At 37.8% G+C, this 256,103-nt stretch overlaps 1 protein-coding gene across 6 annotated transcripts; it reads right to left on the reverse strand.

Annotated features, from left to right (window-relative positions):
* Positions 1-70,816: 70,816 nt before the first annotated feature.
* Positions 70,817-242,222, reverse strand: NRG1 (neuregulin 1; the record flags this gene model as incomplete). Of its 6 annotated transcripts, XM_083353732.1 has the most annotated exons (13): positions 70,817-71,545; positions 73,750-73,953; positions 74,638-74,768; positions 77,947-78,073; positions 81,237-81,339; positions 87,265-87,288; positions 92,257-92,315; positions 99,586-99,712; positions 178,025-178,075; positions 180,002-180,052; positions 192,093-192,217; positions 203,567-203,750; positions 241,755-242,222. In XM_083353732.1, the coding sequence occupies 13 exons, from the start codon at positions 241,924-241,926 to the stop codon at positions 70,888-70,890; spliced, it is 2,016 nt and encodes a 671-aa protein (XP_083209858.1). In that variant the 3' UTR covers positions 70,817-70,887. The 6 variants fall into 6 exon arrangements, with proteins under 6 accessions (XP_083209858.1, XP_083209860.1, XP_083209859.1 ...); XM_083353734.1 differs by lacking the exon at positions 178,025-178,075; XM_083353733.1 differs by lacking the exons at positions 87,265-87,288; positions 92,257-92,315 and adding an exon at positions 92,878-92,957.
* Positions 242,223-256,103: the final 13,881 nt, after the last annotated feature.

Here is a 256,103-nt window from a genome sequence, read left to right on the forward strand (position 1 = left end):
GGATCCGAAGATTGCAGGAACCTGAAGGAAGAATGCTGAAGGTCGGCAAATTAAGAGAATTTGACGTGAAGCATCCGGAAGAATGGCCATCTTACCTTTCGCAAGTAGAAAACTATCTGAGAGCAAATCAGATCGTGGAGGAAGGTCTGAAGGCTGCAATGTTGCTTTGCGTGTGCGGCCCAGCAACCTTTGACTTGGCAGAGAATCTTTTCATGCCGACGCCCAACGAAGCAGTCTCATACGCAGATCTTAAGAAGAAGCTAACCGGGCACTTCCAGCCCAAGATGTCTGAGATGGCTTGGAGATTCAAATTTGACCAAAGAGTGCAGCTACCTGGGGAGACAGCTTCGAAGTTCATTGCGGGCCTAAGACAGGCCGCACGCCTTTGCAAGTTCTCAAACTTAGAAGAACGACTAAGAGACCGGCTTGTCTGTGGCCTTCGGGACAGAACGCTTCAGCAGAGACTGTTTGCTAGACTCAACTTAATGTTTTCCGAGGCACAGAATGAGGTGATGGCCGATGAAGCTGCCGGGGGTGCAGTGCAGACAGTTCAGCCTACCAAACCTTCAAAAGTCGAAGAATTGGTCCATCTTGAGGTTGCCAAATGCGCTGGAGAATCGTCAGAGGAAGAAGAACCTGAAATCAACAGACTTCAAAGGCAATCCAATGCACAACACCGCAACAACCACCAGTGAGAGGACGGTTACAAGGCAGTTCTCTTACCAAGATGTAAGGGGTGCGGAGGCAACCATCTTCATGCCAATTGCAGATTTCGTTCGGCCACGTGTAGAGCTTGCGGAAGAACAGGCCACATCGCGGTGGTTTGCAGAGCCTGCCAGAGAGACCGGCCACCCAAACACCAGTCGGAGGAACCGACTAGGAGAGATACTGGGGCCCAGGGTCCAGTTAGTGTGGGATTCTTCAGAAGCCAGAGTAGTTTTTGCCGCACCGGGGCTCAATGCCCCCTCAAGCCCAAACTTAAGCTCTTAGTAGAGCTACAAGGAGTTCCATGTAAGATGGAGTTGGACTCTGGCTCTGCAGTCTCAATCATTTCACAAGACACATACAACTTTTTGTGTAGGCGCAGTAACAATTGGGCCAAACTAAGACCCTCAGATATCATTTTAATGGATTTTCAAAATGCTCACGTTAAAGTTAAGGGTGAAGCCACCGTATTGGTAAAATTTAAAAGGTTTGGGGGCACCTGGATGTAATAGTAGTAGGGGGCCAGAGAACAAGTCTCATTGGACTTGATTGGTTTGATGCCTTAGGTATTCAGATTACTGACATAAACCGAACACAAATGGCAGACCTCATGTCAGTGTGCGAAGAATACGCAGATGTTTTTGATTCAACCCTAGGGATATACACAGGCCCGCCAATTTCTTTCAAGTTAGATTCCAACGTTGTCCCAATCAGGGTTAAACCTTGCAGGGTCCCCTTTGCATTAAAACATAAAATTGATTGTGAAATTGATAAGCTTGTAGAACAGGGTGTGTTACAGCCTGTTGATGGTGGGGAGTGGGAAACTCCTATTGTCACTCCACTTAAGGCCAACAGGGAAATTTGCATTTGTGCTGATTATAAATGCACATTGAATAAGGCCCTCAAGCAGCATGCTTATCTGGTTCCAGTGGCCAACCATATTTTAGCCTCTTTGCAAGGGGCAACCATTTTTGCTAAACTTGATTTAGCACAGGTCTATCAGCAATTGCCAGTTGACGAGGCCACAGCCATGGCTCAAACGATCTTGACTCACAGAGGGGCATTCAAAGTCAAATGCTTACAGTTTGGAGTCAGTGTTGCACCGGGTATTTTCCACGGGATTATGGAACGTACACTTAAGGGTATCCTGGGCATCTGCCCTTATTTTGATGATGTTCTTATTGCTGGGGAATCCCCAGAAGTGTTGGCCAGAAGGCTCAGGGCTGTTTGCAGAGGCTTCACGAAGCAGACCTCAAATTAAAAAATAACAAATTAATATTGGGGTTTCATCAACAGAATTCTTGGGTTTCCACATAGATGCTAATGGCATTCACCCCGCTGATTCTAAAGTGAAGGCCATTAAAATGGCTCCTAGGCCCAAATCAAAAGGAGAGCTGCAAGCATTTTTGGGTCTCCTAAACTTTTAGCACACATTCCTACCTCATAAGGCAGCAATAGCAGAGCCCCTCCACAGGCTGCTTGACAAAAAAGCTCCTTGGAAATGGACTAACGTACACGAAAAGTTTCCAGGATTTGAAAGCACTTCTGTCAGAAAAGTCCACTGTAACTCATTACATAGAGTCTAAACCTGTATGTCTTGCATGTGATGCATCTCCCTATACGGTGGGGGCAGTCTTAAGCCACATAGAAAAAAATGGGAAACAGGTTCCTATTGCATTTTACTCAAGGACCTTGTCCTCTGCTGAGCACAACTATGCCCAGATTGACAAAGAGGCTCTGGCCATAGTTGCTGGAGTTAAAAAATTTCATGATTATTTATATGGCAGGGATTTCACTGTCTACACTGACCACAAACCTCTGTTGGGACTGTTCACAACAGACAAACATACCCCCCATATACTATCTCCAAGAATGTTGAGATAGTCTATTTTTTGTCTGCATAAAATTTTAAATTAATTCATAAACCAGGAAAGGAAATGGGCCATCTTCTAATGGTCAAGGTGAACACATGGTGAGGACAACAAAGGAGGCACTCAAGCACATTGTCACAGGTGACTGGCATCACAGATTGGCAGATTTCTTACTCTGCCAGCATTCTACGCCCTGCACTGCCACAGGTAAAAGTCCTGCAGAACTATGTTGGAGGAGGTGTTTGATTAGTAAACTGGACAGGTTGCATCCAGACAGAGTGGCAGCAGAAGCCTTTCGACCAAAACCCCCAAGGGGGCTGCACATGGGCGATTGGGTTTGGGCCAGGAACTATGGTCAAGGGAATTTATGGGTTCCTGGTCAAATAACCAAGGCATCTGGATCCCTATCTTATGAAGTGGGGTTGGAGGGAGGGCGAGTTGTCAGAAGACACATTGATCAACTCAGGAAAAGGTTTCCAGAATGGCCACTAAGCAAGGACTGCATCATAAGTCCCTCCCAAGGTCCTCAAACTTGCGGCCAAGCCAGCCCTCACTTGGACCACCAAGGTTTTTCCTTCTCAGCGGAGATGGATTCTGAGGAAGAACCGGGTAGCACGGGAATGCAACATGGACCCCCTGACGAAGTGAGCCAACTGAGTTTCAGCAACCGCTGTGCCTACTCTGCCGAACAGACTGACTCTGGGGTGGGCCAACCTGGTGAGGCCAGCCAGAACATTTCAAATCCCATTGACTATGGAGCACAAAGGGACATGAATCTACCCAGCCCACTGGGTAAGCTGGTAGACCACAAGGTGATGGGAACTCCAAGACGTTCCTCTAGACTACACAAGCCTCCTGCGTACCTCACAGATTACATTGTAAAATAAAGTGATGTATATTGTTGAAAAACTTGTTACCACTAACTACAGAAACTAGTGCATTGTGAAACTGCTCATTGTTGCAATGGAAGCCTGTTCATTAGACATTGTTTAATCTCATTGTAGCCACAGTGATTTTATTTTTTTTATTTTTTAATTATTTTTATTATTATCACTACAGTTGTATGTGAGTTGATTAATAAGTCTTGACAACTGTCAAGACTAATCGTGGTTGTCATAGTTTGATCTAAGAGGGGAGGGGTGTTATGTACTGGGCTTGTGGTGATACACCACATGCGTTACTGGAGCAGCTAACGGCTCTCCAGCAACCCAGACTAGCTGTCTCCTGTCCTGCAATTGGCTAGCCCCAGGCGGCAAGAGTGGGTTCAAACCTATTGGCTGCCTCCTAGGGGCTAGACTATATATTGTGGCTGGTTGCAGCCCAAGTTCAGTTCAGTTCTAGCAAGAATAAAGTATGAGTTATCCTGTACTCAGCCTCGTGTCTTCCTTTCTGCACCAAAGAGCCCACTAAACAGTGTGTATAAAAGAAGGAAAAGACAACCCAAAGGAGTTTTATTAAGAGTGAGAAATCTTCTTACAGAATCTTGGTGTATGATTTTAAACATGAAAGAAGTATACTATACAACTAAAGGTCTTTTTAACTACCCAGGAGGTGATTTACAATATTATAGTGTAAGGATTCCTCTCTTTGACTAGACCATCTAATCGCATTTCCATGCCAAGTATTTACGATCCTGAAATATTACAAGACTAGAATGTCATTCAGCTAAATATCTCTTCCGAGTTCCCTAAAACCTGGAGCAACAAAAATCCCCTCACTTTCTTTTAATCCAAAATTGCTTTGATTGATGTTTTCGGTTTCTTGTTGTCTACAAGGGAAATCCGAGTGGTTGCTTTGAGGGGAAGCTTCAAGGCTGTTAAGCCATTGTTTCCACAGCATTAAAAGCACCTAGGAACTGTGAAGGTGAAATAATAGCTTTTGCTATGCTTCTCCCGATAGCTGTAACCATGTGTGTATGTTGTGCAATGGCTGAAATAGGAATGAGAGAAAAACATAAGCAATGCCTATAGGTAGGCTTCCAGGATAGGGTAATAAAAAATGATTGTCTAAACTCCAGGAGAGCAAGGCAAGAATTCACAACGATGGACTATCACTAAGCTCTGAAGAGCCATCACAATTCAAAGGGAAACACTAACTTTGCTCCAGTTTCAAATAAACCCACCAACAGTGGCTTAACAGCCTTGAAGCTTCCCCTCAAAGCAAGCATTCGGATTTCCCTTGTAGGCAACAAGAAACCGAAAACATCAACCGGCTGATGTCACAATATGAATCATCTCCAGGGCTGACAGCAAATTAGTACAGTCTTGTGTGCCTGCTGTCAATATTTCATATCCTATAATGATGCAAACAGATATCTTCACAAAGCCAGCAGATAAGGCACAAAGGGGGAAAAAAATCTATCTTCTGTACTCCAGAAAAAAATATCATTGAAAATAAATATTCCACTTAGCTGCCAGGTCTAATAAGATGTACTCCCTGTTAAGGATGTTTAATCTCTTTAGGCTGCATAAAGATATGCATAAACGCAGCAGTGACTACAACTGAGAGAAAATCTTCAAGTCATGGTATGCTTACCGACGAACACACAAAGCAGAGCAAAGGTGATTGTTTTTGCCCAGTCATGCCCAGCAATACAATTCCAAACTTCTGTGACTTGCATTCCACTCATTTTCCTACGCAAATTCCTACATAATGGCCTCTGCTGATTGGTGAAAGGTGCAACACACTTGACAGATATTTTTTGCGAATTACCAGTCACATGAATCTCATTGTTGGAACGTTGCTTTGTGGATGATCGAATGAACCTGCCCTTTGCTTATTTACACCTTTCTCTGCCCTGAACAATCAACATGACATGTAAGATGTCATGTTTACTTATTAACAAGAAGTTCAAATTTTCTGGGCCAAAGGCTCCAGCAGGAACCAGCTTTACTAATCAGAACAGGCCACAGGATTGCTTTGTAGGAGGGAGGGTGGTTTTTTTTTAAAGTTATTGTTCTTATGGTAAGAGGATCTAGCTTTGGGTGGCAGCAGATCTATTTGCTGAATTCTGGTTACACTGCACTCCATTGTAAAATGTTTGTATTTATGGAGATTACAGCGGAACCCTCTACGTGGCTGCAGTTTTCATACCTAAAATGTTGCCATGGGTTTTTGCTGACCGCCAGCCAGACAAAATCTTGGTTTCGGAAATCGACAGGGGAAATAAAAAAAGCACTTGGCGAAGAGCTAAAGAGAAATTTGTCTCTGACGGGAGTCTTTAGTATCCCTTCATCCATGGAACCTTTAGCTCTAAAATTATCCTCTCGAGCTTTATGCAACATTGGCTTGGATGTAAACAAATTACTTTGCTGCCAGCATGCACAGAAGTTGACTTCTGGTTCTGGGAAGAACATGGCATCTGTCGTCCTAAGACTGAAAAGCCACGTTCTCAGGGTAGCAGTTTTCAACCATCTCTTCCAAAATGAACACGAAACAGTCAAAAGATCCAGCTTTATTTTAAACTTAGGCAGATGCTGACATGTCAGTGGGCTATAGTTTCTCTATTACTAAGCAATAATGCTTCAGCGTGGAGGACAGTTATATTGCCCAGCAGAGTATAATCGTATGTACAAAGCATTTTCCTGGTTATGAAACATATCCCTTTCATCTTCATTTTCTTTCTCTTGTTTATGGCCTTTCTTTGATTTGAAAAATGGCAGGCTTAAGGAGTGGGCTATATTCTTTTGGTCTCAGTACTGGTCTTCCCATCTAAAAATTCACCCCTCCCTCAAATACACAATAGTGGCAGATTCAGGGGCTAATTGCAGTTACTGGGAAAGATTGCCAGGGGAGGGAGCGAAATTACCCTTCTGGGTCTTGTTCTTGATCAGCTCGTCTCTTGGATCACAGCTTTTTAAAAAGCAGAAAGGATCTCCCCACCCCCACCCCATTTGGCTCTGCTAAGGCTAGAACATTTATTTATTTAATCCTATAGCTGCCCATTTCAGACAGGTGACTCTGGGCAGGTGAAGTTGTTTGAAGCATGTGAGCAGAAGTTTTATATGCACATTCTTAAAATAAACATTTGTACCAGAATTCAGTCAGCATCCTTCAGCATTTTATGAACAGTAGTGCTATAACCATTTCTTTAAGCATGTGCATTCTGTTGCCATACAGCTTTTCAACTGCTAAACCAGATTAGATGGCTTTTCCTCCTTCCCCATAAAACCTTTGTGTTTAAAATACACATGTTAAGTCAGATCAATAAAAGGGGGCTGAGATGGTAATTGGACTCTATGGGTAAAAAACAATCTCACTGAAGTTAGTTTCATCTCCAAGCTGATCGATTTCTTTGTTGAACTGAGTAAAGATGCTCATTTCTTGTTCAATAGCTTGGATTCGATCCTCAAGAGAAGACATGGTGTTCTGGACCTGATCCACAAGATTCTTTAACATATCCTGGTTGGTTAACACCATACACAGAGCTTCTTGATTCTTCAGAATAGCATCCCGCATGGCTTCCGGGTACCACTGGCAACTGCTTGGCTGCGTATCAGGGGTAGCTTTCACTGGTGATGTTTCCAAGTAGAGGGAAGGCAGCAGATGTATCTGGCTTTGTTGGGCCACCTTGTTCAATGCTTCTCGATTGTTACTGCCCAATTCTACCCACAAATCTTCTTTCAAAGTCATTACGCTTTCCATCGGCCTTGGCCCCACCTCCTCCACTCGCCGCCCTTCCATCCTCCTAACGCAGAGAGATCCGACCAGCCATACACATGTATTAACTGCATCAGAATCTTGAAAAGTGCAATTGGATTATGAAGAGTCTTATTTCTTTTCTTGGAATCAGAAAGTGGGTTCTTTTTATAGGTTCTCGTGTTCTTTGCGCTCATTCAAGAGAAATTTATGGAGTCTATTTTTCATCTTGAAACAGGAGAATGAGAAGTGTTGAGGTAAAAGGTGATGGATTATGCCCTTCCCTCAAACTGCTGTCTCTCAGGAGAAAAGGGAAGGGATAAAATTGCTTCCTCTATTTCATGGCTTAATGCTAGTTTTATTTCCACATCATACCAATATCTGGTTCAACATCATGAATGGCTTCCCATAGCTTTTACAGTATAGTAGCTTCCAGGAAGTTTCTGAAATATTGTTCCCAATGCCTTCACCACACTGAATTATATGCTATTGTACTTCCTATCTGTAGGGAACAAGGTATGAAAATATAGATCAGTCTTCTGAAAACGTATGGAACAGAGTGATACATACTGAATGGATTTAGTGAGAAATGGAAGTACACACATTAAAGAATGTAAGGAGAATCCAACTCTTAGCTTCTGATTTATTTAAAGCTTTGCCAACAACAGAAGAAGCAAAGATCTCCCTGCATTCTTATTCTGTTTTGTTTTTATTTCATTTTCAATCTTTTATTGATTTATTTATCTTATTTAATATGTTTTACCTAGTCTGTGACCATAATAAAACACTCTCTCTCTCTCTCTCTCTCTCTCTCTCTCTCTCTCTCTCTCTCTCTCTCTCACACACACACACACACACACACACACACACACACACACTCTCCACAAAATCCTTTTTCCCACTGCAAGTGATAGAAGAAAAATAAATTAAACCAGCTCAGTGTTTTTTTCCTCCAAGCTGGGTTAGGACTGGAAGGGCTTTGAATACTATGATTTATTCGGGACTACATGCTATGAAAAGAGCCAGTTTGGTGTAGTGGAGAAGTCATAAGTCTAGGAACCAGGAGACTGTAAGTTCTAGTTCTACCTTAGGCACAAAGCCAGCTGGGTGACCTTGGGTCAATCACTTATTTTTTAGCCCTAGGAAACAGGCAAAGCTAAAACACATTTGAAAAATCTTACCAAGAAAACTGCAGGGACTTGTCCAGGCAGTTTCCAAGAACTGGACACGACTGAAATAATAATAAGAATAATATATAAAAAACCAGGATTGATGCATTCACCTCGCTTCATGGGATGGAAAAATCACCTGATTCTTGTTCTGATATACTTGGAGGATTCTCAAATGCCATTCCCAAGTAGCTCTGGAGATAATAGTCTTTGCATGGAAAGCATAATCTGATCTCTTAATGCTGACTGACAAAGTACAAGAGAAGGGACTATAAGGAAACAATATTAATTGAGCCTCCTCAGTTGCAAAACTATGAGCGGATCAATATACACATACTTAAAAATTACAATTAAGAGTGTTTCCAGTTTAATTCAAAAAAAGTCCCCTGGTTTATATATTTCATTTAGGACATACGTTGTTCATAATGCATATATTATATACGAACAGAAATCCATATCTGTTTTACTTGGCTAAAGAAGTTGCAAATGCATGCCAAATTAATCTTTTGAAAAGGCAGGCGGGAGTGAAGTCAGAATGGCTCCCTGAATGTATAGCCTTGGTTACAAGAAAACAAAAAATTGGGGTGGCCATCACTGAAGGAAATAATGGGAAGCAATGTTACTAAGTCACGAAACAGATTTTTCAGTGTTTAGGCTTGTGGATGACACCAATCAATTAAAAAAAATGCTAATCATTTGTCTGAAATTAAAGAGCTTACTAAGAGAATTGCTAATGAATGAATACCTTGTAGAAGTGAACAGACAGGCAAGTAACATACTGTGGAACTTTCAAATAATGGTGGGCAAGAATGTCTTTCAAAGTTCTCTCAAAATTCCTATGACCATGACTGTAACAGATCCTTCTGTTCTTGCCTTTTAATCAGCCTTTCAATTGTTTCATGATGTTTCAATTTTCCCACCTTTTCTTAGCCCAGCTTCTTTCATTGTGGTAGCACCTAGAAACAAACAAACAAAGAAGAGGGAGTCAAGCTATTCCCCAAAGCACCTGAAAGCAGGACAAGAAGCAACAGATGGAAACTAGTCAAGGAGAGAAGCAACCTAGAACTAAGGAGAAACTTCCTGACAGTTAGACCAATTAACCAGTGGAACAACCTGCCTCCAGAGGTGGTGAATGCTCCAACACTGGAGGTTTTTAGGAAGAGACTGGACAGCCATTTGTCTGAAATGGTATAGGGTTTCCTGCCTGAGCAGGGGGTTGGACTAGATGACCTCCAAGGTCCCTTCCAACATTATTATTATTATATTATTATTATATTATTATATTATATTATTATTATTATTATTATTATTATTATTATTATTATTATTATTATTATTATTACTATTATACAAAAAACTATTAACAGGTGACATTTGTCAGGAGAAAAGTAAGTTGAAAGAAAAGAGTGGGTTGCCAAATCATGCTGAAAAATGCTGCTGTTTAAAGGCTGACTTTTCTGCTCTACATCTGCCCATATTTTGTATTCAGGAGTCATTTTGATGCCTGAAGAGAAATGTGGCCATAGTTCCCATTTATATAAGCAAGTTAGTCACTTCAGGATGCAAGGACACAACAGACAGAGGTCTTATTTTCAGATGTTCCACATCCCTTTGTAGCATTGACTGATTATGTGTCATCAAGTCAGTATCAACTCTTAGCAACTGCATAGAGTTTCTCCAAAAGTGTCCCTTACTTGGTCTTCCAGGTCACTCAATGTTGCACTCATTGCCACTGTAACTGAGTCCACTCACCTTGCTGAAGGTTGTCCTCTTCTCTCGCCTCCATGTTTGCAGCATACAGCATCTAATGCCCTAGATCAGAGGTCCCCAGCCTTTTGGGCACCTGGACCTGGTTCCATGGAGAGAGGTATTTCTGTGGACTGGAGAGTGCATGGTTTTGTGTGCTGTCTGCATTGTGTGGATGGGGCTTTGCTTATTTGTGTGGATTGATTGCTGGCATGCCACGGCCCAGTACCGGTCCATGGACCCAGGGTTGGGGACCCCTGACCTAGATGACTGCCTCAGATTACTCAATATTAAGGTTGGCTGTATAAATTCTCCCTTTTTCAGTATGAATCTTTTTACTGATATGAATTCTGTGATCCCTAGGACAAATAATCTCTTCTCAGTTTCATTGATGCATAGGTATAGAACAGGTAGTACCTGACCCAATAGTAGTGACTGTGAGAGGGATTTGGATATCCTAGTGGACAACCACTTAACTATCAGCCAGCAGTGCACTGCAGCTACCAAAAAAAGCTAATGTGTCCTAGGCTGCATAGTATCAAGATCCTGTGACTTGTTACTACTGCTTTATTCTGCAGTGGTAAGACCACACTTGGATTACTGCGTCCAGTTCTCATGACCATGATGCAAAAAAGATATTGAGATTCTAGAAAGAGTGCAGAGAAGAGCAGCAAAGATGGTTAGGGTTATAACAATTTTATTGCTATCATCTAACTGATATCTAATATGGGAATACCATCAACCTACTTATAGGCTATTATAGGACTGAGGTGATATATATGAATTACAGCAAATATGGAAGTGCTTGGAAATATTACTTTTTAGTTCCATGAAAATATTTTGTCAAAACTGAGATCTAACAGAAATTGCTCAAACTGTATTGGACTCCATGAATTACAACTTCTGTTTGTGTAACTGGCAATGTGGAACTGTAAAAATCAGGTTGAGGAAGATTATGTTGACCTGGACTTAGGGGACAGTATCAATTGTGAATATGTGCAGATGGCCCCGCTATCTCTGGGCACTTGCAGAACCATGAATGCAAGGGCATAAAAGGACAGCAAAGGAAACACCCACTATCCTAACCCACCCAGGAACATATGGTGTCTTAGGTAACCACCCCAAAGGGAACATACATTGTCTTAGGGCACAGGTCTGCAAACCGCGGCTCCGGAGCCGCATGCGGCTCTTTCAGCCGTCTCCTGCGGCTCTCAGTCCTCTGCCATGTGCAGTCCCCCCCAAAAAAAGTGGGACTAAAAAAGTTCAACCAATTAATTCAAATATGCAGGGTAGGTGCATATCTCGCCTTGGCTCCACTCTTCAGTCAAACCCTGTTTTGCGCATGCGCGCATGTACGCAAATGCGCACACATTTTTTGTGGCTCCCAGTTTTTTCCTTTTGTGAGGAAACTGGTTCCGAGTGGCTCTTTCACTGTTTCAGGTTGCTGACCCCTGTCTTAGGGGAACACCCAAAAGGGAACATTTTTAGCTACTTCCGCTTTCTTCCTTCTTATCTACAGTGTGCAAGCCTTAAAGGGAAAAGTCATTATCTTATGTGCGTCAGCTTTGCTGGGTGAATTGCTTATGTAATCAAAGAAGGTATAAAAATAAGGCTTTTTTTGATATTTGGGGCTTTTTCTCTCTTTCAGAGAAGGCCGTCTTTGTTCATCTGACTAAAAACATGAAGCTTGAAGGCAACCTCTGGTTCCCTGTATTTTTTTTTTTATCAAGCAAAACCTCAGAACCTGCACAGCATTTTTGGCGACCCAGGCGGGAGGGGTGCTTGGTCCTAGGGAGACTCGGGAAGGGGAAGGCACCAAGCGTGCTCTGGGGTTTCCTGGAGGTGCCCCCCTTCTTGACTCTTCACTGTGGCTTTTAAACATCTTTTTAAACAGCTTTTTTTTCTTTTTTGTTGTTGTTGCCGTCACTTGGTTCCTGCATACTCAGGAAGGCTGAAGATAAGGTAAGCTTATATTGCTTTATTGCACAGGCTTGCCTAGGGGTGTGTGTGTGTGTGTGTGTAAAAGTGTGTTTGTCTCCTTGAATCATTTTCCACTGTTGACCAGAGCTGGGTGGAAGGATCTGCCTTAGCCGCACCTAGACACCCCCCCATGTCTGGGGGTGTTTAGAAAGCAAGGGGGCTAACCTTGTACTCTCGTGCTCCAACGGGTTCTGAGTGTTGAACTTTGTGGTTGCTTTGAGGTTTGAGGTTGCTCCTTATATATTTTCCACTGTTGACCAGGCCTAGGCGTGATACTGATGTTAGCTGCCTGCAGCCCCCTGTGAGGCTGTTGTGCCAGTGACTGGGGGTGTCTACATTGCAAGGGGGATCAGTGGATCTCTTGTGGCCCAACAGGCTGTGCAAGTGGTGTGAGAGACTTAGACACATGGGCTCAGCCCAAGGAAGACCTGTTAGAATGAATAAAAAGAAGGAATGTGCCTCCACCCCCTTGAACTTGTTATCAGGAACTTTGATAAGCTTAAAATCCATTGGGATATAAAAATTGAAACTCTAACTAAGTACAATGCCCTCTGGCATCAGGATATGCCTACTGTTTGGCCCAAAGGGGGGTCCATAGATTTGGGTGGTTTTTTTTGAAAATATGGGAGATTATGCTCAAAGAGCCATGGATCATGATCAACAAGCTTATTATGCACTTTTTTGGACCTTACAAAGGAATAAACAGATGCTTAAAGACTGTGGGTTGTGGCAACTTTCCACAGGATCACCTTTTCCTGCTTTATCTTCTGATCTGCCACCTTATAAGGGGATTTACTCCCTCATAGAGCAGGTAGCTATTGGGACAGTAATAAGATCCTGGTTCATACCCCCTTCTCCACATCTGACCTTTATGCATGGAAGGACCGATTAGGTTCTTACATTGCAGCCCCACACAAATATTCTGAATTGTCTTTTATTCGAACTCATAACCCTAATTGGGCAGACCTCCAAGCCATGCTGGATGTCTTTTTAACAACAGAAGAAAGGCAGCTGGTAGGAAATGCTGCAAAAAAAAAGCTGAAGAAAGGAAGGTCATTTGTCCTGAAACTGACCCTAGATGGGTCATCAATACTTATGAAAGCAGAGACTATGAACGCTTAAAAGCTTTTCAAGACATTTCTTGTCACTGCATTGCAGACTGCTATCCCTAAACAGAAAAATTTGGGGAAAATTTATGATGTTCATCAATTGCCATCAGAGAGCCACAGTGACTTCCTTGAGCGCTTCAACAAGCCTTCTGGAAATATAGTGATTTGGATCCAGAAGCTCCAGAAAACTCCCACTTGGTGAGCATGCTCTTTATTGGGCAGAGTGCCCCAGATATTAGGCGCAAATTACAGAAGCTGGAGGGGGCTTCACCTGACACAATTGCAAAATTGTTGGAAGTAGCTTATAAAACCTATGTATTTCATTAACTGTGTTTATGCTCAGATCACAAATGGAAGAATTCTCATTTGCCATAAGCAGAATCTATGCAGATCTCTCTGTGTTCAGCAAAGTTATTTAGGTTCTGCATGATTTCAACCAGGAGGGTCTCTAATAATTATCTAAATTAACAGAGGAACAGAGGTTATTTGAGGAACAAAGACAATCCAAATTAATGGTAAAGCAACTATCTGGATAAAGGAACGCACTTAAGACCCATTAAATCTTCTAACTATGGTTAAATAATATTTCAAAGCTGGGCACTGAATGTTTCTCTCCCCCCCATTATTTTTCCCATATCTGAAATACATGAGATAGAGCTTTCTTTAAACTCTTTTATTTTGGAAGATGGAGAGGACCTTTTAAACACATTGGTTTTACTTCTTGTTTCCTTTGTTGAATGCAGAAAATTATGCAGTCAATTTTCAGCATTTTGTTGACTGATTTGGGGTGGGAGCAAGGCAGAGACACAGAAAGGAATTTTAGAAGGTCATAAACAGCTTTTCTCTCTCTCATTTATCTCTCATCTATCTATAACTGTCTGTCTGTCTGTCTGTGTGTCTCTCTCTCTGTGTGTCTCTCTCTCTAGCTATCTATATCTATCTACCTACCTATCTTATATCATCTATCATTTATATCTATTATCTATCTGTATCTATCTATGTATTCTATTTATCTATATCTATCTATCTTATATCATCTATCATCATTTATATCTATTATCTATCTATATCTATGTATTCTACGTATATCTATGTATTCTATCTATATCTATCTTATATCATCTATCATTTATATCTATCTATCTATCTATCTATCTATCTATCTATCTATCTATCTATCTATCTATCTATCTATCATCTATCCATCTCTATCGCTCTCGCTCACTCTCAAGTCCCAATTTATCAGAATGCTCAAGATTTGCTAGGTTATTTCTGTGACTCCTAGGTAACTCTTTACATTTCTCAGATGTGGTGGATAAAGCAGTATGGTGGATATACACCTAATATGGGGAGGTGCCCTCTATGACAACAGAACATACAGAAACTTTGTTGGGTTCTCCTTGATATATGTGTGAATGGGAAAGGGGAAAGTATCTTCAAAAATACGGAGAGTGTATCTGCCGCTTCTCCCCATTTCTGACCTTCTCCTACAACCTGTCTTCCTCCTTCACTTTGAATGCATATAACACATGGCAGCTTCTCTGTTGGCCTGGTAGTAGCATTTCTTCTCTCACAACCTTCAAACAGAGTCTGGCCATATTGCTGCTTAATTTCCACCGTAAATTAAATGAGACCTATAACTGCTTAGGTTTGTTAGATTGTGCCTTACATAAATAGTCTTCCATTTATCAATAATTCCACTTCTTCTAATGTTTTGGATGTTAGCCCAGTTGATGAAGAGAAACGAAATTGTTCTGTAGAATTTCACTGTCTCTTTGTAAGTTGGTCAGGGAAGTCCAAAGTGAAAAAAACCTGTCCTCTCTTTCTCTCTCTCCAAGTTGGGGACTTGAAGTAATTTACCACTCAGGTCACAAGGGATCCTTTACAGGTAGTCCTTGACTTACAAGCATTCATTTACTAACAATTCAAAGTTACAACTGCACTGAAAAAAGTGACTTAATGACCCTTTTTCACACTTAATGTCCGTTTCAAAATCCCCATGGCTATCTAATCAAAATCCAGATGCTTGGCAACTGGCTTATATCTATGATGGTTGAGTGTCCCTGGGATCATGTGATCACCTTTTTCGAGCTTCTGACAAGCAAACTCAATGGGGAAGCCAGATTTAATTAAAAACTGTGTTACTAACTTAACAATGGCAGTGATTCACTTAACAATTGTGGCAAGGAAGCTTGTAAAATAGGGCAAAACTCACTGAACAACTGTCTTGCTTAGCAACAGAAATTTTGGGCTCAATTATGATTGTAAGTCAAGGACTACTTGTATTGCTAGAATAAGAGTTTCAGTCCCTGCTCCTCAGCATATAAATGATTTTGTGTGTGAGTTTTGAGATCTGGTGGAGGAGGAAGTGTATCCTGTTCTCCTCTGAAAGAGGTGGCTATAGGATTTCCTGCCTGGGCAGGGTGTTTGACTAGAAGACCTCCAAGGTCCCGTCCAACTCTATTGTTATTGTTATTGTTACCATTCATTCCATGAGGTTCAAATATGATAGATTTGACACATTTTTTTTGGAGTTCCTTATTTTGTGTCATGATATACCTCTCCCCAAAGGCCATACATAAAGGGAAACATCTTCAGGTAAGCAGCTGTCTCCACAAAGGTTCCCACACAGGTAAAAACCATCAATGTTGGCATGGAGCAAGGCATGCAAATGCCATTTCCCGAACCCAGGGGCTATATAAGGGGATACTCTATTTCCCACTTCTCAGAAAAAGAGAATGGTTTGAGTTCTGCTGATTTAAGCAGTGATAAAACAGGACACCATGGGTTCATTTTTCAAATTCATGCAGAAGAGTGGAACTAATAGACGGTAGGATAAAAGAAGACAGAGCCCTCAAGTTTCACAATGCAGATGATTGTCCCCCAAAGATATATGTTATTCTGGTTTTGATTATGAGTAAAAAAAAATGACAGAATTTTTTTTCTCAATCATACAGACTTTTTTAAAAAAAAATTCATGAAGGTATCAGACAGTAAATCTTTGGCTCTTGCTCATAATCCTTCCTCCATCCAACGTTGCAATCTCTGCCAGAATGATCTTTGGTCATTCGGGTTTTTCCCCACGTAGAATTGAAGGTGTAAGAGCAACGTTTCGAGGGAATCCCATCCGTCATCCTCAGGCTGGTGGCTTCAGCTTCCTTCTTCTGGGAGAAGCATGTGGTAGTGGCTGCTTGTTCCTCTTTTTTAAACTGCCAGAGGGGGTGTGTTCTGTAGGTGGAGGTGTGCTGGCGTTCCTTTAGTCTTCGGAGTTTATTGGTGTGTGTGTCTGTTTTGTAGGCAGTCTCTGTTTCAGCTCTCCAGACAGCGATTTGTTTGAATTTGTCCCAAAGTGTGGGGTGGATCTTGTTGCTGAGTTTGAGGTGAAGTGTGAGGAGGTCTCTGTTGATTCGGTCCAGGAGGAATCTTTTTGTGTGGAGTTCATTTCTGATTAGGGCCAGTTCAGTTCTTATCAGGATGCGTTTGATGGCTGCAGAGTTGGAGTGGAATTTCAATTGGAAGGATGTGGGGATTAAATTTTGATCTCGGCAGTTGTGTAGGAATGTGAGGTCACACAGAATGGAAGCTCTTCGTACTTCGAGTTTTTCATAGGTCCTAGTTAGCTGGTGGATTTCCTCCCCGTAGAGGTAAGATATTTGTTTTCTGAGGTTTCGCGGGTGTTTGTATGTGGATCTTTGGTCATTCGGGTTTTTCCCCATGTAGAATTGAAGGTGTAAGAGCAACGTTTTGAAGGAATCCCATCCGTCATCCTCAGGCTGGTGGCTTCAGCTTCCTTCTTCTGGGAGAAGACCCCAAAGACATAATTGGGTTAGAAAACCAAGGAGTATACGAAATCCCATGCACCACCTGCCCCACCACATACATCGGACAGACCAACAGAAGAATAAGTGCATGCATTGAAGAGCACAAAAACTCACTCAGAAAGGGAGAACAAACTTCATCCCTGGTCCAACACTTTGAAGCCACGGGACATGAAATTGATTTAAAAAAAACCCAAAACTATCGCCAAAATTGAACATTTTAACAACAGAATAATCAGAGAAGCCATTGAGATAGAAAAACGCCCCCACAGCATGAACAAACAAGATGATACCTCTCGCCTACCAGCCATTTGGAAACCCGCCTTGATTGACAGACGAGTCCCAACCACCAAGAATGATACCAGACCCAAACTCATGATAACATCACATGACATCACCACCACACAACCATTCAAAAAGCAAATCCGAACCCACAATGATAATGACACAAACACAAAACAGAAACCTAACTACAGCTGCAACATCAGCCACTTTAAACCCCCCCAAACCACACAATAAGCAAACTGACACCCACTATAAAAACATGGCACCACCACAAAAACGAAGCCAAACAAAAGCAGCACAACTCACCAGCTCAGGTCTAAGGCTGGCAGCTGAGACCAGCCCATCCACTCAAAACACACCCTCACCTAATCAGAACACACCCACCATTCAAAACGCACTCCCACCCAATCAGAACACACCTAATCCCCCACCCAATCAGTATATATATATATATATATATATATATATATATATATATATATATATATATATATATATATATATATATCTCGTAACAATAACTTACATTTGTCAAATCCCCTTTTCTGCACAATTAGTGCAACAAAGGAAGACAGAAGGGCCTTTCTCTCTGCAACTCCAATCTTCTTAAGTGGTGTAGTGTTATGACCCAGGTGGTCAAGGCAATGCGGGCTCCAACAACCAGTAAGGCTCCACCCCTTACACAACCCTGAAGGCAGCCACCCTCAGGCTCCCAAACAATAGCTCCGACAGTACAAAGAGAGCCCACAGAGTAAGAGCATGCTCACAGGGCAAGGCCCAGGATTCCAAGTCGAATCCACCAGGCAGGGTCCAGGCAAAATACAAGGGCAGTCCTCAGGACAAGAAGCAGGTCCCAGAAAAGAAGAAGTTCCAAAGCCCCAGTGAAACGAAAGCCAAACATAGGCCACAAAAGAAGGGTGAGGTCCGAAACAAAATATGAAGAGCAATCTTCCAAGAGAGACAAGGCAAAGGCTACTGCTAAGCTTGTAAGCCGCCCTGAGTCTTCGGAGAAGGGCAGGATATAAATGGAAATAAAATAAAATAAATAAAATAAATAGCAACAGGCACGAGTGAAAGCCAGGGGAGCGTAAGCCAAAGAAAACAATTGTTCCTGGCAAAGACTAACTCCCCACAGCTTCTCCTTAAGTTACTCCCCTCCAGGTGTTCCTTGTGAGGAGGGGTGGGGCGACCTCCTCCCGAATAGCCTTGCAGACCTTCTCTGGGCTTGCCTACGCTCCACTCTCCTTGCCCTTGGATCAAGTGGAGGAGGCAGCTGTTCCTTCTCAGAGGAGATTGGCTGCCTATCAGCACCACTGCTGGTCATTAGCCAATTCTCCCCTGTGTTTGTGCAGGCAGGCAGGCAGGCAGGCAGCTTTCCATCTGGTCAACCACCTCCCCCAATGCCTGAGGGGCCTGGGACAGCCTTCCCTGTTGGACAGTCCTTCTCCTCCGAATCAGTCTCTGAGGGGGCCATGACAATAGATTTTTGTGGCTTCATTGGATAGAAAAATGGGATTGGGTTTTTATAGGATTGTGTTTTTCTATGTTGCCTCTGGAAGTCAGTTTAAGCAATCACGATAAAAGCCTAATAAAAAAAAGATATTAACCTCTGGATAATCCTTAGCACAAAGGTTGAGTATCTAAGACAGAATTCTTCCCTTCTACCAGTTCGCCCAAAGTCATAATAAGAGAACAAGAGACCACCACATTTTAAGGTTTAAATTCAATGGTAGCATTAAAAAAATCATATTTAAAAGAAAGATTCCTCAAAGGGCTTCCGTTCTGTTAGAAGCCACCAGAAAATTGACAGGAATGATTAATATATTCTAGCTCTGCTGCATCCTTCTTTTTCTTTTTTCTTTTCTTTTTTGCTGACTGAAGGGCCATTGACTGATGATAGGGCAAGGGATACAAAAGCAAATGTCACACGGATTTGCAAAGACTCATGTTTGTACCTGGAAAGGATATTCCAGTGACCTGTTTTTCTTCTGGTTGGGTGAAAGTCATAGTCAGATATTGTCAGGTATTTGTTGCAAGCAATGGTTCCATTTTGCTGGGGGTTTTGCACTTTCTCCCAAATTCCCATCAAGCCTTGGTTTTCACAAAGGAAGGATCATGTGATTTTTGACTGGCCCTTGTCAGGTCATTGTTGGAAAGATAGCTATGATTGAATGCTTCCTTAAGAGACAAAACAGAGTCATTCACAATTTAATGAAAGGTTAACACTTTAAAAGTGTCCCTGACATCAAATTCTTCTGTTTGCAGAAGGTTTGCTGTATTTCTTAATATATCCAGTCATGTGATCCCCCACCTACTGATTTATGCTCCATTTTTTTTAATATTACTGCATGGTGAAATAATGGAAAAGAGGATTGGAATGTCGGTAAATGACTTTAGGTATTGAAATATTTCTGTTTTTAATTAGTTCTTTAAAAGCATCAAGTAGAGATGGCTTTTTATAGCACAGCAAAATGACATAGAGTCTTGTCCCTGGCGGACTGGCCCTATATGAAATATCACCCTTTCCCCTTATCAATTTTTCCTATGTTTGCATAGAACTTATGCATGGAAGAAAAATTCCAGTCATGTACAATAACTAGAAAATTAAGGCTGCCACCATAAGCATATGTATTGAACCAAATCCATTTCTAAATAAGCAAGCTCAGGAATCTATGTCATTCAACTCACTTATTAGATAAAGTTTTTTTTGTTTGTAACTGAGTTTGGGTTTATAATTGAGGCTCTGTCAACCTGTGCACATAAAAGATCACGTATACTGAAACACTGACATCAAGCTTTTCTTCCTGGCAATCTGTGCATTGCCAATGTGTAGCCCAGGGATTCCTGAAGAGCACAAATGATTTGTGTGTATGTGTGTGTGTGTGTGTGTGTGTGTGTGTGTGTGTGTGTGAGAGAGAGAGAGAGAGAGAGAGAGAGAGAGAGAGAGAGAGAGAGAGAGAGAGAGAGAGAGAGAGAGAGAGAGAGAGAGAGAGAGAGAGAGAGAGAGATGGGAAATACAGCTTTTCCATATCTTGTCAGAATTCCAGTAATATGTCAAAGTAGTTGACCCTAGCATGATTAAGCCATATCACAAAAGGATATCATTTGGCAGTTTCATACTACAGGAAAAAAGCTTTTAGCAATTGGCAGAGGAAATATTGTCCATCTCTTTTGCTGCAGTTATCTGGCCACTTCTCAAAGAGACACAAAATTTCTGTTGCAGAAATTAAGTTTTGCTGATGTTCAGAATATTATTTTTAAACATGTATACAGATCTACTGCTCTCTCCCTGGGTAGCTTAATACACAGGGTAATGGAAATGGCTATTTACCAAAAGCCCACCTAGGAGGGAAGGCCAACCACTCTACAATATGCAGTTCTTATTCCTAATTAGCATAACTTGCAAGGAAAATGGTGTCAGGCTCTGCTCCATCCTATGAAATGGCAATTTGTAGCTGTGCATGATAGCATTTAGTCAGTGGTGGGATTCAAATATGTAAACAACCAGTTCTCTGTGTGGATGCTGCTTCTGGAAGTCCATTCTGGGCCTGGGCAACAAAAAAATTAGCTACCGGTTCTGCCGAAGTGGTGCAAACCGGCTGAATCCCACCACTGCATGTAGTAAACTGGTACTTGCTGCCAAATTTTTCAATTCACATCTGAGGATATGTCCACCCCCTCACCCCCCCAATGTCCAAGGAAATAGTAATGTTCCGTTCATGCCTTGGGGTATTTCTTTCCATGACATGTTTGTTTCAAGGCTGAAGTGGGAACAACTTCACTCATCACTTGATAAACTGCATATTAAGATCTATTTTGTTAGAGATTCTCTCTCTCTTGCTCTCTTGGGGAGTTTTCCATATGCCTCCCTATTTTATTATTTTGTTTGTATTCCATCTTTCCGATATCATGCCCAGGAACCAAGCCAGTTAGTCAGGTTTTTTGTTACAACCAATGGATCTACAGCCATCTTCATCGCATCTGATGATCCAAAAAGCAGAAGCATGCATCTGCAGGAATAATGCTAGGAAAGTGATGGTGATGACGACAATGACAACTATTTATATTACTCATTCATTGTTTTTACAAATAACTCAATGTGTTGAATATATCTAACACACCTCCCTCCTATTCTCCCTACAATACTGTGATGTGAGTTGCATTTAGGGAGAGTGACAGGCCCAAAGTCACCCAACTGGCTTTCATGGTTAAGGCAGAACGTGAACTCCAATTTCCCACTTTCTAGCCTGGTGCCTTAACCGATCAGACTGGGTCTCATGAAATGGACCAGTTAGACACCATTTTTTAATGTTCTGATGTGCTCATTGGCAGTATCATTATATCTTAAGCATCTTATCTGACTTACGTCCAAAATTCTGATCCCAATTATGGTCATTATCCAAGACCTACCTTTATAAAGTAGGTTTCTTTAAATGTATTTTAATTCCTATTAATATTTTACATCAGAACAGAATATGTTAAATAATATATTAATTATTAAAATAATGACAGAATAGAATAGAATAGAATAGAATAGAATTAGAATAGAATAGGAACTGGAAGGGACCTTGGAGGTCTTCTAGTCCAGCCCCCTGCTTGAGCAGGAGAACCTATACCATCTCAGACAAGTGACTGTCCAGTCTTTTCTTAAAAACCTCCAGTGATGGAGTGCCCATGATTTTTGGAGGCAAGCTGTTCTACTGGTTAATTGTCCTCACTGTCAGGAACTTTCTCCTTAATTCCAGGTTGCTTCTCTCTTTGATCACTTTCCAACCATTGTTTCTCGTCCTTCCCTCTGGTGCTTTGGTGAATAATGTGACCCCCTCTTCTTTGTGGCAGCCCCTCAAATACTGGAATGCTGCTATCATGTCTCCTCTATTTCTTCTTTTCTTTTGATTAGCCAAACCCAAGTCCCACAGCCGTTCTTCATATGCTTTAGTCTCCAGGCCTTTGATCATCTTAGTTGCTCTTCTCTGATTAATATTAATGTGAACTCATATTGTTAAATAATATTTTGTGAATGGTGGACTCCTGTTTGCAAATGTGTGAGGGATAGAGATGGTTATAAAAAGATTCAAGCATGGCGGATTTGGATCAATGACATTCTAATATAGTAGCTAAACTAGGGGTCAGTATGCTTATAAAGTGAGGCATAGCACATTCTTGTGTACATTTTCTGTTGAAATTAAAACAGAATTTCAGTGGCTGGGATTCAACTAAATATTTCAGCCAACTTGGGCCTGTTCCACTTGAGAAAATTAGTAATGATTGGGTGCAGTTTTGTTGCCTAGTTTAGATGGTTAGTATGGAATTAGAGGACATAGAAAGAAGGAGTTTCAAATGCAAGAAGAAATGAAACTTTTGGTGTTTTGTGCAGGGCTGGAAACAATGTCTCTGGGTGAAAATTCACAACAGGTACACAGGCAACTTGACTGCCAATGTGGCTTGGTGGCTGCCATAAGACATGAACTGGTTTGTGAAGTTGTCTTGATCAAAAGACTTCATCAGGCATGTCACTGAAGATCTGCCTAAAAATTCTATAAATCAGATTTAAGATTCCGGAGAAATACATTAACTGTGAGAAACACCCCCTTCTATATGCCAGCTTCAGTGCTGAATAGCAGCTATATTTTGAAATGTTCCTTGAAAGTCAAGGGATTTAAAATGGGATGGTGGGTGGTTTAAATTAACCCAGTCTGGACTGGAACCAATATAATACTAGCTAATACTAACTAATACTAGCGATGTCAGCTGCATGGAATGTATGTAGGGTAGTGTATAGTTTGATGGTTAGTTACAAATAATGTTTGTTAAACATATCTTCATCCCTGGGGATGACTTCCTTACTCCTTTTTGAATTGTTCCAATATGGAATCTACCAGATGTAGAGAAAATTCCATTGCCGCAGCAGTGGTGTAGATTGTTGGAAAGAAAGTTGCGTTTTTTGCTTACCTCACCTCAAGCTTTTGTTATTCCTCATTTTTGACAAATCAGAGGGATTCCTTCCTATTAGCTCCCTCTCAGTCTTCCAAGAAGCTTGGAAAAGTCATTTTCAAACTGGTCTCAGTCTAAGAAGGTGAATGGGAATTTCTGCTGTCTGTTGAAGACAGTTGTGGGCCAAAAGACTGTGGTGTGTTATTATGCAATGCAATGAACAACCTAAGGAAATGGTGGTGATTTCCCCATCCTGAAAACATATTTATGTTCAGAATATTGTGAACCACAGCTGCTGTTAAGTCATTCAAGAAGCTAGTGAGACTTTTTAATTTTTTGACAGACGATATAATCATGTCTTATCTACGATGTATGAAGCCCCTGGTTGATTTTACTGTTTTTATAGCTTGCCCTAAAAGACTGTGTGTGTCACAACATATTAAATAGAGAAGCAACAATGGAATCAAATTGTAAAAAACAACTCTTCTAATAAACCAATTACTGATAAGTCAAATAATAAATCAATCCACTCCCAAGATAAATCTACTTAAGGCTGAAGGCCCAGGGACATAATGAACGAAAAATTTCGAGGGAGGAAGCATTATAGACTCATGGAGTTGAAGATTTCCAAAATGTGGAGGCTACCAAAGAAAAGATCTGTCATCTTGACCATTCTTAACAGATCTAAGATAGTCTCATCAGATGGGCAGGTGGACAGACGGACATATAGACAGACGTAACCATAATTTCAATGGGAAAATGTGACCATTCTGGACCAAGCCAAGTAAAAAAAAATGCCAGGGAATTTCTAGAAGCCTGGCACCCTGACAAATTAGCCACATAGACAATAGACACATAGACATCAACAATATTTATAGACTATTCAAAAGAGACAATCATCCAGCCAAAAAAGGGAACAAAAGGACTCAGGTACCTCTCCACCAGCAATCAGTATCCAGATCAGCATAGATTAATTTCAAGATTAACATCAGATCAAGTAAACAATAACCCAATCAAGAAACTGCCAAAGAAGCCAACAGGAAACAGCCCAACCAAAGAATTTCTAAGTCTACCCCTACCAACACTGACAGGGCATGACACTAGAATATAAACTGAGAGCAAACCCCACTCCTTACCAGCAGTGATGGTGTTATGTCTAGTTTGGGTAATAAAATGTCTGCAAGAAAACAAGAAAGCTCAGAGAGCACCAAGGATGCCTCAGATGGACGTATTCAATTCTGCAGTGCCACGACTTCCTATGATGCAAGGATAAAACTTTCATATCTTACCTTCAGTAGCACGATAACAATTTGTTTTCTGGATAAAAAATTACAAATCTGTTTTTTTTCTTCTGTTCAAATGTGTCCAATTCCCAGAGACTTCCTGAACATGTCCCTGAAATTAGTTGACTACATTTTTCAGAAGTGGTTTGCACCGAGTCTTTTATAGGGCTGAGAGAAAGTGATTGGCCCTAAGTCACCCAGCTGGTTTTGTGACTAAAATGGAATTAGAACTTGTGGCTCCCAGTTTCTAGCTTCATGCCTTAACCAATACATCAAACTTGCTCTAATTAAAATAAATAAAAAAAAACTAATAAAATAAAATAAAACCCAGCTAGCCAGTATAAAAAAAATAAAGTTGGGAGAATTTCACAGGGAAGAGTTTTGTGAGGCTTTTGATGTATGATAAAGACCATTAATTTTGCTGGTTCAGAAAAATTCCCCTACCAATTCCCCTACCAGGCTTGTGCGGTGCTGCCACCGGTTCAGCTCATTCCCCTCCCCCGCTATCACTTTTCTAGGATGTTCGTGTGCCACCTGCCAGGTGCCAATGTACCACAGGTGGTACCTGTACCACTGGTTGAAAAGCTCTGATCTAACTCCAAGCAGTTACTAACCATTAGTTGAGAATGTGTAGCAATATATCAATTTAATTGTGGACCTGATCTTTTGTGCCCAACACTAGGGGAATATAGACACTTTCACTATTGGGAGAGATGACTGGAAGCAATTGGCAAGCTAAGGTATAAGAAAGAATATCTGGTTCCATCTGTTGAATCAGCTCATCAATTTTTTTGAAAGTTAAGGATTCATAGATCTCATTCTTTGGACATTGCTGGAAGGAATAAAAAATGGTAGTAATCAAACTATTGGTTTAATTAGTTTGTGAAAGACACTGTTGTCAGTATTGATGCTCTGAGATTAGGTTTTGTTCTCTACACCATCTCACTATGGACATTTACAGGAAATCATGATGATAACTTCTCCCAAAAATAGCCATTAAGAAGGGAAAGAGAGCTGCACGATGTGTTTGGATTAGTTTTCCCAAAGGTGCTTTTTCGAAAGGCAACTGGACTTTGGTTTTTCCTTGAAGACATTTTGCTTCTCATCCAAGAATCTTCTTCTGTTTTGAAGAACTGAACTGAAGAACAGAACGGAGGAAGCCTCTTGGACAAGAAGCAAAACAAAGAAAGTCCAGTTGCCTTTCGAAAAATCACCTTTGGGACAACCATGACCTGAATGACTGAGAATCTCCATAGATGTTTGGATTGGTTGTGCTCAATATATCTACTAGTTCTCTTGGTGTAGGCAGGGTGAATGTAAAGCCATAGAAAGTCAAGCGCTATTCCGACTTTGCAGTTTCTTCCTTGCTACCACAAAGCTCATAAAATATTTGCATCAAAAGTTGTCTGGTAGCATCTTTTTCAACCAATTTTATTGAAAGGCATAAGCTCTTGTGAGCTGCAGTTCAGTTAATCACTGCATCTGATTTTTTTTCGCTTTCCTCTTACAAAATAAGTCTGTTATAACCTAGATCTCTGCTTCCTATCCTTGCCTTTTCCCCTTTTCTGGCTGTAGCAGGATACTTCTAATTGTCCATTTATTTACTGCTGCATGAATGTGTGGAGTTACAAATACTTTGGATGCTTCCACACAAGGTCTTCTGTACCACTGGTAGATCAACTCCACATTCTTTTGATTCCACATTGTAGCCTGTTCACTAACTGAGCTCAGTTGCAATGCTATTTGCAAGTAGAAACATGGGTGAGATCAAATCCAGGCAGGATGAAAAACGCTTAGGTTTGTAGACAGAGACAAAATGATGGCAATCCTCTCTGTCACATTTTAGTTTAGTTCTCGCAGAGCTAATTAAACTGGCTCTGGACTCCATTTTAACCCAATTTTTAAAAAAATATCTTCCAGTCTTCTTCCTGATGTACATTTTTCTATATGAAAGAAGCAAGCAGGTCACTGATAGACACATTCAATCATACATTCTGAGATACAGCTGAAACGTGTAATTACAAACCTCTGAGACATATGAGGAACCTGACTTGAAATATGGATGAACAAATGGGATCAGGTACAATGCTACTTTCAATAGCTGAGATTGCCCAGAGGCAAAATGAGCCTCTCATTTCTCATTCCCTTCCCTCCCCCCCTCTTTTTTCTTCATGTGTCTCTTTATTTTATCCAGACATTGCATGTTGACAATCAACTCACATGGGGAAAGCAAAGAGCTGCATTGGGAATGATGTGCAAAAATAAAACATTCCCCTCTGTCTCTTCTGCTGCCAGTGATTCTACAGAATTTTCCCTTTACCTGCACAGATCTATAAGAGCAAATGACATGACAATTATTCTATTATTATTATTATTATTATTATTATTATTATTATTATTGTTGTTGTTGTTGTTGTTGTTGTTGTTGTTGTTGTTGTTGTTTATTCAATTTCTATACCGCCCTTCTCCTGAAGGACTCAGGGCGGTTAACAGGGCATATATAAATAACAATATAAAAATTAAAAAGAAATTAAACGAATGCCCAATTAAAATACAATGACAATAAAAACAGTAAAAACCCATTAAAAACCCCTAATGTACCCCATCAGGCCAGACCAGCTAGTTCAAATAAGTGGGTCTTCAGCCCGCGCTGGAAGGAGCGAAGGTCCGATGCCATCCAGAGCTCAACCGGCAGTTGGTTCCATAATGCCGGAGCGCCCACAGAGAAGGCCCTCCCCCTGGGGGCCACCAGTCAACATTCCCTGACCGGAGGCACCCTGAGGAGGCCCTCTCTGTGGGCACGCACAGGGCGGAGGGGAGTTGACGCCGGCAGCAGGTGGTCCTCGCGGTATCCCGGACCCATGCCATGTAAGGACTTAAAGATCATAACCAAAACCTTGAACCTCACCCGGAAGACAACTGGTAACCGTGTGTGTCTGCTGGTCATGGAGGAGCACGTGTGTCTGCCGGTTATGGAGGAGGAGAGTCCCCAGGGAGAAGAAGGAGGAAGTCCATCCCAGAAAGGGGCGGGGTGTAAGGCACATGATCAGGAGAAGGAGGAAATATGTCATAGGGTAGGAGGGGTTTGGCTGACCAAAATTAGCATAATGTATAATTTCCCAAAACAGCCACGTGGTGGCAGCACAAATAACATGTTCTTTGAGGAAATTTCGAGCCTCGGAGTTCTGCTTTGTTCGTCTCTGTCTGTTGGAACCATGACATTAACATATATTGACTCCATGGTGCCCAAAGCTGATTATTTCTGACAGAGGAGTCCAGTTTAGTGCTAAATTCTGGAGGGAGTTGGTTAAACTGATTGGGTTCTCCCAGGGGCTTTCATCAGCTTTTCATCCAAATACTAATGGAGCTGCAGAGAAAGGTAATGCAATAGTGGAACAGTACCTCAGATGCTATGTAAATTACCAGCAGACTAATTGGGCTGATCTCCTGCCTTTTGCAGAGGTAGCCTACCACAATACTGTGCACAGTGGCACAGTATTTAAAATAGTAACGGGTTGAGATTTTGTGCCCATGCCTGAGTATCCACAGGAGCCTCCTACTTCCCAGACTCTGGACCAATGGGTGACATGTTTCCAGAGGGGTTGGGTGAATGTGAAGAAGGCATTGACCAAAGCTACCAAGGTTTACAAAGAGCAAGCAGACAAATGATGCTCCCCTCAGAAACCTTTTCATGTTGGACAGTTAGTTTATTTTTCAATGAAATATGTAAGGTTAAAATTACCCAGTAGAAAATTGGTCCTTTTCCTATCACTAAAATCATTAACCTTGTCACAGTGGAATTGAAACTACCACGATTCTTGGGGAAAGTTCACCCTGTGCTTCGTTGCAGTTTATTGAAAACTGTGTCAGAATCCTCTTTGAGATCTGTCCCAAAGAAGCCGCCGGATCCAATAGTGGTAGAGGGGGAGACACATTATGAAATAAAATGGATTCTTGACTCTAGGTTGTACAAGAGAAAGTTACAGTACCTTGTTCAGTGGAAAGGCTACCCCCTTTCGGGAGCTACATGGGTGAAAAGTACAAATGTGAAATGTGATAGATTAATAAAAAATGTTTTACGATAGATACCCTCACAAGCCTTGAGGGAATACTTAACCTGCTTTTTGTTTCCCCTACAGGAGACTCTTTCTTTCTGAGAGGGGCAGACTGTCAACTGTACAAATGAGCCTGGCTGCAGCCATGTTCCTTCTCATTCTAGGTTGCCACATAGAACGGAGGGAGGGGGGTTGTCCAGGTGCTTCTCTAGTCTAAACAATCTTTTGTCCCATGGGAACCAAGGTCATCGGCTGCTCCTGAGACTGCAGGCTGGGCATTGTGAAAAATGGCCTCCAAGAAGATGTATTGGGGAACGTAGTTGCTTGCATAGTTTTAGGGGAGGTATTTTTAAACTTTCTATTGGGGAATTGTTACATGTGTCTCCAGACTTGATGTGCTGATACTTTGTAACTAATAAACATGTTCTTTGAGGAAATGTCAAGTCTCGGAGTTCTGCTTTATTTGTCTTTGTCTGTCAGAACCATGACACCTTATTCTTTAAGTTGCCGAATTAATTTTTCCAAACTGTTATTGCCTAGTGTTACACCAAGAATTTGAATTCCAGGCACAAAAGCCTTGGAAATGAAGTTGGTTGCAACACATTGATGATCCATGATACTCACTGATTATGGCCATGTGCAAAGGAAGAACTCCACGGCACATCTTTGCAGTAAGCATTTGAAAGAAGAGCAGTTGTGAAAGGAAAAGAGAGATAGGAGGTAGGAGTACTTAAGCTTTGTGTTCTTCATAGACACTCAACAGGAGACTTTATCCCTGCTCAACTGTTGTGATCTGGAACTTGTGTGAAAGCGTTGTATGTTTGTGGAAGAAGGAAAGTGGCTGGGACACGTCAATCCTTCCAAAGGTGTTTGAAGGCTCAGTTTTACTCAAGACTGAATACTGAGGCACTACAACTCATAGAAACCCCAACTAACACATCAGTGATGGGACAGTTTAAGATCCAAGGCCCATGTTTTCCCATGTACAATATCTAGTGTAATGTTTCATTTATCCATTCACTTCTCAAGCAAAATAAGTTGTTTCTGATAGAAAAACACATTTTGCATTGGAAACATGTTTTGATGGTGGAGGAGGAACATTCCTGACGAACAAAGGTTTCTGTTATTGAAAAAGTGTATGCTTGTGTATGTCTCAGTGGAGCGAGCAAACTCTACCTGTGAAATGCTCACCTGCTAATTGTTTACTCTTTGGATTGCTAGTTCCATTGCTGAACATGAATAAAATTACCTATAATGTAAACTCATATAATTAAATGTGACAAATCAGAAGAAACAAATATTTCCTGTCCTGCCTTTCTGCCATCTGAATTTAGCCTTGTTACATTTTCTAATCATTACTTTCCAGAAAACTGGAGTGGAAATTTCTTTCGACTTTGCATGTATAACTGCATCTGTGACCCTTGACAATTTTAATCAACATATGGAATTTAAACACATGCCATTAATTCCCTTGTGGCTTGGTAAGACTGTTATATCCACCTTGAAATCAATAGCTATATCAGTAATTAAATAAAATTAGCAAAAGACTGGAAGTAGAGTTGAAATTCTCTATACTCCTCCATAGTGATTTGAGAGCCACATCTTTCTGGAGACTATGCCACCTGGAACCACACTATATTTCTAACTTAAAAATTGGCATTATTAAGCCTTCAAAAAATATACTCCATGATTTTAGAATAATAATAATTCTGAAAATGGGTACCATGAAAGAATATATACTAATAGTATCCTGAGTGGAATTCTAGATGAGCACCGGCCCCTAGAGTCAGAAATGACTAGCACGCATGTGCGGGGGAACCTTTACCTTTACTTTTTATACTATTAACCTGCCAACTAAACTCATACATATGGGGAGCAGAGGAGTAGACAAATAGAAATTACATTTGGATCATAAGGTACTTTCTATAATCTTCAGTGGACTTGGTATAAAATAAAGAAATATTGGGGCCAGATCCATGTTATTATGCAGAAGATACTCAAAGGTAGCATAAAATTGAAGCCTGAAGCTTTTATTTTAAGATTATTGGATAAAGAGTTAGAAAAAAGATTTGGAACTTTGTTATTGTATATGTTGACTGCAGCAAGAATTCTTTATGCACAGAAATGGAAAGATACCTTAATTCCACAAGAGAAGAATGGATGGAAAAAGTGATGGAGCTGGCCGAGATGGCAAAATTGTTTTAATTAGAGAAAAGAATATATCCAGCTTTATTTCTACCTGGAAACCGCTTATGGATTTTGTGCTTGAGACAAAAAAAAGCAAATTAAAATAAATAAATATTGACTTTAGGTTTCGGTGATTGAGTTTGTTGTTATAGGAATGACTAGTATTTGCTAAATTGGTAAAGTTAAAAGTTGAGGCTGCAATTCTATTTTGTATTGGAAGTCAATGCTTGCTTACTTTCCTCTTTTAATGTACACTTCTTCCTCTTTTTTTCTTTTCCATTTCCCTAATAACTTTATTTTATTTGTATTTTACAATATGATAGTCCTAATAACACTTTTTTTTTAAAAAAAATGTATTTGGATTTTTTAGAAAAAGGCACAATGAATCTTACAAAATTGTTTAAGTTACTTTAAGCGAAGAAAAAGAAAACCTTGTCACAGATCAAGGGGCAGAATAGTCCATGTCAGCTAAATTATTTCAGCACATGGGAAAGAAAACCTCACTTTCCCCAATACAAATAACAAATAGTTACCACTTTAGGACAGTCAAATGAGGTGGCTACCTCATTCTGCCTTATGGTAGAATTAACCTTCTTCTCACAACCACTTAAAATCAGAGATTGTGATTTCACAGTCTTGTCTGTACTACAATGTTTATATTTATTTGTACATGTGTATATATGAAATTACTTATCTATAGTGAAATGGGCAGTCATATTAATTGAATTAATAAATAAAATACATAGTATAGGGAAGACATCTGCCCAACCCGTATCATATTTTTGAAAGCGTAGTGTTGCCATGTGGATTAAAAATGCTCACGTTAACCAATTTCAGATCTTCTCTCCTCTCTCCACCATACTTGATCTGCAATCACACACCTCTGGACAAATTCCTAAGACACACAACAAAATTGAGACTTTCAAGGTTCTTCTGTGAAATTGTCTTCAATCAGAAGTCGATTTAGGTATCAAAACTAGGAGGAGGAGGTTTAAATTTGCATGCTGCCTCCCAACAGTTCTACTATTTGGATCCTGTTGGACCTTCAGGCTGACTGAAGTTTTGGTGGAGAAAGGATAAGATTTGATGAGCCTTCCTGGAAGTTGATGTATCCAACCAGGCTGGGCCTTTGTTTCTCTTTGAAATCATTCTAGCAATGCAACTGCTTCTTAAACTGCTATTTAATATCCTTAAATATTACAGATTATTTTTATTTTATTTTTTTTATTTTAATCCCATTTATATCCCGCCCTTCTCCGAAGACTCAGGGCGGCTTACAATTTAAGCACAAACCAATGTGCTTATGAATGTGTGCCAACAAGTTAGAGTTCTGAGATTGGAGGACACTGAAGAGATTAATTTGAGAGGTATAGCAGAAATAATAAAAAAACCTGTGATGAGCACAAACTACAACAGATAAAAAGCCACTTATGATTTATTTTCCTTCTTGATGAGCTAAAAAGATAAAAGAGAGGTGGACAAAGCCAGAAATTGATATGTAAGAGGCAATGTCTGCATTTCTTATAAATGTTTTGAATCTGCCCAATGAAATTCATTTCTGGAAGCCCTCTGAACTTGCGACTCTCCCATCAAATAACACGCCCCATATCTAGTTAGGAGAGCAATTTAGAACCAGCAGATTTATCTGAATAGCACAAATGACAAAGTCTTAAACCAAATCAAGTACCTGCATTTGAAGAGTCGCTAGTTGTTACTTTAAAGTGCTAGTTTTTGGCAAATAATGAAAGCTTTAAATGGGAATTAAGTGTTTTCCGGTGAGACCGGTCTATCAGAACAACTGGTCTACCCCAAATATGAGACGGAGCATACTGCTTTAAAGAGGAATATTTGTAGCTCAGGATCGAAAGGAAGGATACTTGGTGCTTTCTGAGCTTGGTTGTTTTCTTGCAGACATTTCATTACCCAAACTTAGTAAAATCATTAGTGCTAGTTCAAGCTTCCTTACTAGATCAAAGCTTTCTTCCAAGGTTTGTAACAACGGAGTTTAGCCTGTGTCGGAACAGATGATTAAGCAGGCTTTGAAAGAGGCACCAGAAAGTTGTTTGTGTTAAATGCCAATTGAATGGAAAAGATTTTGACATGTTGCAGATAAAAGCAGTTCAACATCTTGGGATAGCACATAATTTCAACTACAAAGTGAAAAAATTTCAAACTGCACACTCATATCTGGGCTGCTTTCTGCACTACCATAATGGTGCGCTACCAAAGCATAAGTCAATGCATTGTAATCTGCTGTGGCAGTACTGGAGAAAGACATGAATCGAGGCTAAATCCTAAGCTTTCTGCATCACAATAAGGTTGCTAAAGGGTAGGGTGCATTCAGACCCTGTGTGCCAACAACAAGAGAGCCCCCATCAGCCCCATTGCCAAGACTTTCTTACCTCCGAGGTGTGCGTCTTCTCCCCAGTAGGAAAGATCTGCTCTTCCACCAGTTGGTCTTCTTTGTCCTGAAGTAACAATGCAAAGATTCTGTCTGTTGGCATCTCCACAGATCCGCAGAGACAGGGCTTCTTCTTTTAGTGTGGGTAGGAGCTGTTCAGGCCTTATTGATTCACTGCAGGTCTCCAAAATGGTGGGGAGCTGCGGCCTCCAGTGCTCTTGCTCTTCCTCTCTGGGGGGGGGGAGAAACAAAGAGGCCAAAGATCAAAAGTAGCCATGGGACCTTTTTCAAGAGTGGTCATGTGGAGGCTCTAAGAACCCTTCCAGCTGGCCTGCCAAGGGGATTGTCCTGCCAATCATTCTTCTGAATTATTCTTCCTTTAGCAGAGGCAGAGGGCAGAGATGCCTCCCCTCTGCAACTGTTTCACTCTCAGAGGTGTTACCTACATTGATAAGCAGGCACTGCTTTCCTCCTGCACGTCCCTTGGTCGGCATTCTTCCAATGGATCCTGAAATAAAATTACATCTATTGGCAGATCAAAACATCTGCAGCGAAAGGGCTTCTGCTATTACCATGGTGAGGAGCCAGTCTGGACTTACCGACTCAGTGCAGGTCTCCGAGATTGTTGAGAGCCGTGGCCTCCACTTCACTATGTTCTCATTTCTGGGGAGAGAATGAAGGGCCAAAGATCAAAACCAGCCATGCGATGCCTTCCCTCTGCAACCGTTTCTTCTAGCCCTTCTCTTTAGTGCGGCTGCCTTTTGGGGGGCTTCAGAATCCCTCAGCTGAGAACACTTACCTCATTAAACTGAGAATGGGCATCACATCTGCCTTCCTGGGGCTCCTGGCAGTGGCACGAACACCCATCAAAACCTGCAAGTTAAGTTCTGGACTGAGGTCTCTTCTTTTTTACTTTCTTTTAAAAAATTCCATTTCATTTTCTTCTATTTCTATACATTCTTCATCTTTTAATAGCAATTGATTCAGTGTCCACCTTAATTTCTTCTTTACTCCTCTCCAGGTCATCTTTATCAGATTATGGTCAGCCCAAATACTGGGTTCTATCTTAACCTTCTGTATATTGGTTTTAGGTCAGGGGACTATCATATCAATTCTGGACCATGATTTATGTCTGTTCGAATAAAAGTCTTTTTAAAGTTCATTTCTCTGCAGACATCCTGTACACGTATTTCTTCTATCATTTGGAAAATAGCATTAGGGATCTCTTTCTTCCTCCCCCCCCCCTATTTTACTGCTTTTGTATTCTAATATTCCATCCACGATTGCATTGAACTCTCCTACTAGATCAGACATGTCAAACACAAGGCCCGGGGGCCAGATCCGGCCCGCGAAGTGGTTTCATGTGGCCCGTGAAGCCATCCTGGAAACAGTGAGGGAACGGCCCCCACTGCCTTGGCCCTGGCCCAGAGACCTTCCTCCTGCCAGAGACCCTCAGATCTGTCCCACTCCTGCCCAGGCCCCCATAGGCACCCTTGATGCGAACGATGTAGAGCTGGCCATGCCCACCCAGTAGGCCACACCCACCCTGGCCACACCCACCCGGCCCCCTGAGGGCAACCGCAATGCTGATGCGGCCCTCAATGAAATTGAGTTTGACACCCCTGTACTAGATGAATATTTTGATATTCCATTTCCAATATTTTCCTGTGTAGTTTTTGATAAAATTCTTCTTGTTTATTGTTTGGTGAATATATTACTATCATCAACATCTTATTTTGATTTACCATTGTTTCCACCATTAAGATTCTTCCTTAGTATAGCCCTAGGATAGGGCTACTTCTCTTTTCTTTTGTTGTGCTGATGCATAATAAAGTTTTCAAATTTTTGGATATTCCAGGCATTTATGATGTTGTTTTTTAATATGTGTTTCTTGGAGGCCAATTATATCCATTTTTAATTTTTGTAGTTGTGTGAAGATTTTTTTTCCTTTTTGAGGGGGAGTTCAATCCATTTATGTTCATTGAGAGGATCCCAATTTCCTTCTCCATCTTGTTTACTTATATTTAGGTTTTAATTTCCTGGTAGTTCTCTTCTGTCTTTGTTCTTTTGCCAGTCCCTCTCGTTCTTGTTCTGTATTTTCTTCTTCTTCTTCTTCGCTTTGTGTGACTGCCTCTTCTATTGCTAGCTTTTTCTGTTTTCTGGATTCCCTATCTCCTTGAGTATCTTGCATTTCTTCTTCAAAAAAGCTTACATATCTCTCATAAAACTCTCTTGCTTTAAAAGTAGAGTCCAATCTTTATCTTCTGGAGTTCCAGTTGATTAGGATCCCTTCCAGGACCAGCCATCTAAAAGTTACTCCTTTTTCATTTAGTTTTGTGGTCAAAAATTGGTATTGTTTTTGAGAATCTCTTATCCTCCTAGGGATCTGTTTCAAGACCACGATCTTTTTTCTATATTGCAATGGTACTTCCCTCACTCTTCTCAATATGAGGACCCAGATTGTTGGGGGCAATAAGCTGACTTTGTAATAATGCCGCTGGGGGGGGGGAACCGAAAGCCCTAATAAGCAGGCATATACATAGAATGAAGGCTATTGCTAAGCACATTGGTTTGTGCTTTAGATTGTAAGCCGCCCTTAGTCTTCGGAGAAGGGCGGGATATAAATGGGATTAAAAAAATAATAATAATAAATTATTATTATTCTGTCCCTTATTGTTCTCTTCAGAAATCTGACATGTACCTCCCTTGGCACTTTGTGTCTCCTTGCATAGCTTGAATATTTGATCTAACTCTCCTTGCATCTCTTCTTTCTCAATTTCACACCAGAACGTATGGGACACAGCCAAAGCATACTTTAGAGTAGTGGCTCCCAACTTTTTCCATACCCTGCACCAGTAGAACGCTTCTGATATATTCTCACACCCCTTACAAAAGTTCAAAATAACGGCAAGGAATTATGCATATACACTATAATTTTGAAAACCCAAGTTTTCGCACCCCCCTGGAATATCATCTCGCACCCCCAGGTGGTGCGAGCAACCCTGGTTGGGAACCCCTGTTTTAGAGGATTAGCTATAACCTATATGGCCAAAAAGAACAAAGGGAAAAAAACAACAATGCATAATGTTAAGGGAAGAGTTTAAGAAATTGGAGTTAGAACTACAAAGAGATCCACAAAAGAAAACTCTGAAGAGACAAATGGAGATAACAAAACACAAATTAAACCTAATAGAGTCAGAAGAACTGGCTCAACAAACCAAAAGGCCAAAACAAAACTTTTTTGAAAATGCAAATAAACCAAGAAGATGGCTGGCTTACAAACTAAAAAAAGAAAGAGAGAAAAAACTGATAAATAAATTGCAAGATGAGAAGGGATGTCTACAATTTCAAACTGATGCAAAAAAAAATAGTTAAAGAATTTTATGAAAAATTATATGAGGTAGGAAAAGTTTCTTTGGAAAAAACAGTACAATACATGGAAAAAGCAAAAAAAATTCAGAAACCTCTAAAAATTTGTTAAATGAAAAAAATAACAATGATGTAACTGATGGAAGCTATAAAAGGACAAAAAAAATCATAAAACTCCAGGTCCAGATGGGCTACCCGTAGAGTTCTATAAATGCTTGCAAGACACATTAAGCTTCCCAATGAAGGAAGTGTGTAATGAGGTACTATTAAAAGCTAAAATACCAAATACATGGATAGAAGCAAACATCACTTTAATACCAAAAGAGGACTCTGACTTGACACAGATAAAAAAATTATAGACCAATATCATTATTGAATGTGGATTACAAAATTTTTGTTTCAATAATAGCAGAGAGACTGAAAAGAATTTTGATGGAATTTATCCATCCAGATCAAACTGGATTTCTACCAAAAAGACAAATAAAACATAACCTAAGGATCACTTTGGATACATTGGAATATTATGAAATGCACCCAGGAAAAAAAATGGCACTAATTTTGACAATGTAAGCTGGCAATTTATAATACAACAATTAAAGTGTATGGACCTTGGAGAAAAGTTTAGTAATGTAATTAAGACAATATACCAGAAACAAACAGCAAAAGCAATAGTAAATTGGGAATATACAGAGAATATTAATATAAAGAAAAGCACAAGACAAGGATGCCCTCTATCCCCATTGTTATTTATATTGACTTTGGAAGTCTTGAATAGAAACATCAGACAAGACTCAGAAATCAAGGGAATCAAGATTAAAAAATGAAAACTATAAATTACAAGTGTTTGCAGATGACTTGGTATTTATCCTACAAGAACCACTGGAGACAACCTCGAAATTACTGAAAAAGATAGAGGAATTTGGAGAAGTAGCAGGATTGAAGATAAATAGAGAAAAACCCTAAAGTTATACTTAAAAACCTCACATCTAATCAAAAAGGACAATTGTCAGAAAAAAATGGACTTACAAATAGTTAGAAAAGTTAAATATTTGGGGAATATATTTAACAGCAAGATGTGCAACAATAAAAGAAGATAACTACACAAAACTACTTAATCAAATAAAACTAGATTTGGAAAAATGGAAAAATTTACAATTATCAATGTTAGGAAGAATAGCTACAGTGAAAATTATCTTACCCAAACTGCTTTTCTTGTCCCAAACAGTACCTATAAAAATAGAGAAGAAATTTTTTGATGTTTTGAATACACTGATTTTAAAATTTATTTGGCAAGGAAAAAGAGCTAGAATTAAACTGAAAATGTTACAAGAATCTAAAGAAAATGGAGGATTTGGATTACTAGACTGGGTTTTATATTATCAAGCACATGTCTTAACTTGGCTAGAAGAATGGATAAGCCTCAGAGATAAAAGACTGTTACTTAGAAGGACATGATTGGCAACCTAGATGCATGGCATGCATTCTTATAGTATGAGAAGAATAAAGTTCATAGATACTTTCAAAATCACTATGTTAGAAACTCACTACTTCTTGTCCAGGAAAAGATAAAAGCCAAAATATACTGGAAAATCCCAAGATGGCTCTTAACGATGGAAGCATTCGTTCACCCTAATCTATTGAAATTTGAGAAAATCTGGACATATAAGGACATTTTGGATACTGAAGGGAATTTAAAATCTGAACAAGACATTGAACACCAGGCTACTGAAGTATCACGGTGGCTTCAAGTGCAATTGCAATCTAGATATGATAGAGATCTTAAAATGTATGCTTTTTTTTTTATAAAGACCAGTGTTTGATCAGTGAGAATTACTCCCTTCCCCCCACCCCAACATGTTGGAAAGCCATCCTTACCCCTGGATGTGGAGATCTCTTTTCATGACAAGAACGGCTCTGCTGCTCACGACTTCCCTGTGCCTCATCAGTCCTGACCAAAAGAAGAAGGTGATATGTCAAAGAACATCAATCTAGTTCAGCCTCTCCTTTCTAAGACCAGCCAGTCAGCCTGCCCACCTTTATGCCCCCACAAGCCCCTTGTGGATAGGAAGCCATGTTGGGGAGAGGCTCTTACAGACTCTGTAGTCCATCAGTGGTGCCCCACCATGCGCAGGGTTTAAGGAGAAGGTTGTGGTACCTGTCGGGGCACGGGAAGGTCCTCTCTAAGTTACTCTTCATGCAGCAGAAAAGCGCCAAATATCTTTTCCAGATGTTTTATGAAGAGGAGAGAAATAGATGCGAGCTAGTCAGTATAGTGGGGAAGCGTGACTTTCTTCCCTACTACTGCCAGTTTCTGCCACTGCAGGAGCAACCATTTGTCCTTCCACTCCCAGCTCCCAAATTTCTCACTTTTCTTCCCTCCAAGAATATAAATCAGGAGGAGGAACCCAGTGTTACTGTTCTTTGATTGATTGATGGTTCTAAGAACCAATCATCACTCACTGAATTTCTAGGCGACAGAAAATGGCCTCCTCCTTTCCCAACACAGGGCCTAAAAATCCAGCCTGAGCTGAGAAATGTCTGTAGTCCCTGCGGTTTGTCCTTGTTGTGGACAGTGGATCTGGCAGCTGAGTCTGAGGAATCAGATGAGGAGGAGGGGCCTGGAGTGACATTAGAGTCAGAGGAAGGCTCTGAGGAGCTCCAAGACTTACAGTCAAGATTGAGCTAGATTAGTACAAGTAGTCCTCGGCCTACCACAGTTCATTTGCTGACCGTTCAAAGTTACAACAGCACCGAAAAAGGGACTTATGACTATTTTTCACACTTATGACTATTGTGGCATCCCCATGGTCAAGTGATCAAAATTAAGATGCTTGGCAACTGCTTCATACTTATGACCGTCACTGTGTCCCAAGGTCGTGTGATCCCCTCTTGCAACCTTCTAATAAGCAAAGTCAATGTGGAAACCAGATTCACTTAACATACATGTAACCAACTTAATAACTGCAGTGATTCACTTAACAACGGTGACAAGAAAGGTTGTAAAATGGAGCAAAACTCACTTAGCAAATGTCTCACTTAGCAACAGAAATTTTGGCTCAATTGTGGTCATAAGTCGAGGACCACCTGCATGTAATTCTAAAGGTGGGGAAACCATTCAAATATTTCTCACTTCCAAACCACTTGTTATTCAAAAAAAATTCTTTCATTGTTTTCTAGCAGTAGATTATAAAGAGTTGTAATTAAGAAATAATATCTGACAAAAAGAGCAGCTCTGAAACTTTTTTTGCCTGCATTAATATGGAGAGGGGAAAAAAACTTTAGGACTTAAAGCACTAAGTATGTTCTACCCTATTTAATGCAATCCAGATAGGCTAAAATTGCAGTTCTCCTATTCTTAGCTGCAGGTTGTTCTGACTATAACAGAGCTCCAAATTAAATTTGTAACTCACTGTGGTCATTAAGCAAGTTGCCATGTAACACCAACTTCATAACTTTTTTTGCATCAGTTATTAAAGTAAATCCTGCAATTAAATGAATGCTGCTGTCATTAAGCGAATCCATTGCATCTAATGGACATTTCTCACTTTTCACCAGAAGGAAACACTGGAGATTGGAAAAAAAACCCATCAAAAATCATGCTCATATGACTAGGAATATTACTATTTGGGTTTCTATGAAGAAGTATCAGTTCTTCATTGCTCAAAGTTCCCATGGGCCTACAGAAGAACACAGGAGAAAAAGCAACTTGTTCCCCATCACTTTCATTAATTTAGAAAGGTGTCAAAGCAGATGTGTGGAAAAGCAGTGTGAAGGCAACCATTTGTTCTGGGCAAGTGAAGAAAAGGCTATGGGGAAAGGGAGAGAAGGGAATGGGAGGGAAGGGAAGTGCACGCACAGGTGGAGCAGTCCATACAGAAACCAGCCAATGATATTTGTTTCCTGTTTGTGGATAAAAAAAATCAAGAAGTAGAGGAATGACAATTCAGATCTTGTGATGGCCATAGTCCACTACAACCTGGACTGGAACTGCTGAAGCCATTTTCAAAAAGAGCTGGAAGCAGAATGGGAGGAAAGCAGCTTAGCTAATGGGAAGCATCTTGCAGGACGAAATGATTTTTTTTGTTATACACTAGTCATCCACTAGATGTCTCTCCATGCTGGATATAAAAATGTGGACAGGTCATTGGCCTTTCCTTTATTTTGTGAATTCCTGGGAGTAAGCCATTCTTTTACTATGAGAGTCAGTACTTTAGAACTCTGTGCTGTGATCTGTAGCCAACTGCAGCCATCAGCTCAGGTTGGCTGACATAATGGACACATCTAATATATCTGCTGTAATGCACCAACCCCAGGGACCAATGGAGACCATTGCAGAGGGAGAGAGAGAGAGAGAGAGAGAGAGAGAGAGAGAGAGAGAGAGAGAGAGAGAGAGAGAGAGAGGGAGGGAGGGAGGGAGGGAGGGAGGGAGGGAGGGAGGGAGGGAGGGAGGGAGAGAGAGAGAGAGAGAGAGAGAGAGAGAGAGAGAGAGAGAGAGAGAGAGAGAGAGAGAGAGAGAGAGAGAGAAGATGGAGAGTAGTCCAGACTCATTGACTTGCAGACCATTATGTGTTCCCTTTTAATAGAAAAGTCCAGATGCCAAGTCACTGATTTCAAGGTTTCTCCATTTACCTTGACATATACCTCATTTGATATATGGCAATCTTTGGGATGTTAGTGAGACTTGAATGCCAAAAGACATCCCCTGAAGACTGCATCAGCAAACTACTGCTGAAACATTGCCAAGAAAACTGCATGGATGATGCCGAACCAAGCTCAGCCCAAGGACAAAAGGAAGGCAGCTTTGGAATACAAGGCAAAGGACAGGAAAAATACCACTCAGTCCTTTAAAGACATCTAATGCTAATTAAAACTTATCCCTGCAAGGATACTCCTACAAATACGTACTTTCACAAAGCTGGGGACAAGAAACTGACAAAGCTCTTTAGAGTGAATTATGAGGACATATATCTGGAGCTCCTCCATGACACAGGGAGGTCCTGGGCCAATTCCATGAGATCTTAATGTCCATTGAGTACAAATGGGGATCTTACCAAATTTTCCATAATGATAAAAGCAGAAGATAAGAACAGAATGGAAGATTCTCCATTAATGGTGGGGATGATCAGCTCTGAAAAACTCCTTAAGTGCAGAAGTGGAAGATTTAAAAAAATCACCCCAATGGATTTTTCTAAATCGACCATCTATTCATATATGTATATAGTTCATTATGAATTCCAAATCATTATCCACAGTATTAGATAAAGTCCCCTAACAGCTACCTTCCTGTGGGGTTGGACTATCACTTCTATCTTCAATTTTGAAGTTTCTGTCCAGCACATCTGGAAGATACCAGGTTGAAAAAAGAATATCTATATCTCAATAGGTATAGAAAATACAGAACGAACAACAATAGAGCCATCATAGAAGAGGAAACATCTCCTATCAGGGAAATTAATTGCTAACTGCCTGCCATACATAATCCGTTACAAGCATTTCTATTTTTATAACATTAAAAAGATATGCTAATTACTAGAACACCTTTTAGTGTTTAATGTTTTTAGCAGATTAAAACTGAAGTTAATTGATCAAGTGCATTGCAGCCAAAAACAGAAATCAACCATCAAATAATAACAGTTTGGAGCTGAGGTAAATTTGTCCTATGTTCCTAGCAGAGTTTTGATTCACTTCTTCCCTTGCCCCCACTCCCCCACAGCTAATCCCGAAGGTGCAAATCTCTTATAGTCATACTGGGATTCGTAAAGATTGAGTTCCTCAAGCACACTTAGCATGAGCGATCCTTTAGAAGTATTGGAATTTGAAGCTGGAAGTGGGGAAAAATGATTTTGGATAATATTTTGCTAACGGTAATATGAAGCTTGGAAGTTAGTCAAACTTTCAAATCAAGCCAAGTGCTCCATCAGAGGCAATAAAAGTCTCCGAGTAGTTGCTGAGGCAGAGCATCTGAATGTGTAGAGTAAGCCTATTGAAAATATCTACTGTTTGAACCCCATGTAACTTCTCCATACAAACCTGGCAAATTTCCTTCTATAAATAAAACTGGTTACGGATGCCGGGGCTCATGCACATAAATTTAAGGATGGAAATATCATTGGCAAAAACATCTACCTGAATGAGACCAAGCAAGAAACTGTAAACCCTAGTGGTACATCACTTATCCATCTATCTTGTGTGGATTGTGGAGCCTGTAAAGTGATATTTGCTATAGATTCTTTGCAGATTGTTTCCTGAGAGGGTTTCGTGCAATGGTTGCTCATTCTACTCAAGGGATAGCCAACTTGTCTCTAAATCTTGCTACTAAAGAGAGCTTGAGTTCTGTACAGAAAGATAGGAGGGATCCTTGGTGCTCTCTGAGCGTGGTTGTTTTCTTGCAGATGTTTCATTATCCACATAGGTAACATCATTAGAGCACTGATGATGTTACTTAGTTTGAGTAATGAATCATATGCAAACTAGGTAACATCATCGGTCCTCTGATGATGTTACCTAGTTTGGATAATAAAACTTCAAGAATAAAACCAAGCTCAGAGACCACCACACACCCCTCATTTCTACCCTGAGCTACAAATATTCTCCATTGATATTTCTGCATGTCCTAAATTACCACTGCAGAGTGTGTTCTTCTTCCAAGCTGATTCTATTAAAGCAAAAAGCAAATAGTCACCTACCCCAGTCTGGGCTTTTAGCAGCCACTACATTATTTGACTCAACCTCAGTGCTAAGCTAAGATAAAAACAGATCGTTCAAGGGAAGAAGGAATTCAAACAAGACTGGAATAAAAGAATAAACAGTCTGTGAGTCCATAATAAAATCTGTCTCAAACCATAGTGATTGGCGAGAACATTACTTCTAGAGTGGACCAAGATGACAATGTCTGGAAAAGCCTAAAAAGGAAAATAATCCCTCCTCCTTTTCTATTCTCCAACCTAAAAACAGTCCAGTACTAAAAGCCACTTGGTTTTATGCACATAAATAGCATAAAATTTAGAATTCCAAACTAACATTTTCTAATCTGCTACATCTCAGATGCATTGGATTACCACCCCTTCCTCCAGCTCTAGAGTCTTATATTCTTTGATTGTGCATAAGTGTCTCAGCAATTATTTTAGTAACATACACATTTACAATAGTGCCTTTCAAAATGTATGTTCTCGGCTCTGCAGCTGGTCGCCATATCCTTTTGCCTCACATGGAACTCCTTGAAAAGCTCTCATTAAGGATCAAGTTGGCTTCCGAAAGCTCTTAGCTCCCCTTTCTTCTATAGATTTAAACACTATAATGAATAGAAATGATTGAATTTGTGGGTGAAGTTTCATTCTCCTAGCTTGTGGGTTGGATCCAAAAAACTTCGTATTATGACACACAGCACCCAAACCACTACACAACACACAGCCAACCATCATGCAAAAACTAACCGTCCCATGCACAAAAGGGGTGTCAGAAATGACAGCCAGAATTCTCCAACCTCTAGGAATAGCAATAGCCCACAAATGCACAGCCACACTCTGCCAGGAATTATCCAGAACCAAAGACAAGATAAGAAGGATGAAAAAAACAATGTAATCTACAAAATCAACTGTAATGATTGCAACCAGTTCTATCTGGGACAAACATCCTGTCAATTAAAAATCAGGATCCCTGTGGCAGTCAAATGCCATGATCCCAAATCCTTAATCTCTACCCAGACCAACACTAAACAACACCAGCTTGATTGGAGCAACACTAAAATCATTAGCCATGCTACCACCTGCCATGCTCATGAGTTCATCGAAGCCTGGCACTCTGCAAGCAATTCCATCAATAATTATTTAATCTTTTTTAACTTTTGTATTTATATTTTGATATTTTATTGCCCTGTACACCGCCCTGAGTCCTTCGGGAGAAGGGCGGTATAAAAATTTAATAAATAAATAAATAAATAAATAAATAAATAAATAAATAAATAGATAGATAGATAGATAGATAGATAGATAGATAGATAGATAGATAGATAGATAAATAAATAAATAAATAAATAAATAAATAAATAAATAAATAAATAAATAAATAAATAAACAAACAAACACATTGACCTACAACCAGCCTAGGAACCCCTCAGAATCCAAATCAACCACACAGCCAATCAGAGACAGCACCGACCCTTAACCAACCCACGCAATCCCCCTCCCACCAGTTCACTTCCCAATGACCCTGACCTGATGTAACCTCCCCACCACAACACCCACCACCACATCACATATGACTCATCACAAGACCCATCACAAGACCCTCACTGATGACTCACATCTGACTCATGACAAGACCCATCACAAGACCCTCACTTGACACACCCACACCTGCAGCCCTTATAAACAGAACACTGACCTTGACATTCCCTAAGCTCCGCTGAAGATGTTACCTAGCCTGGTACCGAAATGTTCAGAAACCAACCCACAAGCTCGGAGAACAAACCTTCACCCTCATCCTACACCCGAACTACAGATATTCGCCACTATTGCAAATGATTGAATTTATTTTCCAGAAGAGTTGAATATGCAAATCTTCCAAAAAACAAAGTGCCGAAGAAACACATAAGAGTTCAGTTTTCTAGTGGGGAAAATGCTTCAGGCAGAACACGTGAACTCTTATTTTGGCCAAGCCATGCAGGGGAATTGATTGGAGAAAGCAATTATATTTGAAAAATGGTAAAAGAAAACCAGCCCATCAATCAAAGAACACAGTGGCTGGACATCATCAAAGCTGACACCAGCCAGAGCATAGAAAAATTCAAAGAAATAGTACTGGATCGGAGGTTGCAGAGAGACCTGGCCCATTTAATCTCTAAGAGTGACTGGAGCACATCATCAACATCATCTGAACATGTGAAAGAAATCTGGTCTTAAAGTCCAGCACTGCTTATTCTGGCTGGGTCTGTCCTGAAATGGCCACTGGATTCTGGATTGATTGTCCCCTACCAAATGTTCTCCTTGTTCTCCAAGTGTGCTAGGACTACAGCTCCCAGCATTCTAGTTCTGCAATTCCGGAGGATGCCTGATCAAGGAAAATTCAACTAAATTAACAGAATACATGTCACGATTAGCTGAAAAGGTCATGTACAATCAAGATAGCCCAGCAATGTAATGATTGCAGGATGTTATTTTCTGAACCTCATGTTTATAATTACTTCATCAGCTTCTCCATTATTTGCACTTTCTCCAGCTAAAGTATTTTTCTCCCCTTAATAACAAACAAGCCTTTGTCTCCTTTCCCAGTGCGACTGTTATATATTATTTCTTAAATTGCTATCTAAGGAAACACTGAGGTTGCTTGGGGATACGTAGGTTGCTTTTGCTTTTAAAGAAGTGCCTCTCAACAAGTTTGCAAAATTCAAACTTCATGGATTAGACCGTATTTGATGATCTCATCCTAGCCTCTGGATAGATATTAATTCCCTCTTACAATCAGCCATTCAGCTTGGCCAAGTGGCAAGTCCCTCCACAGGGTGGGGTGGGGGGGAAAATGCCTAGCAACAGCAGGTGTGGGGAGGATACAAGAAGGGGGAGAATGGAGAAAGAGCTGCAGGTGTAATAGCAAAAGAGCACTTCCCTAGATAACACTTGGTGTACTTAATAATCTCTTTACTTACCAGATTAGCTCTTCCAGTGTAAAGAAGTATGGAGAAGCATCAAAACATATGAGCTGTCTCCAAGTGACTCCGTGGCTTTGTTTACTGAGAGCCTCCTGAGTGTAGAATTAAAGCAAGATGAAGTACTGAGGTATTATCAACCTATTCCAGTTAGCCACTAAATCCTAAAGACTAAACATTAGGGATTTCTCCTCAGTCTTGTATTATGCATACCCAAAGCATACATCAGGCCGTTAAAAGGTACCTTTGTTATTACAACTAATCTTTCGATTTCTTGAGATGCCTTCCTACAGAAAATCATTAAAATGCAATAGAACGATGGACAAACTAGGTTAAATTTCAAATGAAGATTGTTCTAAACTGTCTAAGAGTCTGTCAAATGCCAAGAAAACTTTAAAAAGGATCTTTTCACATTGTCTGTCAGTAGTTATGTTTTTAGCAGAATGCCCTGCCCAACATAATGCTATGTAGAGGAGAAACTACAGAAGAAAATCAGTTCCTTCATCAGGGGAGGACATAGCTAGTTAGCTATTGATTGATAATATATTTAAATGATAGATAGATGATTGATTGATGATTGATTGATAATGAAAGATAGATTGATAGAGAGACAGAGAGATGATAGAGAAAGAGAGATATACAGGTAGTCCTCAACTTACAAAGTTCAACTTACAAAGAGCCTTGGTGGAGCAGTGGGCTAATGCCTCCTTAAGTAACACCAGCTGCCTGCAATTAGTGCAGGTTCGAGTCCCACCAGGCTCAAGGTTGACTCAGCCTTCCATCCTTCCGAGGTAGGTAAAATGAGGACCCAGATTGTTGGGGGCAATAAGCTGACTTTGTAATAATGCCACTTGGTGGGGGCCGAAAGCCCTAATAATTTAATTTAATTTAATTTAATAACATTTATATACCGCCCTTCTCCCTGAGGACTCAGGGCGGTTCACAGGGCAGAATAAAATAGCGAATACAAACATTAAAAAAAAGATTAAACAAATTGCCCTAGTTAAAAACAATATAAATACAACACTAAAAACCCCCAGAAAAGTTAAAAAACGAAAAATAAAATAACCCCAACACTACCCCTCAGGCTAGGCCGGCTTGTACAAACAGAAATGTCTTGAGATCGCGACGAAAGGAGCGAAGATCGGGCGCCATCCGGAGCTCAACCGGTAGCTGATTCCACAGCTCCGGAGCGCCCACAGAGAAGGATCTCCCCCTGGGGCCAGGCATATACATAGAATGAAGGCTATTGCTAAGCACATTGGTTTGTGCTTAAATTGTAAGCCGCCCTGAGTCTTCGGAGAAGGGCGGGATATAAATGGGATTAAAATAAAAAATAAAATAAAATAAATTTAGTGCTCGTTCAAAGTTACAACGGCACTGAAAAAAGGGACTTATGACCATTTTTCACACTTATGAGTGTTGCAGCATTCCCATGCTTACATGATTTACATTTGCATGCATGACAACTGACTCAAATTTATGACTGTTGCAGTGTCCTGGGCCATGCGATCACCTTTTGCAACCTTATGAGAAGCAAAGTCAATGGGGAAGCCAGATTCCTTTAACAACCGTGTTACTAATTTAACAACTGCAGTGATTCACTTAACAAATGTGGCAAGAAAAGTCATAAAATGGGGCAAAACTCATTTAACAAATTTCTCACTTAGCAATATAAATTCTGGACTCAGTTGTAAAATCATAAGTAAAGGACTACCTGTAATATGATCCAGCACCCTAGCTCAGTCTTTCTCAGCCTTGCCTGCTGGCTGTGGAATTCTGAGAGTTAAAGTCCACAAATCTTCAAGCTGGCAAGGTTGAAAAACACTCCTAGAGTCTACTGTTGGCCCCCAGTTGTTAAGTTTTGTGTTGGCTTTATTCCTGCTGGCTATAAATTATATCATGTTTCACAAGGTAAGTTCCTGCATTGCATACCTGCCTTTTGTTCTTTCATTTCAGGATGCAGAGAGTTGCAATTTTGAGAATGCACTTAAGTGTGTTAGTGGCGAATATTTCCCATTGAGCTCAATGGGATGAGTTTGCCCAGCAAGCGTCTCAAAATGGTTGTGTAACCATTATTTGCACAGAGATTGTCTGGAATTTCTAAGCATTGTTTTTTTAAATCCCTGACTTCAGACAAATCGGTGGATAATTTATATTTTCCCCCCTACATTGACTGCTTGTTATCAGAGGAAATGTCCTTGGAGTCTTGGCCTTCTGTTTCTTTGAGAGCTTTATCTGTACGACAAATTCCATTCAGAGAAATCTGTTGCCAGAAATGGTGAGATCTGCATTCTTGGGGAATGACTATTTGAGGCGCTAAGCACAAATCAGAAGTGACAATAAGTAGGCAAGAACTCCCTGGATGCTAATAATGCTAATAATCACATTATTTCCCACCCTCCAAAGAATTTGGGGTAGGGACGCAGGCCCCTCCCCCTTTTGCTTTTACAACCTCCCCCTGGGTTAGAGTAGGTAGGCAAAGCTACTTAGCTGCTCATCACTATGTGTTGTTTAAATGAGGTCTGTTCAGGCCATGGTTGGTATTCCCCTGTAATACAGGTAGTCCTTGACTTATGACCCCAACTGAGCCCAAAATTACTTTTGCTAAGCAAGACGGTTGTTAAGTGAATTTGGCCCCATTTCACGATCTTTCTTGCCACAGTTGTTAAGTGGATCACTGCAGTTGTTAAGTTAGCAAACCATTGTTAAGTGAACCTGGCTTCCCCATTGACTTTGCTTGTCAGAAGGCCGCAAAAGGGTGATCACCTACCTCACTCCAGTACACGGCACCCATCAAAAATATCAGTCAGTTGCCAAGCATCTGAATTTTGATCACATTATCGTGGAGATGCTGCAATGGTTGTAAATGTGAAAAATGGTCATAAGTCACCTTTTTCAGCGCCGTTGTAACTTGAGCTGTAAATCAATCAGAATAGAACTGGAAGGGACCTTGGAGGTCTTCTAGTATCTACCCCTGCTCAAGCAGGAGATCCTATACCATTTCAGATGGGTGGCTATCCAGTCTTTTCTTAAAAAGCTCCAGTGATGAAGCACCTACAATTTCTGAAGGCAACCTGTTCCATTGTTTAATTGTTCTCGCTGTTAGGAAGTTTCTCCTTAATTCCGAGTTGCCTTCTCTCCTTGATTAGTTTCCATCCATTGTTTCTTGTCCTGCCTTCTGGTGCTTTGGAAAATAAGTTGACCTCTTTTTCTTTGTGGCAGCCCCTCAAATACTGGAATACTGCTATCATGTCCCCCCTAGTCCTTCTTTTCTCTAGACTGGCCATATGCAAATCCTGCAACTGTTCTTCATATGTTTTAGTCTCCAGGCCTGTAATCATCTAAGTTGCTCTTGTTTGTACTTTTTCCAAAGTCTCAGCAACTTTTTTGTAATGTGGTAAGCAAAACTGGATGCAGTATTTCAGGTGTGGCCTCACTAAGGATTTATAAAATGGTACTAATATTTCATGTCATTTTGATTCTATGCCTCTGTTTATACAACCAAGGATTGTATTAGGCTTTTTGGCTGCTGTGCAACACTGCTGGCTCACGTTGAATTCTTGTACACCAAGAAGTACTTGTAGTATGTTGAAAAAGCCTTGGGAGACGGAGCAAAGAGATGTTGCCCAAGAAATGGTCAGATTAGAGAGGGCATAGCCTTCAGTTGGAGAGCAGATAGAGCAGAAGGATCTTTCCTAGTTTCTCAGGCTCTAAAAGAGATGGCAAGAATTGTATTTTCAGATTTGAAAAATTCTGTTAATGTGACATTACAATAAAGTAGAAACAACTTAACTGTTCCTGTTTCCTGTGTGGTCTACCTGGTATGGCTATCACACCCAAAGATGTCTGCTCCTGTGTTGATTGATAGTTATGAGAATTGCAGTCTGATATATCTGAAAGGTAACAGATTGGAGGACATTGCTCTAGCTTCCAAAGGACTGGATTGGTCCTTGTGCTATTTACACATTCTAAAATGATTATTTGAAGAAAAGAAAAAAGGTCTTTATCTGAGTCTGCCTGTCTTTGATGATCTTCTGCTGCTTGCCTCCTTCTCTTTGTCATCAGAAACCACAATGGGACTTTTCAACAAGACGTGTGCTATACATTTTCTAAGAATGATCACACTTTTAGCCACTAGACTAGGCTACCTTAGCCTGGTCCATCTGAAAAAAGAAATAGACTACAACTCCTATCATCCCTTTAGTAGCCTGGGCAGAATAAGGAGATTGGTAAGGGCACACACTATTTTTGACAAATGTTTTTATGTTATTGGCCATTGTGCAGGATACTTTGGAATTCTTGCTGCTATGAACAGTTAATAGTTCTTGTATTCACTGCCCAGAATTTCTCCATATTTATTTCTTTATGTTATTGCAAAAAACTTTGTATTTTGTTTAATTAAATTATACTGCAAGTGCCTTAGAGCTCTTGGAACTAAAAATAAGGTACAGATTATCAATCAATCATCTTCAGTCAAACAAATATAGTAACTAGGAAAGCCAAATGCTGTTGGAGCAACTTTTTTTTATTAAAAAGTTTTATAAAAGTTACAATACAAACCCACCCCAAACCACCCCCTCCCCCTCCCCCACTTCCCAGAAGTGAATACAGGGTTACAAAAATAACAATCAAAATCTAAATAACATTAACCAACTATATATGTAACCAAGTTCCTAACGCACTTTAACTCCCCTTTAACATGAACACAAACAAGATAAAAGTAAACATAATAATAAGAACATAAAAACAAGATAATATCCATATTATTAAACAATACTAATAATAAAAATAATAATAAAATATAATAAAAACTAATAAAAATACCATAAAAACATACTAATATTAATAATATCATTCTATAATTCATTCATAAACTAGATGAAACTTTTTAGTCCCATATTTGTTCTGAATATAATCTATACATCTTCTCCAGACCGAAATGTATATTTCTTGTGAATGATCCTTCAAATAAGCAGAAATCTTAGCCATTTCTGCCAAATTTGACACCTTAAGTGACCAATCTTCTATAGTAGGCAAACTATCTTTCTTCCAATATTGACCTACCAAGAGCCTTGCTGCTCTTATCAAATTCAACATCAAATTTGTTTCTTTAGTATCACAATCTATAACAATACCCAATAAAAACAATTGTGGAGAAAATTTCCACCAAATTTTAATCCAAAAAGCTTTAACATTTCTACAAGTCCACCATATATGATAATAGGTAGCATCCAAACTACCACATCTCCAACATTTGGGCTGTAAGTTAGGATACATGCAGGACAATTTTGGGGGATCCAAATGCCATCTGTAAAACATTTTATAAAAGTTTTCTCTTAAATTTTGAGCCTGGGTAAATTTCACATTTCTAACCCAAATTACCTCCCATGTATCCAATGAAATTGGTTCTTGAATATTTTGAGCCCACTTTGTCATACAGTCTTTAACTAATTCTATTTCAGAATCTAATTCTATTAAAGTATTATATATTCTCTTTATATGCGCTCGATTTTGATCTTTAATTTGTTTTACCAAATTTTCATCAGTTAATGTAATACCAATTTTCTGATCTATCTTCCACCTCGTTTGCAATTGAGTATATTGAAACCAAGACTGTATGATATTTTCTTGTTTTAACTCACCTAATGATTTTAATTGCCAACCATTCCCTATCCATCTAAGTAATTCCTTATATGAAGTCATATCCAAGCTCACACCCACAGATACACCCTCTATCGCATGCCCAGGAATCCCCCAAATTGGTATTTTGTAATTTAACTTATAATAATATTTTTTTGACTCACACCCTGGACGGTATCTCTTTACTCTCCTACCATCCGGTAGGAGATATAGGAATATAGCCAGCCGTACCAACAGGCTGAAAAATAGCTTTTATCCGTGGGCTGTTAGGCTTTTAAATGGGACATAATCTTATGCAGAATTGACTTGGGAGGCCGGTGTGTGGTGTAGTTGGTTCACATAGTGTGGTGGGATGGAGGGTTTGTTGTCACTGTGTGTTGGGGGGGGAGAGCACGGGGGGGAGGCTCAGCTAATCTCAATGTACACATGTTGTACTTTGACAATAAAGGTTTATTATTATTATTAAGGCACTTCTTAAAATGTGAGATTTAAATGCCTTATCCACTTTTTATCATAAACTAAATATGCATGCCACCCATATAATAAGTCCCATCCTTCAAGGTAAAGTAATCTTTCTGACATTAGTACTAATTAGGAAATGAGAGTGTACCATTAAGTGATGATCCACTTGGTCACCAAGGACCCTCTCACAGTTATTGTTTTTGAGCCAGGTTTCTTTTTTTATTGAAAAGTTTTACAGTACATTTTTAAATACAAAAACAAAAACCCTCCCAACCCCCTCCCCTCTTCCCAAACCTCCCCAACTCTCCCCTCCCCTCCCCCTCCCCCCTCCCCGACTTCCCAGAGCTAAATACAGGGTATAAAAGTACAAACAAACATAATCTACAATATGCAAACAACAATAAAATATTAAATTCTATCGCAGTTTAACTCTTAATAAAATAACTACAAGCATTTTATGTATCACTACTTATTCAAATGCTAAGTGAAACTTTTTAGTCCCATATTTATTCTGAATATAATCAATCCACCTTCTCCACTCCACAGTATATCTCTGTTGCGATTGGTCTTTCAAGTACGCTGAAATCTTTGCCATTTCCGCCAAGTTGGAGACTTTTAAAGTCCATTCTTCTATAGTCAGCAGTTCTTCCTTCTTCTAATATTACGCTACTAAAAGTCTCGCTGCCGTAATTAAATTCAACATCAACTTAGTGTCCACAACGGTAGTATCTGTGATAATGCCCAGTAAAAACAATTGCGGACAAAACTTTATCCTTTTTTTGAATATTTTTTTGCATATTCCACCAAATTTTAATCCAAAATGCTTTAACCCTTTTAGAAGTCCACCATACATGAAAATACGTTGCATCCTCACAACCACACCTCCAACATTTGGGCTGGCAGTTTGGATACATACTTGCTAATTTTTTAGGATCTAAGTGCCACCTATAAAACATTTTATAAAAGTTCTCTCTTAAATTTTGGGCCTGTGTAAATTTTACATTTCTCACCCAGATCTTTTCCCAAGTATCCATTGTAATAACTTCTTGAAAGTTCTGAGCCCACTTTATCATACAATCTTTAACAAGTTCCATCTCTGAATCAATTTCTATCAATGCAAGATATATCCTTTTTATATGTGCTTGACCTTGATCTCTAATTTGCTTTACCAAATTTTCATCAATCATTGAAAAACCAGTTTTCTGGTCCTCTTTCCACCTAGCCTGTAATTGACTGTACTGAAACCAGGTTTGTACAATCTTTTCTTCTTTTAAAATGTTATATGGCTTTAATTGCCATACATTCCTCTCAAAACTTAAAATTTCCTTATATGTAATCACATCATATTTAAATCCAACATTTATATTTTCTATTGCATGTTTAGGTATTGCCCAAATAGGTATCGTATAATTTAACTTGTGTCTGTACTTTCTCCAAACTCGCAACAGAGCATACCTTAAGGGGTTTCACCTAATCTGCACCTGTACCATTGGTTATTCTTGCCTAAATGTAAAACCTTGCTTTTCTTCTCAGCAAATTTCATTTTGTTGGCTAGAGACCATTGTTCAAGTTTGTCAAGATCCATTTGGATCTTGAGCTTATCTTCTGGGGTGTTGGCTACTCCTGAAGTCCAGAAGACAAGCTCAAATGTAAGCTGTTCCAAGTAAAGCCACTTTTTGCACTTTATTAATTGTGCATTTGTGAATGCTGATGGTGTTCCAGTGGTACTCCAGAAGTTTTGGAATTGCACCCAAAGCACCTGATACTATTGGTACTTTCTTTGCTTTCTTTTGCCACAATCGTTCTACTTCTATTTGCACGTCTCTGTATTTTGTTATCTTCTCCAGTTCTTTCTCTTCTATTCTGCTGTCTATTATTATTATTATTATTATTATTATTATTATTATTATTATTATTATTATTATTATTATTATGCTAAAAGATCTAATAACATGGTCTTTTGAATGTAATAGTTAGTACTGCTTGATACTGGGTTTTCTACTACTTTTTATGTTGGGCCTATGTTTAGAATTCTGTGCAGATACTTTCCCAATTAAAATAGAACAGCTGGGGTGGAATGGAAACAGGATATGACTTTCTGCACCCAGAAAGCCAGGGCTTTTTTTCTCATAGAACGCTCAGAACGGTGTTCCGGCACCTTTTTTTTTTGCAAAAAAAAAAAAACTGCCTCTATTGGCTTTGGAAAGCCTACTGTATTGCAATCTTGGCTCTTTTTTTTTATCACTCGTGGACTTCAACTCCCAGAAATCCTGAGCCAGCCATGCTGAGGGGGAAAGTGAGAGGTTTCCAGGCTGAGCCATGCTGGCTCAGGAATTCTGGGAGTTGAAGTCCTTGAGTCATAAAAGAGCCACGTTTGCCTACCCTGCACTAGATGACATTAAAATTATTTACAAGGTTACTTCTTTAGTAACTAAACTTTTAGAATCTAAAACAGCTAATTGAAAAAAGCCAACAAAAAAGAACCTCACATTTTTCATCTGCTTCTGTCTTTTGGAAGGTAAAATTAGATAACAAAATAATCTATTTCCTATGTTAATATCTCTTCAATGAAATCAATAAATCAATAAGGAAAGAAATGAGAAACATTTTTCTCAATGTAATATGTCTAATTTAGCTGATGCTAGAAAAAATAGTATCTTTTGAAAATACTCTTGAAAACTATTTTTGAATCTATAACCATCTATTACAACTAAACCACTTTAAATTAAACAATTCTTAAGAATGAAATATTCTTAATTTGGACTTTACTTTTACTGTTTGGACTGTTGTGTGTTTTGAAAAATAGATTATTTAGAATCTAGTTATGTTGCACTTCAGTCTTTAAATAATTAACCTAGTATATACATAACAATATATGATGTTTTCCATGGTGAGCTTAACATCAATAACAACATTTATTTAAAAGGCTAAAATAATTTCTGGTGGTATTATCTGTACATTAAAATTTTGTTTATCCACAATCTTTCACTTTTCACAATCTGTGCAAGCAGTAGTCATGTATCCTAGCAAAAGATGTTACATAGTCAGTATCATATGCCTTTTTAAAAATATCAAACATGCAAAGAAAGAAAAATAAGTCCATAGCTTGTGCAAAAGCTTTTTTGTGTGTGTGCAAAAAAAGGAGCCGGAACGCCATTCTGAGCGTTGTATGCGAAAAAAAGCCCTGCTTTTATGTTTTAATCTTCTGATTTTAAAAATACATTTTTTTCTATTGTAAGTTGCCCCAAACCTCGCCTTGTGGATTGCATATAAATATTATATAATGGGTAAATAAAGGTAGAACATATGTTAATTATACATCAAATAATAATATGCCTCCCTACAAAGTCAATTCTTGCTCAATGACAGACCAAGGAGTTAACTTGGAAAGGCAAGAGGAAAATCTAGAAGAAATCTGTGCAACTTGTAGAAGGGAAAGGCCCACACTGATAAATTAAGGAGTGGGAGGTGGATTCTGTGGAGTCCATGTGCACTCCTTCCTTGTGCTCACCCATGTCAGCCAGGCTGGTGGCCTACCGGTGCTGGACCTGTGCCATCGTCACCTCGCCCTGCACGCCTAAGTAGCCGCCCTGCATCGTCTGACCCGCACCACCTCTGCCACACGCCCCGCGCAGCCCCGCCATATAGAGCGGGCCCCGCTGCTCCCACAGCACCAGCCGCGCCGGCTCCAGCCCCAGGGGGGCAGCCCACCGCCAACACCCCTCGCACCCGTGATTGCAGCAGTGCCACCCCCTCTGCCCCCCCACCTCCTGTGCCTGCTAAGATGAGAGTTCCAGCACCTTTTTTTTTTTTAGAAAAAAAGCCCTTCAGAAAGCTATTTTATTTGGAGATGACTAAATGCCTGAAGAACAATAGTTTCTTATATAATTTGTGCATATAAAATCCTTTACGGGGGAAAAATAAATGAAGCAAGTTTTTGATTTTTTAAAAAAGGTAACAGCATTGTGGTGACACTGTCAGAAAAGTTTGATTATTGCTTCTTGTAATTCTGGAGACATCCATGCAGAAGTGAAAAGAACTCTTTGAAGACAAGAGGGGCAGAAGTAAAAAAGATTGCACAGGGTACAAGCAGTGGGGTAGAATGGGGCTGGAAATCTACAAAATGTTTGGGAGACTATTGCTGTGAGTTTTTATAGATGTTAGCTTTGATTTGTTTTGGGAGTTTATTGTTTTGCATGGCCCAGTGTTATTACAAATGGCGCCTGCATAAATCTTAAATAAAAGAAAAGAAATAAAAATGGGATGAAGTGGGATGGAGTGGAGTGGAGTGGAGTGGAGTGGAATAGAATAGAATAGAATAGAATAGAATAGAATAGAATAGAATAGAATAGAATAGAATAGAATAGAATAGAATAGAATAGAATAGAATAGAATAGAATAGAAGAATAGAATAGAATAGAATAGAATAGAATAGAATAGAATAGAATAGAATAGAATAGAATAGAAATATACTGTAATATTGCTTGTACGTTTTCTGAAATGCCATACTGATGGAGTCCCATGAATTTAAAGCAGCCTGTTGTGTGGGAGATGAGAGTGTCAATATGCTGAAAAGAATGAAGCCCTAAACCAGCAGTCTGCAGTGTGACACATCAGCCAGGATGTGAGATAACCAGGGTTGAAAATATGCCCTAAAATGAGCAACCGAACAGCCAATATTCTTTTCTCCAAGGCAATGTTATTGTCTCCAAGGCCTCTTCTGAACTGCCGCCGAAATTCAGGGATGCAGTTTGCCACTAGAACAAGGCAACAAATTATCTTTTTTGCCTCTTTACACTTTTAAAAATTCCGATATTAGCATATAAACAACTTTTTATTTTATTTTTTTCAAAGTGATTCTGTTCACTTTTAAAGGGAATTCCAGTGGAATTTCTTCCACTGGCCATGGCTGCAATCTTAATAAACCTAAATAAATACCCCAATTTCATCTACTTGTTTAGACTTAGAGGAAGGTTTTGCATCGCTATAGTTTGTCTGTTAAGATCAGGCTGCAGATGCAGACTCTGGTTTTGCTCATTGCTTCTGGATCAAAAGAACTTGTGACCCAACTCTGCACAGAGCAGTGCAGATTTTGATGGTATCTCACTTTTATTTTGTGCAACTTAAGTCAGTGTATATAATTCTTTGGTCTCCTGTTTATTTATTCATTAGATTTCTTAATGTTGCCCAACTCCAAAAAGACTCTGGGTAGTTAAGACTACTCTTTGCCCCAAATAAATCAAATTAAAACTTTTATTATGGCCTTTTTTCCAACAATGGCAAGCCTGTGAATTGTGGGAAGGATTGACTGGCCCAAAGTTACGCAGCTGTTTTTCATGCTTGATGCCCTGGCTGCCATGAAGAGGTCAACAACACTTTGCCATACTCTGTGGCATCTCCGTCATCAAGATGTTGGCAGAGGGAAGTCTGAAAATTTGGGCCATTTTCATCATTCTTTGTTGATTTGATTTTCCTCAATCTGAATGTCAGTGATGGAGCAGGCCATGGGGAGGTAAACTCGGAAACTGCAGTGATGTGGATGGATAGGTGAAGAGATGAAGCCATCTACTTGTTTGTTTAACCTTTGCCCTCAAACTGATCCAGGTGATTGATGCTTCCTTGAATGACCAGATGTTGCCACATGCTTATAGGAGGCAGCCATCCAATTTGTACCATTTTCTGGATCCCCAAAATGTGATTATAGGCCATTTTGGAATCTTCCTTTCCTAGGTAAGGTGATCAAGGATAGGGCTGCCTTGTGGTTCCAAGCAAAGCTGGATGGAAGTGAAATTCCAAACCTGCTTCAATTGGGATTTTGTCTTGGTGATGCAAATGCTTTGATCTTCTTGATGGATATTCAGTGTTTTTGGAACAGGATGTTGAGGAACCCCCGTCCCCATCTCAATTGCATCTTACCCCTAATTACAAGGGTGTAATCAGACCCTTTCATTGTTGCTTATACTTAATAAAGGGTTGGATGGAGGAGAATGACCTGAAAGTCAGTGAAGGCAAGATGGAAGTACTATTAGTGAGTAGAAAGCAAGAATTGCAGACTAAAGTGAAGTTTGGTTATGGCAGAGCTGTTCTCCCCCAGAAGTAGCAGATTTGCAGATAGTGACAAATGTGGCAACAAGGAGCATGTTTGTTCATTCACTTCCATAAATGAAGAAAACCACGAAGAAGACATTGAATTCAAACGTAAACACAACTCCTAAACTGAAAGGGGATTGAATTAAAACAAAAAAAGTATCTGTTCTATTTAGCTATGGTGCTGACAAACAAAAAAGAATATATAAACAGTGTATGTACAAATGTACAGCTGAAAAGTTAGTCAAGTCAAATCCAGAACTGAAAAGTTAGTTAGACAAGTGCTGAATGCCCTTCTCTTTGCTAGCGTTTTAGCAGACTTTTAAAGCAAGAATTTAATGGTCTGATGAATTGTTGGAATATACAGAACACCCGTCCCAGTCCTTGAAGTTCTGTCAGCACCATAATTGGCTTACACTTGGCAAAGGATGCAGTATGTCCGTACTGCAAAACACAGAACTATCCAATGAGTTATACATTGGACATCTTGGAATAGCGAAGACAAAGGTGCTAGCTTGAATGCTTGTTTGTTGGCTGCGAGGAGACAAATGCAATGAACAGGTTGGAAGCAGTTGCTAAGTATATCAAAAATGACAAAACCAGTGCTATTTCAGCCACGGAAATAGCCTGCCTCGCTATGGCAAAAAATTTGCATAAACTTTACAGAACTGTTTATGGGTACAGCCTTTTAAAATTTGGTAGCACATTGGCCAGAAGTTCTCTCAGTGGCTTCAACAATTACCACACATATTGCAGAGGTATGGGAAGGAATGTCTGTGGAGATTCTCAGTCATTCAGCTCATAGTTGTCTCAATGGTGCTTTTCCAAAAGGCAACTGGACTGTTTTTTCCTTGAGGAAGAAGAAGATGACATTTTGTTTCTCATCCAAGAAGCTTGATAGGTTCTGGTAGGGTGATGGGGGCTGTGGAAGGATTAGTTATGACAAGATGCGGCGGGGCGGGGGCGGAATTGAAGGATCATTTTTCTTTGCAGTCATCTGGTCATTAGCACTCTCCTGAGAGTTCTTGAGATGGATGGCTGCAGAGAAATATGGTCCTTCCAACCCTCCCCTATCCTGTCAGAACTAATCCTCCCATAGCTCCCACTGTCCTGCCAGAACTGATGAAGCTTCTTGGATGAGAAGCAAAACTTCATCTTCTTCTTCCTCAGGAAAAAGGAAACAGTCCAGTTGCCTTTTGAAAGGGCACCTTTGAGATATTGGAGGGAATATTTGCCAGAATGAGTGTCCCAGAACAAGGGACTAATAATGGATCACATCATTTGTAGCTGAACTTGCAGATATTACTGAAAAATAAAGGAATCAGACCTGTATCATCAGCAGTATAGCCTTCAGCTACAAATGGATTGACCGATTGTCCAAAATCTCAAGAATGTGTTGCCGTGAATATATGGGAAAACATAGGGAGTCAAAACTCTTACTAATTTTCTATCTGTGTGAGGCAACACGATATATACAACAATTGATATGCCAGCAATGTTTTTACGACAGCCCTGAGGTTCAAGGCTGGGCCTACTCAAACCTTATTTAAAATGACTAAAACAAGGTGAGCAGTCCTACGTTGAAATATAAGAGTTACTGTATCTGTTGGGCAGCCTACTATTAAGAGATGAGGGAGGAAAGAGAACAATATGCCAAAGAAAGATCTGGAGCATTTACTTATATCATTGTTTCTGGTAATATTTGGAGTTGACACATTGACTAACTGAGAAGAAGGGCAGTGCAGATAAAAGATTAGAACTGGATATTGGAGCCCCAATCTCTAGTTCCTGAGTTACCACCAGCAATACCTGTCCTCAAAATAGACACACAGTTCATGCTCATGATCGGTGATGGGCACTGTTATACTTCATATAAGAGTGCTACGACACATTTGTAAATGTAATATAGATTTGTACTCGGAGAGGGGTGCAATGACCTTGTGTTGTTATATGGCTGAGGATGCTAAAATAAGTTGCAAGTCTTGCAAGCTCCAGAGTTAGTTCTTCAAAAAATGTTTTGGCAAAGCAAGCAATAGAGAAAGCAACTCTGCACTCTGGCAACAAGGCAGAAAAGACACAACAAGAAATACACACATTGGCTACCCTTATTTTATATAACTTTGATCGAACTTCGGTTTTGATTTAATTTAATCGAAGACAGTATTTGCATTGGCCTCGTTCCCTTCTTTAATCTGTCTCTACTTCCTCCTTGAATGCAGCCTTGGCACAGGTCTCAAATGCCGAATGTGCCCTTTGGTCTCATAAAAATTATATCCCCTTGTCTTAAGAGTAAGCTTAAATTCTTCAGAGACAAGGGAATAGGAGACTTCCTGCCTTCAGGAAGGAGAAGGGCAGTCTTCCTAGGTACCCAACCTAGGGTATCAGAACTGTCAATGCTGGTAGACAAATTAACATGGAGTTCTCTATCTTTTTCTGTTGTAAAAATTCATTCTAGAAGCCTTCTAGAGCCCTCTATGATATGATCAATATTTATTGCAACATTTCTTCTGATTAGGACAGAGCTAAGAAAGGGTGTTAGCTCAGTTCTGGCCATACTTTTAATCAATGATTTTTTTGTAAAAGAAAAAGGTGCTGGAACTCACACGTGTCATACAACCCGCTTTGCCTACCCTACAAGGTTCCATCCCAAAAAGGTGCTGGAACTCAGTTCTGAGCGTTCTATGAGAAAAAAAGCCCTGCTTTTAATGGTATCTATGGGAGGAGCTCCTTTTTTCCTCAGAGAAAATGCAATCTTCCCTCAAACCACCTCCTCACCCCCCCCACCTCCCTCCCTATTCTGCTACAGCATCCTCTGAATAGAAATAACAAATTACTTCCATTCATTCGGTTCTCATTTGTATTGTATGGCTTTGTGCTCTTGTCAGGGCCAATTTCTTGAGAAGTGTATTTCAAGAGACCTTAACCTTATTGCCTAAAATGGAAAATAGAGATTTCTTCCTGTACTACACCTTTACTTTATTGATTGAGAGAGCTTAGGGATGCAGTAGAGCTTCCTCCTTCTTTGTCTAGTAACTGGAATTGTTTCCCAGACATACCTATTCCTACTTTTTGATAACACTAATACACTGATGTGTGGAGAGGGGGGGTGGTAGTGGATGCTGTGATTATAAGCCTGGAGATGCTTTCTGTGAAATAGTTTAATCAGAAAGGAAAAGTACAGTTGGTGAATAGGGAATAGAGAAATGAGAGCTGTCAGCTGAAGCACAGGAGGCACCTAAGATACTTTCCAGAAGAAAAAAAGTCAAGAATCTCTGATCTCAAGAATTATACCTGAGATTTCATTAGAATTCTTACAAGACCTAAACTGGAGTGGTGCCTTCTGGTTGCATGTCATCACCAACTTAAGCTGGGTAGCTTCTAAATCCTCTAGAACCGTGGTGGCAAACCTATGGCACGCGTGCCACAGGTGGCACACAGAGCCCTCTCTGTGGGCACGTGCACCGTCGCCCCAGTCCTAGGCCTTCAGCTTGGTTTTATAAAGCCTTTTTGCTTTAGGCCTCTGCCGCTGTGTGCAAAAAAAAAAGGTTCAATCAATCAATCAATTTCAACTTCTCGCGGGGAAAAAAACATCTGGCAAAGTTGGAAATGATTCAACTTTTTAGTCCCACCGTCTGCCGTTACCACCACAGCCATGCCACCAATGGGCCATGCCCACCCAATGGACCACGCCCACTCGGCACCCGAAGATACATAAGTGGGTTTTGGGTTGCAGTTAGGGCACTCGGTCTCTAAAAGGTTCGCCATCACTGCTCTAGAATATATGACAAATGGCAAAAAAAGTGCAATACATTTTTTTCTTTCTAAAAGAGCAATTTAAACCATATCGGGAGGCATAAAAATCAATTTCCTACAAATAAAAATCAATTTCCTGCAATCTTTCTATTAATAATATTATAGTAGTTAAAAAAAACACTCTCATCTGTTCAGGCTCTGTCACTCTGGTAGTGTCACTGTATTGTTGACATATATCCCTGCGCATCAATAAAGCCAAATTCTTGAAAAACAATGCAGCTTGAAAACAGTCTGTGCCTGATTTTTATAGCACTTCTTGGTATATATTATGGTGGACTAATATAATCTATATGTACATTTATTTGAATGTGAATCTTTCACAAACCTTTAAGAAATAAAGATTTTTCACTTTATCAAATGCATAGGATTGGGAAAGCATTGGGGAAAACCCCCCAGGAATAACTCTAATCATGGAATATTGAAAGTCCAGTGACTGGTTGAGCCCTCGTTTGCTAAATCTTCAGTTTCCTTTCTCTCATCCCTTAGAAGCTGATCTATACTCCAAATTGCTGTAAATGCAATTAGCTTTTTACATGGCTTTTTTTAAAAAAATCCCTTCTGATAATTAGCCCTTTGTATCAGCACAGTTAGCTGAACATGGCAGCATCTTTGGTCTTTTAAGATAAGAGGTATTTCATGAGTAAAACAAGTTCAAGATTATTTGGTGGTGCTGTTTATATAGATCTGTTTCTGTTGGTGCTGATTAAAATGGCTAAACTGTAGTACTAAAATCTTGCTAATGCTGTCCCTTTGAAGAATTGAAACATCCTCACCATGGGTGTGCCCAACCTTTCTTTTGGTTGTTCTTGATATCTCAAGGTGTATTTGTTTATAAGCTTGAAGTCTGAAGGAATAGCTGTTCAAGTCAGTCTGCACTTCCATGCACTAAGCCAGTTTTTTTTTAATTGTTTTAGAAAAAAAAGACTGCAATCTGGCTTATGAATATTCTGGTAATGGAGTGCTTTCTTTGGGGCTAGAAAGCTATGCCAAGCAAGTTCTCCCTCCTCTTCCTAACTTCATTGTGCTGATGAAGACGATTTGGGGGATACATGAGGCAGTTTTGTTTCACTATTCTCCATTTCATGAAGATAAAATTTGGGAAAGGGCCAGACACAGAAATGGGAAGATCATCTTCAGTTTAGCTTACAACAGCAACTCAGGGTTTGAATTGTTTACAAAGACAGGCCTTATCCAAGCAACTAGAGCAGGGGTGTCAAACTCAATTTCATTGAGGGCCGCATCAGCATTGCGGTTGCCCTCAAGGGGCCGGGTGGGTATGGCCTGGGTGGGCGTGGCCTACTAGGTGGGTGTGGCTAGAGTGCATATGGCCTACTGGGTGGGCATGGCCAGCTCTACATCGTTCGCATCAAGGGTGCCTATGAGGGCCTGGGCAGGAGTGGGACAGATCTGAGGGTCTCTGGCAGAAGGAGGGTCTCTGGGCCAGGGCCAAGGCAGTGGGGGCCGTTCCCTCACTGTTTCCAGGATGGCTTCGCGGGCCACATGAAACCACTTTGCGGGCCGGATCCGGCCCCCGGGCCTTGTGTTTGACATGTCTGCTCTAGAGCTTTATTCTTTTGGTAGAACCAAAAATTATTAAACTGCCCTTAGATGATGTTCCAAGAATTATCCACTAATTATGCGGGCTGCACGATGTACATAGAAGTGAAAGGAAGAACCTGAGATTTCATTTTTGTTTTTCTTACCTGAAGTTTGGAGAAAACAGGCTACACCCTCTATGTGTACAATAACCTCTCCCCAATTTGATGTCTTCCGGATGTCTTCGGCTGAAATTTTCACTGCTGTTATGTACCACTGTAGTCAGTGCACATAAGCAGCATACAATGCCCACAAAAAAAACCCCTTGGCAATAGCACAGATTAGAGTATTTGAGTTGTATTCCCTACCTTCCTCCAGGCTACTGAATACTAAAAGAACTTAAATGCACTCGGTTCATAGCAGATATGAATATGAGATATGAGATACCTCTCAAAAGCCTCCATTGAGCAGGAGAATTTAAATTGATTGCAGCAAATGCCTTTGCTCTAATTAAGAAGGAACACTAAACCAGAAATTAGAAACAGTTGTTCTTTCTAATCTGTCTGTTGCTCAGCCACACCTACTTTTGTCTAGCACAGGGGTAGGCAACCTTGACTCTTTTATGACTCGTGGACTTCCAGAATTCCTGAGCCAGCTATGTTGAGGGGAATGGGAGAGGTTTCCAAGCTGAGCCATGCTGGCTCAGGAATTCTGGGAGTTGAAGTCCACGAGTCATAAAAGAGCCAAGGTTGCCTACCCCTGGTCTAGCACAATGTAACACAGTTTTATCTACCAGTTTTATCAAGCACAGAGTAACACCACCTGACTTATACAAGTTCCATTAGCTTTTCCATGTTTGATACTGCTGCAATGTGACTCAAGGTCAGATATTTCTATGATTATTACAAATGATTATATCTAGCAAGAAATGTTCCTTTAAAAAGTGGTTAATATTTTATACATGAAACTCCTGACAGTGATGTGTGTGGACATTTATGGGATTACATAATGGTGAAATGGAGATATAAATGATGTATGACAATTGTATTCTGAGCAGTAAGTGGGAACCGCATACTCCATGCTGGAACCAGGCTTAAGATGTATATAATTTAATGACTAGCATTTTCCACATTTATGTATAATTTCTTTTTATTCTGATGCTTTGTAATAGGTATTTTTGGGGGGACGGGTGTAAACGTCAAACATACATTTGTGCATGGATGGTGCTTGTGAATATGATAAACGCTCTTATAGTTATACTTGCCGAGGAGAAATGTGAACTCAATGGATGTCCATTTGCTTCTATGAAACACATTGCAAAAGTTAAGTTATAAGAAGAAGAACCCAATAGTCTAACCATACCTTGCTCTTGTCAAGGAATGAAAAATAAGCCTGGCCCATATTTACTTTTCTTACCATCCCCACCATTACAGATACTCTTTGCATTACTTTTAATGCCCCGTTTGCATTAGCAACATTAAAGACATGTAAGACATGCCGTTGGATTTATTGTTATTATTTTTTTTATTGAACCCTGGTTAATGCTAAACTGCTTAGCAGCAATTAGACATGTGATCTCTAAGAACACAGGCAACAAGTAGCAGACTGGATGGTCTGTCCATTCCAGCAATAAGAACAGAGAAGATTTGGGGGGGGAGGGAGAGAGAGAGAGAGAGAGAGAGAGAGAGAGAGAGAGAGAGAGAGAGAGAGAGAGAGAGAGAGAGAGAGAGAGAGACAACAGAGGATCCAACTTTTACTAACAGATGACATCAGAACTGTGTCATTGACATAGGTGTCACCGACTAGAATAGAAAAGAGGGCAGGATAATCTAATGGTCTGAAACAATCTGCAGGGCAATTGTGCCCCATACTACACAGTAGCAATTTATTCCAGCACCTCTTTTACTGAAGATGAGCAATACAACCTTAAATAAATCAACAATTGCTTATTGCTTAATATTTGGGATTATAGAATCTTTAGTTTATCAGTACCTTATGGCCTTCCACTCTGCATTCTATGTACAATTCAGTTACAATACATTCTTTTTGGATCAATAAATTATTTCTTTTTAAAGAAAGAAATAAAAAAGATACATTACAATTGTGAAAGGGGAAAAGGGATAACCAAACATATTTGACATATATCTTAAAATAAAATGACTTTTCTTCCAAACATCTAAATATAAATAATAAGGAACATTGTGTTATTTACACTGTTATATTGGATATATAACTCATAAAGACAATAAATGATTGTGATGGAACATCCAAGTATGTACAAGATGTATTTACAAAAAATAATATATACTTAAAATGATATGTGGCCATTGCATTTCCTGCATTTCTCTGCAGCATTTCAGATTGGTTGATCATCAGCCATTGTGGCTACTAAAAATTCAGCCAGTGCTAAAAAAAGCTGAACAGACTCTGCTTATGTCGCTTATTAAAGATGTGCAATTTAGACAGACATCAACACATCTTGCTGAATATTCAAGTAGCCACCCCTTACTTTGATATCAACCATGAAAATATGGACATGATGATACTTCAATCTTTTAAAAAAGAACTATACATTATTAGTTGTCCATTAGCCACTAATAGTGGCTCACATGGCTTAGCTTACAAAGAAACAAGATTGTGGGCTGATGAAAATGTATTTATGTGCAGAGACGCAGGATACCCTGTTCTATGTACGCAGTGTCCAATCTAGAACTTTAATTGGTGTATTTTCTTAAGATGCCAAACTATTTATTACGAGATGTCTGAACTGAACTCAAGCATCAGCTACATTCATAAGAGCATTTTTTTTATTCTGACTGCTGTTTCACTTGACATAACATTTTTTTTCCAAATTAAAGATTAAATAGAAGTGAGTAGAGATACCACGCTCGATACATTTATGGTGTAAAGTTTGAATGCATAAAACAAAATTGCCCTGAGAATTGAAATCTTCTTTCAATCATATATTTTTTTACTACATTGGATACTTCTACATAAAGTTTTGTTTTATGAAAGGAGAGTTGTCGAGAGGAATGGCTTGTAACCCATTCTTGCTTATAACCCATAGCTGTTCTTCATACTACTATTGAGGTTAACACTTATCTGTCATGGATGCAGCATTGATTTATAACTGTAAATGCACTGTCCACAGCTTAATTATCTAGATGGAATGTTCTTATTGTCCAAAACCAACTCTAACACAATTCATTCAATTGTGCATTACAAAGTGATGGGAAATCAAGCAATATTCATGCACAAACTAATCTGGACACATCAATCAACAGAGTAAGATATTAAGCTAAGTGGCACAGTAGTGTTACCCATTACAACAGGGCATGCATAGTTTCATTATGGACTGAGGGCTGCAGCTCAAATTACCCTACCCAAAGTCTGAAGTGACCCAGCATAAAATAAAGAATTAGGACCAGAGCAAAAATTCAAGTTGATTTAATTTAAATTTAAGTTTAGCTGAATGAATTTAAATGCATTACATGATTTCTCCCCATTGATTTAATTGCATTTCTCTTCTGGTAGAATCATAACTGGTTTAGAGCCATTTTTCAAGATACGTGCAATTCTGATCAGTGCATCTTCTTTAAAGCCATGTTACATCGATTTAGACTCTTTCCCTTGCCCACATTGGTTGTCTCCCCATGTTTTAAAAGCAGTATTGCAATCAAAGGAACTACCCTTGCCTATGCCTATGAAGTCACCAGGAGTTAAGTTCCACTCAAAGAAAACTTCTAGCAAGGACTCATGGCCAGGGCAACAGGCTCAAATGCAAGAAGACTCTAGTCGTGCTTTCTTCCCAGTCCACTAGCTCAGAGTGAGATTCAGCAGCACAGAATAACAAGGCAATCAAAATGCATGGATTTTCTCTCCCCAGCTTCCTCTGGGGATCCCAGCTTCAATACTGCAAGAAAAGTTTTGGGGATAACGAAGTGCATCCAAAATGCAGGAAGATCAGGTTGATGCACCTATCAGTTTTGTATTGGTTACAGTTTTGAATTGGTAAGCACAGAAAAGGAGAACATGAGACAGTCCCGAATAGGCATGTTTTACTTTCGGAATAATGAATGAAAAGACAGTTAATGAGGTCATAGGGACATTAATGTACTGGAAGTATTGTCTGGAATGGATTAATGTATTTTAAATAAAAGGCATGTGTGCAGAAGACTATTGGAAGAACATAAGACTGGGGAAATGTCCAGTCTCCAAAATGCTTTTTAATCTAAACCGTGTTCCATAGAGTCGGAATAGCCTTCCTGAAGTCTGAAATTATTTTTTTTTTCAATTGGAGCCCCAATATACCTTATCAATTACTCCACATGAAATATGTACACGCCTGTTTTCACTATTTCCCCCCATACACCCTACACAATAGCCTTAGTGCATCTGAAACAATAGAGGCCTGAAGAAATATTACTGGAGGAAGTATGCATATTAACAGCAGAGTCCTCATTCAATGTCAAGGATTGGTAACATTCTGGAAAACTTTCTCTGGGTTGTCCAACTTTCTGCTGAAGAAAGAACGTCCCTGCTCATTTTTCTTCCTCTCTTAAAATATTTGGCACCTTAGCCAAACAGTTCCTACAAAATATCAGAGTTTGGGAGAAGGGTTTATGATATTTGGAAAATGTTTAGAAATAAGAACCTCCTAGAGCAGGGGTGCCAAACCTTGCTAACCTTGAGACCTGTGCGCTTCAACTCCCAGAATTCTGGCAGCCACAAGTCTTAAAGTTGCTAAGGTTGGACACCGCTGTTTTAAGGGGTTCTTTGGCAATACAGAAAAAAACCAAAGACTTTGTCAATAGAGAAAGCCTGTAAGTGAATATTAGGAAACACATATAAAGTTACGAATCAGAAGTCAATATTCAACAGATTGCTTCAGTACCCACTTGGAGTCACTATAATGATTTGGAAACGCGCAGTGAACCTATGTTGCATAATAGGAATGTGTTTTACTGGTGCTTCTCAAATGTAAGTATCACTTTATATAGCGATTCTAACCAAGGCTACGCAGAAGTCTACTCTACTGTATAATTATTTTCCGATACATAGGACTAGGATTGCCCCGTTAGCCTTCAGTAACCAAGTTAACATTGTCCAGATTAGGCCTTCTGTGAAGATACCACTATTAAGTAAATTTGAGCACTGGGCATGAATTTTTCTTACCAAAGAATTTTTTTTCTCACTGATTCTCCCAAAGCTCAGCAGCATTTATACCAACCACTTTGCTTTTTATTCGCAACAGTATCAACAGGACACGATTGCCAATGCTAGGAAGGCTAAGAGTACAGATTTGTTAGTCTTTGGCCTCTGGGCTGCGCTCTATAGTATGATATAAATCAAGGCTAATTTTGTCCCAGATTCAGGTCTCCAAAATAAATTACTGGCTTGTGAATTAAGAAGCTGCAGTAATGTTGCTGCTGGTGCCAAATTAAATACCAGACCTGTTTGCTTGAACTTAGTCTGCCCAAATGATGCATAAAGCAGAGCAAGAGGTTACATATTTGAGGGAGAAAATCATAGCATAGATGATTACTTTGTTCCTATCTGCAGCACAGCACTCTGTATCTCCCCTCTCCTGTTCCCCTCCGCCGAGGAATTCATTTCACATAGACAAGCTTCCTTCACCTGCCTTGATGTTTTTGCTCTAGAAACAGAAGCCTTGTAAGGGACTGGGCCAAACTGGAGTTTAAAGAAATGCATTTGCTCTTATCATGTCCAAATTGTTTCTCCAACATGCCTCGAAGAAAGGCGGCTTCTATCTATTTCTGGCCGCATGCATAAATATATTTATATAACAAAACCCATGCATGACGGGAGCCTGAGAAGTATAAACATGCTCGTCTTACTTATACGTAGGTTAAAAAACATAATAGGTCACTAGGCATACAGAACATGTTTACCCTTTTCTATTAGAGCTCATTTTACCACATTTGGATTCCATTCATGTGCAAACTAGAAAATTTAAGCACACAGGAAGTGATAATCCGTTGCGAAATCATAGTTTTTGCTATCGATTGTCCTGATCTGAAATGGGGGGGAAAAGAGTGATTTACCTGAAAAATATTGTTTCAAAATGAGTTTAATTTAAGCAGTGGGTATTACATTTCCTCTGCTTTTATCCACCTCCTTGATGGTCTAAAAATGCCTGCCGTGGTACTTCAATTTACTTCACCCAGGATAATCCAGTAAGCAGGTTCTCCCATACAAAGGACAGCAAAAGAAGAAATGCCTTTTTCTTGGACTCATCCTATTAATTTAAAAGATGCTTGCATAGAAGGACTTCCTACTAGATTGGATCCCACTATGTTTCTGTCAAACCATTGTGAACATCTAGGAAGTATTGTTACGTAAATCAAAACTATGTGCGTGCATGTCCATGTGTGTCTCAGTGGAAAGGTTGGTGGTGGTAGCAATGATAGCTCCTATTTAAATTCAAGTAGATTCTTGGGTAATTATATTCAAATGGACAAACCTACAGTGATACCTAATATTGGATATAGTTCTACATTTCTGAAAGCTGTATTATCCTTTTAAAAAAGAAACATGACAATGGCAGGCTGTTGGACCTGCCCATTTTCTCAAGGGTTCCAAAATAAATCTTGTTTTTGTCAGAGAGCAACTCATAAAATGCAAGGAAATAGAAGCCTCTTCAAAGAAGAAATGAGCATGTTTTGTTTCTAGGTTGGTATGCCAGTGTGGATTTTTTTTTCTTTTATCAGAGCTACGACAAGCAACACAGGGACGGTTGCAGTTCTTACAGACCGTACAGCCAGTCGCTATGAATCCGATGGGAAACAGACTATTAGAGACTTCTGCAAAATACTGTGGAACAGCAGTCACTAGGAACTTTTACAAAACTTGCTCTCAACATAACATAAAGGCACCATTGATATCGTTCTCATTTTTGAAATACTGTAAAAAAATTGCTACATATGGCACATAACACTTTTGTATATACATTATATATTTAATTTATAAAAGTTTTTTCCCCCTCCTGGGTTTTCTTTTTTAAATCCTAATAGCGTAATTGCTAAAATAAAATAAATTGTTTTAATTTAATCATGGAGTATTTCATTATATAAAATAAAGTTTTACATGTGAATCTATGTGGGTTTTTTTAAAGTGTTTTTCCCCCCCTCCTTTATACAGCGATGGGATCCTGGTTAGCTATTACACTGGACAATCTTGCTTGATATTCTTCCTGCGTTGAGAAGCGGCTGGCTTGGTTAGTCCTAGTGTCAGTGAGTCTATATGCAGCAGCAGCTGATTCTAGGTCAGGGGTTGTAGGGTTTTGTATGCTCAGAAAAGGTGTGTCTTCACCTATCCTTTCGTCTTCTGTCTCACTCTCTGAGCTACTGTTCTCACAACTTGTGTCAGTGTTCATTTCCAATCGAGTGGAAATGTGGCCATTGGGCTTTGTTCTTTTGGCCCTCCGACTGTTGACTAATTTCTTTGGAGGCTCTTGCGTAGGTTCGTATTCCTGTGTGGTTTCATATTCCTCGTCGTCTGCAATCCTCAGGGGACTCGGCGGTAGACTGTTGCTTTCATGGACAGGATTGTGGTGGTAAGAAGAATTGAACTGTTGCAAGTGAAGCTCGTATTTTTCCCGCAGCCTGGGTGGGGTCACCAGCAGGAGAGGCCTCTCTTCTTCTATAAATGGACTGACAGCTACAGATGGGACAGACATTGTTAAACTGGAGACTTGTGGAGACATTTCTGAAGCTGGCGATTTTGGAGAACTTGGAGTGTGGTAATCTACAGGAGACATGCGAGCTGGCGTGGTCATGGCAGATACGTACCTAAAGAAGTACACATAAAAAAATAAGCTGAAGAATAAGGATATGATAGAACTATGATGGTGATAAGACGTATTCATCCTTCTATGACAGTAACAAGTATTTGAATTCAAATGTACGAGCCACACATTCTATAAGTAGAAATACATCTTCTACAAATAGCTACTAGCTACTGAAATTTAAGGGACGCGGTGGCTCAGTGGGTTAGGATGCTGAGCTTGTCGATCTGAAGGTTGGCAGTTTGGCAGGTCGAATTGCGAGTGCCGCATAACAGAGTGAGCACCTGTTACTCGTCCCAGCTTCTGCCAACCTAGCAGTTCGAAAGCACGTAAAAATACAAGTAGAAAAATAGCGACCACTATGGTGGGAAGGTAACAGCGTTCCATGCGCCTTTGGCGTCTAGTCATGCCGGCCACATGACCACGGAGATGTCCTCGGACAAGCGCTGGCTCTTCGGCTTTGAAACGGAGATGAGCACCGGCCCCTAGTCGGAAACGACTAGCACCCATGTGCGGGGGAACCTTTACCTTTTTACTGAAATTTAACGTTAAATTTCTGGGCTGAAATAACATTGAATGATCACTTATTCACTTCTCCTGATTTCCAACATGTAAATCCAATGCCTGAAAAGATGGAATATTGGCAATACAACTCACTAATCTATAATTTATTCCAGCCTTGGAGTCTCTTGAGATTTCTGAAGATATAACGGGGCTTCTGTTACTAGCCATGCAGAGATTAAAAAAACAAAACAAAATAGCGTTTGCATCTTTTTCCTTATTCATTGTCTTTTATAGAAGATTTCCATCTTATTGCAAACAACTGCACTGAATGCATCTATCCAAAATTTAGGATTAAGAAAGATTACATGACCATTTGGGAATAAGACACAAAGCCAAGAAGACTTTGGATGTTCTTCAGCATTTCTTGCTTTGGTCTTCTTCAATGTCAACATGCAAAATTCAAATACTTTCATTTTCCTAATTTTCATTCACTTTTCCAGGTTTTGTAGCTATTAAAAAAACCCCAGGTAGAAATATAGATAATAAAAGCTACTCTAGAGAATTAAACATTTAAACATTAATGCTCACAGAATTAATGGCCTGGAAATGCAAATAACTAGAAAGAAATTGTGCAATTTTATACTTTAAAAATCGGTCCAAAAGCAAATGTAAGTATTGTAGAGAAACAGGACTCCACCTTTCAGACTGCTTCTATTATAAAATAGCCAAAGGAGTACCAGTGGCATTGAGGAGAGGATGACTTACATTGATTTATTCATTTGCTATTTTTGCATTCTATTTTCTGTGCTACTGTACCTCATCAACTAGGAATCAGTGAAAGCACAGATCAGCTTTGCTTTTCAGAAAGGAAACAAGATGATGCAATTAGGTGAAGGAATTAACCAATTCAAACAAACATTCTCCACAATCCAGTTACCTCTTAATTTTTATCAGAAATTAATAGTGTGCAAAACTAATATACATTAAATATGTGAAGACTATACTAATTCATGGATTCTGGCATTGTCCCAAATAGTAGAGTTTTGTTCACCTTCTCGTCTTTATTTTGAAAGGAAGAGCTGCTTTTAGCTTGCCTATCTGTTTGGTACAGGATATGAATAGCTGATTTTTTTTAAAAAAAAATCTTATTAAATGGAAAAGAGTGCAACTTCACTTAACACTGTCTTTTAAACATTCACCTTCAGTTCTTGTCTATATTGCTCTTGTGGTTGCTTCTCCACTCAAACTGTATTTTTTCCCCCACACTTCTAATATAAATTGCATCCATTGATCACCACAGACTGCAGTGGTGAAGATGATTTTGGCCATTTTTTTCCATGCAAAACTAAGGATATGTTCTAGGGTGAAGCAGTGATGATATAAGCCACAGTTTCTATACACTGGCACAGTGCTATAAATTATGAGGAAACAGCCTTAAAGAAACTTGGATTAATTGTAAAAACAACAAAGGAAAAAACCTATCACAAAAGCACCAAAATGCCATGAAAACGGCAAATTATTATGTAAATATTAATGTACAAAACCTCAATTTAAAATTTCTTGATCAAAAAAATAATAATCCCAAAATAAAACCCACCAACCCTGATTAAGAGTTCAAGCTGCAGTTCTCTTTCTGTCAGGATCTGGATATGCCCTACAGTATTTCAGATTGGCATCCTTCTTAAGGTCAGCTCATTCGGATACCTTTCACTGTGCGGTGAATCCCGGTAAGAATCTGGTGTCTCTCGTGCGTGCCGAAGAAAACTGTTGTATTCTCTTGGTCCAGCAATGCCATTGAGGCGTCCCCGAGGTCCTGATGGGCTTGCATGGCGGCTGTTCTCAACTGAGGAGCACACAAGGGCCGAATGACTTTCAGAGATTATGCTTTCGGTCCGACCATTACTCCAACTGACCACGAGCCGTTATGAAAAACAGAAGAGAACATTTTAAAATTCAAGAAGAAGAAAGTGAAAAGAAAGAGAGTCTGACATGGAAAATGTCAGCGTCCTCTATGTATTGCTTTGGCAATAAGTGTTTTACATTCATTATGTTGCTGAAGAATTGAGGTGATCATTCTCCCCCCAACTGCTGGGAATATAAAAAGATAATCACTCAATCTTAAACTAACATCATTTTCAAAATTTTATTGTTATGACATAATGAAGAATGCTGGAGAGTAGGATTATTCTATGTCAAGCCAAGCCAAATTAGGTACACAAAAGAATAATGATATACTCCAGGTAAATTCAGTAACTCATCATGGTCCAAATGTAGTACTCATTCTGTAAGTGCAAGTTACTCGTGTGAAAATAGAAAATAAGGCAGAAAATAAGGCAGCAATTGTGAAAAAGCGGGCTCATATGTTGATACTGAGACTTGCTTCTTTTCAAAGGAAAAAAATAAATCAGGAAAAAGAATCAAAGAAATAAAGGAAGTTTAATAAAAATAAAGCAAGCAAAATAAAGCAACTTAAAGCGTTTCAGCTACAGAAAAGTCTGTCACCTTTAAATCAAAATACTTCTGTTTAGTGTTTTTTAAACTTGCTCTGGAGTTTTAGTTAAAAAATACGTTGGCTTTATCTGAGCCTCCTACCTGTGGCTGGAGGTCTGGGTGACGGTTGTAGAATGATGTGTAGTTGAGGTATAGTGACTTGTAGAAAAAGAGGCCTCAGTTTCTCTCTCAACAGCATGTTCACTGGATATTATGTTTTTAGATACATATTGCTAAACAAAAGAAGAGACACATATTTATGAGACAGTTAAAATCTACCAATCAATTCTGTACTCTTGCTTTATATCAGGGATGTCCAACCTTGAAAACTTTAAGACTTGTAGACTTCAACTCTCAGAATTCCCCAGCCAGCATGGCTAGCTGGGGACTTCTGGGAGTTGAAGTCCACAAGTCGTAAAGTTGTCATGATGGACACCCCTGCTTTCATATATACATATGAAAGCGTTTCAAAAATTGAAGTTGTAGTACTTCTAAAATTAGTTGCCACTTTATTCTCACGAGAAGACACTTTCCTAGAAATAATTCAAATTAAAGTAGGTTCATTGGAAACAGTAGTATATTCTCTCCAGAATTCTTTCACCAAAACAAGTCTATTTTAATGGAATTCACGGGTAGGAATAGGACTATTGCCGAGCACTATAGATTGGTAGATTTGTAGTCATTGAGTGGTAGATTTCCCTTTTCCTTCTTTTTGCACACTGCATTTTTGCAATCTTTGTAATCCTTTGTAATCCTTGGTCTCTGAAGTTTAGTGACAGGGAGTTAACCCTTGTTCTCTATGAAATGGATTAGGAATAGGAATGGTATAATCTTTCTGTAATTTTATGAATTAGCCTTTCAAAATATTTAATTTGGCTGTCATCTGATGTTTCTGACATAATGAAAAGAAATAGTGGACTGCTGGTACCGTTAATCCTCCACTTACAATAGTTTGTTTCGTGACTGTTCAGAGTTACAAGAGAGAATATGCATACTGTATGCATATTTCCTTTGAGAAGGAAACTTCTGAGAATATGTCCTTACTGCTTTTGTCCAAGCTAACAGACATTAGTCCCCTTTAATCGGGCATAGAACAACTTAATCCCAAAGCACAAGCATCTTTTCTTACTTTGCTGGGGAAGTTAATAGAACCAGCTAAAGCAGAGGTTCCCAACTTTTTCGGCAACAGGGACCAGTTCCGTGGAGAGAGGTTTTTCCATGGACTGGAGAGTGCGTGGTTTTGTGTGCTGCCTGCAGCCCATGGATGGGGCTTTGCTTGTCTGTGCAGACCGGTTGCTGGCATGCTGCAGCTCGGTAATGGTCCACAAACCAAGGGTTGGGGACCCCTGACCTAAACAATCATAGATATATCGTGTAAAGGTAAAGGTAAAGGTTCCCCCGCACATGTGTGCTAGTCATTTCCGACTCTAGGGGCCGGTGCTCATCTCCGTTTCAAAGCCGAAGAGCCAGCGCTTGTCCGAGGACGTCTCCATGGTCATGTGGCCGGCATGACTAGACGCCAAAGGCGCACGGAATGCTGTTACCTTCCCACCGTAGTGGTCGCTATTTTTCTACTTGCATTTTTACGTGCTTTCGAACTGCTAGGTTGGCAGAAGCTGGGATGAGTAACAGGCGCTCACTCTGCTACGCAGCACTCGGGATTCGACCCGCCAAACTGCCGACCTTCTGATCGACAAGCTCAGCGTCCTAACCCACTGAGCCACCGCGTCCCTTAGATATATCGTGAGCCACCCTCAAATATTCCTTCATAGTGATGGATTTTGCTTTTTTAAAAAAATAAATTTGGGTTGTGGCTCCTGAATGCATTTTGAAAGCAGAATAAAACCATGAGTTCTGCTGAAAAGAAAGTAAGACAATCAACACCAGGAACTGTTCTTTAAGTTAAAACAAGCAAAGATCTGAATTATCTGTTTTTCGTTTTGAATTTTCCTCAATTGGGAGAAAAGGGTTCACATATTCACTACATCACCAGGATTCATCTGACAGTTTAATGGGTCCAGTTCTGTGAGAAAAAGCTCAGATGTGGTTGATCACTTACATGCAAACATTATTTTAGACCCAAAACCAAACAATTAAACAGCAGACTGTACACCCATGGTCCACAGAGAATTGGTAGTGTTCAATATCAATATCAATATCAATTGAAATTTATATTTATCAGATAGCTAACTGGCAAAGTAACATTACATGTTTATGCCCCAGAATATTAAGCACAACAAAGCTATTTTAGAGAAACATAAACAACTAAAGGAAAAACCTTAAAAAACAGATCTCAGCAATTATTTCAACTTTCTACATTTTAAAAAAAAATAAGAACGGTCCAATTTATAAACTGAAAGTTTAGAGAACCGTCTTATTAGGTCTCTCAGTTGAGTGAAAGCTGTGAACAGTGAAGCACCACAAAGATTCCTTTTTTGCTTAAAAACCACTCTAATTTCTGATGACTTTTCTAGCACATTCATCCTAGCCCATATTTCCCTTTAATATCCTTTCTACAACAACTTGCCCCCTATCTTCCCTATTTTGCTACAAGAAGATTCTGAGGACAACTTCATCTGGTTCCTACTTATAGGTTGGAACTAGCACTGCTACAATAGGCAGAAAAATTCTTGTGGCCACAAATGCTTTATGCAGAAAATTACTCCTTTAATCTTTCTGTTTATTAGTAGTTTTTTCAGCTGTATTTTATTATTTGCATTTATAGCATTAGAGTGCACCATTTCTTCTATTTTTATTGATTTTAGAAATGTTTCTTCCTTTTAATTTGAACCTTATAACATCTCATACAATTATACAATGCTATTTTTAATGTAAATTTAATTTAATGTAAATTAAAATGGTTTCTTTTGTGGATAATAATTTATTATACTATTAAGATTTTTATCCAGTGTTTCCTACACGTAATTCAAGGTAGTGAACATGCTTAATGTACTTGCCTCCTATTTTCTCCACAACAAACAAACCACCCCACCATCATCTAAATATCATTTCACACTTGTTCTCAGTTAAATCAGCTACTGCCATTGTTTTGATAAACTGGTGTTAGAAGATGAGCAGGCTGAACCTGAAAGGAGAGGTCAAATGCGTTATCAGTCTGGAGTCCCTTTGGGCTCACAAGAGAACTTACTCCAGCCCACCTTGACTTCCAGTGACTCTTATCTACCACCAATTTGGTTTGACCATTAGTTCAGATTCTTGCAGAGTATCACCAAGCAATAAACTGTATTCATTTGAACCACCTTGCTTCCTGGTTTCTTGCCCCTTGCAACTAGTGGGAGAATAAGATCTTAGGAAAGCAGTACTATTTTTTAATAAATTAAAAGGACTAAATGTCACTCAAATACATACTGATGAAGAACTGATTATCAACAAAGCTGAGGTGAAACTTACATTCACCAGCTGGACATTCTCTGGCGGTGGGTGGGGATGGTGAGGCCCGTTTGCCATGTTGACCCTGTGATTGCGTTCTGATCGAAGGCCTTGCCTGAGACGGTCGTGTAACTTTTTCCGCTGCTTCCTGAATTTGAAATACGGAGGTACTTTAGTATTCAAATAGTTGAATGAATAAAACAGTTCTACAAGCCTTATTGACCATAGCACATTCCCATTACAGAATGGAATTTTATCATTTGAAAGTTCAGAAATACCAGGAGCTGACGGAGACACAGTATTAAAGTTTGCCAAAGTTATGGGAAGATTTATTCACAAATAAAGTTCCTGATATAATATCTGGCATCCTAAAACTATATCAATCTCATCCAGTAGCCAATTACATCATGGTACTGTATTGTATGAAGATGCTACAGAAAGCAGATTGTGCTCCAGTGGCTTATAATACATGTAGCCAAGGGCAGGTTATTAGATCCAAAGGAGTAGAATCTTCTAGGAAAGTAGCTTTTTTGCCCCCTCCTGTGTTTTCTGGCAAAAACAGTACACTGGAAACCTTATTCCCTGTGGCTAGGTCTTTGTAATATATCCGGAACAGGGACCCTTTGGAAGACCTTATTTTGAACTCCCCAGCTAAACTGTTGCCTGCCAGCAACCAATAATTGTACAGCTGTGTGCTGTGTGTTGGTTTTTCTATAGTATACTTGCCAGGCTGTTCACTTTTGTCTGTAAAGATATAGGCATTTTTTTTAAAAGTGGTTCTAAAATAAAAAATATTGGAAATAAAATGGGTTCTACCCAGCATGGACTCAAGAAATGATCTTGATTCTGAAAGAGGCAGCAATTACTGGCTGAACTTTTTCAACTAATTCATTTATTTAAAATGCTGACTCACTCACTGACCTCTCCTTCCCCATGGATGAGAGAATGTTACATTAGCTGCACATTCAACTGGGCTGAAGATACGTGCTTGATATTAGTCCAAACATACAACAGCATTCTCTTCACATATTGATTTTCCTTTCAATATAGGAGGGAGGAGAAAACCCTTTCTCTCTGACCTATCGAAGACTGGAAATAAAGCCTCCCCACCCACCTAAACGAGGGTGTCTCCATTATCCCCATGTACGGAAAGGAAACATAACACCCCTCTTTTGCAGAAGATTGAAGATAGCAGGCATCCCTCCCTTCAGGAACACATTTTTGGAGGAAGAAGAGACAGTATTACCTATTCAGCCTGTCATTCAGGAAACAGGAAGTGTATGAGGGGAAAAAATCTAATTACTGGGCCAGATTGCTGCTTTAAATCCTCAAAAAGAGATATTGAACTAGAATCACTTGATTTTCTCAAATCAGGGGTCAGCAGCAGTTTTGGTATTATTTAATAATTTTGGCTAAGGTGACATCTGGAAGGTGGTTGTTGTGGGGGGAAGTGGGATACTTAAAAAAACATAGATAGGCAGTATACAGGCAGTCCGACTTACAACAGTTTGTTTAGTGACTGTTCAAAGTTACAATGGCACTGAAAAAAATGACTTACAGTATGACCACTTTTCATACTTATGACCATAGCAGCATCCACATGGTCACATGATCAAAATTCATGACTCATATTTATGACAGTTGCAGTGTCCCAGGATCATATGATCCCATTTTGCCACCTTCTGACAAGCAAAGTCAATGGGGAATCCAGATTCACTTAACAACTGTGTTACTAACTTGACAACTGCAGTAGTTCACTTAATGACTGTGGCAAGAAAGGTCGTAAAATGGGGCAATACTCGCTTAATGAATGTCTCCCTTAGCTACAGAAATCTGGGGCTATGGCCTATGGTTCCATGGATTGAGGTTTCTATAAAATTGGATGTGATGGTTCATCATCAGAGCTAAACAAGCAAAAGGTCAGGGGCTAAAGGGTCAAAATTCAGGTTAGCTCATTCTTACAGCTTCCTATTATGTCTAAGCTAAGCATGTGCCCTTTCTATAAGTGAGAAGATATCACTGTTGCACACTGTTGCCTTTTATTAAAGCACTCAAGGGATTCTAAGAGGAAAGGAGCCTTGGTGGAGCAGTGGGCTAATGCCTCCTTAAGTAACACCAGCTGCCTGCAATTAGTGCAGGTTCGCATCCCACCAGGCTCAAGGTTGACTCAGCCTTCCATCCTTCCGAGGTAGGTAAAATGAGGACCCAGATTGTTGGGGGCAATTAAGCTGACTTTGTAATAATGCCGCTTGGGTGTGTGTGTGTGAAAGCCCTAATAAGCAGGCATATACATAGAATGAAGGCTACTGCTAAGCTTGTAAGCCGCCCTGAGTCTTCGGAGAAGGGCGGGATATAAATGGAATTAAAATAAATTAAAAAAAATAAAAAATGAAAGATAAACACACCCAATATTTCCACACCTATAATTCATTAAATTAATTGTGGCTTAGATATCACCTTCATTAAAACTTTCACTGAATCCACAATTGCTGAAAGTAGTATCAATAGGGAAAGGAAAACGTACACAGAAAATGTTGGAAGTTTTAACAAGCTTAATAAAAGTTTTGACTTCTCTTCATTCAGAAGATGGATATGTGAAACCATGGGAAAGGTGCCTTGAAGGTTGGGTATGTCTTTTATTTTATTTTTACAATGCCATTAAAGTAAATATTTTTGCCTGTAAAAATGTATCACCAATATACTTAGCAATACACAGCTCTGAGTCTGAAACATTTTTGTCTGAAGAGCTCACTCTGAAGAAAGATTTCATGCTTTAATTTGGAAAGATAAACATAATCATAATGATTGCGAAAGAAAGCTTTAAAACATTTCCTGAAAGTTGTAAAAAGTCAATATTAGGTTATATTTACATAATAAACCATAATATCAACAACATCAATTGTTGCCAACTGATTGGGAGGGGGCAGATGTTTTAGAGATTCCAAGTTTCATTTATCAGGCACCTTTTGACATTCATTATTAGTGTGATCTGCCACATCACACACACACAGCTAAAGATAAAGACAGTCTTGGATTTAAGCCTAGCGCAGTCATTGTGTGTAATATCATGTGGTATAACAAGTTTAAAGGTGGAAGCCCCTTTAAAGCAAATGGGATGTTTTTGCAATGATCTCACGTGATCATGAAATAGATAAAGATTCTAAGGACTCACTTCCTACGTTCCAGCTGTGCCTACAAACTTACAGAGAAATTCTCAAGTTTATTAAGCCATCAAGATGTGAATACATTTTTTACTTTGTTTTGTGAGATCCTGATTACAAAATTATAGAGAAAGGAAAAGGGGTGTTTACTTGGTTTTGCAATATGCCACAACACACATGATGCCAACTACAAGGAGAGCAATGCAGATGCCAGTTATGGTCAGCACCCTTTTCTGGTAGAGTTCCTCAGCTTCTAGAAAATGAGAAAATATAGAGGGCTATAACATGTACAGAAACCACTAAGTACAGCTTACTGTCTATCAGCTTATAGCTACAGTGAAAGTATGACAAACTTTACACTCAGAAATTACAAACTATATTTAGTATCACGAGCTTAAAACAGTGGCGTAGCGTGGGTTGTCAGCACCCGGGGCAAAGCAAGTAATTTGCGCCCAACTCGTGGATTTTAGCACTTGAGTCTGCACTGTCCCTCCCCCAGATAGTCCCTCGCTCTCTCTCTGCACCGCACGCCTGGCACCCCCCCTTCCACAGTGGGCGGCGATCCAGCGGCTCGGCTCGGATTCGCACAGCCAGCACTGCAGTGAGAGAGAGTGAGCCAGGCAGGGGCAGAGAGCTGCGAGTGCGAGCGTGCCCCCCCAGATGTTGCGCCCGGTGCGGCCGGCCCCCCCTGCACCCCCCACGCTACGCCACTGGCTTAAAATAAAGAAAATTTAAAATAACTTTAAAATAAATCAAATCAAATCACAGTCCAGTGTTCTGTTTAACATAATTTAAAATTTACAAAGTTGTCTAATGAAACAAAAACAATGCACTGATAAAACAAGTCATTTTGTTTGAAAACGGGGTTTTCTTGCAAAGATAACTGGGATAAAGATCATTATTGGGCCTCTCTCATCCCAATTTTCTCTTTGCAGTCCCCTGTGGTAATTTAAAATATCCAGGTGTTTTTTCAATATTATTTTCAATACTACACCAATCTTTACATGAGGAACATTACATTCTACTTTGAATTTCACTCCGGCACCTGGGAAAATTGCATAATTCATCAAGAACTGACAGTGACATTTAAGTTTATCCACCCCTCCAATAGGCAATATGCATTGTACCATAGACATTCTATGATTGATTGAATAGTAAAAGAAAGATGATGATATTTGGGTGAAAAAAATATATGTTCTACTGTGGTGATCTAAGTACTATATCAGTATGAACTAATTCTTAGGGCAAACAATGTTTTGCCTGGCAAGATAGTCATATACCCCTTGGCAAAACATAGTTTATATGCTAAACAAGGAAAATGGTACATGCCAATGGTACACAGGAGTACACACCAGAATGAGCCAGAACTTTGTTTTTATTTATCTTATTTGGTTGCTAAAAACTGTATTTAGCTTTTAAACTTTTGTAATCGTCTAGTTGCTAACCTCAAAGTAAGCATTGTCTGAGCAGCCAACAAGAATTTGCATTCTTAATGGGAATGTTTTTAGGAATATGACCATTCAGAATTAAAGAAAGGGGACAGAAAAAAATCACTTTCAGTAGTCCTGGAAATGAGTTTGTCATCAATGGAACAGGATTTGAAAATCTGTTACTTTTCTGCTTTGCGATAGTTTGTATTTAGCAATTTCCTGGTTTGGGGATCTTTGTATGTTTGCAGATAAGACATCTGTTAGAGCTTGCTTTGCCTTAGCCTGTTATTTCAGATTGAATTCTGGCAATAAGCACTGTCAGGTCCCAAATTCCTGACTTCTGTGGTCATTGTTGCTCTAAAGATCCAAATATTTAACTTAGGCACCGACCCAATATATAGTTAGACTATGTCATATTGGCCAAGATCCAATAACTGGCAGTGTCTGCTGACATGCAGGGCCATTTATTGATATGTAACCATTTTGGAGAAAAAAAAAACATGTTGTTTAGATTTTTTTAATGGGATATAGGATTTGATCAAATGCTTATTACATAATTTTCAAATGCTATTTTCAGCACCCAACTTTCTAAGGGGAGGTTATAGCCCTGTAGCTGAGACTAAATCTGAATGAGCTCAGTAAGGTTTTCCGCTGAGTAGACATATATATGAACTCAGACTGTGAATGAAGGAATAGTTCACCAGCTTTTGGTTTTCCTTTGAGAGGACTTTTGAGTTTTCAGATCGTAACAGAGTAAAGGATAAAATATTTAATTGGCTTGGCTCAAATTGTACAATCAGTGAGTGGCCGTTTCATGTTTTAGCTCCTCCCTTGTGGAATCAATTCACCCTTGAAGAATATGCAAGAGGCTGAATCTCCTGAGGTTCAAAGACAATTCTTTGTTTTTAATGACATTAATGAAAATGAAAGTACATTTCTTTTTTATTTTAATATCTAATAGTAGTTTAAATGATGATAATGCTGGGATTTGAGGATATCTGGAAAAAAATTGTGTTGTGATTTTTATAATGTTGTTCTTACACTGCACTTAGGTGTAAGGAATAGGCTAACTAGACACTAATTTTTCAGTGAATTATAAATTTTTGAATTATTAATTTGTGTATAAATATAGGTTGGAGAAAGCAAATATTATTATCTCTTTTAGATTTTTGTTAAGAGCCATTAGTTAGCCTTTTAAATCCCTTACATTCAATGGAATTTACACAAAGGAAACAGATTTTTAGGGACATAGTATATTTCCTCAAATATTTTCTCTGTGATCATCTCCTCTCCCAACCTAAGCATTCCATTAAAGGATTTTTCTTTCTTTTTTAAAAAACGAGAGCATTACTTTATACATCACTTTATATAACACCCGTATTTAACTCTCAAGGGCTGCTTTTGGTACTATAGTTTGAAATTCCAAATAAACCCAAACTAAAATTTTAAAACAATCTTTCAAACCTTCATACCTATGATACAATGCATATTATTGCTTCCTACAAGCCAATGCCAATACAAACATTGATGAACAAGTTTCTAAACATATTTGTGCAGAAATCAACAATACTGATTATGAGTAAAAGGAAGGAAGGATCAGTTTTGTGAGAAAATAAAACTAGAATGCTCAAATGATTATACAAACAAAAATCCAAGACCAAGAAGTAAAAGTAGTGAAACAAACACAAATATGGGAAGAGGGAGAGGAGAGAAAGAGGAAGGAAAGGAACACATGAAGGAAGAAGGAGGAAGCTGAAGGGAAATATAAGGTTAGAAGTTGAAAAGTCAACTATAGGCCTGGCACAGCATGCTTGATAACTGGAAGAAAGAGTAAGAAAAATGCTTGAAAGTAAGACTGAAGCAGAGTTGAAAGGGATTTTACATACAGCATAACTCCTAAGCTATGCTCGCCCAAAAGCACTGATTGATTAGCCAAATACTGGAGTCTTATTACTATATAATCAGAGATAGCAAAAGCCATGCTAAATGCAATCCAGTACATAGGGAATAATGCAGTTCTTAAAGGGTTAACAGAATTTTCTTTGTAGCATCAGCCATTAATTGGTTAAAATTGTGTGGCTGCTTCCCTCCTGCTCACAGCCTAGGATGGATGCACAAGTTGTGTGAGTTTTATATTAGCCATAATTAATAGTATGTTTTTTTAGTGCTATAACATGATGGATGTGATCCACAGTGCATTTCTAGTGGCATTTTATGGATGTTTAGCGCAATGAAAAACCAGGTTGAGTCTTATTCACTGTTCTCTCATTTTTTTTCAGTCTCCTCATCCCTAATAGTCCTGCTCATCCTCTCTTTGCATTATATGGTTTTGTTTGGAACTTTAATAATATGCATTTTTTTGCAAAATCTTTTGTCAAGAGCATCCTCTTTTGCAGACTTTATGTCTCCTTCCCAATGTAGACACCATGGGGATACGAGGAATGTATACAAAACCAACATTCTCTTTTTTCAATCTACTTGGCTTCTATTGTAGGCCAATATGCAGCATGATGTGGGGTATGGATATATATTTTAATATAGTTCTACACCATGAGGATTCTACACCACAAGATTTATAGCCGATCATATATAACCGGGAAAGTCCTGCTACATAGTGAGGTTCTAGAACTGGCAATGTAGAATAATTATGAAATAATTACTATGAATACAGTAATTATGAAAAAAATGTCACTCTGGTTGTATTAGCTATAGGCTATATCAGGGGTGTTAAACTTGCAATGTCATGTGACGTGTCGCAACATATCGTGACTTTTTCTCCATTGCTGGCAATGGGGTAGGCATGGTTTCGGCATGACCCATCTGGCCCGCGGGCCGGCAGTTTGACACCCCTGTGCTATATTCTCCCTTCTTTCTTTTCTGAATGAGGCCATACAAGGGTTTAATATAATGTTGCCAGGCATCTGATGTGACATCAATACATTTACTATCCTGGGCTGGTGTAGTGCAGAAATCCTAAATGGCAGTGGAACAAAAGCATCCAGAGCTGAACAAAATATAAAAGGAAGAATAACACTATTTTGCCAATGGATGTCCAGTCCACTCATACTTGCACATCTGAAGCATCCCAATGGGCACGTAAGCTTATGTTTAGAAACACAAGAAATTAGCATCCAGTGCAACTTTAAAATCATTTCTAGCCATGCCAGAAAACAATTTTAGATGTTAAAATTTAAGTCCTGAGTAAGGTCTAATTTAGAGTTTGAAGCAGCATTAAATTAAATAAAAAATAAGAGATGAAGGCAACAAGTCAAAGCTGGTCATGTGGTAAGACCTTCCCATATCACCTCTTTAACCTCAAAATATATTTCTGGTTTGAATAACAAGGAAAGGATTGTAGCTATGAAATAATTAATTACAGGTTCAGTCCCCATTCTCTTCACTTAGAGCTAGAAAAATAAGTTCTAATCCTGAAGGCCCATAGCTGGGTCTTTACATTTTATAGTGGTCCGCATTCTCTTCATGCCATCTTTATTTTCTTTTTGGCCCATTGCATGGGTAGTCCTTGACTTACCACCACAACTGAGCCCAACATTTCCATGGCTAAGCAAGACATTTGTTAAGTAAGTTTTGCCTTACTGCAGGGGTGTCAAACTCAATTTCATTGAGGGCTGCATCAGCATTGTGGTTGCCCTCAGGGGGCCGGGTGGGTGTGGCTAGAGTGCATATGGCCTACTGGGTGGGCGTGGCCAGCTCTACATCGTTCGCATCAAGGGTGCCTATGGGGGCCCAGGCAGGAGTGGGACAGATCTGAGGGTCTCTGACAGAAGGAGGGTTTCTGGGCCAGGGCCAAGGCAGTGTGGGCCATTCCCTCACTGTTTCCAGGATGGCTTCGTGGGCCACATGAAACGGCTTTGCGGGCCGGATCCGGCCCCCGGGCCTTGTGTTTGACATGTCTGCCTTACTGTATGACCTTTCATACCACAATTGTTAAGTGAATCACTGCAGTTGTTAAGTTACTATCATGATGGTTAAGTGAATCTGACTTTTCCATTCACCTGGCTCATCGGAAAGTCGCAAAAAGGTGGTCACATGACCCTGGGGAATGCATGTGAAAAATCATTCATGTGATAAAACATGAAAAATGGCAATAATTTACTTTTTTGGTGCTGTTATAACTTTGAATGGTCACTAAAGGAATGGTTGTAAGTCAACGACTACCTGTATAACCCTTTTTCCTTTGCATGGTGCAAATCCAACAAGTATGTTCAGTCTTCAATTGTTTTAGGGACATGTGCACATAATGGTTGCATAGAATAATTTCAAGTTACTCCTGATACTGGGGTCTGCATTTCCATTATTTTCCAAAAAGGAGGCATGTTATTTTCTGAATGTTTTTACCGGCAGTTAATTTCATATGTGAAAATTGCATAGGTTCATTCAGAGATAGCAGCAGTAATAAGATTGTTGCAAATGTTAAAAAAGTATGCCAAATTACCCATCGGAAAAGTTAATTTCCTGTCTTTCGTGGGCATCACAAGCACATTCCACAGTGGTGTGTGTGTGTGTCTCTGTTTTTGTCTCTCACACACATATACAAACAGGCACAAAGACACACAGGCGTATGGTTATGAGAGCTGAGTTAAGTGTAATAGGGAGCTGGCAAAGGCTGTTATAGCTGTATGATCCCTTTTAAAGCACAAGGAAGTTGGTTAGAAATTGAAGGTGAGGCAATGAAAAAAAAAAGTTTTCAATCTCTCAGCAAGCTAAAAGGAATGATTGGTCCATACCCATAAATTCAATCCCAAGATGCTCTGCCAATGCAGAAAGTTGACATAAAAAGAAAGAAAAGGGAAAATAGTTTCAGAAAAGAGCAATACACCTTACTGAAAAAAACAAATTACACATAGATATTATACCTATTAGGTGTTTGCACAATGAGACAGGACAAATGGCCTAAGGTTAATGTGTAGAGCTCATGTAAGCTTTCACAGACTCTTTTTAATATATATATATATATATATATATATATATATATATATATATATATATATATATATATATATATATATATATATATATATATATATATTTATTTACAAAACTATGGCTCTAAACCAAACCACAAAATGGTACCGCTGTATACAATTTAAATAACATGATGACTTCACCAATGTATTTTAACCCTTAAAGATACTACTGAAGTATATGTATTTACTCTATCATCTGTATCACATTTAAGGTACAAAACACCCCCATATAAAACATGTTCATTACTACACTTATGGTCCATAGTGGGGAACTGATCTTGGATTTTGCTATACATATAACTTCACTGTTTCACAATCTCAATCTCCCTTGTTTTTTAATCTTAGCGACTAAGGTGTGTGGACTTCAACTCCCAAAATTCTCTAGTCAGCATTTTGGGAACTGAAGTCTATACACCTTAAAGTTGCCGAGATTGAGAAACATGGCTTTAGACTGTTGTAGGCAGAATTTAAGTTTACTCTACTGCAGGCTCATGTTAGAAAGGATAAAATGTAAATATACGCAGTTCTGCATCTGAAGTGGTAGTAAGTAGCCTCTTCTGCAATTATAAAACTGATTTGAAATTCTTCTTGGATCATAAAAAGGAATGAGAAGAATTACTGAAATTATTATACGTTATGAAGCCTCAGAGAATCAATCTGATCAGAAGCAGATTTATGAGTAACTTTGTAAAACCATGAAACGATGTATGAACATTATGTGTTTCAGAACACTATATGATAATATTGAATCTTACAAGTGATTTTTCCCCTTCTTCTAATACTACTGGGAGCAGAAAAAATGGCATTACAGTAGATGATGACTAAGAAGAGACTATGTGTAGTTGCAAATGACTACCTTCCATAGAGGGTGGCCCGTTATGTTGTGGCTACTGTAATTGCTGGAATTTATACAGACAGCACAATTTGCTACAATGAAACTATACTGATACTTCAGCTGAAGTACAGAATTGCTTGCATTTTTAATTCAAATCCAAATCCTTTGATATGATTATAAACAGACTAGTATGGATCAAAACTCTACTTGATTGCAATATTGGGAATGTGTATAATGAATGGATTAAGTTTTTTTTAAAAATGATAATATTAGACTGCTTGTTTTATAAAGCATTCAGTGATTACTCACAGCTCTGTATGTTACCATTTAATTCTAGTATCAAACTATAACTGCTATGTTTGTCACTAAGGAGCAATTGCTGATTCCTTTCTTAATATGTATAGGGGTGTATGTGCGTGCGCGTGTGTGTGTGTGTGTATATATATATATACACACATACTATATTCATTTTCACTTCTTATAGGTTAAAAAATTTCCAGCAGTGTACAGTTTTCCTTTACAACCAGTCATATTTTAAGGGTTAAATAAAAATACATAGGTTTTTCACACACTTAAGAGCCAGTGTTACTTGCCTACATGAACACTACTAACAATACATATTAGCTGCAGTTGCATAGAAGTTTCAGTAGAATTAGTGACATGCTCATGCATAAATATTATTGCATATGGTAGTTCACAGGTAAGATAGACAACCCAGATGAATTTCAGATAAATTCACTAATTTCAAACAGCTTATATATGAGCTAATTAAATAGCAAATTGGACACACACACACACACACATAAATAATTTTCATTCATTTGTTCATTCGTTCATTCTGGTAGCAAAACTCATGCACAGGGAACATGCACTGCTTATTCTAGCTCCAGGATAAATGCAAAACATTCCAATTAACATTTGCAATTCATATGTTTTCTTGATTTTCAAACTCTCAAACAATCATGCTTGCTCACTTCAGGGCTAAAGATATTATTCCATACATTCACAGTATTATACAGCTACTATGATTTTATTTGTTATGTCTGCCTTGAATGTTAAAATTTATAACGGCTTATTTAAATACTTATTACACGGGTACACAGTCTGTAAATAGTAAAGTAATAGCACTTTGCTTATGCTTTGCTGTTAAAACTCTGAGACTAGTGGGGGGGAATAGCTCTGTAATTTTTCTTTTTGCTTGTTTGTTTAGGCAGTTCTGCCTATAAGCTTCATTCTGTAGTGCTTTGCAGTTGAGCACAATTATCATTTATGCATGAAGTTAGTAACATTAACAAAATTACCAATGTAATGAGACAATTTAAAATCCAAAGTAATTTGGCTGTAGCATACATATTCTACTATCTCCTTAGGAACCTCTTGTTTTTTCTGTCTCGAATTTCAAAGGTAGCTAAGCCTGAACCAAGTAAAAATTACTTTTAGTAATTTCGCTGACTGTTTCTTTTGCCAAAGGAGATTTCTACGTTGCCTGAAAGTGGTGGAGCTCTGAGGCTTGAATGTCAACGAGATAATGTAAAATTTATCTTCAAAACCTCTTAATCTACTGAAGATGGAGTGCAAATAAATGGATGGCGGGTATCAACACGGGTGGCAACTAGGGAGGATAGATTGGTGCTGTGGGAGGATGGTCATAAAAGTGGGCTGCCCCAAATGTCTAACACATGGCTATGAGGTTGCTGCAATGGCTGGAACTTTGAAGTTGGGTTATAAATCTATTTTTTCAGCACCGCTGTAACTTTGAACAGGCACTGAATGAATGGACGTAACCTGAGGACTACTTAGATCCCTTAGAACTGGTAACCGCTGAGAATTACATTTTGTGATATTGCATGATTTATTGATGGGATTAATATACAAGAAGCGATCTGGCAAATTTTCTAAAAAGGTATTTATATCAGGAGTAATTACAACTACTATATCAGGAGTAATTACAAGTACTATGTCTATTTTTTTGTATTCATTTTATCTTAGACTAGATTATGAAATAAATCCTCATTAGATGTTTTACAGCTACTCACATAACATACAGTACAGGCAAACCACCGCATAAATGTAACTTTGAAGTTACTATTTAATTAGCAAAACAAAAACAAAACCTTTTTTTGTATATCTTTACTTATATCTGACCAATTGAAACTGCTTCTTTTGGGATCATTCTTGTGAGATGCAAATGTATATTCCACAAATACATTATTAAGGCTTTAAAAGAGACCTTTGGTACATACATTTTAGGTAAAAGGGGTGTCATGATTTGTGAACATATTTAAGAAGCTGAGATTTTTTTTAGCATTCAGGTGGAGCTGAAGTCAGTATATATCTATCTATCTAACTATCTAACTATCTATCTATCTATCTATCTATCTATCTATCTATCTATCTATCTATCTATCTATCTATCTATCATATATCTACAAATAAAGAGTTCAATTATTATTCCAGATAAGCAGAGACTTCCTGTTCATATTATACCTTCACTTATTCTTCGTTCCTGAACATTTTATACAATAGGAAAGAAGTTAGAAAATTCTTTCAAATATATTTCTTATATGGGTAATGAAAATATCAAGAACAAGCTTTCTACTAATTGATTTTTTAACCCAAGAAAAATATTAGGCAATATTAATTCTAAAACTCCTCTTTGGGAAATTGCCTGTAATTTAGGAGCTGAGTGCTTAGGGTGGTTATAAATTATTCATGCATTTTTTTCACAGACATGAAAAATATAACCCATATGACTGACGCATGCTACCTTGCCAATGGAAATTAAATAGGATCATCATGAAGCAGCTGACATTTTTCACTGCTGTTGAATAAACCATCAGGGACTGTTTAGCAGGGCTGTGCACACTTCAAAAATGATTTGAAAGAAATACTTTGAGCCATGTGCAAAAACGGGATCTCTCTGCTACTCATTAAAGCAGGTCACTTTTGTTGTTGTTTTTTTAGGCTTCTTCAGGAGTTTAAAAAAGAGATGCCACTGCTTTAAGGAAACACTCATTAAATGAATATGACACTCTTAAAGCATTAGTATTCCACTGACCACTTAATCAAAAATATTCGGATTCCAGTAATAATACACTGATTATGCACAGAACTGTAAGAAATCTCTATGGCAAACTCTGCAATTATAAAGTGTTCACCTCATATAATCTTATGGCCAGTTTTAGCTTTGGACTTAACTGGTTATGAATTATGGGAGGTAGAACTAAACGTTTCTATAGGAAGTCTGACTGCAAAAGATTGTTGTTTTTGAAAATCTCATTGGGTCTGCCACAAGCACTTGCGTAGCTCTAAAATAGCTCTTTAGAACCCTACTAAACATTTGTTGTGAAAGGGCAAAGCAAAATAACATTCAGTTAATCAGACAGGGATAACAAATTCTTGGTTCAATATATAAATCTGAGTTGTGACATGTATGTTATATAAATGGCATTCTCTTGTTTATGTTAAATGGACATTTTTAAAAAATTAAGTAAAACCATTGTCCTCAGTTCACATATTCTTTAGCACTGTTTATTGATTACATTTGATGTGATCATGTTTTATATCCAATTTCCTCCATTGACTATTGCTCAGAAATATCTTATTTGGATTAGATTTGGAGAGTTACAGCTTTGTAATGATATTTAGCCTTATGTTCATATTTAACTCCTTGAACAGCTATTAATTGGAATCAATATTATCCCCCCCCCTTTAATTTTTATTGTTCTAATTTTGCTGTAGTCTTGACATTGCTTGGACAATCATTACCATGCAAACAGGCAGAAGCAATCGAGATTAAGGTTCATGGAATCCATTTAGTAATAAAGGAAAATCTGAGGAAAGATGCGACTAGAAGAAAGCAGAACCAAACTGAGCATGCTCCTATTCAGGCAGAGACAGAAAGGAAGTGGACGTACTGTAGAAGCTGGCCATTACGTAGTTTTGACAGCGATCACCAGTAAATTCATTTGGGCACCTGAGAGTAAAAACAAAAACAAAAAGAAAGAGAAAACAGAGAAAGAGAAAAAGAGGCAATTATATGCTAAGAGGCTCCTTGAGTGACTGCAGCCAGAACTTTGATGAATTCATCTTCAGAAAATGGGCCTGTTTCTTATTGCCAAGAGGCTGAAAAAGTTTTGAGGAAAAAAAATGGCTTCACAAGTACCAATTTAAGGAGGAAGGTGGTTAATTTTAGTTAATATAAAAGTATAACACCTGAAATGACCACTTGATAATATTGTCATTAGACAGTGAACTTGAACACAAGCCAGCTATTTTTTTTTTTAAAAAAATTTAGGCTAAAGCCTCAGAGACCCTTATCCAAATAAGAATACTTTCTATGACAACCAGAACAATAAAGAATTGCTGCAATTAGCAAAACAATAGTAAGTGTTTGGTGCTGTCAAATCTGCACAGAATGGTCCAAGGCAAAAGAAAAAGATCCCACTTTAAACTGAAGAGTGAAAACATCAAATGATAGTGATTTTGATTGCTGTAATTTGGGGAGAAAACACATTTCATCTTATTTTAAAACATACTTTGTGGACTTTTTGGCAATTTATGGACTTTCATGGGTACAACTTCAGCACATCTTGGTCCAGAGAATCCATCCTGACACCTAAAGGCAAAAATGTGATCCACAATTTAAAAAGAGAAGACCCAGGGGTAGAGAAAATCCTGTTCTGTTTCTATGGCACATGAGACTCCTCTAAAAGACCGCAGAGAAAGAATTTAAAATGAAAATGGATGACAGAACCATTGCATTTTTATTTAAACAAATTCTGTGTCACCAAAAGATAACCACAAACAACAAAACTAAAAGGTACAATCAAGGAAAGGAAGTAATGCTGATGATAAATTTTCAGCTGATGTTTCTTTCTAGAATGCTATACCATGAATTCACTGGTGCTTTCAGCATTTATTTTGATGGCAAGATCAATTAAGGATATTATCCTTTTTCCCCCCACTGCCATATCCATTGATATTTTAATAAATATGCAGAAACATGGACTTTTATGTTACAGTTGTACTACAAAACTACCAAAGCAGAGCATAACATTTTCAAATACAAAATATATGATGAAATAGTAGAATGCAATGCTTTCTTTCTTTCTCTTTCTTTCTTTCTTTCTCTTTCTTTCTTTTTCTTTCTTTTTATGATTTAAAATTATTAATTGACCATATCAAATTAACTCCAGGCAGCATTATGTCAAAACAAAAATATAATACCACCAGTAGCAAGAACAGTATAAAATCAGAGGCAAAAATATATTTATTCTATTATTAGGGTCCGATAGAAAAGCTGATCCTCCATATTATTCAGAATAAAGGAGGAAAACTGGCCAAAGAGGACTTCAAGAAGAAACTCCAAAGCTTTAGCTAAAAAAAAGTAACCATGCCTCAGGAAAAGCAGTAATAAAAAGTCCTCTATAAAACTCAGATTTATATTGAAACAAGCAATTCCTCAGTTATTGTAAACTCTTGGAAATTAAGAAGCAGGACTTGAATTCAGTTCAAGAGAAAACTGGGAACCTCATCAGATAGGAGTCTCAAAATGCTCTCTCTGATTCTGTCAAGGACTCTGCATTAGATGCATTCTCTAGATTCTTTAACCTCGACACCTAATTCTTCAGATGATGTTTCACTACATCCATGGGAGAAGAAATAACTATATGCTATGCTTCTTTTTCCTTATTTCATGTCTTTAATTCCTTTGGGTCACTGTTTATTGGTCTTTTCTGTGTTGTGCATTACATAGGTTATCTCAAAAGGGAATAGCATAATGGGTATGTATGTATGTATGTATGTATATATGTTCAGTTGGTTACAGTCTCAAGATCAGAATCTGGACTGTAATAGATCTAGATCAAGAATTTAAATCAGAGGTTATAAACTCTTAATAGTTTTTGGCAGATTGACAAGGATTAAACATGTCTTTAATGCTTCTAAAACAAAGAATGGCTAGCAAAGCAAATACAATTTTTAAAAGAACTGTTAAATTAGTTCAGTTTCTAGGCAAAGCTAATTTCTTAGTTCAATAATTTTTAGTTTGATATGATTTATACCAGTTGGCAGATTTCAATATCACAGATGCCACAATTGTGAATTTGGTCTAATTAATTAATCCAAAAATATATGAAATTGGGACAGTAATACACATTCAAATACTTTTATCTGAAAGGAGAACATTTTAAAATGGATAATAATAATCTAGGAAAGAGAAATGGGGATAATGTTTTTTTTAGAAATGATCTAATTGTATTGTCCTTTAATACTGCAGGTAATTTATAATCCTATAGGGAAGCATTTATCATTTCCTCTGTCCATTTAGACAATCTCCATCTGGCAGTTTTAATTAACCAGCACAGTCAAAGGTCCATCATGAACCCAATTTTCCTGAAACAGGAAAGGATATTGATCATATCCTTTCAGGGGGGAAAAAAGAGAAGAAAATCTTCTCTATAAAATGCTATGTAAATTAATGGTGGGGATTATTGAACTTTCTTTAAGATTCAAGTTCAAAGCCATTTGGAAAGGTTCCAGTGGCCGAGATTGGATTTGCCACAGAAAATATGTTTTTTTCTTGCTATTGCTATTATAGCTATTGCTATAGGGTAAACAAAAAAAGAGAGAGAAAAGAATCCCCACTAGAATTGAACTGGATTTCATTGCTTTTGTTCAGTATCATTTTGAACCCAAGGGATGAAAAGAAAATGTCATGCTGAAAGAGAGAAAAAGGGAAAAAAAACTTGTTTGAAATTTATACCATAAAAAAACTCATCTTCCTGGTTTATAAAAAAAACTATCATACAAAGAAATTATGCTGGGTTTGTAAATATATATATATATTTATATATATGTATATATATATTTGTGTAAATTACTAACAAAGAATGAACTGTCCGGTGTGACTACTGCCTGTTCGATGGCCTTCAAGATAGGCTGAAAACAGGAAATAAAGATTTGCCCCATGTTTGGGGCCTAGCAAGGTAATCTAAATAGTTAACATTTGACATATATATATATATATATATATATATATATATATATATATATATATATATATATATATATATATATATATATATATATATATATATATATATATATATATATATATGTTTTCTGAGGTTTTCGCGGGTGTTTGTATGTGCATCTTTGGTTATTCGGGTTTTTCCCCGCGTAGAACTAAAGGTGTAGGGGCGACGTTTCGACGGAATCCCATCCGTCATCATCAGGCTGGTGGCTTCTGCTTCCTTCTTCTGGGAGAAGCATGTGGCTGTTTGTTCCTCTTTTTTAAACTGCCAGAGGGGGTGTGTTCTGTGGGTGGTGTGCTCTGATTGGGTGGGGGAGTAAGTGTGTTCTGATTGGGTGGGAGTGTGTTTTGAATGGTGGGTGTGTTCTGATTGGGTGTGTGTGTGTTTTGAGTGGATGGGCTGGTCTCAGCTGCCAGCCTTAGACCTGAGCTGGTGAGTTGTGCTGCTTTTGTTCGGCTTCGTGTTTGTGGTGGTGCCATGTTTTTATAGTGGGTGTCAGTTTGCTTATTGTGTGGTTTGGAGGGGTTTAAAGTGGCTGATGTTGCAGCTGTAGTTAGGTTTCTGTTTTGTGGTTGTGCCTCGTTATCATTGTGGGTTCGGATTTGCTTTTTGAATGGTTGTGTGGTGGTGATGTCATGTGGTGTTATCATGAGTTTGGGTCTATCATTCTTGGTGGCTGGGACTCGTCTGTCAATCAAGGCGGGTTTCCAAATGGTTGGTAGGCGAGAGGTATCATCTCGTTTGTTTATGCTGTGGGGGCGTTTTTCTATCTCAATGGCTTCTCTGATTATTCTGTTGTTAAAATGTTCAATTTTGGCGATAGTTTTGGTTTTTTTTAAAATCAATTTCATGTCCCGTGGCTTCAAAGTGTTGGACCAGGGATGAAGTTTGTTCTCCTTTTCTGAGTGAGTTTTTGTGCTCTTCAATGCGTGCACTTATTCTTCTGTTGGTCTGTCCGATGTATGTGGTGGGGCAGGTGGTGCATGGGATTTCGTATACTCCTTGGTTTTCTAAGCCAATTATGTCCTTGGGGTTTCTTAGGATGGTGGATATTTTTCTGTCTGTGTAGAATGCTGTTTTGATGTTGTGTTTTTGGAGGACCTTACTGATTCTGTCTGTGGTCCCTTTGGAAGTAACTTTATTACTGTTATTACTACTACTATTATTATTATTATATTTATGCTTAACATTTGAGCATCATTTTCTCCCAAATATGTTTTCCTAAGTCTTGTATAGTAGTCACAGTCTGCTTGAAATATACCCTGACCACAACAGCATAGCATTTAAAATATACTAATACTAATACTAATAATGGAAGGGACCTTGGAGGTCATCTAGTCCAACCCCCTGCTCAAGCAGGAAACCCTATACCATTTCAGACAAATGGCTGTCCAGTCTCTTCTTAAAAACCTCCAGTGCTGGAGCGTTCACCACCTCTGGAGGCAGGTTGTTCCACTGGTTAATTGTTCTAACTGTCAGGAAGTTTCTCCTTAGTTCTAGGTTGCGTCTCTCCTTGATTAGTTTCCATCCGTTGCTTCTTGTCTTGCTTTTAGGCGCTTTGGAGAATAGCTTGACTCCCTCTTCTTTGTGGCAACACCCGAGATATTGGAAGACTGCTATCATGTCCCCCCTCACCCTTCTCTTCATTAAACTAGACATACCCAATTCCAGCAAGCATTCCTTATATGTTTTAGCCTCTTTGAAACGCACTTTGAAACAACTTTGCATAAATACACAAATGTTATTGGACTGTATGTGTCAAACATTCTTTCTCAGAAGGGCTTCATCAAATCAGAGCTGCTAAAGTTTTTAAAATTCTATTTTATCACCGATCTAGCTTGTGCATGTTTCAGAAAGGCCTTATTAGTAAACAAACCAGAATGGCCTGTAAAAAAATATGTCCTGTTTCAGGAATACCAATACCAAGGTGTCCTTTTCAGTAAATAGCACCACTATTCATGGATCCTGGTGTTTCCAAAAATACAAAATAAATTATATTGTATCTCTTCCTACCCCAGCCAGAACTCCATTTTCAAACTCTGATTATTTCTGAAAATAGCAAAATATGTGGTTTGGCTAATAAAAGTTATAAAAGCAAGAATAACTATCACAAACAACACTGTAGCAATGTTGATTGCACATTGACTACATGTTTAAAATAAGAGCTCCCTACACTGCATTAATTAATCTTCAATTAAGAGCCTTGGTGGAGCAGTGGGCTAATGCCTCCTTAAGTAACACCAGCTGCCTGCAATTAGTGCAGGTTCGAGTCCCACCAGGCTCAAGGTTGACTCAGCCTTCCATCCTTCCGAGGTAGGTAAAATGAGGACCCAGATTGTTGGGGGCAATAAGCTGACTTTGTAAAATGCTGCTGTGGGGGGTGGTGGTGAAAGCCCTAATAAGCAGGCATATACATAGAATGAAGGCTATTGCTAAGCACATTTGATTTGTGCTTCTTAGATTGTAAGCTGCCCTGAGTCTTCGGAGAAGGGCGGGATATAAATGGGATTAAAAAAAATTATGCTTGAAGACCAAGGTTGACATAAGCAAAACAATGATATGAGTATAATTATATGAGATGAATTAGAATGAGAGTTTTCAGTTGTTAGGAACTTTTCTCCAATGACATTTTACCTTGAGCTTAGTATCAGATATTTTACTGATAACTTTGTTGGCCATAAAGACATTTGAATCCCAAGTTGGCAGCTAAAGAGAGAATGTTTGACAATAGTAAAATTGTCTGCAATGTTATGGTTTGTGTTTCAGTTTAAGGAAATATTGCTTTGTTTTTCAAACAGTAATTCACATGTAATAAATATGATTTTACTATTGAAGCAAAAACAGAGATATCTTAATGCTTCCCCTTTAGGATATAGCTGTATCAAAACACTGTATTTCTAACCCTGATATGAATTTGTCTATTTTTTTATTCAAAAAATCCCAACAACAATGAAGTGATAGTACAGCTCTACTTACTTGGATTAATTAGGTAACACTGTGTTTTGTATGGCAAAACTGGGTGAGTATGGTCTTTCTAACACTTCATTGGTCAAATTTGCTTTCCAATCTGTACATTTTAAATAGGGTTGGTATGACATTTTATCTGAATGAAATTGATCTTTCTGCTTTATATGTTCTTGCATATAATTATATCAGGACTTGAATGTTATTATGAGCAATATAGTAGGAGTTTTTGGTTTAACAAGGCCAATCTGAAAACAAAGCAATGAAAGAACACCCATTAAGAAGTAATTATATTCTCAATTTGATGTGAAGCTTACAATATTAACTAAGTCTGGGAACTATAGGAAACTTCTAGCTTCTAGAAATAGAAAAAGCATATTTTATTTTATTTCAGCCAAAATATAAGACATCTTATATATAAGACATCTTAGAATTCCAACCAATTAATTATCTAATTGTTCACAGAGTATGTGCTATATGTTGCAATGTTTCTGGAATAACTTTCAGCTTGAAAAATAGTGGAAAGTCAATTGTGACATCTCTACCACAATGGTAAGCTATCACAGGTCACTGATCTAGCAAATATTATGGAATAATTTCAGAATGTCTTGTTTTAATGAAAGAAAGAAAGCATATGTAGATTTCATATTCGTATTTCGTAAATGGTCTTTTAATTTAAAACATGGTTTTTTTCTCCAAACAAATGCATAAGTAACAACATTAAATTTTTTGAATGCTTTTACCATATGAACAGTATCAACTAGTCAAACCAAAGATTCATTTACTGTAGTTTTTCAAATTGGTTCACTCCAGCTAGGTTGACTTATGGGTCTGATAATTTTTATGAAATGCAGTCATTGGCCACGTCAACAGAGTATGATGGTCCAATGCAGCTGGAAGCAAATTGGGCACCAAAATAGCGGCTCCTTTTATTTTAATACATTGGGGATTTTTTTGGGGGGAAAAAAAGGTACCGTATTTCTTTTTCTATCAGATTGTTATTCCTTTTTTTTGGCTAAAGCATTTTATATATGGATTTAATCTAATTTAAATCATACACACAAAAGTACCTGCATGTTTTGGAGACATGGGAAATGATTTGGGATGGTGTTTAACTCTTATTTTGGAGGATAAAAAAACCCGTCATCAGCTCATAACATATATTCTTTAGGTTAAACAGTGTTACTATATGAAACATGCATTAAAGCAATAAATTCTGTAGCTTCACTGGGAAGTTTCTCGTACTTGCATAAATATCTTGGGTTTGGAAGATCTTTGACCATGAAGCATTCACCCCCATTTACACAGTAGCCTTTCTTATTCACATCACATCTTGTGAGATGACTTGTCCCAGTAGTAGATGTAGAAGTGGCTAGAAGAAACAATGGAAATAGAAAGGGACAAATCTCAGTATGCACGTACTCAGAGTAAAAGAGTTAGAATTATTAGTATTAGCATTTTTATGACTTGCAACAAATATTCAGTACCTTAGTTGCAAAGAGAACAACAAAAATCACTTTGTCCAAAGTATTCTGAGGGTTACCATATGATGTCTGAGTCAACACTCATTTTCCTGCTCATGGAATGGGACAACTCACCACAGTCAACTCTCCATGCTCAATTCACCATGGGACAACATGCCAAAGGACAATTCTATAATTCAATTTAATTATTTAAAATAATTAAAACATTTTATTTTTTGTCAATCACATTTCATTGTGTCCCTCCTTTGGCATCCTTTATTTATTTATTTATTTATTTATTTTATTAGTTTTCTATACCGCCCTATTCCCGAAGGACTCAGGGCGGTTTACAGGGCAGCGTATAAAAGACAATATAAAAAGACAATATAAAATTAAAATGAATTAAATTAATTAAAGCCCAACAATTAAAACAATATTAAAAAGCTAAAACCCCTTCAGTCCAGGCCTGATAGATCAAAAAGCCAGGTTTTCAGGTCCCGGTGAAATGAACGCAGATTGGGGGCGGTCCGGAGTTCCACAAGTAAATCATTCCAAAGGGCAGGCGCGCCCACAGAAAATGCCTTCCTTCTGGGGATCACTCGCCGGCACTCCCTAACCGGCGGCACCCTAAGGAGGCCCTCTCTATGGGAGCGCACAGGACGATGGAAAGTTGATGCTGGCAGCAGGTGCTCCCTAAGATAATCCGGACCCATGCCATGTAGGGCTTTATAGGTCATCACCAGCACCTTGAATCTCACCCGGAGGGCAACTGGAAGCCAATGCAGCTTGCGGAGAAGAGGTGTTACATGGGACTATCAGGAGACTCCCATCTTTAATGATTCTATTCCACCATTTCTTCGATAATAGTGTAACTCTTATCCCTCAGTGAGTTATCCCCCAGCAAGTTGTCCATGGTGAGTTGTCCCACAGTGAGTTGGCTGCAGTGTGTTGTCCTAGACCCTTCCTGGTCGCACTGTAATATTTTACAACTAATCTCTTTGACACTGTAGGATGGATAGAGGAGTGAACAAAAGCAAGTCTCTTGCTCCTGGCATGATATTTTATTATACAGTACTTTGTATAGCTTCTTATAAAATACATTTGCTGAACAGAGTATAGAAAAAACATGCAAAAAGTAATACGAATAGTATACAATTCTACATATTCACAATAAACCAACACTTTCTTATATTCTCACATACATATTCATCACATTATTTCCTTTAGAGATAAGTAACATTATGCAAAGTTCAGAAAGAGAACAAGAAATAGTAAGGAAAAGAATTGGAAGGATGTGTGTATGTGTGTGTGTGTGAGAGAGAGCCACAATGTATCTTGTTTACCAACTCCTTTGAATACTTCAGCATACTTTTCTTTGTTTGCAAACTATCCTTGTTTCTATCTATATCCATACTCCCCCCCTTTGTATGTTGTCATTTGTTGTTTAATCTTCTGACCTCTTTTTTGAGGATCTTATCAATTTCATCCATCAACATTTTTCAACTCTTCCTCTTCTCTCAAACTCTTCACTCCTCATATATTTGTTTTGCAATTCTATTATCATTTGTGCTCTTTACAGACTACACCACACCACATTTTTTTCCGAACTGGTTATTCAGAATTAATTTATTCTTGCTATTAACTGTAACAAGTTTACATGTTACCACACACTCTTCTTAATTACACAATTCCTACTTCATTTTACTTGTTCTATTGTTTCTCTACATAGTGGTAAAGGCACCAGGTTAGAAAGCAGGAGACCATGAGTTCAAGTCCTGCCTTAGCCATGAAAATCAGCTGGGTGACTTTGGGCCAGTCCTCTCAGCTCAACCCACCTCACAGGGTTGTTGTGGCGAGTAAAATAGGAGAAGGAAGGTATGTTCTCATGCTCTTCAACCTTTTGTAACACCAGCATCTGCTTTACAGTAGGGGGTCTATTCTGGGTTGATAATCCTAAACCAGGGGTCCTCAACCCCAAGTCCGTGGCCCAGTACCAGGCCGCTGCATGTCAGCAACCGGTCCGCACAAACAAGCAAAGCCCCATCTGTGGGATGCAGGCAGCACACAAAACCACACAATCTCCAGCCTGCAGAAAAACCTTTCTCCACGGAACCAGTCCCTGGTGCCCAAAAAGTTGGTGACTTCTGTCCTAAGCATTAGTTTGCTATCATCTGAAATTCAGCCATACACATGAAATACAGAGAAGTCACCCTTAACCAAGCAAATCAAAGTCAAATTGAATAACAATGCAACTGTCTGCCTTGAATCCAATTTGCTTGAATCCAATCCTTCCACATCTAGTTCTTTCACTGCTTAATTAATCTGCTAGTAACATTCAATCAATTCAATTAATTAATTTAATGACTTCCTGTAGATGCTTCAATCCAAAAAGAAAAATAAATTGGTAGAGCTGTCAAAACCCCTCATTACTGTTTGCCTTCCTCTCAATTTAGTCCATGCTGATAATTTCAGGATTTAATCAGCTCTCAGATTTTAGATAGCTTTTGCTCTTTCCATCTCCAAGCCTCAAATTCTTAGGAGACACAGACTCCAGGAGAGGTCACCTCCACATCTTAGCTCCATCATATGGAATCATCACTTAAAAATATAATTAGGCATAGCCATAATTTATGAACTGGATCATCAGTGTTTTCTGATGGAAATTACTACTGCATATGGAATTCTAGAATCATACAAGAACTGCACCTATTACCTCTTCTCCTTTATCCTCTTTCCATGTTTTCTTCTTAAATCAGACTATTACTCTAGAGACACCCTGCAGTTCTGAAGTAAATGCATTAATTTGAAAAGAAATGCAATACTGTCTGCTTGAGATCCTGCAGACAAAGTTTATTACTGCCACAAAGGTTAATGGAATGTTTTAAATTGAATTATAAGGATGAATGTAGAAGAGTTAAGCTTAAAGCTACCTATAATTGCTGTGGCCATCTTATTTTGCCCTTTTTTCTCTGAGCAAGTGAGAGATCAAAAGTAATTCAACTGGAATGCAGCGAAGAGATTTTTTTTTTTTAAAAATTGAGATAAATTGTGGACCAATCTGAACCATGGAAAAACAGGCTTAACAGTTATTCTCTCTTTTCAGAAGTCTCTAAAAATAATAAAAATTGGGGAAATATTACTTATCTGTTTGTTGATATGATACAGTAGCTTCTCCCAACTTGGGTGCTTTCAGAAATATGAACTTCAACTTCCAGAATTCCCTGGCTTATTAGTGAGAATTCTGGGAGATGAAATTCAGTAAACTGAAGAGCAACCAGATATGGGGAGGTAACTTGTCTATCAATAAAAGTTCTCTAAGTAGGAAAAAAATTAAACTATTGGAATATAAACCATAGTAATGAAAAGCAACAATGAAGACAATGAAGTTGCAGAAATGCTTTGATGAAAAAGTGTTGAGAAAGAACATTCTTGGATGAATAAAGAAGTCTTCATGTGATATTAAAAACGTCACAAGAAAGGCATCAAATCAAGGGGAAATGTGTATGCATGTATGTATATTTATACACACACATACATAGTGCTAGGATGCTACTATGAAGGTCCTATCATGAGTGGCCATCATAACTCTAGTTGATAAGAATGCAAAGAAATTTAATTCTGAATACAACTCTGTTTAATTGTCTAGCACACATGAAAGTACATGATTTTTCTGCTTTACAGTAGTTGTTTAAAAGGGATGGTCTGTAATTTGGTCCAGACATTAATGAATTTATTTTTTGAAAATAAATCAATCAATCTGCTCTACCTATTTTAAAGAAGGCAGTAGCCTACCTGCCTCTTAAGAATCCAATTATTTCTGGATTCAACAGCTCTGGACAATTTTTTTAAAGTCTTCAACCTCCACCTTTTGGGAAAAGTTGTGGAGAAGGTGGTTGGACTGCAGCAAAGAGAATTAAAGATGAATTCCATATCCTATTGCAACTTCCAATAAAAGTATAGAATTAAATCCATATGTCAATAAATTTAAATATCTCCACGTTACCTGCTTGGCAGAATATTAGATTTTACTATTCCCCAGATCGTCATCAGCTTTTTCCAGTTTACCCTGAACTGCAGTTAACATTATTTTAAAACTCTATTTAAATATCTTAAAAATAAGACATTGTATGATTCCAAAGCTTAGGAGCCAAATCCTGGACTGGTCTTAGTTATGAAAGGGCTGAGATGATAGCATAAAGTTGAAATTGCCTTTGAGACTGAATGAGTTTCAGAAGCCACAAATACATAGGAAAGAAGAGAAAAAAAGTAAGATGAAAGCTCTTGTTCTTCCAAGGAGCCAAGAAACGTCTCTTGCTTGCTCTGATATTCTCTGTACAGACAGTCCTCAACTTACGAGCCCAAAATTTATGTTGCTCAGTGAAACATTTGTTAAGTGAATTTTGCCCCATTTTACAACCTTTCTTGCCACAGTTGTTAAGTGAATCACTGTGGTTGTTTAGTCAGTCTGGCTTCCCCATTGATTCTGCTTGTCAGAAGGTCGTAAAAGGTGATCACATGACCCCGGGAACACGGCAATCGTCATAAATATGAGCAAATTGCCAAGGGTGTGAATTTTGACCACATGACCATGGGGATGCTGCAATGGTGATAAGTATGAAAAATGGCCATAGGTCACTTTTTTCACTGCTGTGGTAACTCCGACTAGTCACTAAACGAACTGTTGTAAGTCGAGGACTACCTGTACAGAAAGTGCTTCCTTAATTTTAGTTGACTAGTTAAGGCCCTATCTGGAGGAGAAAAGATGATCATAAGTAGCCCAGGTCTTACGTAAAAAGTGGCTCTGAGATACGCTTTGCACTTTAAAAATTTGGAGACGTTTCTTTTATTAATTCTTTTCGCAAGAAAGCAATTGTCTTCTACACCTGTACAATACCCCTCTGCATATGCTAGACTGAAATTTAGAACAGAAAAATCCCTTTACTGGATTATTGTGTCAGTTTTTTAAAGTCAAATGTTTTGCAATAATTACTTATTTGAATTTGTACCAGCTTTATTACGGTTCCAATTTGTGACTTCCACTATTCATAAAAAAGGACTTTGCTTGTGAAAAGACCATAGAAATTCATACCGGGTATTATAAGTCTTTACAAAATTAATGTCTTTTTTATCGAAATGTATACTATTAATGCATCATTGTGGTGAATGAAACATTATACTAATCTGATGTAATATTTATTCCACTAAATACATAAAAGGGGTATCAATAAATAGTACGTCAGCAAAGAACGATGAAATATAAGTGCCATAACTTCATTCTAGAGAGATACTGAGTAAGCACAGTTAAGTTTGGCTTTTCATTTCACATAAAATTCAATCCATCTGTTCAAAGGTACAAGTGAAATATTTTTTCCTAGAGAAGGAAACTTTTTGGGAAACAAAACTTCACAATAAATCAAATTTAGATTCTTGTTCTTAGTAGCAGCAAAAATAAATAAAACAAAATGCAAGGTTTCAAACTTCTCTATCCTTCCTCTTCTCCAATTTGTGCACATTATCTGATGAATCATTTATTGTCCTAAATTATTGCTTTTTAAATGATTTAAACACATTTACAAAGTAAAACTGAAATAATTCTGTTTTAGTTATACATTGCTCTAAAACCAAAAAATTTTTTCAGCTTATTTAGGTATGGTTGACCTTCTTTTCACACCTAGAGATATGGAAACATTTACTATATTAAATTCTTTGTTTTTCAAATAATCTGTTCTGAAAATCTTTTATATTGACTTATAAAGCTACGCTTTTCCTTCTTTTAAAACATACCCTCAGAATAGATAATTGTGTGATTTTGAGCTTCATACTACTAGCTTAAAGTCCATCTTCCAATAGACACCTTTGCCCAAGAATGAAACCAGTCAGGTAGTACCTACTATTGGTCAGTAACTGATATAACAACATGGCCTCCTATTTCAAGTCTTCAAGAGTGTCTGGTTGCTTCTTGGGCTGCTTTGAATCTGACTGAATGAAGTATATATGCTTTATATTTTAACAGAGTTTCTGCTGAGATCAGGTATAACTTCAAGCAGCTAGAGCAGGGGTCTTCAAACTTGGCCCTTTTATGACTTGTGGACTTCAACTCCCAGAATTCCTGAGCCAGGAAGAGCCCTGAGCTAGAGCGTCACGCACACAAGGTAACAAGTCTAATGACACTGATGATGGGAAAATAAGCTATCAGCTGCAGTCCTTGTAGGTCAGGGGTGTCAAACTCAATTTTACTGAGGGCCGCATCAGCATTGCGGTTGCCCTCAGGGGGCCTGTGTGGGTATGGCCAGGGTGGGTGTGGTCTACTGGGTGGGCGTGGCTAGAGTGCGTATGGCCTACTGGGTGGGCGTGGCCAGCTCTACATCGTTGACATCAAGGGTGCCTATGGGGGCCTGGGCAGGAGTGGGACAGATCTGAGGGTCTCTGGCAGAAGGAGGGTCTCTGGGCCAGGGCCAAGGCAGTGGGGGCCGTTCCCTCACTGTTTCCAGGATGGCTTTGCGGGCCACATGAAACCACTTCGCGGGCCGGATCTGGCCCCCGGGCCTTGTGTTTGACATGTCTGTTGTAGGTCATAAACAAGACTCTTTTGCTGAATTATAAATAGATAAGGATGTCTTCTTTAATAATAATACAATGACATGATAGCAGTGTTCCAATATCTCAGGGGCCCCCACAAAGAAGAGGGAGTCAAGCTATTCTCCAAAGCACCTGAAAGCAGGACAAGAAGCAACGGATGGAAACTAGTCAAGGAGAGAAGCAACCTAGAACTAAGGAGAAACTTCCTGACAGTTAGAACAATTAACCAGTGGAACTACCTGCCTCCAGAAGTGGTGAATGCTCCAACACTGGAGGTTTTTAAGAAGAGACTGGACAGCCATTTGCCTGAAATGGTATAGGGTTTCCTGCCTGAGCAGGGGGTTGGACTAGATGACCTCCAAGGTCCCTTCCAACTTTATATTATTATTATTATTATTATTATTATTATTATTATTATTATTATTATTATTATTATTATTATTATTAAGAAAAGAATGACTGACAGAACAAAGAGCTCACTATATCACAGGTTTTTGTGAATAAATACAGCTGTCGGCAGAGGCACAATTGTAATGCACTCCACTGGTGAGTGAGTTGGTGAGTGAGTTACAATGATCCAAAATGCTGGAAATCAATTAGAGAACATTTAAATTATGATACCCTGTACAAGATTTATATTCTCAGCTCTTTTTAGACAGCATTAGTTTAAAAGATTCCTTTTTCTTTATTAAAGTAGATTTTTACAATACTCTGGTAAAAAGCCATATAAAAAGAGTTTTCTGAAATAAATAGATGCACTAATTGGGGTTCTTACTATCTGCAATTTCAAAAATAAAATAAAATAAAATAGGGCAACTTGTTAGTTACTACAATTTATTCTCTCACTCCCCACAATATAGTAACTCTGTGACAACTGTTTCTCAGAATGTGGTTTTTGGGGGAGTTTTAATGCTCTCAGTAGTTTGGTACATACAAAATTATGTTAATGGGTGAGTGGGGCTATGGATATGATTGCATTCTGAACTAAGGATTCTGAATGTATCTATGATTACAGGTACTCCTCGAATTAAGCCCAACATTTCTGTTGCTAAGTGAGACATTTGTTAAATGAGGTTTGTCCCATTTTGCGAACTTGAACAAGAAGGAGCAAAATCATAAGGGCTTGACTGCAAAGGAAGGGAGGAAATCAGAGATTGAGCCTGAGGATGTTTTTAAAAGAAGCTTTGATAATATTTGGTACCAAGTCTAAAATTTGGTCTTTACAAGAGCATGGAGGCATAGAAAGCTGCACGTATCACTATATTTATATGTACTTTAAAATAATGAACATTCACATTACGGTCAGTAAAGCAAAAATTAGTCACGCTAAATTTCATGGCACTCCATGGCCATAGTTTACAAAAGGTGCTTACTTAATTTTTCATCAGCTACATTTTAAAAGACTCCAGTGCAGCTGAAATTGTTAACTACTTATTTTAGTTTTGACATATACATTATTTGCCACATTCTAAAATACTCTCAAAATAATAATGCATGAAAATAAATGCAAATTATGTAAGTCACCATGATATATTAAAAAAAGTATTATCATTATAAAATACAGCAATACTTTTTCTCTGAAGCCAGGTAATTATGCAATTCTATATACTAAGCCAAACCTGATTTTTTTTTTTAAAAAATAATTGTTGTAGAATGGTTCAAAAGAAATATTTGACAATGTATATTTTCACAGATAAACATCAGCTTGCAACTGATGCCATAACAAATTAATCCCTATGTAGCAATTAAATTTATCCTATTCACTTACACTAGCATCCTGAGCTTAATTATTTCCGCAGCCCTGTCTTTCTATAATGTCAGATCTACATCACTGAAATGCCAGCTAAAGGCTATGGTTTGTAACACCGCACTAACGCAGATGTGATTATATGTCAATTTTAGAAGCCTGAGAACTGGCACCAATTAGGCTAAAAGGCATTCTTATCTTTGTCTTACAAATATTACCCTTCCATAGTGTAGTTCAATTTTCAAAAAATAGAAAATCAATAGAAAAAGAGATGTGTTTAAACCAACCTGCTAAAATAGGCAATCCAGAAAAACAACTCCCTGGGTGCCTTTAGAAATCTCTCAGAAAAAGGAGTAACAAAGAGACTGAGGCAAGCATTCAGCCTGCTCATAGGAGCAAATTTAATTTCCATGTGTCCTTTTCAATGCCATTGTTGCTACAAGAGAGTAAGGAACTGTGAAAGAAAAGTTGAAATCTTTCCTATCTCTATACCACCAGGGTTTTGGCTGGAAAACCTAGTATTTAAAGTAGCATATTATTTGCATTTACACAAATACACAAACACACACCCACTACAACATTAGTCCTTATACACATCTGCTTTTTCACGAGTCAAAAAGTCAGAGACATGTTCAGCAGCATGAAGAAGAGAAGGTGGGGGGGATGTAATTCACACAAAACAAGCCAATGAAGTTTCAGAACTGGAAAATGAAGATTCCCTGTTAGGAGAATGTCACTCCTGAAGGAAGGCTATACAGGTAATCCTTGATTTATGACTGTTATTGAACACAGAATTACAGATCATAAGTCACTGTGGTGATAAAGCAAGGCATCATGTGACTGGATCTGAAGCTGCAACCATATTTAATGATGGCCATTAAGTAGATGCCATAGTTATTAAGCAAATTCATTTTCCACAATGGGCATTTTTTTTCCTGGAGATTGGAAGTAAATGCAGGAAACCAGCAACAAAGTTACAAATCATGGTCTATGAATGTGGGATGTTGCAAATGGCCATAAAAGTGAACCAGCTTCCAAGTGGCCAAAATGTGATTATGTGATTGCAGGATATGTGTAACTTTGCTGTTGTAACTTTGAAAATGGGTCATAATTAGCTCTGGGGAGCTAATCATAACTTTGGACTGTCATTAAGTGGCCAGTTGTAAGCTGAGGGGACTAGCTGTAAGGAATATATCCAACAAATTACAAACTAGAAATTGTGAAACAATAAGAGAATGTTTTTTAAAAAATCTTTTTTTAAAAAAAATGTCATAATTCACTCTTCCAGCTTTTACACTTTTGGAACTTTTATGTATCTTCTTTACTAACTCTCGCTTGGAAAAAGAAAGCAGCTGAAATATTATTAACTCTGCAAGTGTAAGTTTCAAAACAAACCTTTAAAATAACTTTCTAAAACATAAAGGGAAATGATGGCTGATAGCGTCATCTCACCTTATGCTATCTCTTCTTATATCCTGAAGGGAAAAATATTGCAGAGATAGACGTCACAGAGAAATTACATATTCGGACATAAATTTCCTTAAAGCTACTCTATACATCTTATTTTCTGCAGAGACAGTTTGCCCATAGCAAACTTCAAGATATAAAACTATGTTTCCTAAAAAAATACAACCTTAGCACTTTTCTCTTAACTTCATCATCTTGGCAAAATGGCATTACTATCAATTTTCTTTTTAAAAAAACAAAAACCCACAGCTTTATTTCCTAAAGTTCATTTAGCAAGAAATGTCACTGATAAATTTAAGTCATTCATTGGTAGAATCATTCATATTGTATAGTAGCCTTTCACATCCCGAGGGCATTCAAATGCACAATACGATTTCTATCAATCCAAGACAGCATGACTGTCAAACTTTTGTCTCTGTGGGTCAGTGTGTGTCTGTTGGTGTGTTCTAAATTTGCAAAGGCTGCTTTGAAGATATTTCTTTCCTTCATCTAATCCATGGGCAACAAACAATTGCAAGCATCATCGTAATTTATCAGCCTCTGCTTCTAGCAAAAAAGAATTATAACTGCATCAAGCCTTCTCTAGTTATCACTTGGAAGAATTCTAGTGCAGGACTAAACAAGAGTGCTGAATTCCAAAATAATAATAATAATAATAATAATAATAATAATAATAATAATAATAATAATAATAATAGTGGTGGTGGTGGTGGTGGTGGAAGGGACCTTGGAGGTCATCTAGTTCAACCCCCTACTCAGGCAGGAAACCCTATACCATTTCAAACAAATGGCTGTCCAGTCTCTTCTTAAAAACTTCCAGTGTTGGAGCAATCACAGCTTCTGGAGGCAGGTTATTCCACTGATTAATTGTTCTAACTGCCAGAAAGTTTCTTCTTAGTTCTAGGTTACTTCTCTCCTTGACTAGTTTCCATCCATTGCTTCTTGTCCTGCCTTTGGGTGCTTTGGAGAATAGCTTGAGTCCCTCCTCTTTGTGGCAGCCCCTGAGATATTGGAACACTGCAATCATGTCCACCCTCGTCCTTCTCTTCATTAAACTAGACATACCCAATTCCAGCAGCCGTTCCTTATATGTTTTAGCCTCCAGTCCCCTAATCATCTTTGTTGCTCTTCTCTGTACTCTTTGTAGAGTATCAACATCTTTTTTTTACATCGTGGTGAACAAAACTGGATGCAGTATTCCAAGTGTGGCCTTACCAAGGCATTGTAAAGTGGTATTAACACTTCACATTGAGCTTCCAAATTTTGTTCTGTGTCAGTGTTGTGGCTTGAGTATTTATTATTTCAATCATTGCAAAGACAATTAGAGTCAGAATCAGAAAGTATCTTATTACATAAACTCAGTCTATTCCTTTGAGAATGGAAGGCCTAGAAGTACAAGCCTAATCCTGCTGGGGATATGTAGATTTATTCAAGTATGTATACAACCTACCTTATACCATGTAAACTGTTGGTAACTTAAATACAATTAAATAATTAATGAGTCTTGCTGTAATATAGGCTTACTGCAGTTAGAAGAATTAATGGAATTAAATCTACTGTGGATAACCAGATGTCAATAAAATGAATGATGTACTTGATCCATAAATGTCTCCCAGTCTGTAATGCCTCATACAGCATGAATATTATATACAAACTGAAATTAGGTGATGGCTTGATTGTATAAAACAAAAAACCAACACAGTGCCAGGCTGCATTAACAAAGGGATAGAAATCAAGATTACGTGAAGTATTAATACCACTTTACAATGCCTTGGTAAGGCCACACTTGGAATACTGCATCCAGTTTTGTTCACCACGATGTAAAAAAAAAATGTTGAGACTCTAGAAAGAGTACAGAGAAGAGCAACAATGATGATTAGGGGACTGGAGGCTAAATCATATAAGGAACGGTTGCTGGAATTGAGTATGTCTAGTTTAATGAAGAGAAGGGTGAGGGGGGACATGATAGCAGTTTTCCAATATCTCAGGGGCTGCCACAAAGAAGAGGGAGTCAAGCTATTCTCCAAAGTGCCTGAAGGCAGGACAAGAAGCAACGGATGGAAACTAGTCATGAAGAGAAGCAACCTAGAACTAAGGAGAAACTTCCTGACAGTTAGAACAATTAACCAGTGGAACAACCTGCCTCCAGAAGTGGTGAATACTCCAACACTGGAAGTTTTTAAGAAGAGACTGGACAGCCATTTGTCTGAAATTGTAAAGGGTTTCCTGCCTGAGCAGGGGTTTGGACTAGATGACCTCTAAGGTCCCTTCCAACTTTATTATTATTTTATCACAGATAAAAAAATTAAAAGTAAGGCAAATTCCATTATTTCCATCTTGCCATCATGGGATCATTTCTATTCAGTACAAGTTCAAACAAAAACAGCAATCCAATGATGGTTTGGAATTTTTTTTAAGAAAATGGTTAACTACTGGATGCTTTGTGCAAATGTTATTGTTTATAGCAATGTCAATAGCATTTAGGGTTATATACTGCCCCACAGCACTTTATAGCACTCTCTGGGCAGTTTACAATGTAAAGGCATTATTTGCATATTGCCCCCAACAATCTGGGTCCTCATTTTTCCAACTTCAAGGCTGACTCAACCTTGAACTGGTCAGGATCGAAACCCCTGGCAGCTGACAGAGTTAGCCTGCAATATTGCATTCTAACCACTGAGCCACCAGGCCTCCTATGCTTTTATAATCATCATCCATCATCATCATCATCATCATCATTTTCATCCCAACTTCTCAATAGCTTTTTTTGTTCATTTTCACTTATTTCTTTTTTAATCTTTTATTTACATGGTTTTATTTTATTTATTTATATCCCATCTGATTCAACTGTATTCCCATTTGGGTTCTTTCTGGAAATCACTATCTAACGCACAGGTGTCAAACTCAATCATGTCATGTGACACAATGTGACATATCACAACATTTTTTGCCTTTGCAAAGTTGGGGTGGGTGTGGCCTGTGCATGATGCATCCGGCCTGCGGGCTGCCAGCTTGATACCCCTGATCTAACTGATACAGTAGGAACAACGGACTTCCTGATCATAGAATTAAACAGGATGAAGCCTGTCTCAACTTCTGTTGAGTCCATAAGAACCAGTCATCATAGCAAACACCTTTCCTGCAATATGTACTGAGACTGAGAATGTAATCCCCATTGAGTGCAAACCACATGGAAGGACTCGTGAACTTTCTCTAATTAGAGACTAATGACACATTTTCCACATAAGAGTTAAAACTCTTCTGAACCTCTCTCTTCTATTTTTGTTAGTGTTTTCAATAAAGCAAAGAAAATGGCTTGAATATGAATTAGCATCTTAGTCAGCATATATTTTACATTTTTATTACTAATCCAGTTGCAATAAAAGCAATTTTTAGCTTCACGGGGAAATGAAACCTATCAGGGGAACAGACTATTCTAATTTGTGAGACAGGTTTAAAATGATGAAGCGTTCAAAGTAATGATTTAGACCTGCAAATCCATGGTGGACTTTAACAGATATAAATTTATAAAAGTAATGATTTATTTTTATTCTTTTAAATTAAAAACCTTGGTTAAATGTTTTTTTAAATTAAAATGCCACATGAAATATTTCATTTTTCAGGAAAGCTAGAACAAGATAAAAAAAAAAGCATGATATTGTAATATTATTTCACATGCGAGTTTGCCTTTAGTGCTTTTTTCAAGGTCATTGAGCACTTTACTTAATTTTTATCGATTTCTTGGTATTTCAATTCTGACTTGACTGCTCATTCGAAAAAAGGAATGTGAATTATGTTTTTTTAAGATACAAATTTATATTATTATTATTTCAAATTTAGTTGAAATTAATTCTTTTCAACAATGGGGAAAATATTTATTATTTCATCTACAGTCCAAATCTATGTAGCCCCAACATTTCCAACCCGTTTAGCAATAGGAAAATAGAGAAACAAAAATAATATTTTAAAATGAAATATTTTTACAAATTTGAAAAAAAGGTATATAATTCTACAATACAGTAATATCTGAGTTTTATTTTGCTTCCAGGAAAAACTAATCTTAAGAATTCTGGATTTTTCTTGACATTTGGCAAATACATTTTGCCTCACCTATTCTTACTTCAGTTTGGCTTTTAAACTTTGGCCATCATGAAAGAATGTAATCATAACCAGATGGCGAATGAATGAATGAATGAATGAATGAATGAATGAATGCCTTCCAGTGGTTACATTATACTGGATTGGAATTTGGGAGACCATGAGTTCTAGTCCTTCCTTAGACAGGGAAGTCACTCTCACTAAGCCTAACCCATTTCACAGGGTGTTGTTTGGGAGAAAATAAGAAAGAGCATTTTTATGCTACCTCAAATTGCACAGCATTAAAGGATTATAATAAATAAAAATAAATCAGTAAATTGCTAATTTGAACAATTTAAAGCTTGAACAAATCATTAAAAAAATCTGGCCCTGGCACAAAAGGTAGCATTATGTTTTTGAACTGTAACAATAAGTTACAAAAAAATTAAATGGTTTATGGCTTGACCTTAAAAATATTACTGGCTTAGCATGACAATAAAATAGAATTTTGTAGTTCTTCTACAGTCTGACTGATGGAATTAATTTACATGGGATTAATTTACATTCTCAAGCAGTTTAGTCTCTAAATGTGTTTGAATTTTTGATTGAATTCATTAAAACTGCATTGCTTTGGGCTAAAGAAGATACAACATAGACCTCAAGTCCTACAGAAAAATGAAAGTTGTCTTTGAAATAGCTCAAAGAAGCTAGAGTTCTCTAGGAAGATGGTATGAATCCATTTATATAGAATAAGTTACACAGTTCTCACATGAAATTAGAATTTGAAAGCTAAATGGGTAACATGATGAGAAAATTAATGCTATATATGCTAGCGCCCAGCAACTCTGGATGATTAATAACTCAATCATCCCATATTGTGACACATGGAAATCGTAATATTCAAACATCCATCAGGATTGAGATGATATAGCCAAACTGCACAAATAAAATTTATAGAATGAGTAAAATTAAAATATTCATTCAAGTACATTAATACAAAATAAGGGTGATTTATTTGTATGGCAACCTCATTGTCATCTATACTGAATAAAAACATATGACATGCTCAGTCAAAATCAATAATAAGTATGGCTCTATTATAGCTTTAACAACAATAAATCTACCCTTACTATTGAATGGTAACAACCATTTGCCTGTATGGAAGCATGTTTCATCTGATGTTTTTCTATTTCAAGAGCTTGTTCATTCTAAAGCTTCTTTTAATTTTATATTATGCATAATTTGCTAAATTGTTAATATGCACATTAAGTATTCTTAGTGCTTTCCGTCTGTTCTAAATTACTCCAGAGAGAAAGAATAAAACTTTTAGCTGACCTAGAATCATACAAACTTTAATTTTTAGGTAGAAAATGTATTTTAAAAATCCCTTTGATCCAACTATTTCAAATAAAAAAGCAAAGCAAAGATGAAAGCCTGTTAAAAATTATTCTTGATCATGTGATTTGCACTCTAATTTTTAAAGAAATGAATTGGAGCTTCTGTTTGTATGCCTGGCTGGTTATGAGAGGGAAGTGATGGCTATGTTTTAATTCTCTAGTTTGTCTGGGGCATCCATCTTCTTTAGAGAAAGGATAGTTATAAGACAAGGAAATTATATATATTCTGTAGCAAATCTGTCATTAACATGACAATTTTCAAGCAATCAATCTCATGTTGTGAGCCATAAGGGAATATACTAAGTGAAGGAAGACCCTCCAATTTCCTCTTGCTGTTATTGATTTTTTTAAATTTATTATGTTCATCTTCCTGATTTACACTTTTGTGGAAGGTTTCCTTATCTATACTACAGAATTTATTTGCAGATGATTATGCTTGTCATTATCAAGTACAACAGCAAGGCCAACATACGAGAATATTAGGCAGCAAATATTAATGTACCTTCTTTTAAAAGACTTTCCAAACAATTACAGTACTGTAACTTGGCCATATCAATGACATTTGTTTAGCTCTATCTCTCCTTCTGACTTTTGTTTACAGTAAACCTAAATCTGATCAAGATTTGTGTTTGCACTTAAATTTCATATCCTCCCAACCTTTTCCTCTGCAAAATCACCCCTCTACTAATGAAGTCCTCCCTGCTTTTAATTCCAATATCTAGTGGGAGGATTTTGTAAAGCAAGTGACTTAGAAGGGAGGGAATTAAGCCTCTCCCACATGTAAATGATAATCTCCATTGCCATCAGCCCACCAATATTTTCACTACTGAATTCTTTAATGTATATTAATGTGTGGCTTAATTCTCAGTCTGTTTTGCACTGCTTAATTTCTGGCACACACTGTTTCAGTAGGAATATATAATCATTTCATGCTTGTTCTGTTGTGCAGAGGATGAAAAGACAGATGCAGGAAAGCAGAAACTAGTCCAGGCACTAGTGTTGTTCTTTGAAGCAACATTTCCTTATTTGTTTCATCATATAATCATCAGCGATATAATATTCCACTGAAGAAAACACAGGATAGTCTTGCAATCACGTTAATTACTAATCAAAGCTTCAGTTGTTTAACTAATTAGAAAGGACTCTTTACATCCACTCTAATTTAATTATTCATTTTCTTTACTGTCTTGAGCATGCTGGATCCCTTCATCCTTGTTACTCTCTGGGCCAGAAGAAGTTAATTTTTAATGATAGCTTAATGACTATGAAGGCTAGAGTGGGACAGACACGTCTGTCTCAACAAGCCAGAGTCTTACAGACAAAAGACAAAGGTAAAAGACCAGTTAGTCATGTTCAATATGAATTTGATTTCTACTGACAACATCAACATAGAGGTATTGGGGACAAAATATGGTTTGCCAGTATCCTCTTCCACAATGTTTCTTCATCTTCTCAATTTAGTCTACAGATCCAGTATACCCTGCAAACAGGATCCAATCTCCCCCCACCCCCAAGGTTAGTTTTCTAGTTTCCAAGTCTGGATGTCAACTACCCTGGTTAAAAAACAACAGTCTCTTTTGTAAGACTAAAACAACTATCCATATTTCTTAATTATCAAAACTATTTCCCTCCAGTTGTAGTTGTTCAGGTACCACCAAAGTTATCTGTAAATTACATTTATTCATTATATTGATTGTTCTTTGATCTTATGTGCTTAGCCTGCAAAAGTCTAACTGCTTTGCTAGTCTCCCCTATTGTTTATTTGATTTACTTAAAGAAATACACAAAAGTGGAATGCCGCAACAGAAATTATTCTTATATGCAAATCTTTGTTCTACTGAAAAAAAAAAGAGAATAAATTCTAATTCTTTACAAATTACCATACGCTTACGGTTAATTGTTACTATCTCGTGATTATTCCCATGTTCTGTTCACATAAATTGTGTCACTGAAATGCCTACACACTCTGTGTAACCAAACTACACCAATGTCACCTATAACCGGATGACTTTCAAGGATGGTGGGCAGCCATACTAAACTTTGGGGAGGGGGGAGGAAAGGATTGTGATCTTTAAAAAAAACCTTGATCCAGTTGGCCCAGGTGGTAGTAAGGATCCCTTTTCAGGGTGACAGGAAAATATGGTCAATAGTTTTGAAGGCAGTAGAGGACCCTAGGTCCCAACCACAGGTAAAGTGGAGGAACTGTCTTCACTTAGTACTGTCTGTACGGCAATGAAGCGGCTGGAAAAGGTGCCTGTTCTCCAGAGACTTCTTATTAATACCTGGCAGTAGGTATAAAATGCCTTCAACGGCAGATGGAGCGACGCATCGGTTGGTGTACCTCACTCATATCAATGTCTAATGGTTAGGAGCAACTACACTAGAAGAAACAATGTGCATAGGAAGGATGATGTCCAGGCAGAAACTTCTTATGATCACCAATATTTTTTTCATGATCATCCACAAATTTTACCCTCCCTTGCCTCTTCAACATTAGATTTCTCCTGAAGTATGCCTTCCAAACAAACAATTATCTGTACCAGCAGTACAATTCTAAAAGGTTATGAATGACCAGTTATGCAAGGAATGTATCTCCCAAACGTGAATACTAAGGTTTTTTTTGTCACTCTCTCATCATGTTTGCAATATATATATACAAGGGCCACCACTTATTAAACTATAGCTAGCAGGTAATTATTTTGTGGAGTGTGTGAACTTTATCTGAACGATCCTACTGAAGTCTGATGAATCTATTGCCACACGCTCATAATGAAATCAAGATAACTTGTTTTTAACACGTTCTTAGTATTTTTTCCTATCATAATATACATGTGATCAAATGACAATTAAGAAACATTGCTGGTGGTTTTACATCTTCTAAGTTAAAGTGGAGTCACTTCATTTTGGATTTTATAATGTCAAACTGAAATTATTTCTTGTAATGTAGTTTTAAATATTCCACATTTGAATCACCCAAAGCAGCGGTCCTCAACCTTTCCAGCTCTGTGGACATAGGTGGCAGTGGAAGGGGGGAGGAGGAGATGGTTTCACACACATGCCCGCCACTTGCGCAAATGGAGCTTTGTGCGGTCACCTGCCTCTTGCAAGGCCTGGTTCCCAAGGGGCCACAGACCAGGGTTGGGGACCCCTAACCTAAAGCATCCAAATATAGCCCACAAAGGATGACTGGGAAAATAAAAATAGCATTCATTGGAATGTACAAATTAGTTACCAAGTTCAATCAGTGTTCATTATGCAATACTGATTCATTAACAGAAACATACCTGAAGATGCTATCTCATTACCAGTAAAAGGTAAAGGTAAAGGTTCCCCCGCACATGCGTGCTAGTTGTTTCTGACTCTAGGGGCCGTTGCTCATCTCCGTTTCAAAGCCAAAGAGCCAACGCTTGTCCGAGGACATCTCCGTGGTCATGTGGCCGGCATGACTAGATGCCAAAGGCGCACGGAACACTGTTACCTTCCCACGGTAGTGGTCCCTAATTTTCTACTTGCATTTCTATGTGCTTTCAAACTGCTAGGTTGGCAGAAGCTGGGATGAGTAACAGGCGCTCACTCTGTTACGTGGCACTCGGGATTTGACCCGCCAAACTGCCGACCTTCTGATTGACAAGCTCAGCGTCCTAACCCACTGAGCCACCGCGTCCAGTGGTGGGATTCAAATATGTGAACAACCGGTTCTCTGTGTGGATGCTGCTTCCAGAAGTCCATTCTGGGCCTGGGCAACAAAAAATTAGCTACCGGTTCTGCCAAGGTGGTGTGAACCGGCTGAATCCCACCACTGCTCATGACAGGCCCAATCCTCCTTCATTTTCTACACAAGATATCATTCCTGTTTGAATCAAAAGCTATCTCCAAAGTGAAATATGCCTTTAGCATTTCTTATCTGTACCTTGTGAATTATTTTGAAACTCTTATCCACTATGAAAGTAGTATAAATGACTGTACTGTCAACAACCGATCTTCTAGGAAGCATTGATGAAATTTTGTGCCCTATTTCAGTTGTTCTCTTTTTTCTTCAGCTACTGTAGCTCACAGCTAGCCCTTGGCTTATGACCACAGTTGAACCCAACACTTTCATTGCTCAGCGAAATAGTTGTTAAGTGAGTTTTGCCCCATTTCACAATCTTTCTTGCCACAGCTGTTAAGTGAATCACTGCAGCTGTGAAGTTAATAAAACATGGTTGTTAACTGAATCCAGCTTCCCCATTGATTTTGCTTGTCAGAAGGTTGTAAAAGGGGATGAAATGACCCTGTTTGACACTGCAAGTGTCATAAATATGAATCAGTTGCCAAGCATCTGAATTTTGATCATGTGATCATGGGGATGCTGCAATGCTCATAAGTGTGAAAAATGATATCACTTTTTTTTAGTGCCATTGTAACTTCAAATGGTCATTAAATGAATTGTTGTAAGTCGAGGAGTACCTTTACAGGCCTCAAAACTCAGCTGTCACTTAATGGGGCTGTTTTGGACATGCACCGCATGCACATATTGTATTCAGCTTTTAGACTCTGTTACAAAACAATCTAATTCCTACCTGTTTAGCTTTTTATGTAAGTAAAGACAATTTGCATGCTTCTTCCAGTAATAAAAATGCTTTGTAGTTATTAAACACCCCTAGCTGAAAACTGATCCAATTTATAAAAATCTATGAAGTGAAAAAACGTTAGAACAGTGAAAAACAACCCCTAGGTTTGAAGAAAAATGTTTTACAAATTCTATGTACATATTTTTTCCCCCATGCTGCTAAAAGACTGGCTGTTCAGATGTTTTTGCAACATCTGGTCCTTTTGTGTATTCAAGATACCATCTTGCTTACTTTGTCTATAGAATCCTTTTGCAAGAGACATCTGGGATACAAGCATATGTTGTATTTAAAACTAAAGTGTCAAGTGCCAGAATGGTGGAGGCAGCTTTGGACAATCAGCTGCAGAGAGCAATGAATGTTAAAGCAGCTTTATCAAAGGCAGCATTTTTACTTTGAATTCCTCACTTTGTTACAGAAAGGACAGAGGCTATTAAAGAGAGAAATAGGCATCCCTATTTGAGCACACAATTTGAAACCAAGCCTATTTGTTGTTTTAAGCAAGAATCCCTGCCTCTAAATGCCTGTGTCATCTCATTTCCATATGGGCTACTTTTTTTGAGAGAGAGAGAATTGGAGTTAATTGACTGCCATTATTTTTACATTTAAAAAATTAAATAAACGTTAAATTGAACTTGACTCCTGGTGTCTTCACATACAGTTTTATTTCTATTTTCCAACACACACACACACACACACACACACACACACACACACACGGAATGTGTGTTTTCCCTTTGCAGACCAACCCTGGTATTTCTTAATAGTTTCCCATCCAATTGTCGACCAGATCTAACCTTGCTTAGCTTTATGAGATCAGTAACCTTAATGTAATGCAAGAAGAGCTGCAAGCTAAGGAAAAATTCTTCCTATAATTCCCTTTGCAAAGGATAATAACATGCCAATGGCCATCTTATCATTAATCAGAATGACAGGATTAGATGCTCAGGTTTCTAAACATTCTTTACAAAAGATGGCATAGTAGTTGCTTTCCCAGGCTTAACCTATTCTTAGGTTCATCCTTCTCTTAGATGAGTAATCAGCTATTCTTTCTCATTTGGGACTTAGATATCTTCAGTACCAAGTATTTTATTTTATTTGTTAGCCTGTGCCTTCCAATTATTTTGGATTACATTTCACAACCAAGTAATACAAGAAGCCAGTATTTAGGAATCACAGGTGTTGTAGCATAAAACAATCAAACAGCTGAAGGAAATCATTAGCTTCCCATGCATGCCTGCAAACAGTGATTTCAAATAATCTCCATTTGGCTAGTAGTCGAGCTGTTCTAAGTAACTGGAGTCTCTCAGTAAAGTACTTAGGGACAGAAATCCAAAGTGAGTCCATAGATTGGAAAAGTGAAGGGAGGTGAAGGGCTTGCCTTATTCTGCACAGCATCATTAGAACACTAAGAGAGCAAATGTTCAGGACCACTAATGCAGGGCTTTTCAACCTTTTCACCCATTGTACCACTTTCAGGATATGGCAACATCTGAGTACCACCAGTCGCCTAGCAAGGTGTAAAAAACTTGATGACCCTCCCCAAAAGGAAAAAAGTGATGTAGTACAGGTAGCCCTCAACTTACAACAGTTTACTTAGTGACTGTTCGAAGTTACAATGGCACTGAAAAAAGTGCCCCCCAAGCCACAGCCGAGCAAGACACCTGCCTGCCCGTCCGAGGTTTTCATTGTTGTGACATTTCTGTTGAGGATTGGCAGCGGGGGTGGGGTGGGGTGGGTGTTTGGTTTTTATTTTCCCCCCTCTGCTGGGTGGTTGCAGCAGGTTTTGGTCACTTCACATGACCCTGGGACACTCTGACCATCATAAATATGAGTCAGTTGACAAGCATATGAATCTAAATCAAAAGACCCTGGAGATGCTGCAACATTTCAGCTGATCGGCGCTTCTTCTGGGCTCAGGAGAAGTGCCAGGATCAGCGCTGAGCTCCAGCTGGAGCCTGGTGCTGATCCTGGAGCTTCCACTGAGCTCTGACAGCCCTGAAGAAGCACAGATCCTGGCGCTTTCGCTGAGCTCTGACAGTCCTGCAGCTCCAGCCATCTCTCGCTCAGGCTTGTGCGGTGCTGCCACCAGTTCAGCTCATTCCCCTCCCCCACTACTACTTTTCTAGGATGGTTGCGTACCACCTGCCAGGTGCCAATGTACCACAGGTGGTACCCGTACCACTGGTTGAAAAGTCATGCGCTACTGTATATGTTAGACATGCATATTGTAACAATAAGGGTGTTATGTGTATGTGCTTCTTTAAGCAGGACTCAGCAAAGGCATCACACTGCAGACATTTATTGTTGCAGTTAAGGAGCCACTGCTAACAGTACTGGTAAACGGTTTGAGGAGCATTTGAGTAATGATGATCGGCAACCCCAGAAGGCTTCAGCATTCTTTTTAACCAGGGAAGTTTAATCCTCTCCTGAGATCCAACATTTTCTGCACTAACAACCATGCATATGGCGCACACAATGTGTTTCTCAGATTGGTATATTCATTTATTTTCTTTTATTTAAAATGAAAAAAACCCAATAAATATATTAAAGCATTCATCATTTAAAAAGCACATGAGCAGAGACGATGATGTTAGCTCCAATAAAGGAAGTCATTGTGGGATCTCCGTGGTTGTCATGGCCCCATCAGAATCCCAGTATGGAGGAGGAGGAACTGGGACCATCTGACAGGGAGAGCACGTCTCCCCTAATAGATGGGACCTGCAGCATGCTTTCTATGCCAGATCTGGTGGGATGAGCAGATATAATGGGGGAGAGGAGGTCCCTCAGATACCGGGGCCCCAATGCCTTGAAGGGTTTTAAAGGTTAAAACAGCACATTGAATTGGACCTAGAAGGAGCTGACAAAGCAGTAATGTAACATTCATTGTTCTAGGAGCACACATAACTGCCCGTGCATTTATGCTGTGCTTTCTTTTTTTGTCTACTGTATTCTTTTAAAAATATAATAATTGATTATTCAACTCACTTGAATAATAATTCTCAGCAGTTTATATCTGTTTCAGATGTATTTATTTATTTATTTTAATGCTTGTATCTTAAGTGCCCAGCTAGCAGATTCTCCACAATGTGTACGCATCATATTGCAATATGGGACAACTCAATGATATCCCAGTATTTACTCATGATTGTTCTAAACTTTAGACCATTTCTATAAGCCAGCATACCCTAGACCAGGGGTAGGCAACCTCGGCTCTTTTATGACTCATGGACTTCAACTCCCAGAATTCTGGAATTTGAAGTCCACGAGTCATAAAAGAGCCGAGGTTGCCTACCCCTGCCCTAGAGTGATACATTAGAATCACAGTTCCAAGAATTCCTAGCATGCATGATTCAGTCCATGTTAACTGAAAATCCAAGGAACTATAGTCCCAGTATATTTGGAAGACTGGGGGAAGATGCTATAGACATTACTTTTGCATGCAGTTGTATAGCTACAACCTATTATGTCAAAGTCTTATTTGATTCTTCTTAGGTGTTAAGTTGTGCTGGTCATTCTATTCCTGAGCATGGATGAAGAGATGTCTACACAATGTAAAAAAATAAGATCAGTAAGTTCAAAAAGAGAGCTCCAGCTTTCTCTTTTAAATGTTGTTTCAATCTTACTCTTCCAAGCAGCAGAAGAAGACAGCCATTGGAAAGTGAAACCACCAGAATGTTACTTTCCGTTCATATAAAAGACTTAGTTCCAGAAACAAATGTTTTAATTTAATTTTAGTGTTGCACTTCAACTTTGCACTAGTGTGCAAATTGCTAGTGTTAGGGCCAGGGGGTCTTGCATTCTCACACTGACTAATATAATCCTGGTTACTTGAATAGAAGAGTTTGGGCAATACAAATTGGAGGCACAGGATTAAATTCCATGGAGGACTCTCATGAAGCTTTTACAATCAAAGGATGCTTAAGTTGGCAATTTGTGTGAAAATCAATCCTACATTGAAGAGCAGAAGCTCTTAATTAAAAACTGCAGAAATAACAGAAGTTTCTTTCTGGTGCTGCCAATTTGCCATTATGGTCAAAGAAATAAGAACAGCTGAGCAAAGTGTGCCACCACATCAAATAAAATATCTTGGTTCTCTGCAGTATTTAAATGCCAATGGACAGATTACAACTTTTTTAAAAAAAAGCTGAACACTCTACCTTTTCTTTCTTTTCTCCTTCCTTTTGCATTTACCATTTCATTTGTAAGTCTGATGGTAGGATTTCCCACCTCCCCTATATCTCAATATTATTAATAGAAACAGCTTTGAGAGAGAGAATAATATGTTGACATGGTTTTAAAGCATGTTTGCAATATATTTGTATGAGCATAAAATAAATGAGAATTATTGTTCTTTAGTTTGGTCATGGAGCATAACTTAGAAATTATAAAAAATGTTAAAAAACTCAAAGACATAAATACAGGCTCTCATTTAGTGACTACCACATTTTGTGACTGTTCACAAATATGACAGTGATGAAAAAGTAACTGTATATGCAATCCTCACTCTTATGACCTTCTCAATAAAAGTAACTGAAGAAAGACTTTATAAACATACTTGCAGCTTCATTTATTGACCACTCCGTTTTATGACCAAATTGCAATTGTGGTTGCTAATGGGGACTATTCATACCCAAAAAGTACATATATATACACACACACATACAGAGAGAGAGAGAGAGGACAGAGAGAGAGAGAAAAGGAACATAACTTGTAAGTTCCAATAATACTCTGCTGTGGAGTCACAAAAAACACACTGTCTCACTCTATGAAATTTTTCTACATTTTCATACTGCATTGCAGGAACTAATGAGTATGCTCTTCCAAGTGTAGGAGTTAAGAGTTACAAAGATATGTATTCTTAGAACAAGTTCTTTCCAAATTATTTTCTTTACAGAGTACTCTGGAATTATGGAACAGTAAGCATCTAGGTATTCTCTTGATTCCAATCTTAGTTTAACTTAATTTATGGCAGAAATATAAAGCTGACAGGATCCTATGTTTCTTTATCTTTCTTTTTAAAACTCCAGATAGCCCTTACAGTAGTTTCTACCATAGCAAAATGCTATTTTTCATATTTGTAAGTTAGGAGTAAAATTGGGCACAAAAATATATAGTCCCGGAGTAGAAGGCAAAAGTGGTAAAACTTTATTGTTACTGTTAATTTTCAACGTGTGGGGCTAGGTTCTGGGATCTGAAGTACAAAATAACTGTCCTATGCCTCACCAAGTTCAACACACATATTTTGTTTTGTTCTCAGGCCTGGGGTTAATGCAGATATGATTACTGATGGGCCCTTTGTCGTAATTTTATGTTATACTGTCTCTATTGTTTGTTGTTTTAGTCTAGTTGATTTAATCAGGGGTAGCTTGTTTTTGTGGGTTTTAACTGCTTTACCTTTTGTGTGTGTGTGTGGATACTGTAAGTTGCTTAGAGTGTTCTGGAGAGAGTGGCCATACCCAATTGAATTAATTAATTAAAATCTCAGAAAATATTCACCACCCCAAGTCAGCCATTTTGCAGCCCAGGAGTGCTCTGTAGGCCAAGAAATGTTTTCTAAGAGCTATTTGTGGGATGCCCATTTGCACTATTATTTGACAGTATTATTAAGCTATACTTAAATCTCAATCTTCTCCTTCAAAAAGGATAAAGAACCCATCTACGTAGTCCTAAGGGACTAGCCATTCCAGGCAAAGCTGAAGCTCAGATTTCTTGAGCAAAAATGGAGTGCTTGTAATAAATTTTTGAGCCCTGACATAAATATTTGATATAAATATTTAGTGCAGCTTTTCCCAGCCTGGTGCCACAAATGCTACGCTGGACGGGGCAGGTTAAACGAGGAATTGAACTCCAACAAATCAAACTTCAGGGACACTTACAGAACAATAAAATAAATTCTACTATTAAGCACAATGTTTCCTTCAAAGCTTCATTAAACAACTTTATTTCACTTCAGTTAATAGCGACAGCACTTATATACCGCTTCACAGGGCTTTACAGCCCTTTACAGAGTCAGCATATGCAAACATTACACCATACAAATGATACCCAATGCAAAAAGAAAAATCACAGCTGATTACAATACTGCATTTATATCTTTATATATGTTTATTTCTCTTAGCATGACACCCTTCCCTGCCCCCCCATGCTTTCATACTGTACAGCTTCAGCTTCATGATCCTTCTGTATGATTATAGTGCATAAAAATGAACTAGCTAGTTAATATTTAATTACTTTTTTGTCAGCACAGTGCCGTTGCTGCCAAATAATTCAGTACTATTCTTTGATCTCATTTCTTGTAATCCAAGCATCTTTAAAATTTCCCAGTGCTCCACTATAATTTTTTATTTCTCAAAAAGGATATCTGCTGTCTTGAAACCTACAAATATAGCAGCAGTTCAATAGAATAGTTTTTCTTTCCTATTTCTATACAGCATAGTATTGCTTTTAAGTGGGGGCAGTGTTGGATTTCCTGCTGATCCTAATTTAAAAATGTTTGTGGACTGCCATTTCACATCAACTGACCCCAACCCCTGGACCGATACCGGACTGTGGCCTATTCGGAACCAGGCCGCAGAAGTGAGCGAAGCTTCATCTGCACATTTGTGGGATCTAGGCAGAGTGCAAAATCATGCCCCCTCCATTCTGTGGAAAAAAAATTTCACTGATTCCTGGTGCTGAAAAAGGTTGGGGGCCACTGATCTGACACAACGTTATTTTCTATGACGTTCCACGTTCATTGGTGTTCTGAAATCGCCTTTAAAAAACTTTTAAGGAAAAATTACTTTTATATACTGACATAAACAAAAGTCCAACAAGCTGGGCCAGTATTAACAACAATTACCTTAGCAAATGAATGGAAGATTTAATGGCTAATAATCATGCATTTTATTACATTCGTCAGGCAGGTATAGAAATTATCTTCATATAATTCTATCCCACAGATAAGAACTAGATTCTTTAATATATGATGAAAGAGACATAAGGAAAATCAGAAATGTGGGAGGAAAGAAAATAAAGAAGGAAACCAGATGGCAATTAAAGGAAAATGCACATGATACACGCATTTCACTATTCTGGGTAGTTAAATGTCTTCTTATTCTCATGGGAAATCACAGATTTTGTAAAACATACAGTATATTGAACCTTATTTTCAGACAGCCTAATTATTCATTATCAGTTCACAATTTGGGAAGGAAAATGATTCAATAGCTGTGCTGGCTTCCTTTACTGCTGACTCCCCCCCCTAGTTTGCCTCTACAGTCTGAGCTACTTCTGGCAAGGGTTTGATGCCGCTGTTTTTGCCCTGAGTAGACCTTTGCAGTTCTTCCAGTTCTACTTCCGTGAATGCTTTATTTCATATTATAAATTGGCATTGATCTGCTAGCCTCTGTTCAGTTATTTCTGATTCTGGATGTTCCAGAATCCAGAGAAGGTATATTCTTTTCAGATATCCTTTTTAGTTGGACTTGATTTGTAACAATAGATCATTATTTCTTTGTTTTCATTCTTTGTATGTTTGTGGTAGGCAAGTCATTTTTCTTCCAGTAGTTCTGTAACTGCTGGCCCTGGTTGCTCAGAGTATTGTAGCCCATTTGTCCAGTAACTCCCAATACCTACTGAGGTCCTTGTTGACCCAGGAGACAACCAATCCCAGTATGGCTTTCTGTAAATTATGTCTGGCCATGTGGATGGGACACTCTCTGTCTGGCTCTTCTGATGAGACCTATCCAATATGACTGAGTATTTGGCAGAGATTTCATCTTCCTCACAGCACACAGGTCCCATGACCATGTGAAGGTAGTTCCTCACTGGGGGATGATTATTATTTACTTAGAAATTTAGGATTAGAAAAATCAGTACACCAACAATATTTCTGTCAACTGCAAAAGGCCACACTGCTTGGGTTTGCACATATATTATGCCAATTACATTATGACATCATAGGTCCTTGGGAAAATTTAGTGCATACGAAGGCCAACACCAGCTAAACAATTGGTAGCTGTGATTTCACACTGTTGTGTAAATCATCATCATCATCATCATCATCATCATCATCATCTGCATCCATTCTCTGGATTCAGAGAAGAAAGAACAATGAAAGACAGGATGAACAGGGCAAAAGGTTATTAGCACTATTCCTAATTCAGTAATAGAAAGAAAGATAACTTGTACTTTGATCAGATACGTAGCTTTTATCAAAATGGTGCACAAGAATTCTACTCCTTCAATGGAATCTACCATCTTCTTTCACCTATTTTATCAGAACACTGGAGGATTGGTAGAGCCTCTTAAGTATAATCCATGGTGATGATACATGTATATGCATGCGAGGGAGGGAAAGAAAGAAAGAAAGAAAGAAAGAAAGAAAGAAAGAAAGAAAGAAAGAAAGAAAAAGAAAGGAAGAAAGTGAAAACTATGTTTATCAAGTAATTCACCTCTTCTCCTAGCACATCTTATCAGCCATGTGTAACAAGATGTCATATACATGGGAAGCACCAGCTGCTACCTCCTTAGGACAACTTTCATGAAAAAAAACCCCTCCAAGCCTCCAACAATATGTGTCTCAGCAGTATATCACTTCTGATGATACAGAAAATCAAAACACTATAACAGACAGAATGGTGGCATTAAAAAAGGATAATTACACTACTAATGATGTACTACAATATTAATTCATGGTTAAGTTATTTTTGATTGACAAGGTCATTCATGAGTCTTTCTATTGAATATTAATGAAGTATTTTCTTGGTTTATGCTGCTTTGTATATTATTTTCTGAAAATGTGAATTCAGAACAGCTGAGAATTTGTGCTAATATCAAGAAGACAATGTGATAGAGACAGTTCAGATGTGTACTAAATGAAGTACAAAAATAAATATAACGAACAAAACTTAGATACAACAACTTGAAATTGCTCATCAAGGAAGAGCTGGGTGAAAAGAGATCCTTATAGGATCTCTTCTCTGAGGAAATGCCAGGGACTCCGTAGTCAAGTAATCTCAGTTATCACCTCCAAACTATGAAAAACTGCTTGCCCACCTTTCTCCTTTTCTGGGTTGTCTAAAAGTCTTGAAAAAATGGCTCTTCAGGAAAGCATTTGGGGAAAAAGAGGATTGACTTACATTCCATGGAGGGCATCCTTAGGGTATGCTGCAGTGCTGAGTTTTATGATTCTATTTTAAACTTTTAGTTACTTGAAGAAAGTCTTGGAAGAAAGAGTGCTATTTGGAATAAATGTAGAGGTGATCTTGACTGAGATATGCAAAAGTTGTTGCAAAAAGGGCTAATACACTATTTAAGTCCAGAATGTCCAGATAACATTTGGAAGGAGCTCCGACAGATACCTCTCTGATTCATAGAAGAAAGAAGAAAGAAGGAGGAAGAGGAATAATAATAATAATAATAATAATAATAATAATAATAATAATAATAATAATAATAATAACAACAATAACAATAACAATAATAATAATAATAATAATAATAATAATAATAATAAGAAGAAGAAGAAGAAGAAGAAGAAGCCGCCCAATCAGGCTTACAAGGTTGTGTTATAGTAGCCAATCTCTATAAAATTAACTTAATGGAGTTGATTTTATAGTCTGGTCAATCTAATGCACTTGATAACATATCGAAGCCATCATAAATGATAAATATAAGTAAGATTTGGTTTCTCTCAAGATGAATTCATAGTTGTAAATGATAAAATATAATTTAAAAGCCTAACCTGAGTTCACATATGTTTGCTTTAAATATGGTTTACTCAGGGCTTTTTTGCTCATAGAATGCTCAGAACGGTGTTCCATCACCTTTTTTTTTTTTTAAAAAAATGCTCCGTCTGAAAGCCTATTGCAGGGCTAGGCAATCTTGGCCCTTTTTTATGACTCATGGACTTCAACTCCCAGAAATCTTGAGCCAGCCATGCTGAGGGAAAAGGGAGAGGTTTTCAAGCTGAGTCATGCTGGCTCAGGAATTCTGGGAGTTGAAGTCCTTGAGTCATAAAAGAGCCTGCCCTACAGGAGGACATTAAAGTGATTTACAGGGTTACTTCTTTGGGAACTAAACTTTTAGAATCTAAAACAGCTAAGAAAAGCCAACAGGAAAGAACCTCACAGTTTTCATCTGCTTCAGTCTTTTGGAAGGTAAAATTAGATAACAAAATAATTATTTCCTCTGTTAACACCTCTGCAATGAAACCAAACATTTTTCTCAATGTAATATGTCTAATTTAGCTGATGCTAGAAAAAAATAATATCTTTTGTACAGACTCTTGAAAACTATTTTGAATCTAACCTTCTATTACAACTAAACCACTTTAAATTAAATAATTCTTAAGAATCAAATGTTCTTAATTTGGACTTTACTTTTACTGTTTGGACTGTTGTATGTTTTGAAAAATAGATTATTTAGAATCTAGTTATGTTGCACTTCAGTCTTTAAATAATTAATCTAGTATATACATAACAATATATGATGTTTGCCATGGTGAGCTTAACATCAATAACAACATTTATTAAAAAGATTAAAATAATTTCTGGTGGTATTATCTGTACATTAAAATTTTGTTTAGTCACAATCTTTCACTTTTCACATTCCGGAAAAGCAGTGGTCATGTATCCTAGCAAAAGATGTTACATATGTGCATAAGTGTAGTCAGTAGCATATGCCATTTTAAAAATATCAGACATGCAAAGAAAGAGATAAGTCCAAAATATCTGTATTACATCCAGAAATGCCAACTTTGCAACCAATATTTCTCATCCATAACTATGGCACCCTAAGGATACCTGCATACATGCAAATGCTTCTCTGGGATCAGTAACGCAGCAGGGATTGCTTTTTCCTTCCAGTAACAGATTGCTGGGAAATACAAAACATGGCCTTAAGAATTCCAATGTTTGTTACAAAATTTTCTGGATGTGGTTGGAAAGAGGCCTACAAATGCCAGCACAAATACACCACACTTGCTGAACATGCACATGCAACTAATTATAATCTTCAATTATATGTGATATGCTATCAAGGAAAATGTATAGATATAGCCAGCAGACGTTTAGGGAACCTTTATTTTTCATACACTGTTCGAATTTTGTTTTAATGCCATGGGGATACACAATCAAATGTAGTAAGTCTTTTTTTCTTTTTTTAATCCCAAAGCATCTGTTCGTTAAATACAGTATAACAAAGTTTTGGATGATGGAATTATTTTTTATCTAAGGATAACTAATGATAACAGCTCTTAAATCTGTTATTTTGTTTTATTTTTGCACAAAAAAATTGTATAATTTTCATTTGCATTCATTTACAAATGGAATATGTTGTTAAAATGTATTGGTGTTGAAATAATTAGTGCACACATATACCTAAAACCAGTTTATTGCATTTGGCAATTGTACTAAAAAGAATATCGTTGTCAACCAATATAATTCATTTAATTTGAAATCAAGTGAAAAATTGATTTAAATTATTTTATTAAAACAAATTAATGGCAATTCTTTTATAAGAAGTTGCCTCAAACAAAATCAGTTTGACATGCCTGCTCTAGATAGCTGAATGCTCCAAAATAAATTCTAGACCAGGCCTGTACATGCAGCCTACCAAGTACCCTTGGACAGAGCACAGACTTTTTTTTAAAAAAAGTAATAAAATCATCACCATTGCCCTGAAAGTCATGTTGCCTAGTGCCTCCATGGCTTACCATGACCACGAGCTCCAACACTGTAGATGCTCCTCTAGTCACCAAATCACTGATTAGCCCACCAGCATTCCTTTGCAGACCACAAAGATTTTTAATTTATCAGTGTGGGCCTTTCCCTTCTACAAGTTGCACAGACCTCTTCTAGATTTTCCTCTTGCCTTTCTGAGTTAACTCCTTGGTATGTCATTGAGCAAGAATTGACTTTGTAGGGAAGCATATTATCATTTGATGTATATTTAACATATGTTATACCTTTATTTACCAATTATATAATATTTGTACAGTATGCAATTTGTATGCACCTGGCGAAGTTTGGGGCAACTTACAATATTTTTAAAATCATAAGATTAAAGCATAAAAGCAGGGATTTTTTCCTCATAGAACGCTCAGAATGGCATTCCGGCACCCTTTTTTGCACAAAAAGAAAAAAGCTTTTGCACAAGCTATGCTACTCCCTCTATTGGCTTTCAAAAGCCTATTGGCTTTTGAAAGCCAATAGGAATTGCTGCTGAGTGTGCCAAAAGACCTGGCTGGCAAATGTTGCACCGGCAAGTTGTCTGCAGCGAAGGCGATTTGGCAGGAACTTTGCATCCCTCCCTGCTGCCCAACTACACTATCTCAACTAGGTAAGTAAAAGAGGACAAGGAGTGGGAAGTGGGTTCTGTGGAGTCCATTGGCACTCCTTCCTTGTGCTCCCCTGTGTCAGCCAGGCTGGTGGCCTACCTAGTGCTGGACCTGTGCCACCATTGCCTCGCCCTGCGTGCCTAAGTGGCCACCCTGCATTGCCTGGCCCACACCACCTCTGCTGCCCACCCCGCGCAGCCCCGCCATATAGAGCGGGCCCCGCTGCTCCCACAGCACCAGCCGCGCCAGCTCCAGCCCTGGGGAGGCAGCCTGCCACCAACACCCCTCGCACCCGTGACCGCAGCAACGCTCCCCTCGCCCCCCTGCGGCCACCAAGATAAGAGTTCTGGCACCTTTTTTTTTTTTTTTAGAAAAAAAGCACTGGGTTTACTAAATAATGGTTTACTAAATAAGCAACAGGACTGACGTATAACCCTAAACTATATACCATATATCATGCATAATATTGAGCCAAATCCAAATTATATTGGATTACCAGTATGTGTGGACCTAACCAATGAATTAATTCTAACGTGGAAGTGCAACTAATGGTGGCTTTTGAGACACAGGTTACTGGTTATAAACAGTATCTGGTGACTGAGTTTTTACTCTGTGGATTTATGCTAGAATTTCACAAATGTTATATTTCTTATATTGAGTGCCAATTTGGTTCAGTGGTTAAGGCACCAGACTAGAAAGCAGGACAGCATGATTTCTATTCCTGTGTTAGCCATGAAAGCCAGCAAGGTGACCTTGGGCCACTTGCTCTGTCTCTCAGCCCAACTCACCTCAAAAAGTTGCTGTTGTGGGGAAAACAGGAAGAGGAAGATGTGTTGGATATGTTTGCCACTTTGGGTTATTTGTAAAAATAATAAACATGGGTTACAAAAAAGTAAATATATACAAAAATAAACTTGCACACTAATGAATTGTTAAAGGGTATGGGGCAGCACACTGGATGCTCTGACATAAATAAAGATCAAAAAGTAGCTTCACGTAATGTCATTAAAAGCTTTCAAAAGTGATATTAAGAGTATTTTGTATAACTATTTGTGACAGAGTGCTGTTGTTACATGGAACCATTATAGCACAATGTTAAACTGGATTGAAGGCAAAATATTTTTCCTTTTTACAATTACTTAAGTGTGCCTTTACATTTTCTCTTTAATTTATCATATAGACCTGAGCGCTTTGCTGTTAATTGTGGCATATAATGCTAAATAATAAATAAAGGTAACATATAAGGCTGGGCAGCACTGGCATCAAAGCTATTTTCTTCTGCTGGTTTTTATACTGGTCCTAATTTAGGAAGGCTTTATAGTAAAATCATTATGATTATATAACTGTTGTTGAAATTTCTTTCAAGTAATGCCACCCAAGACAATAAACATGTGCGTTATTTGGGGAATTCTGCCTGAATTCAGAGTAGCAGTATGTCCAAAATTTAATGTTGTTAAGCTTAGATAATACATCACAAAAAATAATACTATGATTATACTCGTAAAGAACGATATAGGTAAAATATAAAGGTTCCCCCGCACATGCGTGCTAGTCGTTTCCAACTCTAGGGGCCGGTGCTCATCTCCGTTTCAAAGCTGAAGAGCCAGCATTTGTCCGAGGATGTCTCCGTGGTCATGTGGCCAGCATGACTAGATGCCAAAGGCACATGGAATGCTGTTACCTTCCCACTGTAGTGGTCCCTATTTTTCTACTTGCATTTTTACGTGCTTTCGTACTGCTAGGTTGGCAGAAGCTGGGACGTGTAACAGGCGCTCACTCTGTTATGCGGCACTCGGGATTTGACCTGCCAAACTGCCGACCTTCTGATTGACAGGCTCAGTGTCCTAACCCACTGAGCCACCACATCACTTTTAAAGAATGATATAGGAGGAGCAAAAGGAAAAATAAATAGTATTTACCAAAGAATTAAAAGCTTCAAAAGTATGCATTTTCTAGTGAAGTTTCACATGAAATTATTCAATTCAAGGATCTGTCAAGGTATTACCAATCATTCATATCGTTAAATACATATTACAATTACAAACAATTCAAAAATGCCTTAAGATTTTTGCTTGCCACAGAAATCAATTATTTTTAATAGTTTTCAACTTCAGCCAATTCTACTATATTTAGATACTACTAAATTCATTTTTAAAATCATATTCACTGCATTAGCCCGAGTGAATTAATATTTAGCAATAATTCAATTTTCCTAGATTTAGAGGCTCATCTTTTCCTCAGAAATTACAATAGGATTAATTAGAATTTCAATTAGTCCTGCAACATTTTTAAAAATTCAATCAAATTTAATTTAATTGCATTATCAATGAACGTTGATCTATCAGATGTTTACTTTAATAACCTGTTACAACATAGTCATGATTACATCATTAAAACAATGTTTTGTGTCACATTTTACACAGATATTCTGTATGACCAAATCAATAAAATATCTGCTCATTTTAGTTTGCCAATTTTGTTTTTCTAGTATTAAGAATTAATGACAAATAGGTGGAGGTCGTCTGACGGGAGAAGATTACCTAAGATATTCAGCAATGGAATGCATGAAATATGCAGCCACAACGCATTTTTAACATTTTGGCAAGTACTGATGTGATTTTGAAAGTAGAGAGGCTTTGTATTCTGTGTACCTAATTCTAAATTAGCAACATAAATGAGAAGTTTTATCCTAATAGAATTCAAACTCTTACATGTTTTTATCTATAGAGATTCCTGTTGTAGACAGAAAATGTTAGTTTTCTGGAGGCTGACAAGTGCAATTGTTTGGAAAGGCTCTACAGAGATTTGACAAAGAAAGAGATTAGCAACTTCCTTCCTTTTGTTATCTCAGTGTAACATATGAAACCCTCTACAGTATTGTTCAGTTTGTCCTGCTGATCCATGTTTTTTTTTAATGATTCATGATAACTATAAACAAGATTTTCCAAGAATGTTTAGATGAAATAACATCAGATACTTTAGAGAAAGGAATAGATATTATTTTAATATAGAGTATAGAGCAGAGGTCTCCAACCTTTTTGGCCGCATGGACTGGCGGTGGTGGCAGTGGGGCAGGGTGCCAGGGAGGAGGGGATGGGTTTGCACACTCAACCTAATGCTGCACATGTGCAAATGAAGCTTTGTGTGCTTATCCCGGTTTCCAATAGACAGCGGACCCCGGTTATAAAGAACCAATGCTACTAAAATGGATCTGAATGAGTGCTACAGTTTCTGTAATGATAACATACTCTCTACATTAGAAAGCTGAAACTTTTGAAATCATGAAGATTTTAGCTACCAATAAAACACTTGCTGAGTTCACATGCTGCACTAAGCCAAAATCTTTATTTTGCTTGATACATTTGAACCTAGTCATTACTGTTTGTAGACCATGGTTTGAGTCTTAGAATTCTGAATGACCCTAGACATTTTATATTTTCAACAAACTATAGGTAAGAACTTAGTCCATGCATATAAAACATCTTTGCAAAAATACCACCTCTTGTTTACTGGTGATTTTAACCATTTGTTGTTGATTATTACAGGCTTTTGAATATAGTATCTACCGGGTATTTCTATATAAAATGAAAAAGGAGCTTAGAAATCAAATTTTGAAATCTATGATTTCTAATTTACCTACAGCTGCTTAGTCACATAATTAATGAGTTCAGAATGCTATTTTTAAGTTTCACTTAAAAAAAATCAAGTTATAACTATCATGGACTCATTTTCATTTCTGTTGCTTTTTTACTGATATATTTCAACCGTCCCCAACATTTCAAAGGAATCCGCTAGTATGAAATTTAATGCTAAACTTGTAATGAATAGCTGCAGGCGAAAGCATATTATCACCCTTATCTCTTCTATTATTTAAGTTTGCTAGAAATACTTTGAAAACCCTACTTAATTGGCTATAAAATATTTTTAAGAATGCTGGTTAGTTCCATTTCTTAAAAGCTTTTACTCTCAAACAGATATTTCCCAAGAATAGTACCCTTAATTATCAGCTGAGAGGATAGCTGAACTTATGTTTGGAAAAGAGCTGAATAAATCAAGTGTTCAGTTTATAGAGAGAGCTCTTTTGCTAACACAGAATAGAACCGAAAACACTTTGAATAAAGTTTGCTGCTATATTATAAGAACAACTCTGTAGGAATGTTATAATGTATCTTGATTTTACCAAGCATTTGACAAAGTACATTATGATATTCTGATTAGCAGGATCATTAAAAATTCATCCCTGGCCCCTCTAGTCTTCAATATTTTTTTATTATTAATTTGTTGGATGATATGCTGGAGGGTATAATTATTTGCAGATGACACAAAACAATGTTTTACTCCAGAAAAACAAAGTCAAAATGATCTTGTTATATTATATTAATGTGGTAAAATAACATAGTGGAGCTGAGACAATTGTAAACTTCTCACTTTAGGGGAAAAAAGTGTTTTTTCCAATGCACAAAAGCTCACAAATGGGTAATATTTGAACTCAAAGCTACCTAACTTCAGCCACTCTACTGTATTGCTATAAAATTCTTATAATTCTCCTGGTAGAACAATAAAACTGACCAGGTGGTTATATTTATAAATCTATTTAAATAATATAAAACAGACCTGGTAATATAGTACTTTAAAATAGTTGACAATTACTGTTCATATCAAAAATTCTATCCATCTGTATAGTATTTAAGTCAGATTCCACCTAGACTATTACATCCAGTGCTGGGGACTGCATTTTAAAAAAATGTACTGACAAACTGCAGAATGTCCTGAGACAACAAGCAAAATGATAAGAGAACTAAGAAGGAAAAACGTAAGGGAAATAGTTCAAGGTGTTAGGCATATTTAGCCTGGAGAGAAGACTAAGGGGAGACATGTTAGACTTGTTTAGAGGTGTTCCAGAAAACAGGAAGAAACAGTAACTTTACATTATAAAGAAACAGATTTCAGTTGGACATCAGCAAAACATTCCTTAGTGAACAGATTGCTTTAGGAGATGGTAGACTATCTTTTATTGGAAGTGTTTAAACAAACACTGGTTGGTCATCTATCAGGAATTCTGTAGTAGTAGATTGCTGTAACGGATAGAAGGGGTGATTATGGTATGACTATAATACATCATTTGGACATACTGGTATATTGCTTATAATAAATGGGTTTACTGACAATAATAAAATAGTAGTCTGTAATGAATATAATAGTACAGTCTGTAATGAATTGGATACACCTCATTGACAAAATACATACTGTATATTGCCTGCAAAAAGCTTTACATTTAATTCATGCAATTTCCATATAGGGCTGGGAAATTCCTGACATAATGCAAGGAAGTTTTAAGTTTAAGTTTTAACTAACAAGGATCTCAAAATTTAAAGTCACCAGAACATTAAGTGGATTGTACTTCTTTTTTTACACCTCTATTAATTCTACACCAGAATTCGGGTATCAGTCAGTTCCCTCTGCCCTTTAAACATTAACCCTATGCAACAGATTGGGAGGGAATGGATGCATTAGTCAGTACCTTATGAGGTCAGAATATAGAAGAGATTGATTAACAGATACATCAGAAAGAAGAGTCCCATACTATACATCTAAGATTATTTACAAGGATAAAAGAAAGTCACTGAAATTGGTCAAGCTTACTCCTAAGAATTTTGAAAAGGTTTTAATAGAGAAAATAAGATTCTTGCTGCAAAGTTCTTACATCCATTATTATTTGTGTCTGCTGATGATAATCTATGTCCTTATAAATAAAACTGTTTGGCTGAAAGTTGGAGAAGAATATTAGCTGGCTATATCTGAGTATGTACTTTCAGAGCATTTTCCAGTAACATACCCTTATTTCTTCAGTTCCCAATGATTTTCTGCTTTATAGCAAAATGACACTATTTTATAGTAAATATGTATTTTACTTCCATAGCCAACATTTTTCTATTATACAGTTGCAAGAAAAAGTATGTGAATCCTTTGGGATTATGTGGTTTTTTGCATGAATTGGCCATAAAATGCGCTCTAAACGTCATGTAAGTCACAACAATAGAAAAACACAGTCTCCTTAAAATAATAGTACACAAACATTAGCTGTTGTCATGTTTTAATTGAAGATAAGATGGAAACATTCACAGTGCAGGATGGAAAAAGTATGTGAACCTTTGGACTTAATAACTGGTTGACTCTCCTTTGGCAGCAATAACCTCAACCAAACGTTTCCTGTAGTTGCAGATCAGATCTGCACAACGATCTGGAGTAATTTTGGACCACTCCTCTGCACAAAACTGTTTCAGTGTAGCAATATTCTTGGGATGTCTGGTGTGAATCGCTCTCTTAAGGTCATGCCACAGAATTTCAATCGGGTTGAGGTCGGGGACTCTGACTGGGCCACTCCAGAACGTGTATTCTGTTCTGTTGAAGCCATTGTTTTGTTGAATTACTTGTATGCTTTGGGTCATTGTCCTGTTGCATCACCCATCCTCTGCGGAGCTCCAGTGGCGGACAGATGGTCGTATGTTTTCCTGCAAAATGTCCTGATAAACTCTGGAATACATTTTCCCATCAATGACAACAATCCGTCCAGGCCCTGAGGCAGCAAAGCAGCCCCAAACCATGATGCTCCCTCCGCCATGTTTTACTTTGGGGATGAGGTTTTGATGTTTCTGTGCTGTGCCATTTTTTCTCCACACATAGTGTTGTGTGTTTTTCCCAGACAACTCAATTTTGGTTTCATTTGTCCACAGTATATTTTGCCAGTAATGCTGTGGAACATCCAGGTGCTCTTTTGCAAACTTCAAACATGGACAGATGAAACCAAAATTGAGTTGTCTGGGAAAAACCCACAACACTATGTGTGGAGAAAAAATGGCACAGCACAGCAACATCAAAACCTCATCCCCAAAGTAAAACATGGCGGAGGGAGCATCATGGTTTGGGGCTGCTTTGCTGCCTCAGGGCCTGGACGGATTGTTGTCATTGATGGGAAAATATATTCCAGAGTTTATCAGGACATTTTGCAGGAAAACATACGACCATCTGTCCGCCACTGGAGCTCCGCAGAGGATGGGTGATGCAACAGGACAATGACCCAAAGCATACAAGTAATTTAACAAAACAATGGCTTCAACAGAACAGAATACACGTTCTGGAGTGGCCCAGTCAGAGTCCTGACCTCAACCCGATTGAAATGCTGTGGCATGACCTTAAGAGAGCGATTCACACCAGACATCCCAAGAATATTGCTACACTGAAACAGTTTTGTGCAGAGGAGTGGTCCAAAATTACTCCAGATCATTGTGCAGGTCTGATCTGCAACTACAGGAAACGTTTGCTTGAGGTTATTGCTGCCAAAGGAGGGTCAACCAGTTATTAAGTCCAAAGGTTCACATACTTTTTCCATCCTGCACTGTGAATGTTTCCATCTTATCTTCAATTAAAACATGACAACAGCTAATGTTTGTGTACTATTATTTTAAGGAGACTGTGTTTTTCTATTGTTGTGACTTACATGACGTTTAGAGCGCATTTTATGGCCAATTCATGCAAAAAACCACATAATCCCAAAGGGTTCACATACTTTTTCTTGCAACTGTACAACAAAATGTCATTTGGCCTTGCAAAACTTTGATGGCCCCCATTCAAGAAAATAAATGCATTTAAATAAATAAATAAATAAATAAATAAATAAATGTATGTATGTATGTATGTATGTACGTACGTATTATTCACGTCCCAATATGGATTCAGTTCCAGTTGTGAAGTCTTCCATGTAGGGCAGTGGTAAATAACATTTTTGGCTTAAGGATACTTTACTTTACTGAACAGGCTTTCGGCTCTTATCCCACAGTCAACATCTTTTATACACACTATTAGTACACAGTTCAGAAACTTAACATTTGGAGCCTGAAGACTGTCTATTCTTAACATGAAATCATATTAGAAAAGCTGATATAGATTGTGTCTATAGTTGAAAATGAAAACAACTGTTGTCTGATATGATGGAAAGGAAATTGTGTCTACTGATCAACAGGCTGCCTAAGACCTGCTGAGATGGGGACAGGAATAAGGTGGAAGAGTATTAAAATTGCCTATTTGCAACCTTGAATATCTAGATAGAAACAAATGAGGAGGCTGGTAGGTATATCTGTACAGACAAGTACTGTGTGGTTACCACCCTACTGTAAAGTTTTATTTTGATTATCTTTCAGCAATACTCAAGCCCATCTCTGATAGGACATAGCTAAGGATTTTTTTTAAAAAAAATGATTGCCTTCAAGAAAACTTTCAAATATCTCCTGAGGAATGTAAGGAAGAACTGGTTTCTTTTGTTTATAAATAAATATGATGTTCCTAATGGAACATGACAAACTAGGAGAATACATCACAAAGCTGTTTCCCAAAGTTTTGTAAAAGTTATAGCGTGAGAAAGCATGCAGTCATTCCTGACTGGATAATGAAGTGGTGACCATTACAGTGGGCACAATGCAGCAAACATGTTGGAAAAAAAATGTTGCACAAACATTCACGTGACTCAGTAAACCCAACTCATGTGGCTCAAAGTAAACGTTCAGTATTCAAATGCAGGACTAATATCCCTTAGACAGATTGATTAAACTTTGATCTGGTGTGTGTCCATGTGTGTGTGTGTGTGTACCTGGAGCCCAGACAGTACAGAAGTTTATGAATTTGGCAGCCAGCCAAAACTGAATAACTGGCAATGAGTCTGGAGCTCAAGCTAGAAAAAAAAGGCAAAGAAAAGAGGAGGCTAAATTTGATGCTAGATCTTTCAGGACCTTGGACAAGGCCTTGGTAGTAGATCACTTGTTGCTACTACAGTCCTTTCATCATCTAATTTTGCTCATGTTTTTGAGTTTGTCTGCATCTTTCATCCTCCATTCTGCACTATGTGAAAAAACAGAAAAACGTGCTGCTGCATTGAGCTTGATTGCCAGTCATTAAATGGGCACAATATTCTTGGCATTAAAACAACAGGGATTGTCCTCTTTTGTGATAAGGACTAAAGAGATGTAATGGGAAGAATTCTGGCTGTGGCCTTGCTCCTCGTCATCTCTTTTGAACTGATGCTCCATAAGCTGCCCACAATAAATGGTCTGCAATATTTCCGGAAGTGAGCATACTACCACTTCACAGAATTGAGCTTGGGGACTTTGATATCAGACCCAAGTCCTTTACTAACTTTATTGGCCCTGGATCAGTGATGTGGATTAAATTTAAAGATACTGCCAGGCATTTAGAGAGAGCTCCCAAGGCAGATCTCCCTGTCATACAGAAACCACAGAAGAAAAGTCATGGTTTTTGTTTGCTTGTTCGAGTTATAGTCTTAGATTTCAGGAAACAAGGAGAATGAACATTTCAGGAACATTAAGGAACATTTCAGTAGAACACAGAATCAGAGGTAGCCCTTATTGTAGCCTTTGTGGCAGGTTTTGGTCCTGGCACCAGAAAAAAATGAAATGAGATGCAGTGATACCATGTTCTGCTTATAAAATGAACCGGAAGGAGTTGAAAAGATTCTTTCTCGCTTTGTCTGCTCAACATCTGCTGCAGAAGACAACATACTTTTAATATACATAGTTTTTCAGTGTTCTGAAGCAATGAGAACAATGTGAGGTTGGCAAAGATAAGTAGATTCTCCTTCAGATAAACAAAGCTCCTTGCTCTCACAATCTTTAGGCTCAGAAAAACCAACTTGCAAACCTCAGTGTCTGCTGACTTCTCTTGATGAGATTTGATCAGTATGGTATTTTGCATTTTTCTTAAACTGCTGCACAGATTGATATTCGCAGGCCATTTTGCCACATTCAATGTCATTCCTTATTCTCCTCAGGTTATTTTAAGGGGCATACTTAAATAAAGCTTCAGAGTCACTTTTTCTTTCCAGGTCGCCTCACTGTGGAGAAATGAATCATTTGCCAATTGGTTTCTCAGTGCAATTCAAGAGGCCATAAAGTCCTGTGTGACCTAGAGATCTGAAGCACCACTTATCTCCAAATTTTTCTGCCTACCTGGGTGCAGAGTGGGTGCACTCCAGGTCCCCTCTGTTAAATGCTGTCATTCTGCAGCGCTGTCACACTGTCCTCATCTTCTGAAATAAAATCCCTCCTGAGGTAAGGACTGTATTCTCGCTCCTTAAGGTACCAGAAAGCTCTTAAAACCTGGCTTTGGTCCCAGGCCTTAGGTTAGTGTATTTTTGGAAATTTTGTGTTATTTTGTTTGATTTGTGTTGCTTTTAGATCATTTTAGCCCAGACTGTTAATGTGGTTTTATATTTTATCTGATTTTATGGGGTTTTTTGGGGGATATATATGTGTGTGTGTGTGTGTGTGTATGTATACACACACACACACACACACACACACACACGTATCTTTATTCTTTGCATTGGAATAATATATATATATTACTTCTCTAGATATGAAGAGATTTAATTCTCCTTTATGAGATTATATTGAAATTATTGTATTTTGAGTAGCAACATTTCTCACGATCATGGAATCTCTAGAACTGATGTGATAATGCACTAACTATATTAGTTAATCCAATTTTATTACTACTCAGTTAATTGGTAAACAACCTGGCAGTGTAGAGCAGACTGTAGAGGTATAGATGGCATCATCTAGCTGACCTTAGCTGATCACAAAAAGCTAAATGTGTTTAGACCCTTCTAAACATTCATTGAGTAATGTTGATCAATATTTATTGATCAATAAATGGATAACCAGTAGAGAAGAAAGTAGAGAAGAAAGTTTAAAACTATGTTTTAAAAATGAAGCAGTTTTCTGTTTTTGTCCCTTTACCCAATTTTTTTGCTGTTTGGTTTTGGTTTACTGTATCTTTGGTTTACTGTATCCTGGTGGCACAGTGGTTAAAATGCAGTACTACAGGCTACTTCTGCTGACTGCTGGCTGACAGCAGTTTGGCAGTTCAAGTCTCACCGGGCTGAAGGTTAACTCAGCCTTCCATCCTTCCAAGGTCAGTCAAATGAGGACGCAGATTGTTGGGGGCAAAGTGTTGACCACTTGGAGAGGGCTGTAAAGCACTGTGAAGTGGTATATAAGTCTAAGTGCTATTGTTATTCTTGTTTGTATATGTTAAAGCAAACAGAGTAACACTTGGATGAAGTACCACTAAACTAGACTGGGACAGTCAGAAATAATCCTGAAAGAGCAGAATGATAAACTACTTCTGCACTGTTGTCAAGGAAGTTGTATGGAAGTATCCATTAAATCATCAGGAGGTAGATGATTGGACGTTTAATAATGCATTGAAGAATAACTGCATTTTCCAAGATACATATTGTAATTTTATTTTAGCTTTTCCTTTCTAAGTTTAAATCCAGCATAGAAACTATGTGCTGATATAGACTTGAGTACTTGACCAAATATTTTAAGAAGGCCTTCAAGCTAATTTCATACTAAACATTACCAGATATTTTCTCTGTATTCTATCCTCTTCAGAAAATCCTATTTTATTGCCTGGAGATATAGCAAATTTAAAGTGCTTTTAAGCAATTGTTGGAAATGTATCATTATTAAAATGTAAATAGGGATTTATAGTTTATGGCACCTTTGCATTCATTCCTTACAAAAGGAGCAACAACTAAATGACTATGCCAGAGGAAGTCACTCTTCTGCAAATATTCCACTTTCAAAAATGTCCACTTGTTATACACTTGTTCAGCGATTGCCTCATTTAGCAACCATTTGGTGATGAAAAAATAATTGTTTGGAGTGGAGAAACTTCAGATGTAACTTACTGGATTCCCTGCATGGATTGCCCTTGCAACCATAAGAGACAGATGGGGAGGAAGCTTACCACCAGATTTTGAGAACATGAGCGAGTGGTTAGACTAGGAGACCCAAATTTATTGGTAGCCTCACATTGTAATAAACAAGTATCTGCATTCAATTTTGCAGCTACTACAATTGTTGGCTGAGCAGGGACAAAAATAACCAGAAAAATGATTGAAGCCTTGGGCCCCTTGTCAGTCAATGGGAGTGCTGATTTATCACCAGCCTATCAGGTATTTAGTAGCCAAGAGTGCAGAGGCACAAGGAAACAACAATTAATGATTTAATAGCTATTAGCACCCTAATCAACAAAAGCTACATACAACCAGGAACTATATAAATATAACATGTAGAACAGCCAGTGATGATGGGCTACAGCATGAGCCAGAAAGCTTGGAAGAACAGACCTTTGGTCCTGGTGACTGACTCACATTGGATCCTGCATGGAAAAGTAACTTTGCAAACAATATTTGCATTTACTGTATAACCTTTGGCAGGTTTGTAAAGCAAAGGAAAGCTCAAATAACATTATAAAGACAGTCACGATTTCTCTTTGCTTGAAACTGGGTTGTTGGTCCCAGTTGTGCTTGCTAAATGAGGACTACCTGCTGTGGTTCCTACTTGACACTCCCCCCCATGAAATTCAGATGCAATCCAGCAAAAAGATGTATAGCTTAATACCTTTTGAAATAAAGTTGCACTTTAGAATTCAAGTCTGATCCTATTTAACTTGAAACTGGGAAAAGACCACTTTATTAACCAACATTAGATAAATCAAATACTTTTATTAAGTTCCCTTACAGGATTTATTTTTTAGAACTGGGGAAATTCCTAGGCTTTTTTATTTGCCCTGATAAATCTAAGCAAACGAATAATCACAATGATATCACAATAAAAGCAAAGTGACATTTCCCTTTGCAAATGAATAGCCATAATATTTTCCTTGATATTTCCAATGTAGCCTAACTAAATAAAAAAAACAACAAACTCTTCCACAATTCTGCATTTTGAAAAAAAGAAGCAATCTCATAGACATTTTTGTGTGGAGGGTAAGAAGACCAATCTTACAGATTTTAATACTATTTAACATGCAGCCCAAAGAGCTAACTCTGCAGTGACATTTCAGTCACCCAGGCTATTTTTCTCCCAGAATGAAGCACATTTAATGTTCTAAAGGGAGCTCCTTCTCAAGGCTCAAATGAACAAAGCATTTTGCTGGCAGTTAGGGGTGCAATAAATCTTTCCACAAAATTCATGCCTGTATTCCCTCAGATGATTAAATAGTCAAGCTCAGGAAAAACCTGACACAATTCAAGGGCTGCTTTTAACCCAACTAACAAATAAAAGTGAAAAGAACATGGGCAACATATTTCTTATCCCCCACTTCTCATTATCTTTTCCCCAAATAGGAACTAGAAAGTGCTGTTCTTATATTATGACCCGATACATAATTCAAATAACCAAGAGTATTATGAAGCAGCTAGACAATATTCTCCTACTCTCAGAATGCCAAACATATGCCTCATCCAAAGGCTTTGTAAAATCACAACTACCTAACAACATTCCCAAAACTAAAGCATAAATCCTGCAGCACAGATGATGGCTTATTCTACAAAAATAAAGGCTTTGAAATGGTATGTTGCAATCCAAAACCTTACTATCAGTCATTTATTTCATTTGCAAAAAACATCAGTAAAACCAAATCACTCATGAAGTTATTATTTTTCCCCCAAAAAAGAGACTCGTGGACTAATTGGTTTGATCAACTATCTAAATTCACATAGTAATTCATCTCAACTATTATCTCCAGACTTCCCTAGTATTTCATACATGTACAACACCTTCTTAATCTAAGTGACTTGTTTTAAAGTGAACAGAAGGGGAATGATAGACTGAGGGTGGGAAGAGGTAGCAGCAGGCAGTGGTGCCAAATACGAATAATCAAAGTCTAACTTTAAACATTCATTTTAAAACAAGCAAGATGAAAATCTTCTAAATCAGGGGTACCCAACCCCCAGGCTGAGGCCAGCTAGTGGGCCGTGGCCTATTCTGAATTGGGCCGCATGAGTGGCTGGAGTGTGTGCATGCTCAAACTTCTGTGAGCAGCGGGGTGGGGTGCATTTGCATGCATGTGTGCTGGCTCGCCTCCCATCCAAGTCGACCTGTGCACATGTGCGCCAGCCTGCCACTCGCACAAGGGCTGCATTTGCCCGATGCTCATGCAGCCCATTTCCCCTCTCCCTCCCCCTCCTCCAGCTGGACCATCAAGCCACAAGGGGTTGGGGACCACTGATCTAAATTGTCTTTCTTTTCTCCTAAAATAAATTAGAATAAATTACAAAAGGAAGGAAGGTACAAACTGCTTTTCATGAACAGAGAATACTTGTCTTACATTAAGCGACACTGTTACATTTATCCAATAACCTTAAGGTGGCACATTGGTAAGTGGTTCAGCTTGTCAGCTGGAAAGCCAGAAGCCCAGATTCAAGACCTGAGTTCCATATGACAGGATGAGCTTCCATCTTCACCCCACCTCCTGCCAGCCTAGCAGTTCGAAAGCATGCAAATGTGAGTAGATAAATAGGTACCACTTTGGTGGGAAGGTAATAGTGCTCCATAACATCATGCTGGCCACATGATTGTGGAAGTGTCTTTGGACAGTACTGGCTCAATGGCCTTGAAACAGAGATGAGTACTGTCCCCAATAGTTGGCAATGACTAGGGGAGTAAAATCCGCAGGGACTCCTTTACCTTTACTCCAGGTAATAACCAGAGTACTGAGGGACAGATATACTATGTTGTGTTTGGGAGGGAACTCGTGTTGGCTTTATATTTTTTGTGTTTGTTGTGACTAAGAGGAGAGATTTGGAAATGAAGCAAACTGGTGGAATTACAAATTATTGGTGAGCAGTATAATCTAAAAGCTAAGCATTATTTGGCAGGGGATGTTTGCTTGGATAGATTACCTCTTTTTGCAATGCCTAATCAAGTCTTTCTCTTTTTCTTCCCATCTCTATCCTAACAATTTTTTTTTTTGGGGGGGGAGATGTGTCTTCTGATAAATATGCCCAGGCATACATGCAAACATATTTACAAGTCTGTAATATGCACCTACAGTATTTACTTGGTATGGGGGAAGTCTCCAAGATTGATTTCTTCTTGAGTTGCAACCCTAAATTGACAAAGCTGACTAAGTGAGCAGGATTTATGATTTTTTTTTCCCTATCTGTTCTTCCTTCAAATGGTTGTCTTAAATTCTTGATTGTTTTCCTACCTTACTCAATAGCTAAGCAGATATTATGTACTGCAGCTACTGCTCAGTGTAAAAACTACCAGGCTAGAAAGTGGGAGACTGTGAGTTTGAGTTCTGCCTTAACTACAGTATTTTCCGGCGTATAAGACGAATGGGCGTATAAGACGACCCCCCAACTTTTGAGGTGATTTTCATGGGTTAAAAAGTCGTCTTATACGCCGGAAAATACGGTATAAAACTCGGTGGGTTGACTTTTGGCCAGTCACACTACCTCAGTCCAATCCACCTCACAGGGCTGTTGTCAGAAAAGTAGGAGGAAGAAGTTGTCTTGGATATGTTTGCCACCATGAGTTATTAGTAAAAATAATAAAAGCAGGATACAAATAAATACATAAAAATAAAATGGTATTCATGCAACCATGGTGTTGGACTACTACTATAAATTGTACACAATAAATACACATATTTGAATGATATCACAATGAGAATTCTTTTTACATAAAAAACCAACATTTAAGGAGAAAGCTAGGACAATATTCATATGTAATAAGTCTGAAGTAATAGAGCCCTAGAATAATTTTACTGTATATTGTAGTCTGATTTGATTTGTAAATTTTTCAAAAAAACCTTCTGGAGAAGCTTGTTGTTTGCAGCCTTACTGTTTCCAAGCTCATCAAAGTGGCATGAAAATTGCAAGGATAGAAATATATGTTTAAATAACATTATGTGATGGCAATAGCTAAAATACGTTAAGAATATTGTAGTCTGGATGTTATGGAAAGCCTATCTAGTAATTGTAATCCTAGTGTTAGTGTTCAAAATCCTAAGTAATATTCCAGAAGCATTTATTAATTATTTCAGATTATTTGTTTCAATTAATAATTATATTATTATTTTCCACAGAAAGCTTGACTTCATCCTGTGCCTCTGATAAGTTTAAAACATATCATTACCCTTTTAGCTTTTTAACCAAGTAATCAAGCTAAGTGTACATCATTCACGATTTATTCCTCCCCCTGGAAACCAGGCCTCTCTGGTTTCTAGATAAATTAAAATTAAAGCCTGCATATCTGGCAACACTATACAAAGCCTATACTAACTGCTTTTATATTTTAATGAAAATAAGTTTGCTAAGGTAGTGACACTGCTTTTGCACAAATAACAATAAATTAAACATAAATAGAAACAGAGAGAGAGAGAGAGAGAGAGAGAGAGAGAGAGAGAGAGAGAGAGAGAGAGAGAGAGAGAGAGAGAAATAATAATAATTGATTTAAAAAGTCCCAGCCAAATAAAGGAAGAGAATCTCATTATAGAGACAGGTAAACAGAAAATAGAGACCACACTGCAAAATATAGTTTTAATTTAGCCAGAGGTTTTGAAGTAACAAATTAAACTTTACTGGCTCCTGTTGCAAGGAAGTGCTGTTCAGATAAATGTTTTTAACATAACATCATTTTTAGATGCTATAGCTGTATGACACACCAGTTTCCTACATACAAATTATTCTCCTTTATTGTTTAGTTTGCTACCAGTCCATTTGAGTAATTTAGCACTGATACTTCAATTATCCAATGTCAGCCACCAAAGCTGCATTTGACCTCTGCTGTAATGAAGTTCATATTATGTAGCTTAAGTAGTCCTCGACTTACAATCATAATGGAGACTGCCTACTATGGTCATAAATTGTCAGAGCCATAAAGTAGGATATCAAGTGACTGACCTGATTGCCTGATTTTTGCAGCCGTCATAAAGGAAATGTGATGGTTGTTAAGTGGCTGTTAATTAAACCCATTGTTCAGTATGGGGTGTTTTTTTTGCCAAATACTAAAAGTAAATGCTGGTTTTTTTTTTGGCAAAAATGTAATAAACTGTGGTCATGTGGTCTGCAAGATGCTGTAAATCAGGGGTGTCAAACTGCCAGCCTGCGGGCCAAATGCATCATCCGGAAGCCGTGCCCACCCCATTGGCGGCAATGCCAAAACTGTCCCGATATGTTGCGCGACATCACGTGACATCACGAGTTTGACATGTCTGCTGTAAATGATTATAGATGTGGGCTCATTGCCAAGTACCCCAAACGCAGTCATATAAATGCAGTGTGGTGGGGCATGGACATTGGGAACTTTGGAATTGTATCATAAGTAGCTTTTGAGAGGTCTATTCGAAAGGTCATAAGTTGAGGATTACCTGTAAACAATTCTGCCTGAAACATCTAAAATAATAATAATAATAATAATAATACTAATAATAATAATAATAATAATAATAATAATAATAATAATTTTATTTATATACCACCCTTCTCCCGAAGGACTCAGGGCGGATGGAGATTCTGGGTATTTTTGTGACATGGCTTGGAAGTATCAGTGGAGATAATGGGTCAGTTAAGTGGGCAGTGAAGAACAGGAAAAAAAAAGTGCCTGGAAATATTTCAGTAACTGAACTGACTGTAATCCACCCAGTCATGAGTAGCTTCAGAAATTGAATGAATGACTGAATAAATAAATAAATACATTGCTATACAGATGTGATTGCTGTGTGGGGAGCCACTATAATGGGGAGACAATAGGATATAATGAGCTCTTTGAATTGTATGAGCTTGGAATAAAAACCTATCCAAGGGGAAAAAAGGTGGATAGAGACTGTTGTGTAAACATGCAGTTTAGCAGTGAGTCATACACAAAGGCATAGATGCTGGTTGAGATGGCATTAGACCATCTGTGATAAGATTCTGGGCAAGCATCTCTTTATATAGGCTGAACAAATATAATATTCACCTCAAAGAATCTCACAATCCAGATTCAATACCAGTGTAGGGATGGAAAATGTTATGCTACAGATAATCAGTCCTTTCCAGCACTGCAATTCTTAACTTGGACGCAAAGCTTAGACAGGACTCAGAAGAGAAAGGGATAGAAAACCTCCTTTCATACTGACATCTATAGTCATAAAATGATGTTTAAGTCTGTGTTTGTGTATAAAACAGAGAGAGAGAGAGAGAGAGAGCACAAAATCTAATGCTTTGGGACTGCCAACCACATCCAGCTATACTGTACTTCTTTTTGTAAAAGTCAAGACTGGGTCTCTCAAGAGACTCCTATGTGATGGAATGAATGTGGAGAAACAAGCTGAAGTTGAGTTCAGACAAAAGGGAGTTGTTACTCATTTTGGAAACTGGACTTTCAGATTGAGGTGATATATTTGTTCTAGATGGCCACAATTCTCCTTAAAAACTTGGATTTACAGTCTGGAGGTCCTCTAGGTTCGTCATTGGCAATGGGAAGGCATATGGCACCTATCATATATTGTTTTTGATGTGGATGGCTATGGTCTGTCTGTCTGGCTATCTATCTATATCTATATCTAGAGGACAACATACATCTGAAAAAGGTGAAATTAAATTTGAAGAATAGTTAAAATTAAATAAATACACATTTCTGAGCAGTGTTTGGTTACCAAAATTAGTTCCTTTCCTCTCAAAAGTGTATAAGCTTTAGGATTATTAAAAAGTATGTCTGATGAAGTTAGAAAAATGAAGAAAATTTTGTCTTGTACAAAAAATGCGCAGCTAGAACCACAAGAAAGTATAGGGAAAAAATAAGAAGTAATGAAATATAATGGATGTTAAAACAGAGGGAACAAGAGGTCAAGAAATATGCCATAGATTAGCACTTGGAAGAGAGCACCCATGAACACCTTGAGACAGTTATTCAAATGCTGTGAGGTGTCTATACTTACAAAGATCAGAATTATGTATTGAAGAGTATTGATGCCTACTGGATGTTGGAGAAGATTCTTGAGAGTACCTTGGACATTCAGGGAAATGAATTGACCAAGACTTGTCATTTGAGGTAAAAATTACAGAGCTCAAATTATTCTACCTTTGCCACATTATACAAAGACCCAGTTTTCTAGAAAAGCTGTAATGCTGGGGAAAGTGGAAAGAAAGAGAAGAGGATGGCCAGCAGTAAGGTGGAAGAACTTGGTTATAGTGGCAATGTATCGCACCATTGGAAGACCTGAAAGAACAGGTTAAGGATAGATTGTCATGAAGAAAGACTATCTATGTGGCTGCTAGGAACCAAAAAACAACTGAATGGCACATAATCAATCAATCAAACATTCAAATCATCAAATCAAAGGTAAATGAACTAACCTTTGCAAGGACCAGGTCACAAGATGGCACATCAATTATCAGGATGAAAGGCAGCTAAGGAATCAGGCAGAAATTTGACATGCTTTATGAAACAATAGCTTCATTAGCAATTATGTTTATTGAAAATGTGCTATGCTGTTCTCATGAGCAGTAATTACTGCCAGTGCTTATAAAGAGATTATCAGAGGTTTCCTCAATTTGGGAATAAATCCCAAAATCCCCATTAAGCATGCCAACTGGAACTTTTGGGAGCTGTTTTTCCAGCAAACTAGAAAGCCTGGCATATTTAGGTAGGTACGATAAATCACGGCCTGATATTTGAGACAGAATTTATATAACTTCTAAAAGCTGATAATTTAAAACATGGTAAGATGCTTGTAGCAAACTATTTAGCATTGCGTCTTCATGCCGACTACCATTGAATTGACATTGCAAAAGGTGACTTACAAAGTTGCTAATGCAACAGTTAATTGTATTACAGTAAATCATACCGTAATCCGGGAGGGCCAGATTAACTGTTGTGGAGGGCCGAACCTATGTTACCTGATTCAATATCCTCAAACTCCGTCATGTCAAGTCCTCAGGCCTTTTCAGGTGAGGGTTGAGCACCGTGCAGGCACAAAAAAGTGCTCTCCTTGCCCTCCTATGACTGCCAGCTCACTTGAAGGAGTGCATGGCAGCTGCATAGGGCCAGACCCAACTTGACTTCTCTTCCTGCCCACTGCTGTGAGCTTATTTACATTTGTTTTCTAAATTCTGATTGACTTCACAAGGCTGGACAGGGACAGCCAAAGAGGCAGATGTAGCCCAGGGGCCGTTAAAATGCTCAGGTCTGCCTTAATGAGATATTCTACCTCAAATTTTATCATTCCTATGGCTATGCTACACCTGGATATATTATAAAAATAATTGGAGGCCAAAACTCTTAGGAAGTAGACAAGGTGCATGATACCAAAATTTCCTTTCAAGCAAAATCTTGATGATTAATGAAGAGTCTTTGTGTCCCACTGATATCCAGTACTACACTGGGGTGTTCTTGAAGAAAACATAACAGGCATGTCTACTTCAGTTGTATTCTGTTATTCCAAACTGACCATGCCCTCTGAGACTGCTTAGCTACAATCCAGGTTCTATATTAAAGATGCTTCATTGCTGAACCAGCTGCTTCATTGCATTGCATCAATATTGATTCAGAGTTAGGTTTCTGCAACAAAATCTATTGCATTTCCATTAGTGGTGCAAATGATGAAAAAAGGTTCCATTTATATCTTTTGAACTGCACACTGCAGAACAAATGCTCAACTACACAGCAATTGAGCCACAACCACTTTGAAGGAAAAATGTTGTCTTGTTGCCAACTACTGGGCACAACTTGTGATTTTTGTTTTTGCTGTTCTTCTTAAGCATATTGACTAATTCACAAACTGAATATTTGCAATCTTCAAAGGACAAATGCAGCAATTTTACACAATCCAACAGTATAATTGAGGACAAATATTATTAGTCTTTACATGGGGAAATGGTAACATATCGTCTATTTGTGTGTGACACTTTTGATTATTTTTGATAATGTGAGAGTTTAATATATGGTTGTGAAAACACTAATGTTAAAATTGTTAAGTACCTGTGCATTCTTGAAAGATTGAATCCCATAGTTGAAATGTGGAAGATAAGTTGAGGTTTTTCTATAGGTATGATGTATAATTTATTTATTTTCCTGATTCTTGCAAAGTGATATAGCTAATTTAGCATTCTGACTGCATGCCTAAACTGCCACTGAATAATAAGTAAATTCTTTTTCATAGTTCACATTTCAGCTTAGTGAAATGTAACTTGTTTTAGAAATTCTAAAGCAAAGTGATTTGGCTGCTGTAAATTTTAAACTTTATTATCTATATATTGTATATATTAATGTATTTTTATTATAATATACCTCATCAAATCATAAGGTATTTTATCAAAATAATTGATATATTTTGTATATTTATGATTGAATTACCTCTATAGAGGGAGCAGGACTGCCAGGTAGATAGCAAAATAAAAAAAAACTTACATCAAATGAGTTATAATACTGGCTGATTTTATAGACTAATTGTAAAGATTATACTTTGATCAGTCACATTCATTGGCTCCTCTCTTAATTTAGGGTTTGTTTTTTAAATCAGCCAATAGCCACAAGGGGCAAAATCTGTTAAAAAGAAATGATAAGTAATTTTATTCATAATTTATTCATCATTTGTATTGCATGTTTTTTAAACAATTCACTGTACTGATGTTTTATATTATGATACACATTTAATGTATTTATATGTTGTTTTCATGAATTTTATACAGTAATGATATATTCTTTTACATATGAAATAAAAGAGTTTCATTCTCAAATTTTAATGTAAAGATCTTAAGAAATGCTTTGGTGATAAAAAAGGTATGGGGAATTGATGAGGCCTGCAGGAAGACGTTTCCCTTCTAAAGCATCTAAACTATTCATCTAAAGGACCCTGATCAATTGAAATAAACATATGTACTTAAATATATTTAAGTATTATTATCAATGACAGTAGCAGCATATGAGTTTTTGAGTAACAGCCACTAGAATGTGAAAAGAGGATTCAAATAATAGCCAATTGAAATAGGAGAATAAGGATGACAATATTTTGTTTAGTGACCATTTAAAGTTACAACAGCATAGAAAAAAATGACTTATGACTGTTTTTCACACTTATGACCGTTGCAGTATCCCCATGGTCATGTGATCAAAATTCAGATGTCTGACAACTGGATCAGATTTATTATGGTTGCAGTCTCCTGGGATCATGTGATCACTTTTGTGTCCTTCTGACAAAGCAAAGTCAAAAGCCTGATTTACATAACAACAAGTTATTAACCTAACTTAACAACTGTAGTGATTCTCTCAACAACTGTGTCAAAAGAGGCTATAAAAAGGGGGCAAGACTCACTTAACAAGTGTCTCACTTAGCAACAGAAATTTTGGGTACAATTACGATTGTAAATCAAGGACCACTAGTCAAGCAGAATGGGCAGCCTGCAATATTTTATAAATATTATTGTTAATAGCTACCGTCCCTAAATTTAAACTAGCCGTCTTATAGAATAGAGTAATATCTAAAAAGCAGCAACAATAATAAAGCTAGACATAATAGATTCAATAAAATGTGCAAATAAAACCAGGAATCAACAAGATCCTGAATACAGAAATAGCAGGAGCAAATATTTGGTAATAGAAATAGAAATAGAAATAGAAATAGAGATAGAGATAGATTTAGAATAGAATAGAATAGAATAGAATAGAATAGAATAGAATAGAATAGAATAGAATAGAATAGAATAGAATAGAATAGAATAGAGCTGGAAGGAAACTTAAAGTTCTTCTAGTCCAGCCCCCTGCTCAAGCAGGAGAATCTATACCATCTCAGACAAATGACTGTCTAGCATCATCTTAAAAATCTCCAGTGATGGAGCACCCATGATTTCTGGAGGCAAGCTGTTCCATTGGTTAATTGTCCTCACTGTCAGGAAGTTCCTCCTTAATTCTAGGTTGCTTGTCTCTTTGATCAGTTTCCAACCATTGTTTCTTGTCTTGCCCTCTGGTGCTTTGGTGAATAACTTGACCCCCTCTTCTTTGTGGCAGCCTCTCAAATACTGGAATACTGCTATCATGTCTCCCCTATTTCTTCTTTTCTTTAGACTAGTCAAACCAAGTCCTGCAGCCGTTCTTCATATGTTTTAGTTTCCAGGTCTTTGATCATCTTAGTTGCTATTCTCTGAATTTTTTCCAAACTCTCAACATCTTTTTTATGATATAGTGACCAAAATTGGCTGCAGAGATAGAGATAGAGATAGAGATAGGGATGGGATGGGATGGGATAGAATAGAATAGAATAGAATAGAATAGAATAGAATAGAATAGAATAGAATAGGTGGAAGAAACTTTGGAGGTCTTCTAGTCCAGCCCCCCGCTCAAGCAGGAGAACCTATACCATTTCAGACAAGTGACTGTCTAGTGTCTCTTCTTAAAAACCTCCAGTGATGGAACATCCATGATTTCTGAAGACAAGATGTTCCACTGGTTAATTGTCCTCACTGTTAAGAAGTTTCTCCTTAATTCCAGGTTGCTTCTCTCTTTGATTAGTTTCCAACCACTATTTCTTGTCCTGCCCTCTAGTGCCTTGGAGAATAAAGTGATCCCCTCTTCTTTGTGGCAGCCCTCCAAAGAAGGAAATTATTAATTCTTGTTTTGCTAAAAACTAAGAGAAAGTGAAAAGTGAGTTTGCATTTAGGAACTTGCTTCGCCTACATGACTTGCAATTCATGTAACGATCAAGTAATTTCCTCTGAAAAAATAAGATGCTGATGTAGGTATTGGCATAAATAGATGAATATTACATGAAAAAGTAATCCTGGTTAAGAATTAGAACTAATTATGTAGTAATTTTACATTCAAATGGCAAAGTAAATTTCATAACTCAGGCAATCAAAACCAAATGTCTCAATTCTTTTCTCTTTAGGATGGTAGCAACAGGTAGCCTAAGTAAACTACTTTTGTACAATACAAGTGAGTTTCTCTCAAAATTCAGTCATAACTTCTGAAATCATTGGAGTTTAAAAAAAGAATAAGAAAGAATAGAAATCTGCCTATGGAATCATGCACAATTGTCTTGGTATATCATTTTTTAATTTGATTTGTGTTTTTTAATTATTCAACATTTTTTGAATAATTAATGCAATCATATTCTACTTAGGCTCTAACAAATCTGTCTGACTGAGTAATTTTGGAATCACCTGCAAAAGTATCATTTCATGATCAAACAGGAAAAGCAACAATAATAATCTTCATTTCACTCATCCTTTTTTTCATCCAGAATTCACTGAAAAATATTCTTTATCTTAAAAACAACAAAAATTGTTTGCAATGCAATATACCTTTTAGGGAGATCCATTTTAATTAAAAATTATAAGAGCCATCATATTTATTAAGAATGTCTTTTATGTTTGCATGCGAATGAAATTTTTTTTGCAAGGCAAGTAGTGTCTCCAAAAATTAGTTATATATTCAAGAATCTAATCTAAATTGTGTAAATCGTGCTTTTTATTTAGGATGTCATATTGCTGTTGTTGTCCAGAAAACAAGCAGGAGCTGTTTGAGATGCAGTTACTATTCTCAAAAGTATGCAAGCTTAGATTCAGCTAGGATTTTCTTTAAATAGGTCTAAATCCACTGTTTTAAAAAAGTCTCATAATGTCCTTTTGTCAATTAGGCACTAAAGATGCTCTGAGCTGTTCCTGGTGGCTTTCAGGAATGTAGGCTCTTTTACTTTATGTTTCTAAATATTTTTGCCTTATCTATTATCCACATACAAGGAATTAACAATAAATAGAAAAAAACATGGGTAATAAAACTGTACGATGGAACCAAGTCAGGAATGGTCACCTTATTTTTTGGCCACTAGAAGACAATAAGAATGATCTCTGCTGAAAAATGCAGCACAGAATCTTCTCCTAACAATTAATTGTATGTTCAAACAAAAGATAAAATGGCTTTACTTCTTTAGCACAGTAGCATCAAAAATATTTATAAGATACAATATAATGTATATACAATATTACAGAAACATTTGCTATAACCCAAACATAGTTATTACAGTAATTGTGCTGCTTTTTGTACAGCTTCTACCTCTGTATGATTAGTATTCATGACACTAACATACGATTACTGAAATAATTATAGCAAAGTATGACGGATCCGATGGACATGCCATGCCTACGAATGTGTAATTTTTTTTTTTTAAATTCCAACTTCAGGAGAAGAAATATGAGATTTATTTGAAAATCAGAAAGATAAAGAGAATTTATGTTCCTACTGATAAATTTACAAAATGTTAGGTACTAAAAGGTAGACAATTGCTCAAAACTAATGTTAACAGAGACAATTGCTAGGAATGTTCTCTTTCAGACTCCAGCTCAAAGAAGAATCAATTAGCCCTTATCAGGCTATGACCTTGAAAGATGCAATCCCAAACAGAATATGCTGAGTTGGAGAGAAAAGAAATGAGAGTCTGCCCTACACAAAAAATCCAGCTTCAAAATTGACCTGTCAGGCTATATACTTAGTTTGAACATTGCAACAAAGCTCAATGCTTCCTTTACAGGTATATGTTTCACTCTCTTCCAAAAATCCACTTAATGAATTTCTTCTACAATCTGCTTCAATAACCCCTAATTTATGACAGGACTAGCCTTTGAGTCACCTTTTTTACCTCTTTACATTTTATGGTAAACCTTTTGTTTTTAAACTTGTAACCTTGTTCCCTTCTCTTGATTATATAAAGATTTTCGTTGCTGCAAAACTTAAGATAGACGGATTTTAAATGCAAATGGCAACAAAACCAAAGGTTTTTGTATGGAATTAAAGTGGAGTCAACTCCTCCCTTTATCCTGCAAATGCATGAGCTAGTTGCATTATGGATAAAGCTGTTCTGTCTTTTTTTCCTTTGTAGAACACTTATTCAGAGACTAGGGTATAAGCAGATGCCATATTTTTGGCCTAATTTTATAGTATTCAATGAACTAAATTCCTTCCTTATACAAAGAATGTTGTGGGCTAGGCATTATAAAATTTGTATTTAAGTTTCTTTGGTATTTTATGCTCCTCTGGGAACTTTTTTTTTTGCTAATGATAAACCATTTGTCAGCAGTGTTATTTGGAAAGAAGAAAAGATGACACTGTCATGTACAAAAATGGTCTAAAGCAATCTTGATACATGACAGTTACTTAACTGGTCTTTACTATCTAGTAATCCATCCCTTATTTGACAGGTCATCAGTTCAAGATAGGTAGAGCTCCAGCCAATACTTCTGTAATGAATCTCAAAGCGAAAAGCACACGAAGAAGCTGCATTGTTACAACCCTCAGTGAGATTCTGTCATCTAAAATATAATAACTAGGCAAGAACCATACTGAAGTTGCTGAAAATGGGGACAGCATTCCTGAAATGATAGAATTTTTGAATTGTACAACTCAAGTCATTCATACATGACAGCTGTAAGCTTAAAGGAATTAATCTAGCAGAAAAATTCCAGTGAAAGAACTTGTGTAGACTATATATTTTAAATGGCAAAACTGTTTCAATGACAGAATTTATGACACATGTATCTGGACAAAAGAGAAGGTGCATCTCTGATACATGATGCTCTCAGAAGGAACACCTACAAAGCAGTTTGGTCAAGGGAAAAAGAGGGTGAACATACATCAAAAGTGCTTCAAAAGTGAACATACATCAAAGGAACAGCCAAGCGTTCTTCACCGCATGTTCCTCTTAAACATTATGAATCACTTCAAAGCAGCTTTCTGATTCAAGACACACAACCCACGAACTGCATTGTCACAACCGTTGCATTTTTAATAAACCTCAGCACTTTTGTTCTCCAATATTGGAGAACAATGTTCTATTAAGCATCTGAGATACAAAAGGTAAGAAATTATTGTGATAAAAATAAATGCTAACCTACTGCACACCAAATTATCCCATTACGTTTTCATTACTTAGAGGTTTGGTATGTCAGTGAGAAAATTAACGTTTCCTGTTTTCTGATTTGAACAATAAGAGGAATGGAGATAAAGTTGTTATTTTGAACTGATGGGTTTAAATTAAATTTGGCCAATCAGCAAAGAGGGAATATTTATATATTCCCAAACCTGTAAAAAGCATGATTATATACACAGAAATACACTCCCCTTCTCCCTCCAATGCCATCCTGACCTACATTTCTCAGGTACAGCCTGAAAAGGAAATGCTGCAAGTCAGATGCATTGCGTTTTGATTCCAAACTGATTAGCCAAGGTCAAGGGAAATACAGTCTGTACATGCTTAGAGACTCCTTTGTTTTCATCACTATACCACACATTCCAAGGCTCAGCTCTTGCCACAAAAAGATTCCAGGTGGGAATTTAGCAAGTTATTATTTATTTGATACCTCGGACTGAAGAACTATGAACAATAGTCATAAATTCCACAGTCAAAAAGGCATCAGTAGAACTGCATATAGCAATGATGTTTTACTGCGTATAGCAATGAAGCCATCCTTGATAAAGGTTGTACAAGCTGTGATACCAGAATCTACAATTATTGCTAAAATTCTGAGCAATTCTTCCATAATGTATTATTATTATTATTATTATTATTATTATTATTATTATTATTATTATTATTATTATTATTGGAGAAATGTATATGCTGTTGTAATTTTTCAGAAATGCAAAATACACAGAAGTTTAATAACAAAGAGACTTGACAGTTATAAAGAACTCAGATAAAATAAAATCACTGTAATGGTCTCATAAAGTTCATTTAGTCAAGTGACTTGGCAAATGGTACAGTAAACTTCACTTCCCTCATATTCTTTTTGTGAAGCTTAGTAAAGGACTAGGCTATAATTTGCCCTAACCCTTATCAGTTTAATGATCAGCAAAACATGTTCCCTCAACATGAATACTTTACCACAAAGTGTTATGATCAAACTGGCAGAGGAAGTGGGGGATAAAATATGAACTTACCAAATTTTGGTGGAGCTGTTTGGATATTGTTTTCAATTTCTTGTACCAGGGATGCCGTGGTGGGCCTTTTCACTTCAGGTTTTAGGCTAGGCAGAGGTAGCGAGGGTACCAAAGATGGCAAGAAAGAGTCGTTTGGGACAGTGTTGTATGGAGATGGCTTAGAGTCAACCTCAGAGGTAACTACCAGGGTGGCTCTGGATTGCTCCATGATGTCCTGTGTAGCTTCATTAATGGGAAGGGAGAAGTAGGAGGTTTGTGCTGCAGATGGCAACCAAGCAGACAGTGCAGTAGGGTCCACAGAGGTAATTGGATCTTGTCGAGCCCTACCAGGATCAAGGTGGGTAGGGGAATCGTATTCAAAAATCTTGTCCACAAACACCCACTTAAGGCCAGCAATGCAGAGGCAGAGGCTGATCAGGCAAGCCAAGATTGGGACAATGCAGATCTTTTCGGAATTAAGGCAACCTGTCAGTCGCTCTGCCTCCAGACACACACAACAAGTAGCTGCAAGGCCTGCTATTCCCTTCATCCTGGTTTCCTCCCTTTGAGTCTCTGGCATCTCTTCCTCACCAGGAATCCCCTCAAGTGATGCAGTGGGACTCAGCTGGGTTGAGGGATGGGGAGCTTTCTCCAAACTGGCTTCCGACATTTTTCAGCCTGTATTTTTCCAGGGAGCTCTCCACAAGAAGGCTTAATTATAAGCTTGATTCTGGTCCATCCCCTTTCACAGGAAAGCCAGCTCCAGAAATCTTACAGCATCACGGCACAGGCATTAAAACAGAGTCCAAGCATCAGAAAAACGATCCAATAGAAAGAGGCCACCAAAGAATCAAAACCTCCCGAATTCTCAGAAAAGAAGCTTCTCATAGTGAATGAATCAGCTCCTTTTCCTTCCTCACTTTTTTTTTTAAAAAAGGTTCTTGTTTTAAATTCCTAATTTCCTCTCAAGCCATCTCAGCTCTTCAAGGAACCAAAACAAGGCAAGGAGAAGCAGAGGATGAATTCCTCAACCAAATTGGGTTAACTGAACCAACAACAGCCCAAAGTGAACAGCTGGCTTCTCACCTTCAGCATCTGAGACTGGGGGCTGCTCAGGAGGAGGAAAACACAGCCGTCATGCAGTAGAAGCCAAAGGAAAATAAGTAAGGATCGTAGCAGCACCGGCAACGGCAGCAGCAGAGACAGTAACAACAGCATCCTGTTGTGCAAAGGAGCTGGCAGAAAGAGGCTGAATCATTACAGAGCAGCAGGTGCCTGCTTCCTGACCATCACTCCCAGCAGCATCATTATAGAAAGGAAGGAATAAAAGGATGGGGACTCTCTGTTCTGCGTCCTTACCACCTTCTCCTCTTCTTCGTCCCTCCACAGTACTCTTTCCTTCCCATGCCTTCCTTCCTTCTGCTCTCTTTCCTCTTTCCCCACCCCTCTGCAGGGCTGGCCTGAGTTAAATCTGCACACCCAGCAACACAGGGGCTGCCAGGGACTTCCTATTTCATCCAATGAGACGGAATAGAGACGTACAATCAAAAAAGAGGCGTGCAGGAGCCGGCTGAGCGATCTTTCTTTTTTTCTTTTTCCCCCTCCCAGTGTATGATCACGAAAGGATTCCCATCCATTAGAGAAACCTAACAAAGCTGCAGTGAGGATGGGGCGGGGAAGGTTGTAGGTGACAGCCTTATGGGCTGGACCTCAGGCTGAGGCTGTCGGATATCCGATCCTTCCCAGGGGATGACAGGCCTCTCAGCTCCAATTGCTTTCTGCTTCTACCTAGATGTAAAGTTTGCTTTCCCTATCAATCCAGCAAGTTAGAGTCGTAATGGACTCATTTTAAGGTGGGAACACATATATATATATTGCAATGGTGATTACTCTGTCTCCTGCTTTATTAGTATTGAATGAGATTTACATGGAAGTCTTGTTATGTGTGACAATAATTTGCCATTCTGAAAGTGTTTTGAGGGAAACCAAAATTAAAGCATTTCTCCATTTTCTTTCTTTAATCTGCATATTTTTTTGTTAACTGTTTGATGAACTGCCACCAATTCCAGAATAAATACTTTCAAGAACACTGATACCATAAATGAAAGATATATAAAAATAATTATCAAAGGAACTTAAAGATGCATCAAAACAAAACTCTACTGGGGGCAAATGCACAAATTATATAAATATTTGACTTCACGTTGAAAAATAGTCAAGTGATAATTTGCAATGACAAACCAGTTTTGTATTGTATATAAGAAAATTATATGGACTGTGTAAATCACCAGGATTCAAGTTTGAGAATTTATTATTTACCAAAACCTGTAATTGTATCCCTTAATTTAACTATTTCAACAGAAAATTAAAATACAACTCAATTACTTTTAATATTACTATGCAAAATAGAAGAGTCTGAATATCACTGTATAACTTCCTTTGGAGGTTTTGCAGTCCAAAGCGTCAATATACAGTGATGGAACATACTCTGAACCCTTAATCAGCATTTTTTCAAGATTAAGCACTGTATCAGTTTCTCTGACCTCAAGATACTACGGAATAATCCAGTTAATTTTCATCACTGATCCAGTCTTAATTGTTCACAACTATGGAATAAAATACCGTCTGTTCAAACTAAGAAAAACTAACCAATAACGGTAAAAAAAGAGGAGATTTTCAAATATGTAAACGTTAAGATGAGTGTAGAATTCTTTGTAGGAGCAAACACATCAAAATGGAATTGATCAAGCTAAAGCAGCAGCAAAGTATCCAGATCTATTGATAGACCAAGTTCAATGGTTTCTACTAATTATCCAAAGATTTCACATTCCTTACAGCTTTAAAAAAATACAATAGATTCATATTGTCTGCTGTTATAACAACTACTTCTCTCACAGCTTCAACATTCCTTCTACAAATACCAGTTTCTATCTATCTATCTATCTATCTATCTATCTATCTATCTATCTATCTATCTATCTATCTATCTATCTATCTACTACCTCTCTGCCTATATCAATCTATCAAGTTGAAAAGTATCATCAAAGGTAGCAGACAAACTGCTCCTGTACTGCTTGCCATGAAAATCACGTGGGTGTAATGCTACTGGAACTTGTGTTTGACTCAAAAGGGATTACTATATCTGGAACAAAAAAAAATCAGCAATCCCTAATTATTATTATTTTTAATTCCATTTATATCCAGCCCTTCACTGAAGACTCAGGGCGGCTTACAAGCTTAGCAGTAGCCTTCATTCTATGTACATGCCTGCTTATTAGGGCTTTCACACACACCCCAAGCAGCATTATTACAAAGTCAGCTTATTGCCCCCAACAATCTGGGTCCTCATTTTACCTACCTCGGAAGGATGGAAGGCTGAGTCAACCTGGAGCCTGGTGGGATGCGAACCTGCACTAATTGCAGGCAGCTGGTGTTACTTAATGAGGCATTAGCCCACTGCGCCACCAAGGCTCAATTAGGATTGTCTGTTTCTTTTTGCTGCCCTCTAGTGATTATCAGGATTCTTGCATCCCAGATAATGGTAGCTTGGAGGAGGACCTTTCACAAGCTTACGTCTTCCAACTCAAATATTTGAGGCAATGATGGGAATATACACTATATGCAAATTTAGCATACTGGCTGGGAATTCTGTAGTTGTAGTCTACCCATCTTAAAGTTGCCAAGTTTGAAAAACACTGATTCAGATGTTGGGTGGAAAGGTGTTCTGCATTATTCTGTAAGTCTGAATACCTTTTCATAAAACTTTCAGTGAAGGCTTTTACTAGATCTGCTGAGTCTGTTGTTTGTTTATCCTATTCAGCCATTTTTACAACTAAAAAATGCATTTCTAGCCAAAGATCCAGTCCAATAGAAAAAAAAACACCTCATTAAAAATTCAGGAAGGTGATGGCACACTCCCATCTTTATCCCTAATACATTCCTACAGGAATAATACCTCTGCTTTAGAAGGTAACATATAGAATCATGTAATCAATGACAATCTTATTCTCAAAAAGAGTCTTAACATATCCATTCCAGGCATCTTTGAACACATGCATAATACCAGCCTTTCACATTCTCTGTATCTTTTCAGACCAACTTGATTTGGCTGGAAAGGAAAATAATAAAATACTGTTCTATTTTATATCATCAGTTCAAATGGCTGAAGAGGCAGGTCTAAGGTTTTCCTTAAACTACTTCCTTTACATTCCTATTCCCTGTTGTCCATAGCCTTCTGTAATAAATGAATATAGCTTGTAATTTTGTCTTTTGTAACGCCTGACCTAAAAATAAATACAGGTAGTCCTTGACTTACAGCAGTTCATTTAATGACTGTTCAAGTTACAACCGCACTGAAAAATGTGACTGTTTTTCACACTTACAACCATTACAGCCATAGCCACATAATTGGAATTTGGATTCTTGGCAATTGGCTCATATTTATGACGGCTGCAGTGTCCCAGGGTCATGTGATCACCTTTTGTGACCTTCTGACAAGCAAAGTCAATGCAGAAGCCAGATTCCCTTAACAACTGCAGTGATTCACTTAGCAACGGTGACAAGAAAGGTTGTAAAATGGGCAAAACTCACTTAAAAACTATCTTGCTTAGCAACAGAAATTTGGGGCTTAATTGTGGTCGTAAGTCGAGGACTACCTGTAAAATGTTCCTTTCACGTTTTAAGCCAAACTTTTTTACTTTGCACTTTCCTAATGTGCGGGTTAACTGAAATACCCATATAATCCTCAAACAAAGCACCAGGCAGGCATTATGAGAACAAATGTCTCTTCCAGAGATCAAGTGTCAGGTCTCTCCAGTGGCTGAAGGGGAGGGTTGTACCTGCAACTGTTCCTGTACCTAAAAGACCAAAAGAAACTGGGTAGAGCAGTTAGAAGCCTTAACCATTACTGGAATTTTCTAGATTCATAGCAAACCATTGGATTGGAAGAAGGGGGAAAATAGTACTTTAAAACTGGAACAGCTAAGGGTGACTTCAAGACTACTGAGTGGTAGATTGTGTTGTGATTCAGGGTCAGCCTGTGGGTTCGGCAGTTGGGTCGGATGATTCAGAAGAGGAGGAGGAGGGGGGTGTTAGAGAGGTTGCTGAGGGGGTTGGAGAGCTTGCTGATGAGAGCCCTCAGCCAGGCCCCTCCCACCTGGTCACGACACAGACCCAGCTGTGTGAGCCTGACAGCGTGGATGAAGATGACCCACAGCTGGCCCTGTTCAAGGACACCCGACGCAGGAGGCAGTCAATCAGGAGTAAACAGAGGAAGGCAATGGGGCACCTCGGAAGGAGGCAGAGAGAAGCCACGCCCTGAACTTTATAAAAGGGGAATGCGTGGGAGGGCTGGTTTGCTGAAAGCAACCATTTGAATAGGTCCTGTTTCATGGTTCGTGTTTGCTCTCTTTGCTCTCTTTGCTCTGTTTATGTTTTTATGTTAATAAATTTGGCAGGCTTAGTTCCAGCCTCTTGCCTTCTTGTAAAAGGGGTTGTCCCTGCCTTATCTGCAGGGCCGGTAGCAGGCTGGTACAGAACAGATTGCACCCGAGGCAAAGGGAATATCACATGGACCTGGCATAGCAAACTGTTACCAAGGCACATTCTGGATGCAGTTAAGGAGCTATAAATATATTTCTTTAAAGGGTAACAGTTGATTAATGCTATAAAATGTGAAAAAAAATCTTCAACATTAAAAAGAAAGTATTATCTCAGGATTCTATGCAGTTCCTTTTTCTTTCAATAGATCTAGTACAATAGAACATCATGGTAGGTTTTATGGAATATCTAATATCTTTGGTGAGGTCCTAGCTTCACACAACCTTTTACAAGGTTTCCAACATACTGATCGCTCCTGATACATTCCAAATCTTACTGGAATCCATGAAGGGTAGTCTGGAAATTACCAAAACATTAACTTTTCTCCATCATTTTCATCTGCTAATAGCTTTCTAGAAAATATATGTTTTATACAAGGACATAAAGGGAACATTTCTACATGAAAATTAAATTAGCAGAACTCTAACTCCTAAATGTTAGGGGCCACTGAGGATTGTACAAGGATGTCAAAGAAGTATAGTAATCAGCTAAGTCTTAAGATACTGTAGATTTTTGGGTGGGCGGGGGAGTTTGCTTCTCTACTCTAGACAAATCCCGTATGGCTTTTGAAATCTGTTTTGAATGATGTACACAACTCAGCAATATAAAGATAAAGGTGATTGTTGACTTCAGGTTTATTCTTATGGAAAGCCATCCTGGCCCTGCAAACAAAACAATTTGACTATCTAAGTTAGTAGGGTTAATGAAAGAAAAATGAAATAGGAGTAATCATTGTCAAAAGGCAGGGCAAACGTTTTATTTAGGATTCCAAATGTAGACAAATGCCATTTTTTCTGGGCTTAATAAGAAACCAGCCAAACAAAGGAAAATACAGAAAGGAGGCAAGGAGGAAATAAAGAAAGGAGGAAAAGCAATAGCAGTAACACTTAGACTTAATACACTGCTCCATATTGCTTTTGCAGCATTGTCGGAGTGGTCTACAACGTCACCCTATTGCCCCCCAACAATCTGAGTCCTCTTTTTATCAACCTCAGAAGGATGGAAGGCTGAGTCAATCTTGTTCCTTGTTAGGATTGAACGCCAGACTGTGGCCAGAGTTAGCCTGCAATACTGCATTCTAGCCACCAGGGCTCCTTAGTTAGGGTATTAAAAGCTATTTAATACCTAACTAAATCACTTCAAGGAATAGTATGTTCAGTCTGCAGAATGGGTAGTATAGAACCTGCCGTAAAATCACAGTGTTTGCCACATAGCTGTTAATCAACATGCAACAAGGTTGATAGCTTTCCTTTTTGCATTTAGGACAGTAAAGTGAATTTTACCATCTCAGACTGACAATGACTACCTCAAGGGGCTGAGTATAGCACTCATGCTATTTTTTCCTTCCTTTCTCATTTTCCTCCTTTTGCAACATCCCATCAAAATTCCCTTGCTTGGTTTGGTTGCTTTCCTGGTTTTATTCCCAGCAGTCAGCTATTATTGTAACATAGGCATCCACACACAGCAAATCAGTTATCTCTTTTTTTTTTTTGTTATTTGGCTTTTTGTTTTGTTCTTGGCTTCTGACATACAGCAGTTGCTTGGCAAGAAAGCACGAGGTGAAAGCCCACTTATTTGCTGATTTTGGGAAAACAAGAGTTTTGTGCTTACTTCAAGTTGCTTCTGTTGATTGTGCATGAATGCTCTTTAATCTTCCATGGTACAATTAACCAGAGTTCCCTGTGGTCTGGTTGTAACCATTGAGGATTTCATAAAATCTAAAGGGAAGCATAGCTAGCAAGTATACTGCCACATTTCTGCTATAATTTATCTCTCTGTAGAAATTAATGTTTATGCATATGTGGAGGGCAACATTATTACTCTTTCTAATAATTTCTTAATTAATGGGGAGGGGATATGAACCTTCTCATGAGTAAATGAAATTGTTCTGTATGAGCCTCCAAGCCTTAACTAACCTGTTTTTTAAGTGCAGTTAAATATTTTAAATTATGATTTATTATTTCTTCTTTTAAAGTACTTTAACAGCTCTAGAGTTGGTAATGTTTATAAATTTTCTTGAAATATTTCTTGGAACACTGTCAGATGCGTTTTCTATATATCCTGATATACATAAATAAATAAATGCCTATTATTTATTGCTACATATATTAACTACAATCTGCAACACAGACAAATATGTTAAGTGAAGAATCAGTGGGAAGCGGGCAGTTTTCTTCCTTACATATTACAAAAATTATATCATTCAGGTCTCAGTTCAACATTTCATAATACAGATTGGGGGTAGAAAATTGTAAGGACGAAGCACAATACCTAAACAAACAATATACAGTCTTTATACTGTATATTGTATATTGCTTTTGGTTTTTAAAAATTACTGTTTGTATTTTACCCTTCCTATGTTGGTCTGTGATAGTAATAAAGGTTTGACTAACCAGACTGGAAGTCCCTGAGCACAGAAAGGCCTTCACTCTGGCATTATAGTTTGTTTTCCCCTCAGCAATTCGTGAGGGTTGATCCTAGAAGAGTGCCGACTTGGAACTGCATTGCCATTATGACTCCAGATGCACAGAGGCACACAGAACACACACAAAGAACACAAATACACAGAAACAAGACTGTCTCAAAGGTGCTTTTTCAAAAGGCAACTGGATTGTTTTTTCACTGAGGAGGAAGAATAAGATGCTTATCCTAAACCTAGCCCTTCATCTTCTTCTTCTTCTTCCTCCTCAGGGAAAAAACAGTCTTTTGAAAAAGCATCTTTGAGACAAAGTAAAGCTTTGTTTCTAAACTCAACTTTAGCGAAACTCCCTTGACATGCTTCTCTTGGTCCATGCTAAATTTTGTTATATCTGCTAAATTCTGTCTACCATTTCCCTGTAATCAAAATCCAGCGAAGACCTTTTATATCATCTGACAAGTTAATATGGATTTTTTTCTTTAAGAGATAATACAGCCACTCATCAGTTATCAGATTCCATCACATTCCAAATTTCCTGCATAATAGAACAGCACATGCACTTGTCATTAAACAGTTATCTATTTTGATAAGGAAAAGAAAGTGAGAGATATTAGATGTTACAATAGAAGAGAGGTGTTTTCCCAAACTTGCTAGATTCCTCTTTGCTGGAAGATAAAAGGTGCATGTTACTGTGGTCTTCCTAAATCAATGTGTTGTGCTGGATATAATGATGATAAATAGCCTACCACCAAGGTTTCCACCCACCATCTATTCAATTTCTATAGGTGGATAAGAAGCAGGATGCTACAGTTTTGGCCATACAGCAAATCATGACTGCCTTAGCGAATTTGTTTTTATTAAACTCCAATTTGTAAGTTGAAACAAACTTGGGAGAGTTTCCCATTTTTGATATCAATACAATATATTTTGAAACTGCCATAAAGCACACAATGCAGAAGAACATTAAGTTCATTAAGTTAATGAACACAGCAACACTGCTTGATTAGCTTAACGCGTCAAATGGATAAATAAATCCCATATATGATATCAACCACATAAAAAAAAGAACAAAGGCATTTTGAAATTGCCAAGTGTGGAAGGAAGAAAAAGTAGGTAAGGAAAGAATTAATCCTCTACATTTTTTTTGATTATAACAACCAGTACAATACCAAAATAGTAGATGATTTCGAGAATAACTTGATGTTTACTTAATAGTAGTAACTATATGCACAGTTTTGTCTACATTTGCCCTCCATCTCTCCCCCTGCTCAATAATCCCAGGCAGCATCCTTCTGTAAGGGAAACTAAGTGCATTATTTATGTGAATGAAGATGCTAGAAAGTCTATATAGCCTTTGAAATGAGAAGTCGTAGTTCCTGGCAAAGAGAAGCACAAACCTGTACATTAGGGTGATGAGATAGATCTAAAATCTTGCCAAATAGAATTGCTAAGTAATAACAAACGATTCTGGGGGAAAATTCATATATGATTTTGGAAGAACAGCCCAGCAGACAGTCTCAAATTATTCTTGTAGCAATTAAGTGATTGTAAATGGTTTGGGCATTTCCTTTGATCTATTAATGTGATTAAATGTAAATGAATTTACTCAGCAATTTCTAAAAGGCACATAGTGGACACAGTGATAAAAAAGTAGTGTTTATAGGAGAACAGAATGAGAAATCTAGTTGCTCTTAAGCACACACATGTACACACATACACATATACACCAAAAGGTTCTTATAATGTATAGTTACAAAATACCAACCACAAAGCAACAATTGTGGAAGGCAGGACAGCACTTGTTTCTTAAAAAGTTAAGAGATTTTTCATTAGAGATGCTTGCCATGCTACTGTTAGCATGTACAATTCTTGCTTTTCATAATTTTAATTTTATTAAAGATGCACAGATTTATGTACCTGTTGAATTTCCAAGATACAGCAAATTCATGATGGGAAAAAAAATAAGTTGATGATACATTAAACTTGTAAGATATAAATGCTTTTTGATGAGATGTAATATGAAATTTTAAAATGTCACAACTTTATAAAGGATTATGTGTCTGTATTAGCTTGATGCAGAAGAACAGATTAAGCAGAATTCTATTACAAAGGTTTCATTTCTGAAGAGATAAAAACCAACCTAGTTTGGTTCTCTGGTTTTTCTTGATTTTGATCATTTATTCTAGGCCTTTTCAGTAGTGTAACATAAACAGCTGATGGTATTTTTACAGAGGTAATTATCTCCCCCCCCCATCCTCTTGCCTATGTGAATCTGAGCCCATAGCAGGAAGAAGGGCCGTCTTCCACTTGAACGATGGCTCCATCAATCCCATGAGGCCATTGATTACCAGCAACCTCTTAGCTAGACTCTGACAGCTGACATATACTTTTTTCTACTGAAGCCTTTCAGCATGTCCAAGAAGAGTGCCTGACTGATATATTCTTTACACTAATTCTATTATAGAAAAAGGCTGCTTGCTAATGAAATAAATGTATTCTGCCCAACTAGCAAGGAAGTATAACTTCCCTAAACTGATAAATTATACATGTGTTCTACCTTACAAGGTCACATAGAAATTCCAGAAGAGTGGTTATATTAGCATGGTGCCAGAAAAAGAGAAAACCTCTTGTGATAGAAACCAATATACACAAACCTTTATCAGATGTATAAAGGAGCAGATGTATATATGTTTATGGTTACATGGATTGAGAAGAGAAAATATAAATTAATAATTACAAAATCCATACAATGGAAAAACAAATTCAAAATACACACAGATTAGAAATGAATCATTTACTGGGAAATTAAAATAGAATGCCCTGCCTTTGCTCTACTATTTGAAATAAAGAGCAATTTTCCTGCTTTCACTTTGGTACTATACGACTGAAACAACGAAAATACTTTGTTGTAAATCCTGTAAGTAAAGTCAAATGGCGGGGTTGCTACGCATAAGGTTTTGCATCTCTAAAGGTGTTTCCATGGTATTATAAACATATCTTGAAGTATACTGATTTTATAGTATTTGTGTAATTTTTACTTTTATTTTACTCTAAAAATTTTAATTGTGGTTGAAGCTTGCCGCAGTATTGGAGCACTTTACCAGTAAAATATTTGTATACTATACATGCCAACACAGATACCTTTCTAAAATATAAGGAACCTATTTTGTTATTTAATCAGTATCACTTCTTAGACCAATATTATTTCACAACAATTGTTACAGAGTAACATCAGACATCACAACATATTTGTATTTTCTGCAATTATGATCCCCATGATCTTAGGGATCAGAACACAGCATGCGTGTTGGGGCAGATACAGAAGCTAGACATATCCTAACATGAGAGAAATGTAGAGGGGTGAATTAAAATTTATTCATATGCCCATCCATCCATTCCCTCATCCATTCCACACTATAATCCCTTGTTCCCAATTCTAACATTGAAAATGGTATTTTGATCATGTCTCTTTAACCGCATGGCACTTCCACATTGTTTTCAATTTGGGACTACATTTTTATTTTTATTTCCTATTGTTAAAATGCTCTTGCTATTATAACTCTTTTATCCTAGGGTTGGGAATCATAATAAGTTTTACTTTCTTCTATTACAATGATGTGCAGAAACTAAGGAGAGTAATCTGGCACAAATCACAGAATTGGAATCATGGGCCACTAAAACCCTGCCCAATGTAACACATGTCCATCTAGACATCAACCAAAGGATAGGATTTCCCCAATCTTAGAATCTACAGTATCTGGCTTTGGATATTTGAACCCATCAAAGTTGACAGATGTTTGTTGACTATGATCATATTGGAGCTTGAGCTAGAATCAGAGTTTTTCAACTACTTTCAAATTTCATGTAAAATATATATATCAGAAAGTTAGGCTAAACAAGAGTTGAGTAGTTCTATTTTTTCCTTGTTATCATTAGCTACCCATACTAACTAACTGGTATGTTGCTTTTCTCTCCCTTTTATTTTGAACATACCTGAAGAAAATGTTTTATTATCTTTTGCTAACTTCAGCTTATTCTGAGCTTTATTTTTCCTAAGAAAATACATTCAGATCTTCCTGAAAACATGCATACATTTAAAATGATAAAACTAGACATCTACATTAAAAGCATTTTTGTAGCAATCTGGATTTTTCAAATAGAAATGAAAGCTCCTCAATGTCTCTATCTTATTAAGAACTCATCTTATTATGCATCTAGTTTCAAAGTCTTATTATTATTTCCATTAGCCTATTTTCCAGTTTCCTTATTTCACGCAATATTCCTTCCAAAAAAACTTTCCTTCTCCAACTGTTTCAACTGTCCAAAGACCTTCTGTTTTTTTATCATTCCAATTTTCATCTCCTGCTCAGTTTTATTTTACCCCAAAATACCTCTTCAAATTTATTTTAATGTAAAACCTAGCTTAACTGACCCCAGGCCAACCCATCATTCCTAACTACGATGCATTTATCTGATTTACATATTCATATGCCTAATTCATGATAAAGTCATTACAAAGAAGTCTGTGCCTTGCAGAAAATCTTTAGAACATAATCTTAAGAATATTGGGGTAATAGGAATAAATCCTTCAGATATAGTAGACCCTACAGTCTTATTCACTGAATCCTGTGATTGGGCCAAGATTACACAGTATGTTGCATTATGTTGGATATCAACCACAACCTCCTCAGCCCAAATCTAATGATCTATCTGTGGCAACGTCATCTTAGTATTACTAGCATTACTATTAATATTCTCCAAGCAAGTTAAAAAGGTCATTTAACAAAACGCATTAGTATGAGCGAAGAACTCCTTCTTGAAGCATAATATAGTACACATAGCACAGTATAGTTATGGAAGAGAATGTCCTTAGAACTTTCATAATTTGATGATTCTTTGCTACAATAAAGAAGCGATGTTTTTAATAACACAACTTTTCAACATAGGCATTCTTCCAATACGAGATTATTCTGTCCATTCCAATTATGTAAAAAAAAAATCTAATTATCTAAATGCTAGGATTATTTGCACATTCTGGAGTCAGAAATATTAGTAACTACTGCTTCCACAATCTGCTTTAAAGTATTGGCAGAAAACCCAATGAAACAGTTAAAAAACCCTTTCTAGAAAGGAAAGGGAGGGGGAAGGAAAAAGATTTTTTAAAGAAAGGAAGCAAACTGCTTTCTCTTTTTATGGAAGTAATTTCTTTTGCAATCTTTCTATATCTTGTGCCTCCCAGATGTAATGGGTTTTACCTTAAGATGTGATGGAGGACTTCCGGTTTGACGTCATGGTGTAGGACACAGGAAGATGTCCTGCAACTTCGCCTTGCTGGGGACCCTAAAGGACTTCACCTTGCAAGTCACCCCAGAGAGGCGATGAAGGAGGGGACCCTTGTTGATCATGGAAGGGTGGCGGTCCTTCCGTTTGATCCAAGGAAGCCCTCCAAACCGGCAGGGTAAAGACTGGCTACATTCATGTAGCCAGTCAGAAACCGCTGACAACCGAGGGAAATAAGCACTAATGAGCAACTTTTGAGCAATGTGGATGAAACTGGGTGAGACTCTATCCTCTCTTTATAACTTTAAGACTTTTTTCTGGAAAAAAACACCCAAAGCAAAGAATCCTCCCTGATGAGAAAGGGAAAGGGAATTTCCGCCCCATTCCCTCAGGAAAAAAAGCAGTAAATTAACTGCTTGGGGGAAAATGGAGAAAATTATAAGATTAATTTGGAATCAATATAGATACATAGCCTTAAAAATTGGGGACTAAAAGTGCTTTTGAGACTTTTTTTAGAAAAGAGACTTGAAAAACTTACATTGTAAGTTTGAAGATGGAAGAAAGTGTTACCGACATCTAGTGGCGAACCATGGCACTACAATCTATTATGCTTAAAGGAAATTTGGCCTGAAGCCCAGACTCAGATAAGACTTTGGGTGTCCTTGGAAACCTTCACTTTTGAAGACTGCAGCTGGAGAAGGGAAAAAAAAACCCTCTTGGGCTGCTTATCTGCGTGACAGAGGTGATAAACTATTTTGAAATTGGCCTGCTTAGATTATGAATATAAATGCTAGCTGACTTTTAGAGTTGTGACATGGAACTATTCCCCTGAAGAAACAGGCATGACTGATTGAGATGATGGAACACTTTGGATTATAAACTTTTGATTGATGAATAACTTTTAATTGTTTCTTTTCTCACTGGACAGAAAGGATAAGTTTTTCATTGGACAGAAAAACCCGGACTTTGCTTATATTTGCTTAAAGGAGGGCTAAGGATGGACTGACAGGCTGGCTGGATAATTTGGAGTTCAAATGAAAACTGACTGAAACTTTCTAAATCTCAAAATAGATTGGACTATAAAGACCACATACAAAAACAAAATGGATGTTCCACACTTAGTCTTAAATAGTAAAAAACTATTTCTAACATTTATCTCCAAAACCCCCAGCTTCACATACCAACAAGAAAATGTTGATGAATCTCAGAAAGAAATTCTTTCTATGTTGAAATCAATACAAGAGATAATTGTCTTAGCTCATGATGAGACTAAAAATAACGCAAAGGAGATAAAAGAACAAGCTTCTAATCTAAACTTACAAATTCAGAAAACGACTACAAAGAAGGAACAAATAACCCAGAAAATAGAAGGGAAATTAGAGAAAGCAGTTCCAAAGATGGAGGACCTAACAGAAGGAATTAACAGACAGACTCAGACAAACAAAGAATTAGAAGACAAAGCAATAATACCAAAAATGGAAAAGATATGTTACTTGTCAAGATCTCAGAACACATTTGAGGATAAGGAAGAAGAGCTGATTGAACGGAAGATAAAGCTGTCAGGAGAATTGTGGAAAATTGGAGAAGGAGGGAGGCTGTTTAATGAATATAAATATTTTCTTCCAAAAATATTTTAATCAAATTGTCTTTCTTACTTCAGACAATATACACACAAATAGGGGAAGAACTACTTGAGGACTCAAATGCATTGACTGGCAAAGGAAGAAAGCCAGAGTAAGACTGAAGAAAATAGATGTTTTGACCCATTAGATGGGACATTATATTATTAAACAGATGTTTGAACATACCTAAGAGAATAGATAATTGTTAGAAATAAAAGTATTACTATAACATGGTGGCATGGCGCCAAGAAGAGGCTCTTGGGTTTTCTTTTAAAATTTTTTGAAGGGTTAGGGAGGGGGGAGGGTCAGGCCCAGCAAATCGAGGGGAAGATCCCACCGGACCTGTCTCAGCCTAAGTTGGCCAATGGTCGCGGCAATATGAGGGCCAAGGAGAGTCTTGTAAACCAGGGGGATGGGACAGGGATACCGATCCCCACAGTAATTGGGAATGGCAGCAGATGGAGGAGCAGAGGGTCATATCGTATTCTGAGATCACGCCCACGCTATCTTCTTGCTGTGGCGCGCTCTGACCCTCTGGCTCCCGCTTGCTGCCCTGGGGAAGAGGGAGGTCTGACTCCTGAGCTCAGGCTGATCTATTTTAATGCCAGGTCTGTTGTGAATAAAGCTCCCCTCATCCATGACTTGATCGAGGAGGAAGGCGCAGACCTGGCATGCATCACGGAAACCTGGCTGGGCCCAGAGGGAGGGGTCCCTCTGACTGATTTATCCCCTCCAGGTTTCCGTGTGCTACATCAACCTCGAGCTCAGGGTAGGGGATGTGGCGTGGCGATCGTTATCAGAGAGACCCTCCATCCGCGGGAGGCCACTGCCCCTCAGATAGACGGATGTGAATCCCTCCTCTTAAGGTGGGGTCCTGGTGGTCAGTTGGGCCTACTTCTGGTATACCTCTCTCCAAGCTGCACAGCAACGGTTCTACCCAAGCTACCTGACGCCATCTCAGGATTGGCGGTCGAATTTCCAAAGCTTATGGTGAATGATCTCTGGAGGGCCCGAGATAGAGGTTATTCTTCTGTCCTGGTCCTATTAGATCTATCAGCGGCTTTTGATACCATCGACCATGGTATCTTACTGCGTCGTCTTGAGGGGCTGGGAGTGGGAGGCACCGTTCTGCGTTGGTTCTCCTCCTACCTCTCGGACCGTTCGCAGACGGTGTTGGCAGGAGGGCAGAGGTCAAGCCCTAGGCCTCTTAATTGTGGAGTGCCTCAGGGTTCGGTGCTCTCGCCCCTCCTGTTCAACATCTATATGAAGCCGCTGGGAGAGATCATCCGTAGCTTCGGGGTGAAATATCATCAATATGCTGATGATACCCAGCTATTCATCTCCACCCCGAACCAACCCAGTGATGCCCTTGATGTGATGTCCCGTTGTCTGGAAGCGGTACAGATTTGGATGGGAGAAAACAGGCTTCGACTCAACCCGGCCAAGACTGAGTGGCTGTACATACCGTCATCTCGTTTAGTCCAAGAGGTTCCATCTCTGACTATAGGAGGAGAGATGTTACCTCCCATTGATAAAGCACGCAATCTGGGCGTCCTCCTAGATTCACGACTCAGTTTTGAAGATCACATTGGAACCGTGGCTAGGGGGGCATTTGCCCAGATTCGTCTTATATACCAATTGCGCCCCTTTTTGGACCGAGATGCCCTACGTACAGTCACCCACGCACTCGTTACCTCCCGTATTGATTACTGTAATGCTCTCTACATGGGGCTGCCCTTGAAGACCACCCGGAGGCTTCAGCTGGTGCAGAATGCAGCTGCACGGGTTGTGATGGGAGCTTCCCGATACTCCCATATTACACCCCTCCTGCGTGAGCTGCATTGGCTACCAGTTGCCCTCCGGGTGAGATTTAAGGTGCTGGTACTTACCTTTAAAGCCCTACATGGCTTAGGTCCGGGATACTTGCAGGACCATCTGCTGCCGGGAACAAATTCCCATCGTCCAGTACGCTCACACAGAGAAGGCCTCCTAAGGGTACCGTCAGCTAGGCAATGTCGGCTGGCGACCCCCAGGGGGAGGGCCTTCTCTGTGGGAGCACCAATCCTATGGAATCAGCTCCCCCCTGAGCTTCGGATAGCCCAAAACCTCCAATCCTTTCGCCGCGGCCTCAAAACACACCTGTTCCACCAAGCTGACCTAGACTGACAGGCATTTTAATTAATTTATATTTAGTATTTTTAATTCATTTTAAAATTCTCTAATTTTTTATTGCACTGATGTTCTCAATTTTCATTTTATCTTGATTTATGTACTTATTATATGTTTTATTGTGAGCCGCCCTGAGTCCTTCAGGAGATAGGGCGGGATATAAATCCCATCAATAAATAAATAAATAAATAAATAACTAGAATGATAGGTTATGCAACTAGAATACTATATTTTGGTATGAGAAGGGAAATATGAAAATGCCAAGAGGGTCTGAATAAGGGAAACTTTTGGTTACCCAAATATAATTTACTATGAGAAAACTATAAGTGGTAGAGACTGGATATTATATTATTAAACAGATGTTTGAATATGATTAAGAAAATAGATAACTGTTAGAAATAAAAGTATTATTATAACTAGAAGGATAGGATTTCTAACCAGAATATTATATTGTGTTATAAAATGGGAAATATGAAAATTCTAAAAGGGTTTGAATAAGGGAAGTTTTTGGTTATCCAAATATAATATATTATGAAAAAATTATAAGTGATAGATATTTTGAACATTGATGGAAAATTAATTTTTTTTTAAAAAAATGGGGAAAAACAGGATACTGATGGAACAAATGGATTTTAAATGCAAATGTAATTGAGATATGTTTTGGCTAGAAAAGATATTATAAACTGACATTATTGATATTATGTATAATACCAGAAAAATGCGATGAAGCTGTCTATATTTAATTGTACATGTAACAAGAATTGTATTTGCCCAGTGTGGATAAATGCATACCACCGGAAGAAGAGAGGATCAAAGAAGCACTGGATAGTGTAATATTGGAACTAGAACTGAGAAAGTTAATATGTAGCACTGAATTACCAATGGACCTAGACAACACTTTGTTTATTAAGTATTTATGATTGTAAAATTAGAAAATTAATAAAATGTTTACCAAAAAAGATGTGATGGACATTTTATGGCTATATTTTGGATGATGGGAGAGTGGCAATAAAAATATATCTGAAAGACACTAGTTGGGGAAGGTGGGTTTTAAAAATCTGACTCTTTTTGCCATTAGTTTTGTATCCCAAGAATCAGTATATATTTTGTATATTTACTGAAACAAATAGAGGTATGCTGTGTTCATGAAGACTGCTAGTACTATATACTTACTAGAAGATGTATTTGTTCCTTCAGTAGAGGCAGAAATCCTGTCTATGAGTTCTGCAATACACAGAAAGCAACATGGTAATAGAGATGGAAAAATCCTATCCATTTGAAGTGGAATTTAAAGTTTGTCTTCCTAGGAAGGTCAAAATCTTTGAGGAAAATGGTTGAAAAAGCAGCTTTGAATAGCAGGGAACTACAAAGAAATTACATCTGGTCCTAATCACACCAGAAATAATTTATCAAAGCAAAAATTAATCTTAAAATATTCCTGCAGAAAACTAGCAGAATTAAGGGAAATACTTGTAACCATTTGTAAGATTATGATAGGATATCACTGTACTGAACTGAAAGACCACTTTATTATTACATTGGTATAAAGTACGAGAAATAAATATAATTTCTGACTAGATTATTTATCTTGCATCAGATAAGAAAATTCAGATGTTTTGATGACTCAACATCTGCAAAGAATTCATGATCAGCACTGTTTTTGGAAAAATCTGTATTGGGAGCAAAATACTAAAGAATGGAAGAAATTTAACTTTGCATGTAATGTCAATAAACTTTAAATAATTAGAAACTATGGGTATTCAAAGCTTTGATTCAAAAGTGATTCACTGAAATCACATTTTCAGATTGAACTGCATATCTGAAATGGATCTCGGCTGATACACAGACATTTCTTTTATAGTGATAATTCAAATCTATGTACAAAAATCTGAATGGATGAAATTAACTTGACAAGTTGACAAAGTCCAGATTTGATAACCAGCTGAAGAAAAGAGAAATAAAGAGTGACTGAATTTTTCAGTCTTATACGGGAGACTGAACCACAGGACAAGCAAGACAGAAGGTGTCCTTTATGAAATGCAAAAACTAGTCACATGCCAAAATCCGGTAACATTTCAAAACATGCATTCAGAAGGCCACATGCTCTGCTCTAGTTTCGGAATGCTACCACTCCAGAACTAACAGTGTTAGACAAAAGAATCTCAGAAAAGCTGAAGGGATGCAGCATTCATTATTCTGCTGTGCCTACAAAAGTGACAGATGAACAGGACAAGCAGCATCATGCAATATGAGCATATAAGGTGGCTGTCAGGGAGTGGAAACTGTCTTTCAGACATTTTTTTAAAAAAATCCCATTTATATCCCGCCCTTCTCCGAAGACTCAGGGCGGCTTACAATCTAAAGCACAAATCAATGTGCTTAGCAATATCCTTCATTCTATGTATATGCCTGCTTATTAGGGTTTTTGCCCCTCCCCCCAGCGGCATTATTACAAAGTCAGCTTATTGCCCCCAACAGTCTGGGTCCTCATTTTACCTACCTCGGAAGGATGGAAGGCTGAGTCAACCTTGAGCCTGGTGGGACTCGAACCTGCACTAATTGCAGGCAGCTGGTGTTACTTAAGGAGGCATTAGCCCACTGCTCCACCAAGGCTCCTTTGCAAAGATTGTGTTTTAAACATTCCAAATGTAGGTAGCCCCACTGTAAATAATGTAATTAATTTCTGTGCAAAGGAAGCTTAAAAAAGGCAAATACAATCCAAGACGTTGAACAGAGGCAATATAAGCTACACAAGGAAAAGATCTAAATCTAATAGCAGCTCTTTTTAAATACTGTTATTTTATTAGAAGACACATGCAACACTAGAGGAAATGAGAGGCATTAACATCTCATGCCAAAAGTGGAAGTATATTGTCAAGGAAAACAAAGAAAAGATGAATACCTAACAAGGTGCAACTTGTAACTGGCTGCTACAACATATAATTTAGGGACATCTTTAGAGATGAGAAAGACACTAAATTCCAGTTGAGATCTAAATCAACTCATAAATATAGATCCTGGATACAGTTGCACTTTTTTCTATGATATGTCAAAACTCTACCCAAAGTATAAAGATGCAGAGAAAGGCTAAGGAAAAACCTGAATCTGTAGAATTAACATTAGGGAGGCAAGCTATTCAACTTGACTTACGTGAGGATGAATTTACTCCTTTTGTCAAAACTGGTATCATGCCCGTGGGTCCTGAAAAAAACAAAAGCAGGAATCAGAAGCAGCTACACATGTCAGTGAACTGACATGTGTATAAGATGGTGGTTTGATGAAATTACAGGAAAACAAGAAAAAAAAATAGGTTACAAGTTTTAATATAATTGAAATTTATTACTAGTGATCTCAGATATAGCAATGTTATTCTCAATTATTGGTAATTTTTTATTATTTGTAAATAGCAAAAGTTTGAAAGATGATATTATAAAAAGTGAAGAAGTAGTTCTCTTGGGTAACATAGGCTAAGATCTAAGTTTCTATGAATCTCTGATTCAGTATGTGGATGTGTGTGTGTGTGTGTGTGTGTGTGGGTATGTGTGTATGTATATGTATAAAGTAACTTTAATATCTGATTTCAGAGACTTTTTTCCTCCTCGAGTCATGTGGAACACACATAAAGCTTCAGCTGACTTAAGAATTATCCGTGTGTAGATATCTGGGTGTCTTGATGTATAACTGACATGTCTCTTGGGATATTATAGTGTCACACATCAATAAGAAACAAGAATATAGCAGACAAATGAAATAAGAATGGAAGGACAGTTTAAGTAGTTATAGAAACTGATAATGGGAAAATTCTGTTGGCTCCATTACTATTAAGCTACAGAATATTGTCAGATTGGTCTTCTGCTGTTTAATGTTGGGATGAAGCCATTGGTGAAGCTACCAAGTAATTTCTAACCATGCTTTATTACTTTTTCTCAGGTTTAGATGGTCCTATATAAATTCTGGATCTGTCAGGCCCAAAAGCCAAAAAAGACTGATACTTGCAAGTTAATGATTCTTCCAAGTTGATTTTTTTATATATATTTCCACACCTTGCCAAACTGAAGCACTCTACTTATGTATATAGCATATTGTCAGAAAACCTATTATCCTTCATCCTCTTTCTCTCACACAAGATATGGGGATTGACTGTCTCTTTTTCCTCTGGAATGCACCTCCTCCCTCCTGGGAATCCAGCCTACTATATGCAATCAGAGGACCAGAATCTGCAGGATGAGGGCTAGTAAGTTCAATCAGAATCCCAACAAAATGGAGCTCCGAGGATGGTGTGCTGGAGTAGGTATTAGTCTGGGAGTAGATAATAGCTTGAGACTAGTCCATGGTACATCTTCAATGGATGGTCAAATAGCCTTAATGGCCTGGAATGCTTTTAATCAGTTTGGACTAAACCATCAGCAAACCTGAGAGAGTAACTCATTCTCATGCCCATTAATGCCATGGGTTCTGCATGAGGAACATCCTTTAAAGATGACATGAGATTGTCACTGGTATACAATATTGCTACACGAGTTTGAGGAACACAATTTAGAAACCGTCTTTCAAGAGTTTTAAAGGAAAAATACTCATTATTGCAAGCTTACATCTCTTCTTAGCAGAATATCATTACTCTTAGCTTCTTAAGTGATTATCCTTTTTAATCACAATTTAAGGAAAATTTGTGAGTAGAGTTACAATCTCATAATTAAATTGAAGCACTATCTGCTTTACTTCTTAAAGAAGCAATCTTTTTACTAAATAGCAAATGAAGTAGAGATTTCATTATTCTTTTTCAAAACTCATAAACACAATAAAAAACCCTGATATTTTATCATCATTCAATCCAAACTGATAAGATAGTAAAGTCTTGCTTTCAGAGGAAGACAAGAAATTAGGATTTCAAAATTCTTCAAACCATAATTGTTGGCAAGCAGTTCTACAGACCTTGTTCTCTTTTTTCATATATATTTTTAACTTAAAATCAGACTAGACTAGGATTGCTTGAGGATTTTATTTGGCCTACTTGTTAAAGATAAGTTTATACCTTCTCAAAAGTATGGAATGAACTATATATGGATCTCCTTCCTATATCATACAGTTCTGACTATTTCTTTAAAATATCTGAAATATTTAATTGCATCAATGTATAAATAAGCACCAAAATTTTGCAATAAATGAACATTAAATATTATTCATGCAACTAGACCTGCATAAGATCTTTAGACGTTTTATGGAGATTTTTTTCTCAATTAATGTATAAATATAAAAATACACAAGATAAAAATTATAAGCAAGAAAAAAGTGATCTATATATCTCAGTCTTTCCAATATACCGGTATGTTGCATTCTGGGAATGAAAAGTTTTTCAAAAATAGGATTCATAAGCATTATAGGAAAAGCAACATAGCAAAACTGAGGGCTTTGTTTTGTTTGATCTGGCAGTGTAGTAAGAATGCCTCCCCCAGTTTTTGTAAAGATCTCCTCTGGGATACTTTGAAGAAGAGGTCTATTGTGGATGGAAAAGGATGAGAGATGAGAACTAATACGCCCCCCAACATATAATTTATTATCCATCACTAAAAAGGAAGAAATCATACAAACATTTGTTATGAGCTAATATAAAGATCCATGTAGGTACAAAGGCAGAATATTACTACTTTAATCAATCAAAGGTGTGTTTCTTATAGGATTATTTTAAGTTTTAGTGGAGTCACAGCTGTAAAATCCAAAATTTATGCTTTTTTATTAGGAATAGCCAAAATGTCACAAAATGGTGAGTAAGCTTCTGAGATACTCAACATTCTTCATTAGGAAGAAGCTGTTATGTTTTCAGGAGCCAAACTTCTCAGTCTCCAGTATGAACAAAGAACTTTTTTTTCTTTTTTATCCCTCTTGACCGATTACATCTATGGTCTCCATGAATTATACTTAACTTTCAGACAATGATTAACTATCTCAGAATATTTATGTTTATGTTTCTTATAGGATTATTTTACGTTTTAGTGGAGTCACAGCTGTAAAATCCAAAATTTTTGCTTTTTTATTAGGAATAGCCAAAATGTCACAAAATGGTGAGTAAGCTTCTGAGATATTCAACATTCTTCATTAGGAAATTTGATATCCTCCCCTCCCCCAAAATTCCCAGGACACATTTAGAATATTGTATTAATATCACTAAAGTGTTCCAAGCTCTGAGATAGGCAGAATATCACACTGTAGTTCATTATAGCTGGGGGAAAAATAAGCTTTTGGCATCATCCAGGAAAATGGGAATGAGATAAACAGAAAACAGGAAGAAATTACTTAAAGTGCGCTGCCTGTTTTATTGCTTGCCAAAAGGCAAATGGCAGATGGTAGTAACATTTCTGGAAGGAACTATAGTTGCCATCTAAACATTTGCCAAACTTTAGAAAATATGGAGTCATACCATCCTATTTAATCTCTTTATTAAGAGTAATGACATATATCTAAGAAAACCAACGCTTCAATATTTCAATAAAAATCGATATACCTCATTGAAAATAAGAAATATTCCTTCATATTTCTTCTTCTCCTCCTCCAGGTAAAATGGTAAGTAGAAGGAATGTGTATATATATATATATATATATATATATATATATATATATATATATATATATATATATTTGTCCAGAAAACAATGAAAACATAAACATAAATATTCTGAGATAGTTAATCATTGTCTGAAAGTTAAGTATAATTCATGGAGACCATAGATGTAATCGGTAAAGAGGGATAAAAAAGAAAAAAAAGTTCTTTGTTCATACTGGAGACTGAGAAGTTTGGCTCCTCAAAACATAACAGCTCCCGTCTGTTTAAATCCTCAAGTAACGGATGGTTTCTGTTATTTGCTGCTTATGAATTCCAATGCATTTATTAATTTCAAATGACAATTAGCAGTTGTATTTTTTTTGAAAAAGCCAATCAAGCTGTCAAACCATTTAAAAACAAAAATATGTGAAGAAAACAACTTGAAAAATTACAATATAATTTACCCTAGTGAGATAACAACAATTCAGGCATCTGTTATGTAATGGACTTCTAGGGGTTCTTCTTACGCATTGAAATAAAGTTTAAGTGTGGCATCAGGTGTGATAGAAATCATGACATTATTTCCATTGCTTTCCTGTCAGTATATTTTTCTCCTAAGCAATTTAGGAGAGACTAACAATGCACTTTCCAAGTGTATGCCCATTGACACAAATTCAAGATCACACTTCTAAAGTCTTAATATTGGAAGAAAGAAAGAAGCATCCCATTAGATATAACAGAAGTCCATTGAAAACAAAGAACATATTTCTCTCCAATAAAATGCAATTGGCTGTGCATGCACCTAGCTTTATAGGTATACTGTATAATGTGTATGACAGTGAGTAAACTAACAGACTACTTCAGGAAAAGCGGAAGCAATAAGATATACAATCTCAAAATATTCTGTTAGGTTTGGCATACCTACTTGAAAATGTTGTTTTTCATTTTTACAAAACGTTATCAGTTATCTTCAATTAGGGAATACGACACTTAAAATTCCACAAAGCTTGCACAAAAAGGTGAAGGCAAAATTAGCATACAGTAAATGTAACCAATTCCTCCTGTTTGCTATTTATATCATTCTCCTGGAGAAATTCCGCACATCTTTTCTGACCTTAATTGCACTTTCTCCAAGTAGAATTTCATGCTTTAATAATTTAAAGACAGCTTTAAAATACATATATGTGGCATTTGATTTGTTTTATTAATTGGTTTTTTAAATTATTAAATTATTTTTAAATTATTCTATGATATGAGATTGACTGAGGCAGCAAAACTAGATCTGCACATTGCAGAATTCTCTACGACAGGGGTGTCAAACTGTCAGCCCTTGGGCCAATTGCATCATACGGAGGTTGCGCACACCCCAGCTCCGGCAATGTGAAAAAAGTCGCGATATGTCGCAGAACGTCACATGACGCAGCGAGTTTGACACCCATGCTCAACACCATCAACTATCTAGCCTCTGTTTGAAAATCTCTACTTGAAACTATTCCATACAATAATTTGTTCCACTAATTGACAGCTCTCACTGTCAAGAAGTTCTTTCTCAGGTCTAATCTGTATCTATATGCTTTAAATAGCATCCTATTAGTCTTACCCTCTAGAACAGGGGTCCCCAACCCCCAGTCCGTGAACTAGTACCGGGCCGCAGCATGCCAGCAACCGGTCCGCGCAAACAAGCAAAGCCCCATCCATGGGATGCAGGCAGCACTCAAAACCATGCTCTCTCCGTTCCGTGGAAAAACCTTTCTCTGCAAAACCGTTCCCTGGTGCCCGAAAGGTTGGGGATCTGTGCTCTAGAACAAATGAAATTAAGTATTCAATTTATCAATGTCCTTTTTAAACTGAGGTGTGCAGAACTTGATGCAACACTCCAGATGGACCAGGATATAAGCGTTCTACAATGTGAGCTCTATTGTCCTCTTAATGTTCCTCAAGATGTTTTTGGCCTTCTTTGCACTACACTACATTGTTGGGACATTTGACCTTGAGATCCACTACTAGTACACCCAAATCCTTCTGAGATGTGCTGTTCTTTAGCCAATTTTTCTCCATTTTTAGATGCTTCTTTTAGATTTCTTGTCTAAATGCATGACTTTACATTTCTTCCTGTTAAAATTCCTATCCATTGTTCTAATCTAACTCTTTTTACCCCCCTCTCTATCCATATAATTAGCTACCCCTCCTAGTTTTGCATTGTGTGCAAATTTGGGGTTACCTCACTGGTCTTGCCCCCATATAATTTATAACAATGTTGAATGATGGTCAGGTCAGTACTGAGCCCTGTGTTATTCCACTCAAAATATCTCTCCAGGTAAATTTAATATTAATAACTGTCATTTGAATACAGTCCTTGAACCAATTAGAGGATCCACCAAATTATTGACTTGTTTGACCTTATTGTTAATAAGGACACTATGAGAAACTTTATCAAAGATCTTATTAAGGTCAATAATTACAGCATTTCAAGCAAGCAAGCTGATTCTGTTGTGTTGAAAATAAGCAAGCACTTTTCATGCCTAAAATTTATTTATATGTATCCCACTTTTATTGTTTTTATAAATATCAAGAACATATCCAATGCATTTTCCTCCTCCTATTTCTCCACACCACCACCCTGTAGAGTATATGTTGGGTGAGAGAGAGAGCGATTCAAGGACACCTATCTGGCTTTCATGGCTAAGGCAGGACTTGAACTCATGGTCTCTTGCTTTCTACCCTGATGCCTTAACCATTGGATCAAAGTGGCTCTCAGATACCCTGAAATATGAACCTTGAACCCTGTGCTGGGAAATTTACAGAATAATGGAGTTACAAGGGACCTTGGAGGTCTTCTAGTCCAACCCCCTGCTCAAGCAGGAAACCCTCTCTTCTAAAAAATCTCAAGTGTTAGAGCACCCACAACTTCTGGAGGTAAGTCGTAACACTGATTAATTGTTAATCCCTTTATTAATGCAGCGTAGGACTGTGTTGGCTTTTTTGGCAGCTGCAGCATACTGCTGGCTCATATTTAAGTGATTGTTCACAAGGAACTATGTATTTCTATATTAACTGGATTGTCCAGATCTTTTTTTGCTGTGACATCAGGGTGGGACAGTCAGAATTTGACAAGAGAATTTTGCCCTTGTTCTTCTGCTAATACCCTTAACAGGTTTGGTTTCACCCACCTCTCCCCTGGGTTTACAGTTTTCCATTTCCTGCTTGGGACAGAGGCCCTTTTGTGGTAGTTCTGGTATTTCTTTGAAGGCTGATGCCAGAAGGCAATTGAGAGATTCTTGGTCAGCCTATAGATTGTCTAAGGTTTCTGTTTTATTTATATACGAATAGAATAATTGGGAGAGTTTTCACCATTACCATGTTGGAAACAGTGACTCTTTTCTTACCATCTGAATCTGAGAAAGCTATTCAATTTCTAAAACCATATCAGATATAGTGAAGGCAAAATGTTATTTAGTGTTTTTGGTAAAAGAGAATATTTGTAACTCTCAGGACTGAAGTGAGGACTCCTTGGTGCTCTCTGAGCTTGGTGGTTTTCTTGCTGATATGTCATTATCAAACTTGGTAATATCATCCATGCTATTTAGTGTTTTGATATTGCTCAGTTCCCATAGACTCTGAGCAGCTTACAAAATAGCAAAACATAGCATCAATCTAGAAAATATATTACATAACATTATAAACCTCTACATTTTCCAGTCTTTCCTAAAGCTGAATGTGGGACAACTTGTCACAGCCAACTCAGCACAGGACAACTGACCACAGGACAACTCATTCACGTTTCATTTTGTCCCTCCTTTGGCATCCTTTCTTTAATGATTCTGTTGTACTATTTCTTTGATATTAGTGCAATTCTTGCCTTGCAACAAGTTGCCCCGGGGCGAGTTGTCCATAGCGAGTTTTGCTAGGGCAGGGGTAGGCAACCTTGGCTCTTTTATGACTCGTGGACTTCAACTCCCAGAATTCCTGAGCCAAGAAAAACAGCCAAGGTTGCCTACCCCTGTGCTAGGGCAAGTTGGCTGTGGTGAGTTGGCCACAGCAAGTTGGCTGTAGCGAGTTGGCTATGGTGAGATGGCTGTGGAGAGTTGTTACAGACCCTTCCTAAAGAGCCAAGACAGGGAAGAGGGCTATATACAGGATGAGCTGTTTCTATAAAAGGGGAGGGCTTATTAAGAAGTTCATTTCATCATTGCACAATTGCTTTGAAAGATGCCTTAGTTGGCCAGTTACAAAAGGATAGTTATTTGGAGAGATTTCAGAAAACACTTGAGATGAGCAATTATACTTATGGCAAATAACTGGTGAATAACTGGTGATTGTAACAGGATAATCTCATTGGATTATTTTTGCTATTTTCTTCATAGACGTGTTGATCTTTAAAATGCTGTGAATATAATTCCAATTATTTCTTTGCTCATATATTTGGAATTATTTTAAAACCATTGTATAAAATTTTGAACATGTCCGATAAGATGTTGAAGGATACAACTAGCAGAAGCTACCCATGCTAACGATGCAAAGCAGAACAGTATTGCAAACAAATGCCAAATAAAATAAAATAAAAATACACAACAGACACAACAGACATGCCTTTATGGTACCCTTCTGGTTTAGCATTTTGAATGGTGTCTATCATTTCTTCCACTCAGTATTTTCTAAAGATTATTTTAATTATAAAAGAAATTAAGTGGAAACTTAGCATACTACAGAACAAATCACCAGCCTTGGTTGTCATGTGCACTTGAAACAAAGCCATTAAATGCTGCAAACGCTCCACTGAGATTGCAGAGAGCATCACTAATCAATCATCTTATAAATGGGTGCTTTGTTATTACCAATGCTTATCTATGGCAACCATTTTGTAAGTAGGGAAGTCTCCCATGGCAGCCATTTCAGGATTTCAACATGCTGTCAAATAACTCTCAATGTGCCCTTGCTAAAAAAAAAAAGTTTAAATACTTTTTTGGGCCTACAAAATATTAACTCTATACAGCTTTCTTTTAATATATTATTTATCAGCAAACATATTATATAATAAATTTGAGTCATGATAGGAAAGGAATACATAGTTCTCAGGTTTCAAAAACTGTTCTCATCATGCATCCAGTGCCTATACACAGAATACCTTTTCCTTCCTTCCTTCCTTCCTTCCTTCCTTCCTTCCTTCCTTCCTTCCTGATGCTAATTATTTTTCCCCTTTTGATGTAACACATCAAATGTACATGTACCAAAGAACAAGATATACAACATTGGAAAATCAATTATACTTTATTAAAGCCCCTTCTTTTGCCAATCTAGTATACTATTTGGTATTTATGCCTTCAAAAACTTCATCTTGCTGAATTGCATTTCTCAATGCTTATGTCTCTTTTATGAAGATATAATATTCTCGGTGCTTGCACAGGACTTCAAAAATTCCATTTAAACCACACTTTAATTTCATTATAGGAATAGGTTAGCAAACTTGGTTGGAATTTTGTATCTTGTACTTAGGGCTTGCAATAAGAATTCTCATACTTTCTGTGATCTTTTCTCCATTCTTTCAGTTGGAAGAGAGAACAGGAATATCCTTAGGTGCACAAACATGTGTCCATTTATCTGAGTCATTACTTCACCCTTGCAGTCTGGCTGAGTCCTGAGTCTGGGATATCACTTCAAACTGCTAAAGCCATTTCAAGTGTGAAACTGTGCAGATTTATGGACAACCAATTCATTTATATATGGGAACTAGGTCAGTTACAGGGAAAAGAAATACCTGTTTAATCCATTACTTCAATACTCATAAATTAGTATTTCAGTATAACACTATTATAACAGTAGAATTTACTGGTAATGTTTTTTCCTGTAATTTACTGTGATTTTATTCTTTACATAACTATCTGTCAATTTTTCAAATATTTTAATAGTTAGTTTTGAACAAGGGTACCCTAATTATTATTCTAAAATATATGTAATAGATACATGCTCAGCATTAGAAGACAAGATAGAAAGACCTGCACATAGATTAGAGAACAAACAAAAGTATACTATATCATCAAGACAGTAAAGGAACTGAAATGGAAATGGACTGGTCACATAGGAAGAATTGATGGCAGGTGGACCAAGGCAGTTATTGAATGAATCTCACTTGATAAAAAGTGTCCACAAAAGAGATCTAAGACAAGATGGATCGATAACATCAGCAAGTATTATGGGCCCAATTGGCAAAACAAAGCTCAGGACAATATCAGTGGCAAACATGCAGAAGAGGCCTTCATTCTGCAGAGGATAGACAATGGCTAAGATGATGATGATAATTTCCTAATACTAATAATTCTATTTTTTTAAAGGAAACAATTTTAGTCTAACCAGAATGGTATGTAGAACTCCCATAAAGTTCTATGTAGTCATATAGATTTGATGATGACTCAAAAATCTTTATCAGTTTCATTAATGTATAAAAATTTAAAAACTGCTGGGAAAGAATTGCCAGCATCGTATCTCAGTAAAACAGCATCAGTGCCATCCAATAAAATGAGACCCAATCGATACAAGAGTGTCAGGCAAAGCACGCAGAATCACTCATGAATAGTCTCAGACAGAAGCCTTATTGCTAGCCACCCGTGTTATAAGAATCTCACCAGATTGACTGCATTCTCTTGAGATGGTCAGATAAGGCCTCAAGGATTATGGGGAAGTCATAGTTCAGAAGTCTCTGAACTCTGCAGTTCAAATACCCTATATTCACTCCCCCCACCCTTCCCTTAACACCTCTCTCCAGTCTAGCTGGAGATTCCAAGACAAAGGGATGGTAAATGAGATTCAACAGATACAGAATGTGATACAACAAGGACCTTTCTATTTATTTAGCAATAACATAGCAATAGCACTTACATTTATACACAGTACCACTCCATAATGCTTTACAGCACCCTCTGAGCAGCTTACAGAGTCAGCCTATTGCACCCAACAATCTGGGTCCTCCTGTAAGGCTGAGTCAACCTTGAGCCAATCAGGACTGAACTCTTGGCAGTGGGCAGAGTCAGACTGCAATGCTGCATTCTAACCACTGTGCCACTATGGCTATTTATTTGCTGAGCTTGTGGTCTCTGTAAAGGAACAGAGAGGGACTCATTGACCGCAACTCTGTCATAAAGTGTCAAGGGGCTTGGAACAGTTTTTGTCGATTCAGGTTAATACAGAACATACCATGTCCTCAGTTTATTTATGTTCTGAAACTCCCAGGATGATTTTTTGGATATGTGTTATATATGGAAATGAACCCTTTGTAAGTGGCCTCCAAAGTTCCAAATATATTTAAAAATGACCTGCTAGAATTGGAAACAGACGATCTGGATATAATACCCCAATACTTTACTATCTTCATTGGTTTCTAGAATATTTCTTATTTCATTCAAAATGCTGTTTGACATTTGAAACTTAAATGACCCTTCTCTGGATATATCACTTAAATATAAGTAATTACTAGGACAAAGCTTAAATAATAGTGGCATTTTACTTGTGGGTTGTTTCTTCCATCACTATTTTATGGGCATTTTGGTCTCAAACTACTTTGTAAAGATTCACATTGTCCTCTAAAATCCCTTAATTTTTAAATATTAAAACTATTGTTTTAATATAAAGCTTATCCTATAAACTGTCAAGAGAACACAGAACAAGTAACATTATCAAACTAAAAGATTCTAATACCAACATTACAATGTATAATTAAATGTATACCTCTATAAATATATAATTTGCACATAAATATATTGCCTTTTGCTTTTTAGCATAATGTTTGAAAATCCAGAACATTCAATAAATTCAGAATTTAAAGTAGCACAATACAATATGTTTCCATTTTGTTTTTGTTTTTTTCATCTACTGGCAAACAGACAAAGCATCTGAGTTTTCCTGCTTTAGGAAACAATACGGCAAAATATATAATCATCTGGTAGCTCATAACCAGAAGTATCTGTTATAAAGATTATGCATGCTGATGGAGTAAACAGCAATTTGTGTATCTGCTGTGAAAAACCCAGCAGAACATATTGGTTAAAAATATGTATCTCTTTTCATTGACTGCAAACTATTTTTTACTTTTCTGTTTTCTGCACCTTAAAATTACAAATCTAAATTACAGGACCCAAGAGGAATAAATGCATTTAACAACTCCATATATATTTCATGTAAATCTATTGCTGTAATCTCGTTAATGAGGATAGTAAACTGGAGCAGTTCCCATGTGCACAAAAGGTAAATCTCTTCCCTGTTTCTGCTGACTAGAAAACAATGAGGCAAGTGCAGCTGTAGTAGAATGTAACATTTTAAGGTCTCTTATATTATGCTCTCATTTTAAGCCAAAAACAGATAAGAGTTTTACTTATCTGAGTAATAAAATAAATGATCACGTACAATAAAAAGATATTGTTTTCATAACTACACTTGAAAATGTGTCAGGAGGAATATATTCAAATAACTTGAAAGAACTTCTCAGTGTAAACATTAACATTTTTCAATATTGTGTCAAATTATTTAGAAATTCTGCTTACATTTGGCCTTTATATTATCCATTAAATGATAAACCCAAATATTTTCACTTCGGTTTAGTTTTGAGTTTTATACCCTTAAGTAGATATATTTACAGGATTTTTTTTAATATAAATTCTTATAACAATTCATTTTATTTGCAACAATTCTAGATAAGAATGAACCATGTCTTACCACTGGTGTCTGTAATAGCTATTTGAGCTTTAGTAGTGTCATCTCCAAACCTGTTGCTTGCTTTACATGTATATTCCCCAGCATCATCCAACGAAGCTTTAGTAATGCGGAGTTCTGAGAATGTTCTAAGGAAAGAAAGTTGAATAATATATTAAATCATTTTATGCATCATTGAAAGAAACAAATATACAAAAAATACTGTTTGGGTTTGTTCCTCCTTTGCTGGAGGTGCAGAGAGGAGCCATGTTCGTAAGATAAATAACATAAAGTAAATTACAGGTAGTCTTCAACTTACAACAGCTCATTTAGTGACCAATTGAAGTTACAATGAAAAATGTGACTTATAACCATTCTTCACACATATGATCCCTGCAGCATCCCCATGGTCATGTGATTTACATTCAGATGCTTGACAACTGACTCATATTTATGACAGTTGCAGTGTTCCGTGGTCATGTGATCACCTTTGGCAACCTTCTGACAAGCAGAGTCAATGGGGAGGACAGATTCACTTAACAACCATGTTACTAATTTAACAGCTGCAGTGATTCACTTAACAACTGTGTCAAGAAAAGTCGTAAAATGGGGCAAAACTCACTTAACAAATTTCTCACTTAGCAACATAAATTCTGGGCTCATTTGTGGCCATAAGTCGAGGACTACCTGTAATATGTACAGTAATACACATTTTCCTATTATAGATTTGATAGTATAGGTACTCCTTACTTAATGACCATATGACGCCCTCCCATTACTTACAATCCACCCTTAAAGTTATGACTGCTGCACAGACACATCTGGAGACAGACACACATATGACCACAGTCTGGTGCTTGGCATATTTCAGATCACATTTACAACTGGTTACAGTGTCCCATAGTAACATGACCATGATCTGTGCTATTTTTTGCCAGTTTCCACCAAAAAGAACCCATTCAGGAGAAAGGAATTTCTTTAACATCCATGTGGTTTGTTTAACAACCACACAATTCAACTTAGTGACCACAGTGATTCACTTTACGACTGTCTTAAAAACAGTGGTAAAATCAAGACAGGTCATGTGGTGACACACTTAATTACCACAATGTTTTATGCCAAAATTCCAGATTCAATTGTGGGTGTTAAGGGAGGATCACCTGGAGAACAAAAGGGGCAGGGAAAGGATAATCTATTGTCTTTATCTTGAGATTAAACTTCAGTTACTTGTCTGAACTGATTTATTTTATTTTATTTTATTAGATTTATATACCACCCTTTCCCGAAGGACTCAGGGCGGTTTACAGGGTATTTAAAACAACCAGTACAAAAGTTAAAAACAAATTTAAAAAGATTAAATTATCCCTAAAATTAAAAAAAACCCAGTTAAAAATTCTCAGCCTGGGCCGGAGAGCTCAAAGAGCCAGGTCTTCAGGTCCCGGCAAAATGTGCGAAGGTCGGGGGCAGTCCTAAGCTCCACGGGCAGCTGGTTCCAGAGGGCAGGCGCACCCACAGAGAAGGCCCTTCCCCTGGGTGTTATCCGCCGACAGTCTTTTATCGGCAGCACCCTGAGAAGACCCTCCCTGTGGGAGCGCACTGGACGAAGGGAGCTTGATGCTGGCAGCAGGTGTTCCCTCAGATATCCTGGACCATTCAGGGCTTTATAGGTCATCACCAGCACCTTGAATCTCACCCGGAGGGCAACCGGAAGCCAATGCAGATCGCGGAGTAGAGGTGTTACATGGGAGTATTGGGAAACCCCCATCACAACTCGCGCAGCCGCATTCTGCACCAGCTGAAGCCTCCGAGTGGTCCTCAAGGGCAGCCCCATGTAGAGAGCGTTGCAGTAGTCTAGACGGGAGGTCACGAGTGCATGAGTGACTGTGCGTAGGGCATCTCGGTCCAGATAGGATCACAACTGGAGCACCAGGCGAACCTGGGCAAAAGTCCCCCTGGTCACGGCTCCTATATGATCTTTAAAATTGAGCCATGAATCCAGGAGGACGCCCAAGTTGCAAGCCCTATCATTAGAAGTTAGAACTAGAAAGCAGTTTGGTTTTCCCTTCTTGGATTCAACTGTTTATTATACCTGCTTATCTTCTTTTAACGTGAATATATGAACAGAAAACGTCCCATTATTATTTTTTTTAAGTAACTCTAAGAACACTTGTCGATCAGAAGGTCGGCAGTTTGGCGGGTCAAATCCTGAGCGCCGCGTAGCAGTGAGTGCCTGTTACTCGTCCCAGCTTCTGCCAACCTAGCAGTTCGAAAGCACGTAAAAATGCAAGTAGAAAAATAGGGAGCACTACGGTGGGAAGGTAACAGCGTTCCATGCGCCTTTGGCATCTAGTCATGCCGGCCACATGACCACGGAGACATCCTCGGACAAGCGTCGGCTTTTCGGCTTTGAAACGGAGATGAGCACCGGCCCCTAGAGTCAGAAATGACTAGCACGCATGCGCGGGGGAACCTTTACCTTTACCTTTAAGAACACTTGTCTGGATGAAGTAAATTGCTTTAAATAATAAAAAATAGCCAAACATTTGGATCCTATTTTTCAAAAAATAAAGACATCTTTTAACAGTAAGAGATAAAAAAAATTACTTTGAGTTAAGCTCATTATCCCTCCTATGCTTTTATGGATATATCTACATATTTATCTTGGCAACAGTACAGATATGAATTGCAATTCCTTCTTCTGCTGTTGTTTTAATCTCCCAGCTTAGACTGTAACCCTGAGAGTATTTGAGAGAATTTGATGAGTCTCTCATACAGCTACTAACAGTGGTCAACCCTGCTTAACTTTGTTTGGATCGGTTAAGATTTCTAGCTACTGCCAAATTTTATAGAACAGCCTTAAGTGCAACAATTTAATTCTTCAACTGCATCACTAAAAGCAATGAAGTTGCATGGGGTTTTCCCAAAATGTTAACTACATGCTTAATTTAGGATCTGACATTAGGTTTCATTTTGAAGTAGACACTACAATGATGAATTATAGATTACAGCACTTTTATTCTCATTGCTCACTACTGTCTGATCTTTCTAGTAACATACAAACACTGTATATCCTTGTAAATATAAGATGATTGCAAATGTAGGGTATAAGGCTAGAGGTCTCAAACCACCCCATCTATTCACATCTTGGCCTCAGATCCTACCTGAGGTAATGCCTTAATTGCTTCTGTCTTCCAGCTGTTGCCTTATCTCTTAATCCAGTATATGAAAGACAGTGGCCCTGAAATCTATGCTGCCTTTCTTGTGATTAAAAGGGCAACGTGGAAATATGTTTAGTATAGTAAAACAATACCTGACCATGCAGCATAGGAACATGGTCTTATTATAAAATTAGATCATAGAGCTGGGAGGGGCCTTGAAGGTCTTCTAGTCCAACCACCTGCTGAAGGCAGGAACCTTATACATGCCGGTCAAATGGTTGTCCAGTCTGTTTTTGAAAACCTTCAAAGTTGGGACACCCACAACTCCAGGAGGCAAACAGTTCCATTGTTATCACACTGTCAGAACATTTCTCCTTACATCTAGGTTGGATCTCTCTTAAGCAAGCTTTCACCCATTACTTCTTGTCTCACTCTGCTTTGGAGAATAAATCAATCCCCTCTTCTCTGTGACAGTCTCTCAAGCACTGGAAGACAGTTATCATGTCCTCCCTAATCCTTTTTTTCAATAGGCTAGGCCAGCTTGGCTGGCTCAGGAATTCTGGGAGTTGAAGTCCACGAGTCATAAAAGAGCCAAGGTTGCCTGCCCCTGTGCTACACATACAGCTGCCTCAACTGTTCATCACATTCAGCTCTTCCTCCCCTCCTTGGGAGATAAACCAATTATCAGAGATAAACCATATTTTAATTAAAAAATGAAACTAAGTACTCCTTTTTAACTTTAATATTAAGCATTAAAATACAGCCATTCATTGTTGGAGAAATAAGTTATAGATCTGCATAGATCAGCTAAATAACACAGATGAAAAAAAAAATCTAAAAAAAAATCTTGTGAGCAAAACATGAAAATAATGGTCTGCTACAAAAGCCAAAAATTCTTCTTAGATCTGGAACATCATTCAAGGGAGACATAAAATTCAATCTTTCCCTCATTTTTCTGGGAAGGGGGAGAGATACCTTTAAGTCAGTTTTTGACTTCTGGCAATTGTCTGGATTAGTTATTGCAATTTTCTTAGCAAGATTATTTTGGAAAAGGTTTGCCATTGCCTCTTCATAGGATAGTGACAGGGCCAATGTTACCCAAGGACTAGAATTCAGTGTCTCCCAGTTTCTAAACTGGTGCTTTAATCACTACACCAGACTGGCTCTTAAACTTTCCTCTTGTATAGAGATTTAAAGAAATTATACAATATATGAACCCCAACATAGATTCCAAACAAAAACATACCTCCTTCTGTACAAAATGAAGATTCTAAAAGATTCTGATGTTTCTCCAGCTTTGGAAGTGATTTCACTTCAACAGGCTGCTCAGAACAAGTCATGGGAAACCCATTCTTTTTCAGCGTGCTTTGGAATCTTCAGTCTTTGTTTTTAAAAGAATTGAACTTTCACAAAGATACCTAGTTGGGATTTCCATTAGCTAATACCTATTACAGGTAGTCCTCAACTTACAACCATAACTGGGATCAGAATTTCACTTGCTAAGCAAGGCAGTTGTTTTTGCCATGTTTGTTAAGTGAATAACTTGTTGAGTCAATCAGGCAGTTTTGAGAACCCGGCTTTCCCCATTGACTTTGCTTGTCGGAACCCGGCTAAGAAGATTGCAGATGGCAACCACATCACCCTGTTGTAAATACTTGCCAGTTGCCAAGTGATCAAATTCTTGAACCTCAGATGACCATTACTGAGTAGTGGAACAACAGGTTTCCTGTAAATTCTTGTAGTGAGCTCTCCAAGGTACTGATATGGAGTTGTCTTGCCAGTGCCCAGACCCAGACAGGGGGAAAAATAGAAATCTCTTCCCCACTGTGATTAACCAATATGTATAAAAGTTCTTAGGGATTCTCAAACAAGAAAGAATGGGGGAAGCAAGCTATATGAATAGGATTGTGAAAGAACAAAAATGTTCACTTTAATCCTGTACAAAATTACCAAGGAAAAATAAAGCTAAAATAAGAAAATATTCTGAAAGACATGCCCAATTTTAGAAAGCAATAAAAAGGACTCTTACATGTACTCTTATATGAATCACATGAGAACTCATGGGAGTAAACAAACTTTAGGAAATATTTTAATATTAAATATCTACTAACATTGTGAAGCCATTGGCCATACATTCTGAATCTTATAAGTTGTTGTTGTTGTTAGCTGCGAAGTCATGTTCGACCCATCGCGACCCTATGGACAACATTCCTCCATGCCTTCCTGTCCTCTACCATCTGCTGGAGTCCATTTAAGCTCACGCCTACTGCTTCAGTGACTCCATCCAGCCACCTCATTCTCTGTTGTCCCCTTCTTCTATTGCCCTCAATCTTTCCCAGCATTAGGCTCTTCTCCAGTGAGTCCTTCCTTCTCATTAGGTGGCCAAAGTATTTGAGTTTTAGCTTTAGGATCTGGCCTTCTAAAGAGCAGTCAGGGTTGATCTCCTCTAGAACTGACCGGTTTGATCGCCTGGCAGTCCAAGGGACTCGCAGGAGTCTTCTCCAGCACCATAGTTCAAAGGCCTCAATTCTTTGGCGCTCAGCCTTTTTTATGGTTCAACTTTCACTGCCATACATTGCAACTGGGAAGACCATCGCCTTGACTATACGCACTTTTGTTGACAGGGTGATGTCTCTGCTTTTTAGTGTGCTGTCTAGTTTTTCCATGGCTTTCCTCCCGAGGAGCAAGCGTCTTTTAATTTCTTGGCTACAGTCCCCATGTGCAGTGATCTTGGAGCCCAGGAAAATAAAATCTGTCACTACCTCCATTTCTTCCCCATCTATTTGCCAGGAATTGAGAAGGCCGGATGCAAATAAATGAGGTTGTAGATTTCTTATTCACAGTTACAATATATGCTTTATATTTGAGGCACAAGTTTCAGATTTCAGCCTGAAAGTCATCAAATTAATTTCCAGCAGAAACCGTGGTAGAAAATAAAAATAAAAACAAGGAGTGAATAAAAACATGCTTCCTATGAATAGTCTTACAGAAAACTAAGGTTTCATTTTCAAATACAAATCATGCATGAGGAGGAGATTAGCCTTCAAATTGAATCTATATAAATTTCTATCCATTCCTTCAAACTGTATCAGGCACCTTTCTATAATGTATTAATAGTCCAATAATAAACTGAACTGATCTCCTTAACTTATGAACATAAGACAGATGTAAATGAGTATTATTATTATTATTATTATTATTATTATTATTATTATTATTATTATTATTGTTATTATTATTATTATTATTATTATTGATGATGATGATAGAGTTAGAAGGGACCTTGGAGGTGTTCTAGTCCAAACCCCTGCTCAGGCAGGAAGCCCTATATCATTTCAGACATATAACGATTTGTTGCTGGAACTTTGCACTTTGATATGGCCCAAGGGCTAATCAATAAAGACTTTAGTTAGTTAATTTCAGACAAATTATTGTCCAGTCTCTTTTATAATACAGCTGCCTGAATTGGGCCAGTTACTAAACCTCAGCTTATTTTACTTTACAAAGTAATGATGAATATAAAGTAATGAAAATAAGCAATAAATTGTGTAATATGAAAGCACTGAAATAATAATAGTGCATTCTTAAGTATTAGACCAAAATACTAATACTGTTTGTATCTATTAGCAAGCATAAATGTAAGCAACATAGCATATATCCCTGCCAGGCCAGGCTTTGTGCGCCATCTGATTTTATTAGTATATTATTTTTATATAATTTAAAAATAAGACCAGGAATTTGGCATGGTATAAAGGAGGGCTTTTCAACCTTTTCACCCATTGTACCACTTTTAAGATATGGTAACATCCGAGTACCACCAGTTGCCTAGCAAGGTGTCAAAAACTTGACCAAAAAAAAAAAGGAAAAAGGTGATGAAGTACAGGTAGTCCTTGACTTACAACAGTTTGCTTTGTTTGAAGTTACAATGGCACTGAAAAAAGTGCCCCCCAAGCCACAGCCGAGCAAGACACCTGCCTGCCCACCCGGCGGCACCCTTTCTCCTGTCCGAGGTTTTCATTGTTGTTAGCATTTCTGTTGAGGATTGGCAGTGGGGGTGGGGTGGGGGTGTTTGGTTTTTATTCCCCTGTCTGCTGGGTGGTTGTAGCAGGTTTTGGTCACTTCACATGACCTTGGGACACTGTGACCATCATAAATATGAATCAGTTGCCAAGCATCTGAATGTAAATCACAAGACCCTGGAGATGCTGCAACATTCCAGCTGATCAGCGCTTCTTCTGGGCTCAGCAGACATGCCAGGATCAGCGCTGAGCTCCAGCTGGAGCCTGGCGCTGATCCTGGCGCTTCCACTGAGCCCTGACAGCCCTGCAGCACTAGCCGTCTCTCGCTCAATCTTGTGCGGTGCTGCCACCAGTTCAGCTCATTCCCCTCCCCTGCTACCACTTTTCTACGATGGTCGCGTACCACCTGCCAGGTGCCAATGTACCACAGTTGGTACCCGTACCACTGGTTGAAAAGCCCTGGTATAAAGTGTGGTGGAAGGTAGTGAGGAGGTGAATTGTTAGACCTAGGAGGAGGGCTGAATTTCAGGAACCTAAGAGGCAACTCAGCTCAGATGGTATGTGTGAGAGAAAGAAGAGTGAAGACAACACCTCCCTATTAGTTCACAGAGTATGTTACAAATGTAGATGGTAGCATCTTTAGTCTGGCAAGTTTTGTTTATAGGTGTGAAACAATAAAGAGGTCAGGTTGGAAGAATTGCCATGTGTCATTCTTGGTTTTGGGTGTGACACAAAGAGGCAGAATTTAGCATTTAACTACTGTATATTTCACAACATTTCTTTAGGCCACATATAAGTACGATGAGCATTCTTCAATAATAAAATCAGTGGGTGTCTACCATGGGGTACTTTTATTGAAGGTGTGACCTCTTCCCTCTTGGTATTCTTAGGTAGCATCATGGTGTGTTAGGAGGGTTAGTTACATTCTGGTTAATTGATATTTTGTGGAAGGCCATGATTAGCACAAAAACATGTTGTGAATATGGAAGATCCTTAACAATGGCATGCATTTCATGTATGATAGGTGTACATGTCTACCAGCACAAAGCATTTGCCTGACACTGAAATTATATGTACTACAATAGTGAGTAATGCTTTCAGCTTCGCATAGCATCTATTGAAGCTGGATCGTAAATAAAAACAAGACCAGGTTAGGAGGGAGAAATGAAGGCATGAAGTCAAGATGGATTGAATATGTGTACCGACTACAAAAATGTATTTATTGCCACCCCCCCACAACATTACTGATAATTGCTTTAAAAACTGCCTTTTTATTTTATAAAAATAACCCGTACTCAATTCAGTATGAATTAAACTAAAACATACCAAGGTATGCTTAATTTAAATCATATATAAAATGTGCAAAACTTTTACATTCAGAGGGTTCTCAAAGTGTATCAATTTCCAGTTATAAAGACAGGGACGGAATTTCAATACTTTCATTATAAAACTTAAAAGTTTATTTTTTCCTGATAGATTTAATCGTTTCTATTTCACTCCTTTTAAGATTGTAATTAAGGTTAGTTCTAAATATTAGTATAACTGTGATATGATTGATAAGTTTCTGCTGTATAAAAATCTTATATGAACTCCTGTGATCATATATTTTTAAATAAAATCTTTACTGAAGAACATTCCATGAAGCTTAATTAGCAGATTTTGCATCACCTTTACATATATGATAACTTTTGTAGAATAATTAGCCTTCGTGCCCCTCTTCCTTAAAAAAAGCTGTACTGATCTAACAAGAGCTCTCAGTTCTGGCAGGGAATAACTTAATATAATCTTTACACACATCTTGCAAATAGAAAGTTGTGTTAAAGTATCACAAAACATCCAAATATAAAGCAGGAGATTGAGCCTTTCACTTGCAAACTTGAAAATATATCACATTGGAGCTGTACACATGAGGTGATCAGGTCTGGCAAAGGAAACTGTGAGCTTTTAAGATATTTATAAAACTATTTCTTTTGTAACCAGTTTGTATTTTGGAATTCTGTAAACTGTTTTCGTCAGGTCTACCTAACAGTATGATCTAAACTCAAAGCTATTTCTGGCTTAAAGTGGGTTAGGCTGAAGCTCAAGTAAATTCTGTCATCCAGATTTTGTGTTCTGACCACAAAGGTTTCATCCAGAAAATTGTTCAGGAAATCGCAACACAGCCAAGAAAGTGGTGGGAAAGGAGGAGCAAAGCTCCATTCAAAGCAGGAAAGCATGCAGGCAAAATAAAGCAAAATTAGGATGTGCTGAGGTCATTTCTATCTAAGATCTAGGGGTGGAAATCATAATCCTTCCTTGTGCCACATACAGGTAGTCCTCTATGTACAACAGTTCATTTAGTGACCATTTGAAGTTACAATGGCACTAAAAATTGACTTATCACCGTTTTTCACACTTACGACCGTTGCAACATCCCTGTGGTCACATGATTTACATTCGGATGCTTGACAACTGGTTCATATTTATGATGGCTTCAGTGTTCCGGCTTTGTGACCATCTGACAAGCAAATTTAAGGGGGAAGCCAGATTCCCTTAACAACCATGCCACTAACTTAACAACTGCAGTGATTCAGTTAACAATTGTGGCAAGAAAGGTGTAACACAGGGCAAAATTCAGTTAACAACCATCTCACTTAGCAACAGAAATTTTGGGCTAAATTGTGGTTGCAAGTTGAGGACTGTCTGTACTGTCTTCAGCTGATATGAAATCTAATCTCAAACTATGACCATGATACTGATACACTATGCTTTTAGAAATACAAATCCATATAAAATATATCTACTAATTTTACAAAATTCATTCAGTGTGGCAGCTATGACAATAAGCAATTTTCTCCCCAAGATATTTTATCCAAGATAACATCTGTTTACCCGAAAAAATTCATAGCTTGTCTCTTGAATTTTCAGAGTCCATCTGGAATTTTCTACAAACTTTCAAGCTTAACTTCCCAACCATGTAAGCTGTTACTGAAATGTAACATCAAGACCAGTAATTTTTATAAATGCATATTGAATCAATTCTTCCAAATAGGTTCATTTGTTAAAGCATGTCTCTCAATGTACCAGAGGGACCATATTACATACAAAATATATAATATTGGACTCAAACCTGGGTCCAAGGTAACCTGGATCCATCTGTAAAACTGTTATTTTCCTGTAATACTTCAACCTCTTTGAGCTTTGTATGAAATGGAAAGTCTTTTCTGCCAGTTGAATGGCCTTAAGAACTCTACTGCTTCAATTAATCATGTTCAGTTTAAACCCAACTGACTTCCTAAGTCATCCTTCACTATATTTAATATAGCGACAGCTGATGGCAATTTAGTATTCTAGTATTTAATATAAGACACACAGAGGAAAAAAAGGACTTTGGTTTAACAAAAAAAATAAGTGTTTTCATTGATTTTGGCAACTGTTTGGGATTGAAAATTGCAGCCAGGACAATAAGCATAATAAGCTTTCCAGACACTCATTGTTTGAAATGAACTAACAAAAACTCTGCTTCATCTTCCTTTAATGAACATACGATAAAATCAGCACCATGAAGGTCACTTGTGCCTTGATATTTGGTTCAACTGAGCTCACTCAGAGGAAATGGACTAAAACACATCAAAATGTTCATGTTAACTTTTTTTAATTCATATCAAGATTTTAGCTTCATAACTGTTCTTTGAGGAAGATTAAACTAAGCAATAGAGAGTTTAAATGTATCCAAAACCAATCAAGATATATTGATTGCACAAATGTTAAAGATTAAAAATCAGTCTAGTCAGATCAATGAAAAATTATATTCACATTCTAACCAGATCATTAAAAATATATTGATTCTGACTGTCATGCAACAGGTCAATGAGTTTTCTAAGCAAGAATGAGAGGAAACTGTAGCTATTTTTTCCCTGAAACATAAAAATACCTAGCTAGTAAATTAAGGATTTCTTTTTCGTCTCTCACAATGATTATTAGACTGTGAATGTGTCTAGCACATTGGATGCACACTGCTTTAGTAAATTTATACTTTTATGCACAGTTTGGATTATTGCACTACCACTGCAGGATTAGAAATACATTCATTGTAAGGAAATTCTGCCCTATAGAACTAGCTTAATGATGACAAAGAGTTTCTGTTTAACTTTTTATGAAATAAGATATAACAGCAGCATTATAAAATCACTAAGTTAAAATAAAATAATAACTTATTTCCATTAATTATCACTTTCCAAACAGGATAACACATTTTGGGCATCTGAGATCATTAATACAGTTGAGATCTGCATCATGGTGAACAATTCTCAGCTTTTTAGATAAACTGCTATATACTTACTTTTGTTTTTTTGGGCTCTTTATCTTGATATTTTCTGGTCTGTTTCTTTTTGTTATTTCTTTTCCGTTCTTTAACCATTTGAATTTGAGAGAAAGGTGCTCAGAACTGGCTTCACATCTGAGAACTAGTGTCTGACCCACAGCAGATTCTTGACTTTTCATCTCCTTCAATTTAGGAGGCACAGCTAAGGAAAAAAATAATAAGGTGTAAGTGACTAGGTCGTCTTTCAAATTGAAAAACAAAGGCAGAAAGAGACATCTGAGCAACTTGGAGCATTTAGGATATCTTGAGATTATGCAACTCTTTACGTGAAAGTTGCCAGTTTCATGAAAATATATATATATCATGAAATGAAGGGAAACAAATGGGAGGATACTTAATGACAACAACCAAAACTGCTTTGAATTGCTAAGTTTGTTATGCCCTGTATATTCTGTGTATTAAACAATGGAAACTAATCAAGGAGAGAAGCAACCTAGAACTAAGGAGAAACTTCCTGACAATGAGAACAATTAACCAGTGGAACCACCTGCCTCCAGAAGCTGTGAATGCTCCAACACTGGAAGTTTTTAAGAAGAGACTGGACATCCATTTGTCTGAAATGATATAGGGTTTCCTGCCTGAGCAGGGGGTTGGACTATATGACCTCCAAGATCCCTTCCAACTTTACTATTATGATTATGTTATTGTTTGGATGAACTGATAATATGACTGGGAAATGCTGTTCTCTCCCATTCCATCATTTGTAGTTTGCAGACTTTTGGAAACTGACACTGTAATCCTCTTGTTCCTGGATCTCAAGGATGGCTGGAAGTGGAATTCGAGAAGATTTCCACTCATTCCACAACAGATTATAATATAATCACTAGAAGAAAGCTATGTAGCCCAGAGAAATCTACCTTGCCTGCAAAGCATTCCTTTCCCTGCCAAGGAAAAACTTATTTTAGAATGTTTATTAACCTATAAAATGTTTGGGAGTTAGTAATTGTTGCATTTAGATAAATCATTCATGCAACAATTTTAGGTTTTTAAAAATACATAATTATATAATTACTGTTGATGCCTGCTATATAAATGGTACCATTAGATAGGTAAAGGTAAAGGTAAAGGTTCCCCCGCACATGCGTGCTAGTCGTTTCCAACTCTAGGGGCTGGTGCTCATCTCCGTTTCAAAGCCGAAGAGCCAGCGCTTGTCCGAGGACGTCTCCGTGGTCATGTGGCCGGCATGACTAGATGCCAAAGGTGCACGGAACGCTGTTACCTTCCCACCATAGTGGTCCCTATTTTTCTACTTGCATTTTTACATGCTTTCGAACTGCTAGGTTGGCAGAAGCTGGGACGAGTAACAGGCGCTCACTCTGTTACACGGCACTCGGGATTCGACCCGCCAAACTGCCGACCTTCTGATCGACAAGCTCAGCATCCTAACCCACTGAGCCACCACATCCCAATACCATTAGATAGAAATCACTACATTTACATCTTGCATTTCTTTCCTAATGGAAATTTAGGCAACATCTTTAGCAGTTCCAGAAGAAGAAGAAAAAATCACAGTAGTGTTAGAAAAGTTGTTGCTTTGTGATCCTTCAGATTATGCTGTAATATAGAGCCAAACTCCAATAAAGCCAGGCTGTGTCAGTACAATAAAATTTGTTCTTCAAAAAGAGTCTATATCTGTTAGTAATAGGCCAGTTTTATTTACACTGTTCTCCAATTCTGAAACTTAAAGGAATTCTTTCAAGATCTAGTTTCTCCTTTCAAAGAGGGAACACTTTATACAGTACATTACATTTTGTAATAAAATAAACACTGGCTTTGATTGCAGATGTTTCCATGACATAAAAAGCCAAGCTGGAATACCAGCCCAATTACCCCTCTCCCCCTGACTTGAGTTGCATAACTTGTTTATGACTTATTGCGCAGGGTGAACGCAGTGCATCTGCAGATTTCAATGAAAAGCAGGAAGCATGCTTATGGTTTTACTTTATTTTCCTTTTAGGCAAGTTTTGAATGGAAATCTCCAATTCTCTCTACTTGCCAAAGAAAGAAATCCATATATAAAATCAGAAACGTCAGCTGCCAATCTGTGTGAAGAGGGGAGGTGTGTGCAACTGAAGGGCATATTACTTGGGATCCAGTAGGCCATGTTTGCTGTGTAATACACAGCAAACACAACATTTTCATCCATTTGGAAACAAAAAAGAAGGCCTTTTTTGGTTTTAAATTTTCATTCTAATATTTTCAGCTTCATTTTTAATAGTTCAGCTATTTAAATATATTTCAATGCATGCAATTTTGACCATACCAAGACTCAGGAGAATTCAAACCAAGGCTGTTTGATATTTTGGCTTTTAAGCATCAATTAACATCTTATGGCACAGTTGATATTTTTTAAAAAGATCAAGATAATTAGCCAATGTGGTGAGGAAATCATAGGAAAGCTTCTTCCCCAGATATTAGAAACATACAGCTGTTACAGTTATTGATGTAAAGTCAATTTTATTATCATGTACTGTACATCTACCAGTAAGTATAGTATTTATCTTGTCTGTAGAAATAAAATTGTTACTTTCACATGAGATGGGCAAAAGCCATGCCTGAATTAATATGAAGAAACAGCAAAAGAAAAAAACAAAGACACAGCAAAAGAAAAAGAAAAAAATATTGGGTGTTATTCCCTAAACAGGCTGGATTATATATTGTCAACTCTACTGTTGAGATTTTATTGAATTACTACAAAATTACATGCTAAAGATAGGAAAACAGACAGACATCCAAGTATAGCTGAGAGATTTTACTTCCTTAACATGATACTTGGTGGTCCTTTTTGAATATGATTAATTTCAGAGAAAAGTTAACTGTGGAAAAATTAAGAGAACATGGATTCTGTAGAATCCAACCTATAGATTCTGCAAATCATTGTGGTATTTTTGCTTCATCAGGTATCATTAACTGATCTTGTTCTAATTAGCTTACTGTCAGCAGCTTTGCAGCTTTTCAAAAAAAGCCTATTTCTTGTTAAAAGGAAAAGGCATGTATTAAATTTTATTAAAAAATACAAAGGCAGCTTGTCTGATTGTCATTGTAGGCCAGATATAGGACTACAAAAATTTGGGAACAAATCCCATTGAATTCAGGGGGGGGGAAAGCTAAAAGATAAAGATATAGAAAACTAAGTTGCACAAAAATTATCATGAAAGTTTCCTAACTATTATCTCACATAGCACATAAATATCTTGTGAAGGACACATTTGCAGCATAACCTATTGAATGCCAACCCCAAAATAAGAGCCATTTTACTGAATTTACTGCCAAGTAAGTTTGTATTGCAGCCTTAATATTTTTCAATAAAATACTGAATACAGTCTTAGCTTTTTTTTCAGTATAGGCAATCTAGTTACATAAAAAACCTTTTTGCAGCAAACACTGTGGAGAACCACAAAAATAACCTTGAAGAAGGTATGGGGGGGGGAGACAGTGAGCATAACAGGCATTTAACTAGGATGTCAGCCCTTTGAAGTAGAACTGACTCCATAAGAAATTTTGTAACTTATATTATTGATATAGGCCAGGCTATAGTAAAAGAACAGTAACAGCGTTTTCCCTTCCCTTTTTATCTCAAAGACAGCCAAGATGTTATGTTTATGTTTAGTTCTAACACCTTTTTGCTTTCTCAAATCAAAATCTTTATTACTGCATTTAGGCCAGAAAACACTACAGTAGAAACGCATATACATATATCTAAAGTCTATAAAACTATAAAACTAAATGGACCTAAAATACAATAAAATTATATAAAATAAAGTAATAACAATACAGGTAACAGTTGCAATCACCAAAATTTCGACTACTCTTCAGTCGTAAGCAGGACATATGGTGGCAAAAAAACTCAGGCAGCCTGGAAAGAGCCACATAGTCTGGTAGGATAGAAGAAGCATTGTGCTCTCTGCTAGGGTAATTCTTCCTGTCTCAGTCATAAGTCAGATTTAGCCAAGTGACTTGGTTACATACCTTCCCCAAATCATCTTTGTGGTTTTCTACTGATGCCATATAATCTATAGTTCATAAATGTTTGTATTTTCCCATAAAACAGATTGTCCCTAAGCTATATTGTATTTTATATTATATTGTATTTTAATATTTCTATTTCTCTGCATATCTCAAGTAGAATCAATAAATATTATAAGATTGGTTCCAACCAAGTTGGTGTCTGTCTAAAATCTTATACAGACTTTATAAGGAGGTTTATTTGTAGCCTGAACATTTGACATTATCTATTATTGTTTGCTAAGTACTGTGAACTGAACAATTCACAGTACTAATATCATCACTTTGTGTCAGTGGCTCAGACTTACTGGAAAATATTGATATATTCCCATATCTTTGGCAGAGAAATTTTTACCTCAGGCATTTTGGAACAATTGAAACCACCGCTCATGCGCTGCTATATATAGTATTATCAATTTTGTGCTGTACAGTGATAGTGATTATATAGTGTTAATTTTAAGTAAATTTTCTGGTAGATCAGGTAGTTATTATTTTTACATTCTTCCTGTGGATTCTAATAGTCTTTTCAAAATTGTCAAATTGTGTTATAAATCCTATGAACTAGGAGACAAATGTGAAAACCTAGACATTTTTGAAATTAAATTAAACAATTTGTCCATGGAAGCTTTTGATTATGCTAAGACTGCATAATGGTCTCAATTTGTTAGCTAAGTACCACACATTGATGTGGATGGATAATATGCTTTTTGATTACCATTGGACAGTCTGTCTATTTCTACTTATTTACCTAAATACATACAGTACATTGTAAATCCTAGATTCTACTTAGTAAGTTTGCAATAGTTTGCAAAAACCTGCATCAAACACATAGTTTTCAAGAATATACTTTACCCAATTGACAAAACCGTAACATAAAGTATTAATTTACTTTCATAAGTATTTTGCACTCATACATATCATCAAGTAAATGTTATCTTTACTCTTTATCTTACATGAGTTTCTTAATGGGATAAATTTGCAATATGATCTTTCCTAACTGTTATCATCAGCTGTCTACAAATCAATATGAGGGTGCTCAAACATTTCTATATGTTCCATGCTTTCCCTCTTCTGAAATCTTTCCCTATTGCTTAAGAAAGTAATTTGACTGAAGTTTTTTTAATTATTATTTTTCATCATATATTAAAAATGATATTCACAGAGAAAGGGAGATCTTACATCCAAACCTGAATTTAGAAGACATGCTTCCAATATTTACAGAAGTATATTTAAAAGATGGAGCAGCGTTGCAATTTATGCTAAGTTTAATGGACAAGGGCAAATAATTCAAGATATTATGGATTATGTTAAATATTCATATATATATTTGGAGAATCAATAATTTGAAGTAATTGATTTGATAATGGAAGTGGCAAATTGTTATTATAGATTTCCTGTGTGGTTTCTCCTTCAGTTATTTACAGACCTTATCAAGGGTACACCCTTTATTTATTTTTTTAAACCCAGCTGTAATGTGATTTGATTTGGCTTAATGTTATATGAAACTCTTCCAGTAGACATTAACCATGGGCTTGGGACCAAAGACAAGTTTTAAGGACTTTGGGAAAGCCAGAAAAGAGGAGGTTGTTTATATCTTTGGGAGGATGAAGTTTCAGAGGCCAGGGCCATAACAGAGAAAGCATACTTCCTTGGAGCCACAAGTTGATAAGAAAGGACTTGGAGCACATCCAATCTTCCCAAGTATATCAGGTAGGATGAAAAGCAGTCCCACAGGTTACCTTGGCACGAAGGGCCTAAAGGTAACAACTAGCACCTTGAATTGTACTTAGAAGTCAATGCTCAGCTCATTTAGCATGCATCAGAGATCATCTATCTATCTATCTGTCTGTCTGTCTGTCTGTCTGTCTGTCTGTCTGTCTCTGTCTGTCTGCCTGCCTGCCTGCCTGCCTGTCTGCCTGCCTGCCTGCCTGCCTGCCTGCCTATCTATCTATCTATCTATCTATCTATCTATCTATCTATCTATCTATCTATCTATCTATCTATCTATCTATATCTTAATTAATTTATATGACTGCCCATCTCATAAGAAGCAACTTATGCATAACAATAGTGGATAACAATCAACTGAGTAGCCCAGAATAGTAAAAAGTCATAACGGGGACCAAGAAATGATAGCCCATTGAGTTCTATCCATCTATCTGAAGTATAAAAGTTATCATCACTTCTCAGAATTAGGCACAGAAGTCAGAAGTCCTTGAACGTATCAAGTGTCCCTCGAGTAATCAGAGACTTCTGATTCTCAGCCTTTCATGTGCAAATTAATAATATGAATAAATATACCAAGGCATAATTCATTGGTTGAAAAAGTCTGAAATTAATCTTTAACACTGAAAAAAACTATAGAGTAGAATAGCCAAACTATGAGGTTCCTGATAATTTACATTAATATTAAGCATAACATCTCCAAAATCTGAGCACTGTTTCCTGTCAGAGATCCACTTAACAGACGATACTAGCTGCTATCAATTAGAACCTGATGATTCAAAACAATTGTAACATATTTTTTCAACCATTCCTTACAAATTTGCAATGATGAATGACAGAATGAGGATTTTACTTGTAAAAGTGATATAATGGGAAATGAAATAAAGTTATGCCCATGAAGAGCTACATGTATTCCTCACTTACTGTAGGAACAAAAAGTGCCCATTGGATATGATGAATTCATATAACAACTATGATATTTGCTTAACAACTGCAGCAATAACCACCATTGCCACACAGGTTGCAAAATTGGGCATACACATGGTGACCCACTTAACAATCACGGGTTAATTTCAGGCTCAGTTACGATCATTAAGTCCAGGACTACCTGTAGTTTTACTTCTTTGCCAGCATTTTCACATGGTTGATGCAAATAAACATTGTAAGAAAATGTTTCCTTCTCATTTCTTGCTTCTGAAGAAAATCATACTGTTTTGTACCACCATACAATTAATATATTTTGGCAACACTTTTATAGATGACATCCAATGTTCTCCCTTAGCTTGCTGATACATGTACCCATGACATATAAAAGGAGAATTGCCAACAGTGCAATGAAACAGCAATTGATTAAATTAAAAACAAATATCTTGTTAAAATAAGTATGATGGCCATTTATCTGGCAGTAATTGATGCAGTGGCTCAGTGGGTTAAGACGCTGAGCTTGTCGATCAGATGGTCGGCAGTTTGGCGGGTCGAATCCCGAGTGCCGTGTAACAGAGTGAGCGCCTGTTACTCGTCCCAGCTTCTGCCAACCTAGCAGTTCAAAAGCACGTAAAAATGCAAGTAGAAAAACAGGGACCACTACGGTGGGAAGGTAACAGCATTCCGTGCGCCTTTGGCGTCTAGTCATGCCGGCCACATGACCACGGAGACGTCCTCGGACAAGCGCTGGCTCTTCGGCTTTGAAACGGAGATGAGCACTGGCCCCTAGAGCTGGAAACGACTAGCACACATGTGCGGGGGAACTTTTACCTTTAATTGATGCTAACACAAATCTTTTAGCAATATTAACTTAATTAGCAGTAATGAACTATGAAAACATTGTGTTATGTGTTTTGCTATGCCTCATCTTGGAATATCCCTCTAAAAATCATGAACAAAGTGTTTAGGAAGTAAAATGAACTTATATACTTCTAACGCCTCTTAAGTATTTGAATATGATATAATAAAACTAGCATAATAATCAAACAATATTAAACCAAATGCCTTACATTAGAAGTAGTTCAAATTAAAAGACATATTTGCAGATGTTGGGAAGATTTATCTTTCTTTAGGAAGTATCTTTCTTTTCTTCTCTAGTTTTATGAGCTATCCCAAGGATTTGTTTTATACAAGAATAAACTAGAAATGAAACTACTTTGCAAACAGGTTACTGAAGCCTCAAGATGACAAAGATATGCAGCTAAATAGAAAAAAGGATACTGAAATTTACATATGCATAGAAGAGATTCTTACTTTCTGTTACAGTTTCCATTCATATAATAGCAATATTATTAAGAAACCAGTGGGTATTTCTGGTTTCAGAAATGTTAATGCTGTGAAATCTTACTGCTGCAAATAAAGCTTTTTTTTTAACTGCACGAGTTTAGAGTTTAACTGATATACATAGTGACTTAAGGCAGTACTACTACAACAAAAATACTAGGCAGCTAAGAAATGTGTAGCTAATATATGATAGGTAATTGAACAAGTTAAGCAAAAACTATGAAGACTTTTAGAATTGTGGAGAAAACGTGTGTTGTGTATATGCAAATGCATACAAAATCTTCCTAGAAATCTCCTCTAGGATGATTGCATTTTGTTTAATGGCAAATAGAAGATTTTCCCTTGTAATAATCTTAAACTGGAAACTTTTGGTTTATATTCATGTCCAAATTTCTATTTACCGTATGTGCAAAATTATTTGCAGGAGTGCAGTGAAACATAAATGCTTTTTTATTTTATTTTTCTCATAATCATATGACTCTTGGCAGTGCACATATAAAATACATGCAATAATGTATGTTAAATAATATACTTAATATATTTTTGTTTGAATGTTGCTTCTATGTTTATGTAAACATGTACGTATGCAATGAAGTGAGACAATGTAACTACACTGCTTAAGGACAGCAATCCCAGTTGCCATTGTTAAACAAGGACCACATGTGTCTTTTGAACATCCAACTTCCTGCTGGCTCCCCCACTGACTTTGCCTGTGAGAACTGGCAGGGAATATTACAAAATTGCAATCATGTGACTGCAGCTCGCTGTGATGTCATCATCACAATTTCCTGGATCGTGGTCACATGATTTGACTGCCAGAACTCCAAGGAATGGTGTAAGTCCCCCTCATTCGATGTCAACACAAATTTGCTGAAGGAGTAGTCATAAACCGAGGACTACCTGAATACAGGATTCAAACAAAATAGATTAAAACAAAGTAATATGTAATTTATCTAAGATTCCAACCTGCTTCCAGAATGACAACAGGGTGAGGGCGAATCTGATTTCATGAAAACAGGCTATTTCATAATGCGGGGGCCAACTCAAAAAAGGACTCCTCCTGTGCTCGGTCCATCTACTCTCCATTAACAAGGATTATAGTCAATTTTTCTTCAGGGTATTTGTATTCTTCAGTTTGTCAATTCCAGCTGAAGGACAATATTCTAAAGGTACAGCAGCCCCAAACTACTTAGGACTTTACAAATCAAAATCAGCACTTTAACTTGCATCCAGAAACTTAATGAGAGTTAATGCAGGGTCTGGAACACAAATGCTCAGTTTTTTTATGCAGTTAATACATTTTGGACCATTTGCAATTTTGGAATAATCTTTAAAAGCAGTCATAAGCTAAGTGTACTGCAGTCTATCCAGAACGTGATGACAGCCTAAGTTGACTGTCACAAGAATCTCACAGTACTGTATATCAACTTGAAGGAATGCAAAGACATTTCAGTTAAATCCCCGGCTACAAAACCACTACCTCAGAGTGGAAAATATTGAAATAAAATGTGTTAGCTGCCTATTGATTTCTTGATTCACATATCTTCATTAAGTAAGTAATGAAGTGGTAAGTAAATGCAACAAGCCATTTCTACCCTAAGCATATCCAAAACAAGACATCCCAATACAATAGGATCCATGCACTGTGGTTAACCGACAGTCTATGGAGATTCTCAGTCATCCAGGTCCCGGTTGTCCCAAGGTTGCTTTGTTCATGAGGCAACTGGACTTTCTTGTTTTTGTTTGAAGACATTTTGCTTCTTGTCCAAGAAGCTTCTTCAGCTCTGACTGGATAGTGGGGAATGACAGGATTTATACTGCTTGCAGACAGCTGATCATTTACATTCTTTTAGCGAGTCTAAATGAGGCGCTTCAATGACTCAACTCGCTAAAAGAATGCAGATGACCAGCTGTCTGCAAGGAGTATAAATCCTTCCATTCCCTACTATCCAGTCAGAGCTGAAGAAGCTTCTTGGATGAGAAGCAAAACGTGATGGTACAGTGGTTAGAATGCAATATTGCAGGCTAACTCACTGCTCACTGCCAGGAGTTCGATACTGACCAGCTCAAAGTTGACTCAGCCTTCCATCCTTCCGAGGTCAGTAAAATGCAGACCCAGATTGTTTGGGGCAATATGCTGACTCTTTAAAGCACTTAGAGAGGGCTGTAAAGCATTATGGAGCAGTATATAAGTCCAAGTGTTATTGCTATATCTATACCTCTACACCTGTGTATATGTATATATGCACATATGTCTGTCTGTCTGTGTCTGTCTGTCTGTCTGTCTGTCTATCTATCTATCTATCTATCTATCTATCTATCTATCTATCTATCTATCTATCTAATCAGATGGGGGTAAGACATTCATCCAGCTTAAACTGAGCTTTGTTGCTGGACTTGTAAAAGTTGCACCAACCTTACATAACCAAGAAGTCCTCTTTATATTGGGTTGTATATTCTTCTATCCCTGCCAGATGCACCGTTATTAATATTAAAACTTCAAGTATATTTTTTGAACTGTGAAATCTGGTGGTTCCTATTTACTTATTTATTAATTTGTTTATGTCATTCAATTCATATGGCTGCATTTCTCATCAAGTGACTCTGGGTGGTTGAACAATAGTTAAGCCAGCAAAAACTATAAGGGAAGGACTGGCTGAGCCAGGGAGAGGAATAAAAAGAGTGATCAGTCTACTATTGTTATGTAGCAACAAATAAACTAAGTCCAATTCCCCTTGATTGCCATTGACCTTTATCTAAGTATAACCAGGTGCTGTCTAGTAGTTGAGAAGACTCCTGGAAATAGGATTTTAGCAATAAGTCAAGTAAACTGAACGAACCTTCACCATTTGGATTTGTTCTTTCATGCCTGACAAAAGGACAAAATAAATACATAACCATCAGCTGAGATAAAACAACCGATAATCATCAATAACCTTGAGAAACAGGAGGAAGTGTTGCACCAAAACAACAGTCAAATAAAAGAAATCAAAACATAACTCTCTGTAGTTCTCATGAAGATAAAGGGGAAGGGGAAGAGCATTCTTATTTGCAAGATTCTTACAAGTAAAAATAGTATTGGCTTTCAAATTTGTTCTGCCTTGGACACATAACACATCAACAAAACCATTTCAATGAGTCTGACACTTAACGCTTATGCCCAAGGAACATACAGTATCTATATCTTTAGGGTCTTATGAAAGACCAAAATGTCAGGGCCAATTTAATCTCCAGGTGGATGATATTCCACAAGGTAGGAGCTACTACAGGACATTTTGGCTGATGAGGTCTAGGAGAAGAGCCTTTTCTGTTGTGGCTCGTATGTTCTGTAATATTTTCCTGCTGGAGGTGAGGTTGGCCCCCACACTCCTGGCCTTCTGGAAGAGCATTAAAATTGATAGGGGAGCTCTATGCTGGATGTGGCTGATCCCCACCCCATGTTTCATCTTCTCTTGGTTTTTAGTTTGCTATTTAATCTTCTTAATTTTAATAGTTTTCTGTTACCTTTTTATCATTTTGTAAGCCTCCCATAGTTGCTGCAACAGTGAAATAAGCAAAAATAATTTTAATAAATAAATAAATGAAATACTCTCTTCTTGGGTCTACCAATGTTGTTTAATTGATGGGAACCATAACATGCTTCTCCTTCAAGATCTGATATGATAGGAGGACAATTTGGGAAAAGTCAGTTCCGCATTCCATGTAATGTCAAGAGTTTCATCAGCATCTTGAGCTGAATCCAGAACCATACTTAAGGCAACCAATGCCACTCACAGAGCAGAAATGTAACAAGCACAAATCAATAGGTGCTAATAACTGCCTGCGTTGCTGCATTTTGAACCAACTACAGCTTCTTGATGCTCTTCAAGGACCACCCCATGTAGAGTATGTGACAGTAGTCTTGCGTCCACTTGAAATCTAAAGGAAGTGGTTCATTTTGGAGAAAGATTGCCTTTGTAAAATATACTGAGATATTTCTTTTTAAAGAGAGTTAACTATTAATATCAAAAGGGAAATTCTTCAGCGACTAATAGCAAATCTCTTCTCCCTTTTGCTAATTCTGTTTTTGGACTTATTTTCAAGCTTAAGTAAAACGTACAGAGTGGAAACAGCAGAAACATCTGGGGTTTATTAGAAGAGTGCTTTCCTAGCCCACGGCATTGCACAAATCCCGGCAGGCAAGGGATCACCCTTGACCTGCCAAACAGGATTACTACAGTCAAGCAACTTCCTCGTGCTGCACAGCTGTTTTCCCTACTACCAGACAGACTACCATGCTCAAGCTGGCTTCAGATGGAAACAAGAATCTTTGTTGCCATAGTCACCACCTAAAGGTTTCTTGGCTAGGTTTAAACTGATGTTGGGGTCCAGCGGAATCATTTTGTCCTCAGGATAATGGACTAGCATTCACAGATTTTTATAAGCAATGCAAACTTCCCACAGGTATTGTTTCACTTGCAATATCTGTTCACTTGTACTAATTTTTCTCTAATATGAATATTTCACTTCACTCTCATTTTCACACTAATTCTACATTTTTTCCTTATATCTCTGTCTTTGTGTGTGCGTCTCTGTGTGCGTGCAGACAGCCAGTTTTTTTTTCTAGTTGTTAAGGTATCAGGCTAGATATCAGGAGACTGCGAGTTTTAGTCCTGCTTTAGTCACAAAGCCAGCTGAGTGACCTTGGGCCAGTCACTTTCTCTCAGCCCTAGGAAGGAGGCAATGGCAAACTATTTCTGAAAAATCTTCAGGGGCTTGTCCAATCAGTCTCTGAGAATCAGACACAACCGAACTGAAGGGAAAAATATCTATATATTCATTCTTTATAACATTTCCCTTTTTATTACAGATCGTTAAAAACATTTGTAATAATGTTTCTATAATTAGCTTTCCTCCTTTACATTCAAGCACATATTCTGTCAGGTAGGTCAAGGTTTACTTTTGATATAAAGAGTACTATGATTTTGAATAAAACCACAATTTCATCTTCTTCTATTTTTAGATGTTTGATTTTCTGGAGGCCTCCATTTTTGTGAAGGAAAATTTTGGAAAATCACTGGAAGCATTTAGTTTTCTGGAGGAAAAAAAATTTGGACTTTTTTTGGAGGCTCCCATTTTCCCCCAAAGAAATTTTCTGGAGGCACTCTCCCCAGCTGAAATTTTCTGTTGCTTCCCAGTTTTCTAGAGGAATTTTTCCTGGAGGCCCTGAATTATCTAGAGGGAACTTTCTGGAGGCCTCCAATTTTCCTGGAGAAAACTTTCTGGAGGACCCTCATTTTTTGTAGGCCTTTATTTTATGGTTTCATTCAATGTCATGGAACTATGTCCATAGATCCAGAATTATCAAGAATCTATGTACCACGCAACACACCCAAAGTAGCCAAAAATACTAAATATACTACTACTACTACTACTACTACTACTACTAATAATAATAATAATAATAATAATAATGTTGGAATGGACCTTGGAGGTCATCTAGTCCAACCTCCTGCTCAGGCAGGAAACCCTATACCATTTCAGACAAATGGCTGTCCAGTCTCTTCTTAAAAACTTCCAGTGCTGGAGCATTCACAGCTTCTGGAGGCAGGTTGTTCCACTGATTAATTGTTCTAACTGTCAGGAAATTTCTCCTTCATTCTAGGTTGCTTCTCACCTTAATTAGTTTCCATCCGTTGCTGCTTGTCCTGCCTTCAGGCGCTTTGGAGAATAGCCTTACTCCCTCTTCCTTGTGGCAGCCACTGAGACATTGGAACACCGCTATCATGTCCCCCTTGTCCTTCTCTTCATTAAGACATACCCAATTCCAGCAACCGTTCCTCATATGTTTTAGCCTCCAGTCCTCTAATCATCTTTGTTGCTCTTCTCTGCACTCTTTCTAGAGTCTCAACATCTTTTTTACATCATGATCAAAAATTGGATGCAGTATTCCAAGTATGGCCTTACCAAGGCATTGTAAAGAGGTATTAATACTTCACGTGATTTTGATTCTATTCCTCTGTTAATGCAGCCTAACACTGTGTTGGCAGCTGCAGCACACTGCTGGCTCATATCTAAATGACTGTCCACTAGGACTCCGAGATCTCTCTCACAGTTGCTACTATTGAGCAAGGTACCACCTATACCAAACCTGTATATAAATATCCGGAATCATGAACCTCATCCATAACTGCTGCACTACCTACTTTCAGTTTGATGGACAAATATACCAAAAATACCAACAAATCATAGGAACGCTTACGACATTATCATTTTGAGTACTCATAGCAAAGACCCCATAATGCTATTGCTAGAAAATATAACACTCCTACACATACACATACACATACACATACACAATCAAAATTATGGATCTGGTATGTAGAGGACATCTTTGTCATATTAAAAAAGGAACAACTAAAATAGACACATGAAACTATCAACAATAACTAAAAAACTGATAAAAATTATCAGGGAAGAAGAAAACAACACACTATTCTTCATGGATATCCTTATCAGCAGAGAAAACAATGGTGAATTAGAAAGGCAAATCTATTAAAAAACAACCCATACTAAACAAGTGCTCCAATAATAATAATAATAATAATAATAATAATAATAATAATAATAATAATAATAATAATAATAATAATAAACCTTTATTGTCAAAGTACATGTGTACATTGAGATTAGCTGAGCCTCCCCCCGTGCTCTGTCCCCCCAAAACACAGTGACAACAAACCCTCCATTACCAAAGTAAGAACCCAACCTCCAGCAAAAGGAGTTCTGTTAAGAATATTATTCAGATGAGTACAAACACACTCCAGCAACTCAGAGCACTAGAAGAAGGAAACAAGTCTACCTACACAACTACCTAGACAACATCTTCCAACAAAATGGAAACCCAGATAATTATGAAAAAGTGTCTGACCACTCAACCCCCTACCACAGGGGTCTCCAACCTTCTTGTTTTGGCGGCTGGGGGAAGAGGGAGGGGCAGGCATCTTTACTTGCGCATGAGCAAATGTGGATGCGGCCACATGTGTGAGCACATGTACAAACAGGCTGTGAGCATGTGCACCACGCAAATAGGGCTGCGAGCAAGCGTGGGACGCTTTGAGCAATGGCGGTGCCTATGTGAGGCTTGTGATGCCACCGCCTCCAGGCTCACAGTGATGCTACCACCAGTGCAAGGATCATGCCATGGCCTGTAGCGAAGCCACCCCCGGCGCAAGGTTCATGCCACCACACCTGTGCGAAGCTCACACCGTGGCCTGCAGCAATGCCACCCCCGGTGCAAAGGTTGCGCCACCACCCCAGATAAGGATCATGCTGTGGCCCGCAGCAATGCCACCTCCATGCAAAGATCACACCGCGGGCCACCTGTCATTTGCGGTGCTGCCGCCATCCATGCCATACTAGTGGTGCTGCTGCTGCCCGCACAACACTTGCATCAATGGCGGCATGAGGGGGTTGAGCACGTGCACAGGCATGTGCACTGCCCAGTTACTCATGTGGCCTGGGAGCCAACAGGCTGCGGCCCAGTAGTGGGCCATGGCCCATAGGTTGGGGACCTCTGCCCTACAGCACAATGAACACAAGCTATGAAAAGAATAACACTACCCTACATCAAAAACATCTCAGAAGCAACCAGCAACTTATTAGAACCATACAGCATTACTGCAGCTCACAAACCAATGAAAGCCCTGCAAAACATTTTAAATAAACCAAAAAATCCAGTAGTCTAAGAAGAAAAAACAGGAATTATCTGCAACCTACAGCGTAAAGATTAACAGCCGCTGTGTGGGACAGATAGGCAGAAGATAAGCAGCATATATCCATGAACACGAACTAGTAGTCAGAAGACATAACAAAAACACTTTAATCTCACAACTCACATGAACAGACTCAACCATTGTTTCAGTTGTGAGCATCCTAAACTAAGCTAAATCCAAAAATGCTAGGAAAATTTCTGGAAGCTTGGCATTCATACAAATCAGCCATCAGTACACATAGAAGTAAATCATATTTATACACCATGCAAAAAACCAATTAAAATTAACACAGAAACAAAAAGACCAGAACACATTTTTTCCACCAGTGGGATAAGCAAGGATTAACATCAGCCAAACAATCAAGCAGAAAACAATATCCTAATCAAAGGACTACCAAGGAGAAAATCAGACTCCCATCCAAACTGGTAGGACAAATTACTGTACTTATAAACTAGGAGCAAACCCCATGCTCACTAGCACTGATTTTATTCATGTATTTATTTTTATTTTTCACATTTTTGAACCACCCATCTCTCTCAAAGAGGTGTTACCTAGATGGGTAATGAAATATCTGTAAACAAATAATGAAGCTGAGAGAGAACCAAGAACTCCACAGTTCAACTGTGAGGTACATAAATTCCCTTCTATTGGAATTAATTATGTATTATTTTCCTATGTAACTTCGTAATCATTTCAAAATATTGGTATTTTTCAACTTTTAGTTGTTGGGTTAAGAGACCTTAATCGACTGCTGGAATGTCTAATGCTTTTAAACTCGCATTGCAATTTAATAAGGAGAAATTTATTTACCAATCAATTAAAACAGATCTTTTGAGTTGTGTAAAAAGAGAAGATTCAGAAAAGAAATGGAATTGATTTATCACTAGCATGTTACATTAATGTTAATTGAATAGCATGAAATCAATTGCATAGAAACTTACTTAAATACAGTGCCAGCCCTACTTTGAAAAACGAATCAGTAATCTCATATTTACAATAACACTGTAAAATTCTTTCTATAGTACTTCTGTAAGAAAACTATAAAGTAAAATTATTTGCAAATAAATCTTCCTTAAACTGAAAGACATCAGGTTTCAAAAATATATAGCAAAATATTACAGTAATTTAATTTTATGCTGGTCAATAGGGTTTTGCAGATTTCAAAGTTATATTGGCTTACCATGTATGAGCTTGTGCCCATTCAGGCAGGTTTTTTGCTTTTGTCCAAACAAGCTAAGTATAAAAGCAATTATGATTCATAACATATGCAATAAAGCAGAATTCCCACTTTAGGCAATATATAAAGCTTTTGACTCTTCATTAGATCAGCAATTACTATCTGCAAGGCAAGCCAAGGAGGAAAAGAGCTGAATGTACAAACAAGCACATAATGAATAACTACCCAAAATTCTGGTTTATTCTTCCATACAAATCCAGGCATATTGTGTAGAACTGGCAGATGTTTAAAGCTCTTGACTATTATTATAACACTCTCTTAAATTTGTTGCTAGCATGCAACATTTCCTGAGAACAGTGACTACATTCAGCCTTTATTGATAAGGATTCATCCTTTCTAACTTCTACCAATTCCTAAATATTTAAATCTGTTTGCTGTGTGAAGTCTCTGTGGCAAAAACCACTAACCTCCTATGAGCTCAAAGTACTAGATGTAGGTAATCAGCAAAGGAAGCTGCCCTCCAGATCTTGACATGATTCACTCTGAGCCATTGTTTTCGTCTCTTATTAAGTGCGATTGTATCAGTCACACCCAAAACAGGGGCACAGAATTAAGTGTTTAAGGTCTCCACTACATTTCTTAATGAACCATTGCTCCAAGCTCTGTTATTTAAAAGTCATGATATAATCTGTAATTAACACAGAAGCAAAAGTGTGAAGATGAGCAAATCTCACTGTTACACAATCAAACTGGTTGTCTTTCAGTCTAAAAGTCAATCGTCTTCTCAATTTTGTTTTTCATTCAGAAAAAATGCACTTCAGAAAGAAGTTTGAAAAAACACTGCTTTAAGCTGCATTGTTTCAAATGTCAGAGTGAGAGAGGCAAGGAAAAAAATAAGAAGATAACTTTTATTGTCATTTTTTTTTAACTACGAGCGCACTGGCCCACATAAAAAATGAAATTCTGTTGCCTGCTCTCAAGAAAGTATATATCTACCCATACCAATATATATATTAATCACTGTCCATTTTGAATACATAGAGGAAAAAGGAAGCTTCGAAGTTCACAAGGTTAATACTTATGGAACAAAACTCTAGCTGAATCTGGATGTTCTGCTTTGGATACCATGAAGCCTCCTCACAGAAGATGACAGGAAAAATAATGAAGACACATCTGCCTCTGGCAGAATTTCTCAAGAGTATCCCAAATCTGTTGAGTTTCCTTTGAAAGCTAACATTTTTCATCTTTTCCTGATACACACACTGATAAATACAAAGGTAGCAACACATAAGAGTATTTTTTTAAGAAGAAACCTCCTTCCGTAAATATTTTTGGCAAGAAGGGGTGAACACAGAAATCGAAATCAGTGTAGCTTTCAGTACTGATACAGATGGATATCTTACAGGTAGCCCTTGACTTACAACCATCCATTTAGTGACTGTTAGAAGTTACAACGGCACTCAAAAAAGTGACTTACAACTGTTTTTCACTTATGGCAGACATGTCAAACTGTGACGTCACGCAACGTATCGGGACGGTTTTGCCATTGCCGGCAATGGGGTGGGCGTGGCTTCTGGATGACGCCCAACCCGCGGGCCGGTAGTTTGCCACCCCTGACTTACGACTACCTCACTTGGTCATATGATCAAAATTTCGATGCTTGGCAACTGACATGTATTTAAGATGGTTGCAGTGTCCCGGGGTCATGTGATTATCTTTTGTGACCTTCTGACAAGCAAAATCAATGGGGAAATAAGAATCACTTATTAGTAACAGCTGTGTTACTAATTTAGCAACTGCAGTGATTCACTTAACAACTGTGGCAAGAAAGGTTGAAAATGGGGCAAAACTCACTTAACTGTCTAGCTTAGCAACAAAAATTTGGGGCTCAATTATGATCATTAAGTCAATGACTACCTATGTTTATTAGAGAGTAAAATTACCATTTTTTATTGCTTTCATCATCCATGTCATTTTTCTCATAGTGTTATGGAAGGTAAAATAGGCTTGTGAAGTAAATGAACAAGAGGAATTTCAATGTCTCAAGTTTTTCTAAAAGAACAAAAAGTCAACTTTATTATATTTAATTGATGTTGTTTATTCTGCTTTTGTTCCAAGGTTTCCCATGAAAATTGAAACTTTTGCTTATCATAAAACTAGGCAATTTTAATGATGCCTGATGTCTAATTTGTGAAGGGAACACTTAATAAATTGCAGTTCAAAGGGGTGGCTATGGAAAGATAATCAAGACATCTGTAAAATTAGAACAGTGTCTCTTAAACATTTTCTCTCAGGACCCCTTCCCACTTTTAAAAATTATAAAGGACTCGGAAAAAGTTTTCGTTTGCATGTTATATTCACTGATAATTTATCTTAGTTAAAAATTAAAATGGATGCATTTGTTTCCATTACCATTCCTCACAATCATTTGATGGAATTTTAATAATGTGCTTTTTTAACATATCCTGGTATATAAATAATTTTGATTTTGAGGACCCCCAAGAAAGTCCCAGGGATCCTAGGACCACACTTTAAATTAGAACAATAAATTAGGACATGAATTAGGACCTTCATGTAATTTTGCCATCTCTTCTTAATCTCTTCTGCCTCTGTTAGGTCCCTGCCATTTTGGTCCTTTATCATGCCCATTTTTGCATGAAACGTTCCCTTCATCTCTCCAATTTTCTTGAAAAGATCTCTGGTCCTCCCTATTCTATTGTTTTCTTCTATTTCTTTGCACTGTTCATTTAAGAAGGCATTCTTATCTCTTCTAGCTATTCTCTGGAATTCTGCATTCAATTGGGTGTATCTTTCTTTTTTCCCCTTGCCTTTCGCTTCCCTCCTTTCCTCAGCTATTTGCAAAGCTTCCTCAGACAGCCATTTTGCTTTCTTGCATTTCTTTTTTTTGGGATGGTTTTAGTTGCTACCTCTTGTACAATGTTGCGAACCTCTGTCCATAGCTCTTCAGGCACTCTGTCTATCAGATCTAATTCCTTAAATCTATTTGTTACCTCTACTATATATTCAACAGGGATATGATTTAATTCATACTTGAGTGGCCTAGTGCTTTTCCCTACTTTCTTCAGTTTAAGCCTAAACTTTGCAACGAGAAGCTCATGGTCTGAGCCAGTCAGCTCCTGGTCTTGTTTTTACTGACTGTATAGAGCTTCTCCTTCTTTGGCTGCAGAGCATATAGTCAATCTGATTTCTGTGTTGACCGTCTGGTGATGTCCATGTGTAGAGCCGTCTCTTGGGTTGTTGGAAAAGAGTGTTTGCTATGACCATCGTATTCTCTTGAGAAAATTCTATCAGCCTGTGCCCTGCTTCATTTTGTACTCCAAGGCCAAACTTGCCTGTTATTCTGGTTATCTTTTGGCTTCCTACTTTAGCATTCCAATCCCCCATGATGATAAGGACATCATTTTTTGGTGTTAGTTCTATAAGGTGCTGTAGGGCTTCATAGAACTGGTCAATTTCATCCTCTTCAGCACTGGTGGTTGGGGCATAGACTTGGACTACTGTGATATTGAATGGTTTGCCTTGGATTCGAACTGAAGATCATTCTGTCATTTTGAGGATTGTATCCCAGTATTGCTTTTCCTACTCTTTTATTGACTATGAAGGTGTTGTGATTCAGGGTCAGCCTGTGGGTTCAGCATTTGGGTCGGATGATTCAGAGGAGGAGGAGGGGGGTATTGGAGAGGTTGCTGAGGGGGTTGGAGAGCTTGCTGATGAGAGCCCTCAGCCAGGCCCCTCTCACCTGGTCACGACGCAGACCCAGCTGGTGTGAGCCTGACAGCATGGATGAAGATGACCCACAGCTAGCCCTGTTCAAGGACGCCCGATGCAGGAGGCAGTCAATCAGGAGTAAACAGAGGAAGGCAGAGAAGCCACGCCCTGAACTGTATAAAAGGGGAATGCGTGGGAGGGCTGGTTTGCTGAAGGCAACCATTTGAATAGTTCCTGTTTCATGGTTCGTGTTTGCTCTCTTTGCTCTGTTTATGTTTTTATGTTAATAAATTTGGCAGGCTTAGTTCCAGCCTCTTGCCTTCTTGTAAAAGGGGTTGTCCCTGCCTCATCTGCAGGGCCGGTAGCAGGCTGGTACAGAACAGAAGGCTACTCCATTTCTTCTGAGGGATTCTTGCCCGCAGTAGTATACCTGATGGTCATCTGAATTAAATTCACCCATTCCTGTCCATTTTAATTCGCTGATACCTAAGATGTCGATGTTCAGTCTTGTCATCTCTTGTTTGACCACGTCCAGCTTTCCTTGATTCATGGCTCTAACATTCCAGGTTTCTATGGAGAAATAATCTTTACAGCATCGGACTTTCCTTTCACCACCAGACACATCCACAGCTTTCGGCTTTGGCCCAGTTGCTTCATTCTTTCTGGCGCAACTACTACTAGCCCTCTGCTCTTCCCCAGTAGCATATTGGATGCCTTCCGACCTGAGGGGCTCATCTTCCAACGTCATATTGTTTTGCCTTTTGGTACTGTCCATAGTGTTTTCATGGCAAAGATACTGGAGTGGGTTGCCATTCCCTTCTCCAGTGGATCACGTTTTGTCAGAACTCTCTGCTATGACCTTTCCGTCTTGGGTGGCCCTGCATGGCATAGCTCATAGCTTCATTGAATTACGCAAGCCCCTTCACCACGACAAGGCAGTAATCCATGAAGGGCTCCTAATACATGGATGGCATATATTAAAGTTACAAGTAATCTTTGCTTAACAACCGGTCATTTAGCGACTATCTGAGTTGTGACAGACTCTCCAAAAATTAATTCTTCTAGTTCTAGAGTTCACTTAATCACTACCTCAAAAAATGTTGTGAAATCAGAAGTGGTCACATGGGTGCTTTGATTTATGACTATCATGACTTGAGATCATAATGGACTACCTGTATATAAAATGCCTTTAACAATCTGTGGCAGGAGGAAAGCTACTTTTTTTCCTATTGTCTAATATTTTGGTCATATTCCATCTTTCTCCTCTAGTTGCTTAAGACAACTTCTTATAAGCTCATTTCATATCATGTCATTCATGTGAGTGTAGCATACTTACATTATCAGATATTTTCTAAAAATTGGGTAGTTGATACCTTATCTATACTTACGACAAACTTGAAGACAGTTTAAATTGTTATAGGAAAAATCAACAAATTAGGGAAACATGATGGTTTCTGACAAAAATGCTAGCAGGTTTAAGACAGAGTTTAATTTATGAAGAACACAATTTGTAGCTTCAAATGTTCTTTACCACACACTCACACATAAAGAACATTTCAAGCTACAGTATGTATGTGTGTGTGTATGTGTGTGTGTATAAAGAGAAGAAGACATGTTACAGAACATGTCTTTGACTCATACTGAATTTATTCCATACTCAAGATTGCACAAGATCAGTATCTCATCTTCTGAGTCAGAATCTGCCTTTCTCAGAGTCCATAAGAATGCGTATATTGCATGTGCAAACATGAACAAATGCAGATTGGATGACCTTTCTAACTCTTTAAAAAACTGTCTTAAAAGTTGCCATTTCCATAATCTACTCAGTCAAGCATGAATATTTCTAAGGAAATCTCTGACCGTGTAAAACACAGTCCTTTTTTAAGGCTCAACAGCTGTCTAATGGAAGCAGCTGCCTCCTTGCTGTCAGTTTAAATGGGAAAGGCCTGGAATGTGATCATAATTATGACAGTTGTATACATTTAATAGTTTAAAAGGTTTGTCTAGCAAATATATATGAATGATGTTTACCTAACATGGGATCATTACAGGATACAAAACACTGCTTCAGTTCCGGATCATCTTATTGAACCATTTAACGTAACCTAGAAATCGTGTGAGTTGATCTACTATCTGGAAACTGGCTTAAGCAATATTTTCAGTTCTTGTTTTAGAGTCACTTTGGACAAAGGGGCCAAGACATATAAAGTTGAAAAATAAATAAATAAAATTTTGACCAAAAATAATGAACTAAATGTACAGCAATTAAAATTACTTTCCACATTAACAACCCCTGTAAAACAAAGCAATAACAATATGAACTATTTTAAGGAAATTACTAATTCAAGCAATTCTGGATCCTTTCAGACTTGAGGTTTTAATATATAAATTACAAGGATACAAAAGCCAAAAGACCATCTCTGTTTTTAAAGGCAAAACTCAGTAAAAAAACAACTTTTTATTGATAATCAGCCTAGCCAAAGTAAGATTACCGTGAAGTGATAACAAAATATTTTTCCAAAAATGTACTGTGTGGATTAGAATATGGAAAGGCCTTGAGTTTCACAATTTATATATTCTTATGAATATATAAAAAGTAACAAAATAAAGTGTATTTTAGTATGTGCTGCTCGTGGAGCACCCTCTGGTGGCCAAACACAGGTGCCAAACTAAGTAACACAACTTTCTTCCTGCAGTTGACAACCTCAGTGTTTACATCTTTTGAACTCTTATGTCTTATTTTGACTGGGAGATGCATACAGTTTGCATTACAATCCATTCTGCCATCAGATATAAGTTGATGCTTTCAATAAGAACTATGTGTAAATGGTGTCTTACGATATTTTATGACACTGTTCATGATTAAATCTAAAAGCAGCTGTAAAGAGAAGGACAGACTCACTTCTTCCTTTGTAGACTAATCAGTGATGTCACTTGGAGATAGCATCTCTCCTTTTCATAAGACAACCTGATTCAATCACTTAAGTAACAGCTGCCCAAGGAAGCATTAGCTCATTACTTTAAAAAAAAAGAAGAGCAACAATTCTTATAAAACTTCATTGTTAAACTTTTGAAAATTATTCTTATTAGCCATGGACAGGGAACCAGAGGCAATTAGAAAGTTAAGCAAATGTGTTGTCAATTTTATTCATAAAAAATACCAAACCAAAATAGCCGTTACTTATATAAAGGTAAAACATAAATACCGGAAATTAGAGATCGGATCCAGATTAGTCATGTTTATTAGTCAAATGAACTGAATCAAAAGAGTCTACATTAATCCTAGTGAGTTCAGTATGTCTATTCTAAAAAATAACCAACACTATATTATTTATGAACTTTTTTGAAAACAACATCTCACTCAAGTTATACTTGTTTTCTAAACCAAGGCCCAAGGGAATATATTTATTTCTTTATTTACAAATGCAGTATTCCCACAAGAAAATAGATGTGGCCATAATCAAATATTATATCATCAACAAACAACATCAATACCATTCTTGAATTTATTCAGATGATAGAAAACAAGAAAGCCTTTTTAAACGATATTTTGTTTTGTTTACAAATAGGAAAAACAACTTGATCCCAATGTGTGACATTGTAGAAATACTAGCTCATCTATTTAAAATATTAAAAGGGAGGATTTTTTTTTTAAAAAAAATCATATTAAAAAGATCTCTGTACACCACAGAAAGCAAAAAACAAAAAAACACCTAATTTTGGAAACTAAGATGTAAGGGCGTGAATCACTATTCTGTTGTTAGACAATCCAGTAAGCCTAAAGGTTCACTTTTATACTTTCACAGACCTTCATGTATGAAACAAAGTATGGCCCCAGTACCATACAGATAATCCTCGATTTATGACCATAATTGAGCCCAATATTACATTGTAAATCATGCTGGTCATTAAGTGGGTCACAATGTGATCCCACCTGATTTTACAGTCATTTTTGTGGCCGTTGTTAAGTGAATGGTTGCTATGGCTGTTAAAGAAATATATTGTCTTCAATGTATGTTTTTTGGTGGAAACTGTTAAGTAAACAATGGTTTCCAAAAAAAGACATTGTAAATTATGGTCATGTGACAATGGAATGCTGCAAATGACTACGTGTGGGCCAGTTGCTAAGCAACTGAAATGCAATCATGTGACCACCTGGGGGTGGGATCAGATATCAGAACTAGCCCTGGGCAGGTCCAACATAATTTTAAATGATTGATAAGGGATTGGTTATAAGTCAAGGACTATCTGTATGCAATTCTTACACATATGAAAGCAAATACGATCAACAAGAGCAGAATGTATTTTAGAAAGTAGAAGAGAGAAAATTATGTCTATTGTGCTGGTGCCTCTCTTGTGTTGCCTGAACGACTTATACAAACTCCTGATACTTGGTTCACTTTCTTCTATCATAAGGGAAAAATGATAAACTATCAGCACTGTTAAGGATTGCAATCAGGCTTGTTATTTTTGGAATATTTTTGTTATCACAATGATTTGCTAAGAATTCATAGCATTTCCAGAATACTCAGCACCCTGCCACAATCTTCGGTCTTCAGAATTCTAAGGCATTGGTAGGCACCTGCCATAGATGCCTCATCCGCAAGTGGATCCTTTCTTTTTTAAAAAGCAAAATATTTATTTGAAAATGCTGAGGGCAACTAATACTCATCTCTATTTGTGGCTTCATTTCTCAGCGGGTCAACTAACACGGAAGATGGGGAAACCATTCTTTCACTTGGAACTCTTTGAAACAAACCAACACATGGAGCTTCTGAAGACATTCAGGAACTTCTGATTCTGTAAGAATTTCTTTCCCCATTTTGTATTTCCCCCCCACTCTCAAAGAAGACATCAAACAGTATATACGGCATATCCTAGGGACTCTGGTAACCTCTTTAAAACCTTTGCATAGCTCACACATTTCCACTTTTAAAATCAAGCACAAAATATGTTCTCCCTTTCTCTCCCATCAATATTTGCTCAATGTCTAGAAGAGTTTCTCTGCCTATTATTATACAGGAGCTATCTTTCTGTACGTAGATGTTATTAACCGTAAACTGAGCAATAGCAGTACCGGTATGTCCTTACCATTTATTTACATTCCACTAACTATCGTAGAGTAGCTCTTGTTATTTCCAGGCAAAAGTTGATTGACTGGTAACTGTAGTTAATTGACAGGCTACTAAGAGGGCTGCATTCATTTTATGAAGATTAATCATCAAATTATTTTTAAATACTTTCTGATATATCTGAAGACATTCATGAGGTTAAAGTGTTTTCTTTTCCAGTACTGCCATGACGGAAGTGCATAAATATTTGTACTTCGAATAAAACCCCCAGGAGATTGATTTGTTATTCATTTGAAAAGATTACTTTGCCCAAAGAACTAGCCTATCTTATTTGAAAATATGGTTACTCTTATCTGTGATAATTCACAGCTCTTCCTCTCTATGCTAGACCACTTTTTCTCTAACTGAAATGGAATCTTGGTTTGTTTAGCTTTAGTCACAAATGTTAATTCATTAGTCACAAAAGGGAAAAAAGAAGGGAAAAACAAGTTTATAATCTTGCAAACCCCTTTCCTCTGATTTTTAACACAAACCAGGGTACAAACAATGCAGCCAGATTAAGGTCAAAGGGACAAACAATTGTCTTGTATCTTTTCTTAAATAATGTATAAGTTGCAAGGCACAAGAAGCTGTTTCCTTCTCTAGAATTTTATCTGTCAGGACAATTTGTTCAAAAAGCAGTAGCAAGAAAATCGTCACAGTTGCATGGATTAGACACAACTCCTGTAACATGTCTTTAAATTATGATCTTACTTAATTGTAAGATCACAATTAAATAGGAAAGGTAACATTAAAAAGGGAAATTGTTTTCTTGAGTTTCAGCAAGAATCAATTATGGATACTTAATCCACAAAACTGGATTATTATTTGTCATGCAATGTGGACACAATATTGATGGCAGGCTACAATTTATATTTTTATACATTTTTATTTATATTTATATATATTGGGTCTCTTTTATAACTTGTAATTGTTATGTATGTTTTCAGTCAAATCCTGACATATAAATATGTAATAATATTTTACATATTACAGAAGACCTGAAGGTAGAGGCAATAGGAACATTTAAGAAAAAACACATTGTCACAAAATCAAAAGAACTGTTTTTATTAACATTAAATTAAAATAGTTACGGGTAGTCCTCAACTTACAACCAATCATTTAGCAACCATTCAAAGTTATGACAGACACCCCCCCAAGGGTATTTTACAACGCAATTTCAAAGTCATTACTCTTTGTCCACTCAATCATATGATCACATTTTGGCTGCTTGGCAACCAGATCACCTTTATGACTATAATTATGGGCTCAATTATAGTTGTAAACTGAGGACTGCTGTATCTATAAAACTTTTTCTATCCTGCATGTTCCTAGAGTTCTTTGAATAGTGTTGTCTTGATTCCATCGTATCTCAACAAGGGAACTAAAGTGAATAAATGATAAATCACTTCAACTCTATAGCAGGGATTATGTGCACAATATATATTTTTATTTAATTTATATTTATGTATTTGCATAACAAATTGCTACTTGCCTCATTTCCACAGTCAGCTTACCAAAAATGAGTTTAGCACTCATTTTTTAAATATACTGACTGCAAAAACAAAAGTAGTGAAGTGGATTATTCAAGGCCCCTTGAATTAAGTATAACCAGGTGGAATAAAATAACATTTTATTAATAATATAATATTAAACCACTGTAAGTTAAATTTTAAAAATGGAAATGTTAATTCTTACTAGAGGTGGTTTCAAGCCCAGGTTGGCTCTGTTGTTCTTTCTTAACTTCAGTTTTGCATTATGCACCTTTTTTCACAAAGAAAACATTTGCATGAAAATTGACAAAATGGATTTTGAATCTATTTCTTACTGTATATGCATTTTTATGACCGTTTTACAGTCTGTATATTTTTGGCAAGTGAAAACTTCTCTATGTATATTCATGATCTTTAAAATTATAGACTTTTACACTCTTTAATCACACTACATCACAAAATTAATAAAACTGCAACTTTCACAATTTCAGTTTTGGGTAGAGGCTTGATAAATGCTGATAATATAATTTTGCATTAAATGTGAAACAAAACCAATTTCTCTTATATCTCTTAGCTGATAAGTGTACAAGATGATAATATTTTACATATTGCAGAAGACCTGAAGGTAGGGGCAATAGGAATGTTTAAGAAAAAAAGATACACAGACTTTTTTCCCTATCATCCTGCATGCCTATGATACATAAACCTATAGCCTCTGTATTTGTTTAATAGGAAGAGGACCTATAAGAAATTATTAGCTATAATTTAACCATAGATGAATTTAGCTGTAGATGATCAGTAGTTATCCGTCTGCTAGTTTACTACATAAAAGGCACTGTTTAAAACTAGCTATGCCAGTGACTTCCTTTTGCATCATGGAAAGGTACATGAAGGCATTTTAAGGGTCTAGTAAAATATCACAGGCTAGTAAAAGTCTTTGGCAGTAAGGCCATATTCAAATCTAAAAAATAGCTCTCACAATTTAGATTTATTTAGATTTTCTACTTAGTAAATTGAGATATGGTCATGCCATTTTTCAATTTTTCCTTTCTTTCTTCAAACTTTTCATTTACATCATTGCTGACTTTTCATATGGTCGCTGTGAGCAAGTTGGCAGCTATATAAATTTTCTAAATAAAAAATAAACAAATATAATATTACTGGAAGAAATGAAGTAGTGATCAAGGCACCTTTATTTTCCAGTTTAACAGAGATACATTCAGTACACCCATCTGGTTTGCTTTCCTGAACCTTTGTAGTTATTTTGGTTTTCTCCAATAGAACACAATAGCTGGAGGAGTATAAATCCCATTAATGTAATCTACTGTCAGAAATGTGTGAAATCGGAAGGATTTCTGTATCCTTTGGATTATTTTCCAGATGATAGGTCTGACAATTTGATTGGGAACCTCAACTTGCTACATTACATTAGGCCAAAAATATGATTGCTCTTGAACATTCTCTTCATTTCTCCAGTGCTCAAATGATATCCTAGTTTTTAGAAGATGTACCAACAATTAGGCAGATTGAGACATAATTAACAGATAACAAAAATATTAATGTGTGTGTTATTGTGCTATAATACAGTATATCTGACCTATCTCCAGATCATATTTCTCTGTGATAAGAACAGGCTATTGAAATAGGACATCTAAGTACACGTTATCTGCTTATTTGGCATTTATTGTTAATTCAATCTGCCCAAATATCTGGTTGGGTCCAAAATGTAATAAAAAAATATCTAAGTACTTTTTAATGAATTCTTAATAATTACTAGCCTGTAACTAATATCCCATTCTTAGAGGAGAAGACTAAGTGTGTGGTGGCTGAATAGCTTTAGATGTTCCTAAAAGAAATTGATTGCAATCTGGATTTCAACCCAGGGTATGGAGCAGCATCTGGAAAGATCCAAGAGCAGTATAAATCCACCTTGATCATACAATGGCTTTGCATGCCTTCTGGATACTCATTGTACCTTTTGTACATCAATTATAGGACTGGAGTACTTCCAATCATACCTGTATGCCCTTGTGAAAGGAATATTATTAGGTGACCACACCTTGGCTACTTGGCTACTTAACTAAGATGTACCAGTATCAGTTTTTCAATGTCCATATGAAGCCGCAGAAGCCATTTTCAGGAGATTTTGAGTGAAATTCCATCACTCAGTAGGGTTGTAATTATGATAACTTTCTGACCCTGTGATTTGTTACTACAGGGAAATCACAGCTCTGCATGCTCATGGGGTAACAATCATTGATATCCTAGTGAAATAGGAAGCAGTAATCTATGATGGCCTCGCTGTTAATAGTGCCTGACACACAGTTGATTGGGGAAACTTAGTTTAGATGTCTACACAATACAGCTAGGTCATGGGCAGAAAAAAAAAGGGTTTGGTGTAGCTACAGTTTACTTCTATATCTGAATCTGGAGAGGTTATGCAGGCTTTGGAGCAGTATATGCACGTAATTGTTAGCTAGATCAGAAGGAATAATCTTACACTGAGGCTTGACAATATTGTCATATCTGTTCTTTTCCTGATGAAGTACATACTTGAAGGATATTCACAGTTTCACATTTTTCAATGGAGGCCCAAATACCTTCTGAAATAAGAAGTGCTTTCACAAGACAGCTGTTCCTGGATGGGAATGACTTGGTCACAGCAATTTATACACTGATAACTTATACATTGCTACAAATCACTCTAAACAAGAATGGCTTGTTTATTAGTTAAAAGGAAGTACATTAGCCCGAAATACTTGGGCTTAAATTTGTATTACATTTTGATATATATTTACCAGTTCAATAGGTCTGGTAAAGGGTTCAGAATTTCAACTACAAAACTAAATATTCAGAATAATTACCTCAAAAATATTTATGTGCTTAAAAATAAAACTGAGATCAAGTTACAAAATAATTTACTTTGAAACTTTTAGTATTATTCTAAATACAATATGTCCTAGAATTATGGCCATAGTGAATCTTAGCTGAATCTTAGTGAATTGTATGAGTTGTAAACTGCTTCATAAATCATGCAGTCTATTTACACACTTAGTGTAGCCATTTGATGATCTGGCGAAAAGCCAACTTCTATTAATGTTCTCTGGCAAGTTTCACAGTTTTCCTATCACCTGTATTTATAAGCAGTAATGCCTCCCACTGCTGAAGATACAATTGCTTTACATTTAAAAAACAAACCAAACAAAATCCATTTGTTCAGGAATGTTTGAAAAGCAACTAAAGTGTTAGAGAGAGAAAAATTACATCAATATCCATTTCCAAATTTCTTCATAATGAAGACTGGTATTTATTTTAATTCACTATTTACAATACTGAAAACATTTTCAACTTTGTCTTTTTGTCTCTGGATTATAACCAAGTTTGGATTTATGAGAGCTTTGCAAGACTATTATTTTACAAATAGTCTACCATAGCTAAGACTATTATTTCAAAGGTCCTTTTTATACCAGCCGCTACACAAATTTTAACATTGCCATTTCCATTAAAGCTGAAGTCAGAAGATGCAAAACTAATTGGAGTAAAAGATCCCTCCATTCACATCTCCTGTAAAAATGGAAAGCTAAAGACAAGAAGCCATATTTTTTTTAGTAACTGTGGTATGCTGTTGCAATTGGTACTCAATTACAAAAGGGCTTTTTTCTCTCTATCTTTGATATAAGAACTTCTGTTATCTTAAAAAAAAGTAGATCAGTAGAACAGCAGAAATATGACAAGTGGGATCAGAATTTTCGTTGCTAAGCAAGGTGTTTGTTCAGCAAGTTGTGCCTGATTTCACAATCTTTTTTTGTCACAGTTAAACAAATCATGTGGCCATTAAGCAAATCTGGCTTTTGAAGCTGCTGAGGTCACAAATGATGATCAGGGGAACCCAGGACTCTGCAACCTTCATAAGTACATCCCAGTTGCCAAGTGCCTGAATTGTGACCATGTCACTGTGGGGATGCTGTGATGGGGCCTCCACTGAAAAATGTGGAACTGGGAATACCTTTCAAGTATGTACTTACTCCATCAAGAAAAGGACAGATATGGCAATCTTGTCAAGCCTCAGCCTTAGCTTATTCCTTCTTATCTAGTTAACCATTACCTACATATACTGCTCTAACCATTACCTACATATACCTCTCATAAGTCCCTTTTTTCAGTGCTGTTGTAACTTTGAATGGTTGCTAAAGGAATGGCTGTAAATCAAGGACTGTCTGTACTTTAAGGACCAGTTGAGATTTGGAGGTAGGAAACGAAATTAAGACAAGTGTGCTCACCTACTACGCTGCCTTTGAAAGTGCAATTCAGGTCTCTCTTTCATAACGTACCAATGCATCCAAAATGTTATTTAACAGATTGACTTGTCAGATCACTCTGTTCCACCTCTGAGTTATTTAACAATGGAGAGAAAGGGAAAACCTCAGTTGCACAGCAGAGTTTCTAGAACGAGTAGACACTGCAATCCACATATCTCCATTGTTGCAAATGGCCCTACACATATTATTACATAAAATCCTTTCCTACTGCATGCACTCTTATCTAACGTATGAAAAAAGTGCAAGTCCTCACAGTGACATCAACAAGTTATGTCAGTGGAACTCAAGCTTCATTAAGCTTAAGATTGTGCCCCCTTACCTATCATGACCAAACAATTCCAAGGACTACAAAAATGGTTTTTATTAACCATCAACTTTGATTCATAAGTTAATTTTTTATAGAAGTTGTAAGGGTGGATTCACATGACTGGTTTCTCCGATTGCTTAGTCAGCTGTGAAGAGAAGCGTGTAGAACTCAGTCTTCTTCAAGGCTCTAATGCACAGTTTTCTCAGCAAGTCTACATGGTAGTTCTGATGATACCATTTTCACATACTAATACTGTCTGCAATGGATTTACCATAAGAGAGAAAAAAATCATGTCAAATTCCAATATTAAGAATTATTCATTTCTGCTTACTAAGGAAGCCTGTTTTTAGGAAACTAAGTGCAAATTGAACCAAGCAGGATATTAAGGGAATAGAATAAACAGTACCATACTGAACACCTTTTTTGGCAATACTATACAAAAATAAGATTTCAGCACTATCCCTCTTCTGTGGAAGATGGAAGACTATGTTACCTTCTTTCCAGGTTTTTATCGTGGCAAAAGGAATATAGAAACTAAGCAATTCTTCTATGCATAGATAAATAAAACAGAAACAATCATCAAACTCTATCATAACTAAATTCTACCAAATCACAATGCTATTTTGGTTAGAATTAGCATAATCTGCCATAATTAGATATGGCTGTGACTTAGAAAAGACCATAGGTATTTCCTAGGTGTGACCAAGGAACTACCCTACCTATAATAAATTTTGGGAAAGGATTTGATAATGAAAAAATGTCCCTATCCTTGGTGATGTAAACTTTGTACAAAGAATGTGTGTATTTGCTTCATGGACAATTTTGGATTAAAAGAGAACAAACAATGTCTCATATGAAGTCAATCTAAGAAAACATTATGTACCCAGATGAATACAACAGATATACCACAAAGCTCCAAACACTTGTTTAAGAGAACTGTCTTGTACTGAGTAACTTATATTCTACAATCTGGGCCTTCTGTTTGATTTTTCTTCTCAGGTTTATTACAATATCAGGCACTGCAAGTAGAAGATTGCATTAATACATAATACATTGATACATAATCTTTCCCTCTTTCTCAAAAGAAGGGAAATATTTTTATAGTTAAAACAGACAGAGGACAAAAATCAAGTTAAGCAGCTGAATGCACATGGCCATGTAAGTACAGAATAAAAATGAGCATTTCTAAGGAGGTGATGGAACATAGCCCGTGTCAATAGGTTTAAGCTGTCTAGAAAATCATTAACTTTATTATTTTGATTTTCTTTAAATTGGGATAATTCTACTCACTATACTGTATACATATGTGTGTGTGTGTGTGTGTGTGTATGCAAATTATTCAAATTGCTAATAAAGAATTTGGGAGGCTAAGATGATCATTTCGAACTCTTTTATGGGCCAAAACAGGAATGAAAGAGTTAATTAGCAAGGTCCATTCAAAAAGCCTTGACAAATACTTAAACATATATATATATATATACACACACACACACACATATATACGTACATACATATATATATATATATATATATATATATATATATATATATATATATATACATACATACACATACACATATATATATATACACACATATATACATATATACATACACACACACACACACACACACACACACACACACATATGTGTAACTTATCCCAGTGAATTCTGACATTAGGCAAATGTACAATTACGGTCAAGGATTGTTATCATAATTATTATATCGATTCAGCATGTTGGCATCTTTGTAAGATTTCTATTAACTTCAATAGGGGAAATATGTACACTAATACAGGGGTTCTCAACTCCCAGTCCATGGACCGGCACCGGGCCAGGGCATGCCAGAAACTGGATTGTGCAAACAAATGAAGCCCCATCCGCGGATGCAGGCAACATGGGAAACCACACACCCCACCAATCTGCAGAAAAACCTCTCTCCATGGAACCGGTCCCTGCACTAATACACTTCATTTTCTAAGCTACAACTATTGTGTGTAGTTCCTGTAACTGTAAGAGAGCCAACTGTAGGTAAGGAAACTGTCTGGTTGCTTTTCGTTGGAACACTCAAATGTCCCCAAAAGGTTATCTGACAGAATGTTTGACTAAAAACTTTTCTATTATGCTTGCCTACATTCATCTCGACTCATACTGCAAAGAATTATATTCAAAGGTGGTTGAAACTCATCTTTACATCAAAACTCTTAAGTGGAATGTCATAATTTGGGAAACTTACATATAATTTCACTCATAAAGTATTGTATTTGTACTACTTCCAATCCAAAACATAGTTAATATGAACCTTTGCTAATAAAAGATTCAAAATTAAAATTTGTGAAAAAAGGCAGTCCAGATCTGTCTCATTTGTACATTTATCTACAAATATTAGAACTTATTTTCAAGAATTGCCGCTTGGTTATAAGTTTGTGTTTGATAATTTGATAAGAAAAACATTACGTCAGAGAAATCTTCCATTTTCTGACTTCTTAATTTCATTATGTAGCTTTTAAAACTTTTGTCAATGAAACTGTCTTAGTTCTGAAGGTAAAAAGTTACTTCCTTGTATCCTAGTTGATATCATCTTCCACTAAAACATTTACATAACACCTCATTACATTCTTGCATTTTAGGAAAAAACAACATGATGTTAGGACTTCCAGTCTAGACAAGCTTGTACAGTTTCAGAAGTTTTATTTCTGTAAAAAACCACTTACTATAACTTACAAAGATATCTTTTACTATGAGAAGGAACTGGGAGCAGAGCATCAATAAAATTAACAATAAATACATTTTGCCTGACCACCTGTCACCATTTAATGCTGAAAAAAACCAGTAAATACCATTAAATGTAATTAAATTACAGGTATAACTTGGTTCCAGACGAAGCTCCCCGTGACATTTCTTAGTGCTTAGAACAATGACATTTGGATTTGTTTTTAATTATGGCAGAATTAAGTCATTAATACCAACAGTTTGAAAAAACAACAGGGGAGGGCAGCATATTACAAGATTAATGCTTGTAGTATCATCTGTTGTTCCTGAACAAAAAAAAAATGCAAAAAAGCATTGTTTACCCTGCACAGTTCTTCAAGAATCTCATATATACAGTTCTTCAAGTTCCTCATGTATACAAATAGACATACTTATTTGCATGGATCATGATTACTGGTAGAGTTACTTATCTTTGAATGGTTTGTTACAAGCCATTTAAAAAAGCCCTAAAGTCAACCAATTCAAGATTCACATGTTATTTTGAGATAAGAAGCAAAGACAGAAATGTTTATAATGATTCAAAAATATACCAGTGGATCCACTGTTCATACATTATATGTTAGGAGCATACACTAATATGAAATAGAGAAGAGATTTGTAGCCAAAGTATGCAAAAATTATTATTATTTCCTTATAAAATGGCAAGCCAATTCCCAGTGAGATTTGCCTTATTATAGTCTTTAATAAGTTTAATAAGTTTTAAGTACTGGTACTTAAATTTAATTGATGGTTTGGATCAAAGCTAGGTTATTTGAAAAAGGTTACAAGATATCTTTATTAATGGAAGGCTTCATCTCCATTTTGCAGTCCCTAACCTAAAGCATTTTGAAGACTTAATGTGGGTTTTATTGTGTGGTGAAAAGGGGTTGCTGGCAACCAGGGTTGGATCCTAATTTTAAAAAGGCAAAGTTTCTATTTCATCTACTCCCAAGCAATACTTGAGTCCCATTTAAGTTGTTTATGAATCCTTTTAACCCCACTAATTTTGCAAAGATATACAAACAGTTGCAAGAAAAGTAGACAACTATTTTTCTTTGATGTTCCTTAAACTTATTTTGGGATATAACTTATGAACTTATCATTTAAAGAGCTTGGGTATGGAAACTGTTAACTTCTGCACTGGCCATGGATTTACATATAAAACAGGACAATTAACACATGACATATTTCAAATAACCAAAGTGATTTTCCTGCACTATTTCACTTCCTCTTAGATGGCCTTCTGTGATAATGAGAATTGTCATTCCTATTGTTGCAAATGAAAACATAAGGTCTAAAAAAAGGTTTACTAATATTCACTTAACAGACCCACATTTGAGAAAAGATTTTAATTAGAGATTTCCCTGCTCACATTCTTTTAACATCAGGTTTATCAGTTCAAGGCTACAGTTATTTCTTTCCAAGTCAGTCCCATTTAAGCAAATGAAGCTTACTTCTGAATATACATGCGGTGCATTACGCAATATATAATAAAATATACTGTTTTGTAACTCACTGGAAATAATGAAATTAAATAGATTATTGGTAAACACACCTGCTTCACAGTGAAATTAACAGGAGAGACTTGCAAAGAAACTATTTGACTGCTTATTTCCAAACTTCTGCCTTCTCCAATACTATTCATCTTGGAAAATATCATGTCCTATTCTCCAGATTCTGCAAATCTTGGGAATAGGCTGCTGAAATTAGCATTGCTTCAATAGCCTGCTACAGATGTTCAACAGCTGGAACTACTGCTGGAAACATCCTACCAATATAGCATTATTAGTGAGAGTTCACTTTTAACATCCAAACACATGACCGCTACCAGATGGACTGGAAAAACTCTTAAGGCTAATGGATGTGACAGAGATGTTGATGGTTGTAAATTTAGACAAATTTGTAAATTTAGACAAACTTTTATTATCCCCCCAAAAGAAACAATTGGACATGATGTACACTGTTTTAGCTTCTCCTGTCTAGAATAGCATGACACAGCTTTCTTAGTAAGTCATACAAGTCATACAAGAACATTGATTTTTAAAAAGAAATTTTAATCCAAATGTAACCAATTATTGTTATATATGAATATAGTATACAAGATGCCACTTCTAGAATAACTAGAGCAAAGCAGTTACCTGTTGTATTACAAGCAAAAAGTCTTCCTTTATTCTATCAAATTCAACTTTTAAGTTCACATTTGTCTACAGAGGCATTTTCCTCTTTATGTATTGACATTCATTACTATCAGATCACAGAAACACAATTCATGCCATCCATGTTCACGAGTGCAGAGATTATGCAAGTCTGTATACTATAAATTTCACAAAGTGGAATTTATGCAAGTTGGAGAAAAGACCGTATCACGGAGCAAGCATTATCAAGCACTGAAGGTTTAGGTATACCGTTCAATTGATTACAAACTCTGTGGGGTAGTTTTGGGCAGACCTTCCTCGCAGGGTTGTTGTTAATGAAGACAAAACAGAAATCAAGATTACAAAGACCCCCCCCCCTCATTCTTACGAAGCCTGAATAAAGTAGGAAGGCTAAAGGCTTACAGGATTAATGGATGCGTACCACTGTAAAAGACAGCCAGCTATGCCTCCCAGGAATTCAAGCAATGCTTCGCACCTTTATACAGAGCAATTCTAAGTATGTTTCATCTCAGGTAAGTTATTCTGGGAGCAGCTGGACTGACTCTTGAGAAAACTAGTCCAGGGCTTCAAAGACTAAATCCTTTTTTTGGGGGGGAGCATGGGCGGGAAGGGAGACTTGGAGCATTCCTTCAGATCTGATCCCAGCCACCAAGAAGAACTTGCACACCGACCACTTCCCAAGCAGCAGCAGCCTATCGCGCCAGGCACGCGAGGGCTCCGCTCACCCTTGTACGGTCCCGGCCAAGCGGTGAGGAGAATTGCGCCACTCCTTTTGCGTTCCCAGGATTTCTGATCAGGTGTGTGTGTGTGCATATACGTCCGTCTTTCTCTGCGGGTATTCTTCTCTTCCACACACACACACACACTCACACACACACACACACACACAAACCCCGCTCCCCATTTCGCAAGGCGATACAAGCGAGCGAGCCAGCGACTTCTTGGGCTTATATAGACGAACGCCCAGCGGCCGTAAGCCGTGACGCGGGAGAAAGGGCTATCTGGAAGCTCCAAACTCTTGGAGGGGGAAAGGAAACGAGAGCGCGTGCCGGCTGCCCTTCTCCGGCTCTCCAGCCTCGAGGCGAAGCTCGAGCCGCCCGCCGGCTCGGTTGGAGTTTGGCGGCGAGGCGGGAGAATCAACGCGTGGCCACCTTTCTCGCGCGCCTCGGCGCCTGCGCACGCGCCCGTGCCCCCCCCTCCCTCCTCCCGTAAAGTCGGGGAGAGGAGGGCTTCCCGGTCAAGCCGAGGCCGACCACCTGCGTCTCGCCCTGGAGAGCCCTGCCGGCTTCACCCGCCGGGCTAAGAGGCGCGCGCCCTCTCGCTTTCATCCCGCTTCTGGGGGGACTTACCTGGCCCGCTCTCCTCCCGGGGAGCGCCTCTTTTGCCGGCGCCCCCTTTGCCTCGCCGGTTTTTCCGCCTCTTCTCCGGACCCTCCAACGGGGAGGAGGAGGAGGAGGAGGAGGAGGAGGCGACGCCGGCTGCCCCCTGCTCCTGGGTGGCTGCCCTCCGCGAGTCGTTCATGTCCAGCGTCGGGGCGCTCTGCAATCTCCCCTCTCCTCTCCTCTCACGTCTCTCCCTTTCCCACAGCCGTCCAGGCAACGACGAGCGAGCGAGCGAGCGAGCGAGGGGAACGGCCGGAGCGAAAAGTTTCGTCTCCTCTTTCTCTCTCTCTCTCTCCGCTGTTCTCTCTCTCTCTCTCTCTCTCTCTTTTTTTTTTTTCCCCCGCTCCGCTCTTCGCACAGCTGCCTTCAGCGCCCGCTGCTCTCCCTCGGTCCTCCTGGCTCCATCTGCTGCAGCCTTGGAGAGCGCGAGCGAGAGAGAACTTCGGGGCAGGGAATTTCTGCCAGGTTCTTCCTCTCTCTCCCCCCACCCACCCCCCCACCCAGGAAAGGTGTGTGTGTGTGTGTCGGGGGGGGCGTTCGTCCCTCACACGCACGCACACCGCTTGTCGGGGACGGGAGGAGCCTAAGCAACCCCCCGGGGCACGAGGGTGTGGGAATGTGGGCGGGCGGGCGGGGCGGAGCAGCGGCGGGGGATCGCTAGTCGAGGCGGAGAGAGGCTAACAGAGGCCGCCTGCAAGGAGAGAGAGGACCGGCCGGCCAGCCGTCCGTCCGTCCGTCCGTCCTCCGAGGAGGCTCCCTCCAAACTCCCCCTGAGAAATAGGTGCTTTTGCAGGATCCGATCTGGGTCGGTCCGCCGGGATCCGAGGTTTTGCCTTCCTTGCAGCTTTCCGGACTTGTGTTGGAACTTCAAGGAACTTCGCGGAGTGAAAAGATTCCCGGGGACCGACCCAGATGGGATCCTGCAACATTTTATCCTGGGACGCGTGCATTTCGCCTCCGTTCGTCTTAGGGGCTTTTTTTTTTTTTTTTACTCGGGTCCTACCTACTACTTTCGTCTCTTGCCCGAGCCAGGCGTGTAGTGGCGAGGTTTTGTCAAGACTGGCAAACAAACGAGGGGACAAAACGAAGAGGGATGATCCCTGTAACGGAGCGAAAGGGCATCCTTTGCTCACGTGGAAAAGAGGACAGCGTCCCTGCCACTCCTAAGAGGGTAAAAAAAAAAAAAAGAGAGAGAGAGAGATTTTCAACTATTGGGGTTGGCCCTGGCAGATGCATTTGCTGCAGTTCCTTCTGCAATAGAGCTGGATGATTAAAAGCCAGTTTGGGACAGGCAAGGGCTATAACAAAGTTAAGGTACAAAAATGAGGCTTTTGGGGGGAGAAGAGTGCTAGGTGCCCATCCTGACTTTCTTGGCTTCTCATGAAGTTGTTCGCTTGTTTCTGTTAAACTAAGAGCCTTTTGTCATGTGGTCCACAGATTACCTAGGAGGGCACAGGCTGAGGAATGGGGAAGTGGATCCTTTGTTTCAAGGTTTGGGTGCCAATGACAGCTCCTGATCCAGATGTTTATTCCCCATAGCTGATAGTTAATGAACCAGGAGGTCCTGCCTCATCTGGTTGGGCCCAGAAAATGAGATTTGGCAAAGTACTGCACCTGGCATCCCTTTTTCTGTTAGGTCAGCACTTCAGATGATTTAATTTAGGGCAACCCTCGAATCAATACACAGAATTGGAGTAACCAGATTAACTCTCCAGTTTACACTGAGAAGTCTAATGGGTGCTCTAATGGTTTAATGTATGAAAATGTGGATCAAAACCTTCCTTTGTGTTGAAATCCAGCTCTTCCCCAAAGGGCATTGGTAATCTGGCAGCTTTACTATTTCTTAAATTCTGTCTTTCTGGAAACGATGCCATCTAGCAGAACAGGGGCAAAAAAGGAAGGCAGAAACGCTCAGTATTTTATAATAAGGGCACGTAGCCATTTTCTGAAATGTATGTATAATATTGTCTCATACCTACACCTACCCTTACTTTGGACATTTCTATACACTCTGCAGAGATAATCTTTTCCCACACTTGTAGCTTAGAATGTTATTGTTTATCCAGTTACTGAAGAACGCGAAAGTATAATCCTTATTTTGAAAGAGTTCCCACTTTTCATTTGGAATACTTTGGTCTATGGCCATTCAGTTAATGTATGTACTGTATGTATGTATGTATGTACATTTGGGAGAAGTCTGTTACAGTTAATGCTTTGTTAATATAAATCATTTTAGAATTTATAATGGCCTATACTTTTTTTGTGTGCAACATACAGTGCCACCTAACCGTATTGCCTTCTGCTACTACATAAACAATAAATTACCAATAATCTCTTGCTTTCATATTCAGCATTTTCAGTATTTCCACCAAGGGCCAGACTGCCTGGAGAAGGTGAAGGCTGAAATCCTCACATTTGTGAGCATTCAGTTTGAGAAGGGGTGGCTTGTGTTTTGCTTAATAAACCATGGCTTAACATTACAGAACACAATATTTAACCAGATTTATTCATGTTTGTTTACAATACATTGTTATACATATAGGAAGAAAAGTCTATGAAATCCATGGGATTTACTTCCAAATATTTTTTTAGGATGTCAGCTATCCTAAAGTGCATTAACACTTTTAGAATTAAGACAACTGGGTTGCTTCTGGGTTTCAGAGTTCCTAGGCATAATAAAAATTATAATCATGACAAATGACTTCCCCTTCCTCCAAAGTGAGCTATCATTTGAACATTTTAAAATAAACAAATCAGCAAGTGTCTGAGCTTGAAATAAGGGCAATATGCCCATCAGTTTACTCACATATTAAGCCTGTTTACTCACATAAATGTGTGTGTGCACACACACATAGATGCAGATGCACACATGCACATACAGCGAACGTGTATAATATATATTTTCTATTTTTCTAGTAATTTGTATATTGTAGAAATTAAAATATATAAAATATTTTGCTGCCAATAAAAGACAAAGTAAATGCGTGAAACAAGCCCATTTGGGTGTGTTCTTCAAACCCAGGCAATTGGGTTGGGTTAATGTAATAAACCATGATTCAATTAACCTTGGTTTTGTGTGTTTTGTGATCACAATGTTACTTCACCTGAATAATTAAAAGTGAGAGAATTCCATAGCTCTTTTTTAAAAAAAAGTGGATTTCAAAACAAAGCCTTAATCTGAATGTACTTGTCAAATAATTCCAAGCTCATATGAAAAGCCTGTTGAGTTGTATAGAATAAATCACAATTGTCTGGATCGTATAGTAAGCTAAGCCATAACTATGGTTTATAAATCATAATGACCATAATCAAGAAATATAAGTTAACCCAACTCACACTTTACAGTTATATCTGGGTTGCAAAAGCCAGATGATAATGAGAGGGCAACAAAGAAATATTTACTGCCATCTAGTGTTCAACCAGATTTTTGCTGCCAAGATATGGTAGTCGCAAATACTGGAGCTTAGTAGAAAGAGGAAAAGCTTTACAAATTCTACTCTAAAAAAAAATGTGATGGTAAGGTTAAATGATCAATTTGAGGCATTTTGAATCTACCTTCAGGAGCATATACTTTTACAATCCTATTTTCCAGCTGAAAACTACAGTTTAGCAATCTTTCCAACACAGTAAGAAGTAGAGGAGAGAGTTATAGGCAGATAGATAGGAGCAGGTCTGTGCTTGTCTGTGGTCTCCAAGACTGCTGTGTCTGAAATGATCCGAAGATGTATTTAATCCATGTTGATAAAACAAAAGGAAAAGGAAAATATAATTAGAAATCAACTGATGTGATCAAACTTCCTTACTTAATTATGGGGAATTGGAAAGTGCCAGGTACACAGAATCTTTGGTGTATGCTGCCATCTAGAAAGAAATTATCACGTGTATCGCAAAAGCACACCATACATGTCATTTAAGTTGCTCCTGTTTTGTGCTCATGCTGGTTTGATTCTGAGCAAGCTTAAAAATATCTGTCTTGAGATATTTTGGCAATCAGGACAGAGATTACTGCGGCCACTGGACAATTCCCCTTGTCCCATCTTTCTATCCCAGGAAAGTCATGGTGAATTTCCTCTGGGTAGGTCTTCCTAATCATATACCTGGTAGTTCTCGACTTACGACCACAATTGAGCCCAAAATTCCTGTTGCTAAGTGAGAAATGTGTTAAGTAAGTTTTACCCCATTTTACAACCTTTCTTGCCAATCACTGCAAGTTCTTAAGTTAGTAACACAGTTGTTAAGTGAATCTGGCTTTCCCATTGACTTTGCTTGTCAAAGAAGATAGCAAAATGTGATTAAAAAGATCCCAGGACACTGCAACAGGGATGCTGCAATGGTTGTAAGTGTGAAAAGCAGTCATAAGTTGTTTTTTCAGTGCCATTGCAACTTTGAACGGTCACTAAATGAACTGTTGTAAATCGGAGACTACCTTTATACACATGTCTGTCAATCTGTACACACACAACCCCAGACACAAAGTTAATGCACATATAAAAGTCTTTTAAGTATCAAAATGCATACCCAAAACTGCATTATTATTACTACATTTGATTTTTTTTCCACCCATTTTTCAATGAGACTGCTATAGTAGTGAAGTCAGTAGAATACTGGCCTTATTGGTAAAAAGTTGCCAGTCTAAAATTCAGCAGATTTCTTAAAATACTACTTGTCTTTCTGAGCATCCTGTTTCTTGACTGATCGATTTTTAATGAGGGTAGTTGAACTACTATTTTTCCAGCCACCTGAGATAGAAGGGTTAGGCAATCACTTGTGAGTATCAGCTGGGGATTAATACAGATGTTGCTCTTCATCACAGCTCTCCAGAAACAGTTCTGCCGATGAGGCAACCAGGCAGTGCAGGCTTAGTGTCTCTGATAGAAGGGAGTCTTTTTAAGAAAGATGGGCTAAGAGAATCTTGTTTTGATCCAGCAAAAAGATTTTTCCCAAAGTGTATACTGTTGTTTTCAATGGCTATTCCATTTTCTTTTAATGGAACACTTGCAAACAGAAGCTAACCTGGCCATGCTCAATTTATGACCTACGAATGAAACTAGAGTTTCCACTGCTAAGCAGGATGGCGGTTAAGTGAGTCACACCCGATTTTTTTGGGCACAGTTCTTAAATGAACCTTGCAGCTGTTAAGTGAATCCTGCTTGTCCCGACTTTGTTTGTCGGAAGCCAGCTGGGAAGGTTGCAAATGGCAATCGCAGGATGCTGCAACTGTCATAAATACCTTCCAGTTGCTAAGCGCCTGAATTTTGATCATGTGACCGTGCAGATGCTTGTATGGTCATAAGTGCCAAGGACCAGTTGTAAGTCACTATTGTAATTTTGAACAGTTGCTAAATGAATGCTTGCAAGTCAAGGGCTTCTTGTGTGCCAGAGGAAGACATTTTAAATGCAAACCAACCATCCCCGAACCTCTATTTTCCAATGCAGATGGTGATGGAAATAAATAAAAATGTTCCAACTGGGGTGTGTGTAGGTGTTGAAATGTAGGAAAAGTCCAGGGCCAACTTTCACTGAAGATCTGTAGTGCTGCATGACAGGACAGAAGGCATACATAAAATAAGTGCAGCTAAAAAAAAAGAGGTAACAGAGGTATAGGATGATAGAATGTCACAAAGTAGGAAATACTCAGTTTCAAATATGTGCATTAGCTGATGGCTGACATACAAAAATACTTTTAAAAAGTTGCTTGAAGACCAAAAAAAGCACATATGTATTTTAAATAATCAAGGCAATTTATGGACACGTGCAGCCGTCCTATGCAAGCAACGTTGGTTTTACGTGCTCAGCAATCCTTGCGTAAGAAACACCAAGGAATCATTTTTAGACTTTAGAGAAAGCTGCACTTAGGGAGAAAAAAAAACACGGCATGTGTTACCAGGAAATATGGCAACTTCCTGCTGTTTGGTAAGTGGACAAGGAACTAATTCTTAGAGGTCTCTTAAACTATTCATACTGTATTCCAAGATTGCTTAGTTATGTTTTAGAATTTCAAACTACAATGAAATCCCTCTTCATACTGTGGCATGGTGAGTGAAGACCATCCTGGTAGGAAGCCCAGGATTAGTTCCGCTGACATTTGAATAATAAAAAGATTCCCCAAATCTCTGACAAAAATCTCCTCTTTAAAGCAGGTTCAAATGATTTTGTTAGACAATTGTCACGCCTTTGACATGATATTCTTATTCTTGAATATGTGGTATTGAAATAGTGTGACCTACTCTTTGACATAAGCTGCCAAGATCCTTGAAGCACAGTTCACAGAAAAGGAAAGTAAAATTTTAGGTTTTGCTAGCCTGGGGGAAAAAAAAAGCAAGGCTTTCTTAGACAAGATGCAGCATCTCTGAATTTCCTTAAGGGGTCAGTGCTCAGCAAGCATCAGGCATCAGTTTTCAACCACCCTGCTTTTCTTTATACTGCATAAACCTAATTTTAAAGTAGATTGGACGCGAGGATTTTCATAGTTAAAATTTGCCACAGGCTCAGTATATGTACAAACGTGAAAGATAAATATTTGTTTTCAAAATAATGAGAAATACTAGGCTGTTGCTATTGTTAAAAGGAGCCAAATGGTTATTATGAGGACATTCACCACATGTCCTGGAGAAGAATATTGGACACTTGCCTCTTTGCCAAGGGTCCCTATTAATGAGCCTCAGACTGCCCATGCTTAGGTGGGTCTGCAGTAGGTCTGCACCTCTGGACAGGTCATTTTTTTTCTTTCTACAAGCCCCTGGCGGGAAGAGAATTGAATCTATTCCCTTTCTCTGCTAGCTGTTGGTAATCAGAAAGCAACCTATTCAGACTCACCCTGTATCTTGATTCTCTATAGCAGGGGCTCCCAACCAGGGGTTCTTGCACCCCCTGAGGGTGCGAGACGATATTCCAGGGGGTGCAAAAACTTGGGTTTTCAAAATTATATAGTGTATATGCATAATTCGTTGCCATTATTTCGAACTTTTGTAAGGGCTGCGAGAATATATCAGAAGCGTTCTAGGGGTGCGGGGTATAGAAAAGGTTGGGAACCACTGCTCTATAGGGAGTCAATGATATGAAATGACTTTTGTAATAGCTATGCAGATAATACCTCGGCATCACTAATTAATTCAGATAAAAGGCAGACGTACTTGAAGATAGATCTTATCAAATAAGGCCTGTGTTTATTCAATGCACTTTAATAGCTTTTTTTTTTTACTGTTGCCATTCTGCATGCAACCATTTGGTCTGTTGGAATCTCTTAAGGCAATAAAACCCCACTGAATTAAAAAGGACTTAGTTCCAATTAAACATATTTAGCATTGCACAGCCCAGCTAAGCAGGTCTGTGCCTGTCTGATACTTTCACAGAGGACTTCCTGAGATAGTAAGTACAGCAAATATTTCTAGTACTATACAGATAGTTCACATGCAAACTCCTTGGCATTTTTGTTATATATTTCATTATTGCAGCCACCTCTGCAAAGGTAAATAAGAATAGCGATTTAATTTTTTTAAAAAAAATTATAATGTACCATGCCTCGACGATGGCAAATCTTGATTTTTTTTTAACCATGTAATTATATAATTTCATGGGTTGTGCTGGTAAGCAAGGGAGAAGAAAAGATACTGATGGGCCATTGAAAGGAAGTAGAAGGTTTACAGGGGTAGGCAACCTTGGCTCTTTCATGACTCATGGACTCCAACTCCCAGAATTCCTGAGCTGACTCAGGAGTTCTGGGAGTTGAAGTCCATGAGTGATAAAAGAGCCAAGGTTGCCTACCCCTGGGTTAGAAGACTAGTGCATGAAGTTTGTAACTAACAGCAGGTGAAAATGTTTATGTAGGCTGATTGCAATTATCATTTTAAAGATTTTCAGAACATTTTTATAATTTGTAACAGTAGAAATGAATGGAACATCTCAGTGATTACTTTCTCTTTAGCTGCTTTTTAAATTTTTGTTTTCAAATGATTTTACCTATATACGCTAACATATATTTTCATGTATATTGGGAACACCATTTTTTTGCAAATTTAAGCCAACATTTTATCAATGACCTTTAATAAAAGTTAGTTTTATAAAAAGCAATAATTGATGAGCCGAAAAGAAATTAACTCTTTGAAGGAACTAAATCTGATTTTAGGAATAGTACATATGTGCAAGATGGTCCCCCTCTAATCATCTTTAATTTTGTGCACACTCAGCAATTGCAATCATTCATGAGATACTCTCATTCTTATTTCTTAAAAGTATTACAATTGCACACTTTTTAATTTGAGTTTTCATGAAAATAACTCTAATGAATAGATGACTAAAGAAAGTAGTCCTTTTGTGTAGTTGTTTTGTCTATGACATAAGAGTACTAGCTTCTTTTCCTTTTATTTTCATATTATATACAGTATAGACTTTTTGTTGTTAATTGTAAAATTGAATTGTTTATATAGCCTTGAAATATTGCTTTGTCTGAAGTATTATGGATATTATTGCTATAGGTAATATTCCACACACATATACACAGCTGATAAAATCTCTCATATTTATTTATTTATTATTTATTTATTTATTTGGATGCTTTCCTCATATACTTCAGTTTTTATAGAAGAGCAAACTGGAGGATGGAGTAAAATGGGCCATTAATTTGGAGTCCTTGCAAGAGGCCCAAGTCCAGCCCCCTTGAATTCCACTGACCCATATCTAGCACTAATTTAGTGCTGACCATTAGTTGACCAGATTCTTGGATATAGGTTTCAATAAATCATTTATGCTGCAACCTAAACAAATAGTCCTGGTTCTTTGTGCCTGATAATTTTTCTGCAAATTATGATTCACCGTTACGTTTGAATTGGAAAACAATGGCTTCTATTTTCAATTCAAACCAGAAGAGCAAAAAAAAAAAAAAGAAAGAAAGAAAGGAAATGACAATACTGTTAAGCTTGTACTTGGCTTAGCCATTATTTGTTGTCACATCAGAATCAAATTCCACGGGACTTGTTTCACAATTAGAGGAACTTTTGATCTTTGATTTAATGGAAGCTTCATTGACTAAGAAGAAAGTGATTTTCATAAATTATGATTCCTTGTATATTTCTCAGATCCAATGCTATTTTCAATGTAATTCTAGAGGATTCCCCAACTTTTCAGAGACAAAGAGGACTGGAGGAGGGAAAAACGTACACAACGGGGAATATCCCATTAAGAGTTAATTAATGGGATAAACAAAATTCATTCATTCATACCCAAGCCTAGATGACATAGATATAGATAGAATATCTTTATTGTCATTAGATATAAATATAGATAGGTCCCTCAAAAAAAGATATTTCTGTACTTAAATATAGGATTTGATCAGCAGTTACATATTTGCAAGCTTAATGAAATCTTCCTTTCTACCCCCTCAGCTGAATCAGATTAACCATAGCTTTTATTCTACTGAATTTATAAACTTCCAGAATCTGATGACATAAACTACTCAAACAGCGGTGGAGGGAACATGAGGGTTATGAGAGATCAAATATTTAAACAAGTGATTCGGCAGCACTACTACTTGTAATAGTGGATGACGTTGTATTAGCGTATTTCTCCCAGTAAAGGCAAATTTCTGGGTTGTTTGTATAAATGGTTTTATATACAAAGAGTATATGTAAGATTTAACATCATCTGATTTATCACCAATTTGATGAACTTGATTAGAAAAATGAGACAATGGGGACAGAAATAGTATAAGATTTATTATTTCCAAGCTCTCAAGAGCTTAAAATAAGCAACTGCTAGTTATATTAACAAGCAGAAATAGAGCATCTTCTACCAAGAAGCTTTGTATGCACATCTGCTCATTAAAGAGTATTATTTGGAACAATTTCTGCCCTTTAAAGAGATAGCTTTACCTAATTAGCCTGAGTGCACAATCTGCAGTCCATACAAGTTTTAGGGGTGGTTTCTCTAAACATTGCTGCTGATTTGTAACAGAAGGAGAAAAATACTAGCATTTTTTGATAAACTATATTATTTACTAATTTTCTCCATCTAGCACAATTAAATGATATAGAATGAAATTAACTTTGAGTTTTGCCCTAGTCTCTTTTGCTTCTTAGCCATGGCCCATCCCAGTTTTGTAATATGGAGTATGGCATGTCCTTCAAAGGTTCCAGTCATTGTTCCTCATTTAACACAGTGGAGAAGATCTTCCCCCCCCACTTCTCTCTTTCAGTTTGCTTGTCGTTATATGCTGATATGAGCCTACCAAAGTTAGAAACTGGAAACAACTTATCTTAGAATTAAAGTAAGAGATTGGAAGTTGAATTCTTGGAATTTCCTGAGTTGTCCTCTCTTCCTTGCTATATTCTCTTCCTTTATCTTCTCCAATAAAGCAAATAATCAGAAGAGGGAGAAAAGAAACAGCAAGTTCTTCAATCTCTATCTTTTGAATTGGACACCGGGTGAATAAAAAGGGAGTAGCAATTTTCCAAGATGAATACACTCAAGGAATAGGGCACTAAGAGCATTTTGTCCAAGAAGTCTGCAGATGCTGAAACTAAAACAGATATTACAGTTTCCCCCGGGAAAATGTAGCTGTGCTCACAAAACTTGAGAAATTTTCTTTTTTAAATATACTAATCTTGTCAACAATTGGGCAATATCCAAGAATCAGTCAGTCAGTTCACCAAGCAAAGACAAGGAACTTTTGTAAGCCGCCTAGAGTTGCGGTGAGTGAGTAGGTGGCTGTCAAGAGTGACTCGCATTTTCACCTACGTTTTGCTTTGCTCGCAGCCTGACAGTAAAAGGGAGGGGGGTGGAATGGAATTCAAGGGTGGGGGGAATGGCATCCAAGCATCCGTTGGTTCTCGTGAGACGTTGCTTCCATCTCAAGGACACACCGAGCAGATGTCCCAGCATGGCTAGCTGGTTCCCATAACAAAATGAACAGAAGTGATTGGTGGATGTAATGTACTGTGGGTGGACAGTAGGGAAAGGGGGGATTATCTATGCTTGCTTTTGTGTGGAAAATCCAGAGCTGGTTTTGCTTCTTCTGTGCCAATGAGGTTTATTCAAAAAAGTTTATAGTCTTGGTCAAATAATGTCCCAGGATTTTCTGTTTCTGGATTCACCAGCTGGACAGTTGACAGTGGCTATATAAATTCAACAAACAAACAAACAAATTGTCTTCCAATATTAGGTAGCTATGTGGAATACCTTCCAAACACTGTCTGACTGCAGTAGCTCAAGCTATACTCACTGTTTTCTGGCAAATAAGAAGAGACTATTATTGTGATAAAGTTTTTACCACTGTTGTTTTTTCACATATGAACTCATTGGAAGTCAGATTGGATTGACAATGATATCACATTATAAACTGTTCTTATTAGATGAATAGGAAGACTAAGCAGACAAGGACTATCATAGCCACAACTTTGTTCCTGTTACAACACTAGATCACCACTAGATGGATTTGTAACTGGCTGGCCGGCCATACTCAGCGTGTGGTCCTCAATGGAACTTCATCTACATGGAGGGAAGTGTGTAGTGGGGTGTCCCAGGGCTCTGTTCTGGGCCCAGTTCTCTTCAACATCTTCATCAACGATTTGGATGAGGGGATAGATAGGGAACTCATCAAATTTGCAGACGACACCAAGCTGGCAGGAATAGCCAACATTCCAGAAGACAGACTTAAGATACAGGAGGATCTGGGCAGACTTGAACACTGGGCACTATCTAACAAAATAAAATTCAATGGTGAAAAAACTAAGGTTCTACATTCAGGCAAGAAAAACCAAATGTACAGGTATAGTGTAGGTGGTACCTTGCTCAATAGTAGTAACCGTGAGAGGGATCTCAAAGTCCTAGAGGACAATCACTTAAATATGAGCCAGCAGTGTGCTGCATCTGCCAAAAAAGTCAACACAGTGCTAGGCTGCATTAACAGAGGGATAGAATCAAGATCAAGTGAAGCATTAATACCACTTTACAATGCCTTGGTAAGGCCACACCTGGAATACTGCATCCAGTTTTGGTCACCACGATGTAAAAAAGATGTTGAGACTCTAGAAAGAGTACAGAGAAGAGCAACAAAGATGATTGGGGGACTGGAGGCTAAAACATATAGGGAACAGTTGCTGGAATTGGGTATGTCTAGTATAATGAAGAGAAGGGTGAGAGGTGACATGATAGCAGTGTTCCAATATCTCAGGGGTTGCCACAAAGAAGAGGGAGCCAAGCTATTCTCCAAAGTGCCTGAAGGCAGCACAAGAAGCAACGGATGGAAACTAACCAAAGAGAGAAGCAACCTAGAACTAAGGAGAAACTTCCTGACAGTTAGAACAATTAACCAGTGGAACAACCTGCCTCCTAAGCGGTGAATGCTCCAACACTGGAAGTTTTTAAGAAGAGACTGGACAACCATTTGTCTGAGTAGGGTTTCCTGCCTGAGCAGGAGGTGGACTAGATGACCTCAAAGATCCTTTCCAACTTTATTATTATTAATTATTTATTATTATTATTATTATTATTATTATTATTATTATTACTGTTATTATTATTATTATTATTATTATTATTATTATTATTATTATTATTATTATTATTTGGCCTCAGTGAAGCTAATTTCAATCATTTACAGCAGAGGTCCCCAAAGTTTAGGGCATCAGGGACCCTAAACTGTTTTTCCGCAGACTAGAGAGTGTGTGGTTTTGCATACTGCCTGCATCCCATGGGTGGGGCTTTGTTTGTGCGGCCCAGTTGCTGGCATGCCGCGGCCCGGTACCAGTTCACAGACCGGGGGTTGGGGACCCCTGATTTACAGCATGTGTTAATTCAGTCTGTGTTACGTTAGCCACACTAATGCAATTTTAATCTATTTTTCCCCACAGTAACAATGTTGCTTTAAAAGAGTAATTTCAATTGGTTCTTTTAAATATTCTCTTTTGCAATGTAACTGAGACATTGCAGACTTTTCACTCAGTACTTGAAACATGCACGAATATGAAAGCTGTCCTGAGCTTTTCTTCATAACGGGCTGTGTGAGGTTATCATATTATTATATGGCATGAAAGTGAGATTAAAATGAAAGTTTACCCAGTAAACCACTCATGTGTTAAATTAAAGCCATAAAAGTATAGTTATGACATTCACATAAGGGTGCATAGTAGTTCCCTAAAATAATATATGTGCAAATGTGTCCACATTTTCTCTCACACACACAAACAGAAAAGCATCTTATAGTTCCACATAAATTGCATAGATATATAGAACTTCAGACTCAGTCTACCAAATAAAAATGACCAAAAAGGCAAGTACTTAATATTCTAATGCAGAAAAAAATATCCATGTTTTGTGAAATAATATGCTAGCAACTAATCTGTGTTAGGATGAAGGACATATTTTGATGAAAGACTAACAGTCCAAACGCAGAAAGCAAGAACTGATTATTCCAGTATGTTTTCAGCATGCAAGCCCAACCTCTATTCCCAGAGTGTTTTTCGTTCAGTAAAAGTGGCTTTGAACTTTTTATTAGTTTCTTGGAGAAGCAGCTGAGGTGAGAAATAAAACAAGGATCTGTTGTCAAGCTTCTCTCCCAACATGGAGAAAGTTCAAATGTTACAACATTTCCTTATGGTTTAGTGCCTACGGGACTTACTTTCAGTTCCTTAAAATATCATTATAAATTATTGTTTATCTTGAACTGCAGAATGCTTTGATTAAAGACATATGACATGAGTTAGTTCTCTTAGGTGTAGCCTCATATAAACTTTAGGTTGACTGACTGAGCTGTCCGTTAAGGTTTCAAATGAATAAAGAACTGGGAATAAATAAGCAACTTCAGCATCAGCTTGCTTGGAGCTACTTGGGAAGCTCCAGTTAAATTGGACTCAATCTTCATGTTGCTAATTGCTGCTGCAGGAGCTTCATGGCTAAGAGGTTGTGGTAAGAATTGATATTATCTCCCATTCAAATATTGCTTCTGTCACAGACTCCTTTTTCTTTCTCCTCCTTCTTCTTCCTCTTTCTTCCCATATTTCTCCTGAATTAAAAAAGGGGCAAACAGCTGATATAATTAAAAAGGGAAATAATAAATGAAGTGAGCAAAAAATGCTTTATAAAACTGTTTTGTGTAGGGTCTGTACATTCAAACTAGTCAGCTCCAAATGGATCAAAAGATGCATTTTGAGATATCACAGAAGCTGATCTACTGAAATGCCTCTCATATTTCAGAAGTGAAAGATCTCTAAACTGGAGGTGTCATAATTGAGAAGTTTCTTGCTTCTTCAACATATCCACGCACACAAAAAATAATCCATACTTGTACCTAATAGAAACAGCATTGGCAGAAATAGAATAGAA

The sequence above is a fragment of the Vipera ursinii genome (genome assembly GCF_947247035.1).
Source record: "Vipera ursinii genome assembly, chromosome: 2".
NCBI lineage: Eukaryota > Metazoa > Chordata > Lepidosauria > Squamata > Viperidae > Vipera > Vipera ursinii.